The sequence below is a fragment of the Tachypleus tridentatus genome, chromosome 4, assembly GCF_004210375.1.
Source record: "Tachypleus tridentatus isolate NWPU-2018 chromosome 4, ASM421037v1, whole genome shotgun sequence".
In the NCBI taxonomy this organism is placed as follows: Eukaryota; Metazoa; Arthropoda; class Merostomata; order Xiphosura; family Limulidae; genus Tachypleus; species Tachypleus tridentatus.
The window spans coordinates 83261676-83475022 of record NC_134828.1 but is presented as its reverse complement, the minus strand read 5'-3'; the positions used below and the strand labels follow the sequence as shown (position 1 = coordinate 83475022).

The 213347-nt window shown below is 33.3% G+C and overlaps 1 protein-coding gene across 4 annotated transcripts; it reads left to right on the top strand.

The window, feature by feature from the left end:
* The first annotated feature begins 42706 nt into the window (after window positions 1-42706).
* Window positions 42707-161999, top strand: LOC143249577 (protein O-mannosyl-transferase TMTC1-like). Of its 4 annotated transcripts, none has more exons than XM_076499682.1 (18): window positions 42707-42814; window positions 95881-96058; window positions 106463-106536; window positions 113350-113514; window positions 117168-117225; window positions 118729-118832; window positions 120975-121164; window positions 123588-123709; window positions 124979-125143; window positions 125873-125986; window positions 126732-126875; window positions 128563-128774; window positions 129231-129366; window positions 133454-133598; window positions 134526-134663; window positions 139751-139873; window positions 143690-143767; window positions 147635-148205. In XM_076499682.1, exons 2-18 carry the CDS (start codon window positions 95888-95890, stop codon window positions 147791-147793), a joined length of 2298 nt encoding a protein of 765 aa, XP_076355797.1. In that variant the 5' UTR covers window positions 42707-42814; window positions 95881-95887; the 3' UTR covers window positions 147794-148205. The 4 variants fall into 4 exon arrangements, with proteins under 4 accessions (XP_076355797.1, XP_076355796.1, XP_076355794.1 ...); XM_076499681.1 differs by lacking the exons at window positions 42707-42814; window positions 147635-148205 and adding exons at window positions 83786-84379; window positions 161865-161999; XM_076499679.1 differs by lacking the exon at window positions 42707-42814 and adding an exon at window positions 83786-84379.
* Window positions 162000-213347: the final 51348 nt, after the last annotated feature.

Below are 213347 nucleotides of genomic sequence, written 5' to 3'. Positions count from 1 at the left end.
AATTAGTGCACACATGGTGGTATATAATTACCCTCTAAGATTCATACAGTTCTTGACTCAGCAGCAAAAGTTACATATCAGTACTTAGTTCCTTTGATAAGCAGGTAAACAATTACTAAATACTAAAATAGGTTTAAAAGTATTTCTATATTTTGCAAACTCACAGGTCAATGATGTCCTTGAAGATAGTTTGTTTTTTTTCAATTTCTGTTTGCCTGTTTGACTCCTGAGAAGATATATACAAATTATTTAAATACGATAAGAAAACAAACGATAAAAATGTCACTATTTTCTAGTATGAAAGAAGTTAACTTATATAGTGTTTCAATTTCATTTATAATATCCTTGATTAAACACAATGTTTTATTTTAATTACGAGTGTTTGTGTGTGGATGTGTGTTTTCTTATAGCAAAGGCACATCAGACTATCTGCTGTGTCCACCGAGATAAATTGAAGCCTAGTTTTTAGTGTTGCAAATCCGTTTACTTACTGCTGTCCCAGAGTGGAAGTTTGATGACATAACACTAAAACTATTCAATGGAATAATATTATAACATCAAAAATCAGTTTTAAAAAATGTGTGTGTCTGTATATATACACTGCTGGCCAAAATCTTAAGGCCAATGAACATAAAGAAAAAATATGCATTTTGCTTGTTAGCCTCAACCACTTATTTGCGTATTCGTAAGATGAAGATAAGAAAAGGGAAATAAAAAAAACAAACTTTTTAGCATGTAATAGGGAAAATGTGAACACCATGAAATTAGCCTAAATATTAGCTAATCAAAAGTTTAAGGCCATACTGAAACGAAGCGTTACTCGGTAAACACGTAACGAAATTTAGTCATTTGTGTTCAAGCATTAGCGTTGTCAACATCTCCCACTGACATCTTTTGTGTTACATTGGGTAAAAACATGGCAAAGGCTAAAAGGTTGACAGAATTTGAACGTGGCAGAATTTTCGAGCTGCAAAAGCAAGGTCTCTCTCAATGTGCCATCACTGGTGAGATTGGGCGTAATAAAACTGCTGTTGCAAATGTCTTAAAAGACCCTGAGGGATATGGAACGAGAATTTTAAGTGGTCGGCCGAAGACAATTTCGCTAGCGTTGAGCAGGAGGATTCGATGGTTTGTCCGGCAAGACACCAGCCGATCGTCGAACCAGATTAAGGCCCTTACAGACGCAGAATGCAGCTCAAGAACAATAAAACGGCATTTACAAGAGAAAGGCTTTAAAAACCGTAAACGTCTTCAAAGGCCACGCCTCCTTCCTTCGTTGAGAAGCACCAAACATGGGACGTAAAAAAGTGGAATAAGGTTTTGTTCTCTGATGAGAAAAAATTTAACCTGAATGGTCCACATAACTTCCAACATTACTGGCACGATAAGATTATCCTACCGAAGACATTTTCTACACGACACAATGGAGAAAGATCCATCATGATCTGTAGTGCTTTCTCCTTCCATGGAACAATGGAGCTTCAGGTTGTGTAAACAGCAGCTGACTACATTGGGATGTTGGAGAGAGCATTCTTATTGACTGAAGGCCCTCGCTTGTGTGGAAATGACTGGATCTTTCAGCAGGACAATGCTGCAATCCACAATGCCCACAGGACAAAAGACTTTTTCTAAGAATTGATAAGATTAGTTCTCGTTTCTTCCACTCTTTGATTCCCCATTCGATTTTCCATGGCAATTTCTGTGTCGTGACATTCTCCATGCGCTTTCTATCTTGGTACTGTGTATAAGCACCTCCTTCACATAATTTTATCATTTCTTCGAGAGTGACCCAATTCGTAGTCTCTAACACCTAGTTTTAGTGAGTAGGATGAGCGGGAGAGAGCGACAGAAGGAAGTTAGTATTATTAGAAATACATTTCCGATTTAAGGAAATAATGACTTTCAAAACATACTTATACTAGCATTGATAAGATAATTGGGTCAATGAGAACATTATCCATACAGCATATGTCTGCATTGATTGTGGTCGTGCCAATAGAGTATTAGCATCCTAGTGGAGGAACTGCATTACATTTAGAACATTTATACTCTTCACCTGGAATCGAAATCATATACTGAGGGTGGAATACGATGTGATCCGTTATTATCACTGGCCATGCCTCAACCAAGTAGCGAATATTACAGTGCTTAGGACTTAAATAAGAGCCATGGCCCCTAAATTCTACATTAGTGGCTAAGGCATTTGGACTACAACAGATACATTTGTGAGCGGATCCCAACCTGTAACAAGAGAGTGATATGTTATAAACCACCGGAATCAAAACAAGAAAGTACATAACACCAAAGAGAACGTGCTCTCTTCTCTATATGAAGAAGGCAGAAATATAACATCCCAAACTCGGAATAATGGGATCCTATATGCCATATTCCACCTGAGGAAACATAACTCATATTGGCTGGAATTGTAAGTAATCATCCTTACTCCCCAACTGTAAGCAAGAAAAATTCCACTTGCCCCCATATTTAAGGGATGACTTGGAGTAAATAATGTTCAACCAAAGGTATAAAATGGATCAACTTCGTATTCGGAGTTACGAGTAGAAAATGGACCATCCTCTATGAGCAATGTACTGAACCAATATTAATGTAATAAAAGGGTCATGTTTAACCCAATTTGATAGCTGAGCATCAAATCTGAATCAGTATTATGAGTAGGCTCCCATGCAGACTGGTGCTGCTCCCACTGACACCAGGAAAAAATCCAGGTTCTAGAATGAAGGAAAGTCACTAACACTCTTTAGGAATAACCTCTGGAAACCAGGAGTGATAAAATCTCCCTAATCATACTAGTAGAATATGGGGAGAGGTAATATACATTGAGGAGTCATGAGAAACAATGTTCTGAAAAAGTGCCTAACAAAGCTTTCTAAATTTTAAAAAGCAAACCAACCCCATTTCAATCCATTCATGGGCAGAAAAAAGCAGAATTCTTTTAAGATTTGTTATTGATAATCCATCAGAAGTGGTTTAGTATAGTACAGTAATTCCACCTGATTTACCTCTAGGTGGTCTTAGGAATACTTAATTTCTACAGAAACTGTTGCAACCTAGATAAAGTATATTGTAGTAATGGTTGCTCGGGCATATTTGGTTTGATAAAATCATATCTGACTGGGAAACACTCACCACGGGTAAGGGGCCCTGGAAAAGAAAGAAAATGCGAAATTAGTTAGAAATATTCTTTTTTGTCTTTATATTCTAGTAGGTAGCTGCATGGAGTAGTTAAAACAATCAAAGGAAGATACCGTCATATGATCCAAATAATGTGATATAAACGTACTGGGGTGAGTATAAATAAGTTCTCTAGTTGTCAATTCAACCAGGCTTCGAAAGACAGAAAAATGTGATGAATTTGATAAGACATGACTCATAGAAGTTTCCTCATTTCTAAAGAGAGCCAAAAATAAGCATTATGAATCAATTTTTGTGCCCATTCAATCATGGTAACTGGCAATAAGTCCAGGGAAACTGAAGGGTCACAATTAATACAAGTAAATCCATTTTCTAGCCACTTTGTAATGTGAACAACAAAACTCTTTATGGGCATCACCAGACATAACAAATAATCAGGATCCAATCAGTCATAAAGGTGACAACTAATTGTCAGATGAATCAGTGAAAATGATTTATTCTCTTCTTTAGCTGCTAGCACTTAGGTAAGAAGTACCTATCTGGGTATAGAAGGACGTAGGTAGAATGATAGAGTCCTGTGCACTTGCAGCACAAAAAATCTGGTTGATGATATCCATAACCCAGCAGCAATAAAAACTATTTTTAATGGAAAAGTGTACATAGTATATTAGGCTAAGAGCTCAAATGGATGCCAGTAAAACACATGTAACACCACATTTATATCTCAATCAAGTAACTGATATGGTCATTTGGGACAAAGGACTTGAAATTATATAAGGAGGCAAGAAAGCACTAGTAGCTCAGATAATTTTCTTTTAAGGCCATGTTATATAGGGAGTTATGAAGATGCGAAATTCGTGTCAAACAGTCAGATCAAAATCCAAGCTGTACTTGGCATGTCCATCATGGGACAATGCAGAGACTGAGACATATATATGACAACCTTAGAAGCTATACTCCAAAGCCTTCTGAAGGAACACATAACATCTGCATGAAGTATGAGTTTTGGGATGGATGGGTGTAAGATGTTGGATCATGGATAGTGAAAGAGGTGAGTACTCCTAAGTGTACTGTAGAAGCGTAAACCAGTGTTGAGCTGGTCAGCCTGGTGTTACTAATAGAATGTGAACAGAAGTTGAATGAATCATTGTGAGAACTTTATATAACAGACAAATGGGTGGATAGGCTTATAAGTGCAATCCAGTCCATTTCTCACCAAATGAATCTATTGCCAATGCACAAGGGTGAAATATCAGAGACAAAAATGCCAGCAGTTGAGTGTTCTAATGAGTGGTAAATGCATCAATATTAAATGTTCTGAACTGAGAGCATATTCAGTAGAAAACCACAGAGTGAAGCATCCATTCTGTTTGTTTGTTTGTTTTTTTAATTTCGCACAAAGCTACTCGAGGGCTATCTGTGCTAGTCGTCCCTAATTTAGCAGTGTAAGACTAGAGGAAAGGCAGCTAGTTATCACCATCCACCGCCAACTCTTGGGCTACTCTTTTACCAACGAATAGTGGGATTGACCGTCACATTATAACGCCTCCACGGCTGAAAGGGCAAGCATGTTTGGTGTGATGGGGATTCAAACCCGCGACCCTCAGATTACGAGTCGCACGCTTTAATACTCTTGGCTATACCGGGCCACATCCTGTCTGTTCGGAGAATCTGGTAGGATCAGGACAACTGATCTGCCACCAAATTCTTCACCTCTAGAACATAATCATCTAGTAGGATTATATGATGTGAGTGGACCCTGTATAGTAAATCCAAGGTTTGAAAACAAAGGGATTTGGACCGAAGGTAACCTTTACGGGAAATGTAAGACACTGCCACAGAATAGTTGGAGTTTAAAGCATGACCACTTTCTCCCTTAATAATTCCAGACCTTGAGACGTTACCCATTGAACAACAAGAAGTTCTAAAACATTGATGTGGAGGGAAGCCTTGTCACCTGTCCATAGGGCCTGGAATTTCTGACCATTGAAATATGCACCACATCCCTCAAGTTAATCTGAAAAGATGGAGCTGTGGGTGAGTTAGTGGCAGAGGAACGTTGATCATAGTATTGTTTCAATCCAACCACCACTTGGAATTGAAGATGTTGATCTCGAATTAGGAAACCAGGAAAGGACAATTTCGTTACTGTCCCTCAGTGAAAACCATTAATCCAGTTGCGGCCTCTTTCTAATTGAGGGGCCAGTATGGCCAGGTGGTTATGGCGCTCTGAAGGTCGCGGGTTCGAATTCCCGTCACATCAAACATACTCTCCTTTACAGCTGTGGGGTCGCTATAATGTGACCGTCAATACCGCTATTCATTGGTAAACAAGTAGCCAAACAATAAATAACGTGAGTTTTAGTCTGGTTTGATTTGAAGTTTGCGCAAAGCTTCACAAGGGCTATCTGTGCTAGCCGTTCCTAATTTGTCAATGTAAGACTAGAGGGAAGGCAGCTAGTCATCACCACCCACCGCCAACTCGCGGGCTACTATTTTATCAACGAATAGTGAATTGACCGTCACATCATAACGCCCCCACGGCTAAAAGGACGAGCATATTTGGTGTGACGGGGATTCGAATCCGCGACCCTCAGATTATGAGTCGAGTGTCTTAACCATCTGGTCATGCCGGGCCATCCATAAGTTGTACTGCCATCTAGTAGTGAAGAATGTATTCATACTAACAATACTTTTCATAAAAAATGGGCCAATGCTAAATTCTACTATTTGTGCATATAAAATAACAAATGTATGATAGCTTTAAGCAGATCAGCTTCTTATTTCAAGGATGTAGAATATAAAGTTATGTATAGAAAACAGGATGATTTATTAATTTATTTCATCTATCATCCTGCAGCTGTGGCATATTTTCAAGTATGAATATTTTATAATACTCTTTTTCTGTTCTGCATTAACATTAAAACTGTAGAATTTAAATTAAAATTTATTAGAAGTTAATGAAATCGTTTCTTCTGTCAATGTTCTTCAAAGACAGGTGATGAATTATGTAGTGTCAAACATTTCATGAAAGAGTAGTTTTCCTATTAGACTAAGTTCATTTGAACTTTAACCTTGACGCATGTGAAGTAACAGAGGTCAAGCATAACAACAAATAAGTAAACCCTCTAACATCATTCCAAGTGACATTATTCGTGACGTCATTTCCGGTTAAACCAAAATACGCGATTTCTAATGGGCGCAGTTACCTTAAATGGTATTATATCTATTTAAATGACACTTTCAGTAAACATCAAAGACAAAAGCCTGTTATAGTTCTGGATATCATGGATAAATCATCAAACGTCGTCTTGGACAATATTGGAAGTTATTTCTCCAAGTTCAAACGACTGGCGTCGTTGGATATGATTATCCAACCTTCTCACGACCTCATGGGAGCCTTATAACGCGAGTGTAAGATTAAGTTTTAAAATCATTTTTAAAGTATACAGTCATTTGTGAAGTATTTTAATGACAAGAGTTGATTTTGTTTGTGTAAAAATCATTTCTATATATAAAAATCACCTTTTGTTTGGAACGTTCGACTACCTGGTGATAATGTTCAAATAGACTTCGTGGCGTATTTTGTGTAGAAGTGTCTACTTCAAATCCTAGAGCATGGAGATTTTTATAACTTTTAAATTATTAAATCATTATACTTAAAAAATACGTTACAATGTCAGTAAAAAAAATCACAGTAACGTGAAAGCTGACACCTAATATATGAATTGTTTGTTAACATTTTATTACAAATATTGACAAATACATGGAAATCTTGAGTTCGAAACTTTTCCGAGGTGAGATGTTATGTTAATTTTTCTATTATTATATTTAGTCTTTTATATAATTATTATAATATTTATAAGGAACTTTTTGAATATTCAGGAAAATACTAATACAATTATAAATTTAGAAAGGATAATATTATATTACGTAATAAGAAGAGTGGCTGTGTGTGCCAAAAACAGTTTCAATATCTTTTTAACCTAATAGATAGCGCCACAATACACTAATTTGATGTTTTTATGTTTTGTTTTTAATTTCGCACAAAGCTACTCGAGGGCTAATGAAGAATAATGAACAAGTAATTAGTGTCATATAACAGGTATTCACCTCTTAAATATTTCTATTTTACATTAAAAACTTGTCAGCACTAAGCACTCGCTTATAATTTAACTGACAACATCAAAATAATTTACCATTATTTAAATTTGGGTTGAATTTCACGCAAAGCTACACGCGGGCTATTTGCGCTAGCCGTTCCTAATTTAACAGTGTAAGACTAGAGGGAAGACAGCTAGTCATCGCTACCCACCGCCAACTCTTGGGCTACTCTTTTACCAACGAATAGTGAGATTGACAATCACATGTTAAAGCCCCCCATGACTGAAAGGGCGAGCATGTTTGGTCTGATGGGGATTTGAACCCGCGACCCTCGGATTACGCGTCGAGGGTCTTAACCACCTGGACATGTCATGCAAATTATTTATATTGTTTTAAACTTAAACAATGAAAAATGGTTCTTCAAACACAATAAAACAATTTGATTCACTCAAGTTCGTTCATAAACCTTGGCATTAACTTCAGCACAATGATTGAAACAAAATCTAACTGAAGAATTGTGGAATGAGGTAAATGTTATATTCATGCGCCATTTTAGTTCTCTTCTGACGTGTCTGAACTATTTGACGAACTGCTTTCAAGAAAATAAGATACCAAGAAATACATAGAGTACAGGCTAGTATGGCTGTGAATAGAGTACAACTTACTTGTTTCCTGGCAATAAGCAATTTCCTATAATTTGTTTTTACTAAATGACATCATTTTTAATGTTTTTATCTCGTTAACATTCATCTTTTATTTTGGTTTTAACTCCAAAAGTTATTTTTATGGACATCCTTAAAATTTCTTTAAAAATATACCAGTTGAGTAGTTTTTAGAATTTATAAAATATGTATGATTTTAAAACCTGCTAGTATCGAACACGTACTTACACACATTTTAAACTGTGTAATAAGCTAAAATCAAGCGCAATAGGTCTGGTATGGTTTTCGGGGTTTGTTGGTCCAAAGCAACGCAGGGGCTCGTTTTCCCTTGGTGGACTCAGCAAATAGCCCAATGTGTCTTTGTTATAAGAAATACACACACACATCCAAAGTAACGAAACTATTTGCGCCAAATAACCGAATAAAAATAAAAAAACGACCGGTAAAATTTTATACAAATAAAAAGAAATCAAGTTAAAAGCAAAACAATGTCCAAAAATGAGGTGAAAACACAAATAGATTTCAAAGGGAAATGGCCCTTGAAAAGCTGAAAACACAATCAGTCCAATGTCAAGGGTAAACTAAACCCGGAGAAAAGACATGTCAAAAGTGGTGCTGCCACTCACAGTCCTTACGACGACATGACAGTAAAACTTGAGCAATTGTGATTTCAGTCTCACAAAGGCCGTAAGTCGGTGGATAGGTCCCACATAAAAAAAGAGAGATGGGTAAAAGAACTATAACCAAGACGCTTCCTTCCCGTCTATTTTTACAGAAACTAGACTGCCAATTGACAGCAGTTGGTTTGATTTTGGAAAAGCTTATTATAAAGTTGCTCTCTTTAAGTCGACTGCCAACTGGCACAAATTAGCGCTCTGATCCCAGGAACATGGTTCATAATGAAACAGGCAAGTTTGTAACAAGAACAAAGCAGATGCATTTATCTGTGGGGTCAGCAACCTTGTTCGCATGAATACGAAATGACAAAGTAATCAGAAAATGTGGATAGAAAGGTAATAGAGTAAAATGTAGGCCAGTTGTTTCTGAATATCGACTAAAATAGGGTGAGAACTTGCTAATAGCGATTCCAATAGAGAGCTGAGAGAGTTGGTTTAAATAGTACAGTTAGTGTACTGTTTAGCTTCTACATTGTCCAATGAAAGAGAAATGGTATACAGCTCGGCTACAAGCACATAAGCTTTTCAACAAACCTCAAGCCCCAATAAAACAAAGTAGAGCCCATAAAGTCACTTGATTTCGAGTCATCCATAAAAGCTGGAATAGCAGAATGGTTCGAAAGATGTTTAGCAAAGAGGAGAACGTTACATATAACTGGGAGTCTTCACCTTCGTTAGATGACTCGAAAAAGAGTCACAGGTGAGGATGGTAATAAGTGTGTGTGTGTGTTTTCATATAGCAAAGCCACATCGCGCTATCTGCTGAGTCCACCAAGGGAGATGGTAATGAGCCATGGCATTATAGGGTGAGTACCAAACTCAGGAACGTCATCCAATGACAGACCCAATTCAACCAGCTGTGCCTTAATATAAAAGCCAAAAGGACGACTGGCAGACCATCTATTTTGAAAGAGATCAGCACATTGAGGAAGACACAATCCCAACTGGGACGCTGTTGTAAAGATCGAAGCTTGGAAGCATGTTGCAAAGAAAGTTACATGGTGGAGGTGAAGTGGAGATTCATGGGATTCAGTTTAAAGACTCTAGACATGTGAATACGGAAAGACCTCGTACAGAGCCAAGTTCCATATTGGTGTACAGGGTCCACCATCTTCTAGGGAGAGAGTCTGGCAGAACCACAGACCAGAGAACCATAGTCCAGCTTGGAATGTATGAGGGTAAGATAGGTCTTCTATGTAGGACACTGATGCACTTTAGAAGAGGTGGAAAAGAGGACATGGAGGAAATTCAGTGCCATTCTATGATTGATGTGAACCTGCTTAATGTAAAAATAAAAGTAAACTTATGGCCAAAGATAAGCCCCAAAAAATCGTCTCAGGAACCATGGATAAAGCAACACTACTGAAACAGAGTTGAAGATTGGAGTCAAACCCTGTTGATGGCAAAAATGAATGCAAACAATTCTAGAGAACGAAAATGTAAAACCATTTTGTGTGGTCCACTTCAATAAGCAAGTGAAAGCAGTCTGAAACTGCTGCTCAATAACCTTCATGTTTGATGACTGAGAAGAAATATAAAAGCCATCGACGTAGAGATCATTTGCAGCAGTAACAAGAAAGGTAACACTCAATACACAGTCCTGAGGAAATCTAAGTTATTGTGTGAAGGATCGGGAAAGGATTAAACCCACGTAGACTTGGGATCTCTTGTTCAGTAAAAAGCTACAAATAAAAAATTTTAAATGGCCATAGAGCCCATATTAATGCAAAATTTCAAACCTCCATGTAGTGTCAAGCTCTTTCTCTCTCGAAATGATGAAAAATGATTATTGCCCCGTGAGTCACTGCCAACTTTTCAAATAAAAATAAGAAAAAAGTGAAAGAGAACAGATAGATCAATAGCAGTAAAAGATTATTTAGGTGCATGAACATAAGTAAAAGAACTAGTACTGAAGATAAAAAGTAGGTTGTGATCTGAGAGCATATGCTCCCCAGAACGATCACTGTTTTCAATTTCAGCATCACCTCAAAGAGGATTGTGTTCATTAAAATCTCCCAAGGGGAGACGACAACTGTTCTATGATAGCATCAAGATTCGATTGATCATAGGTCTATCCTGGAGACAGGTAAATAGAACAAACAGTAATGGCATTGTCCCCGGAAATAAGGACGGCTACAGCTTCCAAGGGTGTATCGAGTGGCACAGACAAGGTGAATATGTGTTGGTTAATCATCAGTGCCATACCTTCACACAACCTGTCATTCTGGGATGACAAAAGCTGACGAAAGGTGACACTATCAACATATTTCAGGAATATTTTTTATGAGGGAAAATACACGTGATATGAATCGATCAATGCCTTAACGTTATCAAAATTAGAATGAAAACATCAATAGTTCCACTGTATCAAATTTTTATTTAGGCGGAAATGATTTGAGGAGAGAACCCTTCTGTTTGCGACCAAGAAGTTTTTCTTTTGAAGAAAGAAGTCTGTCAACCTTCATGGAACCTGCCCTGGGATTAGTTCGCAAACCTCTGACAAAGGATGGAGACTTCAGAAACTGAATAACGGTTCTTCACCTTGAGACCGAAGGAAATGGACTCGAATAGCTACTGGAAGTTGTGGTGAAGACAGCGACTGGAACGACGTAGAGTTGTCGATTCTAGCGTCCATAGAGGGCAAGAGATGTTTTACATGTTGCAAAAAAAAGACTCTCATGGTGCCACAGAAAGATATTTTGCATTCTCACTGTAGTAGTGGAACGGAGAGCAGCAGAATATATCTGAGATGGAATAGGATACAACAACTTCTGAGCTTTATGATGAGAAATGTTTACAGTATGTAAATGTTATACCTCTTTCTCCTCATCTTACTTAAAGTAATATCAAACAGGAAAGGTCCAGTTGACACTTGCAGGCATCATAGTCTTTTCCATCAGAACGAGGTTATGTCAAAAACCACGACAAGACGCCTCAATGTTATAAAATTGAAATGAAAACCTCAATAGTTCCACTGTATCAAAGCAACAATTTTTATTTAGGTGGAGCATATGTCTAAAATTCTGACATTTGGGGATAGGATAATCTGACATAACAATGGAAGGTGAACGTATTGATATAAATAACAGGATAAGGACATTGGCAAGAAGCACAATTCCTTCTTTATGAGAGTAGATACCTCACCCAGCAGAACTCCTTGGCTGGAGAAACCAGCAAGTATCTCTGTCTCGGGGATGTTTCTAAATCCCTTTTAACAAATATTCCTCGGTAGGAATTCAAAGCAAGATGGGGAGTAACTTTAATAGGTATATCGCCAATAACCTTCGAATTCAATAAGAATTCGCTGTGTTTTAGTGTAGAAGTTTCCAACAAGATGTTCCCAGAACATAGCTTCTTAACCGGATTTGAAAAATCAGCAAGTTCCTTTTATCTCGTTTGAATGAAATAAGGAGACATTTTCTCTAAAGGTTTGTCAGATATAAAATGTAATATTAGAAAACAAGGTACAGGAACAGACGTAGGTGAAGACTGCTGATTATAGTTTTAAACATGACCATTTTCCAATCAATGCTTTTTTTATATTTTTGTGAGGGTCTCTTAGTGGAGGATCCATAAAAAATGGAGAAAATTCAGTGCTCATTAACCCTACCTACCATAGATCCCTATGATGGGGGGTGGCCCGGCATTCCCAGGTGGTTAAAGCACTCGACTCGTAATCTGAGCCTTCAAATCAGCCTTGGGGGCGTTATTATGTGATGGTCAATCCCAATATTCGTTGGTAAAAGAGTAGCCCAAGAGTTGGCGGTGAGTGGTGATGACTAGCTGTCTTCCCTTTAGTCTTACACTGCTAAATTAGGGATGCGATGAAACTTTTAGTGAATTTAGAGTACAGACTTCACCTATTCATGCCTTATTCAAAAAACGAAACGAGAGTCGTAACACATTGCGTATAAGCCTATTGTAAACAAACAATGGTGAAGGTAATCAAAGGCTGGAGGCTACTGGATTAATAAATAATTAAGCTGTTGTATCCGATATTTCAGTGGTTGACGTTGCTGCAATCGTTAAGAGATACTCAAAACAGTCTACAAAACATATTATTAAAGGAAAGTCGTCTATCACATTTGATGTCATAGATAAAGGCCTAAAACTGTATATGTGGAAAGTCTTACATTCATTATCGTATTCCTATTTTATAATTTGATGTTGATTTTTAATTATTTTTTACTGTGTGTAGATAATTTTACAAGTAAAATTTAAATAAAGATTATCAGGTGCCCAGAGGGTACGTATTCTCACTTTCGGCCTATGCATTGATAGGGAGATGAAGGCGACACAATATTTTGTAATTCCTCGAGAGAAAAAAACACAAAGCCTTTCTTTTATTATCACATTTACATTTAAAGTATTTCACAAAGGATTTACACATCATTAAGACGTTGTTATTTTGATGGTTTTGCGAACGTCGTCTATACTGAGAGCGAATATACTAATATAACTGCAATATTTTTTGCAACTTATACAAGCTTAATAGGCCTAAGTTACTGTGTTAACGGGCCATTTTTAGTTTTATTCACTGTTATATTATATATTTAATACAATTTATAGATTACCTAAAACTACTGATTACAAACGACTGTTTAGCACAGTAGTTTCCAATATACAGTGGTACCTCGATTCTCGAACTTAATCCGTTACAGAAGGCTGTTCAAAAACCGAATCAAGTTTTCCTATAAGAAATACTGTAAATTGAATTAATACATTACAGTCCTCCAAAAATTACGCATTATGAAGCATTTTAAGTAAAAATATTGCTTATTTATACCTGTATAATAATACTTACATACATAAAGTCAACCACAAAAACTATAAACACAATAAAAAACAATAAATGAAAATTTAACTGCACTTTATCTGTGCTGAAGAGAGCTGATGGTGTAAGTGAAAGGTGGTGAGGAACGTGGAGAGTAGGAGGGTTATTACTGTTTGGAAGGGGAGTCACCTTTCATAAAAACGTCATGTAACTCTCCTTCTGGGGTTCTTTTTCTTTTCTGTCTTTTTGCACCGCTACAACCTGCTTGAGACTCACCGGACCTATTTCCCACTAAAAACTTGTCTAATGAGGTTTGTTTCTGCCTGGCACCCTCCCCATGTCTCACCACACTATGTATGCCACTTCTCTTTCTAAATTTTTCAAACCACCCCCTACCGCTGGTTTTGTCTGACCTATAATAGTCCAATGTCATGCGCCCGTCTTCTTAAATGGAGAACGTGGTTCTTAATGCAAATGAGAAACAACGACATTGTACCATTATTGTGATTATTGTGTTTCAACGTGCACTAATGATGCACTGTATAATTAGTTTCTCTCCATATCTTTTTTACAGACACTAACAGAAGAAAACAATGGTTTAAGAATATCTGACGTGATGGAGAACTTCTGTTTTCTGTAAATAATATATAACTAGCCTTCAATTTACATACGTCTAGCCAAATACTCGGCGTATGCAACATATCTGAACCTATAATACGGTCATTTAAAACTAAATGATATACGTATTTAAAAAAAAAATGTGTAACCTAAACTTATTACTACAATATTTTCACTAAATACACAAGCTATATCTGCAATAACCATCACTAATTTAACAGTGATGATCAGCACCACCCACCACCACATTATAACACTCCTCACATGTTTGCTATGACGAAGATTTCGAGTCAAGTGCTCTAACCACGAGGCTACGATGCTACACTTCCAATATTAATATATATGTATTCTATCTTTTTAACTGTTACTTTATTTTAAAGATTTGGTGTCCTAATGTTTTCTTATAGCAAAGCCAGATTTCCATATCTGCGGTGTCGAGGGAGGGGATTTGAACCCACTGATTTTTAACATCGTAAGTCTGAAGACTTACTACTGTTCCATGGGGACATTGTGTTGCGCTAACAACTCAGCAGATAGCCCCATGTGGCTTCGCTATAAAAAAAAATACACGCGCTAACAACTAAAACTAATGCTATGAAATCACAATCTCAAGTAAATGAAATAATAAAAACATTGCAAAAAATGTGTGTTTATTTTAACCGAATAGGATATAAAACTTATAAAATGATTTTCTAACAAAGTTGAAAATACATTTTTTATTCATGTTAAAGTGTAAACAAAGTAGACGAACATTACCTCAGTTCTTACCAACATTTAATAAAGGGTTTTTTTTTGCTTCAAACATGCCGTCTATTAAAATGTGACGTTGTAAGCCAAGGCCTGGTCTGCTTCCACAATAAGCCTAACTTTAATGCGTTAGTTCTCTCCTTAGTTAATTAGTTAATGTTTTCAAATTATTTTCAGAGTTCTCTATTTCGACGCAGAAAGTTAATTTTCTCTTTCTTCAATACACACACAAGACGTAAATTCACTAATTTGCGGCGTATTATAGGAAAAACAACTCATAATGTTGTGAGATAGACCATTTTTTGGTTGCTTTTCTCTGGCGGAACGAACAACAGATAGTGACTGTCCGCCCCTTCTGGCCCTTTAAAAAAATAAAAAGGCTTCGTGATATTGTAGGCCGTGACGCATGCAAAATTTAGCAGGTCGTTTTTCTATACGATTATTGTACTTTTGTATATAGGCCAGGTTTTCTCCAGAGTATGTAGATCGTTTTCACTTTTATGATTTGGTAAGAACTTCTGATTTTATTGGCTTTATTCTAACTTGGAAACATACTCGTTCGTGAGTTTTTCACTGTGTTATAATATATTTTATTTTTATGTTTAATAAAATTCCCTGAGTTGTGTATCTATATGACCCGATTTCTTTGAACACTTTCTTAACTGGCCCTAACACACAACTAAGGTAATTCAGTGATCCGGGAAATATCACACTATTAATGTACAAAATATACTGTCTTCAAACATTAAAAATAAAGGGTAAGAAGTTAATTTTTATTACTGCTTTACACAGTAACAAATACAAATAGATTAGTAAAATAGTTGTGGTGTGCACAATTTTTGTTTTATTTATATTATTATTAACGTGTTCCCCAGTAGCACAGCGAAATGTCTGCGGATTTTCAACTCTACAAACAGATATGGATACCCGTGTAAAGAACTTAGAAACTTGAAGTTCTGCACAAATACTAAGAGGACCATAGGTTGTACTTAGGGACTTTTATCTTATCCACATGCGAACCCGCATGCGCACCTTTTTAATGTGACAAGCTAGCGAAAAAAACCACATAGGAAAAAAACAAAATGAAAAAAACCCATAAAACTTCTAATATATACAAAAGCGAGTAAAAAGGTAACAACGCGTTCCAACAATATCTTTCACGTCACGCTGTGTAGCAGCAAAAGTACAACCTAATATTGTTGTTAATCTACGTACTGAAAGTATAAAATTAAATGCATAAACTACAAAAAAAATTTTGATTTCTTAATTTAAGGTTTCCGTTAAATTAAATTGTTTGTTTTTCATTTTTAGTCTTATTATTTAATTTTAAAATTGAATCGATATTTTTACTTTCATGCTAAATGTTATGCACTTGGCTTCAGGCTAGGTTATCTCATACTACGTCTTTACTAGTTTATACAAACATTCACAGCGTTTACAAGGAAGCATAGCAACCCTCTTCATGGCCTATTTTACCCCGTTACTAGTTGTCGTAACGGGCATATGTTAATAGAACGGTAAAGCATCGTAATAGATTCTGTTTTGTTTGTTTTTGAATTTCGCGCAAAGCTACTCGAGGGCTATCTGCGCTAGCCGTCCCTAATTTAGCAGTGTAAGACTAGAGGGAAGCCAGCTAGTCATCACCACCCATCGCCAACTCTTGGGCTACTCTTTTACCAACGAATAGTGGGATTGACCGTACACATACACTGATATAATAATCTAGAATATATATACCTAATAACCCGAACGAAGCCAGGTACTTACACTAGTTGCAAATAAAGTTTCAAGCATCTATAAATTTTTATACACAGAGTTTGATAACATGAAACAGTTTCTACAAAATAATGTTTCCTATTTATTTGACATTTCGAGAAAGTATCAGCACACGAAATTCTTTAAAGTTTAGTCTGTATAACCCTGCCATGTATTGATAAGTCGTCTTCGTACATTAAAACAAACAAACAAACAAAACAAAACAATTATGCATCCTACATCACAGAGAACATTAGTGTTTACAAAACTGAGATGCATTTTTAAACAAGAATGTTGTCTGCGGTTTTTCCTCATATATAAGAACCACTGAAAACAACAAATATAGTTTATCAATTTTTGTATTTTTGCTGCAAGCAGGGTTACATTGCTTCCCCAAAATGGGCTGCTAATACGAGCGAAAGGGCATACAAAATTAAGAACGTCAAGTCAAATAAATCAAGTGTATTGGATCATGTCCGAAGTGACGTAGTTAACAATTGAACTTTTTAAAGTTCTTTACAAGGGCCAACAATGAACAAAGCTCTGTGTAAAATACATCTTACTCATTCACATGGTAAGACCGGAAATGAAACACTTTATAAATTGCTGCTTATTTTACAGATTTAAAAACCTTTCGTCTATTCATAACTGTTTAAAAAAAGGTGTGTGTGTGTGGATATATGCTGAATCCACCGAGAGGAATCGAACCTCTTCTTTTTAGTGTTGCAAATCCATAGACTTACCGCTGTACCAGCGGGGGACTTAGGGAAAGGGAGGTGGTTAGTTGCTCAATCCATTCTTTTGGATAACCCTTGATTCTATAGAACCACGTCCAAGCAGAATTGATGTCACAAGGCCAAGGTCATCAAAAGATGACGTGTCGATGTCAAAGTTAACTATATGTGATGTCATGGAACTTAATCTTCAAAGAGGCGAAAGGTTTAGGCTAGGTTAAAGGTCAAGGTACTTACTCTAGCAGTATAATTATTCGAAACTAGGTCTTAACTTGGAATGTCTTCTTTCGTACAGGTTACTGGAATTAATTCCTAAATATGAGGAAAAATCACAGTTTCACAAAAGTTTTTATCACATGAAAAACTTTTGAAATTCCGTGAAGTACTGGAAGAATGCTATTGATTTTAAAGCAGTTACTGATGAAACGTGTAGGTGCCAGATTACAAACTTACAGCCATGTACATTTAAATTACTGGTAAAGCTAGTATGTATCAGTTCATTTCATGTTTCAGTTATAAAGTTGTTAACAAATTATATTGGTTTCAGTCAATTGTATCAAAATTATATAAGTGCAGATAATATTGAAGGGTTACCAATTAATTATATCCGTATAAATATAATGGACCGTATGTTCGCAAAGTATAAATGGACCTTCACCAAATTTGGTGTGGAGGTTCATGGTGTCTCTGGCAAGATACATACAAAGTTACAGTTTTGCATTTTACGTTTTGCGGTTTTTATTAGCGTTTTTACCACTACTTTGCCCTCTGTTCAAGGAACTTCACCAAATGTGGCATTAAGGTTCGTTGGGTTCATGCGGAGATCCATGCAAACTTGCGATCTCACATTCTGTGTTCTGCAATTTTTGTGAACGTTTCTGCATTTTATACAGTTAAAAATTAGGGAAGCAACATTCACATCCCAATATAACTTTTCAATAACTATGAATCTACATAACCTCTGTCCAGGGGACGTATAATCTAGCTAGGTTGTATATATATTTATTGAATTTTAAGATACCTGTGTGAAATGACAAAGCTATTTATACATTTAGCATTTTTTTGTAATTCGTTCATTTAAAAATGTTAACGAGGTTTTCAGGACTTTTAAATTCATAAATGTGAACAAAGTATAACTTTTGCGATTTTTATTTAGAAATGTCAACAGCGTACAATGCACGTGGCACGTAAAAATATAAAGATTAACCTCTTCGTGTTTCGAGTGGAACTAAATATCACCCGGTAACGAGCATAACTAATTAAATATGCTTTTTTTATGTTCTTACTTATAAAGACTAGATCGTCCTGTTTTATGAGCTGGGAACTTTCACTGTTGATGATATTTTCGGCCGTAAACCCAATAATATATCACAGCAATTCGGTCACAGCAATCTTGCATACTGTAATTCCGTGTATTTGTTCAGTTGAATAGTGGCACAAAGACTTTAACATGGTTTCGCTACTAAAAATTTTGGTAAAAATTAAACAATCAAGATTCGTTTGAGTAGAAATCCTGTTTGTGAGTGATACTTGGAGAATACACCTTGAATCAGAAATATATGGTCATTTTTTTGAAAATTAAATGAAATGTAAGAGTTCCAAAGATCAAAAGCTTTAAAGGTGCTCCACAAAGTTGTGAGGTGATCTCAGAACAGCTGGTATGAGTTTTACTAAAAAAGCAGAGAACAACGTTTCGACCTTCCTAGGTCATCTTCAGATTAACAAAGAGAGAGTTTGCAACTGACCATTTTCGAGCACATGTCTTAGGAACGAGAGTATAAACTGGTACGTAATTGTAGGGGACGTTGCAGTTGGATATTAGGCTATTAATCAGTATAGCTTTGAAGGTGTTCCTTTATATTGGCTTAATCTGGGTTTTAGTTTTGTTGTATAACTACGCTTCTTTGATTTTACGTTTGTTCATATTTGTTCCCTTCCATACTGAGTATGTGGGTGTTTTCTACTGTCATATTGTGGTTTTTTGACTTGCAGTGTCCAAAAACGTGTGAATGGTTTTTTTTGTTCTTTGAATCTAGTTTCCATTTTGCTGCTTGTTTCTTCAATATAGAAGTCGTGACAGTTGTTGCATTGTATTTTATAACTTATGTTAGTGTTGTGTTTGTCAGTTTAGTTTTTACATAGTATGGACTTTAGTTTTGTGCCTGATTTTTGCATAAATTTGGTGTTTACTGGAATGTTCTGTTTTATTATAAGTTTTATCCAAATGCTGTTTATTTTTTCGCTGATATCGGGAACATATAGAATGCATTAGTGTAAAATTTTGTAGTTTGTTGTTTATTGTTGTTTGTATGTTGTTGGTTTAGGTGTGTGCGTATAATTTTTTCCACGGTTTTCAGAGGAAATTTCCTATAATAATGAATAATTTAACATCCAACTGCAACGCCCCCTACAATCCCGTACCCGTTTATACTTTCGTTCTTAAGATGCCAAACTCTCTCTTTGTTAATCTGAAGATGGCCTAGAAAAGTGGAAACGTTGTTCTCTGCCTTATTAATAGAAGTGGTAATATCCATACCAGCCATTCTGAGCTACATTTTTATTTCAAGTGGGTTTCTTGTCATCAAGAAAGTTGTGAGGTTTTTAAATGCTCACGACTATAGTGAGTGTAGTTGATATAGCATGTTGTTTGTATTAGAAACATAGAATATTATTGATTTGGCAAAATAAGGTAAATCACAGCTAATAGAACTTTTGAAAACGTACCTATTCGTACAAGACGTTCGCATAACCTGATCTTCATACCCAACGTGATAAGGAATTTAAATCACATAATTTTACCATTTCAAATTTGCTCTTCACAGCATGAAATGTTTATGAGTTGAATAAGAATCAACCAAAATGGACTCTACTTTTCAGATCTTTTCACAGTTTATGTGTTCTAATTAACATATAAATACAATCATTTCATAATACTTATTTTAACAAATTGAAATTCAGTTAAAGTAAATATTTTTAGAAGAGAATGGAGTTCTTTGATTTTTATTATTATTATTATTACCAATCGATTCCATGAAGGAACGTAGGGCCGCAATCGCTTGCGGATTCATTAACAGGCTGTTTTTTTAAGTGAGCAGATTGTTAGCCTACTGCACAACCCCCAACCAAGAGGAGAAACCTGAGCCGTCCCTAATTTTGCCGTGTAAGACTAGAGGGAAGGCAGCTAGTCATCACCACCCACCGCCAACTCTTGGGCTACTCTTGTACCAACGAATAGTGGGATTGACCGTCACATTATAACGCCCCCACGGCTGAAAGGGCGAGCATGTTTAGCGCGACTGGGATGCGAACTCGCGACCCTCGGATTACGCATTCGGCCATGCCGGGCAGTTCTTTGATTGATAGCTTGATATTGAAAAAAAATGTAATTTTTATAATATTATATTTCTAAAAACATTATTCTATCTTCTCTTGAATTGTACTTTAATATAAACTTTTTGTTGATTTATTTAATTTTCAGTTTATAAACATTTTTCTAAGTAGTCTAAAATAAGATGTTTTTCAGTATTGTATTAACGGTTACTAGCACAGGTTGCTACTAGATGGCAGCACATCAGTAAGAGTTGTTGTTATTAAACTCAAATCTACACAAAGCCCTATCTGTGCTCTGCCTCTTGGGGGTCATTAGTAAGAGAATAGTGAGCAGAATGTTCAAGATTTAAAGTAGTCACTAGAAACTGAACAACTGAACAATCCCACACTTTGTATTGCTTGAAATTAAATAATTGGTCTAGACAGTGCTGAATAATCTTACTCATCTGTAGAAATAAACTATTAATCAAATTTTGTATAATACACAAAATAATCAACTGTATTATTTGGACATAAATTGCTAAAGCATACTCAACACTAATAGCCTTATCATTAAATAATTACGGCCAGGTAATTATTTAACTCCACTCACAATCCGAGGATCGTGTGTTCGAGTCTCAGTCATACCAAATATATTCGCCCTTTCAACGGTGGAGATTTTATAATTTTGCGGTCAATCCCCTTATTCGTTGGTAAAAAAGTAGCCCAATAGTTGGTAGAGGATGGTGATGGCCAAGCTACTTTCACTGCAGTCTTACACAGCTAAATTAGTGCCGGCTAGCGCAAATAACCCTCATGTACCTTTGCGCGAAATTCAAAACAAACTTTTATTAATTATAGTTAGATGTTTTACCGATAGGAGTATTCACTCAATACGTTTCGAGAACATGTGAAAAATAATTAAATTGAAATGTAAAAAAAACTGTCTGCAAAATATTTTAAATTATTTTACAGATATGTGCGAAGTTTAAAGCAGATAAAATTAATCAGGAAGCCAACGTGGGTGATAATAATCTATTTATGTTTTATATAAAAGAATATTCAATAGTACATGCTTGAACAGTTAAGCCTTTTCAAAGTCATTTTTTTGTAACAAAACTTCTTTAAAATATATTTTCCTTATGATTATTGTTTTTGTTTTGTTTTAGTGATATTAACAGTCATAATCTCATAGTTTTGAGGTCAGGATATAGAAATCCCAGTGTCCTTAAGAAGGTGAAAGTTATGTTTTTATGTTAACTTAAAATTATCATATCTAAATTTTCTAAAGAATTACCCCAAAATATGTAATTACATTAATAAAGCTTTAGTTATATCTATTAGTAAATGGAACTAGTGTGAATTATTTAAATTACATTTTATAGGAAACGGAAACAGTACAATATTCACACAATAGTTATTCATAAGAAGTATTGACGTAGAAGTATATATGAAGGATTTTTTTATTTGGCACAACGAAGTCTAGCATCTATTCTAATTTAGATTCGTAGAGATTTTTAGTTTCTAATTTTCTCAACGAAAATGTTTATGTATCATAAGTCATGCACATAGCAACAATTTTTAAAGCAAAAAGTTCAGTTTATATGTCGACAAAGATAATAAAATGTCCTCACGTGCTTCAGTTACACAGAATAAACCGTGAGACTGAGTTTGTTTTGAACATCGCGCAAAGATACACGAGGGATATCCGTGATAGCCGTTCCTAATTTAACAGTGTAAGACTAGAGAGGAAGCAGATAGTCATCATCACCCACTGCCAACTCTTGGGCTACTTTTTTACCAACGAATAGTGGAATTGACCGAAACATTATAACACCATCACGGCTGAAAGGGCGAGCATGTTTGGTGCGACGGGGATTCGAACCTGCAGCTTACGAATGGAGTGCCTTAACCAGCTAGACATGCCGGGCCAAACTGTGAAATATAAATTTATCTTAAATGTATATATGTTTCCTGGGTTTACCTTCGGATCAGGTTTAAGTATTATTATAAATTATGGGATTTTTTATTTTACGTTTACGCAATTCGCGACAAAATAACTAAGAAACATTTCTGACAGAAAATCTTATTAACTAAATGAAGAGGATATTGAAAACATACAATGTTAAACAGTCATACAATAAATACATTTTATTTAAACCAGAACAAATATTTATAATAGAGCAAAGTATTGCGACATTTTCAAGAATTTATATTGGTAATTAGTTTGTCTCAAAAATTTAGTTTAGTTTTGTTTATATTTGTTTCCCTAGGTCTGTTCAGAGCAATCACAAACTTCTGCTGCGTTTACTTTTTTTACTTCATTGGGTTTATAAATTTACATAAATGTCAGGTGTCAGAACCGAATGAATATGTTCCAAATCTGTAATAAATAAAAATTGTCTGTTACCCGAGATGGTATCATGCATTATATTTCTCGCCACCTTACACAGAAGCTCTATTGCATATGATCTACATCAGCTGTCATTTGAAGTTCCACAGGTCACCATGGTAATAAAACGTGGTTTGGTCTTCCAGAGTGTGCTGCTGGGAAATCTGATAGCCTCATCAATGCTGAGATAGAATCACGGCTTGTGATTTCTTAACGATGACAAATCGCACCAGGATCCATTTTCCTCATATCGTCTTTGTTTTTCCAGTGCTGTCTAATACAGCCAAAGTGATATTTTTTTCTAAGTGAAAAATACACAGAACCCATCTATCCACGAGGTTGATACTTGCTGTAAACTCAGACTGATGACGTACTTATTAGCGAAGAGATGACAGTCTCAAGTTTTAACACCTTTTCGCAACATTTATAAAGTTGGAGAATGCGTCATTTATGTTTACTTTCTATCAGGAACTACCGATAAAGCAATCATTTGAAATTTAAGTATGCATTAGAAGTATAGAAATTACACATAAAGTATTCATTTTGAGAACGCTTCTAGGATCTACTGAAGAACCAAAGTTTTGGTGTGTCACAGAATTTACGTGATGTCATCATTCGATTTCTCAATATCAGTAAAGTAATGCTAGTGTCCCTGACATCACAAAACTGAAAATTAATTTAAGTGTTAGAAAAATAACCCGACTTCGGTTTGTTTAAGTAAGTGGAACAGTTATGGAAGTAATTCAAACAACAGATAACAAATAAATGCACGCGTATACATAGAATAATGACTAATTAGCTTATAACTTGCTTTAGAATTGGCCTAGTAGTTACTAAGCATTCTAACAAATAGACTGGTACACGGTAAATACCATACATTTTCTACAAGGAACCTGTTAAATTAGTGTGTGATATTCTGTTATTTTATATTGGAATTGACTTTAATTGCCTTAAACGAGCCAGAACGTTTAACGCAGTGTAAGGACATAGTGCTAGAGAATGACTGGTGAACTAAATAAACGTTTATCGCAAATTTATCTTAAATAATTTCAATATATTGTCATAATTTCTGACATTTCTAAAATAATCTGTATGTAAAACGTTCGTCATTTCATTGATTAAATCGTCATTTTTTTCCGTACAAAGTCTGTTCACAATAGTAGTCATTATGTGTTACAGTTATTTATGTCATTATGCGTTACAATTATTTTATTAAATGAATATTATTTTTAATGCCTAAAGATGTCTCCTTTTGGTGCCAGTCTTAAAGCCAGTATAATTACTTAAGAGCTCCGAATCTCTGAAATGCTTCGCTTTGATTTCGATATTTGTTTGAGTTCCTAGTAAATTATCACTTTTTACTATATTTCTTAGTAGCTTATCAGAATAACCACTTTAGACAAATTGTACTATCACCGCTTTCTACGTCAAGCCATTGCGTCTAATAGGCCGATTTTATAAGCGAACCTTTTTACTGTTTTTGAGTGAAATTGAATCTTTACCGTGTCAAAAGTAATTGTTTCAAATAAGAACAATCGTGAGCTGCTGCTGAGTAGGTAATAAAGGCTCGAGTTTATCTCTCGTGACGTCATTTTCTTCACACTCGATATATATATATATATATTGTGAGTGTGTGAGTGCGTACGAGTGTGCACTTTGAAAATGTTCTAGGGTCGATCAGTACTATACAGTTATTCCGAGTTAAATCTATTCTGCCCGATTTCGCAGTTTAGGGGCTCTTGACGATATCGATCAAACCTGGTAAGTTCACCAGAAATAGCATAAAACTCACCACTCTCTAGATATCTTTCTAGTTCGATCGAAACATTGGCGCTTCAGGCTCGAGAGAAACGAAGACAGCAGCATGTTATCTGTTCCATGTGATTTACTTATCTGTTTTTATTATTACAACAAAGGTTCTTAATATTTATTACCAAAATATCTCCTAGAAAAATCTTATGATGTTGAGCAAATCAATCGAAGATGATAATATAATATTATCGGAAATTCGACAATTATTCATGTCAAATGAATAAATCATGATTTAGGCTCAGTTTCTGACTAACTTAGACAAAACATTCGCATTGTCTACATCTTTTTCTGTTAAGTTTTTGTAATTTAATTATAAAGTTTCAAATGAAATTACAGTAGATGTTAAATGAATAAAATGACATTAATAAGGATCACGTGCAGTCAACTTAGTTTGATTTCTCCTCTTTGTTTATTGTAAGCCACGTGTGTACCAAGCACGAAACATAAATATACGTTATCTTCTACTTTATGAACTAACTTATACTTTATGTAAATTAATATCATATTTAGAGAAAAACTCTTGAAATATCTCATTACGTAAATCATCTCCTGCTTTCCGAGTTAAGTAATTATCATGGTTAGTTATTTCTATATAATGCTGATTATTTTCTTACTAGAGGGAATTATGAACCAGATTGAAGCTGTAATTAATAGAATGCCTAATTACATTCAGTCACACAAAGTCAGTTTAATAATTGATTTGAAACGACTGTCAACACGGGGAGACTTTTTTCACACACAAACATAAATCACACACGCAGACACATCGTTTGATAAACGAATTTAGGTGAATGTATTAACATTGTTTCTCCACTTTACAAGTTCTGTATCTTCCTCTGTCACAGCAACTCAGAATTAATCAAGAACTAATTTTCTACCCTCATTATAAGGAAGATGTTCAATGCGTGGAGTTTTCTCCAAGTTATGCACACAAAAATCAGTAAATTATTATAAGTTCTATAAAGTATTTAATTAATATTTATCTAAGCAATAGCAATTTATGTTTGAATGTTTATATTGCTTCTTGCTACAGCTTAACCGTCCAAGAGTTAATTAATACTAACATTATGTTGATTATCTTAATTATCACTGAAATTCTCGTATTTTTTCATCAAAAGGGGTTTGAATTTGTAAGACACGTGCATGAATTTTCAAAAACATTTTTTTTCATAAAACAGTGCAGCTGTTTACTGTAATTACAAAATGTTCAAAATAACAACAGTTGAATAGAAAAGTAACTAAACCAATTAAAAATAAAACAGTAAACTTGATGGCTTATGATGCTAAAATTCAAGGTACGACACGTGTTTGGACACACGGTGCAGACTGCCCATTGTGAGGTTTGTGCTTGACAAAAAAAACACACAACAAAGCACTTTATTGTACTGAAATTGGTCTATACGTTTAAACTTAGAAAAATATAACTTATTGTGTTAATAACTAAAAATATTTCGAACGTAACATTTAAACATAACAGTTTCCGTTTATTACATATTAAGAAAATTAAGAGTACAATTATTTTTTTATTATTAATGACAACATATTTTCTTTCGCCTTTCTCTCCGCTTATTTGTCCGTTTTCACATTTTCCAATCACTCTGTTCATTCTCACTAATCTCTTTATCTTCAGTATATTACTTCAAACCAACCCAAACACATCTGTTTTCCTTGCATTGGAGTAAACCTTTTCATAATGCTTTCATAACTTCCAAAGCTGCTTAACTTAGGAAGCTTGTCGCTATTTTAATAATTATTTAACCACTTAGTGCTGCAATCTCTTAATCCCCAGGGGCTAACCGAAGGGTAACCGCCTTCTCACCTCTCTCAACCCTAACCGATTCTTACAACGAACTGTATAACAATTAATAAAATTAAAGAAAACAATCTTTCAGACATAAAGAAACATTCTAAGATTACTATACTTTTATATTATGTAATTTTTGCTTAAAAATAGCCACAAATATTTGTTATAATAAAATGATTGAACAAAAAATACCACTAACGGATTACACTTTAGTAGTGTGACTATGCACTTGTTTAAAATAGAATAGAAAAGAATGGCGTAAGAATATGGATTATTTTTAGCTTAATGCACACAGTCGGGGTCTTAGGCTTACATCATATTACATTCTTATATATACTTGAAATTATTGCATAAATAATGCTGTATTTTATATTATAGTTTTACCGAAAGAAACATTTATAAACTATTGACTTTATCATGGTTAGTTATTTCTATATAATCTGATTATTTTCTTACTAGAGGTAATTATGAACCAGATTGAAGCTGTAATTAATAGAATGTCTAATTACATTCAGTCACACAAAGTCAGTTTAATAATTTATTTTATTTGACTAAATGTTCGATATTGTGCTTATGTCAGTGAGTCCAGTATTGACCCTTTTTTTTTCTTTCGTTGTTATTGAATGTCACACAAAACTATTTGAGGGCTATCTGCACTAGTCATTTTAATGTTCATGTGATAGGTTAGATACAATGCAGCTAATGAACACCACCTACCACCAACTTTTGGGATACTCTAATCTAATAAAAGAAATGGGTGAAATGGCGATACTGTTTGGTGATGAAATTCGTTTATGCACAATAGTGTACAAACCCTTAGACATACAGACCAGGCACGGTTATCACTAGATCATGTTTGACCCAACTAAGTAGCTAAGTAATATTCTTCATATTGACATGTGTGTGTGTGTTGTATGTGTGTACGTTTTCTAATAGCAAAGCCTCATCAGGCAATCTGCTGAGCCCACCGAGATGAATCAAAACCCTGATTTTAGCGTTGTAAATCCGTAGACATACCGCTGTACATATGCATTGCTTTTTAAACAAAGAGTTTGTTTGTTTGTGTTTTGAATTTCGCGCAAAGCTACTCGAGGGCTATATGTGCTAGCCGTCCCTAATTTAGCAATGTAAGGCGAGAGGGAAGGCAGCTAGTCATCACCACCCACCGCCGACTCTTGAGCTACTCTTTTACCAACGAATACTGGGACTGATCGTCACATTATAACGCCTCCACAGCTGAAAGGGCGAGCATGTTTGACGCGACCTGGATTCGAACCCGCGACCCTCAGATTACGAGTCGAACACCTTAACCCACCTGGCCATGCTGGGCCTTGAACAAAGAGAAAGTTAAACTTAACTGTTGGCACGTGATACTTGTTGATTTCGTTTCACGCATTTAACATCTAATGAATTTATTTTTAAAACCCCATAACTTAATTATGAAATCTCAGCAATAAAAGATATCGTTGGATGTTTAAATAATAAAAGAAAGCAAGATAATTCTTGACTTCAATTATCATTATAATTGTATAAAAATCTTGAAGTAATATAATGATTGTTATTTTTCTTCATTCATGAATAGGTCTGTGTGTTTGGTGTTAAGCTTTGCCCACTGCTGATATCAAACCTTTGTTCTTAGAGTTTTAAGACTTCAAACTTCCCGAAGACAAAGGTAAATAAAGATGAAATGTTTCAAAATTAGAAAGATAATTCTTGAATTTTCCATTAATGCAAAAAACAGGCTAAATAATGGATTCTGTTGAGAATTATATTTTTTATTAATAAAATATAATAAATTGATTGATTATTGAAGAATAAAAGTGTATTCGGATATCTGGGGAGTTCTTGATTTATATACTTTTCAAAAAAAGAAACGCAAAAGGCAAAATTTGAGACATATTGTTAACAAGTTTATTCCGAGTAGTTCTGTATGACATGTGTGAAACTTTGCACATTCACTGCTGAACATCCAAAGTCTGCAAAAGCGAAGTCCACGCTCACTAGTTGAAGTATAACGTCACTCAACGTCAATAACGAGTATGCCCCCCGTGAGCATCAATAACTGCTTGGCATCTCCTGCCCATGGAAGCGATGAGATGACGAATCACATCCTGTGGAATGGCTGTCCACTCAGCCTGCAAAGCTGCTGCAAGCTGAGGTAGAGTCTGCGGTTGAGGTTGTCGCCGTCGCAGACGTCGGTCCAACTCGTCCCAAAGATGTCCGATGGGGTTTAAATCTGGTGATCTGGATGGCCAGGAAAGAACGTTGATGTTGTGGTGTCTCAAGAAGACAGTGGCGAGTCGAGCTGTGTGAGAACGGGCGTTGTCATGTTGAAAAACGTCGTTGACGTTCACCATGATGGGTTGCACATGGGACCTAAGAATCTCGTCGACGGTTGCGTACGGTCTGATCGAAAATTCTACGCAGCCCTGGTATGGTTGAGGCAGTAGACGTTGCAGTGGTGGTCCTATCCCGAAGGTGACGTAACCGGATGTAGCGATCTTGTGCGGGCGTGGTCACACGAGGTCTGCCAGATCGTGGCCGGTCACAAGTTGATCCATGTTGTTGGTGACTGTTTAGTGATTGGTACACATATTGACAAATACATATATATTGCTTTTTTAAACAAAGAGTTTGTTTGTTTGTGTTTTGAATTTCGCGCAAAGCTACTCGAGTGCTATATGTGCTAGCCGTCCCTAATTTAGCAATGTAAGACTAGAGGGAAGGCAGCTAGTCATCACCACCCACCGCCGACTCTTGGGCTACTCTTTTACCAACGAATAGTTGGATTGCCCGTCACATTACAACGCCCCCACGGCCGAAAGAGCGAGTATGTTTGGCGTAACGGGGATTCGAACCCGCAACCCTCGGATTACGAGACAAGTGCCTTAACCATCTGGCCATGCCGGGCCTTTTTCACATCGAAGAAAACATCTAAAAGTTTATATATTATCTTCTGTTACTGACAAGTTCAACAATTACACTGTTAATTTGCATTAACGAAGCATCCGAAAGTAATTCTATTACGAATAATCCATTAATTACCTATTATTATAGATTGATGAAACATGAACACCAGCAATTCTGTTGTATGGAGCTAAATAATGAAATGTTTACTCTTTATTGATAGGTAATTCTACAGTTATCTCACTATGTATAATTAATTTTACTAATTACACATTCAATAATAACTTTTTACTTCATTTTAATGAAGATTCTAACAATTTCTATACTGCTTTGATTTACCAAGATTCAACAATCTTTTACTATAATGTATACTATTCAAAAAAAGAAACGCAAAAGGGATATTTTTGTTATTTTAAAGATAAATATATGTAATAACGTTACAAGCTCAGAGTATGTGATGTTACACGTGTTAAGGCACTGATTGTCAAGACCAAAATGACAATAAAAGTTGTGCACTTTGAAAACGGAGGAAAACATCGGATTTTTCGCCAAAACGCATTCGTGTCCAATAAATTTGTTTGAGAGATCTGCATGTTATGCAAGTGCAACATGTGCAAAATCCCTATAAAAGTGACGGGTTCTCGGTTTCCATAGCTCAGTGTTAAGCCACCGACACGCAATACAGTTACGCCAAGACTGACTGAAGCACAACGCAACAACGCCATTGGTCGCTTGGAAGCAGGCGAATCTCGATCAGATGTTGCCAAAGCTGTGAATGTCCACCCAAGCACCATCACAAGGCTATGGAATCGTCACCAACAACATGGATCAACTTGTGACCGACCACGATCTGGCAGACCTCGTGTGACCACGCCCGCACAAGATCGCTACATCCGGTTACGTCACCTTCGGGATAGGACCACCACTGCAACGTCTACTGCCTCAACCATACCAGGGCTGCGTAGAATTTTCGATCAGACCGTACGCAACCGTCGACGAGATTCTTAGGTCCCATGTGCAACCCATCATGGTGAACGTCAACGACGTTTTTCAACATGACAACGCCCGTTCTCACACAGCTCGACTCGCCACTGTCTTCTTGAGACACCACAACATCAACGTTCTTTCCTGGCCATCCAGATCACCAGATTTAAACCCCATCGGACATCTTTGGGACGAGTTGGACCGACGTCTGCGACGGCGACAACCTCAACCGCAGACTCTACCTCAGCTTGCAGCAGCTTTGCAGGCTGAGTGGACAGCCATTCCACAGGATGTGATTCGTCATCTCATCGCTTCCATGGGCAGGAGATGCCAAGCAGTTATTGATGCTCACGGGGGGCATACTCGTTATTGACGTTGAGTGACGTTAAACTTCAACTAGTGAGCGTGGACTTCGCTTTTACAGACTTTGGATGTTCAGCAGTGAATGTGCAAAATTTCACACATGTCATACAGAACTACTCGGAATAAACTTGTTAACAATATGTCTCAAATTTTGCCTTTTGCGTTTCTTTTTTTGAAAAGTATATAAATCAAGAACTCCCCAGATATCCGAATACACTTTTATTCTTCAATAATCAATCAATTTATTATATTTTATTAATAAAAAATATAATTCTCAACAGAATCCATTATTTAGCCTGTTTTTTGCATTAATGGAAAATTCAAGAATTATCTTTCTAATTTTGAAACATTTCATCTTTATTTACCCTTGTCTTCGGGAAGTTTGAAGTCTTAAAACTCTAAGAACAAAGGTTTGATATCAGCAGTGGGCAAAGCTTAACACCAAACACACAGACCTATTCATGAATGAAGAAAAATAACAATCATTATATTACTTCAAGATTTTTATACAATTATAATGATAATTGAAGTCAAGAATTATCTTGCTTTCTTTTATTATTTAAACATCCAACGATATCTTTTATTGCTGAGATTTCATAATTAAGTTATGGGGTTTTAAAAATAAATTCATTAGATGTTAAATGCGTGAAACGAAATCAACAAGTATCACGTGCCAACAGTTAAGTTTAACTTTCTCTTTGTTCAAGGCCCAGCATGGCCAGGTGGGTTAAGGTGTTCGACTCGTAATCTGAGGGTCGCGGGTTCGAATCCAGGTCGCGTCAAACATACTCGCTCTTTCGGCCGTGGGGGCGTTGTAATGTGACGGGCAATCCAACTATTCGTTGGTAAAAGAGTAGCCCAAGAGTCGGCGGTGGGTGGTGATGACTAGCTGCCTTCCCTCTAGTCTTACATTGCTAAATTAGGGACGGCTAGCACATATAGCACTCGAGTAGCTTTGCGCGAAATTCAAAACACAAACAAACAAACTCTTTGTTTAAAAAAGCAATATATATGTATTTGTCAATATGTGTACCAATCACTAAACAGAAATATATTCTGTCTTCGTCGTTAGAAGTTAATTTGCACTTTATCTAAATTAATATCATGATTGTTGAAAAAGTCTCAAAATATTTTATTACGTAAATCATATCCTGCTTCTCAAAGTTAAGAAATTATCATGGTTAGTTATTTCTATTATGTTGATCATTTTCTCACTAGAGGGTGCTGAGAGTCAGATTGAATCTGTAATTAACACCGGAAAATGTAAATAATACACATAGGCGTACGGTAAGTAAATTGATGTAGTATTACCGGTTGACAACCAATATAATAGCCACTAAATTACTAAAGCTTACTTTATTTTCTTTGCAAAGATTATGTTTTTCATAAGATCTGTCTGTCTTTAGATGTATTAAAAGTCATACGTTAATATCAATGATCACGTGCCCGTGACGTATTGCCGGGTTCGTATAAAATCTTGACTTCCATGGTTCTGCAACTGAACATGTAATTTTGTGAAGTGCTGACAGTTGATATACATAATAACCTACATAGTATTATCATTTGTCAATGTTTGTCACAGTCTTGTTAGGATTGGACAATAAGATGGATGGGTAAAAGGGATCTTTCTTTTATCACTCCAGCGGGGTAAGAACAAGAAAACAAATATTTATGTGTTAAGGAGTATGCTCTCAAAATATTTTCTGAGTGTTTCAAAAATTATCTGGCTTTAAAGCGTGCTTTCAAATATAATTTCTTTATGCTATACATTAACTTATTATGAAAATGGATTGGATAGATTATATTAATTCATCTTTTGAGTATAAAAAAGGAAAAGTTTAAATCCAATTTATCTTGAACCAATTTATCGTAAATCGTTTTGTGAAGAAAAAAACAACGACAACTAAAACCTAAATTGCTTCTTGTCATGCTACATCAAATAACTTCTTCGTCAGTGGAGCGATTACGATGTGTTTCTACTGATCTTAACCAACAGCGGTCATCCATTTGTCACGTTATCATGATATCGAGACGGTGAAATGGGTCGTGATACTCTTGGGTCGAAGTGCCCTAACAATAGGCGGGATACTAGTCATGCTCTGATATTTCTTAATAGGAACTACCTGACAAGTGCCACCAACATTAATCATTACATAGAGCAGTTGTCTCGTATTTCAGAACATGGCCTACTTTAAACAATGAACCTATTATGTAAAAGTAAGGAATAGGAAATTGAACAGAGGTATTCGTGGTATTAACGTACGGTTAGCTAATATCTGTGAAGTGTTTCTCAAAGTCTGAATACTTTGGGTCAAACACTTTAAATGACAGTTAGTTCCTTAATTTCAAAATTAATTCTATTTGTATTACTCCGCCTTTTCTTTTCTATCTGCCCCCTGGTGGCACAGTAGTACGGCTGTGAATTTGTACTACTAGGAACTGGGTTTTGATACCAGTGGTGGGTAGAGCACAGATAGCCCTTTGTGCAGATTTGTGCTCAATAACAGACAATATACTCCTTATTTTATTATTATTTTTCTGTCTTTGCCTCATTCATTTTCTTTGACCTATTCTTGTTTTCTCCATACTTCCGTCAGTTTTTTTCCGTATATCTTCATCTTTCACGTGTAGACTTCTTCCTTCTAATCATGAAAGCAAAACTCCATTGATTCATTGAACATCTCATTAATTCTATTTTTTTTTATTTATCACTTTTTTGTACACCCAGTTTGCGAGGCAGGGAAACAGTTTTGAGGGATTTTTTCTTTTCTCTCTCTCTCTCTCTTTAGAAGTTCTGAATAGATATTTGAAATTCTTGCTGTATTTAAAATACGAGCTGTCCACTAGAGTGGCTATATTCGTACCAGTTTCCATGTTATGAGGGCGTAAGCTTCATACACTCATCCAAAATTCTGTATAAAAAACTGTGATGGTCACAAATGCTGCGCAATACAAGATTTAATTCCTCAGCTCTAAAAAGTCATTCTCTTCTCGATTTTCTGAGTTCTTTCGATGTAAATGATTACCTAGTGAAGAATTCATAGAGCAATATAGGAATATTCCTGGTGTCTAAAAACAATAGAGATTTTATTTCTGTTTGAAACTAGTTAATGTTTGATAATAATAAACACTTTTTCCTTGACCAATGGTCATACGATAACTCGAACACTTCTACTTCTTGTCAGAGGAACTCGGTCCGGTCAACCTTCTAAATGGTGCATCTACTTAGATGATATAGGATGGCAAGTCTGCAGTAATGCATGTGTTTTTAGTTTAACAGGTTAAAACCGTATCAAATACATACTTTTAGGTTTAATTTGAATCCTGGGATTCTTAACGTCTCTCAGTACACAATTCAAATCCAATCCTTCAAACTCGAACTCATCGACTCACAGATAGAGTAATATATTGTTGTTATGAATCAGAATTTATTATTTTTTGTTATTGTAAAATAGATTTTCAAATAATTCGAAAGGTCCGAAGATACCTCGTTAGGGCCAATTATAACATATTATTTGTCAACCTTTTTGGGCGGCAAGGCTTCACGGTTTTGCAGGGAAAGTCTCGTTTTCTCGTAGTTTGTTTCAGTATCCCTAGAACTTTCCTCGGGACGCACAAAACCTCTCTGGTTTTATGGATACCAAACTGTTAATAACATCGATCTACGATTATAATGGGCCTACTTATGTTGTTCATAGGCCTCGCATGGCCAAGCGGTTAAGGCACTTGACTCGTAATCCGAGGGTCGCAGATTCGAATTCCCGTCGCACCAAACATGTTCGCCCTTTCAGCCATGGGAGCGTTATAATATGACAGTCAATCCCGTTTTTCGTTGGTAAAAGAGTAGTCCAAGAGTTGGCGGTGGGTGGTGATGACTAGCTGCCTTTCATCTAGTCTTACACTTCTAAATTAGAGACAGCTAGCGCTGAGAGCAGCTTTGCGCGAAATGAAAACAAACAAACAAACAAATAAACAATGTTATTCAATGTTGTAATTCATATTTATCTGCCGTCAAACTCTCTCGAAATTTCCGTCTGTGTGTATTGAGAAAGCTATGTCTGTGCAGGTCTGAATGTGGAGATAGTTAAATCAGTGCTCATTTTCAAAACACACTTTACACAGTCATGTACTAAACTGTTTGGGTATTTAACGAAAATACATAATTTCTACATTCCATTCATTTTATACAAGAGCTTAAAACGTTTCAAAAATAATGTTAATATTTAAAAGTAGTATGATTGTAAATGTTATGGATTGTTAAATAAATTCGAGTATAAAGTAGCTTATTTTAACATAAAATGGATAAAGTGAATAATTAAATTATTTCAAAAGTAATGCTAATGTTAATATATTGGGCAGCTTTGTGCTTAACTATAAACAGTTTCTAATACTGTAAGTACCCACTATGTGAGCTGGACTGTCCGGGATTTTTGATTTGGAAATCTGGACACCCTACAAATTCTGCACTTAATATTCCATGAGGATCCGGCATGGCCAAGCGTGTTAAGACGTGCGACTCGTAATCTGAGGGTCGCGGGTTTGCATCCTCGTCGCGCCAAACATGTTCGCCCTCACAGTCGTCGGGGCGTTATAATGGTACGCGCAATCCCACTATTTGTTGATAAAAGAGTAGCCCAAGAATTGGCGGTAGGTGGTGATGACTAGCTGCCTTCCCTCTAGTCTTACACTGCTAAATTAGGGACGGCTAGCACAGATAGCCCTCGAGTAGCTTTGTGCGAAATTCAAAAACAAAAAACAACATTATTCCATGAATAAGTTCAGTGTCGCTTATTGCATGCGTTTTCAATGTTCCCGGTAAAGTGGTACAATAAACAAAATTCACTTACTCAGCTACTGGGCTTAGACGTTTGAAATAAATAGATATAAAAGGCCCCCGCTAGTACAGCGGTTAATCCTACGGATTTACAATGCTAAAATCAGGGGTTCGATTCCCCTCGGTGGGCTCAGCAGATAGCTCGATGTAGCTTTGGTATAAAAAACACACACACAAATATAAAAAGACAAGTTCTGAACAAGTTAAAAACCTTGTTAATATGAAGTTCCAAGTACAAATAACTATCTATCTAATTCTCAATCTATCTATCTATCTATCTATCTCCTGTTAGAATACTTATGAGCAAAACAAAACAGTGAATTGGAATTATTTAGAAAATCTGAAGATAAAGAATGTCGATGGTTTATTACAGAATAAAATACTTTAGAATTTCGTATTCAGAATAATGTTATTATAGCTGATTTTCCGTCTGATATCAGTATACACACACACATATATATATAAATTATGATTCTTAAATCAAGCACTGTATAAGGTGAATAGTTTAGTTGTTTCAACAAAAGTATTTAAAGTTATTCATCCAACATTTTATAATTATTGGTTTGATACTAAGATAATGGACAAAAGTAGCTGTTATTAAAAAAATAATAATATATCAGCCGAGATGGAACCACAGGCGCCTGTTTTAACAACTCGCACTAATATACAGCAATGTGTTGTCCGTCTGTCAATAAGTAGATACTGAAATGACGTCACAAAAGGGACCTTAAACGTTGCAATTTGTACTGTCATGACGTTGGTAAAACGTGCGCATACCATGAATCACGAGAAGAGTTACGCACTCTGTAGGTTACAACACAGCGTGACAAATGAACTTCAAACGCAAGAGCTAAAAATATTTGTTACTCCTAATGTTGGTTTTCTTTACACTTGAAACATACAACTTTCCGGGAAGTACATTAAGTATGTATGTATGGATATAACAGATATGTACAATAATGTGATAACTGTTTTTCATGTTGAAACAACTGTATGTTTAGTGCCTTATTTGTAAACACTGATTTAGTTATTTTAGTAGGACCATCGAAATATTTCCTATTTGTCTACATAGATCTATGGATGTCTGCAAACACTCATCGGTGACTCAACGTTAATCTTGAGGATTTATGACGTTAAAACCCGGAGTTCGACACTTACGGAGAGCACAATAAATAAATACTATCCTGTGAATATTCAATTCATTTCTTCTATCGTTCTGTATAGCTATGTGTTTTTAATCGATACATTTCACATGAGAATATGTACTTGCTCCACGTATTTCCATTTGTGTTCATTAATAAAATTTCTGTAGATGCTATGAAATGAAACAGAGTCGCTTTCTATAGGTTTTGCTGACATATGATTTACACAAGGAAAGAAAAGGTGTTTGAAAGTGTATCGGGAAATTTTGTGAGCACCCAGCTAAACGTTTATAATATCTTAGACGTGACTTTCCTACGTAATACTTACAGCAGATGTAATCGCAAATAATTATAGAAAAAAAAGTCTTGTTTGTTATTAAGTCCGAAGCTACATAAAGGGTTATCTGTACTCTGCCTACCACGGGTATCGAGAACAGATTTATAGCAGTATAAGTCCACTGGTGAATGAGGCGGAAAAAAGTCATCACGGGTTTAGGTGTTCGAATTTCGCGCAAAGCAACACGAGAAGTATCGGCGCTCGCTGTCCCTAGTTTAGCAGCGTAAGACAAGAGGGAAGGTAGTTAGTCATCACCACCCACTCTTGGGTTACTCTTTTACCAACGAATAGTGGGACTGACTGTCACATTATAACGCCCCCATTGAAATGGCTGAAAGGGCGAGCACGTTAGGTGTGACGAGGGTTCGAACCCGCGACCCTTAAAGAAGGAGTCGAGAGTCTTAACCATTTGGCCATGCTGGGCGTTTTGAAGAGACGCGAAATATGAAGTTTAGTTGTCTGTCGGTATTATTATAGATTGTTTTGGTTGTTGTTACGATACACAATAGACTGTCTGAGTGTCTGTACTCTGCTCATCACTGGTATAGAAACCTAAATTTTAACGTAATAAGTTTACAGACTTACCGCTGAGCCACCTAAAGGCTGTAAAACAGAATACTTTTGCCAATTAATTTTTTTTTATCTACAAATGCAAATAAATCAAACTATATTTCTGAGAATATTACAATAAAGATGTATAGTTTTGTTTGAAATATCTCATGTTGGAAACTTCACCACGTGAGAGTGCAGTTCTTCATAGCAAAGAGAATCACCTTCTTCATTATAACAAATGGTTTACTTAAATCATGTTTTCAATAATGTGCAAAAAAATGTGTTTTCTTCTACACTGACTGATTTTTACGCCGCCAGTGGCCGTTCCGTAACTTCATTGCTTGAATTATTTGATGGAAGGCAATCGATTGATGCTTTTATCCATGAAAGCCAGGCTCTTTCTTACGTAGAACTTTTGACACTGATCCATAGAAACCGTTGAAGATAAAAGTAAGTCTTCTTAACAATCTGAACATTTCGATAGTTCTTGTGCTTTTTGTTTGATGAAGATGTTTTTGTTCATTTATTGTAGACTTGGCAATTACCTTAGATTGGGTTTTATCGACTTAAATATCATTTTTCCGGTGTTATGTTGCTACACGTTAAGCTGTGATTGGTAGAGATCACATTCCCCCAGTGCATGTTGCTAGACGTTAAAATGCGGTTTGTAGAGATCACATTCCTCCTGTGCACGTAGCTACACGTTAAGCTGTGGTTGGTAGAGATCACATTTCCCCAGTGCATGTTGCAACACGTTTAAATGCGATTGGTAAAGATCACATTCTCCCAGTGCATGTTGCTACACGTTAAGCTGCGGTTGGTAGAGATCACAATGAAAATTTTTATTCGTCGTACAACGAGTATTGTTACTTATGTAGATCAAGCTACGTTTGAGTGATATTCTTCTCCATGTAATTATAAGTTGCTATAAATTGATTGCTTTAAATGTTTTAACTAGTTTGAGTCTATTCTTAGTTGTACTTGCAACTCATTCATATTCTAATGTCGCCTTATTTGATCCCAGTTGTGCTTTTTTTTTCTAAATATGGCACCATTAGTATAAGTAACACTTAAGATGTGATACATTTTTAAAGAGGTGTTCACTTTATTGCTAAGCGGTTGAGATATGAACTGTTACAGATCTTTCTATGAAAGATCCTGGAGTCCTAAGTTGGTTTATATTTATTTGTTTTCCAATTTAATTAAATAGAAAGGATAATGAGATTTGGAACTTCGAAATCGTAGTTTGAACACATCTTTATGATCCGAGAGTACCAATATTTTTCATCAGGTAGATCTTCTACGTATCCTTTCTGAAAACGATAAGTTTTCATCACTATAACACCCTTACAAAACGTGAAATTATGTGTGATACAAGACGTTCCACCGCATCTTTATATTGGTTGTGATTATCAAATGACTTTCCTATTCAGAATCGTTTTAGTACAACGTGCTCAACCATTTACAGACATATATTTCTATTTTATGTGTATATATATATATATATATATATAAAGAAAATATAAGTGGAATTATGTTGTTAAATCTGAACAGCATCTTAAGCACAATTGGGCTGAATCGCCAGACCAGAGATCTCTAGGGCTAACAAATAACCATTTTTGATTTTAAACTACTGACCATAGGAAGGCAGACAGCCAACAACATTCGCCGCCACAATGGCTTGATCCGACTCTTTAAGGCCCGGCATGGCCAAGTGGTTGGAGCGCTCAACTCATAATTTGAGGGTCGCTGGTTCGAATCCCAGTCACACCAAACATGCTCTCCCTTTTATCCGTGGGGGCGTCATTTTATTGAAGCCAATCCCACAATTCGTTGGTAAAAAAGTAACCCAAGAGTTGGCGATGGGTGGTGATGACTAGCTGCCTTCCCTCTAGCCTTACACTGCTAAATTATGGACGGCTAGCGCAGATAGCCCTTGAGTAGCTTTGCGCGAAATTAAAAAAGCAAATGAATGAAACAAATCTTTAACCTTGAACTTTATATTACACAACCCTGCACGCTAACTATTAGACCATACACACTTTAAATATAAGTAAAAGTTACGTCTATATGAAAATAAAACGCCTTTAAGATATGTAATACAATATGTAATCGATAGTTTTAATTAACTTGTTATATTAAATCACAGTCAAAAGTGACTACTGATTTTCAAAACACTTTTTATAGAGCGCACTGTGCTGAATTAATGAATATTACGTTAATTAAAGTTGTAGTTATGCAACTTTGTTGACTTTCTGTGAAATTGAATTTCGACCTGTACGTATTCTTGAGGTGGCGGATGAAAGTGTCTTTCAAATTAAGGCGAAGGTGTGAAAACTGAAAGCGTCTGATTTATCCAGAGGAAAGTTAACGCGATTAGTAATTAAGTTTTTTTTTTAGTTCAAGCGAACATCAAAGCATTAGAACAAATATTGCTGCTGATTACGTTATTTAAAGACTCTGCTAATTAATATCATCAGAGCAAATACTTATACGCCATTGGTCCTTGAAAAAACAGTGAAAACATTGTCAGTTGCATGATCGTTTTTGCCATTTCGCTTTTAATTTAAAGAATTTAATAAAATTTTTCCACCGTGATACATGAAGCAAAGTGCTAGATAAAAGGACTTGTTTTAAAAAATCGATACATTAATCTGTCAATACGAAACTGCTAATGTGAATATAACTCGAGAAGGCAGTTTAAAAGGATATCCGTGAAGATAAAAGTTCCATGCGAAGTTCGGAGATAAAAGTTAGATCATGAACTATCTGTTTACTCCATCCGAATGCTCTTTACGTGTAGTTGAAATTTTAACTGCGACCGTAAGTGCTGTAGGTATTCCAAACATGAAAACTTCCGCTAAAATTGTCGTATAGAAACTCAAAAACTGCTTTTTAAGTACTATAACTCCCGCCACCCTTAATCAGAAAATTATTCATAGCAGGTCCTACTTAAATATTCTACAGTTAATTACAACTAAACCTCTAAACTCCTCAAAGGTTACTTTCTACGTATTCCAATATTTGATCGCTACAACGTAGAATTTGTCTGTAATGACATTATTTGATGTGACTATAGATATATTCACTAATATCTGTTGACTTTAGAGATATATGTTTGATGTGACCCATAGAAAATATTTTAAGAATATAAAAAGAAACCTCGTGAAACACAAACCATATTTTCTAATCTACTGTCATTTTAGGACTAACAGTCCAATAAGTTTGCATGGCGAATGTACAAAAGGCCTCAAGATATGGTCTAGCGGTTAAAACGCTCGACTCATGATCTGCGGGTCACGGGTTTGAATTCTTATTACTTAACCTGCTTATCCTTTCATTCACAAGGATGCTGTAGCATAACGGAGAATCCTACTAATCGTTGGTAAAAATGTAACCCAATTGTTGGCGGTGGGTGGTGATGGCTAGCTGCCTTCCCTCTAGTCTTTCACTGCTATATAAGGGAGGGTTAGCTCAGATATCCCTCGCGTAGCTTTGCGCGAACTTTAAAACAAATAAACAATCAACTTAACTTAAACACGTGTTATGATGTTATTTTGTATATAGCTATTTCAAGTTCTGAAAAAAATGTGTTATAAATTCGTAGTTAGTTTCTATGTGTTGTATAGTTTGTATAGTGATGGACGTAGCTTTACAGTTTTTAAAATACTACGTACATTTGTATAGTCAACGTTGTGCTGAGCCTTAGATGTTAGTCATGCTGTTCTAGAAATGCAACAATTTCTAGGATTATACTGAATGTCTCTCTAAGAATAATTCCACCATAAATCATCATAACTTATTCATCAATCATTTTTTTTGGATATCTTCAACTAAGATACACAAAGGACAGAACTGCAAATGCCTGGACTTAACTTTGAGTACATTCGAAAAAGCTTTCACGCTGAGATCAAAGTATTACGATATTATTGTTTAGGTATATGATAAAATGTAATTTGTCCTACATAAATGTCACCAGTGTATCTTGCTTGGTTCAGTTCATCTGAGGTGGCTAGCAAATCACTGAACCAAGCAAGATACTCCAGTGATATTTATGAAGAGCAAATTACATTTTATCATATATCTAAACAATAATGTAGTAACACTTCGATCTCAACGTGAACATGGACACGTGTCACGAATCGTCTTTGCACAATAAATTTGTCATTTACTTAAAATGAATTATGTAATTTAATAAAAGATAAACAGGAGGGAAATAAAACAATTACTTACCGCCGACTCAGATAGAATTTTGTGGTAGAAATAGAATAAGCTTCCCATATGTTTTTATAATTTTGCAGTTTCTTTGGGACGTTTTAAAAACATGTTTAAATTTTCTTTAAAGCCAGCTCTAACAGACTTACTATTTCTTTGTAGGTTTTTTAAAAAATTATTACACCTTTCTTTTTGTTTAATGTTCTCTGTAACTTCATTCACAACTTTCTTTCAACTTTTTATACCTTCCTATAAGTTTTAGAAGATAATTAATTCTGTGTAGCCAGTAAAATAAAAAAGGCCAATAAACTGTTATTTACGTAGTAAAATAACTACAACTGAAATGTTGCTCATAACTTAAATCACCTAAATTTAAAGTCCTCTTAAAAATTCTGTAATATGAAGACCGTAAACAGTTTTATCAGAACACTAACAAAAACAGTATATCACTATGACAAATTTAGTATTACAACCTCTTCAAAAATTGATTAAAATAGGCACATTTCCTGCACTTACACCTTTTCTATGTTGTAGAAAAGTAAGACGAATTTTATCTCTTGAGGGATTTCAATATTGTTCTTATCTTCTAGAAACTCACGTGATTTGACTCAGCTTAATAGTAAACTTGAATGAGATAGTTTCGTCACTTATTATTGAAAGATCGTATTTCAGTTCGCTATACAAACTTGTAAGTGCTTGAACAAGAGCGTTTATGATATATGTTTACTCACAAGTTCAAAGAGAGAAGATTCAACAAAGAGAACCAGTCGTCATGACAACACCTGATATGGCTACAGTTTCCAGAGCACACGGTTAAAACGTACAACTGAAAAGCGTAAATTTAAAACCAAAACGAGGAAACAGGAAAGAATGTCAAGGACCTAGGGGATTGGAACAAATGAAGAAGATGGAAAATCCAATCCAAATAAGTATTTAGAGGTAGGAGAGCCACCTGATTTTAAACAAGGAGTTTTAAGTTCACAGAATGAGAAATAAATGTTTGTCATAGGTTTTCTTGCATATGATTATATGTCCTTTTATTATTCAAATACTATAAAGCAAGATTTTAAGGAAAAAACTTTAAGATGTAAATTATGTTACGCTCTATTTATATTAAGTGTATTGATATTTGAACCGTTTTTCAGCTTTCGTGTTTTTCTTTTAAAAATCCTTAAAAGTTAAAACGTTAAAAACATACTTTTTCATTAAGAAATACGTTAATACTCTCGTACTGCCTACAATATATTTTCGTCTTAGAGATCTTGGCGTTTCTCTGAAAACGAAGAAATATGATTTTCAAAACTTATTAGCCTGTGTTAGTAATGATGTCCATTGAGTTTTTCGTAAAGCTAAAAATGTTACTTTAATTTTTTTTAAAGTTTAATAATTTGATCCAATATATTTTCGTGCTGTAAACATTATTTCTATGATATCTACTTGATATTGCGGACTGTTTTACATGAAAACACGTATTTATATGTTTCAAAACTATAACTTGCATGTAGTAATTATTGTATCAAATGCTTTTATAACATAAGACATGCTTAATTAACCGCGAAAGTATTTAATAATGTAAATTTGTATACAATCATACATTTAGAATTAATTATGTAATTTTCATACAAAAATAAATAGACAGAAAATAAAATAAGATAATAAATCAATTACCCTTACATACACGTAATGATTATTCATAAAGATAATTATTAAAAAAAACACACATTATTTCAAATATTCACTTTTTTCATTTTAAAGTTTTTATCTACTACAATTTATTAGGTAATTTCTTAAAGAAAAGTATAGATAGAGTTTGTTTTCATATGAAATATAGAGATATGTACAATTTGTTTAAAGCACAGTGTAAAGCACACTGATTACATAGACTAAATCAACTTCGTTTTGTTGACCAAATATTGCCAAGCAAACCAGTTGTCATCGCTATAAACTTATACACACATATATATCACGTTAATGTTATTGACAAAAGATAGCACTAGCTCACGACTAAACGTTTAGTTTACTGGTTAAATATTGCTTTGAATTATTATATGTCTGCCTTTTAGTGTTTATGAAAATAAATGAAACTACTGTGTTAATTTTCCTTTCACCACTGAAAGATTACACCAAAACATATGTTAAGTTTATCTTTACAGGTCACATATTCTACTTGTTAAACAACCAAATTTGTATAACTTACAGTAATACTACGGAGTGATAACTGAACCAGGTGTAGATGGCGAAACGGTTTAAACAGAAAGGATTATATTGACAAAGTTAATGACGTAATAAGTGACAGAAGTAAATTAAATAAAGATTTATTTATCCCATGATAAACTAAGTTACAGAAATTACTTCTATATTTGCAGAAAAACAATATTATTAACTTCTGATAAGAGCAAGCTAATTACATAGATCAGTTAACAATAGCATCTGATAAGAGCAAGCTAATTACATAGATAAGTTAACAATAACATCTAACCAGAGCAAGCTAGATACTTAGATCAGATATGAAAATTAACACAGTAGTGTAAAAATTGAATCCTACTTACAAAAATCAGAAAGTACTGTTTCATCAGTTGGGTACTGCGTTTTTAGCAATATTTTTAACTACAACTAAATTCGCTTATCAGATCCAATTCCTAAAATTTCATAAACCAGTTTGCTCTATAAGACGAATGGTAGAAAGTACTGATATTTGTAATCGTAGTGCATCAAGTTTTCTAGAACGCATTTTCCAAAACTATATCAATAATTGTTTTATAGTTGGAGGACAGTTTTGGTTTTCCATCCAGTGCACAATCAGACAGCAACAACGAAACAGAATAACTTTTGTTTATTGCGTAATTTCGATCAAAGTTGCACAGGGCTTTCTGGGTATAGTCATCGTAAATCTTAACCTGATAAATCAGAAGAAAGACACTTAGTCAACGACACTCACCGTCAGACCTTGAGTTACTGATTTCCGCAGATTTGGTGCTAATTGTGAAACTTGAAATTCACAGTCCAGACATGTTAACTAGTGTTACGCTCTGCTTTTCATAATAATAAACACGGAAAGAGAAGATAGTTTAATGATGAGTCATTGTAAAAGAGTGTTTTCTCTAAGAAACTATTAAATTAGGAGAATATATGTTTGAGTTTCTTTCCCAAGTATTTTACATAATTTGAGAAAGGTATTATATGTATTTAGGTTTAAAGGAAAACGCTTATGATAAAGTTCATAGAGCGGTGCGAGATCAAAATTTCCACTGCTGCAGATAATGTATTTTTGAAGTTATCATAAAACCAGTAACTGAGGGAATTAAACCACCTTATTTACGTTATTTATTAAAACACGAACATGATCACGATCTAAAGGTTATCATTTCTAGATATTTTGACACGATCAACATCATAGCTAACACGTATATCACAAACCATTGTTTTGATAATTTTGTGTCTATTAATTCTGAAATTAATTCAGATGTTTTATTTGTTTTGTTTAAACGTAATTTTATATAATGGTCGATTTTCATTGTCCTATCGCAGCGAAAAAACTTTGAATTTTAGCACTATAAGTTCTCAATGTTGTAAGTTTGGCGCAGGGGGAAGCAGCAGTAAACTACTAAAAATGTGGGTAACTGGGGTTACAGGGCTGCTAGTACTAATGATTTAGTATTTGAAACAATAGTGAGAGCTGAGAAGGTTTTGAAATTGAATAACTCCTGTGATTTGTTAGAAACAAATGCCCGGCATAACCAGGTGGTTAAGGCACTCGACTCGTAATCTGAGGGTTACGGGTTCGAATTCCGTCACACCAAACATGATCGCCCTTTCATCCTTGGGGGAATTATAACGTGCGGTCAATCTTACTATTAGTTGCTAAAAGAATAGCTCAAGAGTTGGCGGTGGGTGGTGATGAATAGCTGCCTTCCCTCTAGTCTTACACTGCTAAATTAGTGACGGCTAACACAAATAGCCCTCGTGTAGTTTTGCGCTAAATTCAAAATTGAACCACTTTATTAAAGTGAGTAAAATGAGGTGCAGTTTCACAGCTTTTAACCAGGAACATTAAGTTCATCCTATCGTCCTCTGCAGACAGAGGATCTCATATTAATAATGTTCTATGGACTGTGAGGTACGGTACTAGTAATTTTGTATTATATAAACTAGTAATGAATCACACTATGTGATGTGTAAAATGAATCAACAATGTTGTAGTATAGGCTCTCTGGCCGATGTTGCAGTTTACACAGGATACTGTACTTGTGGAATTAACTGTTTAATACTTATTTGTCTGCTGTTTCTTTTGACTTCAGTTTTATGAAACAGTAAAAATTATAGTGTTTAGACTCCACAAATCACTTTTCACATAGTAAAAACTAAGAGAAAAAACATAATCTGTTTCGTGGAGACAGACTTACGTACACAAATAGCGATTCAAAATATGTGTAATTTTGATTTTAAGGACGTGCTGAGCAAAAACTAAGGAATGTGTTCTTAGACTGTGTGGTACTGTATTAGTTGTTTTATATTATTAACCAGATACCACACAGGTTGTAGGCGAATGTAACAATCCCTGCAATCAGTTGTGATCAGTTACACCGAACGTCTCTGTTGGTTCTGTTGACTTGTGAAACATTCTGAAGTGTTCGTGTACAATATTACCAGCTTAGGTGGGAGTTCCTATTATTACTATAAACCCTTTTGTTTAATCACTATGCTAAATATTCTGTACTTCGATCGACGTACATTTTCTGTTGGTTTGTAAGTCAAGTTTTCTTTCACAGTTCCTAACATTCATAATTTTCTGCAATAAACACTACAGTGTGTAATGTATAGAATACGGATAAACACTACAGTGTTTAATGTATAGAATACGGATAAACACTACAGTGTTTAATGTATAGAATACGGATAAACACTACAGTGTTTAATGTATAGAATACGGATAAACTTAGCAAAAAATAAAGACAATTTTAAGTTGATGTGTGTGTGTGTTTTTTATATCAAAGCCACATCAGCTATCTGCTGAGTCAACCGAAGGGAATTGAACTCCTGATTTTAGCGCTGTAGCTCCGTAGATTTACCGCTGTACCAGCGGATGACAAGTTGATGTCAAACACTGCACTACTATACTCTACACTGCACCTCAGAACACCACACCACATTACTTTATATTAAACTATTTTACACCATATCACTAACTATACACTACACCAATCTACACTATGCTCCATCACACTACACAACACTAGATTATACCACACCTCACTACATTACTCTATATCAATGTTTTCAAAAGTGGAAGCCACGACCCCTTTGGAAGCCGTAAAACTTCTTCTGGAGGGCTGCCAAAAAATGGGCCGAAAACAAAACAGTAATTTTAATTTTAAATAAACAACAAACTAATAAAAATTATGTTGAACTAATTAAATGATACAGTATGTCGAAAAATGTTATTCTTTATTGCTATGATACTGGTTTTCAATCACCATACTAAAGCCGTGGGGGAGGACATTTTGAGGGATTATTATAGGTTAGGGGGAAGTTCAAACTTTTTTATTGAATCTAAAGAAGCATCAGATTAAACAAGATTGGGAATCACTGCTCTACACTACTCTGTACTACAATACTTTACCTCGTAATACTGCACACTACAATATATCCCATCGTATTATCTAAGGGTTTAATACTGTATGTGTGTGTGTTTTCTCATAGCAAAGCCACATCGGGCTACCTACTGAGCCCACCGAGGAGAATCGAACCCCTGATTTTAGCGTTGCAAATCCGTAGACATATCGCTGTACTAGCGGGGGGCTTAATACTGTAAATATCCGTAGTTAAACTTAGGATACTGGGACTGGAAGAGTTTCACTCGTCATAAATGTGATACAAAGTGTGGCGCGGCATGGCCAGGTGGGTTAAGGCACTCGACTCGTAATGCAAGGTTAGCAGGTTTGAATCTCCGTCATAACAAACATGCTCGCCCTTTCAGCCGTGGGGAGTTATAATGTGACGGTTAATCCCACTATTCGTTGGTAAAAGAGTAACCCAAGGGTTGGCGGTGGGTGGTTATGACTAGCTACCTTTCCTCTAGTATTACACTACAAAATTAGGGACGGTTAGCCAGAGAGCCCTCGCGTAGCTCTGCGCGAAATTAAAAAACAATACAAAGTTTTGGAAACTTTTCTGGTTTATTTATTTAAACTCCTTGCTTGTTGTCATGGTAACCACGAATGTTAGACAATATCATTAATATCAGATGAGAGCTATACCTTGATTTCGAAATAACCCGAAATACAAATCTAAATCCATTCCGTGATTTCAAGTTTTCAGAATCAGAGAATAGCTTGTCCGGAAAATATAAAAATTTTTCTTCAGTTCTAAACGTTGTTCATAGATATAACATTATACATTCACAGAAAGTGATTTTATGCTGTTTATTCAAGCACATGTATTAATCACAATGTGGCGTGTTTAGGTCTTCAAACTGTTGGAGCTAAATTTGAAATACAGAAGTAGAGCACAGATATGATATTTAGTTGTTATAAATAAAGAATAAGTCTTAATATCCATACTGGGTCTGAGTTCTCCAATGCAATTTACACATCTCCTTTGATTAGTTTAATATCTCCAAAATCAATCACACCCATTGGACTTATATTTATTGACACCTTCCACCCATAGATGGCACGCTCTAATGTCATATTTGTATACGTGTACTTTTTTTTGAGCTGAAAATGTTTGAGCTGTTGAGTCAATAATGCTTATTTAGTCTGTAATAAATATTTGTTCCAATAAAATATATATGAACAGACGGAAAAACGATACACTTTATCGTGAGATATAAACTAATAAAGAAATGTCTGTGTGTCTTTGTCTTACAGCAAAGCCACACCAAGTTATCTGTCGTGCCTACCGAGATCAATCGAACCTACAATTCCAGCGTTATAAATTCGTAGACTTACCGCTGTCCCACCGGAATACAAAAAAAAAAAAAAAGATACCAGATTAAAAACCGATCGAGTCTTAGGAAACAAATTATCTACCAGAAAAGTAAAAGACAAAATATTCTGTCTCAAAACATTCATACTAGCTTTAAATCTCAAAAACGTTATTCTCCGAGGAATTAAATAAATCGTTTTTGAAATTGTTAGTTCATAATTTATAGCAAAGATTTTGCTTTTAAAGTACCTGCTATGATTTTCACTACGTCTCTAACTTGTAAACTGAAACTTTTAGTATAAATGGCCTGAATACATGTGGAAAGTTCTCTGTTAAGCTTACCTGGTAAATAACTAAATAATAAATAATCTGGAGTGCGTTAATAGGTACAAATATTTTTTCCTATAGTAAGAGTGTGAAACAAAAGTAATTAGAAGGAGATACCATATCCGAATAATATATATTTATATTTTATCATAAAGGTATCAAAGCAAAACTTTGCTAATGATGAACTAATATCAACTATAGTCTGTATAAGCCAATATAATTTTATTCATGGAGTTTGGTTATTTATCGATATTTTATTTCCTAACTTTTTTTTTAAATCTAGAATGTCATTAAGCCTCTGATTTACCTAAATCTTAACGATAATTATTTTGGATTAAGAACTCCAAGGTAAAAAGAACTACAGAGTACTAGAAGCTCATAGTATAATACTGCACTCACTGTTTCACGTGCCTTGCTTAAAACTTCTGTAGATTTGAGTAATACATTTATACCTATGTAAATATCATGCACGCACTCTACAAAAGTTTACATTTATTCTTTTTTTTCATTTCGTATCATTTTAAGACATTCATCGTGATATAAATCTTCTGTCAGTGTTATTTAACATTTATGGATTTATGAGCACACCTGTCGTTCCCACAATATACTGACGAAACGTTACAAAGTTCGACACAAAAAAATGTAGAAAGATAAAGCAAGAGTACATCAATTCGAATTTCATTTTTGTATACAGTTTAAACATTTTCGTTGTTTATGATATAAGTTTTTTATATTTCATTTTTTTACTTAATTAAGCTCCTGGAAGCCACTATTTAAATTATATTAACACTAATTCTGGTGACACAGATGACACGAGTGTCATCGTTTTTACGTTATTAAGCTCAAATTAAGGTGAACAATTACTTTGTAGTTAATTATCCACTAAGCTTTCTTCAAACAGCCCTCTAGTGACTCAGCGGTATGTCTGCAGACATACAACGCTAAAAACCGGGTTTCGATACCCGTGGTGGGCAGAGTACACATAGCCTATTGTGTAGCTTTGCGCTTAATTCAAAACAACTTCTTCAAACATTAATAAACACTTTGATGTTTTTGACTTGTAGGTCCTGTAGTTTTCGTTTTGTTTCTTACGTGTCTCGAAAAGAAAATTATGTAATTGTTGAAATGAAAAACGTATAGAGAATTGTTACAGCCTACTGATAGTATGTATAGTTTCACAAACTGAAATCAATTTACCAAAAAGTCATCAATCTCTGGAGACGATGCTAAAGTCTAAAGGTGATCAATCAGTTTTTACTGAGTCTGAAGATAATGTTTAAGAAAATATCACATGGTTAAAAAAAAAAGAAATAAATAAAGATTTGACGCCAGACTTCAGGTTTGTATTAAACTTATGTAGCCTTATACGCAACAAAGGAACTGTTAGTGTTGCACATCGCTTTGGAACTTCTAATGTGAACGTAAAGCTTTTCGTGTTTAAAGGTATTTAGATAGAAAGTTTTTCTGGTGGGTAACTTGCCTCAAAATAGTCGATCAGTTTTCATTGTTGTGACATTTCTTTATTTGCATATATCTCGCTACAAATTGTATCATTTCTCCAAGGTTCGAAAACTTTCTCAGCCACGTGTATTATATGGAAACTTTATTCTACTTTCTCGCCTTTTTAAACAATAACATTATACATGTACACACACACGTATATATATATATATATCTGTCTGCCTGTTTGTATCAATACTCCTTCGGCTACTATATCAACTATAAATGAAAACCTACGTGAGTTTTGTGACAGACATAGAAACTTTATACACTATAAATCATACATGCTAAGCAAGATAAATATAGATAGATAGGTGACTTCCTTTACGGTTACAGGTAGAAATAACTGTTGTATACATATCTAGAGCCGTTAGGATGTATGGCTGTTTATCTGTATCGAGAAGTGCGCTTCCATTCTATATGTAGGGATGACACAGACGCCAGTATTGTAGCAATATAAAAGTACTCTGTGTTTTCGTTTCTACACGTCATCAGAAGTTAGACACGCAAGACTATCTGTTTCTATCTCCGATTTATGTGGCGCTTTCCAGCTATTCAGAGCTTCCCAAAGTAAAAAAAAAACGGTGAATAATAAAAAAAACGAGATTTCTTATTTTGATTCATCATCATTTTTCTTCAACAAACATATCGTCTACCTAGTTATCAGTATTGATACCTAGGTATCAGTAATTTTATCATAATTTCATTGAGCAAAACTGTTTTTCCTAATACTTGTCTATGGTTTGACAAGGAATAAATGTTGAATATTTCTAAAATTATAGGGAGGAAAAATTGCTGTACAAGTTCAGGGTTACAACAAGAGTTGTAATCGTTTGCGTCTAAGGTTATGAAAATCATGACTTCAGTATCTTTCTTTTCAGTTTTGACAAGAGCTAACTGGCCCAGATCAACCCTTTCTTTCTTACGTTTCTGTTGAAATTAGATTGTCAGTAGTGTAACAAAATCGACGCAATATTTTCAGATATTTGAATCAATATGATGCACTTCTATTTAAACTACCACTACTTATACGATGCAAGATACTATACAACTAAAAACGTTTCAGAGAGGAGCTCAGTTTTGTTACTATTGTTTTTCAGTTGGGGTTTGGATTTAATGGTCAATATCAAAATTAATGAGATGGAGACAAAGTAGGATTTAGGATTAATAAGAAAATAGGAAAAATAAAGATACCAAAGTGTTTAGAAACACATACTAGTGTGGTCTAAAGTAACAAATAGTTACACCGTTCCTGGCTTTTATTTTGTACAAAATGTTTGGTTTGTTTTGGATTTTGCGCAAAGTTACACGAGGGCTATCTACGCTAGCCGTCCCTAATTTAGCAGTGCCATCAGCTAGACATCATCACCCACCGCCAATTCTTGGGCTACTATTTTACCGACGAATAGTGGGATTGAACGCACATTATAATGCTCCCACGGCTGAAAGGGCGAACATGTTTGATGTGACGGGGATTCGAACCCACGCCCCTCATATTACGAGTCTTAACTACATGGCCATGTCAGGCCCTGCTTACCTGTATTGAAACATTCTAGTAATGTAAATTTAACGCGAGAATAAGTAGCGAAAAATGAAACATTTATACGTTATAGGTATTACTAATACTCTAGTTCTTCAGGTATTCCAATAAAGTTTAAAAATGCAACCTAAATTGACTAGAATTGTATTAGAACTTGTCATCCATAGCTTTATAAAACTATTTTTTCTGTTATAAACACGTGCTGTCCAATGTTTACGTAAAAATATATTCAGTAACAAAAATAGAAGGATGTCCTTGAATAGATAGGCAAGGTAAAAATAAAAGGAAGATAGATGGAGAGACAACCAAACTGATAGATAGATGAAACATTAAATCAATACGAGGAAACTGATTTGCTACATGCTGTAATTACGGTAATAACTGTCTGTTGTAAGTTCACTATTTCTTCATTACGTGCGTCTTGGTTAACTTAATCTGACCTTATTTGTTGTTATTGTCTTAAGAACGCAAATCACATAGTAAGATGTGTTGTGTGAAAGACACTTAATGACGTAATATACACACACTGATGTATCAAATCGACCTGATATCGTAGTTTCATGATACAGCTTTTTGTAATAAACAACTAGCTGTGCAAAATTGACGGATGTATCAATTATTAGAACCGTTAATTGTAAACTTTAAAAAAAAATTCAAGGAATATCGAAGGATATTTACAAACAACACAAAACAAGGGAAAACATCTGTAGTTGGTACTTATAAATATAACAACACAACTCTAGAAAAAACATTCCTACACAAAATTAGATAACACGTTTACCGTTGGTAATTAATAAATATTCATTATACGAAACTAGCTAAACCATCTTTGTTAGAATTTGTAATAACTGACTGTAAAACTTAGTGAAATACATCCATGTTGAGCATTTATTAAATGTAGCATCACAGGATTATTGAAATACATTCATGTTGAGCATTTATTAAGAGTAGCACTACATGGTTATTGAAATACATCCATGTTCAACAGTTATTAAGAGTAGCACCACAGGGTTATTGAAATACATTCATGTTGAGCATTTATTAAGAGTAGCACCACAGGGTTATTGAAATACATCATGTTCAACATTTATTAATAGTAGAACCACAGGGTTATTGATATACATCCATGTTGAGCATTTATTAAGAGTAGCACCACTGAGATAAAATAATAATTATGTGGAAAGAAACTGAAGGAACCCAAATTAGAATAGAGGGTACAATGAGAAATGACAATAACTCTGACTAAAGAAACATAAGAAACCAAAGTGAGACTCCATTCCACTGATAGTCTACAAGTTTAAAAATGGAGTTACACAACGTTCTTTAACGTCAATAGTTAAATAACATGTTACTTCTCTGTTTCACTTTTTTAACATCAGTATTTAAATAGTTTGTTATCTCTCTGTTTCACCTTATTTGACGTCAGCATTTAATTATTTATCTGTCTTTCTATTTCATTTTCTTACACGTCGATATTTAATTAAACTGCTATTTCTCTTTTTCGTTTTCTTTGATTGTTGTATCACTGTTTCATTTTATTTGGCATAAATAATTTACTAATTGGTCTCTGTCTATTTTATACTTTCTAGATGGTATAGTAAAAGAACCTGTAGTTTAGACTATTTTCTGTAGCCAAGATATTCAGTTTGACTAATTAAAATTTCACAAGTAAAAATCAAGAGAAGATTTGACGATTGCTACTCAGCCAACGGATATCAGTATTTTTACCTTAAACTCCATAAAATACAATCATTTTTAAATTCTTACTGCGTAAGAATAATCAATTTAGTTTTAGGGAGCTTAAATATGAATAAGTCTCATTGAAAAAGAAGAGTACAAAGAAACTAACACTTATGTTTGCATATGAAAGATATGATAAACGAAAGTAAATGTTTTTAATATGAGTTAATATCCTTAGAAAAGATAAAATTAAATTGAAAGTGAATTTTTTTTAAAAAGTAATTCTTATAATTGTCCTAAATGTTTTGTTAAATGAAATGAGCTTGAACATAGCTATTAATATAACTCATTTATTGATCTAGGTAACATAAGTGTATTAATTTGTGTTCATTATTATAATAAACACAAATAAATACATTCAAAAAATGAACAACATCTTGTCAGATATCAAAAATTTAAACTAATGAACACAAATTCAACAAAACACATGAAAACCAGTTAAAAATACTGCTACAAATGATAAAAAACAACATAATCTGAGAAAAACTTTATTCTCACCTACGAAGGACCAACTCGTGCATACAACAACTATATGGCACCTCAAACCTCACGAATCTAATTGTCCACTACGACTCATAATGTCGACCGATGAATAATTTAACTACAACCTCGGTAAATACATAACGTGGGGATTATCTAAATCTGTAACATCAGCCGGTTTCTTTTTTAAAGACTCTTTAACTTTAAATATATTCTTAATCAATTAAATCATAAAGCCTTAATTGCCAGTTTTGATGTAATCTCCCTCTTCACAGAAGTCCTGACTAATGAAGCCTGCAACATAGCTTTAGAACTTTATATCCAGGATCTCAACCAATTGATACATATTCCCAACAACCAATTAGCAACCCTTACAGGATTCACTACCACTAAAACTAACTTTATATTCAATGACCAAAACTGCCTGCAAATAAATGACCTAATTGTGGGCAGTTGTGTGTAGCTTGAATTAGCCAACATTTTTATGATACACATTGAATCTCAAGCGATCAATTCAGCCTTATACCCACCACTATACTGGTACAGATATGTTGATGATACAATTGCTGGATTCACATCTACAGAACACACATTTGGTTTTTTCCACCACGTTAACTCTATATACCCCAAAATTAGGTTCACCTACGAATAGTAAAAACTATTCAAATAGCATTTTAGCATTTCTTAACCTCAATATCGCTAGAACCGATTCACAATTTACAGAAAAATCGCCCATACTGGATTATACATTCCCTGGGATAAAACAAACAAAAACTCAACATACTAAGAAACCAAATAAACACAGCCACAAAACTATGTTCACCTGATAAAATTAACGATGAAATCAACAAAATGAAACAACACTTCATCAACATCAACAAATTTTCTCAAAACACCGTGGAAAACATTATACGCACACACCTAGACCAACAACAAACGAACAATAATAAACCCTAAGATATAACAAACTACAAAACTTTACACTGCTGCATACCAAATGTTCCTGACATCAGCGAAAAAATAACCAACATTTGGAAAAACGTAAAACACAACGTTCCAGTAAACACCAAATTTATTCAAAAACCAGGTACAAACTAAAGTCCATACCATGTAAAAACTACTCTGACAAACACAACACCAACATTATTTGTAAAATACAATGCAACAATTGCCACAATGTCTATATTGCAGAAACAAGCAGAAAAATAGAAATAACAGAACATAACTACAGAAAAGACTCAAATATTAAGTATGGAAATAAATATAAGTAAACGCAAAATCAAAGAAGCCCTACTTATACAACAATTAAAACCAAAATTCCTTTACGCCTATACTAATTAATAACCTAACATCTAACTGCTACACCCCCTATAATCCCGTACCCGTTTACATTCTCGTCACTAAGACATGTTCAGTCAGTTGAAAATTTTCTTCAGGTTAACATCTTCTTTGTTAACCTGAACACGACCTATAAAGATCTAAACGTTGTTCTGTACTTTATTTTAATTAAAGATTTAATACTCGTACCAATCGTTTTGAGAATACATTTTTATTTCAAGTGGGTTTCTCGTCATCATGAATGATGATTATTAGTTATTTCTCTTATGCATCAACTAATTTCTTTTTATTTTAACATTTATATGATTATTAATTATTTCTCTTATGCATCAACTACTTTCTTTTATCTTAATATTTATATGATTATTTATTTTCTCTTTTATTCATCAACTAATTTCTTTTGTCTTAACACTTATATGATTATTAATTCTTTGTCTTATTAATAGACTCAATTCATTAATTTCTCTCTTTAGTGTTATTTGTTTCATTACTTCCTCTTCTATTTATTTTTATTTCCCATAAACCTCTCTTTTCTACTAGTTTCACACTTCTGACAGCTCCTTATTTACCTTTGTTAACACAAAACTCACTGAATATACATATTTAATTTGCTGTAATAAATTAACGTGTATATAAAAATATATGTATGTATATGATTACTGGATAAATAAAAAGATATGTAGGTATTTCTGAAATTTCCGTGTCGTTAATCCGCGTAATTGTATTTAGATCAACTAGAAACGTAATAATACCTGGATACGTCTCACCTACATGTAAAAATACTGTGATTTATTATAATCGCAAATCATCTCATCTACATGCAGCAAAGAGCACGTTTCATAATCATTTATCTTCTTATCTTACCGGAGTTTTCACATTCCTTTCTTCTTTTCCAGCATCCGAAAGAAACAGATTACCAAATTCATCATGTTTTTGCTTTCGAGTGAGGAAGACAAATCGTTTATTTTCGTAAAAGTTCAGGTTTAACTTAAACTTTTAGACTTGTAGAATTCCAGTGTGATATTTTTTCTCCTCTAATTTTTTTCAGGTAGATTTTTATTTCCATTTCGAACTTTTAAAATGCTACGTAAAACCTTTACGTACACAATTTTCCTCCGAATGTTCTGATCAGCGACGTTAGAGATTATCCAGAGCTTTAACTTAAAAGGGTAATTGAACACTTTTAAATGTGTTAGGCTTAAATTTTTTTCTCTCAAAAGTAACCTCTATTTCTGTACAAGGAATCTTTCTGATAAGAAATGTTGTCCAAGTTTTTGTCATCTTAAAAGTTACCGAAGAAGTAACAGCAGAAAAGTTAGGTAGCTTATATTACTGTAATAATTCATGAAAGTTTTAGATCTTTGGAAATACCTCTGACTACGAACTCAGATGAACTGATACAAGTGGATTATTGGAATGAGAGATAAAGAGCTAATATTCCATGAAGTAAGGACTTCGTGCCAGACTCATTCTTTACCGTAGTTTTAACTTAATGTGGGTATATTAGATTAACGATGAATTAGACAAAATAAAACAATACTTCATCAACATCAATAAGTTTCCTCCACAAACCGTAGAGAACATTATACGCACCCACCTAGACAAAAAGCAAAATCAACTAACAAAAGTAAATATGTCCCACGAATTAAAAAATCACGAAACCATATACGGCTGCACACCATATATTCCCAACATCAGCAGAAAAAATAACCAATATTTGGCAAAAACTAGTAACAAAATATGACATCCCAGTTAACACTAAATTTATTTAAAAACCAGGCACAAAACTAAGGTCTATACTATGTAAAACCTACACTGACAAACACAACACCAACATTATTTATAAAATACAATGTGATAACTGCCACGACTTCTATATCGGAGAAACAAGTAGAAAAATGGAAACCAGATTCAAAGAACACAAAAAACACCTTCACATGTTTTCGAACACTGCAATTCAAATATACACAACATAACCATAGAAAATACCCAAATACTAAATAAAGAAACACACATAAACAAACGCAAAATTAAAGAAATCTTACTTATACAACAACTCAAGTCCAAAATAAATAAATACAAAGGAAAACCTTTATACCTATAGTAATAAATTTTTCCAACATATAAGCACGCCCTCTACATTCCTACATTCAATTACACAACCGCCTTCAAACATGTGGTCAGCTATCGGTCAGAAACCCTTTCTTTCTTTGTGAACCTGACGATGACCGAAGAAGGTCGAAACGTTGTTCGCTCCTCTATATAGTACTTTCTCTATCCATTCCAGCCATTTTTAAATATATAATTCCTAACATTAATTACAGACAGAGGAAAGATATTTGATTTCTGATAATAGGAATAGTAATAGAATAATAGGGAAAAAACTAGTATAAAAACATGACAAAGCATGACAATAAGGGGATATAGATTCAAAAACACGTTTGATAACTCGAAAGAATGTTAAACATTTACAGTCAAACATACGTTTAGATGAAAATCATTCTTTAAAATGTACAAGTAACACGTTTGTTTATATTTGATAGCTAAAAAGCCTTTTCTTTTCGAATATTTGTTTCAGAATTTAAGATATTAGCATATACCTGTATAAGAAGTGCCTTGATAAGTCATGGAGAAAATCATGTATATATATGCTAAATTTCTGTTAAGCTTATTGGTAAGTTCATTGAAGAAAGAACATTAATCAAAGACGGTCTGTGATACCTTCTGTTTCATGATGAACATAATAAATATATTTTGAGATTTAAATGTTCTAAAACGGTTGATTATTCGTATGAGAAAATCAAATAATGTGTCTGGAATATTAAAACATTTAGATCTTTGAAAGAAATATTACAAATGAAATGTGTTATAAAAATGTTTGTTTGTTTGTTTGTTTTGTTTTGTTGAATTTCGCACAAAGCTACTCGAGGGCTATCTGTGCTAGCCGTCCATAATGTAGCAGTGTAAGACTAGAGGGAAGGCAGCTAGTCATCACCACACCGCCAACTCTTGGGCTACTCTTTTACCAACGAATAGTGGGATTGACCGTCACATTATAACACTCCAACGGCTGAAAGGACGAGCATGTTTGGCGCGACGGAGATGCAAACCCGCGACCCTCAGATTACGAGTCGTACGCCTTAACACGCTTGCCCATGCCGGGCCGGTTATAAAAATTAAGTTTCATTCTCTCACCTTCACAAACAAAGTTTCCAGTGTGTGTAAGTGCCTTTAGCCACAAAATATTAAAACTCAAATTCTAGGTACATATATAAAATCGGAGCTTGGCATGGCATTGTGGTTTTGGGGGCTCAAACTGCACTCTGGAATTGCAGTATCAAATCCCCGTCACCGAACATGCTTGCCCTTTCAGTTTTGGTGAGTTATAATGTGATGGTCAATCATACTATTCACTGACAAAAGAGACGGGTATCGAAACGCTGCTTGTCCTGTTGTAAGTTCGCAGACATATCGTTGTTCACCGGTTGGGGTGATAATTACACCTAAACAGCTTTATTGTTTGTTATACCTTTTCACGAAACATCTCCGAGCTAAAACTATAACGTTTGGTTATAAACAGTTAAAATTTAACATGGTTATAAGTATGTTACGATAATAGAGGACTCATTGTATAGACTTTAGATACGTGTATTCGAGGTCCTGTAAACCTTAGATAACTATAAACTTGGATAAATACCTTATTCTTAAACATTACAGGTTATTTGAATTAAAAATTAGTAATAAATATAATTTTATTTACTGTATTTCTTTATTTTTAGCTATTATTTACAACTTTGAAAACAGATTGAAGCCCACCTTCCTATCTTGCTACACCAGTGTGTGTGTGTAGTTATGAGCTCCATAGTTTGATATATAAAATTTATTATTATTTGTTTTTGCTCAGTTTTACGTTTTATAACAATATGAACCAGTACAGTCCCTTCTGTATTGCTTTACCGCAGTCTTGTTTTCAACCGTTTCTGGGACTCGTGTTTTTCATAGCGTCGTCTTCGTCACATCCAGAGTAACCTGTGGGTGTTCTTAATGTAGATTTACAGTTATCTGGATTTCGTCTTTCAGAACTTATAACTAATTAAATGTTATGAGCAATGTAAACTTACGTATTATGATTTATCTCGAAAGTTTCCCGATTCATTATGATACATATTATGATTTGAAATAGCCTGAAAATGTGTTAAATTGTAATTTGAATTTAGAAGTTAATCAAATGTCGAAATGTTTCAAACTTATGATATTTGACAAGAAGATCGATACACACCATTTTCTTTCGTAATACAAATATATTTTAATATACAAACAATAATATAATTTCTAATAACGTTTATTACAAATAATACTTTATATACAAACTTTTTTATAAAATTACAAATTATATTAAGTTTCATATCTGATCCACAACTTCCTTGATATCCTATCGAGGGTTCACGATGAGTAAATTAAAGTCCAGTTGTTCATGATGACGAAAAACCCATTTGAAGTAAATATTTATTCTAAAGACAATGGTATGGGTAGTAAAATTTTAATTAAAATAAAATACAGAACAACATTTCGACCTTCTTATGTCAACTTCAGGTTGAAGGTACCCATACCAGTAGTCTTTAGGATAAGTAATTTCGAACTGATATCAATACAATTCACTTAATGGTGAGCTAGCTATCTCTTCGCTGATCACACGTGAGATTTTCACAGCTGAAGTTATAGATAGTGTTTTTGTAGTAATACTATTGTCCGAAGTTGATTCATTAAAGCTAAACAGTTTGTAAGGTTCGAAATCTATAAACGTTCCTGGTCAATTATCTATAGTTTCCCCATTAATAAGTGTTAATCCCATTTATAGCTTCTGAGATTTACAGTATACCAAATGTAACAAACTAATAATATATACTGTCTCTTGGCGCATTGCGTTGCTTACTTTTTATAAGCGTAAGGCGAGAGTATAGAAAGTTCAGCTTGCATAACAATATTGGAATTTACATACGCATGTACAGAGTTGATTCTTACACTCTCAAATTTTCTACAACGGGCGAAAATTTCGCAATACAGATTTAACAATATAAGTTACATAAATTTATAAATATATATTTAATTAAAACAAAAGTTGATATTAAAATAAATATACAATAATTAATCTGTCACGAGACATAACAAAGTTTGAAGAAAAATAGCATATTCAAAATAATTTAATGTTTTCTTCAACTTTCCTCTTAAAATGTAGATCCCAATCTGCAAGATAATTTTACAAGGCTACCTTGAAAATTCCCTAAACTTTAATTTTCTTTCAATTCGATTCGCGATCTGAAGATGGCGGTTTAAATCCCGTCCGCATCATGTTCGCCCTTTCAGCCGTTTGGTGCCTATGATGTTACAATCAGTCTCACTATTTGTTGATAGAGGCAGCCCAAGAGTTTTTGATTCTTTATATTCATCAGCTGTCTTTCCTCTAATCTAGCACTTCAAAATTAGAGACGGCTAGCGCAGATAATGTTCGAATAGCTTTGCGCGAAATTAAAACAAACTGTTAGATTCGTATCCATTTTGAAGTGTCTCCTACTAACCTAATATATACACATCAGTATTTTAATACTGTTCCCGCCCCAACCTAATATATAAAAGCCTGTATTATTGTATTAGCCACTGAGTGGCATAGCGGTATGTCTGCGGACTCATACCGCTTGAAACCGGGTTTCGATACCAGTGGTGTGCACTGCACAGATTGCCCACTTTGTAACTTTGTGCTTAATTCTAAACAAACAAATTATTGTATTCAAAGAAAAACGCATTTTCCCTATCGATCTAATACATACATAAAAGTGTTGTGGTACTATTTTAAGTAATAATAAGTTTCCCTTCCAATTTTATATGTGAACGTCAGTGTTACAGTATTTCTTTAAAAGTATGAAGTTTCCTTTACTAGCCTGAAAATGGACATTAGTATTGTTTTACCTAAAACTAAGTTTCAACAACAACCTTGTACATGAACGTCGGTGTTGTAATATCGTTTCAAACATCACGTAGTTTCATTTACAAACCTGCCGTACGCACATCAGTGCTTTGTATATTTTTGAACAATATGAGGTTTGCGCGACTTTAAATGTACATTGGAAAAGTAAATTTCATTTAAGTAATTAGAACGTCAAATAACTTGAATGGGCGTGTTAAAAATATTCACGTTATTTTGAATGAAATGTTTTTGCGAATTACTTTTGTGATAAAACGATTATACGGCTAAGCTCATTTAGTTATCAAAGTAAAAACCTGCGGGCAAAATAACTGACTGTTATTTAGAGAAAGAAATCTTATTAAGAGAAACTGAAATTTATTTCAATTGAAAGACATGTGTGGAAGAAGTGATGCACGAGGAACCTTTTTTCAGTTTTCTGTTTATATGCTAATTCTATTGTTCTAGCTGCAAATCTTAGACATGGAGCTATCTAGCATGTAAAATGAGATGACGATGTACCACAGCCTTAGGCACTCAGAAACGAGCAATGAAAACTACGTACGAAATCCAGCGCCAAGGGAATTACATATCTGATTGAAAATTACAACGTATTCTTAAAAAAAAAAAACATCTAAAGCTTTTAGGATACAAGCTCCGTAGCCCAAGTGAGAAATTAGTTATTGGCAAAAAGAATAGTTGAAAGAAACTAGTCTATTTTTATTTCTAGTAGGGAATTTCTTTTTCACACCTGCTCCATGGTGGTGTCTTTTTCGAACATAACTTTAAATTCATTTTTAAAGCGGATTTACACAATCAGTTGATGTTTCTTCCTCATCTACTTAGGCCCGGCATGGCCAAGAGTGTTAAGGCGTGCGACTCGTAATCTGAGGGTCGAGGGTTCGCATTCCCTTCACGCCAAACATGCTCGCCCTTTCAGCCCTTTTCATATAACGTGGGGGCGTTATATGTGACAGTCAATCCCACTATTCGTTGGTAAAAAAGTAGCCCAAGAGTTGGCGGTGGGTGGTGATGACTAGCTGCCTTCCCTCTAGTCTTACACTGGTAAATTAGGGACGGCTAGCACAGACAGCCCTTGAGTAGCTTTGTGCGAAATTCAAAAAACAAACAAACAAACATCCTCATCTACTTATTTATTGTTGCTAAATGTTGTTTTTCCCTTGATGTCGGTTTCATATGTAGTTAAGTACTGTCTGTAAATGGTGTTTTTACCCACACGTAGTTACGTATTGTTATTATATATTCTTTTATCCGTTGATGTACCTTCTATGTGTAGCTACGTATAGTTGTTAAATGTGGTTTTACCCGATAATGAATTTTTCACACGTAGTTACGTGCTGCTGTTAAATGATGTCTTACCCATCGATGAACCATTAATATGTAGTTACGTACTGTTGTTAAATGTTGATTTTCCATTGATGTATCTTCCATATGTAGTTAATCTGTTATTGGTAAATGTTCTTAAACCCATTGATAATCCTCTCACTTGTAGTTACGTAATGTTCTTAAATGTTGATTTTTGGTTAATGCGGCCCGGCATGGCCAAGTGGTCAAGGCACTCCACTTGTAATCTGAGGGTCGCGGGTTCGAATCCCCGACGCACCAAACATGGTTACTCTCTCAGCCGTGGAGACGTTATAATGTGACGGTCAATCCAACTATTCGTTGGTAAAAGAGTAGCCCAAGAGTTGGCGGTAGGTAGTGATGACTAGCTGCCTTCCCTGCAGCGTTACACTGCTAAATTAGGGACAGCTAGCGCAGATAGCTCTCAAACAGCTTTGCGCAAAATTTAAAACAAACCAAACCAATTGATGTATCTTCCATATGTAGTTAAGTATTATCGTTAAATGTTATTTTATGCGTTGAAGAACCTTCCATATATAGTGACGTATTGCTGTTAAAAGTTGGTTTATCTGTTTATGAACTTTCCACATGTTGTTAGTTTTGTTAAATATTGTTTTATCAGTTGATATATCTTCCACGTGTAGTTATATATTGTTTTCAAAGTATGTTTTATTTTATCCGTTGATGTACCTTCCTTAAGTAGTTACATGTTAAGTTAAAGAGTGAAAAATAACACTTTATTTTGATAACATTTTATAAACATTAAATGAGTAAAAAAAAACAGTATTATCTTTTATTGTTGTTTTAGAATATTTGCACATAATTAATTGTCCGTGTTTTTGAACTAATAGACCAGAGGGAGTTCTGATAGTCAACAATACCCACCGCCAAAGTTTTAAAAAATAGGATTTAACTCTCACTCTCATAACACACTCACGGTTCCAAAGCGCCGAGTCCGTTTGTGTAGCGACTGGCTAAAAACCGTTAACTCCAGACAGAACATGTGGTTCGTGGTTGTTGTTCTGTTGCCGCATAAACGCACTTTGAGTCATAAGTATGGTATATGAATTACGGGCAGTGTTCGTTATTCGATTACAGTGAACTAAACGTTGGTAGAAAAAGCTGTTATCTAGCTGCTTTGCAACTACTCTATTAGTTTAGGATTAGAGATAGCTGATGCAGATACTCCTTGTGTAGTTTTGCGGCAACTTCTGAGATGAACAAAGGAACAGACAATGAAACCCCAGATTCACAGTCACAGCCGGTTCAAACTATTATCTAAAGAAAGCATTCAACAACATTTTACTTCAAAGTAAAGGCGTGTCTCTTTAAATCTAGATAAGTGACAGTAATACTGCCACACAGTAATCTTGTTTCTTATTTAAGTTTGGTTTGATTTGAATTTGGCGCAAAGCTATGCGCGGCTATCTGCGCAAGCTGTCCCTAATTTAGCAGAGTAAGCTAGTCATCACTATCCCCGTCAACGAATAGTTGGATTGACCATCAGATTATATGCCCCCACAGCTGAAAGGGCAAGCATGTTTGGTGTGACAAGGATTCGAACCTTCGCCCCTCAGATTACGAGTAGAGTGCCTTAACCACCTGGTCATACTAGGCTTCTTACTTAAGTAGAAATTATAAAAAAGAATACGAAATTTTATTCATCTAAAAATAATCTGATTCGGGACAATGATTTTGGTAAACAATATTTGATTATTCATTCTACCAGAAACAGTAATTAATACTTATATGACATATTAAGTTTATCAAGATTGTAACAGTAACATGTTAATCAACCAGATTTTCCCTTTCATATCCGGATCCACGACTGCTGTCTTTATTGTCAGCAACACACATGAATTTCTATCTCAGCTCAATTGTGTTGTTTAACGTTCCACATTTCCTAATCTCCGAGATAATATATTTATCTCAGATTCAATGAATCTGTTCTCACTTCGTTTTCTGTAAGAAAAAGGTGTTTAAAAGAAATCTTTGTTTATTCATTACGTAAGGCAATATTCAGCAAGATTGCTTAATACTCACACGTTGAATAACTCTAGGTGTTGTCATGTGTGGCGTATGAACACCTAAATAAACTAATCGGACTAGCAATGAACACACACACGCACGCGCTAGTAGGCTGACGTATGGGAGTTGGACACGAAAAGTCGACTATTCATCATCCAGAAAATGTGGTATTTCGTGCTTTTGTGCAATTCGCCCTGATCAGCACCTCTGCACGTAGTAATCACACACGCAAAATGGGCTTAATAGAGCAAATATAGAAATATATATATGTACTAATTTATGTATATCACATATATCATGAACGTTTTGTTAGTGGTGAAGTTCTAAATATACCCGTTTTTCTCGAAACTACAGCTATTAACAAAACTTTCTTGAAAAGTTTGTGATTATGAGTTTGTAGCAAAAGGAGGGAAATTAGAATAAGCCAGTATTTCTTACATTAAATTTCATTCTGGTTTCTTGAAGAGGGTTCAAACATTCTAGTGTATAACAATGTGAAGAAACTATATTCATCTGATCCAGCCAAGGATGGACTATTACGTTATTTTTGTTTTTAAATTGTTTTAATTTGAAAATTAATTCCGGTCTTAGCTGACTACACTTCGTTTGAAGCTTATGTTATATTTTTGTTTCAGTCTATTCGAACTTTTTATTTATTTACGAACAAGGGAGAGGTCAAAATTTGTACCTCTTAACTGTGACAAAGGAGCCTTTATAAGGTTTCTGGCCAGTCCTACCGAAATGATCACAATGCTATCTTAGTACATTCATAACTTAATATTCTAAAGAGAGAGAATGAATTCCACTGAATACCAAAGCTCATTAGCCTGGCATACGACAGATCAAATGTAGTTAAGTACTGTTATATTGCACCAGTAACGATGGGTGATATTAAAATATACAGACTACATGTTTATTAAATAAACTTAGTATTCCGAAAATTATTTAATCTCAAAGTCTAAGTTCAAGCTAGGTCCAGTTCAGTCACTACTTTTACCAGCTTGTGGTATTGGGTTATACAAGTTTCAGAGAATTCCACTCCTTTTCACTGACCGAAGAGATATAAGCTTGACCTCCATCATAGTGTAAGATTGAAGTAAAGCATCCTTAACGTAGACTTTGAGATTAAACAATTTTCAGAATATTAAGTCTATTTATTACACCTGTTATTGTACGGCTATATAACTAAACAATGACACTTTTCTTCACTTTATCTATCCAGTGTATAGGTTTTTCTCATAGTGATTACAAAAAGCAAGGTCACACCAACAGTAAGTTTGAGAATCCATCTTGTTTATGGGCCAAAAAATTCCAGCTATTGTTAAACACTGTACAGTAGTTACTGTATTTTTGGTAATAACTTAGTATTGTAAAAAATAACTTATAATTCTTTCTTCTATTATCTTTTCTCAGATTGGTGTATATAAGTGTATCTAATGTGTAATATATTTCAAAGAATATTTTATACACTTAACTGTATGGAAGGCTAACTTGTTAATTAACGCATAAAATTATAGTTTATTCACCTAGTTGTATACGTTGGCCTGGGCCCAGCATGGTCAAGCGTGTTAAGGCGTTAGAATTGTAATCCGAAGTTCGCGGGTTCGAATCCCGGTTGCACCAAACATGCTCGCCCTCCCAGCCGTGGGGGCGTTATAATGTGACGGTCAATCCCACTATTCGTTGGTAAAAGAGTAGCCCAAGAGTTGGCGGTGGGTGGTGATGACTAGTTGCCTTCCCTCTAGTCTTACACTGCTAAATTAGGGACGGCTAGCGCAGATAGCCCTTGAGTAGCTTTGTGCGAAATTCAAAAAAGAAGTTGGCCTACCAGTAGGTACTATCGTATTAACTCATTTTAAAAGTATAATTTATATTCCTAATTGTATGATATGGCTTACCAATAGGTACTAACTTTTCACCCTGCGCTTAACCACATGTGCAATTTGTAAATTAGTAGACAACGTACAGTGAAAGCTTTCGAGTAATTAGTTAATTTTTATATTTCAGAAACTTCAGTTGATTTCTTGACAAATAATTTTATATTTCCTGTTGAGGGGAATTTTCCATTACGGTCAAATTTCGTGTACTAGATCTTGGTCACGAGTTATCAGTTAGATATTTTAAAGTTTTTGCTTCTTTTTTAAATTGTTTTATTATCGTTCAATAACTCGGGGAATCTAAATTATATTTTTTATGTGTAGTTGACCAAAAACGTAACTGCAAGAAGACTGTTTGTTTGTTTTTTTTGTTTTAGCGCAAAGTTACACAATGGGCTATCTAGATGTGGAATCGAACCACAGGTTGAGACGTTCGCAAACTTACTGCTTTTTCACTATGTAAAGGATAGATGAACATTGAGTTCAAGTACTGCATACTGACGCATTATATATGTGTTCCCAAGACAGAACCAGCACGAAATTCAAAATTATTGAACTTACCATAGTTGTAACCGAACTGTATTTTACTTTAATTTGTTTAATTGTAACGTTACAATGTAATTTAATAATTCTGATATTACATATAATATATTTTAGTGAAAGTTTAAGTATTTATAGATTCTTATACTTTATTTAAATTGTTTTGTAATTAACGATTTGAGGTTCTGGTTATTTTTTACACTTTTCTGTGGTATTCTTTATCTGAATAGTTCACACATGCCACTATAATTCCTACACCTGGTATAATGATGTCTGTTGCCCCGATAAGTCATTTATCACAGAAGTGTCGTGCAAGTGTATCTTAAATAACTTATTCTGTGGAATTTCTATCGTATACTAAAAGTGCTTCTCAATTTACAATATTACTAATTTTACATTTTTGATACGAGGATCGAATTTACGTTTTAAATATTTTCAGAGACTGACATAATGCCGTTCGTTGTGTACTTTTTGCTTGACACGAGCAATTCGTGGAACTTTGGAAAAATGACTTTTAAAATGTCACGTCCAACGAGTTTTAGGGGCATCTGTAGTACATCGATTAGCATTCAGATAAAGCTATTTTACAAACCATGACATCTTACTCCTCAATTATAACCAAGTGATGACAGTCAGTGAGAGAAAAGGCATCAGAAAAGAGGACTATGAACTATCGTCTCTGGGGACATTAGAGAAATACGTTTTTAATCTGTTATTTTTTGAGCGTCGAAGAAAAACCGTCCAAAGGTCTTATGAGTCGTTAGTCCGAGCTTGAATCTGTTTGTTTGTCGTTAAGCACAAAGCTACAAAAGGGCAACCACTAACAACTGCATAGATCAAATCCCGAAATTTAGTGTTATAATATAAGACCTACGTTCTCGCTGAAACATCAGAAGTAGTGTTTACATGATAAAAATGTTTATGAATAATTAGGCTTTTTTTGAAAACATATAATTTTTGAGTCAAATAAATAAAACGTTCTGTAATTTGGAAATGGTACAAAGAATTTTGAACACCAATCATGGCTAATGGAAATAGAGTTGGCACAGATATTATAACAAGAAAGTATGCCTAATGGACTGAGACTACAAAGTTATCTTGGGTAAATCAGTATGTATAAAGTTTGGTAAGAAATTAGAGAAAAGCTGATATTGGCACATCTTAAAATATATAACAAATATTTAGCCTTCCAGGATATGCAAAGCTTTATCATTGAAATTTTCTTATAAGTGCAGAAAATAAATGAAGCAAATAATTATTAATGATAATATTTCTGTTAAATATATTTGAAAAATACATAAAAATGAGCTACTAAACAAAACTAGGTTTTTATTTGTATATCTATTATTGAATATATTTCCTTGTTTCTACATCGAAACATCAAAAATCACAACAGTATTTCGTTCCTCACAGGAAAGATCAGCACCCGACAATTTACCTCAAATAGAATGGTGTTAGATAGGAAGCGCCAAAATAATAGCAAGATAGGCCTTTACAGATACAGTTGTGACGTTCTCTATTCTATAAGGAGAGTTCTTTCACATGCAGTGTTCATCTCTAAGAGAATGTGATAGTCTTCTCTGTTGTATAGTTAGAGCTCCTTTCACCAGCAGTATTTATCTCTATAACAATCTTATAGTCTTTTATGTTGTACAAGGAGAGTTCCTCTCATTTGCTGTGTTCATCTCTCAGAAAATCTGATGGCCTGCTCTATTGTAAGAAAAATTTTATTTCACTCGTAGTGTTTACTTCTCAGGAGCTCTTGTAATGAATTCAGAGAGAGCACTTATAAAGCAAGTGTTAAATTTATCACGAAGTATGCATATTAACTGAAAATCTATGAATATAAAAAGTGATAATAACATATGCTGGCTATTGTGTCACTTGTTTATCAATACTGAATAGCATTGCGTGCCATATTATAGAAAAACAACTATTAGTTAATACGGTTACGTTATCAAACAAATGTTTCTACTGCATGATACTGCTTACTGTTACACAGAAAAACAGATTGTTGATTTCGTCACGCTATTTGCTATACCAATGTATTTACAAAATTTGTCACATTATGGAATACTTCATCAACTTGATTTCAATATGATGTATAGACTTCTGCAAGTTTTGGGAATTAAAAACTGGACGTTTTTGAAATGCTTACAATGTTGCACAAATATCATTACTGAGTAATGACGATCACTATAGCAGATTAATATTACTGTTCGTAATTTACCCACCTTAATTTTATTATTGGTAATTTTAGATACTGTATCATACTCAACTAATTGTTGGTTTATACCTAAACCACGTACATAAACGTGATTATGATTTAATATCGATTAACACATCATATACCCCATACAACTGGTTAATACGATCAACATACGTCATTAATATCACTGTTGCTTAAAATCACCAATAAATCACTAACGTTATTATATTGGTTTCAGAGTTATTATTATTTACAGTTTTAATAGATGTAGTGGAAGTAAAAAACTTAAACTATACATGCTGTTTTCATTTCGTAATTACTGTTTATTTTGTATCTTCAATACGTAGTCCAGTCGACAAGCGATTAAAACTTGTACGTAATTAAGACCACCATGAGTTTCTGAGACAAAGCACAAAAATCAGAATTTAGCAGCTCATCACAAAACACACGATAATAACGAAGGTGATGTACAGCACTCAAAGCGTGGCAATAATTTCCTAGTTTGGTACGTTAGCAAGATTCTCTCATGGTCCTAAAACGCATAATGAAGTTTGTTCTATCCACTTTTTATCTGTGTTTATCAAGCTGTCAAAACATCATCTTATCTCATTAAAAAGATTAATTAATGTAAAGAAGATAGAGTGTGCTAAATAAAGATTTTATCAAACTCTTTGCCATATCTGTGTATTTACAAAACTTGTCACATTATGGGATAGTTCATCAACTTTATATCAACCTGATGTTTAGACTTTCTATATGTTTTCAGAATTAAAGACAACGTTTTTGAAATGTTTATTTATGGAAGTTATTTAAATTGTTGATTATCAAACTTGCGTCCTCGGTTCTTTGAAAATTAAGAAGGGTGAAAAGTTTGAGATTTCTTTCTCTCTAAAGAACGATAGATAAATTTCAATTTTATTTGAAAGTTTTAACTTCTGATGTGAAAAAGTATAAAAATACTTACTCATTCTCAACAAATCTCAAAATAATTGGAAATGTTTTAAAGTTCACTAACAACGTAAATTATATACTGATAAAGAAATAAAATGATTAATTTACAATAAGTTACAAAAGAGAATAGAGATGGAGGTCAGACATAGATGTTAATAACGACTACCTAAATCATTCCTTATAAAGTTAAGTATACGATGAACACAAAAAGGACAAAACTTAATTTACAATCTAATGTTTCTTTTCATTGAGTATGATTATAATTAGATTCTTTTACAGTACAGATAATATTTTATTTTTATGATTCAGTAAGCAAGAAACTGTCTCGGTACTTCATATGTTAGTAACTTACACAGGAAAAAAAATATGTTTTACTAAAGTGAAACTAGGATGTTAATCTTTTGTTCTTGTTAAGCTGGTTTAAAACGCTTCGTCGAAAAACTGATTTTTTGTAACTTATATATCCTGAAAACACTTTTTGCTCTCGTTAAATTATAAGCCCTTGAGATATTTTAATGCCTGTCTTCTTCTGAAAACTATAAAAACAAAATAACTCAATATACTTGCCACATCGTTTGTCATTTTTAATGATGCTTTACTATCTGGCTTTTGAAACTGTCTTTACATTTTCTGGTCGTAACCCCAAATCTCTAACCTGGTGAGACAAAGTGGAAATAGAATCTTTGAGTACAAATGTTGCATTATTTCCATAAACATACACAGTTTATCTCCTAAGAACTCTTTCCACCAGCTGTGATATCCAAGCTAATACTGTTGAGCAGTCGGTTAAGTCGGCTTCACACCCAACCACGGAATTTCCTTAACATTCCACTTAGTAACACAGTGTCACAGATGGGTAACCTGTACGTTTACAATGATCAACTCAACGTGTTTCACTTAATTTACATATCTATGGTTGAAAGATCTAACGCAGGATACAATCTATCTATCTATCTAGGTACTATCTATCTCTTACATAAAATAATTTGTTATTACACAAACCATGGTTTCATAATAGAAAAGAAAATATATTTAAGTTAACTTGCTAATCACGATTTTATGTTGTTGTGTTGCTCTTTTGTGATTTCTGTGTATTAAATATGATTGTTACGTTAAAATTACTTTTTTAAAGTATTATAGTGTCTGGGAAAGATTTTATTGTTATATTTAGCGTAAACGTTGTATTGTTATTAGGAATAATATTCCAATATTGTAGTGACTTATATAAAAAATAAAATATATATTTTTATACCAATCTAATGGCTGTTTGGCTCAAATGTAAGTAGCAGATATGAGTCAGCTTAAATGTTCAGCTGACATCTATAATTTGTCATTAAAGGTCAAGGAGTGAGAAGTGGGATAAGATTATTATAGTACTTAAGTTTAAAGATTTCGTAGGAACTTAGTAAGAAACTGAGTGATGTTAGCAGGGTGATGAACTCTTCAAGTAGTCTTATAACGTTATGATGCTAAGCTTAACTGATATATAAAATACATTTCTAATATGGTCTATAAATAATTATTTACAACCCGATACAAACATGTGTGTCAAAAAGTATATATATATATATATATGTGTGTATGTGTGTGTGAGGGGTAATTTGTTTGTCTGGATGTGTGTGTGTTTGTCAAAATATTTATGTGTATATGACTACATAAATGCGATTTTTAAGTCTTAACATAAGTATCAGCTTAAGTCAGTGAGCTTAAAAATCTCATAACACAGAGTTTGTTATGTGCAACAAGAATTACGTGAAACTATATTTTGTTTTGTTTCGGCACTTAGCTACAAAAAGTGCTAGTCGTTCCTAATTTTGAGATGGTAGACTGGAAGAAATTCGGCTAGTTTACTGCACTCAGTTTTGAGATATTATAATTAAATAATCGAGTTTGCTTGTTATTATTTTACACCGATCCATGACTTCAAAGCGCGGAACGAGACTTCTCAGTAACGGGATGTGAACCATGAATCCTTAGATTCACAGTCCATCTCGTTATCTACTTGGCCACACTGGATTGTACGTGATGACATAAAAGTACAAAACGTATAACATCAGTTACAAAATTATATACTATGATCAAGTATTATTTGGTTGGTATTGACACTGTCATATCGTTACAGATTCTTTATTCTGCAAGCTACCTGGTGAAATAGACTTTTACCATGAAAATTACTTAATGAAACTGATGTTAGCCATAGATGAATGAAGTATATTCTCAAAGTTCAAAGTGAGACAATGAGTTTAGTTTTAGTCCTGTTATCAGATGATAAGATTCGTATTCTTGAAACTTTGGAGTTGAAACAGAATTCTTTGACCTGCGATTCACTCATGAGCTTAATTTTAGAGCTCAATAACTAACGTTAAATATTACGCCTCAGATAAGTAGATTTTGGCAGTTCTAAATATTGCGAATGAATATAGTTTGTTTGTTTTTTAACAATATTCGGGTAGGATTCTGTGGTTGTTTATTGCTACGCAGGTTATATAAGGTGTTTACCAAATGTGTAAGTTTTACACGTGTTTAGATAGCAGGCTGCATCTTATTTTAATCAAATATTCACGTTATATAACAAAACTTACATCCTATCAGATATTCACATTATGTACAGTCATTGTTTGACTATTGCTCAAACTGTATACCATAGTGGTGATTTATGAAGTGTCTACCTTTTATGCGGTTACTATACACAATAGTCATCTGTTTATATTGAAGTTGCGTATTCTGGCTGCTTATAAAATGTATATAATCGTTATTTATCAAAAGCTCAGATTATGTATTTTGGATTATCTATGTTAGCGTTGTATAAAGTGGTTTCTTATCAAATATTCACATTGTGCAAGGTGATTATTAGCTTTGTGTACAGTGGTTTCTTATCAAATATTCACGTTGTGCAAAGTTATTGTTAGCGTTATATACAGTGGTTTCTTATCAAATGTTCACGTTGTGCAAGTTTGTTTTGTTTTTGTTTTTTTTGAATTTTGCGCAAAGCTACACGAGGGCTATCTGTGCTAGCCGTCCGTAATTTAGCAGTGTAAGACTAGAGGGAAGGCAGCTAGTCATCACCACCCACCGTCAACTCTTGGGCTACTCTTTTACCAACGAATAGTGGGATTGACCGTAACTTTATAACACCCCCACAGCTGAAAGGGCGAGCATGTTTGGTGCGAGGAGAATTCGAACCCGCTACCCTCAGATTACGAGTCGAACGCCTTAACCCACCTGCCCATGCCGGACCCTACGTTGTGCAAAGTGATTGCTAGCGTTGTATACTGTGGATTTTTTTAAATGTTCACGTTGTTTTAAGTGATTGCTTAAGAGCTGTTTAGTTTGTGTATAGTAATGATCTGTTCACTTTAAGATTCCACAGTTGGAAGATTATCTGCGTTACCCTTATATACAGTAATCATTTATCTAATGTTCAGGTTGAATACAATAGTTATTTATCTAATGTTCAGGTTGAATACAATAGTTATTTATCTAATGTTCAGGTTGAATACAATAGTTATTTATCTAATGTTCAGGTTGAATACAATAGTTATTTATATAATGTTCAGGTTGAATACAATACTTATTTATATAATGCTCAGGTTGACTTAGCAATATTTTATCTAATGTTTAGATTAATTACAGTGTATGTTGATGTAATTACCTCTCTTCTAATCTAAAGTAAGATATCTCTATAAGTCATAAATAAAACTTACAAATTAATTAAGCCAGTTCAATATAATAGGCTGACTAGAAGTATGTATTGCTATAAATCAATATATAAGAAATATAAGGCGCATAATGATTAGAATGAACTGAATAGCGAGTTTGATACCATTGCCATTATCGGTAGATTCATGTTCTAATTTCGAGTAACGGCTATATTTAAAATTTTAAATTATTATTACATGCTGACATTATAAAGATGTAGTTTAGTTTATATTTATGTTGACCACAGTGGTTATTTATCCATATTCAAATTTGTATTGTTTGTACGATCTGGAAATAAATGTTAATTTAATCACATTACAGTGATGTATGAAATCTGATAATGTTAATATTTTTTATGTGATATCTATTTATCATAGACTGATAAACCCAGAAATGAAAAAAATAAATAAAATTTAATTATATTTAATAAAATGGAATATTAAAATTATCTTTAATGTATTTTCTTCAGATGTTTAAGATGATTAATACTTCTTAATGTTATCTCTGTTAACGTTGTTAATATTGGTACACTTTTCTATAGTTTGTTTGTTTGTTTTGGAATTTCGCACAAAGCTACTCGAGGGCTATCTGTGCTAGCCGTCCCTAATTTAGTAGTGTAAGACTAGAGGGAAGGCAGCTAGTCATCACCTCCCAGCCGTGGGGCGTATAATGTGACGGTCAATCCCACTTTTCGTTGGTAAAAGAGTAGCCTAAGAGTTGGCGGTGGGAGGGTGAACATGTTTAGCGCGACGCGGGCACGAATCCGCGACTCTCGGATTACGAGTCGCGCGCCTTACGCGCTTGGCCATGCCGGGCCCACTTTTCTATAAAGTTATGAGAATAAAACAGTTACGTAAAACTCTTGAAAGAGTAAATTTACATACATTAAAAATTTCTCTATTAGATGACTGTTAATAATTATACTTTTTGCGTTTCTTATTCTTACTTCTTGAATTTTATCCAGTCGCATAGCGGGATGTGTGCGGACTTATACTGCTAAAAACCGAGTTTCGATACCTGTGGTGGGCAGAACACAGAAAGCTTTTTGTGTAGCTTTGTGCTTAAAAACAAATGACAACTTCCTGAATTTTAGTCTTAACCGTGTATAGAACACGGTGGAAAGTGGACCATATCTATGGTGTTAAGTTCTGAAGCATCTAGTTCGTAAATAGATCACACCGCCATCTGGAGGATACATGTAAAACAGTACATTATTAGGATACATGTTCGGCAGAGTATCTAACGCAGCATAATGTATACTTTGTTCAAAATGTGGCAACAAAGATACATTGAAAAAAACAACAAAGTGTTTTAGTAGAATAAGTTACTGTGCTACTTTCTTTACGTCTGCTTGAAACAAAACAAAAAGTTAAATACGTGTTGAAATTGTTAAAACATTTCCAGTCACTTACACAAGCGATCGAGTCGAAAGTGACTACCTGATCAGAAAGAAGAGAATAATGATGGGGAAGGATGAATGGACATATAAATAATAAAATATTTGTAAGAAAATGTGAAATTCAATTTATCGTGTAAATGATTCTCTAATATATATTTATTTTAATGTCGATGTTTGTTTTAGTTAAATATTTATTTAGAAATGCATCTAACTTATATTGTTAAATGTGTACTGCGCAATTCCAGCCTGCTCCCTGAATCTGTAGAAGAGTGTAAGAATCAATAATGTGTATAAGAAAAAATATTGTTACAAACTGAACTTTCGAGAACCTCGCCTAAAGTTTATAAATCGAATGCCAAAAGACAGTTTTATATTGTTGGTTTGGGCTTGCTATATTAGTATACTACAAATGTCGGAAGCTATAACTGTAGTAAACGCTTATTAGTCGGAAAACTACATAATATTTGACCAGGGACGTCTATGAATTTCGAACATTACAAACCGTTCAACTTCAGAGAATTAACTTTGAACGTTAGTGTTTCTATGAGGACATTGGATGTTTTCCTTGGTGAAAAGTTAGCTTGTAAACAGCGTGGGGTCAGCCAAGAATAAAGCTAGCTAGCTTCTTGTCGAATGAACTGTGCCTGTGTATTAACATAGATTTAATTCGCTCTATATGAACCGTCTATAAAACATTCAGTTCCAGACCAGCTACAAGGCTCAGTATTCTTTAACAGATTATTTAGGCAGAGTATTCAGATCTGAAGACGAAAGGCGGAAGACTTTCGAAACGTCGTCCTCTACTCTTATGTCTCCACAACAGGCAGTTGCCGTCCATTCTACAAAGTTTCAAGACTCAGTTTTGATTGTTAGTTTGTAAAACTTTTGTATATGACTCATTATTTGTTATAACTATTTGTAATGACTGTTATTATTAATTGTATTATTATTTGTTTATTAACATTTATTTGTGTTAAGAAAGAAATTTGAGTTTATCAATCTTGTTGACAAATGTCATAAATTTAATACACATTTCAAAATTCAATTAACTTCTAAATTCAAATTTCTGGCTATTTAACATTGTAAACGTAGCATAATAAATCGGATCCTCGTCCGAGTTGAATTATAATATGTAACAGTCGATAGTAAAACTTTTTAAATGAGCTCAGTATACTTTAATATAATAAATGATGTATAATAACAAAGTAATAAACCTGCTTGCTGGCGGATTTTCAAATCCAAAGTTAGATTGTGCGTGTTTCAATGGAAACGTGTAAAGCCAAAACACGATGGACGAGATCATGCCTGTATATTTATATTTCCCTGGTATGTGACATGATGACAAAACGCTTCTGTCTTTCTCTCTTTCAAAAAAAAATTGAAGATAAGAATAGAACATTTTCACTACATGGTTAGAGACAGGAACTTGAAACGCTAATTTGAAGGCTAACTTGGCTCATACAACAACAACGACGAATCTCCATGGGACAAATGGATTATGTCTGTGACTATAGTCATTGTATTTGTTTACAAATGGGTAGGCTTTCTTCCTTGAACGCCGACTAAGTTTTGATAAGTGACATCAAGAAACACTCACGGAGGTTAGGCTCAAGTAACACTTTATAGTGTGCTTATTTTCACTTTTCACATTGCTTATTTTCTTTGAAGTAAGAATAACTCAATATTTTTCTACAGATAATTTACAAAATCAGTAAGAAGGTTCGAAAGCTACGTAAACTCAAACTTTGCTTTCAGTATCAGTGTCTTTTAAGGTGTATCAAATTTACGGAACTAAAAGTTAGATCATACCAACTGCTTGTGCTTTTAGTACGTACACGCAGCTCTGTCGTGTGAGCCCTCTATCAACCACGTCACAGACTCCTTCAAAATGAGACCGGTAATGTGTTTCAGCCTGGATTTACGTTCTCTGTTAATTCACTAAGATTGACATCGTCAAGAAAGACTTGAACAACTCAAAGTGTTTCTGCTGCTATACCAGTCAACATAAAGGTGATGCATAGGAGAGTCTAAGTCCTTTGTCATCCTAATAGCCCCATGTCAAGACCCTTGCAGGGTATGAAATGAGTTATCATCTTACATTATATCACCAGAAACTGTAAGCTCATATTTGAATAATCTACACTATCTCAGGTTATGTAGCTTTTCGCTATTAAAATGAAATATGATCCAAGACAAAGTCTGTTTTCGTAACTATCACTCAAAGATTTCAACATTAGTGTAGAACAAAGAAGAAAAGTATTATCGTTACTGTAGAATCAAAATTGTATCATGTACAAAGATTATATATCGCAGCGAGATTGTGAGTGGCTATAGAGTTTGCCAGGAATTTCAGCATATGCCTACTGTTAGCGCTTACCAGAAAGTTACAGAAAAACAAAATTATTGACGTTGGCTTGTTAGTGCAGTCTTTCAGAACATAATCTTGTCTAGTGTTTGATAACAGCCTATCAAGTTACCAACAGAAATCTTTATCTGGTATGTAATAACAAACGTCTATAGTTACCAATAGAAACAATTATTTGTTATGTAATAATAAATGGCTCATGTTACTAATATAAAACATTATCTGGTATGTAATAATAAATGGCTCATGTTACTAATATAAAACATTATCTGGTATGTAACAATCGACATCTGTAGTTACCAATACAAACTATTTTGTACGTAATAATCAGTCATAAGTTGCCAATATAAAACTTTATCTGGTATGTAATGATAAATGTGTCATGTTACTAATATAAAACATTATCTGGTATGTAATAATCGACATCTGTAGTTACCAATACAAACTATTTTGTACGTAATAATCAGTCATAAGTTGCCAATATAAAACTTTATCTGGTATGTAATGATAAATGTGTCATGTTACTAATATAAAACATTATCTGGTATGTAATAATCGACATCTGTAGTTACCAATACAAACTATTTTGTACGTAATAATCAGTCATAAGTTGCCAATATAAAACTTTATCTGGTATGTAATGATAAATGTGTCATGTTACTAATATAAAACATTATCTGGTATGTAATAATCGACATCTGTAGTTACCAATAGAAACAATTATTTGTTATGTAATAATAAATGTCTCGTGTTACTACTAGAAACATTATATGGTATGTAATAATCGACATCTGTAGTTACCAATAGAAACAATTATTTGTTATGTAATAATAAATGTCTCGTGTTACTACTAGAAACATTATATGGTATGTAATAATCGACATCTGTAGTTACCAATAGAAACATTATTTGTCAGGTAATAATCAAAGTCATAAGTTACCAACAGAAAACGTTATCTGCTATTTAATATCCAACTTTTGAAATTACCAATAAAAAACAATTACCTGGTATGCTGTAACCAACGTCTCTAGATTACCGAAAGAAAAATATATATTTGGTATGTAATAATCCAGGTCTGTAGTTGACAACAGAAACAATTATTTGATATGTAATAAAGTATCAGTTTTCAATAGCGGACATTAACTGGAATGTAATAACCAACGTCCGTAGTTGCGAATAGTAAACCTTGTTTGGTATTTAATAATCAACCTGTTTGAAAAATGATTTGGCGTAGTTTTTTGTTTTTTTTAGTTTCAGTTGATATTTTAAAGACAGTATTTAGTTTAGCTTTTGAATTTATATGATACGTCTCAGGAATGCTTCTATATAGGTTTTGTGTCGGTTGAGATAATTAAGAAATCCTTTGGTTTAAATTTTAGATTCTTTTGAAAGTATAGTAACTGGTTTTTCTCTCTTTTATTCAAATATTAATTATCACTATTTATCGCTTTTTGTTTCTTCATATACATGAGATTTAACATAAGAAAGCTAGAGTGATAGTCTGGTTAGTTGAAAATATTAAATTCAAAGTGATTTAAATTTTAATTGCTTCATTTCTGTGTGGCAGTATTTTCACGTGGTCAGAACGAATAGGCTTGAGCGTAGACATTCTTCAATGCTACATTTGAACTGATTCTTGGATATGTATTCTGTAAAAGTGATTTCACAAAATCAAGATAGATTAAAACTTTTACTTTCGGATAGAAAATATTTCTTTTTTTCTTTGATATGAAATTATAGTCTTTCTTCAACAATAAACAGACAGCATAATAAATAAATAAATCTAAGAAAACAGTACGACTACGAGATACATCTCTGGACTTTTTTCCATCATAAGAAAACCAGTTGGCACGCGTTCTTTAGGTACGTAAGTGCTCCAAGTTTGTGTTAGCCTATTTGGTATTAAGGAAAATACTTTTGTTATAATTATCATCTTATTTTCTTTCTGACTCTTAGAAAAAAAAATTCTGTTCGTCTGAGCTTGAAACCAAATCATCTTAACGAATTACTAACATATTTTTTCGCTATTCTATTCTAATTATTATATGTTTCCTAACTAACTTTTTATCTCATTGTATTTTCAGCTGCTTTTTTATGTTGAGGAAACATTAACGTAATGTTTACTTTTAGCGCAAACAGGATAACTAATAAACGAGGTTTTGCTCTGATAAAATTTCACCGCTGAGGTAATATTACCGCAAGGTGGCGAAACAAGTTAATAATAAATGCCACTGTCCAGGGCCCGTCATGGCCAAGCGTGTTAAGGCGTGCGACCCGTAATCTAAGGGTCGCGGGTTCGCATCCCCGTCGCGCCAAACATGCTCGCCCTTTCAGCCGTGGGGGCATTATAATGTGACGGTCAATTCCACTATTCGTTGGTAAAAGAGTAGCCCAAGAGTTGGCTGTCAGTGGTGTTGACTAGTTGCCTTCCCTCTAGTCTTACACTGCTAAATTAGGGACGGCTAGTACAGATAGCCCTCGAGTAGCTTTGTGCAAAATTAAAAAAAACAAACAAAGCTACTGTCCAGTCATCATTGTTTGAATGTGGTTCTATGTTGAATTAAGAATGTTAGTTAGTTGTTTTTTGGAATTTTGCGTAAATCTTGACTGCTGTTCTACCAAGGAAAACTGGGATTGACAGAACATTGTAATGCTCCCACGGCTGAAAGGACCAGCATATTTGGTGTGACAAGTAATGAAGTTAGATGATAAGACAAGTTTTGTTCTGTAGTGCCACTGTGGTGTTTGGGAACTACCAATAAACTGTTGTAAGTTAGATGATAAGACAAGTTTTGTTCTGTAGTGCCACTGTGGTGTTTGGGAACTACCAATAAACTGTTGTAAGTTAGATGATAAGACAAGTTTTGTTCTGTAGTGCCACTGTGGTGTTTGGGAACTACCAATAAACTGTTGTAAGTTAGATGATAAGACAAGTTTTGTTCTGTAGTGCCACTGTGGTGTTTGGGAACTACCAATAAACTGTTGTATAAGACAAGTTTTGTTCTGTAGTGCCACTGTGGTGTTTGGGAACTACCAATAAACTGTTGTTATAGACAAGTTTTGTTCTGTAGTGCCACTGTGGTGTTTGGGAACTACCAATAAACTGTTGTAAGTTAGATGATAAGACAAGTTTTGTTCTGTAGTGCCACTGTGGTGTTTGGGTACTACCAATAAACTGTTGTAAGTTAGATGATAAGACAAGTTTTGTTCTGTAGTGCCACTGTGGTGTTTGGGAACTACCAATAAACTGTTGTTTTTCATAAATATTACAAGTCATTTAGAGGTTCTATAGTCTTAAGTTTCTGTACTAGCCCGGTGGTTAAAGCACTTCACTCGTAATCTGACGGTAGCGGACTCGAATCCCCATCGCACCAAACATGCTTGTCCTTTCAACCGTGGAGGCGTTATGATGTGACGGTCAATCCCACTATTCGTTGGTAAAAGAGTAGCCCAATAGTTGACGGTTGGTGGTGATTACTAGCTGCCTTCCCTTTAGTCTTACACTGCTAAATTAGGGATGGCTAGCGCAGATAGCCCTCGTGTAGCTTTCCGCGAAGTTCAAAACAAACCAAACCTTCTGAACTTAGTACATGACACATGTACACACTATAAATTAGACATGCTTTAAGTTTTAATATCACTGAAAATTTTGTCTAGGTTTCTTGAGAAATATTTTTATTTTTGTATCACAGGAATAAATAAAATCAGTGGTTTGTTTATCTCACTCCTGTTGTGTAAGTGCAACTATTTATATATCCTCACACAAACAGGTTCGTTCAACTAATTACACAACAATGAGAGAGAGGGAAACTCAGTGTTCCAGTCAATTAAACACTAACTGGATAAGCGGAAAGGAAATGAATATCACAGGTCTGGTAGAGTATGTTTAAACTTCCTCCGAGACAGGATGTACATTGGGCGATGGGCTTCCGGACGTCATAGTGTACCACGTATTTTGTGGAATGTTGTTCCGTTCTTTTCAAAAGAAGGATAGATGGGATACATAAAATCACCATTCTACCCAGCCTGGCACTTATCCAGTCTTTTCAAGCTGAGACGTTTTATTACATTTTCTTTGATTATTTTGTTTCAGTTTAAAGTAGTATAAATTGTATTTTTAAAAAATGCTATTCATCATTTTTCATCTTCATTACTATCTTGAGATTATCATTCAAAAACAGGTTAAATACGATGGTTTTTGTCCTCCAGCAGCCTAATCATAAAGCTTTTAAAGCTAAAAAATATATTCCACACCCGCGGTCGGAAAAGGACAGATATCTCTTGTGCATTTATGTCCTTAACAGTTAATAAAGAAAGTTGTTGATAAATAACATTTCATCTGCTATTTCAACACTAACCTGTCGACTATGCTGAAACTACGTTTACTATGTGTTATCTACTTGTTATTCACGACCTATAATATTCCACGTGCTTAGTTAAGGGTACTTTTGAAATAACGTAAGTTCTTAAAGTGAGAATAATGAATGTAAAAAGGCAATGTAATAGATGTGATAACCCTTAAATTACTGACTTGTTTCCATACTACTCACTATCGGTAGGGTACATGTATTTCTTATTGAGTAATTTTGTATTTTTTATCTGTTATGAGTGCTAACAAAACAAATTGTTGATGATTTCTTGTATTATTCGTATAATACACAGAAAATAATTAGGCGAGTTAACCGTCATATTGGTGGTATTTTTGTTTAGATACGTTTTCTTGTGTGTGACTTGTATATTATTATTAAGAACTCTCTGTGACCAACAATGTGATGGACCTACAAGAAACTGATACATAAATAATTTGGTAAAATATGTTTAAAAAGCCATATAATAAATCCAAATTTAGAATATTTTAGAAAATGCAAACACAGTTTCCCAGAATAATTTGTTTTTGGGAAGTAATAAAATCGTATTGTTTTATATAAGGAGCATTATTTCTTATCGATGAAGCTACAAACTACTTGACTGTTTTAAAACTCACATTATTAAAATGGTTTTTGAACGTCGATTTTATTAGACACTGACTCTTGTCTTAGGTGACTGACTACCCACCAAACACTTTTAAAGCACGGATTAATTTCAGAAAAGAACTACGAACTGATCTTTTTTGTTGTTTTTCTAATGATTATGTAGCAAACATATAATTATCAATAAGAAGGTCATTAACGTGATAATTTAATCGAAATTAAACACAAAGTATGTGTTGAGTCTTAGGCTAATATTGTATTGTTTAAAGATTTTATTATCATGAAAATCGTTTCACAAAACATATTCCCCCCGCCAGTACAGCGGTAAGTCTACGGATTTACAACGCTAAAATCAGGGATTCGATTCCCTTTGGTGGGTTCAGTAGATAGCCCGAGGCGGCTTTGTTCTAAGAAAATACACCCATACAAAACATAATAGTTGTTAATTTATGAATTCTTAACTAAATAAAAATATATTTTTTAATTAAAATTCTCAAAGTTAGAATGGCGCAGAACGTATAACAGAACTTTGATCATGCTCTATCTTTTGGAGTACGTCATTGAAACATCATAATTTTCTTAACTATTTGTTTATGGCTCAGCAGTTGCTAAGTTCTTCTGCCAGGTGGGGTTAGTGATTGGACAGATAACGGTACGTCACCAAAGCTGGGGTTATTTTAGAACGTGTCAACTCTCGCACGGAAGGGAGGGTCTTAGAGACGGAAGCACTACAGGCCGAACGCGTGAGTTGAGAAGCTCTGGCTAACCTTAGAAGTAACGGCTTCTTATTATAAAGATGAAGAGTGGTAAGGTGGGTTACAGTGTCTGCAGCGTGACAACCAGCACAAGTAGCAGTATGGGGCGCAGCGGTTACTGGCTCGAGGTTTTTACGCATGTCGTACCGGTAAAGAAGGCGAGGGATGCCAGCGGAAAGACTGGATGGAATAATCGGAGCAAATACAGCATTCCTCTACAGGAAAAGCTCCGAAAACTTTCTAAGAAAATCGATGCTGCATATTCTTGTTTTCAGTTAAGAAAATATTGGAGAAATACCCTTAACTTATATGACCTATTACTTTATGTAATGGTAGTGATGGTGGCTGTTACGTGCTACCTAAACTCTCTAAGTGGAGACTTTGTACATGATGACATTGTAGCTATTACGACAAATCCGGATGTGCTAGGACATACGTCTCTGGCTCAACTGTTTTTTAATGACTTCTGGGGGAAATCCATGGCTGACCCACTAAGTCACAAGTCATATAGACCACTGACAGTTCTCACGTTCAGGTAAGAAGTATTCACCAGGATAAACATTTTAATCTTTTAGGTTTTTTGTTTGATTTGCTATTAAATACAAAACTGTACAATAGGCTATTTGTGCTATGTCCAGCACGAGTATCGAAACCCGAATTTTAGCCCTATAAGCCTTTATACTAAACGTTATGTTTCTGCTGTATAAAATAAGTTCATTGCTTCGAATTTATTGCTAAGATTGTAGCACTATGTAAAATAATCCATCTCTGTTATTGTTCAGAAAAAATATTAACTTCACCTAGATTTTGGTAGAAATTAAAGTATTTTATTGAGATTACAATTAGTTATCAAAAATAATTAAAGCAAGACAGCTTGATGGGTTAAGTGCAACAGTGACGTAACTTTAAGTTATTTGAATTTCCATCGCATTATCTCTTTAAGCATGTGGACGTTCTGGGAGAATAATAACCTTTATTATAAAGAACAAACCACTTTAAACAGAGAACTTCTTTTTAAGTAACGCTACACCCAAACACAATGATTAGTCTTAGAAACCACGTAAAAAGATGCGAAGAACGAGAACGTTGGAAAGAGTCAAAACATAATTGTGTGAGAAACTCAAGTAGAATTTAAAGTTTCGCATTTTTATTGGACACTGTGTGAAAAATATATAAAGTGAAAAGACGCTAAGAAGATAGATAACAAAGCACTACTGATTACATAAACAAAAATCGGGAATATGAAAATTAGTGAGTTAGGTATTAGGAACAAGGGATGTATGTGATGTTTTAAAAATTAGTTAATTAGGTATTAGGAACAAGGGATGTATGTGATGTTTTAAAAATTAGTGTATTAGGTATTAGGAACAAGGGATGTATGTGATGTTTTAAAAAAATTAGTGAATTAGGTATTAGGAACAACGGATGTATGTGATGTTTTAAAAATTAGTGAATTAGGTATTAGGAAGAAGGGATGTATGTGATGTTTTAAAAAATTAGTGAATTAGGTATTAGAAACAAGGGATATATGTGATGTTTTAAAAATTAGTGAATTAGGTATTAGGAACAAAGGATGTATGTGATGTTTTAAAAATTAGTGAATTAGGTATTAGGAACAAGGGATGTTTGTGATGTTTTAAAAAAATTAGTGAATTAGGTAATAGGAACAACGGATGTATGTGATGTTTTAAAATTAGTGAATTAGGTATTAAGAACAACGGATGTATGTGATGTTTTAAAAATTAGTGAATTAGGTATTAGGAACAACGGATGTATGTGTTGTTTTAAAAATATTTAATTATCTTTTATTAAAAGTGTGAGATCTTGTAAAATTGAATGAGCGTTTTATTAAGTTCATGGAATTCTTAACAACTTAAACTTACTCTATAATATGTTCAAGAGATAGTAAATTAAGTTTACTCTGTAGCAAGTTCACGTGATTATGTAACATTAAATTTACTCTATAGTGTATTAAAGGTATAATGTAACAGATTAAATCTACTCTATAGTGTATTAAAGGGATAATGTAACAGATTAAATCTACTCTATAGTGTATTAAAGGGATAATGTAACAGATCAAATCTACTGTATAGTGTATTAAAGGGATAATGTAACAGATTAAATCTACTCTATAGTGTATTAAAGGGATAATGTAATAGGTTAAATTTACTCTGTAGTAAGTTTATGGAATACTACATTTTTAAAATTGGTTGTGGGCTTTGTTTGTGAGAAGCTAAGCATTTAAGATTTAGCGTATGCTTTCATGTAACAGCAAGTATCACAATGAATTGGAAAACAATTGTATGGACAAGTTTGAATACATAAGAAAATTAGCTACAATTAGAGTCTCGTATTTTTCTATGATCGGGCTCTGCTGTTGTATATTTTTTAACGGAACTCCACAGTAGAGTTCTGTTCTGATTTCTGAATGATTGAACTTGTGGAAGGAAGTTAATAGTCTCTTTTAAGGCTCGTTGGTTTATCATTTCAAAAAAACAAATTATTGCAGTCAGGTTTGTTTGTTGGTTTCACTGTTGTACTTCAGAGCTCTAACGTAAAAACACAATTACATACGGATGACCTAACGTATTGTGTCGCGCGTTATTTCTATCGTTTTGGTTTAAAACAACAATAGACTTTCAACACTGCGACAAACGCACCTAATGAACCGAGTAAAATACGACTGTTTTGTTAGTTATACAAATAACAGAACAACAATAAAGTACAATTAGTGTTACACCTTCCCATAAGACTCATGTTACTAATTTCTAACAGTTCATATTTCTATTCAATCTTCAGAAAACTATTTTCCAAAACAACTTTTTCTGTATCATCATAAATCTTATTACTTATTTGTCTGGATTAATAATGAATTTATTGATAGTGTTTTATTTACCCTCAAGTTTATTGCACCTTATTGAACTGTTTAGAATGAAAATTCGAACATCACACATATTTAAACTTATATACGTATTTAGAATAATATAACTTTTCAGATAAAAATGTCAAATTTAGACAGTTTCTTTTGATGACAAAGACATCCACACTTTCTTGACACTCTTAGAATCGAGTGGTCATACTGATCAAAGTTGAAACGCAAATCCAAGCAGTGAAGTAGCCAAGTGTTACATCGTGGTCAGCGTGTAGAACTGCGGATAAGATGGTTTAAACTCCAAGCCGAAATATGCTCTTTAATTCGTCCAACATTTTCTGCTGTGAGAGCATTATAACGATGTCTATCAATCCTACTACTCGGTTAAGACGGAGGGTGCTGCTGACTGGAAGACTTTATTCAGATAAACAGTTATAAAGTAGGGATGGCTATTCACGAAGATTAAAAACAACTGATCTTGCTCTCTAGCATATTTTGACATTGTACCATCCTAGAAAATATTAAATATCAAGTGCTAAAAATATATCATTTTTATCTTGTGAACAACAAGATGGCTAGATTTAGTTATTTATTTGCAAACACCCACTCACCTCTCAATATGGTTTTACTCATCACTTCCTCATGTTATTTTCGAGCTAACAAAACTCGTGATATGCAGACATAATACTGCTCCAACACGTGATCAGAAATTCTACAGAGCAACTGATTGTTCAATGGTAGGTTGTTACTGAAAACACTTAAAGACGTTATGTGACTACGTTTTACATAGGCCTTGTATACTTGCAGTGTTCGCACAAACGATCTAAACGTCGTACAAATAAAAACGGTTCTAAAAACTCTCTTAAAGCCACACTAACAACCAGAAAAAGAAATCGTCTTGCTGTGGTTCTTAAATACGTTGATTTCTACAGACATTACAGAATCTCTATTAATGTTAGTAAATATATAAACTTATGGATTTAATGTTACATGCGTCTCGAAGCACCAGACAGTAGGTTTAGCGTTTTCATACAGTATAAGAAGTCTCAGTTGCTCGCAACCATCGGAACATGTAATCCATTTCAACTCCGTAATGTTTGGAAAGGATTGTTGAGAGTTTCATCCTTTTTGATAGATAAATATTACCACCCAATCAAAACGCTTGTGACATATAAAAATACAGAAGCTGTGAAAGGCTGGTGAATAAAATTCAGTCATTTACTCTGTCTGCATGCCCATAAAGAAAGTTATCTAATTACCCTCCTCCCATCATCATGAAGCAGTCAGAAGTTCTTGGGTATACTACATGAGAATTCTAAAGCACCTCCACCAGTTTCCTTATTTTTACAAATTCGACAACTACTTCAACCCTTTTTACACAAAACTCTTGGTACTGCTTAATGCGGTAACAGATGCGCATTTACGTTAAGTCAGAGAAGTAAAATGCCGATCCTGGTACGGTTATATTTAGTTCCATGATCAACTGAAAGATTCGTGAGGGAAAGCTGTACAAGTACACCACATCCATTATTATATCCTAGTATTTTAATTACCAATATCCAAACATGTCTAAATTTTATCATTAATAAGCATTAGGTGCAAATATATAAACCAAAATTAATTTTATAGTGTTAACTAAAGGAGAAATAAATAATCTTCGTTAAAAGCGAATGTAGTTTGATGATGCGTTTGTTATAGATATTTCAGTATTGACTTTCATGTATCAGATTTTCTTACATAACCATTCTTTTATGTGTTACTTTTTTAAGTTTCTTTCCATTTCATTAACTCTCTTTAGACTCAGAACAATTCGTACATCACAATAGCTTCTTAAACCTTTGTTTGCTTGCACTTCTCACTCAAGAACACGTTTGTCATATGTAAAACTGCAATAAAAGCATTCAGTATATTTCCAAAATATTATAGCAAGATGTTTTTATTTCACTTATGCATGAATGCTAACGGAAGAATAAAGTAAATGAAAATAATGAAAAAAATGTGTAATCTACAAAGGAAAGAAGTTCGCAGGTTTATTTAATGTCTTTTGGCAGATTGTAGTAGTATTTGATATTTTCACAGTGAAAGGCACTTCATGAGACACATAAGTTAAGCTTCCGTATGAAAGATCCCTAAAGTTAAGACATAGTCGTTTCTAGCTTAGAACTGTTGGTTAAAAGGAAAGCAACCGATCAACAGCACCCACTGCCAATGTATAAACTCTTAATCAAGTAGTGGGATTGGCTATCACAGTTACAAAACCTGTACAGTTGGAAGTGAGGAGTATGTTTAGGGATATATAACGGCTCTGGGTTGGACCTTACGATAGGCAGCCCGGCACGCTATCCATTCGGCTACTCTCTATCCCAGTACATTATAAAGAAGCACGTTACGCTACTCTCCAGCCATTTCCTACGAAGTATTTTAAAAGCTTTATTTCTTCTTTTTTTTGCTGTTGTAAAATAAAGAACATTAAAGAATCTGCATAAGACGTCCGTCACGAGCTGTATGCTATTATATATAATACAAAGATTCTTTGTATTAATGATGACTTTGGGTAAATGATGACTTTGTATAAAAAGTGTTTCTTTGCAGGCAGTATACATGTTTTACTTGAAGTATAGAACGTTTAAATCAGGTTTGTTAGATTGTATAACACTACATATAAATTATGGAAGAGCCACTACTGCAGTGAGTGATTAAAGCTACTGCAGTGGCAAAAGAAATGTTGTACTGTTTACATAATGATCGACATTATGTTAAGAGCATGTTTCATAGGCTGATTCTTAGATAGGAATCAGTTCCTAAGAATGTCGTCTAGGTTTCTGCTGTTTATATCCTATCGATTTCGTTGTTCTGCTGTACTGGAAGACCGACTTTTATCTTGTCTAACACGATAAATGGTCCAGGAATGTTGTACAAACTTGGGATGGATAGAATTTTAACTTCTACTAACAATAATTTAGCCTGAACTCTAAACCGAAAAGATTGTTGCTGTTAAACACGAGGGATCCGAATCTCGTATAATCTACTAATGCATTTTGCTGTGTTCGTTCAATACTTAGTTAAAAATGTATGTTCAAGGTAGAATAACATTGTGGAGTACGACTTATAACCTGGCAATTTATTTAAATATCGAATAGTTGTAACAATTTACTAAATATCCAAAAAAAATAAAAAATAAACTTTTTAAAAAGGGTAATTTCGTCCTTGATCTAAATCTACACTTTAACCACACAAATATGAAATATTCTACACTGATAAATATTTTCTTACGAAGTGTGAATAAAGAAATTATACACAACGTCTTTTGTGCATACAAGTTCCATTGTAAGGAATTTAGTTAATTATTAGGCTTTGGTATCAAATATTAGTTTGTTTGTTAAATTTTACGCAAAGTCAGTCGACGGCTATCTGCGATAGTCGTCCCTAATTTAGAAATGACAGCTAGTCAACATCACCACCGCTTTTAAAATCATTAAAACAGAAATAGAAATATGTGTAATTTTCATGAGATACATATCAACTATTAATCATGTATTTTAAAAATGCAAAAATGGTTTAAATATGGAATTCAAAGTGACTTCTGACATTTTAAATGCCTTATCCAAAATGGTCACTTTCTCTGTGATGAGTAAAGCTCTTGCATTTGCTGACGTCACGACCACTTCCTTTAACCTTATGGCTGCACGCACTCTGCATAAAGCTACTTGATTGTACGGTGTAATTGCACTTCGAATTATTCACTGAAAGACATTTTACTTTTAAAATGAAAGCATGCAGTCTATTTCCCTAGCGTGTCACTAAATATACTGACGTGACAAAGCTACGTCACGCTATCCTCGTGGTCACGTCAGCCTTTGTTGTAAGTTCTCTTCTGTAATTCGATGTATCAAATATATATTGACAATAAGAGATGAAATGCTATATAGAAATCTGGTATACGTTGGTATGTCCGTTGTTAGGTATGTGCCTATACGAATGTGTAGACTTAATTACTTAAATAACATATACCTTACAATTAACAGGATGCGAAGCAAAGCACGAGAGGAACCCAACAGAGAACAAAGGATGTTGTGTTGTAATTTTGTTCTGTAATATTTATATTATTTCTTTAATTACTCTCTCGCACTTGCGTGATTAAATCAGTATTTCGGAATTAACGTCTATCAGACAATCTGTGTATTTTGTATGTCTGTATATTTCTAAGTTTCTCTGATTATTCATTTATTTGCCTGTCTGTGCATTTATTCTTTCGTAGGCTTACTCGTCTATTTAATTACAATTCTATTTTTTTATCCATACCTCTGTCTTTCTATTCGTCGATCATTGGTGGCAAATATTCATTATACAAACACTTCTCATACGAGTCAAACCAAGAAGATATAAGTAACTCATAATAAAATCTACAGGTAAATAGGGCAAATATAATTCTTGCCAACGATTTGTTTTGGAGTTTTACTGATGTGATATACAGGTTTCTTCAATGGGAGAGACAAAGTAGGTTTGTTTGAAAACATTTTTAATAATAAAATAAAAATTCACGATAAAGATTAATAAATTAAATAGATTTATTTTTTAGCATGAAAATGTTTCATTAGAAACATTTTATCGCAAAACTATCTACATTTGTAATTGGAACTTAGGGTTTTAGATAAATAATAAAACACTATATCTTACTGTTCAATTATATCTTACGGAATGAGAAAAGAGAGGTTTTCTATTGAAAATAAAATTAGTTAAAAATAAGCGCCACAATAGCTGCAGTTTTTTTAAAGATGGGCCCCGTGCATGTTTTTATTTCAAAGTATGAGCTCATGTGAGTTGTAGTTTCAGTTGCGAATTCTGCACGAGTGTTTAGTTATGAGGATAAGCTAACATGAACTAATTCTAAAACTGAACTTCATCTGAGATTTCAGTTCGAAGTACAAACTCACCATGAGTTTTTAATTCTTAAAATAAACTCCTTGTGAGTTTTAGATCTAAGTACGAAATCCAACTTTTTTTAGTTTAAGTATGAACTTCACACTAGTTTTACTTTTTAAGGTTGAACTCCCAATTCAGTTTTTTCTTCGCACCAAACATGCTCGACCTTTTAGCCGTGGGGGCATTATAATGTGACGGTCAATCCCATTATTCGTTGGGAAAAGAGTAGCCCAAGAATTGGCGGTGGGTGATGATGACTAGTTGCCCTTCCTCTAGTCTTACACTACTAAATTAGAGATGGCTAGCGCAGATAGCCTTCGTGTAGCTTTGCGCGAAATTTCAAAACAAACAAACAGTTTTTTTCTTTAATTGTGAAGCTCACGTGAATTTTACTCCAAGCATGAGCTCCAAGTAAGTTTTACCTCGTCTCAGCCTAACTTTAGATACGCTTAACTCAGTTACATTCATTAGTGAAGTGAATCCAATACACATTATTTCTTGATATTTATTCTCTGTTTCTTTTTGTAGTTCACTCTAACGGTTACGAGTAAGCAACATTCCGTCGGTGAGCGTAACGGGCAAGTACCAAGAAAACTAAAACAAACCTTTATACTTGGCATCTTGTTGTTAAATTGAATTGCAATTGGCACTGACGCAAATAGCGAATACTTTGAAATCATATCTAGTATTTTGTTACTTATGAAACATTTTGCTTATGTCGTTAATATTGCGATATTTTTTTACTCTTGCATTTTGTAGGTAAAGAAGTTTAAATATAAAAAATAATATCTTTAGTGTACCCTAATGGAAATAAAAACATAACTCACTGGCTATTAAAGATACTATTTATAAAATAGTGACGTAAGTTATCTAGTAAAATGTTTCGTAATTAGTTTTATAGATTAGTTCATCTTTTTCATCTGTTTATCTATCTATCTATTTTTGTAAAACCAATAACATAAAAACTGCTATCACATCTCTAAAACATCACGTGGGACGATATGCAATACCATCGCCTGCAAGAACATATTGCGAGACAAACTAATGCAATCTGACAGTAACAAATAACAGTAAGTGATTGGTAGAGGAAATCATCCCCTCAAGAAACAAGGAAAGCACAAGCCCACCAACTTTGTTGGAAATAAAAATACAGTGATAAACATGTATATAAATCATACATCCGTCACCTGTATATTATCGTAAAGTAAAAAGGTTTTACGAAAAAAAAAACTTTGTATCTTTGGGGTAAATTATCACATTTAATCTACTGACTGTATGTCGTATGAGTAAAATTAGGGTTAACAGAACCTATAAAACATATTTATTTTCTGTATTCAAACCTAATATTGTGAAGTGGAATAAATAAAAAAACTATGGTTACGAGTGAATGAATGTTCTTCACTGTAGGACTTATCAGATATTATCTAATATTTACTTTCTACAATCAAGAGTCTAAAGAGAGTTGTTACTAATGAAACAGTAAAGGGAATACAAAAAATAGTAATAATAATGTAGTAAGTTATTAAAGACAGGCTTCCGAAAACGATAAGGAAAGACTACTCTTGAAAAACTGTATTCCAGTCTTCAAACTGTTTACAAACAGTATAATGAATCATGGAAGGCAAGGTAAGAATGTGCTTTCAGAAAAATAGGCTGAAAATGATATTTTAATGGTATTTTTATTTAATTCAAATTATAACCGTGACAAAGATATGAAGATGCTTATGGTGTCAACAAATATTTCAGTTATAGCCCATTGTAAAATATAATAGACATATCGATTATATATTCATTTATGTAATTATATGTGTATGTGTTTCGTTATTATATAGATGTATAATTAATACTGCCGTCACCTGAACATGCGGGTTGGCGATGAACGAAGCTATCCAGTAATTGTTGATTTAACACCAGATGGTGTGTGGTTTGAAGGAAGCACGTAAACAGATATTAAAGAGCTGTGTGAAACTAGTGGCTTTATTTAACTAGACATTTGAAAATGAACTAATTCATGAAACTGAAACAATTTTTAAAAAAATATACCAAATTCAGACAACTGACGTTACACTGGAAGTGATTGCGATTTAAGCCTTTGAACGTCCTCCAGTTAATCTTTTATTCAAGTTTATTTCTTTTACGATATTGAAACTGTTTCATGCTGCTATCCAGAGTACTGTATTGTGCATTTACGTGATGTATGAGCTAGTTAGATTGTATGACGTATTTATAAGTTAATGCAAAGAAAGGATGTAGAATAAAAAATTATTATTTATTATGACGTTCTTTTAAATACCACCGTAATAGTCTAGAACTATAAAATGAAATTAATACCTTCCAGCTTGTCTTCCAGTTTTTTTAAATATTTACTGAAACAAGCCCAAAATATAACTAGCAGTTTTATTTTATGTTTCCTCAATGTTTAAAATATAGCCTTATGCGGTGATCAGCAGTTGTTGATGAAAGCTGGAGTATTGATATTTCCTGTCAGGGCTTAAATTATCAAAATGTCTACTCCCTGTTGGGATAGCGGTAAGTTTATGGAATTACAACGTTAAAATCTGGTGTTCAATTCCCTGTGGTGGACAGAAAAGATAGCCCAATGATGACACAAAAGATGGCCCAATGATGCATTATCCTAAAACAAAGACAAAGTTTCAACTAAATTTAGAAATAACATGTTTAGTTCCTGTGAAATTCGCTGATTTTCTATTATTAGTTTCAGGGTTTTTTTGTTTGTTTTTTAACCTTTGATGTTAGAACCTCAGAACGAATCTTCAACCTGAGAGTTGAACCTATTCGTTCTGTTACAAGCTGGAATCCCAGTTTCTCAGCCCAGAAACGTCTCAATCGATTCGTTAGTAAATTGATTACATCTTCGAAAAATCCTAACGTGCTCAATAAATTAAGAGAAATGTAGGAATCACATGACTTTAAAAAAATCGCAAAAACATGGATTCGTTTGAAAATACCCACACGTCCCGTGACAGAAAAAGCAAAACTCTGAAAAAGATTAAACTTTTCAAGGAAAAATAACAACAGTGGAAGGAAATTGTTTGAGGATTTAGCAATGCCTCAGTAAAGATTCGGTTATTAATACCTGTAAACGTATTTGTTTTGTTTTTTAAATTTCGTACAAAGCTACTCGAGGGCTATCTGGGCTAGCAGTCCCTAATTTAGCAGTGTAAGACTAGAGGGAAGGCAGCTAGTCATCACCACCCACAGCCAACTCTTGGGCTACTCTTTTACCAACGCATAGTGGGATTGACCGTCACATTATAACGCCCTCACGGCTGAAAGGTCAAGCATGTTTGGTGCGACCAGGATTCGAACTCGCGACCCTCGGATTACGAGTCGAACGCCTTAACCCACCTGGCCATGCCGGGCCCCTGTAAACGTATATATCAAAATAATATAATTATATATACAGACATTATTATACTATGTATTCTTTGTTCTGTGTATCATATAAAAATGTTTCTTGTGGAGTTACATTACTTCTATATATCTTATAAACACGATAAACATTTAAAGTTAAGAACACTATTTTATTATCTTATCATACATAGAGTAAAAGTTTCAGCTGTGATGTTCTGTGAGGATAGTTGCGATATTGTACTATAATTACGTGCATTAGATGCTTTATTTAGTCTTAACGTATGCTATTTGTAACTAATGTCAAAATATTTGTAGCTCTTATATGTGTTTTACATCTGTCTAACCTAACCATATTTTCACATATTTTTACACGGATTAGACTTTAGATTAACATATACTTTTACATATTGTAAAACTTAATTTGAAATTTCGATCTTACATAATTTTAAGACTTATTTTTTTCATACAGCATAGTATTTTTTAAACATTTCATTTCACTTGACAACTTAAGTATTTGAATCTATTATTTTGTGTTTTTAATCCTTTAATTATATTTTTGTAATATATTACATGTATTTACTTATTCTTTAGGTTTTTTTACAGAGTAAACTTCTGTTTACGTAATCTTGTTTAAAACATGTTTGAGTTTCGAAGAAGCTGATGGTATTATTAATCTCTTCTACGGTCTAGTTTTTGAGACTATTTTACTTTTGGTTGTAACATGTAGATATTCTTCTGTTACAGTAACTTATTTTTTCTGCATAACTTTTCTAACTTCTTCTTTAGTTGTTGCAAAAAAAAACACGAACAACAAAAAACAACCATATATAACCATCCAGCTTTAAAGCTTCTTGTTTCCATGACAGGTGGAACATGGCTCTGGGTGGACCAACAGTGGAAGGTTTTCATCTCGTGAACGTGATTCTTCACGGGCTTGTGGTTTGTCTTCTCACTTACACGTGTCGAGCCGTCCTCCGATGGGACACCGAAAACTCAGCAGTTGTGGGACTTTTGTTTGCTGCTCATCCCGTCCACACCGAGGCGGTAAGATAACTGCAACCCTTGGTGTGAAATAGTAGTTGATCATATAATGCATTTAAAAAAACGCTAGTAGTTTTGAACTATTGTGGTGTATGATTTCAGTGATGATATTTTATCTCTCTTAGTTATAATACGAATAAATCTAAAAATATTCGTATTTTTATCCAGCTGTATTTCATATCGGTAAAATTAGATTAACTGAAGAAATATATCAGATAATATACACTTAAACTTCAATTGCTTTTTAATTATTATTCAAAAAGGTTTCAGAGGGATAAGAATGTTTTCAAAATTCTGGATAAAAGTAAATTATGGCTGATGAATAGATCAGTTTCTGTCCACCACTAAGAAGCCATCATGAAACTATAATATTAGATACCATACTGCCAGATGGCAGTTAGATTTTATATAAAACTTCTATGACGAGTGTCACTAAACAATGAAAGAAATTCATCCTCTAAATGAAGACTATTTTATAAAAGTGTTGTCTAACTTCTCTTATTTTAAATAACATTGATGTACATTTATAAGATAGCACAATTGGCTTACAGGAAATTAAACTTCTTTCGTTCTTGAAATATCTCAGTAAATAACTGAACACTAAAGTTTGTATTTTTCGAGAACTGATAAAGGAAGAAGATACCAGTTCTATAATATGAGATGTTTCGCGGTTTTGTAGTTTTTTCTGTGTGATATATAAGTAAAATAATAGGTGCTCAAAATAAAAAAACGAACGAAAAAGATAAACGTAAACACTCAACTTGCATAAAAATTATCCTATGCAACAGTAGTATTATAATAATTTGTTAGACGGGCAAACGAGGCACAAATATATATTTATAAGTACATACCGTATTCAGTTTTGTACAATACACATAAAACAAACGCTCAAAATATTATCAGATTTATTCTATGCAATCTGTAATAGAACAAAGGAAATTTGTAGAGGTTTAAACAATGAATATATATACATAAGTTGAATGTAACCATATTACGTACATAAACCAGATTTTTGTTAGCGGTACCAGTGCTAAATGTGTTGAAATATAAAGGCATTAAAATCCACAATTCAAAACAGTAATGGGATAGTTTTAAGATTTCTATATTCTAGCTGAGATGAGGTATAACTATTGTTATTAAGTTACGCCAGCTGTATTCCTGAATGATGTTTATACATATATATTGTTTTGTATTTATAGCTTTCAAATGAAATAGCTAAACACGTTTTGAAGTTCAAAAACATATATTTTTTAGTACGCTTAAAAATTTTGTTATAAGTTAATATTAAAGAAAATGATTTTCTTTTTAATACGACCACTCTTTGTTTTTTTACGAAAATGTTTTATTAATTGAGTATTAATAAGCATAGTCTTTAACTAATAAATTACCAGAAATGTGGATAAATAAATTTAAAACTAGATAACTGTTTAAGTAAGTGTGATACCATTATCAAATTAGACAAATATCTGCGGAAGTTAACAAAGTGTTACCATTTCTTAAACATCAGAAGTTCAATCAAGTTCCATTCTTTGTTACTAATATCTTATTTATACCTTTAATTGGTTTATTTCGTGACTCACCACGGAGAAGGTTTCAGCTAAAAGAAAAAAAGATCAGTCAATAAAAGGTTGTCAGGCTATACAAAAATCACTGAAGCTCAACTATGTGCAGAGAAAAAAAATGCAGATGTTCATGCTTACGTTGCATGTCAGGACGTCCTATTCAAAACTTTCTAGTTACAAAGACTTAAATGTTTAAACACTGTGGTAGACTCTAGTCTCCCGATAAATAATTAATATTTGCTTGCGTGGATTTTGATTAGTAGTTTATGCTTGTTTATTTATTGAAGAACTTATGTTCTTTTTACTTACAATATGTACAGGTTTTATCTGGTTAAATTTAGGAGTGTAGCATAGTGAATCAATATTTGTTTATGAAAAAACGGCTACCTCTTGAAAACTCTTATAAGATATATAAGAGAAAATGTGTTGAGCTATTTTTCTGTGTATCTAGCCCGTAATGTCTTAACAGCAAACACATCATTATTTATACCGGTGGTTACGGGCCAGGTGGATAAGGCATTCGACTCGTGATCTCAGGGTCGCAGGTTCGAATCCCCGTCACACCAAATATGCTCTCTTTCAGCCGTAGGGGGGTTATAATGTTACAGTCACTCCCACTATTCGTTGGTAAAATAGTAGCCCAAGAGTTGGTGGTGGGTGGTGGTGATTAACTGCCTTCCCTCTAGTCTTACACTGCTAAATTAGGGACGGCAAGCGCAGATAACCCTCGTGTAGCTTAGCGCGAAATTCAAAACAAACTAAACCAGTGGTTACATAAATATTTTTGTACGCACACTTATTTAGACAAATGAAGGTGCACAGATATAATTTTATTTGCTATTTTTATAGCTAATACATCAACGTAATAAAAGTTACATATTTTGTTTTCAGATTTTTATTACTATTTTGATGTAGTTTATTAATAATATGGTTGCATTAAAAAATCATATGTTTCATAACTCGATTTACATTCAGGACAACATACTGACTGCCATATATTTATAAAGTTCTAAATTTTCTTGAAACGTTCCATGTCTCAGAGTAACGTTAGAACACCGAAACCTGTATTATTTTGCAAAATTTTAGTTCGTTCTGAATTATAAGGGTGTTAAATTATAAAACATGTTTGTGCTTTAAAATAAAATTGTTCCAAAACAAAATAAACAAACATAAGATTATGTTAAAGTAGAAAGCGTCAATCAAACATAGGTATTTAGGTTTTTATTACTTTATATGTTTCATGTATTCAACAGGCACATCTAAATCTATTAAAATACCTTACTAAAGACGCAACAGTAATATAGAGAAAAAGAACATTCTATACCTAACAACGCAGTTTCACATTTTCCAAAATAGGTAAATATGGACAGTCGTAGCTGTGTAAATAACAAGCAAAAGATGCAAATCTCCTAACTTTACGAAAAGCTTTACAAATTGTAGAGAATATTTAGTTTCTGCCGTCGAATACCATTTCATGCCTTGCTATCGCTTTATTAGAGACTGAGTTTCTTATTGTTATTAAAGATAGATGCTTTTCAAGATCACCTACCTGTCTTTAAAATAAATATCAATTTAGTCTGAAGGTAGGAATATTTTTGGACCTTCCTAAATGAGTTTCTTTTTTTATTTCCATATCATCTGGTATTATGTGTGAACTGCAGCGTCTCTGAGCGAATGTACCAACGACGGGAAGTATTGCTCATGCATAGTAACGTATAGAAGCAGACTAGATAGTCTTAGTTTAAATCCTTTAAATAAAGGAATTCCTGGAATCCTTTATAATGCTATTATATACTGTGTTCAGTCTTATCATCAAAACTACTACACGTTAAGAAGGAGGACAAAACACACAAAAAAGCTGTTTATGCTTTATTAATGAAGTATCATTTTGAAATATTTCTTAAGATAAAATGTGTGTTCCAAGTCCATTGCTTATGAAGAAACTTACATACATATGTCGCGTAACACTAAACTGACATACAAAATTGACAAGTCGTAAAAACTATGTGGATAGCTAAATATTTAAGTTTAATGATATATTCCCATCTGTAGTCCTACAATTAATTTAACTATAATTAATTAAACTAATTACAGCATGTAAAGAATTTTACTCACTATATAAATTGAAGCTAATTATTCGATATAAAATGCCTTGTTAAACACAATAATGGACTTTTTCGTATAAAATTAAAATAATTTTGTCATAAAATGCTTTGTTAAACACAATCAATCAGATTTTCATGTGGAACTGATTATGTCACATAGAAGACTTTGTTGCACAAAATAATGACATTTTACACACAGTGAAATTAGTTATGTCATTTAAAATGTTTTGTTAATCACAATAATTTACATTTTCATGTAAAGTTGAATACGTTATGTCATATAAAATCATTTTGTGATTAAAAATAATGCTCATTTTAATACAAAATAAAACTAATTATGCCGTGTAAAATAGAATAAATCATGCCACATAGAATACCTTATTAAGCACAGTAATAAACTGTTACATAATATGCCTTGAAGAGAAAAAGTATTTGTAATAATATTTTCTATACTCCATTAGAATGACTTTGAATACAATTCTAAATAAATTGTGAAAACTGTTCATACAACTTGCTGAAATGCATTATTAAATTTGATTTTAACACATAACATAAAATAAAGGTGCTTAAGTATTTTTATTAGTGAAAAATCTCTAATATGTAGCAAAACAAACCTGTTCTGAGCTTCAAGTCTTGTGAGATACAACATAATGACTATTCTTAAAAGAGAAATAACATATTTATAGTCCGAGTACTTTGTATAGAATGAGCTTATTTTATATAAACTCCTATATTCTCTGTACAGAAATTATATAAAATATTCATACCTAATTACACAAAAGTTGCGTTTGCCATCGTTTGTGATAATAAGATCAAATACTGATTACTGTTATTGTACACTTTCAGCATAAACTTTGTTACGGAGTGACTCTTGTTTAATGTAACTTTTCTCTCGCTTGAGAAATTATCTATCTATTTGTTGTTTTGTTGAAAATGCCTTAGTTTTCTCTACATTCCTGGATGAAACATTGGATTTAAGAAAAATAGTTAAATCTATACAAGTATCAAAATAAATTCTAAGACATTGAGTCACAAAGAGCGAACTTATAATACCGTTATTTTTTGGGTGAGACGTTGTCTGAATAATAACGTGCTAGACTGTTGATCCGAGGGTTAAAAGTTCATGCCCCTTTGCTATTAAAAATTGTGGATGCGTTTTTAAAGTGACGCTCATTTGATTAGACTAAACAAAGGATTGACGGTTAGTGCTGTTCATTAACTTTCTTCCCTCTAATCCATCAAGTTAAAATTAAAGTCAGATAAAGCTATTGTAACAGTGTGCGAACATTCGAAACACACCAAACAACACATTGACCCTGTCTCTTCTTCTTAATTAAGTTTTAACAATGATAAACAAAGAGGTTTAGCCTCTATCAGGCATAAAAATGTTTTTAAAAATTCTAGATAAGACAAAGAATATAAAAGATAACGTCCTCTTTAGGGCTGTTCGATATTTCTTCTTACACTTAGCAAGGCAAAAATCAATGAAGTGATGAAACATAAGATCTTTAATTAACTCTTGAGTCTTTAAAGCTTCAAAGACTCTAGTGGTGAAGATATCATTTCAAAACATAAACTCTACCAATTAATAGAGAAAGTGGACTATAACCATCTTAATGATTATAATCTTGGTAACGATAATTCTTTTAGTGCCCTCTTGAGTGCAACAGTACAGTGTTTGTTCACACTTTCATAAAGTACCCGCTGGAGGAAATATCTAGAGTGGATCTGTTTTCATAAACTGAGTCATTTCTAACTAATATTTTTGGTACCTTGTTGTTATGGACTGAACTGTAGACAAACCTCATTCGTTATATGGGTCATACTTTTCTATGTTCTCTCATATTAAAATGTAAGAGGTACGATTGCAAACCTTGAAACCAGAAAGAAATCGCTTCTAATCTCTTTGAAGATTTGTGAATTAATACAGTGGAAAACAGATTTGAGTTAACGAACTAGAGAAATAACCTACATAGTATAAGATAGTCTAATATACAACGTTTTTTTATGAGTTGTGTAATGAGTAGAGATTATATGCACATAATGTCATGATATAGTATATTTTACTTGTTTATTTGAAGTTAATAATAAAGGTACGCAGTAGTTTATATGTCCTCTGCCAACCACCGGTATCGAAACCTGGTTTCTAGTGTTGTAAGTCCGCAGACATACACCTGGGCCACTAGAGAAGATGCATAATAAAGTAAATAATATTCACAAAATTATAGCATACATATTACATAGATTACAGGCTAGAGTTTTTACAATATAATATTTCCTTTAAAATAAGATATAGGGAAGTAGAGTAAATAGTACAAATAGTGTTCCTGTACTATCGTAAGAAACACTGAAACTAATGAAGAGGACTGTATATTCACTTAGTGTATAACATGTAAACAGTGTGTCTTACTGTTATATAATAGTGGCCATAGTTTTGTGAGCTGCAATGGTACATAACAGACCTGTTTGAATTATTGGATAATTAAGCGGAAAAAATATTACAAGATAATTAGAATGCTATAAACCTTTCACATTATGAAGTAATATAATATAAAATATACAATACACAGTATCTTATGGTATAAAATAATTATACCATAATTAGAATGCTATAAACCTTTCACATTATGAAGTAATATAATATAAAATATACCATACACAGCATTTTATGGTATAAAAATATATATCCAGTATTTCATGTGGTAAATTTATTGTCAATGTGCAGTTTATACAATGTTTATAGGGCATTATAGAGCATATCTTTTTGTATTTGGTTGAGAGACCATGCCATCCATGGTGTGTTAGTATGTAGCACACAACATGCCGTACATAGTGTGTTATAACATAGCAGACGACAGAACACACTTAGTATAATATAACTTTAAGGAAGGTATTGTTCTTGAGACATCATAATGTAGTACAGATAAAGAACACACAATTGCTTTTAGGAGATTAGATAACATACCTTACGTAATCTTGAAACGTTGTGAAGATTATAACGTAAAAATGTGTGAAAATGCTGTAGAAATATTTTGCGTAGTGTGTGTGAACATCTAATGATATACACCATATGGTATGGGAAAATGTTACTGGAATATTCTGCCATAGTGTGTGAACAAATAATAATATAACCCGTGCTGTGTGTAGAAATATTGCAGTAATATATCACAATAATATTGGAAATAATATATAAAACATTTGTTAAAATACACCATAATAACGTGTGAAACTGTTGCAGGAACTTTATCGTGTTTAGTGTATGAATATTCAAATTCATTATATGTCACATACTAGCTGTTTAGTTGTTGAGTACAAATCCTACTTTTCATCTCATGGCATAGGACAGAACAATCTATACAGTCTAGTATGAAACATAGCTTTATGAATTGTGAAACATACTTTTAAAACCTTTCCTAGATAAGGTGTGTAGCAATAACGTGGTAGAAAACATGGCATCCTTTGATTGCGCAATACAAAAAATAGACCTAATACATTTGTGAAGATCTTATAAGATATATATATCGTATAAAGTAATGACATGTTAAGGAACATACCTGTGTATTGCTGATAACACAGTTAAACATCCAATGAGATTTAATTTGTTTGAATTTCGTGCAAAGCTACACGAGAGTTATCTGCGCTAACCATCCCTAACTTAGCAGTGGAGGACGAGAATGAAGGCAGATAGTCGTACTACCTACTACCAACTTTTGGGGTACTCTTTTACGACGTTTCGATCTTTGGTAAGAGCATTCTCACGTACGCAAATTTGAAACGGTAAAGGTGGTTTTGCTGTAAAAACTGTAACTAATAATTTAAAAACATCAATGTTTTGTTGTTAATTAACAATATAACTAAATTAAAACGGCTTCGGTTTAGGAATACACTTTTAATGACATAATATTTCTTACGTACCTTTTCATCCCTAACAGACTTTATAGCTACAAATTATTAAGGCCTAGTATGGCCAAATGAGTTAAGGCGTTTGATCCGTAATCCGAGAGTCGCGCATTCGAATCCCCGTCGCACCAAACATGCTCGCCCTTTCAGCCGTGAGGGCGTTATAATGTGGCGGTTAATCCCATTATTCATTGGTAAAAGAGTAGCCCAAGAGTTGGCGATGGGTGGTGATGATTAGCTGCCTTTCCTCTAGTCTTACACTACAAATGTAGGGACGGCTAGCGCAGATAGCCGTCGTGTAGCTTTGCGCGAAATTAAAAAAGCAAACAAATTATTATGTACTTTAAAGTGTTGATACGATGTTTAATTCAAGCATAATACAACATTGTACGTACTAAATACACAAGTTCTCGTTGTTGTTTTGTGCACATATTTACACAAAGGACGATCTGCACTCCGTCCACCGCGGGGAATCGCTGCATAGTTTAATGCTGACTCAACAGAGTACACGAATTAAACAAAAAGGTCGATATCTAAACATGTTTAATAGTGCGTTATTGACTAACATATATGTATATAATTTTTCTTAAATACATGAGTTTAGAAAAATTGTTCGTTTGTTTTGAATTTTGCGCAAAGCAACACGTAGACTATCTGCGCTAGTCGTCCCTAATTTAGCAGTGTAAGACTAGAGGGAAGGCAGCTAGCCATCACTACCCACCACCAACTCTTGGGCTACTCTTTTACCAACGAATAGTGGTATTAAACGTCACATTATAACGTCTCTGCGGTTGAAAGAGCGAGGATGTTTGACGTGACGAGAATTCGAACCCGTGACCCTCAGATTACGAGTCAAGGGTTCTTAACCAGCTGCCCATGCCGGGCCGTACTTTAGAAAGAGTAAGTATTCGTGAATTGTCATGATACTAACTTGAACACAAGAGTAAGAAAATAATTTATTTGTAATTTTCTTATAAACGAAGCAGAACGGTTAATTTTTTATTTATTCAATGTTTTTTATCAGCTGTACAATTTATACTGAATTCTAGCTCCATAGGTTCATTATCGTGTAGGAACACGAAACTGAATAAACCTATGTATCGGTTTTAATGATATTGTTACAAATGTTGTGTGCATCTTCAGTGTTCTATCACACGCTGATTCGTAAGTCTTATACACAGTCACTGGCCTACAGGTGGCGTATTTATGTATCAGTTAGTTTTCTGAATGTTTTGTTGTAAAAAGGGAAGAGTGTTTCAGTATTTTTTCACTAGTGTATTTTTTCACTAGTTTAAAACAAACAAAATGTATTTTTTTCACTAGTACAATGTACATAAAACAAACAAAATGTATTTTTTTCACTAGTACAATGTACATAAAACAAACAAAATGTATTTTTTTCACTAGTACAATGTACATAAAACAAACAAAATGTATTTCTTTTCACTGATAGAAAACATAATAACTAACAATTTAAAACCATCATACATATATAGTATTTAACTTTTAAAACATGGTTTCTTTTGTTTTCACTTGCGGTATATTTTTATTGTTACAAGAGAGTGTCTGTATATATATATATACATGCATAACATGAATGCATTCGGCATGAAAAGAATTTAGAAGGTGGTTAATTATGGTCGATACTGACAAGGTCTAAAGGTATAGTTTAAGCATATTTAAATGGTCACGTGATTTGTGTGACGACGAGTTAATCTCTATAGTTGACAATCAACCTTTTTAGAATTAGATTATTTGCTGCCAATTTCCTGCGAGAAATTTACAATGTGCGTGTTTTAAGACAATCAATCTAGAACTGATGAAGAGAAATACCATTAGTTTTTCTTCAGTTGTTCGACATTTTCCACTGTATGTCGAACTATCGATGCATTTTTTTAACTTCTTTTTAATTTTAACGTTGTGTAATCAATGTATCTACTACAAAGGTCCTTTATGCATGATTAAAAAATTGAGTGGCTGGAGGTGTATGTGTTCAGAGAAGAATTATATTCTAAAATGACATCTTTCTAGTAGTTCAATGGACTTGGAAACAATACTTGATGGATTCTAGTTTTTTTAACCTACTACATTTTTAATTACAAATCTTTTCAAAACACTTACTTCTACGTGATCTTACATTTTATTAGATAAAATTCAACCACATTTCTGATTTAAACACATTTATTTTTTTTCATTAGTAAATTCATCATCAAGTATAAAAAATCATTCTGACGCTCTTGTCTCGGAGGTTTTGAGTATTTATGTTTTGAACGATAAATGCAAGTTTTGGTTGGTTTCGTTAATACAATAATTTTGGAATTTAAGCTGTAAAGCATTTCTAGCTCGTGCGTCGACTTGAATTATCAAAAAATAAGTTATGGTATTATTGTTAAATACTTTAATGAGATTATTAAATTTTTTTTAGTTTCATTTATTTATGGCCCGGTATAGCCAGATGTGTTAAGGCGTTCGACTCGTAATCTGAGAGTCGTAGGTTCGAACCCCCACCGCACCAAACATGATCACTCTTTCAGTCATGGGGCGCTATAATGTGACGGTCAATTCCACTATTTGTTGGTTAAAGAGTAGCTCAAGAGTTGGCGATGGGTGGCGACGACTAGCTACCTTCTCTCTGGTCTTACACTGCTAAATTAGGGACGGCTAGCGCAGATAGCCCTTGTGTAGCTTTGCGCGAAATTCAAAACAAACCAATTATTTATCTACACACTGTCTAATAGTTTTTCAATTATGAAGTAAAACTAAAGTTATTGTTTTGGATACCCACACTTTGTATTGTATCTATCTGACCTAAATATGTCAACATTTATTCTTTTCTTCAGGTATCAAGCATTGTCGGAAGAGCTGAGCTTCTGAGTGCTTTATTTTTCTTCATCTCATTTCTATCCTTTTATAAGTAAGTACGTTAACACTGAATATTTTGAAATACAAGTACTTTTAGGCATATATAATAGAGTGTGCACTGCAGTAAAATAGCCACGTGGCAGTTAGGAGACAATAAAGTTGAGCCATATATTGTCAAAAATAGTCATAGATATGTCCAAAGAATGACGGCACATAAATTTACTTTAATTCTTAAAGTGGGTAATCAGAGAACTTTCCAGCGTAGTCATTTGATATTTTGCTCTGTATAACAATATTCTTGTGTGTATTGCTGTAATAAAAACTCTTGAAATTCTGAAAATAGATCAGTATTAAGAAAAGTTTCAGTGACTTGCGTGTTCGGCAAAAAGCTGATTGAAAGTGTCACGAAAACGCACTTTCCAAACTGTAATAGAAAACCCTTCAAAACCCGAAGCTTAGTTTAACACAAGAATGATATTTAGAATTATAACATGTTATTAGCTTTACATAAGGATGTAAAAGAAAAACTAAACTGAATTTTAAAGATATATATGTTAAAACCTTCAAATGTAAAAATTCAGGTGAAGTAATAGCTGAGTAACAAAATTTATTAAAGATATGATTGATAACAAGATGTTTTCATCTCTACTTTGTAATGTGGATTTTGGATCGAAGCGGGTTCTAATTTTACAAAGCAGTGTGATTTAGTGTAGGTTGTATTTTATAATTAAAACACAAGTTTACTTTAAATATCCTGAATAGAAACATTAAATTATTTCAAATTTCCTCATGTAAAGAATTTAAGTTTTTATCTATATTGTTTTCCAATGCATTTACTTGTACCAATTATCAATAGTCACCAAACTGACCTGAGTCAACTCTGGTAACAGAGACAGAACTTTCATATAGCTATATTATTCGCCAAAAGATTTGGGAATGATAACAAATTACATTTAAAATAATTTTTTATGTGGTTGCAATGTAAGATACACTAAACAACGGTTTTAAATACTTTTAGTTTTATTCTTACGAGTTCTGTATTATAAGTCTAACACTAAAAAAAAATACGAGACTTTTGTTGGTTAATTGATTCATTTTGTCGAGTGTACCTTTTACCTCGAACAGAAAAATGTGTAAAACTTAATATTTCTAGTTCGTTTTTTCTCCGAGTCTTTCTTCTAAATCGAAGAGAAAAAAGTGTGAGGCCACTGTGGGTTAATTATTTAATTTTTTTGTGTTATTTCCGACTTTCACGGAAAAATGGTAAGGCTACAGCTTTTTAATTACTTTATTCTTTTGAGTCTTGTATTTTAATTAAAATAAATGTTTGAGGTTTTAGCTGTTTAATTATTTGAGTGCTACTTCTGACTTGACGAAATGTGCTAGAGCTGCTAGTTTTAATTGTTATACTCTCTTTGTGATAACTTTAGACTCAAAGTGTAGAAGAACCACTTTCCTTGATTTACATTTTAGTTTTTCTGTCTCCATTCTCAGAAGGGTGAAGGGCCGCTGCTTTGTTCTTATGTTATTGTTGTTATTAGCTTGAGACTCGGACAAAGTGGAGTTAGTAGATGAGCCAGTTTTCTTGTTTATTCTTACGGTTTCTATCTTTAGTCTCAGACGGGTGGAGACCACTGCTTTGTTGTTGTATTATTGTTGTTATTAACGTGAGACTCGGATAATGTGGAGTTAGTAGATGAGCCACTTCTTGTTTGGGTTATTTTTAAACTTCTATCTACTGACGTCTTCCAGAAAAATGAACATTAGTGTTGAATACAAATCCACTTTGATTGAATGAATACTGGGTAATGAACTAATTGTAATATAATTAATGCAAGAACTGACTAAATACTTCATACATCAAATTTAATATTAGATGTACAATTTGTTTTTAAAATATTAGGTAAGATTACAAACAGAGATTATAAAGGCATTACAACATCACTCTGAACCCAGAGTTTTATATTTAGGGGTATCAAAGCTACTTTCTGCATCAAGAAATAGTATTAAAGAAGTGAAACTACTGGATTTTACAAAGTTACCATTTTATACACTTACATGTATGATGAAAGAAGCCTAAGATGAAAAACATTATAGTAAATAAAGTTCTAACTTTGTTTTGGAATACGCACTGGGAAAACTCTAATCACACTACATTATTAGAATTGGTACTTCGAGTCACAGGGCACTCTGGCAGTGAACTGAATTGAACTGCTTCCAAAATCTTAGCAGTAAGATTATTATAGGCTACGTGCTGTTTTAAGGGTTAAGGTCAGACGACCGTATTGGTCAATCAATAACAGCCTAGAAACTATATATCGAGCTAGTTTCTGTTAATGGTGGAAGAACAAGCAGGCCACATTTCAAAACACCTTCAACATTATCCATGTTTCTAACCTTTCACATGAAGGAATTTTCACGAATGGCTCAACATTAAAAGATCAAACTTTTAAAGCAAAACTATTAAACATAGGGCTAATAATTTACTATTATATAAATAACGCAAACAAATTCATAATGTTATGTTCAAAATGCTGTTACACACAAGTCAATAGATTCGTATCTAAGATAAAATATTAAGATATAATTTGAACTTCGACTCCATATTTAGACAGGATATACATACTTCATACAACATATTCCTCCTGAATTTAAAAAAAAAGATTAAACAAAACGTACTTATTCTGCCAGAATACGTATAACTTTGTAGTATATTGAAGGCAGAGATCCTCTTAGAACATATACCTTGAAACTTAAAATCAAAACTAAAATGTACATAACACATTTTTTCGGAGGTAAAAAAAAGGGATACACTCTTGGAACACATTTTTCTCTACGCTTAATTTGAACTACATTTGCTTAGACAGAGGCTCCCAAGCTGTGAGAGAGGACCCCCTCGGAGAGCCTCAGAAAAAGCTTAGAGAAACCATATCAAATACACAATACTGTTAAGGTAGTTAGTATTTATAGAGTTATTGAGTGGGGCCTCGGTCAGGATGTGGAATGTTTTTCTGTTCTTGTGCTGAGGAAGTTTAGGAATCCTTGTGCTGAGGAAGTTTAGGAATCCTTGTGCTTTGATACACTTCCCGAATCTCTTCCGCTTTTATTTATTTCTCAGAATATTTTGAAATTCCCAGCGCAAGATTTTTTTTTTTTGCCTCACAACTACGCAATGATCTGCGCCCCGCCAACTGCAGGTATGGAAACCCGATTTTTTGCATTGTAAACCCCAAGCTTACCGTTGAGTCACCGTGAGGCGAGAAATAATTAAATGGAAATTTATTAGAAACAAACACAAGCAAGCGTGATATTTGTCGGCACCTTTAGACGTTCAAGTTGAATGAAGAAGGGCAGTGTCGTGTACGTAAGTAAGTCGTCCGTTTTCTAAGACATTCTCTGTGTCCCTATTTTTAGTAAAAGTCTGTGTAACAGACCGTTCTAATTATGATGAAGAATGCCAACACGTTAGTCCTCGTAGAAGATCACCGTCAAGCATGCTCAGAAATACAAGACCTCGTGAAGGAATCTGCAAAGTAAAAAATATGGCGGTCCAGAAATGACATGCTATACATACTCTCGTATAACAGGCTTTGCTACCTAATAATAAGCTGTGTAATCCCGCTTGATTCCTCTCCATTGTGACAGTGAGTTCTTAATCTTGAAAAAGAAACATCGTTTGTCAGGACAAGCTTTGCATTGACAGCAAATAACTTTGTGTCTACGATAGTCTTTCTTTTGAAGGGGATTTCGTTTTAATGAAGAGACATAAGGAGAATTTACTAGATATGAATAGGAGAAGTAAATATTGTTTGTTTTAAAAAATGGGAAAACATCGGTTCAGAATGAGGAGGACTTATTTATACTGTCATTTGATGGAAGCCATAAATAAACATTGACCAACGAACATCCTAGATGTAAACGTCGTAATATTTAAAGACAATGCTAATCTTTAATCTTGATACTATACGGATTATTTGTCAAATATTTTTACCCTATAATCTATAGTTATTGAAGGTAATTACTTTACTGTGAATATTACACAGTTCTCTTGGATGTTAGCTACTCATAATCTTTGTAATATAGAATTTTTGTGGATCTTGGATACTTATAATTTTAGTGATATACAGTTATCTTGGGGCCGGCATGACCAGGTGGTTAAGGCATTCAACTCGTAATTCGAGAGCCACAGGTTCAAATTACCGTCACACCAAACATGCTCGCCTTTTTACCCATGGGGGCGTTATAATATGACGGGCAATCCCACTATTCGTTGGTAAAAAAGTAGCCCAAGAGTTGGCGATGGGTGTTAATGACTAGCTGTCTTCCCTCTAGTCTTACACTGCTAAATTAGGTACGACTAGCACATATAGTCCTCGTGTACCTTTGCGCAAAATTCAAAACAAACCAAACCAAAATCAATTATCTTGAATGTTAGACATTTTTAATCTTAGTAATCTACAATTATCTTGAAGGTTAGGCACTTTTAATCTTAGTAATCTACACTTATCTTGAAGGTTAGGCACTTTTAATCTTAGTAATCTACACTTATCTTGAAGGTTAGGCACTTTTACTCTTATTAATCTACACTTGTCTTGAATGTTAGGCACTTTTAATCTTATTAATCTACACTTGTCTTGAATGTTAGGCACTTTTAATCTTATTAATCTACACTTGTCTTGAATGTTAGGCACTTTTAATCTTAATGATCTACAGTTATCTTGAAGGTTAGGCATTTTTAATCTTAGTAATCTACACTTATCTTGAATGTTAGGTATTTTTATTCTTCATAATTTACATTTTTTATGTTAAGTACTTTTACTACTGAAACCCAAATTTATTTTTGTTTGTAATTGTTTTTCCTTTGGATAATTTACATCTCTTTTGAACGATTTCTTAGTCTTCTGTCGAGCTGGCATCAGCGCCCACAAACTTTGTACAACAGAATTCGTAAGTGACACGTGGCTGTTGAGAGAACTGGATTCGAGATTTAAACAACAGTTTTGTATTTACAATAGAAGTCAGACACGTATTGCAGGCGAACTTGCGGATACATTCTACTTATTATGGCATTCAATTTATTTTTCAAGATTCGACAGTTTGAATATTTGTATGATATTAGGATTATTACTCGTAGCTTTGGAACAAATATATCAGTGATCTGGATAGAGGTAACTACTGAATGGTTTTATTTGCGGTAGACTCTATAAAATTGATCAAGAAAGAGCCAAGTTTGAAAATGGATTTTAGTCTGAGTAAATCTTGGTGTAAAGGTTCAGAGGAACCGGTGGTTCTGTGTGTAGAATCTTGTCTACGTCGATTTCAGATAACAACCAACATCAAACGTCCTTGTTTGTTGAACATGTTTCTGTCAAGAAAAGATAGAGCAGAGTAACGCGGGTGTTAACAGGTAAAATGTATTTGAACTAAAATAATAATTGAGATATTGTGTGATTAAAGCAACTTTTGTTAGAAATAGTAGGACTAACGTGACAATCAGAGTTGTGAATCTCAGACAGCTTGTAAAGTGTGCATATGTGGAAATTAACTAAACTAATGTAATTATCAGTATATATTCATTCTGTTTGTTTTCTCTTAAAGTAATAAAACATTTTCATAGCTTAGAGAACTTCGTAGTGTTTCTAATTATCTGATTTACGTTGTCATTGTACAGTTCTTTGCTTAAAATAATCATGCCGTTTCCTTTAATAGTTTAATCATAACAATACTATTACTTTATCTAATTTCTTTGCTGCATATTAGTACAAAGAAGACATTTTAGTACTAGAAATAAACGACCATATAACACCAAATTGTTATACAGGAACAATCCTGAAGAACCTGTAAAGCGAAACGTTAAGTTTCTAATTTGAAAAAAAAAACAAAACAAAACACACAACAATTTGATGTTGTAAGGTCATTTATTTCTAGTGTTAGAGTAGTATTTCATTATTTTATTTTATCGTGTCTCTAGGGCTATTTTATCCTTTTTTGATGATATTAAAACATTTGTACCCAAAATTATAAGAATGTAACCACGAAAGAGCGATGCAACTGATATGTGTTTTAACTTTTAAAGATTTCGCTACAGCATGATAAACGTAACAAATTTTGAGTTTTCTTAACATGATTTAACAAGAAGCTGGGCAACCATGGTGCAAAGTTTTCCTGGTATTGAAGAATATTTCAAACCCCCAGTATTTTTTTCCTGCTTCCTCTATTTATATAGTTAGATAAGCTACAAACAACGTTACACGGATATTATTTTAAAAAAAAAATTTAAACGTGAAAGGATGTAGCTTCTTCTTATGATTAAAATAGCATTTCTTAAATTTATTATTGTGAAAACACCTAACAAAACAATTCAAATAGATGAAATCCACTTGGCTGACAACATTTTCTACCTAGTGTTTTAAGTCCAGAAAATCTTTACTTAAAATTTTCTGGCTAGTATTTTAGATCCAATTTCAGAATCCAAAATATTTTCGTTGAGGGAGTTAATAGTGTTTGTTTTTAAAGTGTTGAGAGTGACCTTAACAGGTTTGTAGTTAAGAAAGTTCGGAATTAAGCCCAACGTTTCTCAATATCTTGGAAAAGAAAGATGGAGTCTGGATTTATGTGATCTTAACAAAAGTTTTGTTAGTTAAACTTACGAAACAATCCAAACGGTGTCGCCGTGTTCGTCTTTCAGTCACCGATTAAAAATAGAATTAAGGCCTTATAAAATATTACCTACTAAGTTATAAAATAACAACAATGAAAACGTTAGATAAGTCACAATCAACAACAACACTAATATTTTTATATCCCCATACATTATATATATATATATACATTTCATTGTCTTTTTTTTGTTGCATATTTCCAGATGGAAAATTAAATCAAGGCAAAATAAGTCAACGTATCTCCTACCGGCCGCTACACTGACTTCAGCTTTCCTCGCTCTTCTGGCTAAGGAGCAAGGAATTACAGTGGTAGCAGTGTGTTTAGTTTACCACGTGACAACATCATCAATACAGTCCACCAATATAAGGTAGTAACAATATTTCCTAGTTATCGGGTGCAAAAATACAAATTCAACAAAGTGATATTTGGTAGTTAAATTAAAACAGTAAGAGTGTTACTTGGTTACCATGGGAAACAATTACAGTACAGCGTTTAGCTGTCGTATAATAAGATTACAGAAACAGAAAGGTATCCTAGTTACTTGGTGGAAACGGTGTCATTCCTGTGTACCTAAATGGGTAATAAATCACTGTGTACAAAGTCCAAGTAGAAGTCGTTCTAAGCATACGTTTTAATTAAATATCTATTTTAACAAAGCGCACGCACACACAATTAAAGTTTATAGCTCTTCAGACTTTACGAAGATTAGTTCAAATATAATTCAAAATCATTAAAATAAAATCTGCTTTAGCCTGAAAGCCTTTACACAGTCTCTGTCCCTTTTATCCTGTAGCTTCGTAAATGTGAACTAGTTGTCAGTCTAGGCGCTATCTGTGTATTTATCTGTCTTTGAAGATTACATAGCAAATGTGGATATCTATCATTGACACTGATGAAGCTGTTCTAGCATGACTTTGCTTCAACCAATTCATTATCTTTAGAAACGCACAAGCTTGGAGTTTGAAGACGTGTGGGGTTTGACTGAGACTGTTGAGGTAGGCCGATATCGTTGTCAGGTACAATTAGTTTCAGGATTTGAGCGTCTGCTCTTCTCTTTAGTATCAATGCGTCCTCGGCTATTTTAGTGATTTCTATTAGGGGAAAGAGAGACTTGAATGTCTGCACAAGTATAAAGAATTAAAACGATGACGTTTTCGTAATCTCTAATAGTTTCATGTAACTTTACTCAAATTAAATACGCATATATATAATTCTACTGGTAGTGAATTAAGGTGAAACATATGCTTCGACGTAGTCAATATTAATTACCCACGAAATAACAGCATTTTTAATTCACTCGATAGTATGTATTACATAAGAGATAATGTTTTTAACTCTGTTTATAGTTTTCAGTACATAATACAGAATAATTGTTTCAATTCATTTAATAATGTGTATTACATAAGATATAACGTTTGTTTTAATTCACTTGGTGGCGTGTGTTATCTTAGAGGTAAAACTTGTTTTAATTCCCCTGATAATATATATTACACTTGTTTTAATTCATTTGATAAAAAAAACATTAAACTATGTAAATACACAATATTTATATTTTAATTTGCTTACTTAAGGGTACAACAAATGAGGTAACTACCCTATTAGTCCACTTTTATTGTTCCTAATTAGCTTTGTGTTAGTAATCCTAATTGAAAAGACATTTTTTTACTCTATTTCATTTTAATTTCTTGTGTAGAAATGAAGTTAACAGCAATAACCGTTGCAGCTATTTCGACTGGTTGGTTGTGAGACAAATTAATCTACAGTTTTTTTTTACATATTCTAATGTATTTTATTCCGTGTATTGCGTAGCAACTGTTAATTATCTCTGTTTATTTGATTAAGCGTAATACAAATGATGTAACAGTCATTTTTATTTCAATTATTTCATTTACTATATAAGAACTAACAACTGTTTTAATCCACTTTATTGCGTATAGACACTGCTACGTATCATATTAATATTATGGTAAACAACAAAAAACAAGCTTGTGAATGCTTTTAAATGCAAGGTTAATAAAAACATTACTATATACAGAAGAAATAGTGTGTCATATTAGAACTGGTTTGAACAGTCACGTGAAAGAAACAGCCAATGTATAGTTGCGGTGAAACAGAATATATCAAAACTATATATTCATATTGTTTGGGGTTTTGTAGGTATTGTGATGCTGCCGAAAATAAATCGCTTTAGAGAAGAGTGTGTGTGTGTGTGTGTGACAATCTTTCTCCAGGTAAAATATTCGTATATTTCGTTAAAAGATGTGTTCAGCTTGAAGATTCAGAATTCACAAAAAGAGGATTTCTGTTGTTGCACTGGAGAAAAGAAGAATACGGATCAATTTGGGGTACCAGGATCAACAAAGAAGAAACCTGCAACAAGTCATATTCCAGCTGTAGTAAACAAAGCACGGCGCCTTGTAACAGGTGAAAATCAGCGAACAAAAACATTGGTCTCAAAAGTTGCTCTCGTGCACACAATATTATCAAAAAGGATCCCTTTTCAAAAGCGACATAAGTCAAGTGTAAACAAACCGCTTTCACGACATATCTGTTTAGTTGTCCTACACTTGAAAAGCTAAAAAATAAAACGGGTATTCATGCTAATTTTATACGAAAACATGTTGTTTAATTCGCTGGACGTAATACCTGTGGGTCACACATTTGGAACGAACACTTGGAAATTGTCCCGTTTGTCCACTGATGGATTATGAAAGCATGTGGCCAAGAGAAGTGTGCTTTGCTTATAGACCTTCTTACAACGGAAACTGCACAGTCGAATTATTTTCAAAATTCACTATTGTTAGACAAAACATGACCAGATGAGAAGACATGTGAAGACGACGCACTAAGGCTCCAAATCATTTTAATACAAGGCATTCAACCTCTTTTTAATAAAGAAAGATCTAAATATAAAGTTTTGATAAGAACCTGATAACACAACATCAATATACGTTTTGTTGTATTCTCTTATTTTACTGTGTAAAACTCAACTGAAAAAGCGTTATTATTTAAGAGCAAACAAATAGAACAAATAAAATAGTAAAAAAAAGGTGAAGGTAGGTAGAGATGAAGAGAGTAATAAGAGATGTACACCTTAAGTAAAAAATGAGTAGATCGAATGAAGTAATGATGAGAAGTAATGAGTAGAGTACGTGAAGAAAGACTAGTAGGCGCACAGTACTGACATCAATATAAATAATTACTAAAGGCAAGAAATAAAAGAGAAAAATAAAGTTAAGTTAATTAAAAAATATAGTGGATAGAGTGTTAAATGTATATAGATATATTTTACACTGAAGTTTTCATAAAAGTTTAATTTCCTCAACTTTAATATTTGCATTAACGTTAAAATGAAAATAACTACCTTCAATTCTCTGTATTTAAAGTGTATTTTATAAAAGCTTTCAGAAAGACTGCGGGAAAATAAGAACTGAAATCTGAGGTCTGATTGAATAAGTTATATAATATATTGCATTTATCCTTTCTAGGTTGAGAAACCTAAAAATACTGTTTTTCAAAGATATTGTAGATGGGAAACCAAATATTACTAAAAGTGAAAGATTTAACACAGATGCTCAACAGAAATCATTAGATGCAAGCTCGTTAAATAAAATATGATTCTGTTGATACGTCGACAAATTACCTACACATACTGGATAAGAATGTATAATTTATTTTTGGATTTATAACTCATTTATTTGTTTTAGGACTGATTACCTTACTGAAATTGGAATTTACAAAAAATCGCCCTAAAGTGTTGTATAGGCACTTACGTTAGTGACATTAAATTGCTCTATTGCTGATTAACACTTCTATCAGACCTTTTTTTTCACTTTGAGTCCATAAGTTAAATGAAAGGGAGCGTGGGATCACGTGACATTAAATAGATTAAAAGGAAACGAAACATTGAATCTTTCCATAGAAATTAATTACTTTTCCAACTATTGTACATGCTTGAGTAGTAAGCAAACCGTGATTTTTGGTTTTAATGTTTCGTTTAAAATTATATTCTTTTCTCAGATGTATAAAGGAAAGGCAAGGTTGGCTGAACCAACACACGATTTTCTTACTGACGGGGGTAAGCTGTCCTTTTATATTAATTAGATACAATGAAAGAACGCGTTTTATTATTTAAAAAATGAGAGAGAGCATTGTTGTGATGCACGAGGGTTAATCGAATTTGATAAGAGCAATGTTCTATATTGTTGCAACCTACCTATCTCTTCCATTGTTGATAGTACTTCTTTTAAGGGCCAAGATTATACATTGTTGTACAAGGCTACAATGTCCATTGTAGCAAACTTCTGTGGAGGACAGGAAGGTGAAATTTATACCATATATCTTGATGAGTATTCTGAAGATATTAAGTATATGTGAATGTCGGCTTTCAAGACAATGTTTAAGCAAACTAAATGCATAAAAGTGTATTGAAACTGTACTGGGGGGGGGGCGTGACATGGGTGTGGTAGAATGAGTCGATTACAGCCTCTTCGCCTATCTTTCTCATTAAAACATTTAATTATTTTGAGGTGCGATCGGAAGCTTTGAACATTCGTCAAGTTTAAACATTTGTTTGTTATCTTCTTAATCAGTCTTTATTTTAATGACACTTTTGAGTCAGAAGGTTCTCTTTCATAATCATAGTATCAATTTTATGGGTAAATGCGTTCATTCAATTGGTTTTGGATGAAGTTTTGTACCTCGTTGATCTTCTAAACTGATGCTGTTAAAGTATTTTCCATTTTCGTGAAAAATATTGAAGGCTTGAGTTCATCGAAATGTTACGTTCTTTACGTCCAAGTCATTTAACAGCTATTCTACAGGTATTTCTTCTTTCTCAAAGCCTGTGACATGTTCCTCTAGCTATAAATATATCATGAACCAAATATATAGATAATAAACATGTAGGCAATGTCACTCAAGCTACAATTTGTGGCGTCACGGCAATTTATTAACACATGCAACTTGTCCTTATAAAATACGATTAACCCTCATTATTACAATGTTATGGAAAGTAGAGAAAAGTTTGTAACAACAAGAATTGCATTATGTGGTAAGGAAACTTTTATCTCAAAGACATAATTTAGATCAGTAATTATTTGAATGTCTTTTCGTATAAGATTATCTAATTAAAGTTCATCTAAAGTTTCTTATGATCGAACGTGTTTCCTAGCAACTGTGTGGAAATAACCTTTACGGGTGTAATGTTAAACAGAAAGCTTGCGTGACCTGTTACTCTAAGATTTCTTAGGCTTATCGATAAGCGTTAGGATAGTTTTCTTCGCTAGAAACTTCAGTCAAAGAAAACCACACTACTCCGATAGAATGGCAGTGTTTGCCTATTAGATAGTATGTTATAAGTGCTGTAGAACGATTTTAAACACTTGTTTTCTATTATGCATTTACCTTCCAAAATAATATTATGTTTTTCTTAATTTCCTTTGTGTTCGTAATCGTAATTGAAAACACATCTTGTTTACTGCATTTCTTTTTTATATAAATTGAAGTTACTTCTCGGTAAAATTTAATTAAAAATACATTTAAGTAATTATTAAAATAATTAAATGTTATCGTTCAACAGTATTTAGCTCTTTTGGGATTTCGTATATGGATGCTTCAAGGTTCGTTACCAAGGTTTTCTGAACAAGACAACCCTGCTGCTTTCGCATCTTCGTTGCTTACGAGGTAAGTACTCACTGATATAAATAAACACTCTATTATAATTACAGTGTTACTGGTGTAAAATCATTACATATCTAGCTAAGAATCTTTGGCGTATTTTGTAAAAAATTATAACTGATAATAAAGATATTTATATGACTTTATTAAGCTCCACGTGTAACGTTTCTTTGTATAAATCGTCATAATACATGATCCGCAAATAAGAAAAATAAACAGTAATCGCGATTAAAGGTGTCGTAGGTTACCAGAAGAATTAGACATTTCATATTGAGGAGTAGACTAAATATTTTTGGATTGTCGGGATGTATTTGTTTTGGAATTTCGCACTAAGCTACTCGAGGGCTATCTGTGCTAGCCGTCCCTAATTTAGCAGTGTAAGACTAGAGGGAAGGCAGGTAGTCATCACCACCCACCGCCAACTCTTGTGCTACTCTTTTACCAACGAATAGTGGGATTGACCGTCACATTATACACCCCCACGGCTGGGAGGGCTAGCATGTTTAGCACGACGCGGGCGCGAACCCGCGACCCTCGCATTACGAGTCGCACGCCTTACGCGCTCGGCCATGCCAGGCCTTGTCGGGATGTAATGGTAAATCTTATCTTAGACTAACGCTTCTCACTCGTTTCAAAATCACACAATGAAAAAACAAAAGATGAAGGGTTGGCTTCCGATAACGCTAACGTTGTCAGATTTCTTTAATTAAAAGTTGGTCTATGATGCTATTTATTTATACAAATATCCTAGTTCCGAAAACTTACAGGATAATGTCTATAAAATTGATTTTCACATATTCTAAACGTAAGTGACGCCCGCTATTTGTTGCAAATACAATAGAAGAAATTAAAAATTTAAAAAAAAATTATAATTACTTAAAATAATTTAATGCTTATAATGTTTTTTCTTTAAATCAAATGCAAGATATGATAGTGCCGATGAAAATTTCTTCTCGTTTACTTGAATTAAAATAAATAAATAACAACATTAGAAGGAAAACGATGTCAAGCATTTCTAAAAGAAAAGTACCAGTCTTGCGTGCCCTTAAAATGGTCAAATGGATGAGCAAAACGGGATGTTGTATTGTCTAAGCATAATCTGATTTCTCTTTCCATTTATTTTCTCTTTCAGTCTGATTTAAGCTGAATTCAGTTATAAATAAAATGACAGGTAATTTGCGTTGAGAGAGGCCTAATGGTTAGCGTGCTGAACTGTGGAGCTAAAGTTCCGTGGTTCGCCTCTTGTAACCAATAGAAGAGAAAAAAAATCACTTCATGTTTCGAGACAGTGATGCGTAACAGAAGCGACAGCCAAGTCTCACTATTCAGTCTGAGAACAGTGGCAAAAGTGTTAGCAATGGGTGGTAGTAATTAGCTGTCTTATTTATTAAAAGTTAGAAAAAACTAGCACAAATAGTTCTCAATAAGCTTTGCACTTCAACCAATAAAAGAACAAGCAGACATACGATTAAGTTAATAACGCTTTTTAAACTGGTCGTGATTTAATTCATGACAGTTGTGGCCTGAAACATTACTCATTTTAAATAAAGTTAGTATTTCGAAAATTGTTTAATCTCAAAATCTAAGTTCAAGGAAGGTCCTGTTTAACCTTACACTATGTTATAGGTCCAGCTTATATCTCTTTGATTAACTTGTGTCCAAAATTAGTGATGAGGAGTGGAATTCTTTGAAACTAGTATAACCCAATACCACAAGCTGGTCAAAGCATAGATTGAACTAGACCTAGCTTGAACTTAGACTTTGACATTAAACAACTGGTTAATTATTTTTGATTAACAACAACTGAACGTGATTATGATCAAATCGATATATATTCAGTAGTTCTTGTTACACACTTTATTCACATATTCATGAGTATTCTCAGTCATACAACCGTAAAGATTAATAGCCAATCAACTGAAGAAGAGATAGTCACAAGCTTCTATCTTGCCTTATACATAGATTGGGAATGGTCTTGGTTACGTGTTTGCAAATAGCTTTAGTAACTAATGTACAAGTAATTGTAGTTACATGTTTCAGTTTAGGATAAGGATGTATTGTAGCAACCACATCCTACGAAATAACGTCTGTTGAAAATATTAACTTCTAATCTAGTAACTGATTTCTACGTATCTTTTGATGCTCCAGATTTCTTACAAAGACTTACCTTGTTACCTTCAACGCCTGCTTGATTCTCTGTCCTTCAAACCTATCTTATGATTGGCAGATGGGCAGTATTCCTTTGGTGGAGACAGTGTGGGAAAAGCGTAACCTTCTTTCGATGTTTCTTTTTGGTGGACTTGGAACCATTTTAATGTACACCAGAAGAACAGTCAAGGTAAGAGGAGGTAGGTGTTGTGGATAAACACACAAACCCACCAAGGAATTCGAATTTGTTTCCTTACTGTATGATGTTTCTCATAGACAGCGTAAGAGATAAGTCTAACCAACTAATAAACTAAAAGTGATGATTTTACCTACGTTACTTTGTATGTTTTGCCCGGAGTAGCACTGTAATAGTTAACAGAAACTCAACAAACAAATGCAAGTAATGTATTTCATGACCAAGACGATAAACGCTGATAGAAACTGATCATAGAACTGAATACTCTGTTACCTGCTCTTGATAGCTTTACGTTTTATTATAATAAGTAAGTTACTTTACATATGTTACCTTCATAAACCTAAATACAAGCTATGACACTAAACAAAGCGGTTACAAATTAATATTAGGTTTACATTTTGTATTTATACTCAATTATCTAATATTATTGATAACAAAAGGTTAATTTCTAAACCTAATACAAATCAATATTTAATACAGGATCTCCATCATACCTTAACTATGTATATGTCCTTATTCATTCTTGTTTTACAATATTCAATATTTGTCCTCAGTTAGATGACTTTTTGCAACGTTTTTCACCTGTTTCCACAAATTTCTCTTTGATTTAACATGAGGTCTTTAGGCTAGTCACTTCATTACCTTTCTGTTATTAATTTTCCTTCCAATTCTCATTCAACAGAGATTTATCATCAACATCCCGAACATCAGAGTAATGCGTGACAAGCCAAATCATAAACATCAGAGTAATGCGTGACAAGCCAAATCATAACACTATTTATTTTATCACTTCTAAATCCCGAATTAAAAACACAAACGTACCTTGCTCATGCTTCTTTCTTTTCATTACACTTTATTTTTAATGTTTTCTCCTCACACAAAGAAATCTTCCAGAACTTCGACACAATTTTATTTCGTTCGTCCAATAACATACTGTCTTATTTATTATTCCAATTTTATGGTCATTTGCAAGTTTTAAATTTGGTCCAAGTTCACGTGTGAAATATTGGCTTCACATCCATAACTTGTTTGAACAGATTTTTGTCTTGCTAAAGCCTTGAAACAGTCTTGTCGATTAATTTAGATCCAAGCATATCCCACACCAAACACTGAGAATGTTTTCAATCGATTTACTGTGAATAACACAAGAGTGCCAATTCCTCTTATTACACTTTAAACCTCAACTGCAAAAAAAAAAAAAAAAAAAAAAGATTTAATGTTTTTCACCTTATCTTTCGAAACACAGATTTTGGCACTATTTTTTTTGTGAACTTATTTTCTAATATCAAAACTGTATTTTCCTAAGAAAAAAACGCCAAGAGGTAAGGAAATGTCGAAATGGGGTGTGCTTTAAAAAAATAATAATAATAATCAATTAGAGTTTTCTCGAATAATAACATAGAATGTTGTTACAAAGGTATTGCTCCCCACTTGAAAAGTTCCGTATCTTTTCAGCCCGGCATGGCCATGTGGGTTAAGGCGTTCGACTCGTAATCTGAGGGTTGCGGGTTCAAATCTCCGTCGCACCAAACATGCTCGCCCTTTCAGCCATGGGGCGTTATAATGTGGCGGTCAATCCCACTTTTCGTTGGTAAAAGAGTATCCTAAGAGTTGGTGGTGGGTAGTGATGACTAGCTGTCTTCCCTCTAGTCTTACACTGCTAAATTAGGGACGGCTAGCGCAGATAGCCCTCGAGTAGCTTTGCGCGAAATTCAAATAAACCGTCTCTTTTCAGGATTTTTCTTTTCAAAGAAAAATGATGTTTTGTTGTTAGTAAATAAATTCAGAATATTATAAAATGATTTTATGTACAAATAGAACTACACTAAATTTTTCTTCGTTACATAAAGCAACAACTTCGGCTCGTTTTCTATTACTTATTTCTAAATTAGTTTCTTCATTTTGGCCATGTTGAAACAAATAAAATATTTGAATGATGTTGGCATTTTACTCGCTGTTCCGTGTGATTAACTCAATTATTTAAAATAAGTGCGATAAACAAATCTGTAGTTAAGAATGCATGTAAAAATGGAACAAACTTATTCAATTAATGGTTGTTCATACATAACCACGTCTTCATATTACATACGAAATGAATAGTTATTTTCTTTCTAGTAATTATGAAATTAGCACGTGGGTAAAACATATAGAGACAAATAAGAGAGTGAGATGCTATAAAACACTTTTATATTTTGCTGACGGCGATTCACATTCTTAGAAGATTTTTTAGCAAAGCTTTTTTGTCTTGTTTGTTGAACTCAAACTTATGACTGATATTTTCAACTGTTTGTATTACAGTGCAAAGTGAAAGAACAATCGTCATAGAAAGTGAAAAAAATATTAATTGGAATACTAGTAGTTTACAGAATATTGTATTCAGCAATGCAAACTTATATGCATATATGTTATTTGATTAGATAGGAGAAATGACTGTTCTATCAGTAGCTTTGGCGATACTCGTACTTTCGTTTCTACCGGCTTCCAATCTTATAGTGACCGTTGGGTTTGTGGTGGCTGAGCGAACCCTTTACATACCCAGGTAAGTACTGAAATGTAAGTAAAGTGCTATCTATCAATTTGTAATCTTCTAGTGACTGTGAGGTTAATGGTGGCTAAGTGAACCATTTACATCATCAGGTAAGTACTTAAATGTAATTATAAGTTATATTTACCAATTTCTAACCTTCTAGTGAACGTGAGGATTGTGGTGGCTAAGCGAACCCTTTTCATACCCAAGCAAATATTTAAGTGTAACGGTTATAGGCTCTATATACGGATTTTCAATATTCTTGTGGCTGTGGAGTTTGTTGGCTGAGTAAACATCTTATGTCCCCGGGCAAATATTTAAATGTAATCGTAAGCTTTATGTACCATTTTCTAACCTTCTAGTGACTGCGGTGTTTGTTGTGGCTGAATGAACCTATTACTTACCCAGGCAAGTATTTAAATCTTACAGTTATCGGTTCCATCTACTAATTTCTAACTCCATAGTAATAATATTTCAATTTCAAGCAGGCTAGATATGGTAGACATGAGAACTTTATTAGACTTTAAGTGGCTACTGAAAAGAAAGAAGGCAATGTGGTGGTTTAGAAAGAAGCCAAGACGTCATCTCATATCCTCTCAATAGGCAGTTGCAGTCTATTAAAGCTCTCAAACCTGCACAGTACGTATACTGGGCCCATTAGGTATTTAACTGTAATTATAATTGTCAGGAACGTATGTTCACCAGTTCCTAACCACCTTATAAACATAGAGCATGTAGTGAAGCCCTCTACACCTGCAGATAAATATTCGGTTATAAAACAGTCATATGCTCTATATAGCGCTTCTATATTTCCGTAGATGCAAGAAATGTCATCTATTAAATGCTGTTTACCTCAGTATATGACATTTCTTTGTTTTTTGTAATTAAGTACAACGCTACACAATGGGCAATATGCGCTATGCCCACGACTGGTATCTAAATTCTGTTTCTAGCGTTATAAACTCGCAGACATACTGCTGTGCCGCTCGAGAGTAATATGATATTATTTGTATTTACATACGTAAATAATTTAATTTTAACAAGGAGAAATAAAATACGATTTCATTTATTATCTAAAATAATAATTCCGACTTCCGGAAATGTAAATGTATAAAAAACCTATTTCGAGATTGTCTTTATTTTTCAAATATTTTTTGTTTAAATATTTTATCTTATATTTATCCACTTTTATTTAACTTTAATATTCTATAAAACTATATATCTAGCGCTGTAATATAAATAAATGTTAAATATCCTCTTTCTTAATTTACTGGACTCTAGTGCAGGATTGTATATACTTGTAACCCTCGGACTACAGAAACTGAAAGATGGGAGTTTTAAAGTGACTTGGATTTGCAGAACGAGTACGCTGTTCCTTTTATCTGTGTTCGTATGGTGGACGCTACGTCGTAACGCTGTTTGGGAATCTAGAGAGACGCTGTTCAAGTAAGCTGTTGCACAGAACAATAATGATATAATGTACTTAGAGGTTCTTGCATGTGCAAAATTTTGATATGGTGTAAAAAATGGAAACTACAACAATAACGATTCTTACTTAAGTCCTACTGAAAATACAATAGAAGTTAAGATTCATGTTTAGTTTATAAAGACATATTTATTGAACCGATCTGAATACGGAAGATACGTTAATTCGTTATTGGAAGACTTTGAGGTTAGAAGTTTCAAATCCTACATAATTGAAATATCGATTTTACAATCAGCTTTTTGCAGTAATACGGTTTTCAATTTTTCGTGCGAATAATTTAATATAAGGCTATTGGTTTCACTTGGGAATCAAATTACATCATTTATATGACAGCATATTATGGATGGCTTAAATGTATGGAAACACAAAGTTAAACTAAGAGATTACTATGCTCTATTAAGCACGTTGTAAGGACTGAAATTTCTAAGCAAAATTTTAAGAGCAATTAAAACATCCATCCCTGGTGAATGCAATGGTTACGTCTTTGCATTACCTTAGTGAACGATGTGTAAAGCACTTATGTATCATAACAATAACACTGAGGAAAATCAGTTTCTAAGATTCTACTTTCTGAATAACAGCTTAAGCGATCTTACCACCAGCACAAAATAATACTATTTATAACTTATCCAGATAATTGTGACATGAAAATCAATAAGTAGACTGGAGTAATTTTGTTTTGTTTGCAGGTCAGGACTGGAAAGTGTACCACAGAATGCTAAGGTCCACTACAATTTTGCCAACTTTCAAAAGGACACAGGAAATATTGAACTAGCTATTAAACATTACAGAATAGCACTCAGGTATATATATATATGTTCATCTTTTTCTTATTCTTATTTTAACTTGGAAGAGCAGTTACCTTCACAAAACTTTCTGCAAACAGTGAAGAATGATAAAGATGTGGGACGTTATGAGATTGAGCATCCACATCTCGCTCTCCTAATTTTAAATTTCCAATCTTTTTATGCGAGACTAGCGAATCGGAGGTTAAGACTGATAGACGGTGTATCCCCACCGCAATGTGGGTGTTATTTCTGCTGTCACCTTCACAACCTCGGATACATTTTATAATCCCATGTTGTAGCTTGTACCCTGGAATCTTTTTTAAAATATGCAGCGTATTGTGTTTTGTTTATGGCTTAAAATTTATGATTATGATATGTTTAGCAAACCAACGTTTCAAAAAGAAGATGATATAAAAAACAAGAACTGCAATGAACATTCGATGTGAAAGTTTACATCAGTAATATAAATGTTTATTGTACTAAACATTTTTATTATTTTTAAACGTAAACTTAAGAAAAATCTTCCACGATATATTTTTATTGTAAAGTAAACGTATATGGAATAATTTGTACTTCAAAGTATTTAAAAAAATGTTTAAATGCTGATGCAGCAGTTTATTAAGATAACGTCAATTATAGAAAAGAACGAAATTCGTTATTGGATAGAATAATTGCAGAGTATCGTGTGACACCTTTCACAGGTAGGATTATAATGATCGCGCTCGTAATTTGAGTGTGTATTTTGATTTTGTATTTGCAGTTTGTGGTCTGATCATGCCAGCGCACATAACAATCTGGGAGCACTGCTTTCTGATCCAGTCGAAGCTGAGCATCATTTCCAAGCTGCGATATCTATAAATCCATATCATGCCAGGGCTTACTTCAATCTTGCCAACTTGTACAGGTGATTTACTAATTATTAATAATACATTCCTGGCAAAACCCATTATTTTCAACGTCGATTAATCAAACTAACTTTAAAATAGTCACCTCCTTACGAAGTCTTTACAGGGAATGATACCATGAATAGTTAATAAAGTAGTTATACAGCATCATCATAAGCTTACTTATCATAACCCAGGAGTATTTTGTTTAACTGCTGTTTTCCTGTTTACAATGAATAAAACAACAGAACTGAGTCTATTATGTAAGGAATATACTTTACCGACTTTGAAAGAAATTTACTTATAAGTCTTATAAAAGATTTTTACAGAAAGATCTCGTTTAAAATCTGAGAAAATTTCTAATAGTTGGAAATTCATAAATACAAAAAATGGTCATAAGGGGCTCTGTTTCTCAAAACCAAAGCTATAAATAGATGTTAGACAATATAATATGATAAATGTATTAAATGTAACATATTCATATGCTAGATCAGACAAGACAACACTAAGCCATTGAGCATACCCAAGTGTCAAACTATGTACACAAGGCTAAGCCAATGAACATATCCAGTTTTTATATGTTACATATGAGCTAACTAGATGACACAAAATACTTGACTCATTTAAGTGGCCAGTCCACTCCTACAATCATAACAGAAAACGTTCCTGTCAATAAATTATATAAATCTTCCAAAAATTAATTTATTATAAATGTGTGTGTGTTTTCTTATAACGAAGCCACATTGGGCTATCTGCTGAGTTTAGCGAGGAGAGTAGAACCCCTGATTTTAGGGTTGTAAATCCATAGACTTATCACTGTACCAGAAAAGAAGTTTTAAGTTTTTATTCAGATATCGTATCACGATAACTTAATCATATGCAATATAAATTTATTACGGTAGTTATCTTAACCATATATGACAACAATTTATCATGATAGTTATCCTAACCATATATAACAATAATTTATGATGATAGTTATCCTAACCAAATATAACAGTAACTTATTATAATAGTTTTCCTAACCTTATATAACAATAATTTATCATGATTGTTATCTTGACTACCTGGAATATTAACCCTTGTATATTTCTGAAAGAAAAAAAACTATATCATTTATGCTCTTCTGTATTCAACTATAGCTTCACAAAGCCAATAAATTATTTCATGTTAAATGATAGATGAAAATAGAAATAGTAGATACTGGTTTTCGCACAATTTAAATGCAAATTATTATTCACTCAGGCACTTAACAACAAAGGTCGATTGATCGATATAACATAAAGAGTTGCTGTGTTATTTATATAAGCATAAATGTTAAAATATGTAAATGTGTATATTTTCAAATAAATTCATTAATAAAATAAAATAATCACAAGGAATGTGAGATTCTTAGAAGATATGATAATGTAAAATGAATTACTAATGTTAAAAATAAATTAGAGCAACAACTGAAGTTTTGACAACAGCATCAAACAGATGTTTGAGAACACATTTTCTCTTCATACTCAACACGAGTCTGTAGAATTACATTCATAAATAGCTTATAAAAGAAAAACTATTTATTTAAAACACAAATATTGAATGAAAATTCGTCCTTAGGCTTAGTAAGACCGTCGTCGGTAGTATAAATTTAGTGGAGTTATAATGTAAACATTTTACTTGAAAGATCTTACAGTTTACAATTTTACTCGATTTTTCTTTTAGTAAACAAGATAAGAAAGGTAAAGCTGAAATTTGTTTAAAACAAGCAATCGACATAGATCCAAAGTTTGCAGAGGCTTTTTCGGCTCTAGCGTCCCTATACGCCAGTCTTGGTCATGTGATAGAAGCAGAGAGGCTCCACCTGGTGGCACTTAGTATAAGTCCCGAAAACGTCGATGCACTTAATAATTATGGCGTATTCATCCACAGCTTAGGTTAGTATATTTTGTTTTATTAAGTTTCGATTTATTAATACATGACTTATTAATGAAGACTGTCAAAGTTTTGAGAGATTTTATATTTATAGCATATTACAATTAAAAATAAAAGCATAAACACTTGTCAAATGGAATAGATTAAAAGAAACAACCTGTGGAGAATAATTAGTAACATTTTTCGAATAACATTGGCAATATCCGTTTGGTATGAAATATTTGTAACCAGAAGTATTTCTCTAAATGTTACTTTAAGTTTCAACTTCATCATTTAAAGGTTTTCGTCCATATAGTTAATACATTATTGTTATTACATTAAAAGTGCCAGTGTTTTGTTTACTTGCTAAAATTATGTCAATAATGTTCTTGATATTTCCTGAAAATAAAACTTTAAGTCCAGTGTTCTTGTCATCTGTGACTTAGAAATTATTGAAGATTTTTTTTTTTCTTTTCCAGGTCGTGAAAACGAAGCCGTTCAATTTTATCAACGTGCTGTTAGAATCCACCCTAACCACACTGTGGCACTACTCAATGCAGCGAGAACTCTACGTTCTTTAAAATTTACTGATGAAGCTGAAATATTATACAAAAGGTTTGGTAGATACTACCCCTTTTATTATATACAGACACACACACACACACACACACACACACACATATACACACCTATGTCTGTGTTATACACCATAGTAAATACACATAGGAATGTCAGCACCTTTAATATTAGCCTTGTGGCCTTAATACCTGCCCTTCAAGTTAGATTCAGCATTTGGTCTGACGTAACAGTCCCCGGGGAGGTCTTCATTTGTCAGTTTCCTTATGTTTAAAGGACTATATTTATGAAAGAGTAAGAGAAATAAGAGCCGCTTTGTAACATAATTACAAAGACTTGTGTCACGCTTGGTAAGGAACGTGCGTATTGACATTTTTATGTTTTTTACCGTACATAAATTGTAGATGGTAAGTAGTTGAATGTTTGTCGAATAACGTAAGAAAATGACTAGATATTTAACACTTTTCATTGAAGGTTTCCAGCAGGAGTTTGAAGGAGGTGTAACCATGTTGTCTTTAGTCAGTGTTTTAAAGTCTGAACCCATTAGACAGGTCGCTGTCGCTAGATTAGTCTAGCTCTGAGAATTAAAGTTCGTTTTATGTTTGTTTGTTGTTAAGCGCAATGAAATTACTGTGCTCTTCCCACCGCGGATAGTAAACCTCAATTTCTAGTGTTATAAACCCAAGCTTTGCTGCTGCGCCACCAGGGAACCATTTCATGTTGACAGAAGTATTGTTAATCTTATATAAAATGGATATGAAGCGTTATTAATGCATTGATTTGTTTGTTTGTTTCTTTTGAATTTTGTGCAAAGATACACGAGGACTATCTGCGCTAGCCGTCCCTAATTTAGCAGTGTAAGAATAGAGGGAAGGCAGCTAGTCATCACCACCCACCACCAACTCTTGGGCTACTCTTTTACCAACGAATAGTGAAGTTAACCGTCACATTATAACTCCCCCAAGGCTGAAAGGGCGAGCATGTTTGATGCTACGGGGATTCAAACCCGCGACCCTCGAATTACGAGTCGAGTGCCTTAACCACCGGCCATGTTGGACCTAATGTATTTTTCCTATTTTTTAAAGATGTATTTTTATAAAAAAAATAGTTTATTGTTGTGCTACATTTGACACGTATTGACAAGTCGTATTCTTGTTTTAATAATCTCAAACCTTAAAGAAAAACAAAACTGTGTAAAACAGTTTTTCATGCTAAAATGTATTTTATTTTTTACGATAAGATTTCTTGAATTAGATATGAATAATATTATAAAATGGATGTTTTACATTATTTGGACTAATTGGATGGATTTTATGGTTATATATATCTCTTCTTTACGCATGTTCTAGACATTTAATAAATATGGTATCATTTAGAAGTATTAGTGATTATTGTCAATTAATTTCTAGGATACACAGATCATCGATACTATTTAAAATTAAACATAAATGGAGATCTTACATAACCGAATCGTATGAATAGTTTGAAAAATCACTGATTTTATTTATTCCTGTGATACAAAAGTAAAAATATTTCTCAAGAAACCTTGACAAAATCTCCAGTGATTTGAAAACTTAAACCATGTCTAATTTACAGTGTGTACATGAGTCGTGTACTTAGTTCAGAAGGTTTGGTTTGAACTTCGCGGAAAGCTACACAAGGACTATCTGCGTTAACTGTTTCTAATTTAGTAACAAAAGGAAAAGCAGTTACTCATCATCACCCACCGCCAACTCTTGGACTACTCTTTTACCAACGAAAAGTGTGATTAACCGTCACGTTATTACGTTCCCAAGGCCGAAAGGGCGAGCATGTTTGACGGTATGGGGATTCTAACCTACGCCCTCCATATTGCGAGTTGAGCGCTTTAACTACCTAACCATGCCGGACCAAATCAGAAGTAATTTGAAAGTGAAACAAAAACAAAACATAAAGTATAAAAAAACGGTTATTGAATCTGTTTGTCTGGCTACGGTTTAAAAGCATCTACTTGTATGTTGTGTTTTCTTTTGTTAAAATATTTTTAGTTTTAAAACGTTCATATGATTTTGTGTTATAAATAATTCTTATTTACATTTAAGTTTTGGTTTTTTTATTTGTTTCTGTCATTTGCACAAAACTACACACGATCTATCTGCATTAATTTTGAACTGACAGACACAAACTACAAGGGAAAGCAGATAATAAATAGCACCAATTACAAACATTTTGGGCCTGCTTTTACCGAACAGGAGGTTTCGATCATCACTTTTATAACATAGCCACGATTCTAAAGTGCGAGACGTGATGTTTCTTTCGAGGGACACGTGGACTTCTATGTTTCACGGTCTGGCACGATTCTCATGATCACGCTCAACCATACGTTGTTATTTAAGTATTGAAGTCGTATTATTGTAGACTGGTGAACAATATTTTACAATGAAACAATCGACAACGAAACAGCTACTTTAGTACAGACATCATCAGCAGGTTGTAGACGGATAATCAGTAGAATGAGAGACAATAAAGATCACAATAAGGTCTGCGAGGAACAGAACACCATATATGAGGAATGTTCGATATCAAAAAGCAAAATAAAACGTTTAACATACTTTTATTATTGAGTTCGAAACTCGTTTCAAACTAACACAAATACACCTGTCGTTTCCTTTGTTAAACTGTAGTTTTCTCGTTTTAAATTTTGTTGTGATAATAGCTTTTTTATCAATGGGTTTACTAAAGTTTTATTTTCAAAAGAATAAACGTCGACATGAAACTTGGAATTACATTGTGAGGCAATCTTTCAGAGTCAGACTAAAGAAAATAGTCTTTAATATTTTAGTACTTTGTGTTACGAGTATAGAAACTAGATGAATACTAAGACAGATGGCTTTGTTCTCGTCACTGTTAAAACAAATTCAAATTCACAACTAAGATTCACACAGAACCGCTTAACTTCGAAAACAAGCTATTCTCTCCACACGTGATTGAAAGCAATTTTTATCACTGAGACAGGTTGGTTCTATGAATGTTGGAACTATTCAGAATTCGCGTTTGAATGTGTGCGTTTTACCATTTCATAGGTTAGATAATGTTAAAATAATCTAATCTCGTTAGTTTATACTGTTGTATCTTCTCACATTATGTAGAACTGTGTATGTATAGGTAAAAAAAAAAAGAATATAATAAGGAAAATATACGTCATTCATTATTAACGCTGCTATTAGTAAAGCATTGACGTCATTTTAGCAATGAAAATTATTTGCAATAAATTTTGCAGATTGTATAATAATGCCATTTATCTGTCCATCTCAGGTGCAGCGAAAACATTAGAAACACCTGCGCATATGTTAGTGTTTTATCTTCTAATTGTGATATATATTTTTAAGTTTTCTCGAAAAAAAAGGCTTAAGTGCGCATACTTATTTCAGCCATAAGCCTGTGTGGTTAATCGTGTCCGTCATTAGTAACATTTCATTTACCTCAATCGATGCGTTAGCTAACTGGCATGTTTTTCTGCTAATCTCCTCGCACTTAAAAAAGCTGAACACGGCTGAAGCCAAGTATCTGCAATGTTGTTCACGTGTGCATCGATTTATAAAAAATCGTCAAAAAATTAATAGACGAGCAACACTAGATTACACATAAGAGAAATGTACAATACACCGATTAATTCACTGTTCCACATACATACAGTGAGAAAATTTATAAAGGGAGGATTTTCTTTTCTTTTTCTGCTACAATTAGTGTTCTACCCCAACAGGTATGAGAACAATCTATGAATTATAACTCGTGGGAAAAGTAAAGCTTGTAGTCAATCGAAGTAAAATGCTTTCTATACTGTGAAAGTTAGGCAGAATTCTACTATGCTAAACATTTGTTTAAAGCAAGCCATTTAAATAAATCGAAAAAAAAATCAAATTGTTCACAAACACAAATTAAATGTACCGGTTTTTAAGTTTCTGCTTATAAAGATAATATTGCAGTGTTTTATCACTGTGATACCTTCGTTGTTAATGATATGTTTGGTCATGTATATTGTTTAGTGTTACATGATAATACCTGTTTTTTATGTAGCATATAATGTACATTCCATGGTAGAGTTAGTTGCTACTTTAGAGTATTGAATTGAAATTTTATGTCTCAGAGCTCTGGAAATAGATGAAGATCCCCAAGTCATGGACAATCTTGGAACTTTGTACATGAAATCTGGACGTTTAGTAGAAGCCCACGAACTTTATAACCAATTAATCAATAAACACAAAGATTACTTGGATGGAAAACTACATTACGTAAGTGTATTCATGTACCAGAAAAACTGCGTTTTCCATTTTCTTGAAGATCATTTCTATTATAAAGAGAGGCACAAAATCATTTTTGAAATAGTACAGAAATTTGAATAGTGTGCCTAATATTCCAGTTACACCAATTTCATATCTCATTTAGACGTATAAACTTGAACTACAGGTTCATTTAATCGGTAAACGTCAAACTACATACTTCACTAAACGTTTCTATTTGGATTGTAAGCTGGCAGATTTTGTAATTGTTAAATTTAGTACTTGAACAAGAAACGTATATTCGATCAGAAATTATTTTTTCAATTTTAAATGGACAGGTTGCATCGTCATCCGTTTAGATGTAGCTTACACGTTAGTTCATAAATACTTAATAAAAATGAGATAAAATTCGAATGGCATATATAAAGACACGCTTGAATATAATGTTGTCTTGTTTGCTTACGCTTTACGAAGATTTATTTTTAAACAGCTTACTTAAATTATGTTTTAGCTTGTTTTAATACAGATATAGAAAACATCCCACAAGTTATGAGTGATAAGCGCCAATCGCGTTTGTTCCTAAAAGTAGATTCAGACTATTAACGAATGTGTAGTTTCTTACTTTATAGTGATTTGATATACTTTTAATACTTCAAAAATGTAATTTTTCCAGATATTGTGACGTTTTAGAGATTATTTTGATGCAATTAGTTAATTTAAATTCTATTTATAATCCTTATCTCAGCCTAGATTATTTATAGTTGCAAAGCAAATTTGTTAAAACAGAACAAAACTCATAGTTTTAAAGCTATGTTTATGTGCTTGTTTAGTGATTTTTCAATTATATACCATTTCGTTAATTTATTATATATATACGCCAGAATCTCGAGCAGTGACGTTTAAAACCCATGAGAGTTAATGTAACATTTTTGCACGCAGGCGCAACTCTTGACGCAAGAACGAAGCTTCAACCAAGCTGAGATTTTGTTATTGTCAGTGATCAACAGCAACGCCACCTACCGAGAAGCTTACTACCAACTGGCTATAATCTTTATTCAAACAAACAGAACTTCAGAGGTATTTTTTTTTTAATGATGTTATTTTGATTTATGTGTCTTTGTCCAAAGATGTATCCAGAGTTACTCTTTAGAACGCTTTATTTCAATATAAACATATGGATTAACGCTTCATTACATGTAGAAGAGTAATCATGACACTGTCTGTATTTGTTACAGTGCTTTTGTAGACTTTTAAGAAGGGTTAATATACAGATAGTTTGTTTTTCGTAAAACTTTTATAAAAATAAACAATTAATTTTACAAGTTATATTTGGAAATATTTTTATATTTAGTTTTATAAATGAAAGCATAAAGAATAATAGTACACACTAGTACAATACTTAGAATATATTTCCTGAGTTTTTTATTGTATGTAAACTATTCGACAGTTTTGATTATATTCAACTATACGCAAAACCTTAACATATTTTACACCACATAAATACATTTTTCTTTATTGAACATTCTCGTATTTTTATACAACCAGCACGCAAAATAACCATTTAAGAAGTGTAGCCATTGAAAGACTGAACACTGGTAGAGGCCTGGTTAAAGACAGAAATATTGTGATTTCGATGGGTGGGTTTTGTTTTATTAATGTGGTAATTTCCCTCCCCAAAAAAATAGTAAAACCATATTGACCAGTTACCAGTTGTTGTCATGGTTATAAGCGTATACGATTACCTAAGCCTTATTATTCATTAGTTATTCTTTATCATTAATACATAATAACTATTAACCAGTTTATATGGTAATTTAGGCTGCTAATATACTGCCTTTTCCAGGAAATTCCTCAGAATGATTGTATTTGCGATGATAGCGGCGAGTATTCTATCTTTTGTCTTCTTAGTATTAAAGGTTGGTGTGCTATCCTTTTGTCTCTCTGAAGTCTCCCTTATTGGGACTTCAATAAACTAATCGACAACTGTTCAAGTTATCTCAAGAAACAGATATCAAGACCACTAGTACTACAAAGACAATCCTTCTGAGGACCTTCCGGAAAATGGAAACAGATCAGTAGTTCAAATGTACGGTACGAATGAGTTAATAAGCAGTTATTAAAAAAATAGTAACTAAGGTAATGAATAATCACACCTAGATTATCGTATAGACTACTGTTAACCATGGCAATGATTATCAATATTTATTTGACTAAACATGAGTAAATAATGGTAAGATTTATTCAGCTTGGATAAAAAAATAATCAAATTGATTAAAGATGCATTGCTTTGTATAAGAATAGTGGTGAGAGGTGGATTAATATGATTAAGAACGTACAGATATTGATCCAATCAAAATGGGTGTGTAGGATGAGACGAAACTTCAAAATCGAATAGTAAGGTTAATAAAATTGTGTTCAGTCCACTCTGTCTCCAATCCTGTTTGTTGCAGTTTGTGCTAGCTGGTATATTCAAGTCTTTTTAGAATATGTTACAGTATATAGAATCATAAATTAAGGGCAAAAATGAAGAAGAACTCAGGACAAGAGGATATCTAGGGAACACAACATGATACGCGAGAGGTAAAATGTACCCTAGGGAGGTAAGGAACACAACATAATATGGGAGAGGTAAAATGTACCCTAGGGAGATAAGGAACACAAAATAATATGGGAGAAGTAAAATGTACCCTAGGGAGATAAGGAACACAACATAATATGGGAGAGGTAAAATGTACCCTAAGGAAATAAGGAACACAAAATAATATGGGAGAAGTAAAATGTACCCTAGGGAGATAAGGAACACAACATAATATGGGAGAGGTAAAATGTACCCTAAGGAAATAAGGAACACAAGATAATATGGGAGAAGTAAAATGTACCCTAGGGAGATAAGAATAAACGTATTTTATTGTTTTCTTTCTTACGATGCTGAAGTTAATATAATTTTGACTTAAATATGACATTTTCTTTTTTTCGGTTTCCATAACCTAATAGCTTGAGTTGTATCTCTTCGATTTTTTGGTATTACCAGTGTCTTTTCCATCTAAATATGACAAGAATCACAACAGACGTTGGTGTTTAAACTAGTAGATATTTAATTCTTCAGAAAATATTGTTTTTGTAAACAAAAAAAAACATAAGATTGACTCATTCAACTTCTCCGAAAAAAAGGAGTTGACGGTGTTTACAAACATATTTATATTAAAGTCTCCTCAGACTTTGGCTTGCTCTCGTAAAGAGGGAGCACATGAAGGTGGACAATGTGGTAGAAATACGCGATTTCCGGTTCTAGCATAGAAAAGGGCTTTGAACTACTGTTTCATGTTGCAGTAAAACGTTTTACAACCCACATCAAAAACATAAATAAAAACTATTTGTTTTATGTACCTTTTTCCTATTCTTTAAGCACATCGTACGGTTCAAATTAAGCCTCGTTGTTTCTTGTTCATTGCTTTTGGTGACTTATTTGTTTTCCGGTTTCTGTTTTGTTTTGCACGAAAATGTCACATGCATGACAACACGTCACTTTTCATACGCATTTGGGAAGTTTGTTTTTTTTATCCAGGAAAGTCTTTAACCAGAAGACTGAAAGACTGTTTAAAGTATGCTGTTAATCTGTAGAGCTTAATTCATGTTCATAATCACTAGCACTTTCAATTTACAATTGGAGCAAGACGGGATCAGATGTTTCTGATTAAAAGGTTTATTATAGTGGATATTTGAAATATCCGTAAAACTTTGACTTATTATTAAGTAATTGTAATCAAGGATTAATTTTAAAATGATTAAATGTATATGGTCAATGTCTGGCGTTTTACCAAATAAGGTTATACACAACTGTTATAGCATAAATAGGAGTATTATCAAACCGGTAGGTGTTCCATTTACACCCTTTTTCAATATGATTCTTACGGTGAACTTGTACTACAGAACTTGAAAGCGCTGTGTTAAAACGGTTTTGGAACCTCACCACATTGATACATCGTTTGGTTTTGTACCTTTGCAATAGCCTTGCAACGTGGTTTCCAGTCGTAAAAATTTTCATGTTCAAAACACACCAAACCTCTGTAGTTGAGTGTTTTCTATAATCCATCCAGTGTACTGGGTCCAAGGTTTTCAGCGACTGTTTCAACAGTCCAATCGCACAGAAATTTATAGGCGCTGCATATGTACTTGGTACATAAGGTTTCATATGGAATTCTCCTTTCGTTTTCCAACTGCTTAAAGTATGTAACAGTAGAGCTGGTATTTCGTGGAAACAAGTGTGTACGTGTAACTTACGTCGATTTTCCAGGTTAAGATACTGCTGGATTATATTTGTACAACCCAAGACACATGGACGATTTTAGACTTTGACCCTGGTGTTCGTAATTCGCTTACTCCGCCTCGGGTACGAATTATCGCAAATCGTTTTCTAAATGGTCCTTGTTTCTCAACTTGATCCACATTCAATTATTTTCCAACGTTATCTTCCCTATATGAAAGCTACTGTGTGCCACGCTACGCTTGATTTCTCGAAGTAGGAGGAGTTATAAAAGTCCAAATGCATATATCCAGATAGATTAGTTTGATTACTGTCTTCTCATTACCTGAAACCTTATATGTGCAGTGAGTGTTGGTAAAATAAATCTAAAGTAAAGACGTAGTGTCGAGTCACTTAGTCTAGAGACAAGTGTATAAAATTTATCATGAAAGTAAATATGTCGATTCGGTTATAAGTTTAAATCGTTTCTGAATTAAGCTATTTTCTGTTATATCACAACCATTTTTAGTAATAAACGGAACACTAAATTAAAAAATCAACGAATATTTTTCTAGTTTTGTTGTCGATACATTTTATTCCATACTTTCAGTACATTGACTAACAACAATATTAAGTTATATATCTGATACTAAGCGGATTGTTAAGACTCGTAACATTAAGGTCGCAGGTTCGAATCCCCGTCACACCAAACATGCTCGCCCTATTAACCATGGGTACGTTATAATGTTACAGTTAATCTCCCTATTCGTTGGTAAAAGAATAACCCAAAAATTGGCGATGGGTGGTGATGACTAGCTAGCTGCCTTCCCTCTAGTCTTACACTACTAAATTAGGGACGGCTAGCGCAGATAACCCTCGAGTAGCTTTGTGCGAAATTAAAAGCAAACCAAACTGAAGCTAAACAACACGACATAAAAGCTACTGTTGGAACGTAATGTTACTAAAACGAGCTTGCTTTTCTATATGTTAGAAGTTGTTAATCTGAGTGATTTTTACCAATAATCATTTTATGAATACGCCACGAATTAATTTCATGGATTAACTTAAATTTGATTGGTTCACACACAAAAAAACAACAACCGACGGTTGACTGCCTCGACTGCACTTTTCTGCTTCTTTATTGGTCGAACTTGATTTCGAAAATTTTATTTATTTCAATCAGCTATGAAATGTGAGATTAGGGTATACTATGGGGTGGGAATGATAGTAAACGCCCCATCATTTTTGACGGGCTGTACGCTAGTTAAGCACTATAGATGTCAGTGTCTTTAAAATTCTAAATCAATAATTTGAAAGCATCTTTATGATCTGAATGTATCTATATTTTGTGTCAGAAATGGCTGTAACATACCACTTGCAAAAGCGAATCAATTTTTAAAACGCTAAAATCAGGGGTTCGATTCCCCTCGGTGGACTCAGCAGATAGCTCAATGTGACTTTGCTATAAGAAATCATACACACACCAATTTTTAATGGCTCTCTGATTTGCATATTTTAAAATAATTTTTATATGACGTACCCAACCTCCTGTATGTTATTATAAAACTCATTATAAGCAGCTGGAGTTGCATTAATACATCTGACTATATGGATTAAAACGTGTATTTCATTTGATTTCACAGGCGCGGATACTCAAATATTTCAAGAATATTTCATTCTCTACACTATAAAAAGTTCGCAGTCAATGTAATTCTTTGTAATAGTATTGTATAAAACTCGAAACTCCAAGAAAAGGCTTTGGTCACAAAAACGTTTCAGCCAGCTACTGCCCTTTCTAAACTACATTCCACACAAACATTTAGAAATTGTATTCCAAAGGTTAAATGTAGAATTTACTAATTTGTAGATTAGTGATTACTAGATGTGATGTCAGATATTTATAATTAAATGTAAATTTTAGGGGTTGGAGAACATCCTCCGAGCACTTCGTCTTTGTCACGTGAATGAGAAGTCCTGTGCCCAGTTTTATGTTAGCCATGGTGATATTATGAAGGACATGGAAGATCTGGAAACTGCTGCACAGGTAGAGGTCTAATGTATGATTGGTTTATAAGTAGAGAAATTACAAGTGAAATATTTTGTTTTATTAATTGCAAAAACAGACAGAATTCACATCAGTGATTTGTCCTATGGGATTATGTAATAAGAGATAATTTCATTCACGAAATATTCAAGTTCTAAGAGTGTTTAAAGCAAAGACATTCGTTGGCTACTTAGTGTGAACACGAGAACTCATTTCTGCCTCACTTACTTGCAGGTTCAAACGTATTCTAATTATCCTGAAACGTGATTTATTTGCTTAGTGTCCCGATGGAAGTTAAACACAACGAACGAGTTTCGCTTGACGATGGAAAATCAGAGCTGTAAAACAGTGCAGATATGGTAAAAGCGAGCTAATAATATATAAGAACGTATTTACAGATGGCGCTGAATGTCGATTAGTTGTGAGTAAATGACTTGTCGGTCACGTGCTCGGAAATTAATGTTCATTAGGATTCAGAAGTCTTGTTTAGAACTTTGCTGACGTAAGCCTAATAGCATGTCACACCAGTCATTCTACTTTCCCTGATGGTATATTTCAATATATAAGTTACACTTAAGAGTTAAGTGCCTCACCAAACTTATGAATGGAAATTTCCATTAGTAAATAAAATTATGAACAGGTGGATGATACGGTAACAGTATATTCTCTTTCAATAATATATTCTTGCAAGGAAGAAGTTATATATGATAAAATTCGGTATGAGTATTCCTTTTTTTAAAATAAAATAATAAAACTAAATATTTATATTCGCCATAATCTTAAACTTTCCCGTATGAACTCTAGTAAACAATGGATAAGAGTTAAACGTTCTGTTTTCTCTGCCAAAACAACAAACAAAACAAAAACGTTATATGAACACTAATTTAATATTTTCTGGTTGTTAGAAAAATGCTAGAAACATCCAGTGTTTGCCGTTGAAACCAACAATCATTATATAGTACTAGAAATCCGATCAAATTTAAACATTTATTGTTTTTAGTTACACAGAATATAATGTGATTATTTTTTGCGTTATTAGCATATGACATGTTTCCTGAGGATTTCTTTTTTTTCTTTGGTTCCTAACTGTTAGTGAGATATCGAGTAACCATAGCAACGTTTTCTGTGCTGTAACAACTTGTTTCTATGTCGAAGTAATCACTTTGTAGAGTTGTTCGCCAGATGTAATAAAAAACATACTAAACTGGAGAATGAAGTGACACATCTGAGAAACGAAATAGCTCGTGTTGCTGACGTTCCTTTAATGATTGTAGCTTTATCCTTTGACCACCATGTATCGCTACAAATCGCTCACTTGTGGGTCCTTTGAGTTTTTCGGGTAAAATATTGCAACGTGGATTAATAAAACAACATTTCTTGTGTTGTACCAATAAAAATGTTTTCCACATTTAGCGATATAGTTATCATAAACGTATAAAATTATTATTGTAGCAATTAAATTGTTATAAATATGTGACATGTAATAATGTAAATATACAGCTGACGGTCTTATATGTATAGTTTATATTAAAATTTATAAAAACAAATAAGTATTTACATATATATATATATTTACATAAAATAGTGAATAAACTAATTTTTAACAGCTTTAATAAGATAATTCTAGTTAAATATTTCAAATTATTTTATAATAAGTATACAAAATATATATGTAAGTTTAAAAATAGTAGTATAAATGAAATCATACAATAAAGAATGTTTTCTAATTTTTGTAGGGAAAAATTATTGGAATTACCCATTTCTATCTTGTACGAGGGTATTAATATAGATGTATGACTTTCTCTGCTGCTAGTACATCGTTCGAAGATTCTGACAGTAGCATGGATAAGTGGAAAATGACTTTTACACTAACAGTTTAGGTTGGGCTTAGTGTACTAATGCATTAGCATCGTGGTAATAACTTTGGAAACTGGAATGCCAAAATCAATGACAGTTTTACTGTTTCCTTCACTGACATATTGCATTACAATTATTTTTTTCTCCCTACTGTTTTTTTTTTTGTCAGCATTCATTTTCCCACATCTGACTGCAGACAGTAAAAGATGTGGACTAAAGCAACCGCGTTTTTATTTTAAGAATGTGAGGCGTGCGAAATGAGGTTAAGTTGGATAGACGGTGTATCCCCAACGCAGTCTGAGTCTTACTTCCGCCACCGTCAGTACCTTCAAAACCAGGGCACATTGCATAACTATCTACCTTATGGTGTGTGTTCACGTGATACATGTCTGTTTTGTAACTGTGTTATTTCTTTTCTTTTTTATGTTGTACGTTATATTACAATTAATTACATATACATACATGTAAATCCAACAACTGAGTTTACATTTGTTTCATTAATATTAAAGCCGAGTCTTGACTGGAAACTGTAGCGTTCTACATATCAAAACGTCTTGGATCAAAACAATTGTTTTATAGCCATATTCTAAAAAGAAAATTTAAATCATAACATTACTCTTTCGGATACATCTTAATAATTATATTTAAGCTAGAAAAGCAGTATTTCAAAAGTCGCTTAGTGGTATTAAATTAAGTTGGACCTTGAATCAAAACGCTGAGCCTTTAGACATCCATTACGTATGATTAATTTCGTATATTGATGATAAACAAAGTAAGTAAACATAAATAGATTTATTATTCTCAACAAGACATCGTGTTTTATAGAACACCAGTCTGATCCAAACCGATTTAATGTTTTCATATAATAGATTTATTTGCGTGTTTTAATAGTGTGTCTTTAGAAGAATACATGAATCGTGATGGACGTTCCATGTATCATTATTGATCTAGCTGTAAGACAAGAACCAGTTGGTTTAGGCTTTTTATGTATGTTTAAAATAAATAGATTCATGTCAAAGAAAACTTTATTCAGTATACCTACTATATTATTAGCCTAAAACCAACCACAGTTCTAGTTGAGGAACATACACTTTAGATTGAACCTTAACGACCCAATTGTTTTATCAATAAATTTTAACGTTTTCTACCAGATGCCAAGTGGGTGAAGCTGTGCATTGTAACAAAACCAGGTCAATAGTCTTTGCATAAGAAGCACTAAAATACCTTAAACCAATACCTCTTAAAAAAGTAACCTGAAGGAGTTAAAAATGTTTTTCAAGAAACATATTATATTTGTTATACATACCAAAGTTTAACTATTTATTTTATTAATTGACGAAAATATTTCTTATTGTTTTCACCATAATATGTAATCATACTGAACTAATATACTGAATAAAAAATGTAGATCATACATTAATACTCTTACATACATTATAAACAGACTGATAGGAATTTGGAAAAGATAAAACAACATCTTTAGCAAGAGAAGGATCCATCCGACGAGAGCGTATAATTTCTTAGAAATGTGGGATAAAGGAATTAATCAATCAGTTAAGCATGTTTTGTTGTTTGAATTAAGCATAAATCTACACAATGGGCTATCTGTGCTCTACCCATCACGGGTATCGAAACCCCGGTTTTTAGCGTTGTAAGTCCGCAGACCTACCGCTGAGCTACTGGACGTCAGTTAAGCAATATTTTACCTATGTTGCTATAAACTTTTTGTATAATGTCACATCGGTAGCATATATATATATATTTAAAATTAAACTTACGAAAATACTAAAAGTCTCCTTTAAAAATAGATGCTAAACTTATGTGTAAATGTCTATTCCTACATTTAACTGTTCTACTCATAATCATACAAGTGTAAAACAATTCAGATAATCTTTATGATGTATGATTTTATTGCATACATGTTTGATTCCGTTATCTGAAACACAGAACTTTTTCCAGAGCTATAACTTGGCAATACAACTTGATCCATCAATCACACATGCCCATTTAAATCTTGGTGTGGTTTATCATCTGCAGGTGAGTCAGTAATTACTTTATATCAGCATCTGTATAACATCGGTCAACGCTGAATATACCAATATAATTAGTAAATGGTTCTACTGTGTACTTTATTGTGTTTATGTATGAAGAATAAGAATATATTGAATAAATTATGATAAATAATGTTGTATACAGATAGTAATCAGAAAGGAAGCATTTTTATGATTTGCATTTCGTGCAAAGCTACACGTGGGCTATCTGCGCTAGCCGTTCCTAATTTAGCAATGAAAGACTAGAGGGAAGGTAGCTAGTCATCACCACCCACAGGCCTGAATAGTTATTGAAAGAATTATGATTTCAAAAACTATTTTTATTTAACATGTAATACTTATTCTGTATAGAAGGCAAGTATTCGCTTTATTGTGTATGAAAGCACATTATGTTAATATAATAGTAAATGTATAATATTATAGTACATTAGTAAAATAGTAAATACATTCTCAAAAATAAATTTCTCTATTAGGATTATAAATTGTTATTTGTCAATTTACTATTACTGTACAAATTTTATAATAAAATAATGCTAGTTTCTCATCTCATAAACTCACTTTAACAATGTGAGGGTTTGTAATTCACTTTTTTAGAGGATGTTTGCTATTTTAGGTTATTTTAATTCGGTATGTTAATTTATTGTATATAATTTTAAATTAGCTCGCGTTGTACTAAGGTTTTATTCGTCGATGAAACAGATCTGGACCATTACGTAAGGCTGACAAGACCGTTTTAAATTGACATTATATGCCTGCCATCAACTGAAGAAATATACGACATTATGGGATGAATTATCGTAATGAGGTCACATTTATCTTTACAAAATATTTTTATATGAGAATTTTGTGGAAAGAAGCTTAAGCTAGTAGACGACTCATCTTGTGACCTCCAGTAATAATTCTTCCACCAGAACTCCGGTGACTCAGTAGTAAGTTTGAAGACTGATAACACAAAAACCACAGTTTGATACTGTGTTTAAGTGTGTTTTCTTACAGCAAAGCCACATTGGACTGTCTTCTGAGTCTACCAAGTGGAATCAAACCCCTGATTTTAGCGTTGTAATTCCGTAGACTTATCGCTGTAACAGCGGAGGACAGTTCCATACTACTGCGCAAGTACTTCATTGTGTACTTTGCACTTATACACAAACAAACGTTTGAACGAGAACCTTTTTCTCACCATACATTAGTTCCCATAGAAAGTGCTTAACTATCTACGACATTAAGTGGTTATTCAGTATGAATAGTTTTAGTGTATTAAAATATATTTATATAAATTAAGTATCCACTCTCATACCATTATATTTTGTTTACTAGGTCCAATGCAAAGTTAGCCAAAAATTCTTGGACTCATTTTTGCAATTTCTTAACATTTACATAACGACATTTGTTAACAATTGATATCGAAACAAACAACCTAAAGTGTCACCCTTTTTTTATTTACTACTTAAGTTTTCAGAACTTCACACCAATTTAAAAGTTATTTCTGAATATACTTATTGCTACTATCTCATAAGTTTGCAACAGAGTTCTTTCTTTGTTAAAAAAATGTTTTTGTACAGTTTAACCTATAAATAACAAATGTTTAAGATCAACAAAAGTGTTTTCAGTTGCAGTCGAAATACTTGATGTCATATACGTTGTACATTAGTGAATTGAACTGAATTTGTTTCCTAAAAACTAAATAAGATCCTTAAATATTATAACGCAATAACAAAGCCTTACTTTCATTGATTTTGCTAATCAGTATGTATTAGTCATGATTAGTATGTAACATTCCCAGATACGCTGACATCTGCTACAGAATACAGAGGAAGAAAACATTATATTAAAAGGATTTTTAATATGCAAAACAATAAGTTAAGTCACGTAAAACCCACAGCCGATATAAAATCCTGGTAGAAAGACATGAAGCAGAAATGGATTTTAACGTTGTTTGGTTCTACGTGTCTAGAGTGGTAACACCGAAAACTGATCAGTTTTGAGAAGGAATTTTAAAAACGACGATACCTCTTGTACACCAAATTATTGGAAAAAAAGAGAAAAGAAATATAGATCAACATAGAAAACCATATCATTAGGAAAAGACCTGAAACAAGTCTAATCGCAGCTGTGGTAGGCATAATGCAGCGTCTTGTAAAATTGAGAATCCACACAAGAGAATAGCCGTCTTCATGTACTCAAACTACTGAGAGAGATTTCTGTCTGGCAAAGCAACATAAGCCACATGTTACACACGTTGTTTAAATAGCACACACGTTAAATCTTTGCATGCTTTAATGAACTTGAGAATGAAGTGAATATTCACGCTATTTTATACAAAGGCTTATCGATTAAATTATCTGATATAGCAACTATGTTTTGTTTTTTTTGTGAAATGGGACTGTTGAAACTGGCAGTGGGAAATTGCAGTCTTCGTAGCTTGTATGGATTATAGAAAACATGAAGATAAGAAGGGTTGTGTCCTTTTGACATAACAGTTTTACGTAGGAAGCTTTTACAATGGAAACTATGCTGTAAAGCTATTGTTAAGATGCACTGCCATCAGTTGTGACATAACGTGGTGACCTGATTTGTGACGACATAGCCAGGCTTCAAAATAATTTTAGCATAACGTAATCAACATCAGTACATGGAAAAGTTATACAAATTATTCATGAGAACAACTTATTTCTCATAAATTATTATGCCCTCGTACTGACTCAACAGTAAGCCTAAAGGCTTAAGACGCTAAATATCGGGTTTTGTGGGTATCAAAACTCAGATGCTCATGGTATAGATTTGTACTTAAAAAGCAGCGGTATATTTTTTACTTCTTAAACCAAGTTTAGTCCAATACGACACGTGAAAGCACTGGAGATTATATCCTATTATATCTCAGCTTGTTCTGCAGACTCCTATCTAAAGATTGTTTTTGCTGTCATAAAATCCTCAAATATATCTGATACAAAATATATTTGCTAATTATTATCTCTAAGTTATTTTGACTTCCAATCTACTTGTATCAACACCTAATGGGTTGGTTTTAAGAAATATTTCAATTTACTACTAAAGAAATGTAAATAAAAAGACAATATTAAGCAGGTTTTTTACGTTAAACTATTCTCTCTCAATTGTTATAGAGCTAATAGTTTTTCTTGTGCTTAAAGATTAATATTCTACCCACGTTACAGAGTTATCAACTCTCCTCTTTTAAAGGAGTTGTGATTTTTCTTATGCTGAATGAGTTAAAATCCTTCTCGTATTATATCATTATTATCCATCACTTGTTATAATATTAATGGTGTTCAAATTACTATTCTCACTTAGTATAGTGCTAGTGGTCTTTTAATGCTGTAGTTTAGAATCATCCTCATATTATAATATTATTTCCTATCACTTGTTATAGGGCTAGTGGTCTTTGTAAGTTGAAAGTTAATATTCTCTCTACATTATGAGTTTACTCTCTACCTCTCTTATAAGGCTAGTGTTGTTTTATTATACTGAAGGTTGATATCTTCTTGTGTTATAGGATTATTATTTCTTGTTCTAGGATTAGTGGTTTTCTAATGCTCAAGTTGATATCCTCCACACATTAGCTATCTCATTTAGGAGTCAGTGGCATTCTTATACTGCTGGTTGGAACCTGATGTTATAAGGCTAGAGACTTTCTTATAATGCAACCTTTGCACGCACTTATATTATAAAATCAGTTATTCACGGTGACAACTATTTAATGTATTGTTAAGGTAAACAAAACAGTCTAGACATTGATAGATTCTCGTGACTTGCATATTATTTGTAATCGTTGGATACATAATTGCTTGAAGAATCTCAAATAAAATTGATGTATATGTGTATTTTGACTTTCCAGGGTTGGTACTTGGAGGCACTAAAACATTATCAAATGGCTCACAGATTAGACGACCAGAACCCAGTGGTTCTAGAAAATCTGGAAAAGCTGAAGAAGAGAGTTATGAAAACGTCACTGCTTGCGTGTAATGAAGAAAATGAATTTTGTAGAACATGGTAACTTTAAAAGTCGGATTAAATTCAAAACCTGAGGACGTTGATGACCGAATGATGAGCTGAAGCTTAGGCCTCGATGATTTTTTTTAAATTTTAAAACTAACGAGGCTTACAATCTGGAGTTTGGTTTTTAAAACTAACGAGGCTTACAATCTGGAGTTTGGTTTCTCTCGATATTTTTGCCTGTTTCCAAGCAATTGGGAGACTTAGTTCCTACGTTAATGGACCGAGCAAAATTGCACTTGAGTGTGAGAGTCTTTGTTCCCTGTACATAGGTGTGCCCGCTTGTAAGAAACTAGGTTACCGAGTTACCGCAGTACTGGACTTGCTATCTATGCAACCGACATAATCCAGTCATTTCATGGTCGGTGTAGTATTTGTATGTGAACAATGTTCAATAAATGTTTTACTCAAAATGTGATGAGGTTTCTAAAAAACTTAATTGTGTGTGTGTTTATGTGTTTAAAATAAATTTTCAAGGACCTTTTATTTCATGTACCTTTTAACGACATGTTGACCGCATTATTTGAAACATAATGAATGACAGATATTCATGAGTTCGTGTTTCTAACTTGAGGTAACGGTAACTTAATTATGTGCATGCTTATGTGTTTAAAATAAATTTTCAAGAACCTTTTATTTCATATATATTTTAACATGTTAATCATATTATTTGAAACATAATGAATGGAAGATATTCATCAGTCCGTGTTTTTAACTTAAGGTACGGTCGAAAATTTTAAAAGTTACATTTCTTTCTAAATTCTAGCATTGTTTCGTAATTTGTGTTCGTATTAACACTTTTTTAATTTTTAAAATTATGCCTTAATATTTATTTTAATATCTTACTGATATTGATTTTAATTTAATTGTTTTAGCGAATTTCATCTCAAATATTTATTTCAAAGGAAGAAAATTAAAATGTTAAACCACTTTCAAAATCCATTTTTGTTATATAAGAATGCATAACATTATAGTTTAAACTAAAAAATTAAATTTCTAATATGTTCATAGAAGGGACTTTCCGAAAAATTAATTGAAATTTGTTTTTTTAGGATTAAGGTTATAGAACTTCGCACTAATCTATTTTAAACCAGAATGTGTCCATTAGCCTTCTCCAACTGATATTTTATTACTGTTTTCTTTTCTTCTTTTCCAACCCTTGATAGTTCATCGCTAATCTTGACAGAATATAACTATAAAATTCAAAGTTCGATCCTCGCGTGATCATTTCACACTGTTCAATTTTTTTCAGGTCTCTGCCTAATGAACACATTTTTGCTTTCCTCTGTGTTTTGATTTACCTCCATACATTTTCTAGTCTATAAAATTTTGCTATCTTATTGATAGACTTCCTTGTATCTTCCTCTTTTCGAATTCGTTCTTAGACCTTTCTTTACTCACCTTTGAACTACTTCACGTTGAAATTCGAAAATAAAAAAGAAACAAACTTATTTTGTGAAATGTATTATAAAATGACAAAAACTCTGTTGATTACATTCAAACTTATGAATACATCGAAAAAAAAAAAAAAAACGCAGATCACTAATTCAGAATTCCAGAAGCACGTGGTACGTGTACCGTAATTCGTTATCAAAACACTCCCACGCGCCCGTTGTGAAGCGTACAATGTTGAATAATCTTTAACATTTGCAAACTTCACAAATTACTGCTCTATTTTTCTGGGATGTTTCTTCCATTTTACTCTCACGTGGCCACAAAGAACTCTGCATTTTATTTATCATCAAGTAACTTCCACGTGAGTCTCACTGGTTAACGTCTTCTGTCTACGTTCATCTCGTTACAGCATACCACACTGATATTATGCTTAAGCATTACCATAATTTCACATAAGGGAACCCTGAATTTCCATTCAAAGTACTTCTACATGCACAAACTTCCGTGATTGAGTTTTCTTTTCTTTTGACAAACACTGTATTATACTTCAGTACATTCTTTATCACTATTATTATCTTAAAAAATATAGAGTTAATAAAATCAAAACATAGATCATAAATACGTTTTAATGGGATACAGTTCTCGTGAAAAATTTGCTTATCATCTGCGTACATAAAACATATATATGTGTGTGTGTATGTGTGTTTGTGTGCTCTGAGTTGATGCAAAGCCAAAGATCGATCAATCTCTTTCTTACACCGAATCAATTTCGCTTATGTGGACTTTCAGCGAAACCTTTTTCAAACCGGTAATAAAGGTAATAACAATTTACCAATACGTTTTCTACCAAGTCCTCCATTTCCCAGCTGCTGGGTTCATTGAGACCACAATTTCCGTAGCAATAAAAAAGTCAGCATGTGTATGCTTACCAGAATGAAAAACGCACTTACTAACGTAGTTTGTCTTTTATTCTTCGCACGTCTGTTTTTCGTCAAATATGATTGTGACGACGAGTAAAAAAAAACACACAAAACACAAATGCTATTCGTTTTCCAAGGGTCCCGGCATGGCCAAGCGTGTTGAGGCGTGCGATTCGTAATCTGAGGGTCGCGGGTTCGCATCTCGGTCGCGCCAAACATGCTTGCCCTTTCAGCCGTGGGGGCGTTATAATGTTTCGGTCAATCCCGCTATTCGTTGGTAAAAGAGTGGCCCAAGAGTTGGCGATGGGTGGTGATGACTAGCTGCCTTCCCTCTAGTCTTACACTGCTAAATTAGGGACGGCTAGCACAGATAGCCCTCGAGTAGCTTTGTGCGAAATTCCAAAAAACAAACAAACGTTTTCCAAGGACAAACGTATAACCGCACTAACGATAATTGTCACTATTAAATTCATCCTACAACAGTTGGTTATAAATTTTATAATGTTTTTGAAGATAAACTCAAAAACTGTGATTTGTGCTATTTAAGTAAGACACGATTAACAAGAACTAAAAAAACAACATGTTTTTATGTATGATGCAAAAAATATAGCTTGTACGATCGCAGGCTTAGCAACCGTAAGGATATTTCGGTTTCCGTTAAAATATAATTTCATTGTTTGCTTTTAACGGAGAGCATGGGTGTCAGCTCCTACCCTCTTTATATTATTATTATTCTGTGTACTGGAAACTGTTTCTGTTTTGTAGCACATATCTGCATGTCCAATAAATGCATGCTTAAGGAAAGATGTATAATCATTACAGTTTAAAACTTTAAAAATAAATTAATATGCATACATATTAACCTGCCATATGAAAGGCACTAATAATAAGTCACTACATTACAATATATTTCTTATTTTTGTAATATATCAAATAAAGAGACCGATATCACACCACAAAACGTAAAATTTTTTACCAATATAGATTTTGTCGCTACAGTTTCTTTTCACAAAGAGCGCACGAGCGCTACAGAAGAGCTAACATCAGGAAACTAGCACGAGTTAGATGTATGAGAATAAAACGTTGTCAGTGTATAATAAGTGATCAGAGTAAGATACATGTATAACAGTAGTATGTAGTCAGAATAAAATATATAAAATTAATATATGTTTAGAGTAAGAGGTATAAGGATAATATAAAATCAGATTAAGGATAATGAAAATAATATGTGGTTAGAGTAAGAGGTATAAAGGTTAGTTTGTGTTTGTTTGTTTGTTTATGAATTTCGCACAAAGCTACTCGAGGGCTATCTGTGCTAGCCATCCCTAATTTAGCAGTGTAAGACTAGAGGGAAGGCAGCTAGTCGTCACCACCCACCGCCAACTCTTTGACCAACGAATAGTGGGATTGACCGTAACATTATAACGCCCCAACGGCTGAAAGGGCGAGCATGTTTAGCGCGATGGGGACGCGAACCCGCGACTCTCAGATTACGAGTTGCACGCCTTAACACGTTTGGCCATGCCGAGCCGGTATAAGGTTAATATAAATCAGATTAAGAATAATGTGAAGGTATGAGGATAAATTTAGTCCATCCAAGAGGTAGAGAGATAATTTGTGATAAGAGTAGGATATATGAAAATAGTGTATGGTTAAAGCTAGAGATTCAAAGAAAATATTTAGTCAGAATAAAAGCTTTGAGTATATGAAGCCAGGGGTGGAGGTAAGAAAACAATATGTACAGAGTGTGAAGTATAGAGTAAGATGAACAAAGATAATGCGTGATCAGACTAAGACAAATAACATGTGGCATTTTAAATTTCAATATTGAAATAAAAAATATGATATCAATATTGGCCTGCAATTTAAACGTCATAAAAACTATTTTGGTTTTAATAAGGGATTTCCCAGAATTCAGCTACAAAGATTTTTTTATCATTTAAAGATTATTTACCAATCGGAAGAAGAAAAAAAAACTCTTATTTAGATTAAATTATTATTTCGCTTACCTTAATGAATATTTATTTTGTTATGTTTGGTTTCTTGAACTATCGATCGGACTTTCGCTTTGCAACTGATTTAAAGAAATGTGTATCAGTGGTTGACAACATTTTAAGAAGAACAAAATGTGACCCGATTTCAGTAGGAATTATTCACTGATGTAAAAGCACATATGACACTTTGTGAAACTCTGTACGTGATGAAGAAAATGAATATCGTTTTCGAATCCAAAGTAAAAGAATTACTGTAGAATATATAGAAATTTCAAGACAATAAAACCTTCGCAGGCCTGCGTAATTTACCTTGACATACGGTAGTGTTGACATCTTAGAAATCATTAGATGAAAATCCAATCGTATTCTCTTGTACTAACATGTACTTTCTTTTTTATTTAAATAAGAGTTCTACAAAAACACCCGTTTGATTAGCAGTTATTTCTAATAAGTGCTACCGTTGTTTGTGCATTAACTCGTACCAAACATTCACAGATATTTGAAGTTATTATTAATTGTCAGCTAAAATATAAATTACACCGTAAAAAAATACTTAACGCTAGTACTTTGTCTTAAAGTATGACATATTATTTATAGTTTGAGTCATAACACTATTGCGAGTTTCCCATTCTTGATTCATCTTAAGTTTACCTAAATAACAGACTTCTGTGTAAAATACATGTTTAAAAATTGTCATAATACTATGATTTAACCCGACACTTTCTAATTAAAATAATGGTATTTACTATCAAGATTTAGTAATTTTAGCCATATGAAATAAACGAATACAAGTTTAATGTCTGTAATAATTGAATTATAAACAAAACTTATAACTAACTGTAGAGGAAAGAAAATATTCTGATTACATACATAAACGCTTAACAATGGAAATGTGTTTTTCTTTTGATACAGTTGTAAGTATTACAATATATAGCAAATGTATAATAAAAAACATTTATTCATTACTAATACGACACCGATGACACCTTCATTATATAAACTTACTTCATTCTTAAAAACACCATAGTTTAACAACTAGAATGTAACATAGCAGACAGGTGTAAATTGCTACTTTTTAATGTCTAGAAGAATGTCGTCTTCGATTTTTCAAAGTTACAACATACGTTGGAAGCCTAGAACTGCTTATCGTGTTGTGGAAATGAACTCAAATTTTGGGTTTAGAACCGTTGTGTATCAACACACAGAAACAACAGAATCTTGGTGACTGGTTTACACGCTACCCATGAGGTTTTGAAAAGAAAAAAACTATAAGTCTTATTTCCTACCCTAAATGGACCGTTCCCATCATTCCTGGTTCCCGATGGGATTGACATAAAGTCGCCACGAGCATGAACACTTTCCGATTGCCGATCTAATTAACGAACGGCATCTAACTTTCAGGTCTCTAAACATACCCGACCTGCGTTTCTTTACTTACAATTTTTTTTTCTCTTCTCGTGTCCATCTAAGCTCAAATTACGCACTCCCTCTAATTAACTTTTAGGACGTATCTGTTTACTAACACACGAGAAAAACTCTGATGCGTTATATTTCTGTTTATGAAGAAAACAAGAACTTTAATGTGACAGAGTTCAAAATATTGTAACTTTTGCTAAATTCTTAAACTAGTTATAAGAGTTACGTGATGGTACGTTTATGTTCTTTTTTTTTTTAGCATTATGATTGATACTGGTTGTACAGATATAAACAGATAAGCACATTTTAAGGATATTTAATTCAAATAACGGTTTTAATCAAGGTCAGGTTCCAACCTAAGTTTGTTTGTTTTTTGAATTTCGCGCAAAGCTACACGAGAGGTATATACGCTAGCTGTCCCTAATTTTGCAGTGTAAGACTAGATGGAAGGCAACTAATCATCACTACCCACCTCCAACTTTTGGACTACTCTTTTACCAACAAACAGTGAGATTGACCGTCACATTATAACGCCCCTACGGCTGAAAAAGCGAGCATGTTTGGTGTGACGAGGATTCGAACTGGCGACACTCGGATTACAAGTCGAGTGCCTTAACCACCTGGCCTTGCCGGGCCTTCTAACATGAGTACACCAGGCGTTGTATCGCAAGACTAATATTAAGACATCAGAATTATACTCACTGCAAGGCTAGTTTAATCAAGAATATTCAAACCTTTATAAACAAAAATTTTAAACACATATTTTATAGCCACTGACAATGCATTCTATGAATAAGAATTTTGAGTGATACCTCAAGTACGTTGAAAAAAAAACATACGTGTTGTAAACCAATCAGATCTAATTTTGAAAAGATAATTGTTGTTGTTTTGAATAAAGCACAAAGCTACACTATGCGCTATTTGTGGTCTTCTCACCACGGGTATCGAAACCCGATTTCTAGAGTTATAAGTCCACAGACATATTGCTGTCCACTGGAGGATTAACGTTCATTTTCTGTTCAGACGAGTTCCTCTGTATTTCTTGTAACATCCCCAAATAATTTGTTGCTAACATTAATAGCTTAGGTTCGGTTTGTTTGAAATTAAACACAAAACTAAACAATGGATGCTCTATATCGAAACTATATTGAATATATAAATATTCATTATTGTTCTAGCACTACAATCATGATAATTTTACTTAAGACCAAGAGTGAAGGGAATGTGTTTTATAAACTGTATATATCGTTCCTTTTTTTCTACCTTTCTTTTGCATTATGAATACCGACAAATTTTAAAATATCACAAAGGCTTCAAGTCATATTATCAGTTCTTAGTATAAATTGAATGCTTTAAAGTTTTGCTTTAAATAAACTGTGGGTAGATATCTAATTTCGAATGTCTGTATTTCATTTCACTAAGGTGACTAATGTATATTTCATCGGTATTATTAACTAATCAAAGAGTGAACAGCTCGAGACATACATCGTCTTTATTATTAACTAATCAGAAAGTAAAGAGATTGAGACACACAATTGTCGTCTTTATTATAAATTAGTCAGGTTTTGAGCATACCGTGACACTCATGTGTTATTGATATTATCAGCCAGTCGAGATTTGGGTAAATTGTGAACACTTTTCAATAGAAATCTTGTCCTTCCAAATCACATTAAAGATATTATCTTGTCAAAGTTGTTTAACAACAAGTAGTTTCAATAATGTACAAAATAATTAACATTCATAATTTTCAAAATAACTAATTAAGTTTTCGTAACAGTTTTAGTGACCTGAAAAACTTCCATAAAAGTAAGCAGCTCAGGCCTATCTGAGACAAAACCTATACCTTTTTTAGCATTCTAAATTTAGCAAACTTCTTTCATACATATATTTCGTATCAACGTTTCAAAAATTTATTTGTTTAAGCTGTTGCTCGTGATATTAAGCTCTTCTTTTGTTTATCGTAATTCGGAAGGTTGATTTTGGATAAATATATTTTTAAATTAAGCTCCATCTTTTATGAATTGTTAAGACTTAGTTCATGTTTGTTAGCCAGGAATATTTAAGTTGTACGGCAAATACAATTTAAAAGTAATTGAATTAATTTACTGTCCATACAGAAAGATGTGGTCTTGAAAAGACTGAAAAAAAAGTAAAATTTCTTCTGTAATTCTCATGTAGCTTCGTTCAATGGTCAGTTGTTACCTAAAATACCTTCATCTAGCTTCAATACAGTTAGAAAACACACACTTATCAATTGAACTTTTTGTTCACGGTTTAGCGGGTTGAATGCTGAAAATATAGAACACACAGTCAAGCAAAATAAACCTTAATGGAAGCTACTCAGAGGAGGGAAGCAATTTAGCTTTTTTTAAATTTTTTCTTTGAATATATATATATTGATGTGTGTCAGTGTCAACTGCTTTAGAGCGAAAACACTAGAACAGCGGCCAAAGAACGCTATATTATTGAACAAGCTGCCTAGTTCACACAGAAAATATAGATTATAGATGAAAACGTTTTATTCTGACATTTTTTAATGTTTATACGTAGATACTTCAGATTCATTTTAATTAACTGTCTGCTCACATGAACTTTTGAACGTCTCCCTAAGGAAATTTTTAGTCACTACTAATAATTGTTATAGTTCAAGCATATATCAAAGAGCTAACTTCCTTAAGTAAAATTTGTCAAAATTAATACTTCGGCTAAATTATATATACTCAGCTTGCGGCTAAAACAAAGTTATGCGACAACCATACTTGAAAATTACAGTTTGAGACAGAGTATTTTATGCACTATTATGTAAAAAAATATGATAACGGATTTTCTGCGCTGTTGTCTTCAGTTGAGCATAAAGCTACACAAGGGGTCATCTGCGCTCTGCCCACCACCGGTATCGAAATTCGTTTTCTAGCAGTGTAAGTCCGTAGACATACCGTTGTGCAACTGGAAGGCGATTTTCTGTGAATTTTTTTAAGAAAACGACACGCTGTTTTATAGATAACTATTACTTGTTTCTTTTCAAATTATATTTTATAAACTGAGTCAATACATTAGTTACATAGTTTCTAATAATATAGTTTTTGATTAGTTTAGAGGAAGGCCTGGCATGGCCGAGCGCCTAAGGCGTGCGACTCGTAATCCGAGGGTCGCGGTTTCGCGCCCGCGTCGCGCTAAACATGCTCGCCCTCCCAGCCGTGGGGGCGATATAATGTGACGGTCAATCCCACTATTCGTTGGTAAAAGAGTGGCCCAAGAGTTGGCGGTGAGTGGTGATGACTAGCTGCCTTCCCTCTAGTCTTACACTGCTAAATTAGGGACAGCTAGCACAGATAGCCCTCGAGTAGCTTTGTGCGAAATTCCAAAAAAAAAAAAAGCATACTTTTTTTTTTTTTGTAATTTCGCACAAAGCTACTCGAGGGCTATCTGTTTAGAGGATAGTTTAGAGGATTATTTCAGTAACTTCTAATAAACAATATGAAGAAAAACTGGAGACATAAAATATTTAGGAAAAGGCTGTTATTGAAAAACTTTTTTCTAGTACTCAGTGGTGTTTCTGTTTAATGTTCAATCACCAACAAATAACGCAATACTGGCTTCGATCCACAAGTTGATTAGACTTGTAATAGAAATATGATTGTTAGTGTAACAGTTTAATATTTTATTGTTCGTGGACAAATTATTTTGTTGTTGGTAATAATAACTGTTGAAGCAATTATATAATATGAGTATCACTTCAATTCTAATAAATCATCACGTTTTATAAGTAAATATGGCAGTCATTTTAAACACATTTCAGTAAAATATCTTGTATAACATCGATGTCATAATAAAGTACCAAATTCTACGACACTCCCTATGAATATTTTGTAACGCCATTTGTTCAGAATATAGAATAAGAAAATTTTTCATATTTCGTATGTGTGAAAATATATCTTATCAATTATAAAAGTGATGGAGAGTTGCGAAAAAAACAAACAAACTAAGTTTACCTAGGTAATAAATTGTTTCTAATAACCAAATCTAACAGACAAGATATGATTTACTAATGCAAAGAGTTCCCGAATAGACCGTGTACTCTTGAGTTACACTGTATATTATTATTTTAAAATAACAAAACGTTAATATAATAATGTATATAAATACGTATACATACGTGTGGAACATTCTGCCATGATTAGAGACGTATCAACTAATGTTATAATTTTTATGATTTTTTTCGTAAAGAATCCCTTCCTGAAGAAACTCCATACTCTTGTACAACATATTACATATATTATGTTTTAAGACAAAATAATAAAAATATATTAAGGGGTAAAATAAAGGATTACAGGTATATCACCAGTATTAATTAAGAAAAGTAGGTAAACATGAAGGTAGCTCCAACTGACACTTTAAAGCTATAAATTAGTAATTCACTCGATCACTATTAATTTGCCCAATAAATGTTAAGAGACATTAATATTTAAGTCTGACGTAAAGAAAGTCTGACAGAATGTTATTAGATGTTCCTTTAATATGCTGTTTTAACGCTACAATATACATTTTTATGCCCGAAGCGACATATGTACAGTGTAATGAGAAACAGGTGTTAGTTTGGTTTGAATTTCGCGCAAAGCTACTCGAGGGCTATCTTCGCTAGCCGCCCCTAAGTTTGCAGTGTAAGACTAGATGGAAGGCAGTTAGTCATCACCATCCACCGCCAACTCTTGGGCTACTCTTTTACCAACGAATAGTGGGATTGACCGTCACATTATAACGTCCCACGGCTGAAAGGAAGAGCATGTTTGGTATGACAGGGATTCGAACCCGCGACCCTTGGATTACGAGTTGAGTGATTTAACCACCTGGCCATGCCGGGCCTCTTCTATAGTCACTTTACTTCTTGTCCCGTGAATGAATGAATGTAATCTAAGATTTTGCATCTAAACATTAGAAACATTTATCTCACGCAGGTCTCCATACAAACGTAGATTAATATTTTGGCATCTGTATTAGGTTTGTAAACTTTGTTTAAGTTCGATTGATACGAATTTTAAGTAACGTTATGAAATTAAGACTTTTTGTTTATAGAACAGAAATTAAATATACTGTCATAATATGCAGGACAGTTGTACGCCCTAGTCATTTTATGGGAGATAGTTGTGTGTTCTGGTCGGTCGTCTTTCAGATTGCTAATTATAGCTTATTTGTTCGTTGGTTTTTATTTTGAAAACAATTCAAGAAAAATAGTAGTTTATGTTGTGTTTGTTTATTGTTAATAACAAAACTGCGAAATGGACTATCTTTGTTGTGTCTTCTGGTGGAATCGAACCCTGAATTTGAGTGTTATTTCTGAATCATCAGAGGCGTTCAGGTTTAGAATCAATGGCATTAAATTGAACAATTTACGTTGAAATGTTTTACAATTTGTATTCTTACACACGGTAATAATCATTAATTTACTCCTTTGAAAAATTAGAAATAAAATGTTATTAGCGATTTGATAATTGTTTTGTTTCATCAAGTTAATTTTCATTAAATCAGATGTATGTTTAGAATTGATAAATTGTCTTTCTGGGAACATGTGGGCTTGCTAATCATTATATATGAATAAGAATCTCCTTTGAGGTAAAAATAAGAAGACTTGTAATCAAAGTTTTCACATTAACTAATTAAACATTCATTAATTTACAATTAGAAAAATTGTTGAGTCAAAGAAAAAACTTAATGCCTCAACTGAAAAATTTTAAACTTTGTCACAGGAAATAAGTGATATTTAATGGATAAATTAATTTCTTGGTGTCACTTTGCTTTTTAAATTAGGATTTTTCAAGTGTTTGTGAAAAAAACAACAAACTTTTTCGTAAAGTACTGATTTTTAAGGTTCAATCCTGTAAACTAAAGAGAATAAAATGTGTAGCTTTTAGAAACATTTACATCTCTTTTTCTCTTTCTAGAAAACGAATAAAATTTTTAAATTAATCAAGGAATTGGATTTCCACTTCGTGTACACATAGCCAGGTCAAAACCACTGTTATTCAGATAAACGTTCGAAGTTTTGAACTAGTGACCAGAGGGGAGGCAACCAACTAGCAATACCCACCACTAAAACATTTGTGAACCGAATATTGAAAGAGAACGGTACTTTGATAATGTCCTCTCAACTGAGAGCATGGAGAGTTTTCAGCGGAATTACGTCTCGAACTCTGCACCCGATATTCATTAAATAAAGCATTTTTTATTATGATCTAAAAGAGATTTTCTACTGAATTAACTTGAATTTAGAACATTTATTGTTATGAATTGAATGAGAAACATATAAGAAAAATATCTCTATCCTTGCTATAAACACTCTTTTCAACTGGCAACAATTTCGGATGTTGGAGCATTAAGAGCATCCAGGTGCAGGGCATAATGTCCTTGATTTGCTTGGTATATAAGTCGATACTGCTGTTGAAACCACTGTGAGTCACTTGAATAATAAAACTTCTTATGGTTTCTTCAGTCTTAACCTGATCGTAGTCCAGTTTGTTTGTCAACTGAATGAGGAAGTAACGTATGACTTGGGTTTTATTGATCAGAAAGTTACTTATGTCATTGGATTTTGTTTATCATAAGTCACTTACGTCATTGGAATTTGTTTATCATAGGTCACTTACGTCATTGGATTTTGTTTATCATAAGTCACTTACGTCATTGGTTTTGTTGATCAGCAAGTTACTTATGTCATTGGGTTTTGTTGATCATAAGTTACTTATGTCATTGGATTTTGTTTATCATAAGTCACTTACGTCATTGGATTTTGTTTATCATAAGTCACTTACGTCATTGGTTTTGTTGATCAGCAAGTTACTTATGTCATTGGGTTTTATTGATCAGCAAGTTACTTATGCCATTGGGTTTTGTTGATCAGTAAATTACTTATTTCATTGGGTTTTGTTGATCAGCAAGTTACTTATGTCATTGGGTTTTATTGATCAGCAAGTTACTTATGCCATTGGGTTTTGTTGATCAGTAAGTTACTTATGTCATTGGGTTTTGTTGATCATAAGTTACTTATGTCATTGGATTTTGTTGATCATAAGTTACTTATGTCATTGGATTTTGTTTATCATAAGTCACTTACGTCATTGGATTTTGTTTATCATAAGTCACTTACGTCATTGGTTTTGTTGATCAGCAAGTTACTTATGTCATTGGGTTTTATTGATCAGCAAGTTACTTATGTCATTGGGTTTTATTGATCAGCAAGTTGCTTATGTCATTGGGTTTTATTGATCAGCAAGTTACTTATGTCATTGGGTTTTATTGATCAGCAAGTTACTTATGCCATTGGGTTTTGTTGATCATAAGTTACTTATGTCATTGGATTTTGTTTATCATAAGTCACTTACGTCATTGGATTTTGTTTATCATAAGTCACTTACGTCATTGATTTTGTTGATCAGCAAGTTACTTATGTCATTGGGTTTTATTGATCAGCAAGTTACTTATGCCATTGGGTTTTGTTGATCAGTAAATTACTTATTTCATTGGGTTTTGTTGATCATAAGTTACTTATGTCATTGGATTTTGTTGATTAGCAAGTTACTTATGTCATTGGGTTTTATTGATCAGCAAGTTACTTATGTCATTGGGTTTTATTGATCAGCAAGTTACTTATGTCATTGGGTTTTGTTGATCATAAATTACTTATGTCATTGGGTTTTATTGATCAGCAAGTTACTTATTTCATTGGGTTTTGTTGATCGTAAGTTACTTATGTCATTGGAATTTGTTGATTAGCAAGTTACTTATGTCATTGGGTTTTGTTGATAAGCAAGTTACTTATGTCATTGGGTTTTGTTGATCATAAATTACTTATGCCATTGGGTTTTATTGATCAGCAAGTTACTTTTGGCATTGGGTTTTGTCGATCAGCAAGTTACTTACGTCATTATATCGATTTTAATTCAATTAATTTTCTGACAGCCATCTCATATGACAATTTTATACTCACATTTAAAAGACTTATTATCGGCTTTGATCACCCTGTTTGTAATGTACGAAATGTGTTTATACGTAATATGAAAAGATTTAGTAATTTAAGTTCGCGATTGGCTGTTAGAAGAACACTGATCTATGTTTGCAGTTTTCATTGTCAAGTATGAGTGCTGATTTACCTAATAAGAAATTAAAAAAAACTATTGAATGGTAATGTTTCTGAAACCATGGTTAAAAAATAAAACAAGCCACAAACAACCTACTTCCAGAACTTATATGTATATATAATAGTTTGAAGATTTTCCTAAAAGTTATATGTAGTTTGAGCCTTACAACGAAACCACGCTAATGTATTCAGTTCAGAAATGTTTCTTTCTTTCAGAGTCTCCTCCGCTGGGACAGCAGTAAGTCTACTGATTTACAACGCTACAGTCAGGGGGAGTTCGATTATCCTCGGTAGACACAGCAGATAGCTTGATGTGGCTTTTTATAAGGAAAACACATTATTTTGGAGAATATTAAATCAAATGATAACTTAACACATAAGACTGTTTGCGATATAAATGTTATTCACTTGACAATTACAATGCCACAAAACTAATAATAAAACAACATATTTTAATCCGGACCACAAAACTGGTGAATACCTGATAATGCAAGAACTTAAAATTTACCGCTAAAAAAGCATAAAAAGTTATAAGTTATGAACACTTGAGAAAACGCTACAGTATTCAGTCATGTATTGCCAGTTACATAATTCGAGTAAAATAAAATTACAAATCTTGCACTCTGACCATGCTATGGACTATGATCCAAGCAGTAGAATGAAGGAAGTAAACTTGTTTTTACATCTCATAACGAAGAAAATAAGACGATTTGATTTCAGTTGTTTGTCATTGTCAGGAGTTAACTTTTAAAGTCGTCCACGTGATTAGACATTTTACTTCACAAGAAAACAGACGGTTTATTTAAATAAGCTCATCTTAATTTTTGTTATAGAGTGAGACAGAAGTTTAGATAACTAAATTAAATTAATTTAATCATTGTAATTATGAAATCTTTATCCTCTCCTCTGTCAATATATATATATAAAGAATTGGATATATATAATACATTTTTACTCAAGGCATTTTGTAGATATTTGAGAAACTAAGAATAATTTAATATGTTTCAGTAAATCTTGTAAAGAAACAAAACTTCACAATTCTCTGTAAATAAGATTGATTGTTCAAATTTAAACGAAAAAGTTCGATTTTTACCTTCTGGCATGAAACAATACAGAAACTATTCCTTGACAAGAGTGTATTTCGTTTATTTCGTTCGACATTCATAAAGCTTTACAAAGAATTAATGACCAAGTGTTCATTTTTATTATGGTAGATATATATTTATATTAAGGGCATACATTATGTAATGAAAGACCTCTTACGTTCTCTTACTTAAAGTTACCATTCAATACTTCTAATTTCATTATTGGAATAAATAATGAAAGGTATGCTTTCGCTAATCAAATATTCGCGGAGTTTGAAATCAAGAAAAGAATAACAGTTAAGTTTATTGTATTTTAGAAAATGTGTTTTAAAGTATTTTCATTTTAAAGTCGTTCTAACATAAACTGCAATCGGAGTCACTTTTCAAAAGAGAAGGAGTGTACTGTGCGACTTTGCACTTTAATTAAAACAAATGGACAAATAAACACATTGTTGCTGCATTTAGAATACATTGCTGATTTTGAACAACTTCCTGGTATGTTCATGCTGATTTTGAGCACATCGTCGCTGGGTTTAGCAGTTGTTGACTTTGGTCTGGTAAAATGCAACAATATATTTGCGAGATAATTTTGCCGTTTTACGTATTGGTATACGAAAGTGATGTAACACGTTTTGGGTTGCAGCTGTATATTTTATCACCAAAACTATTTTATTTTTTTAAATTACGACACGATGTTTATAAGCTTCTTATGACTGAAAATTTTGTTTGTTTGTTTTTTGCAAGAAATCCATTGCTACTAATGTCAGATATTCCATTAAGTGTAAACATTTATTTTTGTTTATCATGACAAACGTTTTGTTTATATACGTAAAGAGTATTTATTTTCTAACGTAAAAATCTGCTATTCAACTACAAACTTCTTTACGGTCTTATATATTTATAATTTGAATTATACTGACATACTGAGTAAGTAATACTGACTATCACATAATAGTAATATAATATAGTAATTACTAATAATATAAGTATGGGGAGCGCCACATTTTAGTAATATAAGTACTGATTACCACGTGTTAATAATGTAAGTACTGACGACCACATATTAGTAGTATAAGTATTGCCGCATAAAGTAATATGAGTATTGAATATCACATGTTAGTGATATAAGTACTGATTACCACATGTTAGTGATATAAGTACAGACTGCCACATGTTAGTGATATAAGTACTGATTACCACATGTTAGTGATATAAGTACAGACTGCCACATGTTAGTTATATAAGTACTGATTACCACATGTTAGTAATATAAGTACTGATTACCACATGTTAGTGATATAAGTACTGATTACCACATGTTAGTAATATGAGTACTGATTACCACATGTTAGTGATATAAGTACTGATTACCACATGTTAGTGATATAAGTACTGATTACCACATGTTAGTGATATAAGTACTGATTACCACATGGTAGTATTACACTCTTCAGTTTCTTATATAAACACATATTTCTTCTCTCTCCATCGTACACGTATTATTCATCTTTTTTCACACTCATAAACTTTTTTTCTCCTCATACATAGATTTTCCTCTAGTTTCCTAATGGGCTGGACTTTAATTAGTAGCCAGCTTGCCGAGCTGTAAGTCCATGGTTCACGTCCTGTTGCCGCACATTCGCGCTATGCACTTCGGGTTCGTGAGCGCGTTATAAAGTGGCATTCAAATCCTAATATTCGAGTACAGTAGGCAGTGGATGTCTCTGATTACCTGTCATACATTTTGACTGTAATTTCAGAACAACGAATGGCTAACACAATTAGTCTTTGTGAGGCCTTGTGTGAATATCGGAAACAGAGAAACTTTACTTCCCACACAAAACCCCATTACATACACTTGTTGTTGTTTTTTCACAAACAAAGCCGTCGCGAAACTGCAGGACGACCACCTACAACTTCTGGCTGCTGAAAGAGAAAAACACCACGATACAATATATGTTACTATCTTCATTTTGAACTTCTCATCCCCTCTCTGTAGGGAAAGTGAAATACGAGTATCGTACAATCGTAACACTTGGTCAAACGAGCTAGCTTTGTTTTCGTTATTAAACAGGCTAGATTTTTAGATAGATAAAACGGATTCATTGAATTACTCAAGTTAATACTTTTATCTCAAGTGCTTTCCGAAAGTGGAGACGTCACAGGATGTACAACTGTTTCTATCAAAACTCACACATCAGCAGCACCACACACCGACACTGCTTATGAATAACATTACTGAATGATTTTGGGCAGGTCAGAGGATGTACTTCAATCATTTCCATCAAAACTTCACACACGTCAGCAGCATTACAGAACATCAACACTGCTTACAAATAACATTATTGAATGATTTTGCTGTGTAAATGCTACGCATTCCATAAGCTTCTCACAGCGAGGCGCATTCCAGATTTACAACAATACTGGAGACACCAACCAAATAGAAGAATGCTTAAAAGGCGCTTCAGGATTGTTGCAATTAGTGACCAGAAAGAGACAATGCTACTAACGGGCAGTACAGTATAAAATTAAAAGAGATTGGTCTCCTTATGGATGGTAAAAAACCAAATCAATTAATTGGAAAGACTATCACCTGGAGCTATGTGCTAGGTTATGCAGAGGTAAAAATAAACGGATAAGTTGACAAGTAAAGCCCTTTTTTTCAAATGCAGCACTACTATACTGATAGGATATCGATCTCCGCTGCACGAGCAACGAGAAAGCAGGAACCATGAAAAGTCTTCATTGACATTCAAAGGCAATGAGAATGTCGTAAAACAAAGTACAACCACATGGTATGAACTGGGAAAGGCAAAATATGAGATATCAATAGGGCAGGTGTCAGAAACTTTAGACATGTATATATATATATATATATATATGGGTGTGAGCCAAGTATTCTTCTAAAGTATGTGTATATAACTTGTTGACCATAAATTTCAACATTAAGTGAACAGCACACACTTCACTTGTTTTAAAATAATATATTCAAAACAAGTTCAAACTACGTATAAAAATTCATTACACTACGGATATAATAGTTATATCTTAAACACTATACAGTTTTAAGCATGAAGCAATCCAGTATCATCAGTTCTAGCTAATATTTTTATGACAAAAGTTGAAATACAAGTATTAACATAGAATTACATCCACCACTATACCGGTAGAGGTATGTAGACGACACGATTGCGGGATTCACATCTACAGAACTCACACTTAATTTTTTTCAATGACATTAACTCTATACATCCCAACATTAACTTCACATGCGAACAGGAAGGAAGCATTCAAATATATTTTCTTAACCTCAAAATTACAAGAACCGATACACAATTTAAAACAGGAATCCACCGAAAAATCACCCATACTGGACTATACATTCCTTGGGACTCAGCACATGAAACAAAACAAAAACTCAACATACTAAAAAAAACCAAATAAACAGAGCCATAAAACTATACTCGCCAGATAAAACTAACGATGAATTAGACAAAATAAAACAATACTTTATCAACATCAATACGTTTCCTCCACAAACCGTAGAAAACATTATACGCACACACCAAGACAGAAAGCAAAATCAACTAACAAAAATAAATATACCCCACGATTTAAAAATCATGAAACCATACACTGCTGCATACCATATATTCCCGACAGCAGCAGAAACAATAACCAACATTTGGCAAAAACTAGTAACAAAATATGACATTCCAGTTAATACCAAATTTATTCAAAAACCAGGCACAAAACTGAGGTCTATACTGTGTAAAAACTACACTGACAAACACTACACCAACACTATTTACAAAATACAATGTGATAACTGCCACGACTTCTATAAAGAACACAAAAAGTCACTTCACACGTTTTCGAACACTGCAAATCAAATAAACACAACATAACCATAGAAAACACCCAAATACTAAATAAAGAAACAAACATAAACAAACGCAAAATTAAAGAAACCTTACTTATACAACAACTCAAGCCCAAATTAACCAATACAAAGGAACACCTTTATACATATATTAATAAATATATACAACATCTCAGGACGCCCTCTACATTCCTACACTCAATTACACAACCGCCTTCAAACATGTGGTCAGCTATTGGTCAGAAACCCTTTCTTTCTTTGTGAACCTGACGATGACTGAAGAAGGTCGAAACGTTGTTTGTTCCTCTGTATGGTGTTGCTATACCTATACCAACCGTTTCTACATATATAACTATACAGTTCTCTTCTTGTCAAACGTTCACTTAGGCTAATTAAATTGCTTTAGAATCCAGTTGAAAAGTTGTACTATTTTTCTTTATTTTATCATAATAGTAACAGTGAATAATTCACTTACACTGCCTTGTTGGTTGGCGTAGCTGTATCCAGAACTTCCAATAACTGTTTCCTTTTCTTCAAAGTCCATATTTTATACTTTATCATAATATAACCAGGACGAGTATCTTATTTATTATGTTACACATGTTACGTTTTCAACTAGCTAGAACTTTAATATTAATTTAGAAGTTAAATGAATGTCGATATGTATCAATTTATGATATTTGCCAACAAGATTGAGGCACATAATTTTTCCTTCTTAACACAAAAATATTTTAATATATAAAGAACAATACAATTTGTGGTAATGGTTATTACAAATGAAAATTTATATATATAAATTTGTAAAACGTATAAGCAATATTATTTATTCTATCTCGTCTAAAACCAAATATTTAACGATGATTCACGATGAGCGAGTTAGTTTCGAGCTCAGTTCACTTAACAGGCTGCTTTACTTTTGGCTGGCCTCACGCCAATTACAAGCTGACTTTTATCCAACAAAGATATCTAATGTCCTCGTAGAAATACTAACGTCCAAAGTTGATTCATTGTAACATTCAAAATTTATTAAAGTTCTTGGTCAAATATCTGTAGATTCACGATTAATAAGCGCTAATCACAGCTATAGCTTCCGAGGTTTATAGTATACTTAGTGTAGCAAACCAACAATATAAAAATCGTCTCTCGGCGTGTCAGTTAATTAAAGTTAAGGTTAGGTTCTAAAAATTTCAGCTAGCAACAATGTGAAACATATATTGCTGATCCTTACCCTCAAGAATATTCTACAAATTTAAAGAATTGGTAGGAGTTTCGCAACGCATATTTAACACTATAAGTTACATTCATTTCTAATACGTATTTAATTCAAACAAATATCGATATTCAAATAAATACATAATGCTAAATCCATTACATACACAGACGGGTTCCTTTAGTATAGAATAGCCTTTGACAAGACAGATTATTATTCTTATCTCTATCAGACTGTTAATCTCACTTCAACATAACCGTTAAGGCTATTCACTCCCAGGAAGGTTAACTTTGCATCTTATATCTTTTCGGTAATTAAACATCTGTTTCACTTGACTTTACTTTTAATCTTCTCCCGTTCATTTGGTCGTCGTTATTTATATGTTTATCACTGAAGTATCTAGAAATTTCTATAGTCTAGACATCAATGAATTACAAACACAACGTACAACTCTTACCGAGTTATATGACCAAACCTTTCATAACTATCACCTTTCAAATAATTGCTTTTAACTCTTTTGTCATGGAAAAACTAAACAATCATAAAATATTACAGAAAAAATAATACACTAATCAGTATTCTATAGCCAACAACAGAATATGATAAGAAAACCACTGGTAACACCAGTAAAAGAACTATCTTTCACCTTCTATAAAACGCCCAATATCCACTATTTCGAATAACATGCCTCTTGTTCCATGTTCTTCCTCGCTATTGCATGTTCTAAGCCTAGATTGTCATAATAACTTTAAAAGAAAACAAAAACAAAAAAACAAATAATCCTGAATAAAAACTAAAAGCACACTGAAAATAAATTAATAATATACGTTGAAATTTCGTTGTGATTCTTTAAGAAAATCTTGTTATATGACACAAAAATAAAGTATTATTTTTATTAAAGATAAAGTAAAGTAATTTCTTATCAAATATTAAACAAATACTGTAGAGAAAATGAAGTTCGTTTTTTGTTCTTTGAATCATTGAAAACAAGCTGAAAGCTTATTATAAAGCGCCGTATTACTACTGATTTAAAGCGCCGTATTACTACTGATTTGTTTGTATTTTCTTTTTAACTATTTCGTTACAAAGTTTAAAATAAAATAAAATAAAGTTCTTTCATCTATACTCAAGATCTGTTTTGTAATTAAAGCTAGCACTCCCACACAAAGCTATTCCCAAATTTTAGTTTGAACACAAAAATATCTACAGAACACAAAAATGAATGAAACTGTAATTTAAAGCACAGCCGAAAGTTCAGATTATCTGTTGGAGCTGTTTAACGTTGGTTTATTTTCACTCTGTTTCAGTTGCAGGAAGTAAAATTAAATAAGGTCGAACATTTTAATCATTCAATCATCAAAACTTCCTTTTCTTTATTAAGTTAGGAAATAAGAATACGATTTGAAATTGGTTTTATTCAAATAAAATCAGGGAAACGATACACAAAGTACCAGTTATCTTTTAATGAAAATTGATAAGATGTAAGCACTGAACACAAAATCCCGACTATCTGAATCACTTTTTTTCGATGTTTGCTCATATATCTTACGAAATAAAGTGTGTATTGCAAGATAACAGTGTCTGGTAAGTTTGTTTCTGATCTTAAGCAGAAACTTGCACTAAGAGCTATCTGTGCTGTGTCCACCACATTGAAACCCACGTTTTAGCATTATCAGCCATTATACTTCCGCTGAGGTAAGTGGGGGCGCTGTTCATGGGTTTGTTTGTTTGTTTTGAATTTCGCGCAAAGCTACTCAAGGGCTAACTGCGCTAGTCGTCCCTAATTTAGCAGTGGAAAACTAGGGGAAGGCAGCTAGTCATAAACACCCCCACCGCCAACTCTTGGGCTACTCTTTTACCAACGAATAGTGGGATTGACCGTAACATTATAACGCCCCAACGGCTGAAAGGGCGAACATGTTTGGTGCGACGGGGATTCGAACCCGGTACCCTCCGATTATGAGGCGAACGCCTTAACCCACCTGGCCATGACAGGTCTTTCCTTCAGTCTTACACTGTTAAATTAGGGACGGATAGCGCAGATAGTTCTCGTGTAACTATCCGCGAAATTCAAAAACAAACAAACAAACAATATATGTATATATAACGATAAATTGTAACGTTACACTGATTTCAGAATGAACACTTAGTTTTATACCATTCCTTAACATAGATATATGTTCATCCTGTTTTCATATTATACCTGTTTATTAGGGCCATTTCTACAACGGAACAGAATAACTGAGACAATATGTTTTAAAAACTTTTCCTTCATTGTTTTACGAATCGATACAACAATAAATAAAGTTGTTGTAGCTGTTGAGGATTATTAGTCTAACGGAATAACGATCCGAGTCTCTAAAATTATGGCTTTAAAATTTACATTTACGAGAGAATGATCATAGTGTCAAATGCATGAATTGAATTACAGTAATGACTGTGTTTGTATATATAGATATGAAAGTGAACTTCTATTAATGATTGAAACCAAGCTAAGAGACTGTCACCATCTGTTTAACAAGCTGTTAAACATTGGATATATTAAATCTAAAATGTTTAATGTCATTATCCTGATATGAAGTTGGTTAAGCGAAAAGAGATTAAACAGGAATTTTACACATTTTCCTCCTGTTTTCTTACTAAACAGAACCTATGGTTTTCTACAAGACGAAACATAATCATATTTTACCATAATAAAGGGGCCTGGCATGGCCAAACGCATAAGGCGTGCGACTCGTAATCCGAGGGTCGCGGGTTCGAGCCCGCGTCGCGCTGAACATGCTCGCCCTCCCAGCCGTGGGGGGTGTATAATGTGACGGTCAATCCTACTATTCGTTGGTAAAAGAGTAGCCCAAGAGTTGGCGGTGGGTGATGATGACTAGCTGCCTTCCCCTCTAGTCTTACACTACTAAATTAGGGACGGCTAACACAGATAGCCCTCGAGTAGCTTTGTGCGAAATTCTAAAACAAAACAAAACCATAATAAAGGACGAGTATATAATTACATAAGTCTAGTACTGCTTTATCCGGTGTTGCAGGGAACATGTGCAGTAACGCTGCGACTGCGCACACTGATAATTAACAAACGGTTGTCCAAGAATAAAAACACGCGTTTAAGGAGAAGAAAACTGTATTTCACTCCTTCATATTTCTTAGTTGTTTAATGAAGTTAAGATCCGTTAGATATGAAAAATATTATTACTTGAGGCTATAATTTCATCTAATAATTTTGAAACCTGTGGATGTTCTCCGAAGATTTTACTTCACATTTTGCTTAATTATGGACTTATCTTTATCTTATTTAGTGAAAGATAGTAATTTAATTACCTATAGAAATATTTTCTTTATATACGCACTATATTCATATAATAAGTATTTATAGATATATTTTCAATTGCTCCTGTATGCATAATTAAAATGTCAACATTTGAGGTGTCTAGGAATCCACCTAGTTTCAAGATTCAGGTGTTTATGGAGTGCATGATTATCATAAGCAATAATCTCACATGTTGAGTTCAGATTTGAGATGTTATGACGTGTTTGAGATTCATCTTTAGAACAATATGATGAAACTTGATTTCGGTCTATTCAACAAAAACAACATGAGCGTGGGTGTTTTTTTTTTAGGATTTTTATTTCATTGTATCAGCTGAAGACAACTTATTGTTGATCTGTAGCTTGGGATTACTATATAGTTCAACTGTTAAAAACAGCTCTCTAGGTAGTCAAAAAAATTCATAAAACAAAATATCGGGGGCCACAAGAGTTGTCCCGAGTTTTCTCGAGGGGCTACTTGTTGTTACCTGATAAGAAAGTTTTTATGTTTTTACGAACAGCACCCTAAGGACACGTAGGCTGGTCACACTAACAGTAAGAACTCGGTAGACACTTCATGACCATTGTGTTGAATCGCCCTCACTAGATAGTATAGCACTTCAAACTCATTCGTTAGGACATTTAAGTTGTAACATAGAAAACTATTTCAACTTTATACACACATTAGAAATTAAGACACTGTCCGTTGAACACATTAATTATTGCATATAGGCTATTGATTCGGGTACAATTAACCATGTGAATTACGTTTAACTAATAAAAGTAAACGCCATAAAGTTCTTGTATCAGCTCATTAAACTCAAGAATTAACCAATATTTCAAGTAGAAAGAATCTGACATAAAACTAAATGGAAATTCGTTAGATACTACGTGGTTTACCATGAAGACTACAGATAACAAGTGAACAATATTTACAATATAATCTTTACGAATACTGAAAAAATGTACAGATGTCTGCGTCAATACTTAAAATGAAAAGTTTACGTCTGTACCCTAACAATGCTGTCAGATGGTTTACTGTATTATATTTCACGACAATGCTAGCAATGCTATCACATGATTTATTGTATCGTGTTTCACGACAGTACAAACAATGTTGTCAGATGGTTTATTAAATTACATGTTTCAGTTATGTTTTTATTAAATATAACGTATTAGATAAACCAGCAACGACAGCTGTCACATAAAAACGATTCATTATAAAAAGTAATTATGATACAAACAATTTATCCTTGAGTTTCCTCAGCAACTAATATTATCCGTCATTAATTTTGTTGAATATTTGTATATGTTGTACCCATATGCACGACTTGCTACCTTGGACAGTAAACATGCCTTATCTTCTAGTAGAATAGATACAACTGTTTTCTAGCATTACGTAACTTTAAACTTACGTTATAAAACAGATACATCGTTTGTGCATGTGATTCAACGATTTGAACATGTAACTGCGTAGTTTATCTATCTCTATAATAGACGTTTCTTTACGTGTTGACGAGAAACTCCCAGCGGTATCCCAGTCACTGAAGTGCTAAAAGCTGTATTTTTAACGCTTTCCCTAAAAGCATTTTCTTCGAGTTGTGCACAAACAAAGCAAATCCTGTGAATACCAATAATTTACCTTTGCCTATAATGAAATGGGAAGCATAATAAAGTTTTTTTTGTACATAGTAAATACCTTTTGTAAGTTTATTAAGTTAGATCAAAAGTTTAATACCGAAGAAAAGTTGTGTTAAAAATATATAATGTTAATAGCATTATCTGTCAATTACTACAATAATCAAATTAGTTAAATAAAGCTGTTTCAAATTACACTGTGAAGCATAATTATCTCCTTGCTTTTTGTTCGGTTCAGTTTAAAAGAAGTTATAAAGGTAATAATTGCCTACTCTCGGTGCGTTTGAGATACTACCACTAAAATAATTACCATTTGTATATCTCAAATTAAATAAATTTGTATCTATGAAGTAAAGCCTGATTTTTAAAAACAGTAAGCTTTTGCCTTAATGACGACGATATATTAATAACTGAATATCTGTCTAAGTACTAACAATGACAGAATAAAGTGTACTGTAATAGCCAACATCCTTTAGCATCAAGTATAATGTAATAACCAACATGTTTTAGCATCATGATGTAATGTAGTACCCAGCATGTTGTAGTAATCAACACGTTTTAGCATCATGATGTGATGTAGTAACCAGCATGTTGTAGTAATCAACACGTTTTAGCATCATGATGTGATGTAGTAACCAACATGTTGTAGTAATCAACACGTTTTAGCTTCAGAATGTAAGGTAGTAATCCAGTTGTAATATAGTGTTCAACACATTTTAACATGAAATTGTAGTGTACTAAACCAGCTCATTTTAGCATGAAGTTGTAATATAGTAACTAAGAAGTTTTAGCATCAATTTATAATTTTGCAACCAGCACGCTTTATCATCAAGTTGTGATGCAGTAAACAACATCATTATGTTTTTAAAGCTGTAAAAATGATGGAATGTCATAAGAGTAGCCCAAGAATTAGCGGTGGATGGTGATAACTGGCTGCCTTCCTTATAGTTTTACACTGCTAAACTAGGGACGAATAGCACAGATAGCCCTCGTATAGCTTTGCGCAAAACTCAAAAACAAACAAACAAACTCATAGCTTGATCACGATGTTCAGTTTTACTTCAAGACGGTACTAGAAGTGTTGAGTGGCGTAACTAATTGTCCTTTCTTTCTTTCTTTCTTTTTTTCACTTGTTTCAACAACAGACATACAAGCTGCAGAGGATGAGCAAGGTCGCAGAGGGTGAGTAAGGCCGCAGAGGGTGAGCAAGCTGTTTGAATGTTTTACCGCAAGAAAAATCGTATTTTGTAGTTGTAAAAGTAATAGAATATGAACTAATAACTACTTTACATTCGTAACAATCACAAGCGCTGTGTGATCTTTTAGCCATACAGTTAAATTCACTCAAAGTTGGAGAGAAGCAAATGGCTACAATGTCTAGACCACGGAAGCTTATAGTTAATACACAGTGGTTTAAAATGTAATCAGAGAATATCGTGTAGTGATTACGTGTTTGGAAGTTAGATATACTCATTGGATATACAGTGTATCAATATTATGTTCACGTAGCTCATATAATAAAGAATTATTATTCAAAGGATAACCATTTGTGATATCGATTTTGTTCCTCCGACTTAGCAAAGATTGTAATTAAAAGTTAATCAATTTTAGCTTGTTCCGAATTCTTCACAGAGTAATTACAGTTTCAGGCATTTCTTCAGAGAATACTTAGAAAGTCGCTGTTTCAACTTTTGAGTTTGTGATAAATGTTAGAGTTAACCATCTCATGAGAAGTAAATATTGCTTTAAAGCAAATGCTTGTTTGTTTGTTTTTGAATTTCGCGTAAAGCTACACGAGAGCTATCTGCGCTAGCCGTCCCTAATTTAGCAGTGTAAGACTAGAAGGAAGGGAGCTAGTCATCACCACCCAACGCCAACTCTTGAGCTACTCTTTTACCAACGAATACTGGGATTGTCCGTCACATTACAACGACCCACGACTGAAAAGGCGAGGGTGTTTGGTGCGATGGTGATTCGAACCCGCGACTCTCAGATTAGGAGTCGAGCGCCTTAACCACCTGGCCATGCCGGGCCGTAAAGGAAACCCCGCCAACCTAATTAAATTGGATCATTCAAAGGGGGATTATTTAACAATGCGATCAATGTAGTTACATTGAATCATTGAATAGGGGTTTACTTAACAATGTGATCAATGTAGTTACATTGTATAATTTTAGAATATGATTGTTTAAAATGTATCAAAGATGTTAGATTGTGTCGTTTCAAAAATTCGGTATCATTAAAAGAAAATTCCGAATCAAGTGCCAAAAAATGAGATATTGGTCCTTACTGCGGTTAACACAAACTGATATCTCAGGCGTCACAAACACGACCAGCAGACATTTTCTCGAGTTCTCGAACTAATAATACTACAATAGTAAGAAAACTTGTATATTATTATACGAGCCTATTTGTGTAAATTCTAGCCATATTTGTATACTTCAATAATGATCTTGAAGAATATTTATTTTTTGTTTATTGTATTTTGATTAAAAACTGAAAGGAAAAGTATATGAAATACATAGAAAATATAAAAGGAAATCTGATGAATATGTTAGCTATAAGATATATGCTATGATGCGACGGAGAGATGCATTATATTATGTCTAACTGTATGCTCCTTATAATGTAGAGAGAAAATGATAAGTTTCATAATACGTTTTTTACGTGTTCTCTTTGGAAGATTATATCATAAAAACATAGGATGACTACGCAAGCTTCCAATCATAGTCTCGAACATTTTTAGTGTTATTTTATAACTGCTTTTCTTGAACGAAATTTTCATGGAAATGTCAAATCTAGAAACCCTTTTAATAGATGTATGATTGATATATATCTGTCTGCAAAAAGTTCTATTTCCCAACCATAAAGGCAGAAAATATTTCCAGTTTCTATCGTAGTCTCATCATTTGCCTATGGGTAAAATAAAGCCTTTAAAATAATTAGGATAATTACAAAATTTCTATATTTTATTTTCCTGCTGTGGTTAATTATGGACATTTTTTATCATCTACATTATCCTGTTTATGCAAATGTTTTGCTAGCTGGTAAAAACTAAAGTCTTAAGATGGTTTTCAAATAATTATGTAGGTTAAGTAATGTTCACATCAATTTACTAATTGTCCTTGCGAGAATTTCCTTAAACAGTTCCAAAACTATATATATTTTTTAATTAGTGTCTAACATTACAAATAGCTTTTGAAGGATCATACTCAAACATCTATCTTCAGCGTAGCAATAATTTATCAATATATCATTTCTAGTCTGCTGTAATCATTTCATTTTCTGTAGTCATCTACAACACAGCAATACTGTTTTCCTCTTGTAATACATTCTTACGTGGCGGCTTAGAGTATCAAACATTACATAGTTTCTTTTCGTAACAGACATCAATGCTAGAGATTTAAAATCGCTGCTCATTTCTTATTATGGTATGTGGGTAGTCAACTGTATGTCTAGGGGAAAAGAAAAAATGAATGACTGGTACATTGAGATTTCATCAGTGGAACGAGGTGCTCATCCTTTTTCCTTCTGGTGATGACTTTTCATCTTCTTTTCTTCTGCTGTCAGATTGTTGCTTTTTTGTTTAGTAACAAGTTTGTGCCTGTTGTATAAAATTTATAACTTAAAAACAAACCTTTGAGGCGCACTAGAACAGCCAAAAACTTCGAATTTCGACTGATCCTGCTGAAAAGTAAAATAACGAGGTTTTTTTATCAACTGTCTATCATACAATAGTGAATCTCTATACAGAAATCCCAAGGGAAGGAATTAAATAGAAAACTGATTCCATTGAAAAAATGTTTCTCTGGGAGAAGCAACCCATAACGAATTAGGAATTCCATAATAATTCCTTACAAAATTATTCCTTTTGACGTAAAGATTGCCTATAAATGTCTGGATTTTTTATGTAACTCTCTCACTATCTAACTTACGAACTGAAGAATTTGTGTAAAATGATTCAACTGTGAATATAAAGTGTCTGTTAAGTTGCACATTGAAGTAAAGATTGTCTGTGAAATGATGCACAGTGAAATGGGAATTTCCTATTATAATATTCACTGTCAAGAAGGGATTATTTTAAGAACCATCCCCTCATAAATTAAAGTTTCCCTTGCAAAACATTTATTCTATAGCGAAAATTACCTGTAGAACTAATACTCTTAAATCAGATATTCTATATTCAATATAACACCTCCATGAAGTCCCCCGTTGCTAAAATTAAGGGTTCGATTCTCCTCGATGAACACAGCAGATAGTCTGACGACGTAGCTTTGTTATAACAAAAATATGCTCCCCCGTGAAGTAGAGATTACTTATATAATGATCTACCGTGAAGTAGAGATTAATTATATAATGATCCTCTGTGAAGTAGAGATTACTTATATAATGATCCTCCGTGAAGTAGAGATTACTTATATAATGATCCTGAAGTAGAGATTACTTATATAATGATCTACCGTGAAATAGAGATTACTTATATAATGATCTACCGTGAAGTAGAGATTACTTATATAATGATCTACCGTGAAGTAGAGATTACTTATATAATGATCTACCGTGAAGTAGAGATTAATTATATAATGATCCTCTGTAAAGTAGAGATTACTTATATAATGATCCTCCGTGAAGTAGAGATTACTTATATAATGATCTACCGTGAAATAGAGATTACTTATTAACGTGATATTGTTATCCACATACTGCTTTTTTCAAATGAATCATGAAGTAAATTACGTTTATAAAAGATCACTTGTGAAATATAATTTTTCTGTAAAATGATTCCTTGTAAAGTTGAATTTGTTTTAATATAAAATATTATGTGACATTCTTTGCTATTAAAACAATTATTAGTGAAGTATGGATTATTCTTTATTAAAATAGATATATTGCTTATCTATTTATTAACAATAAGGTGAACTTTGTTTATAAAACTATCCATCAATGAAGTAGAGAACAATAGTCAAATTGGACTTTCAAAAAAGTATACAAAGGTTACGGGGAATTACAAGTGAATAACATTTAATTATACAACCATTGCTCCAAAAATAGATATTGTTTGTATAAAGATCTTCTGTGAAGTACAATTTTAAATAAGTATTAACTAAAACGATTTTCAGTAAAGTAAAGATTGTTACTAAATTATCCCTCTTTTAAGTTAATAATATATATAAATATATTAATTTATTAACGATGATAACGAAAATTGTGTCTCTTTTCTGGCTTCCCCCAGTGACATAGCACTATTTCTGCGGACTTTTTTCGCTAGAAACCGGGTTTCGATACCTGTGACGGGCAGAGCACAGATAACTCATTGTATAGATTTGCGCTTAGCTACAAACAAAAAAAGTACCATTTTATATATGTAAAAACGGCTGGTTTGGGTTGGAATTACTTTTTTTTTATGTAGAGGAGCGAACAACGTTTCGACCTTCTTCTGTCATCGTCAGGTTCACAAAGAAAGAAAGAGGTAACTGACCGACAGCTGACCACATGTTTGATGGGGGTTGAGTTAACTGAGTGTAAGAATGTAGAACGCGTGCTAGATGTTTGATTATATTTGATGACCAAAGAAGGTCGAAACGCTCCTCTACATAAAAAAAAATTCTCAACCCAAACCAGCCGTTTTTACATATATATTTTTCTCTACAAGTGGGTTTTCTTGTCATCACTGACTAAAGTGCCGTTTTATAGTAATACAGTCAAACCTGTCTAAGCCGGAAACTGCACAGGGCGGAAACCTGTACAAGCCGGAAATATCAAAATTTTGCAGCATTATCTTAAGATTTCTCTTATAAAAGGCCGTCTGTATGGCGGAACCTGCGTAATACGGACGGAAAACTCTTTTACTTACCTCATCTATAAACAAGTAGGATTAGAACCTGAGTAAGGCGGAAAAATGTTTTGATTAAATATTAATTTCTTATTTAATTAATCATTTCTTTAATAATTTTTTGTTTAATTAATAATTTATTTAAATATTAATAAATTGCTAGACATTTTGTTACAGTAAGTATTGGTTAAATATGTTCTGTTCTTTTTTGTGCCGTCATTATTTTTGCAGTAGCCTTCCCTCTAGTCTTACACTGCTAAATTAGAATCGGCTAGTGTAGATAGCCCTCGAGTATCTTTGCGCGAAATTCAAAACAAACAAATTTTCGCGGTTAAATTAGATTCATGATTTTTAGAAACATATTTGTCTTTTAAGTGCAACATTCTACTCTTTAAACAATTCCCACGAAAAAAGAAATTCCTATCTTCCATAATTTTAAAATTTAGGGAAAATTTACCATGGGTAATAGATAAAAGTGAAAATCAGCGCTGTTTCAAAAATTTAAGGAAGAATCATCTTCCTGTGGAATGGACAGCGAATAATAAAGCGTGAATGGCAAGCGCTATATTCCAGAAATTTGCGTACAAATTAAACAAAAGAGAGAAACAAGAAAATAGGAATATTCTACTTTTCCTAGACAATGCAACTTTTCACCCAAAAGTTCAAATTTCAAATGTTCATTTAGTCTTTCTACCTCCATGTACATTAGTTCTACAGCCACTAGATAATGGAATTATACAGTGTATAAAATTGAAGGCCCGGCATGGTCAAGTGTGTTAAGGCGTTCGACTCGTAATCCGAGGGTCGCATGTTCAAATCCCGATTGCACCAAACATGCTTGCCCTTTCAGTCGTAGTGGCGTTATAATGTGACGGTCAATTCCACTATTCGTTAGTAAAAGAGTACCCCAAGATTTGGCTGTGGGTGGTGATGACTAGCTGCCTTACACTGCTAAATTACGGACGGCTAGCACAGATAGCCCTCGAGTACTTTGTGCGAAATTCAAAACAAATAAAATTGAAATACAGAAAATTTCTAATTTAGCATATTATTGCAAACATGGACACTGTAATAGAGCATTTGAAATGACGTTTCAGATACAATTGCATTTTTAAATAATTCAATCAAATATGTAAAAGATGAATGCGTAATAAAGTGATTTCGAAACTGTGGATTTATTCTTGATAATGGTAGAAATTGTGGAGAAGTTGTTTGTTGTGACGATTCTAGTGAAATCCAAACTCTGATTGAGAAGATTGATGCAGATGATTCTGTGAACGTGGAAAGTTTTGTGAACGTTAACAAGAATGTTTTAACAGAAACTGACGAAATTGATTTAAAATCTATAATAGAATCGTAAGATGGTAATAGTGTGAAAGATGAACAAAATGGAAAAGATAGTGAGAAAATAGAAATTCCTACTTCATCTCAAGTGTTAAGTTATATTAACACTATCAAATTGTATGCAAAAATGAAGTGGGAAAATGATTTTCATGAAAAGGTTATAGAATTGATCTTCTCTTTCAACCGCATGAGAAAGACCATTGAAAAAACGAAACAGTTGAAACTGGACACTTTCTTAAAATAAATTTGATTAAGATTTTGTGTACTTATGTATATTTTAAATGTCCATTTTGTTCTTATTCTAATAAATATAACAAAAATAGTATAATAACTTTATTTACAAACGTCTTAATTCCCTTGAGTCAAGCAAGTATAACGTTCGCTCAAAAATTATATATAATGAAGGAAATGCATGTTCACTGTCTGAGCCTGAAATTTTACTCGGTCTCGAGCGATTTCGTCTTAGAGAGGTTTTACTGTATATGCTATTCTATTGTCATGTCCTTCCTTTTACAAGCAATTATTTTTATCATTATTTAATTTTAAGATATTCTTGCAAAGCTGTACAAGGGTTATTCCATATTTTATACTGACAGACCAGAAAAAAGGTAGCTGGTTAACAATACCCATCGTCAATTGTTGACCTACTTTAATCGAATAGTGGTATGTGGTTGTCTCTCCTATAACGTATGCATGGCTCAAAATGCAGAACATGTTATAAGGCAGCTGGCCAAGAATTGCAGACTATTGGATTCACAAACAGGGTGTGATAACAGCTAAGTCACGCCTGGCCCGGCAGATAACGAAAATTGAAATATTTTTGATAGGACTACTATGTGAAAGAAGATATTTATAAAAGAGACAAGCATATTTCATTGTAAAAACCATTTGTAAATACGTTTCTCCTACCATATATAAGTTAGTACAAAATTAATTTCAATTTCGCTAGCGTATTACATGCAAGAACTGTTTTAACTTTAAATACTGATGTATCAGTATTTTTATGAAGAACAAAAATGGTTTATTGTCTAATGGGTTTTGGTTGGTTTGTTCTGAATTTCGCACAAAGCTACACGAGAGCTATCTGTGCTAGCCGTTCTTAATTTAGTACTGTAAGACTAGAGAGAAGGTAGCTAATCACCACCAACTCTTGGGCTACTTTTTTACCAACGAATAGTGGGATTGATTGTAGCGTTATAATGCCTCCATGGCTGAAAGGTCGAGCATGTTTGGTGTAAGGGAGAATCGAACCCTCGATCCTCAGATTATAAGTCGAGTGCCTTAACCACCTGACCAAGCCGCGCCTGTCTAACGTGATAACGGTAGGTTTAAGAGCTTAAAAACTATTGTGTGACAAAACAAAGAAATTCTTATCTTACAAAACTGCCCCAGGGCCTAAGCGGTATATCTGCGGAATTACGACGTTAAAATGTGAATTTCGATACCCCTTGTGAGCACAGATATCCCATTCTGTAGTTTTGTGATCATGTACAAACAATAATTACAAAAGTTAGATTTATCTCTTCCCTAAAATTTTGAAATAAATCTTCGTCTTTAACTTAACCCAAGGCTTAAAACTTATTTTCAGAACTTGAGAAAGTATGAACTCACATACTCTTTGTAATATTTTTTTGTATTTGTTTGCTGTCTCCAAATCATGGCCCACTATTGAAATGCCATTTGCGCTTGAGAAATAATGTTACAATATTACATCTGAAGTTTAATACAAAGTGTACAAGTTATGGCTGTTGTCATAAATGTAACTAAAATGTATTAAAAGTGTAATAAACTATTGTGAAGTAATAAATCTGCTTATTTGTTTACTGCCTCATTACTCTTAGTAATATTTTCGTATTTGTTTATTGTCTGCAAATAAATGGACTATACTGATATTACTGGAAAATGAAAACTAATTAAAGTCGCTTTTAATATTTATTAGTTTTACGAAGCTATAGAAACAGATCTTAAAACCGAGTGTTTTACGAAAGCACACGAATATGTTTTACGTTTTTGTGCTCATTTCATATAAGACAATGCGAGTGATAACTAACAAATAAATTAATGAAAATATAATTATCAGTCGATAACTGATACATAAAGTGTCTGAGGAAAACATTTAGAAAAGTACAAGAAGGAAAATGACCAACAAAGTTTGTTTACCTTTAAGTGCAAAGTTACAAAATGAACTGACAATCTGTATTATGTCCACCATGAGTACAAAAATCTGGTTTTTAGTAGTATACGGTTCAGTTACTAAGAGATCACACAATAGAGATGCCAGTTGTTAGTTTTATTTTAAAAAGCATAGTAGAATTCAATAAGAATTATTACAACTAAACGGGATTGAGAATTCCAATGTCAAGGTCAGTCAACCTCCTTAAAATAGCTATATAAACCTTAAAATAATGATTCACTATGATAGTGAATTATATATGGCTTTATTATGAGAAAAAGTTAAGTATATTTAAAATAACGTTATTTATGTTGTTTTTTCATGTTATTTAACAGAAATTTCAAGAATATTAACTTCTAATAATGATATGATATAGCTATATAAACCTTCAAATAATGATTCACTGTGGTTGTGAATTATAAATGGCTTTATGATGGCGAAAAGCTAAGAATATCCAAAATAACGTTATTTATGGGTTTTTCTTCATGTTATTTAACAGACATTTCAACAATATTAACTTCTAATAGTCCTTTTGATAGGAACTGGAGAATATTAAGCACTAAGACATAAAAGTCACATGAGAGTGATGTTCCCCTGGAGATATGATGTGTATTGAACATGAAAGAAATATAGAAGTGGCAATAAGCGATATCTAAGTAAATCAAATTTTTAAACCAGTTAGAACCTGTTTAAGAGCTTTTTACGAGCTTGAAAGATGGTAACAAAGCACTTGATCCTGTTGTTTAAGACAGAATAAGTAACTTCTTAAAAACAGTTCTCACTGTAAAAACAAATGTTATAGAATCTAGCGAAATGTGAATCGTCTCAAGATATCAGAATTAGAATTAAAAATAGTAAAAGCTGCTTATCATCAACAACAGAAGCAAAATTAAAAATAATAAAAACTACTGATCATAAACAACAGGAGTAAAATTAAGAATAATAAAAGCTGCTTATAATCAACAAGAGTAGAAAAGTGGTCATTTGTGACTAAATATCCACATTGAAATAACGTGCAGAAACATTCGTTGCTGATGTTGCCTCTTTAACTGCTGGTGCTACGAAGCAAATTAATAAATCATTATCATTTAGATTATACATTATCATATATATATATATATTTATACATACAAGTTGAAGAAATTAAATACATAAAACACGCATTAAAAAATTTAGGGTCAAGCGTGGCCTATTGGTTAATGCGCTCGATCTCTGTATTTGAAAGTTCATAATTCGCAGTAATTTATCGAATAAATGTGTTCCGCATTTCGGGGTCATGAATGTGTTGTAAGAATAACGGTCAAATCCTACCATTCTGTCAGACAAAAGCAGCTGAAGAATAAACGATAGGTTCTGTTCTCTAAACCATAACTACAGTATAAAGTACAACTATTAATAAACAATATTCTTTGAATATTTACCCGAACAATTTTAAAAGTAAAAAAATAAAACATTAAGGTACTCGTACAATAAGGTTTATAATTGTAAGTTGTTCCCATGATGTTTTATCTTATTTTAAAATTACTTTTGTTTCCTACTCCTCTCCTCCTGTTCTGTAGTAAATTTTAGGGTTTGTAATGCTATAAACGGGGATCGATCCAGGTAGTGCAGTTCGTTTACCTAACTCTAAGCAAACAAGAAAAACTCTTTCCTTGTTTAAAGCACCACCACACTGTATCTTTCTTTCGCACGAACGTAAAATACCTCGTTTACACTTTCATCAGTATAAAACATCAACCTTGAGGGAACAAAAGTAGTGCGAGACCTAAGCATGGTAATTCTATGGGATTAGCAGGTAAGGCTCCCAGAGAATATGCCATATATAGATTTCAAAAGAGGCAATTCCTAAGATTCACATGATGAACCGCGAGCATCCAATATATTTGTTTGTTTTTGAATTTCGCGCAAAGCTACATAAGAGCTATCTGCGCTAGCCGTTCTTAATTTAGCAATGTAAGAATAGAGGGAAGGCAGCTAGTCATCACAATCTACTGCCAACTCGTGGGCTACTATTTTACCAACAAATAGTGGGATTGGGCGTCAGATTATAACGCTCTCACGGCTGAAAGGGCGAACACGTTTGTTGCGACGGGGATTCGAATCCGCGACCCTCAGATTACGAGTCAAACGCCTTGACACACATGGCCATGCCGGGCCCCAAGCATCCACTATATGGTAGTCTTAAGATTATTAACATCAAATTTGTAAATATTGATTCAGTCAAAACGTATTAAATCCAATAATATTCGTGAATCGTTATCTACATATATATATATGTCTGTCCGTTATTTGGTCATCTAGGTCACTGGGCCAATCTCAACCAAATAATTGGAAACAAGGAGCATGCTAATGGAGGTTCTAACCCCTTCCCCGTTATTGCTGTTTCTTGGGCATTTAATATGTTTATCGTAAGTTAGCGTTAACTATATTTATAGTTAGTACCATTTCCTTACACCTAATAAAAAACTACTAAGTTTTCTATACAACAACGTACACAATATTGGATGACGGCACAAAAACGTCTGGTATTCTCTTCCGTGAAACACTATGGAAGGACATTAACAACTGAGTGTTAAAAGCGGGTAGGGCCCGACATGGCCAAGTGTGTTAAGGCTTTCGACTCGTAATCCGAGGGTCGCGGGTTCGAATTTCGGTCGCACCAAACATGCTCGCCCTTTCAGCCGTGGGGGCGTTATATAGTGACGGTCAATCCCACTATTCGTTGGTAAAAGAGTAGCCCAAAAGTTGGCGGTGGGTGATGATGACTAGCTGCCTTCCCTCTAGTCTTACACTGCTAAATTAGGACGGCTAGCACAGATAGCCCTCGAGTAGCTTTGTGCGAAATTCCAAAACAACAAACAAAAGCGAGTAACTGAAAGCATTGCTGCCGCCACTGCTTTGACGCTACCTCTTTTTACGTCACCATGGCCATGGCACCGTGTATACCATGTTTCAAGTGTATAGGTAATGAGTTATTAAGATTTATACAAAACATTTGGTGAGGTAATAATAAATACTGTAATAATATGTTATGTTATAAATAAATTGTGTGAAAGTTAGGACTTTTATGTTATTTATCATAACATCCACCTACAAATTTTAAGTTTCATAACCTGGACAAACGACGGGTACTTCAGTTTGTAAATAATAAAGTATAGAAAGATCATGAATTATTAAATAGAGACGATTGTTTGTTTGTTAGTTTTTGAATTTCGCGCAAAGCTATACGAGGGCTATCTGCGCTAGCCGTCCCTAATTTAGGGAAAGCAGCTTGTCATCACCACATACCTGGCCAACTCTAGGGCTACTCTTTTACCAACGAATAGTGGGATTGACAGTTACGCTATAACGTCACCATGCTTGAAAGTGCGAGCATGCTTGCTGTGACGGAGATTAGAATCCGCGACCCTCGGATTACGAGTCGGGTACCTTAACCACCTGGTCATGCCGGGCAAGTAGGGAGGAACATCCAACGAATATTTGTACAAAAATGTGGAGAGACTTCTCTAAAAGTTATGTAAGTATTGTAAAACCAATACACAGGTCACATAATCTAGTTAAATATACAAATATAACATATCTTTCAATTCACTTCTAATGATTTCGTTGTAACGTAGAAACATGTAAAGTCAACTTTCTTTTAGAAACTATAGATTTGCTTTAATTAAAGATATTTTTCATTATATACCCATTTTAACGTTGTGGTTATTTATTATAGGCACTTATTCTAAAACAAATAAATGGGAAAAGATAATTTTACTTTGTTTCTTTTTAGTTTATTTTAATTAACATATTCAAAATTCGAGTAAAAATTACAAGTATAACCGAAAACAAGGCCTTATGTTAAATAATCTAACCTCTAGTAAACTTTTGACTTGTGCCATGGGTTATGATTGCTTATTTTCTAACATTATTCACCTGTTCCGTTATGTTCCATGTAAACAAGTAGTTTAACATTGAAAGTTTAGACATGAATAAAATCTGAAAACAGCACTACGTACCAGGTTTTATAAACATGAATTCATTAGAGAGCTTTATAATTCACAAGCGCTTTCTTCCGTCACCTACAACGTGATCTGGAAGAAAGTTTGGTTTATCACGTGACTTGTCACGTAAACCCAACTTATTAGTGGAGCATAAGTGATTCTGAATATTATTGAACATTAGTAAGCCTATTTTAATGTCTGGAAGAGTAGTATACTGAGTTTGTAGACACTGCTATTTACTTTAAAAATAGAACTTTAAGCTGAGTTTCAGCCGGTTAAATGAAACTAGAATAAGGTGTAGGAAATGACCAGATGTTGTTTAACTGTGGCATGAAAATACAAACCCTTAATATTCTGTCTTTACAAAATTAATCGAGCTGATGTACCAGGTTAGTCTTTACAAAACGTACCAGGTTAGTTTTCATACATTTTTAATATTTGTTTAAAAATCTTTTCGCAAAAATTTACTTCACACTCAAAATTGCACAGTAATAACCGTACACATCACTTTTAATAACCCTACGAATAATACGTGATTTACTCTGGACATAACAACGTACTGAGATTAAAAATACTTTGTCTTTTCCTCAAACTCTGCACTTTTGTGAAGAGAAGAAGGGATGATATCCATCGGAAGAAGTAAAGATTTTCCACTAATGATCTCTCTCTTTATTGGTATTACGAGAAGTAAGAAACAAAACGACGCGTTATTGGTTTCCTCTGTTACGACTCTAAGACATACGACTCAATAAATGTGTTTGTTATTGCTCAATATGGCTACATTTTCAAAAGAAGAAAATTTTACAATGAGCAACATCAAGTTCGTTCATAAAAGATGCTGATCTTTAGGAAGATAATCGTAATACTGATGATAATAAAAACGGCCGAAAAATATCTGGTAACGCAAAGTTTTTATTTACTTTATAATTCTCACAAAAAGTAACATTGTCCAACCGCGCTAAAAAGTCATTTTAAGACTTTGGATGTATCTCTCACTTATTAAGTTTTGATATTTAAACTGATTGGATGGTTCACTTGTGTTAAAAAATCAAAGTCACACAGATTTATTAGGTTTATTTTCATGCATTTGATGAAACATTAATTATTTTGTTGGGAAATTTGGAAGCGTAAGCGTAAAACTAGAGAATAACCGTTGAGATATTTTTTTAATTTTATTTAAACAGGACTTAACGAAACTGACCTAACTGAAGCCTATGCTCCCCAGTAGTAGCGGTATGTCTGCGGACTTAAAACACTATAAACTGGCTTTCGATTCGTGTGATAGGCAGAGCACAGACAGCCCATTGTGTACCTTTGTTATTAATTTGAAAAAAAACTTAATGTATTCATACTGTGGTAGAAATAGAGAAATAATTTGTTTTTGGTGTTGTTATTTAAAAATGAAAATAAAAACGCTTGACAACGTCTGATTAACAAATTGAAATATTAAACAGTATTGACTGACCTTTAGGTTTTGAAACTGCTACTTCGCGCTATTTATATTTTTAGAACGCTGATTAAAATTTTAATTATTTTTATACAACTCATTTAAAAACCGGTTATACTTAATCGTGACTGTAAAATGTTTGAGGCGATTTCGTTGTTAATATTTCTAGTGTTTCAGTCTCATGAAATAAAAACTCGAAATTCGTAATTCACACTTTAATGTGGTCTCTTCTTGAGGTCAGCTGCTAGGACAGCTGTAATTCTACGGATTTTCAATAATCAAATCAGAGGTTCAATTCCTCTTGGTAGACAGAACAAATAGTTCGATACGACTTTGCTATTATACACTTTTCATAAGACGTTACTTTAGCGAATCTCAAACATAAAATACGATATGTATATTTAACTGATTCTAGATATCATGTACAATGTCAAACTGATATTTATGACTATGATATCTAATAAATTTTCACGATTTCTTTTATCTGAAACTACTATCTATCAAGTATCATAACTTGTCTGGTACTACTGACAATAAAACCTTTGGCATACGTGATATACTCTCGTGTTTTTGAGGTGTTGATTTCCTCTGTATTTACTATAGGAATTGAAATCCTAATTTTAGTGTTAAAATCTTTCAAGTTTATTAGTTATCCAAAGTGGGGGAGCAGTTTTAATATGAAAGAAAATAGTGATTGTCACAGAATACTTTTATAATTTGTGTATGTAATTATATACATTTTAATGCAAACATGAAATTAAAAATAATACACAACTTAGTTGTTCAGAAATATTAATATTTGTTACACTGTGGATTATACATAAATATTCTTGGAGTAAATATTTCTTTTCCTAGTGGGTTTGAGGTAAATTTCCAGACTAACAACTCTAAAATCTATGATTTAATTCAACACTTGACAAAGATTTCATTGTGTAGTTTTGAACCAAGAAAGTAATGAATCAGTATTTGTTACTAAAGTTTTTGTCCAAAATCCTGACAAACGAGAAATGTATTTAAAACGCTCATTAAACTTAAAAGCCTCATCTAAGTACCATAGTGCCTAAAGAAAAACAAACTGTATTCAGTACAATTCAGTTTTTCGATTTTTACACAACGTATTGTTGTCAAGATGATCGGTACTTTTGAAATATAGTATGTTTTCGATTAACAATTTTGATTCGAATGTATTGATAGGTCTCTAAAGGTTACAAACATATGCTATTAATACATGTTTCAAGATTATCAGTAAGAAAACGGTTTCTTATCCACCATTCTTGTACTTCCAGAAATTTCATGATAAACCGAATAAAACCAGAAGATTTATGTTGGTGTTTTTTTAAAGTGACAATAATAGATGAGGCTGCAGATAAGGCGTTTCTATAAATCAATGTTTAATGTTGTTTACTCTATTGTGTGTGTGTTTTCTTATAGCAAAGCCACATCGGGCTATCTGCTGAGTTTACCCTATTATCACTATAACCAGCTCCAGAAAAATAAAGAGGCGAAACAGTTTGTTAAATTGTTTCTCAAAAGAAATCAAGAACACGGTTGAACCTATATTTTATCGTAATTTATTTTTTTAAAAGTGTTTATGACTTCATATAATTTGACGTTATTTTTACTTCTAACTCTTGAAATGTTAGCACATTTCAGATAAAAGTGATCGGAATTATGGTCTGATTGAAAACTGTTTCAAAATCTCACGTTTACTAACAACAGATACTAAACAATGAGTGCACCCCCCTTAGTTTTAACAGAGCTTTTGCAGCAGCCCCTGCTGTTAGGACCCCATCCCACATTGATCAGCCAGTTCTCTGCCAAGCTTTCTAACATTCTGTAGCCACTTGGATTAAGACGAGGACGTATACAATATTTAAGAAGTCTCCAGAGACAGTGTATGGAGTTTAAATCAGGACTTCTTGCTAGCCAATCCCTGATATATAAAGTTCAAAATAGTCCATTAAAATCCTGGCAGCGTGCCTCTTTGGCAATATTCTACGTTATATAAAACCTATACTGACGGAATCCGCGAAAGTTTCACAACTGGATCTACTGCCGCTTCAATATATCTTCCAGCAATAAATCCATCCTCTTAAAAGCACGTCCATCCATTCTGATACTCCTTCAAACTATAACTGAATCACGACCGAAGTAGCAATATTCAGCAGTACTCATATCTAGCTGTTTTAACATGACATCTTCAACCACAGCACGACAAAACCAAGAAATGTGAAATAAGACTACCAGATGCCGCTTTTGTCATTTTCACTGATCTAAAAAAAAAGTCCGAATAAAGTTGTACTTCCGTTACCTCATTCAAGTGGTCTATGATGTAAAAAAGAGATACCTGATTACTGTTTCCGTTACTTTATTCAGGTAGTCTAGAGAATAAAAGAGTTATCTGTTCACTGTTTCTAAACTATACATTGACAAGTGTGAGTACACCAAGGTTTGTTGCTACATATCTGCTTGTTTGACCTATTACCACACATGAGCAGAACTGATAGTCCGTAATTTTCTTGAGAAGTTTTTCCCGTCGACGACAAGTAATACGTTAATAAAATAATGTTGAATCATTAACGTAAATAACAGTGAGCATGAAAACAGCTGATCTGCAACAAATAACTTCTGGAGACGAAATGGAGTACTGTCTTTCATGGACTTGCAGTGATCTGAAATGTACCAAAATGTCGTGAATTATGACAAAAACACATGTGAAACTGACACAGAACTAATGATTTGTAGGTTATTGAAGTAACACGCAGATTTAATTTTTAATGATAAATGTCTGTTCCATAATGATTTTGAGTAGCACATACACATGTACAGATATGTGTATTAAGGCATAGCTATGTGTATCTTAATATTTTCATAGATAAAATGGTTAGCGCTAATTAACAGCATAAGGAAAACATTCGGTTATTGCTTATATAATAAAACGTCCTTGAATATTTCAATAAAAAAGAAACATTTAAAGTTTGATTTATACTGTTTTTGTAGCTTTCCTGTTAAGGATTAACAAACACACGTGTTCTTAGGATGGCCAGAGTATAATTAAATTCGAGATCTAAAAGACAAGGATGCAAGAAAAAAGCCTTTTATCTAAGAATAAAAACAGAATATAATGTCGGAGCCTCGCCACGTCGTTATAGTCCATGTCAGCACGTCCGCGTGACTTGTTAACCGTTCAGCAGGGTAGTTTTACTTACAAAAGGATCCCTCGGTAGTACAGCGGTAAGTCTATGGATTTATAACTCTAAAATCAGAGGTTCGATTCCCATCGGTGGACTCAACAGATAGCTTTGCTATAAGAAAACACATACTTACAAAAGGCTCCGTTGAAGGGTTGTCTTTTCAAAAGCACATTTCCACTTTCTTCCTGCTTCACAAAATCTATATAATTTACGGGGACGGCCGTTTCCCAGTGCCCATTTCAACAAACAGTCAGATTACATAGAGAACCACAGGTACTACTTCCACTGAAATAACCGGTATATTTTTGTACAGAATAACATTAAAATTTGTTTCGTCCTCCAAACGTTTCGGTTATTTATAGTTTACGTACACGATTCTTTCGTGTTATAAAGGGCTGTTACATACTATTCCCAAAAATGATGAGTTTTAGATAGAATCACACTATCTACGAAAGACAAAACGATGTCAAAATATTTGTTTTTGAATTTCGCGCAAACCTACACGAGAGCTATCTGCGCTAGCCGTCCCTAATTTAGCAGTGTGAGTCAAGAAGGGAGGAACCTAGTCATCACCACTCACCGTCACTTCTTGGGTTGCTTTTTACCAATGAATAGTGGGATTGACCGTCCACTACAACGCCCCCACGGCTGAAAGGACGAGCATGTTTGGTGTGGCGGAGATTCAATCTCACGACCCTCAGGTTGCAGGTCGAGCACCCTAACCACCTGGCCATACGGGCCGTCAAAGTGATACATTCTATGCCACAGCGGCTTTATATTGGTGGAGTTTGTCATGTGAATAGTTATATTGAAAATCGTTTTAATGTAACGTACTCAACCTCACATAACAAATACATTAAACAACAAATAACATTCTTATTTTGCTGCGAAGCAGTGAATTTAAATTTGTATAAATCAGCACTTGTAGCCTTTGTGTAGTTTTGTACGAAAAAAAAAAACACATCGGGCGCGGATCCAGGAATTTCTAAAAGGGAGTCCAAATGAAAGGGTGTCGAGAGTCTGAGAAGAGGTTTCACTTCTCTGAGAAGCTGACAACTTTTTAAAAATTTAAATCTAAACCTAATTACTGACGCTTTTTATTGATTTTTTTTAATGCTAGCCTCATTGGAAAATTTTCGATAATAAATCTGAACAACCATTAGTTTCTGCTACAAAGGAACATCTATTCCGTCATTTGTGGAAGTGAATGTTATAATCATGTCAAGTTATAGTATGTGCTATTTACCGATAAGCTAAAGAGAAGGATAAAATGTTTGATAGTCATTGTGATGAAAAGAACTCTTTCAAAGACCTGTGATGTACTTTAAATCGAGCATAATAATGTGGAAAAAAAAAATCCTTTACAGGTTTCTTATACACATTACACATCCAGGCCTTTCTTTACAGGAATACGAAGTTTCCTGACCCTAAAAAAATCAAGTATAATATTTCTACAACGTTATTTAATATTTCTTCATTTCTCCTTAATGTTTACTTTGGTTTTCTTTGTTGCATTGGTTCGTACCCCCCCTACATTGTCTATTAACAACTACAAAAAAACATTGACGTAGGTGGCATTTGAAACGAACTTCTTCTACACAGATAGTGATATTTCAATACGTTTACCGGAAGTAACGTATTCAATGATGTATGTTAAACAATAAGTGTCATAATTAAATTTCATATGTCCTTAATATATATATATGAGTGATTTCGCTCTTGTTGTATCCAAAGTTCTTCTTACTGAAGTTATAAGAAAGATATGTCTTCAATAGGAGTTTGCTGCTCTGCTCTATTTTTATGTTGCTCAACATTAATATCTCCTTTTCTGAACCTTTGTCCATTGAAACGACCAATTTCTCACACGCTCTGCTACCCTTAAAGTTTCTTTTCTTTTTTACATTCGAACGATTCTGTAAGATTATTGATTTCTGTCGCCAATTTTTATTGTTCTTTCTGTTGTGCTTTTGACGGCTTGATAATAATTTTATTTTAGGTCCAGCTGTCTCTGTTAATCTTTTTCTCATCTTTAGTTTTTTATCATACTGTATTTTCCGCTTGAAAACACATTTGATGAACAATACAATGATTATATAATTAAGATGTTTAAAATTAGAGACTGAACGATCACAACAAACAGAAAATTTGAATGAAGAAGTGTCTGACTTTTTACTGTCAAATGTTTTTTGTTTTCTTTTCTAGTCACGTCCTAAAAGTTATAAGCTGTTTAAAACTTGCGTACTGAACACAAGAGTTCAATATTTGTTCATAATTTCATAATCAAGCTTCTATCCGGATAAAGAAAAATTATATTAATAGTAAACGTCTTTAGTGTATCCAGTCATTCTGTATAAGTTTACGTAAACAGAATAAACGTTTTGAAGAGTGAAAAGTGATTAAAAGTGGTATAAAAGTGCTTACTAGAGAGATTGACACAGGTTATATCATTTGATAATTAATAGCAAGGTTTCTATTTTCCATATATTAATCATTGAAAACCATAAAAATGGTTAATCATACATTTGTAATACAAATAAATATATATGTACAAATATGGCATTTTCACGCACTAATGAAGATAAATTTAACTTGTTAAGTCTGACAGTTATGTTTATGCTAATAGTTTTATTATCTTTTCGACAGTAACGTGATTTCCTTTATAATTTTTCTGACGGTGTGAATGTTTCAAGACTCTAGTGCGGTATGTTTATAAGAGAAGGCACTTTTTCAGTTAACTACTGCAGCAAGAATTTTACGAATTAAATTACGACCTGACTATATTTCTTTATTCAAAGTGAGTGGTTAGTTGTGTCTTATCATTATGTATTTGTTCAAACTTGAACATAAGCTAGCTCTATTTTACTTTAATATTTCGATGCTATACGCAGAACTAATAGGCCTAATATTCGTGATAGAAGTTCAACTCGGCTGTGCATGCTTTGAAATCCGTAACTTATGAATTAAGAAAAAAAAAGCGAATAAAAATTATTTGCAGTAAAATATGATTTTTTTTTTAAATTTTCTCCGTTTTACTTTTTTTTGCTGATTTCTGTATGTATTTAAGGTTTATTCAAATATTTTTCTCAAGAGTAATCCTCAGTGTTTACTGATCCCTAGAATGACTGTTTTTTATTGTTGTATGTATGTAAATCTTTATCAGTTGTAAACTGTTATGCAGAATACTTAAGTGCACATATCACATACCAGTGTCCAAGTTAATCAAATTTAATAATATTCAGTTTGTCAAATAGTACAGCAGATATATTCGCATTTATTTCAGTCTTCAGAAATGAGAATTTTACCTTATGATATTAATATCATTAAATACTAAAAAGTTAGACACACTGACGAATTTGTTCAAAGACGCTATCGGATTGCGTATATTCATTTTTTAAACCTCCTTAAACTTTTAAGATTTCCGTATAAATTTAATCCATGTGTTTAACTTTATTCCATGTGGTTATTTATTTTTAAAGGTTACGAGTTATTCGACCACATGAATACAGAGATTGAGTATGTTATATTAAAACGATTCTGGGAAACATCACGTCGTTACAGTCTGTGTCAACTCGTTTAGTCATGCTGTATCTGACGATCTTTCATTTTAAAAGTCACACTGCTAAAGATCCTGTCTCGTCCAAAGCATTCCACTTCTTTCTATATAATCCATGTAATATATGAGACCGACAATTTTCTGCTTCCAGTTTTAACGATCTGATCATATAGAAATCCATAGGCGTTTCATTAGGCGACTTTACCAGCATATCTTCTAATAAAATAATGCGAATACACATTTCATTTTTTAGGTGTTTGAGGTATGCGACCATTGAACAGGGAGTATGATTAAAGCCTTATCTTGATGAATCCATACTATATTGACTTCATTTACGAATAGAGATCCTTTTTGATTTTGTTGTGACATTTGTGGATTCTCACCTGCTATAAGACGTCACTGAAACTGTGCTATAAATGTTGTAATGAAGAACGTGGAAATGAATAATGATATGTATATTTGTGCTTCGGATGGTGTCTTGATGGTGAATTGACAATATATAACACAACAATGCTGTCTACGGTGAAATATGTAAATGAGTAGAAAACGTGGAAGGCACTCAGTATCACACTGAATAACAAGTAAAAAGACAAATTTGAAATACGTTTCATACACAGCTATTAAAAAATAATTTTCAACTTATAAAGTTAACGATAGTTTTCTGATATTCATTCCAAGTTTCACAAGGGCTATCTGTAGAAGGTAATTATGTCGCCACGTGCACAGTAAGTGATATTCATTCCAAGTTTCACAAGGGCTATCTGCAGAAGATAATTATGTCGCCACGTGCACAATAAGTGATATTCATTCCAAGTTTCACAAGGGCTATCTGTAGAAGGTAATTATGTCGCCACGTGCACAGTGAGTGATATTCATTCCAAGTTTCACAAGGGCTATCTGCAGAAGATAATTATGTCGCCACGTGCACAGTAAGTGATATTCATTCCAAGTTTCACAAGGGCTATCTGCAGAAGGTAATTATGTCGCCACGTGCACAGTAAGTGATATTCATTCCAAGTTTCACAAGGGCTATCTGTAGAAGGTAATTATGTCGCCACGTGCACAGTAAGTGATATTCATTCCAAGTTTCACAAGGGCTATCTGTAGAAGGTAATTATGTCGCCACGTGCACAGTAAGTGATATTCATTCCAAGTTTCACAAGGGCTATCTGCAGAAGATAATTATGTCGCCACGTGCACAGTAAGTGATACTCATTCCAAGTTTCACAAGGGCTATCTGTAGAAGGTAATTATGTCGCCATGTGCACAGTAAGTGATATTCATTCCAAGTTTCACAAGGGCTATCTGTATAAGGTAATTATGTCGCCACGTGCATTAAGTGATATTCATTCCAAGTTTCACAAGGGCTATCTGTAGAAGGTAATTATGTCGCCACGTGCACATTAAGTGATATTCATTCCAAGTTTCACAAGGGCTATCTGTAGAAGGTAATTATGTCGCCACGTGCACAGTAAGTGATATTCATTCCAAGTTTCACAAGGGCTATCTGTAGAAGGTAATTATGTCGCCACGTGCACAGTAAGTGATATTCATTCCAAGTTTCACAAGGGCTATCTGCAGAAGATAATTATGTCGCCACGTGCACAGTAAACACATTTTGTCTGGAAATCGATCAAAAATACGTCCTTACCTATTATATTAGAATGCCAGAACAATCATTCTTGCATGGCAAAATGTACGGCAAGCTCTAATAATAAAATCCTATAATCTAAGTAAAGGCGGTTTCCATACAAAATTTGCTATCAGATTTATATAGCCATATCTAAAGTCATCACATGATACTACGTATATATACGAATACTACGAAAATGACGATGTAATAAAACTTTGTGTAAATCAATGTCACACGGTTAGCATATTAAATATAATAATGTAATCATTAATCAACGTGTCATGATTAATACCGTACCATCTGGTGAATGTTCCTTAAATTACGATCAAGCCTCTTATTCCACTTTGCTATTATGTGGTGCGTGACCTCTATCAACTTGTCAGTGTGTAAAATAAAATATAAATAACAAAAATACGTACTAACTAACTTCTTTGTAAACACACTACTAATAAAAGCTGTATTATAATAAATTTGTAAATGACCTCTATTGTCTAAATGGTGAATATCCAATAAGAAGAACTATATAGTAGAAAATAATATTTCAATTTTGTGTTGAATATTAGCTTTAATTTGTGACTAAAAAAAGAAGTAAAGAACACGCTTACTATTAATGCCCCATGACATGTAACAATGAAATCCTTTAGAAGATAAATCTTTAACACTAAATTTAAAAATACATTAATTCTAAGCCCAATCTAATGCAAAAAACGAACCAATTAATTAATTACAATTTTTATATACTCCAAAATGAGTTTATAATTTTGAATTAATTATATATTATTTTGAAGTTAAGGCAGATTTAAATCGTTCTATAGAAGATCAGTGACTTGAAACTCTAAGGGAAAAAATACGTTGGTTACTGTTTGAAACATTTCTTTTTAAGTATCCCGCTGGTATAGCGGTAAGTCTACGGATTTACAACGCTAAACTCAGAAGTGCGATTCTCCTCCCAGAGAGCCCGATGTGACTTTGCTATAAGAAAAAACAACAACACACACACATTTCTTTTTAAAATAAAAGTTTTTAATATAGAGGGGTTCACAAAAACATATTATTTAACTTGTTATCGATAGGAAATTAAAACATAGTTAAGTGTTGTGTTTAAATGTTTTAATCAATCTCATTTTCTGATAAAGATGTAGGTTTCCTTTCAGGTCAATACATGCCTTCACACTTTTGTTTTTCCCTAATATATGAATATTTATAATATATATTTCAACAATTAAGAACTAGTAAATTTTTCACACGATCGATAATAAAACTATGAATACTCAAAATGATAAATTATTAAATAAAATAATATTAATTACTTCCATTTATTTCAAAATTCTGTTCAATATTCTTAAAATTAAATTATAATAAATTTAATTACGCAAGCAAGTTTGACCTTCAAATTATTTAAATACGCTGTTAATAACACTACAGAAAACCTAGAGAAACAACGAGTGGAAACAACAATTACAATATACACAAAAGAACCTAGCAATGTATCTTTAGACTATAGTTAGTAACAATGTTTTTGATAGGTTAATTAACGATTAAAAATTCGGTATAATGTATTTTTCATGTTTGAAAAATATTATTGCATGGCTTAATATTTTTATAATGCCTTCCTCCTGATGGTCAAGCAAAATGACTGAGAGAAAATGACGTTTAAATCAAGGTTCGATACCCTCGACGATTAAAAATCAGATAGCTTAGTGCATAGCATTGAGCCTAACAAACACAAACACGAATCATATTCAGCCATGATTTTCACCTAAATCAAAACAGTCTCTCATACTCTCAATTTTTTTTGACTTCACGAAGTGAATAAATAGTGTATTAAACCCGTTTCTCAGAAGCCAAGAGGTGTCTTTACAATTTGTTGACGACCAATAGTAAGTTCAATTCCAAATATGGCTTTGGACATGTCGTTTCGAGACAAGTGTTACTTTGTTAATGATACATTCTTCAGTGAAATACACCAAATTCAAGTCTTCTTACTAGCTAGTTAGTATTAATGTCTACTCTATGAGACTAAATTCAATATGTATATCAATAATCAATACAACCACATTCTCAACATCATTAATTATGCAATTACCGACCTTTGATACTTCTGCTATCAGTTTTTTGATATTTAGCTTTCAAATGAAATAAAAACAATTTCACCTGTGATTCAGTAGAGAAGAACGTAGTATTACAATAGTCAGCAGTGGGATGAGCAGACAGGAATATTATGAAAGCGGCTGCTGGTGTAATATTGTATTCGGCTTGCTACACAATATCTGCTAAAGTGGTTCTAAACGGTTTCTCAATGCCTCGTTTTATTGTGTTTTGCTGCTAAATTCGGAATGCGCTGGCGAATATCAATCATTTTACCACTTAAATCCCCAGCGCTAACAGAGTATGAGAAATGCCTTCTTTATATCCAATAAACATGTTCAAAATTTTCAGTTCAAATTAAGAGAAATCGATTAAGTAGAAGTTTTTTGTCAAAAAATTGGCCCTCACTGGCTCTTGAGGGGTGTGTTAAATTTGTTTGTAAGGCTTTTTTTTTTGTTAGATGAAATTTATTAGTATTTCTATTGTTTATTAAAACGCTATCCACTAGCTATGAATGAAAAGACATCAAGGGTTTCAAACTAATAAAATAGTCAAAGTTAAAGCACATAACGTGTTAACAGCTAGTCTTTAAATATAATTTGTAGCGACTTAATACCTTGTTTTTATAAATTTCTGTAGTAAATCACATTTGCTATTTTTTTTTACAAAAGATCGATACGTAGGACTTGTTAGGACTAGTATTTTCTAAGCTTTTTGGATGCTTGTTCCTCGTTTTCAAACACATCTTGCTGATAGAGATGTTGCTTTGGGAAGCATTTTGTTTACTGAAACACCTCTGTGAATACTCTTTAAGCATTATGAGTAAAATAAAGAACAACCTGTTTCGTAGCTGAACTCATATAATGATCAATATGTTAGTAATACTTACGGTTCCCTGGTGGGTCAGCGGTAAATTTCCGCATGTAGAATGCTGAGATTCAGGCTCGACTTCCCACACAGGAAGAGTGTGAATAATCTATTATGTAGCTTTGCTTTAAAAACTCAACAACACAGTAAGTGGTATGTTAAGTAATACTTATGCATTATATAATTACTTGGAATGTTCTGTTTGTATTATTAAAGGAGCTATGTGCTATAGCCGTTTCTTATCTTCAACTGTTAGACTATAGGAAAAGCAGACAGACAACAGTTCCGATCGCAATGTCCTGAGCTACTGTTCTCTGACACAATAGTCGGACTTGACCTTCAGTCGGCCGGCATGGCCATGTGGGTTAAGGCGTTCGACTCTTAATCCGAGGGTCGCGGGTTTCGAATTCCCGTCGCATCAAACATGTTTGCCCTTTCAACCGTGGGAGCGTTATAATGTAACGGTCAATCCCACTATTCTTTGGTAAAAAAAGTAGCCCAAGAGTTGGCGGTGATGACTAGATGCCTTCATTTTAGTCTTACATTGCAAAACTAGGGACGGCTAGCGCAGATAGCGCAAAAATCAAAAAACAGACTTTCAGTCTTACATCACAACCATGGCTCTAAAGTAGGGATTATGTTTTTGTAGCAATGGGACGTGAACCATGAACATTCGAGTTTACAGTTCAGGCACGCCAACCAATAAGCAATGTCTTTTCTCCAAAACTAGAATAAGATATCATCGTCGAAGAAGGAAGCGAGTGTTTGATTTATAGTGAACGCCATTAATTTTCACTATTATTTTTTATTTTTATTTCGTGTCAACAGAAAGTAAGTGGTGAAATGGTTTCAGGTAGGTAGTTAATTGTATTCATTTATTTCTTTTCTGTTTCTAAGGGCGACCACCATCCTCCACTCGTTTATAGACAGTAACTGATAGGTTAAACGTAGGAGTCTGTGGACTGTAGTAATCGTTTCTACTCTTAATTTTAATTTTATAATAATTTCACAGGTGAAATTCGATGTTTAATGTCTGATAGAAGGTGTATCCACCTAGCGGTTTATCTTTGATCAATATATCATTTACTAGAGCATATTTTAGCTTTTCTCCAAATTAAACAAACAAGAATCTAACCCCTGATTTTATTAGTATTGCAATTCCGTAAACTTATCGCTGCTCTACGGGGGGTTATTTTACACTAATCTACAGTTCAATTTCTGGCATATTTTATTTCCTACCGTATGTATAACGCTTACATCTTTTGATCTAGTTTTATAATATATAAAGCCAAGTTTTAGCTGTTTGTTCGCACCATTCGGCTGTCTGTTCCTTATACTTTTCCACATATCTTTATCAATAAGCACAAAACTTGATTCAGTGATAGAGGATGACACAAGGACGGTTGAATGGAGTGAGGGTTGGACTTTCCATCTTTTACATAAATAAATGCCAAGATGTGTGTATATATCTGTTCTTTATACGTTTCCACGTTCTTGATCACTCAGCATCGAATTTGAAATGAGGAAGATCATGACCTCCATCTAATTTTTTAATTTGGGATAAAACTATCAAATCAACACATCTTGACACAATGATACAAGATGACACAAGGAAGATCATGAGGAGATTGGACTCCATATCTAATTTCATATTGATAGAACACTTGAAAACAGTCTGTCTTTTTCAGTATTGGTACTTTTATGTATTATTATACAATTTTAATGTTTATTATATTAAGAAAAAAATGGAAGCACAATTTCCTATCCTTTGTTAAAAATGAATTTTTATTTCACCCATTCAAAAGACAGACAACATAGCTACTTTTATATAAAGTAGGCCCGGCATGCGACTCGTAATCCGAGGGTCGCGGGTTCGCATCCCCTTCGCGCCAAACATGCTCGGCCTTTCAGCCGTGGGGGCGTTATAATGTGACGGTCAATCACACTATTCGTTGTTAAAAAAGTAGCCCAAGAGTTGGCGGTGGTTGGTGATGACTAGCTGCCTTCCCTCTTGTCTTACACTGCTAAATTAGGGACGCCTAGCACAGATAGCCCTCGAGTAGCTTTGTGAGAAATTCAAAAAAAAAATTGATATAAAGTAAAACTGTGAATAAATTGTTATTTTCTAAGATTTTAAGAATAAAAGAATCGAATTTTCATTTATACACACGTATACATAAAGACCATTTTAGTAGATAATATTAAACTACTTATTTTAAAATACTATTTCTAATACATCTGTACAAATAGTAAAATAATTACGTTTTTGAGACACGTATAACATAACATTTCTTCGTCACACTTTTCTATAGTCATGAAATATATTTTGGTCACTTCCTTATTAGACGGTATCTTTCTGGAGAAAAACGAAGCTAGTATTTGTTTAAAAAAACTCCTGATGGCTCACTGGCAAATGTGAGGCTCATAACACTAAAATTTAAGATTCGATGCCTGCGTTGAGCAGAATACAGATAGCCCAGTATCTAACTTTGTGTTTAGGAAAACGAACAAGATAGTTAGAAAAACAGAATCTTTTCATTGTTGTTTCACCAACAAAAGAAATTCCACTGACATGAACTGAATTCCTGTAAAAGTCTGCTATTCTATTGTAACATCTGATTGAGTTTTGATTCTAATCTGATTTAAACATGTGAACATTTTTAAGTTCAGTATTTTGTTATAAAACATAGTTTTAAGTGCTTTTATTTTCGTTGAACTTTTTAAAAAGATCATAATCTTTTGTTTTCCAATGCCATTAATTATAAAGGGTATGGACGTTTAGAAACTTCAGATCTATATGATCTGAGTGTATGAATATTTTGATTTGGAAAGAGCTTTTACTTACTCTTCTCAAAAGTAATACATTTTTTGGTAATTTCAGGCTACTTACGAAACTTCATGTAATGTAATTCTGATACATTTTGTACCACTGTGGTTTTACTTCAGCCGTAATTGTCACGTAGCGTGCTGATTTGCATATTTAAGATCGCTTTGATGTATCGTATTAAACCTTGTGTACGGTCATGGATACCACAAAAAGTAAAAACGACAATACAAAGCTTAACTTGCCTTTTTAAGGTATATGTCATGTTTATTGGCCATTACCAATTCTTATGTTTGAACATTTATTTTTACAATTTTTCTTTCAATGGTTTTATGAGGCCTTTAGTCATAATACGAAGCCGAAATGCTATTGAAAAAAACAACAACACCCAGATATAAAATACATGCCATTTAAAAGCTGGTGAGGAATCCTTTTTTTTTTTTTTGTAAGAAACCGTTCATGAAAAGTTGAAACATTAAATAATTTCAGCCGTGGGAGCGTTATAATGTGACAATCATCAGTGATGTCGAGAAAACCCACTTGTAGAGAAAAATATGTATGTAAAAACAGCTCAACCCAAACGAGCCGTTTTTACATATATAATGTGACGATCAGCCTCACTATTCATTAGTTGAACTTTGTTTCAATTAAACGAACATTTCTGAAATGTGAATCTGGTTTCGGCGTTGTTCTTAGTATATAAAAAATAAAATAAAAGCTTGCTGATATCACAGAAACCATCTTCGAAGCGAAACCAGTTAATAACGGCATTCAGAAGGAAAGTACGTTGCTCACATCAATATATGCCACCCTAGTAGCCTGAGGCACGTTGGTTACTTGATGAAAATAAGCGTTTTGTCGGATTAGTTTACCTTAGACGTCGATGCTAGCTACAACGCTGATGCGCATGTGTATGCCCTTTAATACTTTTACTTATTCATTACTAAGAGAAACCATTATGCACCCTGTTTTTTGTTACAGCAACAACAGTAGTTACAACTAAATTACGCGAACAAAGAACTGATATTTATTATAGTAAATAGCGGCCTCTATTGGATGTTTATGTTCTTAATAAATAAATGGTTCACACTATTTTAGAAATTTCGAAATCTCTTAACGATCTCTCATATGTTTTAAATAAAAAAAACAAGCGTTTTGAAATAATTATAAATAATTGTCTACCAGATTTTATCTCTGAATAAGAAAATCTATTTTGATTAAAAGGTCCAGTAAACAAAGAGTTCATCCATTTCTTAGACGTTTTTCAAAGGTAAGGACGGAAGAAAACTAATAAACGGTTAAAAGTTTCTGTCTGTTTTAATTTAAGGGTTTAATTTGGCCGAAACGTCAGCCACAGTGATAATAAAACGTTTCTTTATGTTTTTAGATTTTATCAATATGTGACTGTATTTATACTTTATTCGTGTTCTAGGACTAGAAATTCATGTTGTACTAACTTCTATTATCCGTATCATACTGTTTTACTTTCTTGTAGTTTAAGCATCAAGTTACACACTGGGTTATTTGTGCTTTACCCACCACGGGTATCGAAAACTGGTTTCTAGCGTTATAAGTTCGCAGATATTCTGCCGTGACACTGAGGGCGTCTTATAGTGACTTCTTGTTATTTTTATTACATTGACTTCCAGTCATTCATGTTATAGTGACTTCTAATTATTCGTGTTGCGCTGACTCCTAGTTATTCATTTTCGGCTCACTTCTACTTATTCGTATTATAATTACTTCCAGTTATTAGTTATTCGTGTTACACTTACTTCTAGTTATTTATTTTATCCTAACTTCTACTTATTCGTATTATAATTACTTCCAGTTATTAGTTATTCGTGTTACACTTACTTCTAGTTATTTATTTTATCCTAACTTCTACTTATTCGTATTATAATTACTTCCAGTTATTAGTTATTCGTGTTACACTTACTTCTAGTTATTTATTTTATCCTAACTTCTACTTATTCGTATTATAATGACTTCCAGTTATTAGTTATTCGTGTTACACTGACTTTTAGTTATTTACGTTACACTCATTTCTAGTTATTTGTGTTAGTGTAACTTGTAATTTGTTTGTTTTTCTAATATCAAAAACTTTGAAACATGTTACACATGAATGAAAAAAAGAAAGAAAACGTAAAGTGAATTTAAAACACTGTCCTACGCTGGGACAGCGGTAAGTTTACGGATTTACAATGCTATAATCAGGGGTTTGATTCCCATCGGTAAACACAGCAGATAGCCCGATGTGGCTTTACTATGATACACACATCAAAAATTGGTACGGCATGGCCAGTAAGTTAGGGCGCTTCATTTGCAATATGAGGGTCACAGGATCGAATCCCCGTCACACCAAACATTCTCGTCCTTTTAGCCGTGGGGGCGTTATAAGTCACGGTCAATTGCACTATTTGTTTGTAAAAGAGTAGCCCAAGAGTGGTGGGTGGTAATGACTAGGTTTCTTCCCTCTAGTCTTTCACTGCTAAATTAGGGATGACTAACGCAGATAGCCCTCATGTAGCTTGGCGCGAAATTCAAAGCAAACAAATAAATATATCAGACCATGTCTTACAATTAGTGAAGATTTACCTAAAACAACTGAAGTCACATACAAAACCACACCTATAAATATTGAAAACACATTGATCAATGCCATTACTTCCACTTTCTCTGAAATAACGGCCGAATACACAAGCCCAAATAATGAAAACAGTTTAATAGACATAATAATTAAAATAATTATGAAAAACATTCCAAAATACCTACCACAAATCTTAACATATATCATAAACTCTGCCAACCATGGATAAATTCACAGTACTACACATCAATATCCAGGGTGCTATTGCATTTCAAGAAGCATGAGATTGAAGATATAACCAACTCCATAAAACCAGATGTCTTTGTAATTAGTGAAACAGCCCTCTATAACTACCATAGGTTTAAAATAAAAGGATATTCAATCATCAGACAGGATAGAAAGGATAAGAGAGATTCAAACAGAGGAATTTTATTACTGTATAAAACTGAACTTATAGTTTAGGAACTAAGAATACCTTCCTCTAATGAATCAGTAGTAATAAACGTGTTCAAAATAACACTAAAGTAACAGTGCCGGGCACTTATTGCTCGCCTAGCAAAATTTTAGATGCTAATTTATTACATTCCATATATAACCACAACAACAATATAGTAATTATAGGAGATTTAAATAACAAACATATCACATTCAACTGTAGATGTACAAACCCAAATGGTAAAATACTTTATAAATTTCTAGCTGAAGCTAATATGATTTTGTTAAATGATGCAACACCGACACATATATCGTACGCACATGGCACCAGTGAAATATTGGACTTATGCCTGTGTTCGTATTATATGAGTCGTAAATTCGTAAACTTCTTTGTTAGTCACGATATAGATAATGACCACCTTCTAGTCTGAGGTATTTTCAATATCACCCCCCGCTTAAACAAAATTAAAGTAAAAGATAAATTAGATTATAAAAAAGCTGACTGGTCACAATTTCAATCTGTCATAAACCAAATTTTACCAACTGAAGTCCTAAATTTTACCGCGGACGCATCAAATATAGATGCATATAGACATATAATCTCTGAGTGCCTAAAACATGCAGCCAACAGCTCAATACCGAAACAAAAACACTTCACAACAACATACATATGACAACCACATCAAGAAATAATACACCTAATAAAAGAAAGAAGAAAACTACGCAGACAGTGCATACAAAATTGAAACCCACTACTAAAAACACAAATAAACACTATAAGAAATAAAATAAGACATCAAATCCGACAACAAAAAAAGACGGTTGGGACACCTTCTGCTCACAATTAAATCACAAAACAGATCCAAAACAATTCTGGACACACTTAAAAAAATATACTAACACAGGAAAAACAAACAAAAAGTACCCACCACTCGAATCACATGACAAAACAGCTTACACTAACCTAGAAAAAGCAGAGACCACTTAAAGACCACCTACAAAACACATTCAAAACACACCATGAACCAGACATAAACAGATACTTTTGTAATAAAGTCAATAACTTCATTGAACATAACAAAACCATAAACATGCCAAAATTCCCAGTAAACACATTAATAAAACCAGAGAAAACAATAGGCTGGAGCACTCATTAACTAATAAAAGATATAACAGTAACGGAAATACTAACAGCTATTAAAAACACAAAAAACAAAGCTCCTGGAGAAGATGGTATACAAGCCATCTTCCTAAAACATGGTACTCAGAAATTATATGAACACCTAACAGTCTTATTTAACTTATCATTATTAGCCGGATATATCCCTGTTTCTTGGAAGGAAGCAGTAATATTAATGTTCCAGAAAGAAGAAAAGCCAGCAAATAAACCAAATAATTATCGCCCAATTAGTCTAAACAGTTGCATCGGCAAAATTTTATAAAGAATAATAAGAAACCGACTATCTATATACTCAGAAGTAAATTCAAAATTACCAGAAATTCAAAACGGATTTCGAAGATACAGACAAACTACAGACCATCTGATCAGATTAACGGAAACAATTACAGACAGCTTTAACAAAAATGGATGCACTGTAGCTTGCTTTCTCGACATTGAGAAAGCATTTGACACGGTCTGGCATAACGGATTACGCCACCGGTTAACGAAAATGGATTTACCCCAGGGAATTATTCGCTGGCTATCTAACTTTCTAGACAATAGAACGTGTAAAGTAGATGTGAGTGGGGCCCAGTCAGGGTTCTTTTCACCTGAGGTAGAAGTCCCACAGGGAGGGGTAGTTAGTCCTATCTTATTTATCATGTATGTGAGTAATATGTCACTGTCGGACTTAAACTTATGTTTTGCATCACAATTTGCTGACGATGTAGCAGTCTGGAAAAGTGCCCCCACTCCTTCAAAAGCAGCAACAAACCTCCAACCAGTCCTGAATAATGTAGAAGAATACTGCCAGAAATATAGAATAAAAATAAATATTCCAAAAAACCAAGTAATACTATTCAACAGATTAAATAAACTGAAAAAAAGATCCACCAAAGTTATACATGAAAGGATCACTTTTACAGACTGCTACTTCGGCTAAATTTTTAGAATTAACGTATGGTACCAAATTAACGTGGATACAACATACAAACAATATCCTGATTATAATCTGGAGAAGAGCAAATTATGTAAGAAGTCTTTCAGATAAAAAAATCAAGGTACATCACTTGAAAATATAATAAAAATCTACAAAACATATATTAGACCTATATTAGAATACACATGTTCTGCCTGGATAAACATAACACAAACACAACTACACAAACTACAAAATTCAATTTTAACTTCAGCCTATAAAGTACCACGTAGTACTTCATCCATATTCAAGCACAAGTATGCAAACATAGAAACAATATCTGTAAGACTCTTATATAATGCACTAAATTATTTTAATAAAAATTGGCATAAAAATGATTTAATGTGTGATCTCGACAGATACTACTCACATGATGAACATAATCCTAAGTACCTCTTTCCTATAAATATATATTTAAGAAATACAAATCAAGCTGGCCACCATGCACTAAACGCTTAAAACTAGTTTTATTTCTTTTTTCTATGTTTTCTTTTTTCTTTTTCTTTTCTTTTATTTTTATTATTATTATTATTTTATTGTTTCCGATAAATATACATAGAAAAAGGAAAACAAATATATATGTATATATATAAGAATAAGAGTGAAAAAATAAATACATAAAAATGGAATAAAAAGAGAAAAATAATAACAAATAGATAAAGGGAAAAAAAGGGGCAAATTAAGACAATACATGGACATTATCCTGAAAAGGGCCGGAGTACTGTAGGATACTCTGGCCCAAAAGCACTTCAACAACTACATAATAGTAGCCGACATGAAAGCTAGGGATGGAGGAAGAGGTCTTGTGCACCTGACCCTCCTGGGTATTTTTAAAAAATCGAACATACCCAAATACCCACAAAGAAGAAGCAAAGCATTCCTTAAATCCGTCTGAACAATCCAAAAAGACATTGTAATCTGAAAGTTAACCTACAACTTCTACTCTGTCACACAAAAGTAAAAATGTATATTTTATTAACATGTTAAACTAATTTTAGGATTTACACGGATGATAGCTTGTGAAGGGAAAAGGACTCGAAAGTCTATGGCTTGAACAGTGACCTGCTGTTTAACAACCTACACACCCTCAGATGTGGGCGAGTTATATAACGTGATAGTCTTGAGCTCAGAATATTTGCTTTAGTATCAACTACTGTTAACCGTTTATCTTTATAAACGGCATAAGCTGCCGTTCAAGTTACACGTACTGAAACTAAAATTATTTTTAACAGATCACTGGAGTCAACAAATATATTTAATATAGACATATATGTAAGATTAACTGTAAGTAATAAAAGTAGTTAATTCAACTTAATTCTAGCAATGGTAATATTAATAATTTTAGTGAGTTCTTGCAGACATACGTGGTCTTATTTTCAAGTCGATCTCTGTGTTATTTATGCACTAAATAGATTAGGTTATGCTAAATGCATTTCTGCATAGAAACCAGAAAGTTGAAACTGACAAATAACGTTTTTTTAACGTGCCGGAGTATTATAAATTTAGAGTTAATTCACCCAAGTATTTGAAATTAAAATACGAAATCAAAAAAGAAAATACGCAAAAATAAACTGTCTTAGCGAGTTCAGATTCTTTCATAAAATATATGGAAGCAATTAATAATACAGGCCACCATTCTAGGACTCAAAAATAATAAAAAAAATAGTCGTTTTAATAGTACCCTGCTGGTATAGCAGTAAGTCTACGGAGTTACAACGCTAAAATGAACGGTTCGAGTCCCTTCGGTGGACTCAGCAGATAGCCCCATGTGGCTTTGCTATATGTAAATATACACACCCGTTTTGATAAACAAAATAATAATTTGATATAATTGGGATTTTCTCCTTCTTCCTGATTCGTCAAGAATCCTTATGTGATAGAAAAAAATGAATATTATTTTCAAAATCTGCAGAGCTGAATTATGGAAAATATTCGTTATTAAAACCAAAATAAATGTTGTTAAATTTAATTGGCAAGTCTGTGTTATATTAAACACAATAAATAATTTTAAATTTAGTTGATTTATGCGCTAAATATTTTCTGAGTTTTAATTTAACTAGTTTCTTTAGAGCTATTGTGTATATCAGTTTAAAGTTTTGAGTTTCAGAAAGAGAAAATTGAATTGTTTTATGTTTATGCACTATATGTAATTTAAAAAGTGATATTTTTATTAAACACTCTATCTATTTGTGTTTTAAAAGTGATATTTTCATGAAATAAACGAAATAATGTTTATGTTTAGAAATAAGAAACGATGAGCTGGATTTAGAGGAGAAATCATAACACTCCTTACACTAATAAAATATGGTGGGCTGTGATGAACACTAAAAGGTACATAAATATTTCATATTTAGATGAAGTGTAGAAACCAATGTATATGTTGTAACTAATATAAAACATGTATTAAGCAATAGTGTAGATAACTCAACTCACCAGACCCCTACTCAGGATCGAATTCGAGTCACTACCAGCAAAAAAAAAAAAAAAAAAAGTCATTTACAGGATTTCATTGAAGATAATATCAGATATATAGGTCAAAAATTAATTAGCATATCTAAACAAAATTATAATGATAAGCCATGAGAAAATAATTACACTCACGTAATCGTACAAGCTATTAATCACGCCAGATATTGTATGTGAAATCATTGTATGTCAGAAGATATATTTTCGGCGTGAAGAAAGGCACTTACTAAGAGAAAGCAAAATTTACGGTGCTTTAAACAGTTAAGTCTTGTAGGAAAGCTTTCTTCCAGTCGGGCAAAAAAAACAACAACTTCTTTTCAGGGCGCCTCAACAATTGTAAAACTCAATGGAATTACATCGTCCATGCTATTTAGGTTTTCTCTTTATTATGCTGATAACTAAACAGGCAGCTTTAAATTTGACGAATAAAATTCTAAATATTTATGTTGGTTTTCGAAAATAATTTCCCTGTCTCTATTTTCTGCACACATAATATTTCACAGACAACTTTAGTAAAGAATTTCATATTCGTTCAAACAGCCAGAGACACAACTTAAAAATTAAAATATAAACTTTACAATACACACTATAATTTCATTGTACGATGTAAATATGGGCTAAATTGGCAGAATTTCAACATCAATAACGTACATAGATTAATCTATAATTTTTCAACATCAAGCTTATACACGGACTGAGCTGTCGATTTTTAGCATGAAATCAGCATAGAGTCTATACGTATTAATTATTTGTTAGTCAAACTCTCGGTTGTAAGCCTTTCAACAACGTGCTTTGTATGATTTGCTAAACCTAATGCATGGTAATAGCAACAATAGGACTTACATCTATTTACATTAAAAACACTGTAAACATAGAACCTACAAAATTACAAATACTAATTTACAAGTATACTTTTTTGTAATTTTTGTAGTATTCTCAGACAAATCTTTCCAGTATACTAAAGGCATTTTAATTGATTTTTAAAATTAAATTAAATTTGATTTAAAAAGTCAAAATATACGAAGTTAAATAAAAGAATAATAAATAACTAAAATTAAAACACTGATTAGCTGATTCAAACGTTTCGCATTATCGGTTTATTTTGTTGCGCTTGACTGGTAATGAAAAGTTGGTATTCAAAACGAAGATCTTCAATTAGATATATTTCAATTAGAAAGTGAAAATATTTCTTCCTATTTTTTGTTGGCTTTAGTTCCAGCACTGATGTATTGAAATACTGTTAAATCTATTCAAGAGACAAAATAAGTTAGTTATGTATTAGAGAAACTTCAGTTTTTCAGGAACAACAAGATAAACCTTTGTATACGATCAACCCGAGAAAACTCTTTTTTCAAAGAGTTTATGAAATCAAATAAAAGATAAGAAATGAACGTAAAACAGGTCAGCGTACATTCTGCGTTCTGTGATACATAATATGTACTGGAGAATAAAACTTTTCATATAGAGGTAACTGTAGCTTAATAACAGCTGACGTTCTGGTGTTGTCCCCTTGTAGAAACTGATAAGTTTTTATATTAACATTTCAGTTATGTTAATGTTTGCATTTGGAGATAGCACATAACTATACTTTAGTATAACTGATATTTCTGACCTTGCTCACTATTAGAAAATGGAAAATTTTGATGTTAACATTTTAATTGTATTAATGTTCTTATCTATAAAAAAAAAGTTAAGTAGGACCTCTGCAAAAAGCATAGCAAAGGTAACTACTGACAAACAATGATAAAGCGACGTGAACAGATATCTGGTTATTCACAAATTAAAATTCTTTACAACTAATATATACATAAAAACCAGTTGTTTATTGGTAACCCTTTATTTTCTGTATCGCTTAGCAATAAACCTATGACCTGATATTGTTGTTTTAACATGTATAAATACTTAGAAAGTTCATGAGTGTTGGCTTGATTTCTACACTTCAATATCGTTTTACGCTTTATTTGATGGAAGCGCTTTAAAGTTCTCAGCGTATTTTAAAACCTAAGCTAAAGAGAAGTTAATGATTGTACCTAAGCTAAAGAGAGGTTAATGATTGTGATTCGTATATTTTTGTTAGGTTCTCATGAAGTTTTTTTACTTTATTATTACTTTCTTTTTTCTGGATCAAACATCTTTTTTTCCTTCCCTCTCCCAAAATTGTCACTAGTCTTAATTAACGAAGATATGCGAAATTAATTTTTTGTCTAAATTATCTTATAGAATTTTTATCATAAACCTCAGTCCTATTGCGTTTGGGTACTTCATATTCTTTAGACATTTAAATTGTAATTTGTAGGTTATTTGACGGAATTAGTAAAACACGTTCGGGACGTGTGAAATATCGATTTGTGAAATCTTACACTTACCACAGAGCCACTTAAGTAAGACAGCTTCATGAAATACGAGGGCTGTTCAAAAAATACGCGGACTGACGTCATAAAACAAAATGTACTTTATTTAGAAGTTACAGATCTGGGACCCCTTCAAAGTACTCTCCTCCCCAACGGTGTTTCCACTTGTTGAAACAGTCCTGGTACGCTTCTTTTGTAATGTCCTCCAGCTCCTTCGTCGCATTTGCCTTAATCTCGGGAATCGTCTCAAATCGTCTTCCTTTCAAGGGTCTTTTGAGTTTGGGGAACAAGAAAATATCTCAAGGAGCAAGGTCAGGTGAGTAGGGGGGGTGGGGAAGAACAGTGATCGAGTGTTTGGCCAAAAACTCACGGGTTCTGAGGCACAAATTTCGCAGCAACGCGGTGCATCTTCAATTTTTCGGTCAAAATCTCGTAACAAGATCCAACTGATATCCCACACTCTTCAGCAAGCTCCCTGACAGTCAGACGTCGATTTGCTCGCACCAGGGTGTTGATTTTGTCGACGTGTGGGTCGTCAGTTGACGTGGAAGTACGTCCAGGACGCTCATCATCTTCAATGGGCTGTCGACCATCCTTAAAACGTTCATGCCACTTGAAACATGCCGTACGCTTCATAGCAACATCACCGTAAGCCGTGTTAAGCATAGCAAAAGTTTCAGTCGCAGAGGTTTCAAGTTTAACACAAAATTTCACAGTGAGTCGTTGCTCCTTCAGGTCATTCATTCTGAAATCCGCCAAACGAAAAAATCGCACTTCACTTAAAACCGCGTAGCTAATACACAAATAAAGCTATCTGCAATCGGGAAATGGCGTCGTAATCAGCTGATCTGTGCAAACCTAGCGACACCAAGCGGATTCCCCTGGAACCAACTGGAGCCGCGCAATTCAAACAGTCCGCGTATTTTTTGAACAGCCCTCGTAGGTAAATGGGATATAATTCAAGAATTGTTACTGGGACGTTATAGGTCAAAGTTTGAACGACAATATTATGTTTGTAAGACCTCGAACTTATACTGTTAGAGTTGTTTACTAATACTCCAGATAACTGTTTAATATATAAAATAGCTTGTGATTATGTTTTGATAACGCATTAAAAATTTGTTAAAAATAAAAACCTTAAGTTATAAGGAATGACATTAAAATATTTCGTGTGCCAATAAAGTAAAAATGTCATTTACATTATATGTACAAAAAGTAACCAAAGAACGATATTTTTTTTTTTAGAAATAAATTTCAAGGTAGAAAAAAAATCATCTCCATTGTAATCTAGGGCGTTTTCTGAGCGTTATTTATTGTTGTACAACGATGGCACTCCAGCAAAGCATGTTCAGTCACATGAAAATATTTATTTTTATCTGCATAAAAATTGAAGTAGATTATTTAGTTAGAACAGAGCCGTGTTTTGTATTTAAATTTATTATTTAAATTAAAATTAATATTTCAAGATGAAGAGAACAACAACAACAGAGGGACGAAAAGTGAAGTTTGATAAACAAAACTCGCTGAAGGAAGACTTTCATTTTTGAACGGTTTGGTCAAGAGGGACTAAAGGTGTCACTAGTTGAATATTTAATTACAAAATGGCCGTTGTTTTGAAAAGTTAAACAATAGTTGGCATTTTGAAC

Coding starts and splice junctions, on each gene's coding strand:
- LOC143249577 (XM_076499679.1), top strand. CDS start 83,886: ATGAAGAGTGGTAAGGTGGGTTACAGTGTCTGCAGCGTGACAACCAGC. Junction 125,987..126,731: donor CATTACAGAATAGCACTCAG/GTATATATATAT, acceptor TTGTATTTGCAG/TTTGTGGTCTGATCATGCCA. Junction 133,599..134,525: donor TGGATGGAAAACTACATTAC/GTAAGTGTATTC, acceptor TTTTGCACGCAG/GCGCAACTCTTGACGCAAGA.